We start from the raw sequence: 288,358 nt of genomic DNA, 5'->3' as shown, positions 1-288,358 counted from the left end.
CGCACTGCAAATCTACGAACCCAAGCCACCAGATAACGGAGGAACCCACGAACTTCTTGCTATATGCACGCACTGCAAATCTAGGAACCCAAGCCACCAGAAAACGGAGGAACCTACGAACTCCTGGCTATATGCACGCACTGCAAATCTACGAACCCAAGCCACCAGAAAACGCTGACGGAGAAGCCCTTGCCAGCGCCGCCGCTCTGCGTGGCGCTGACGCCCGAGTTGCCAGAGTCCGCGTTGTCAGGCGCTCTGCAAATCTACGAACCCGAGCCACCAGAAAACGGAGGAACCTACGAACTCCTTGCTATAGCTCAGCCTATAGGTACGCTCTTCAAATCTACGAACCCAAGCCACCAGAAAACGGAGGAACCCACGAACTCCTTGCTATTTGTACGCTCTGCAAATCTACGAACCCGAGCCACCAGAAAACGCTGACGGAGAAGCCCTTGCCAGCGCCGCCGCTCTGCGTGGCGCTGACGCCTGAGTTCCCCGAGTCCGCGTTGTCAGGCGCTTGTCGTGGCGACCTCGCTTCTGCTGGTACGAATACAACAGCAGCCAACAGACATACGATGCCCACTGTGGAGGGATTAAATGATCAGGAAAGCAAATAGAGATGATCTTCGGACTGATAATTATTACACAACTGTTAAGGATTGAACTAGAAACGATCGGTAGACTGATGACACTCGATGTTTAGCTATTATAGGGGCCTGCATCGAGACGATGGTCGTACTGTTCTAAATCGTTAGACCGATCTTAGGTGATTCAGCCGAGACGATCGTCGGACTGGTAATTGATACACAGTAAGTAGGGACGTGGATAGAGACGATGTCCGAAAAACTGCATGCGGGATATAAATTGATAGACAGGCATTGAGTGACGATAGGAAGGGTAGTGTGGGCAATAGCTTCGTACGCACGGACTGCTCGTTGTCTTAGCAACTTTAGATGCAAATTCTGTGTAATGAAAACAAGTCACTTGTTTCAGGCGATGTTTGCCAACTTAAAGTAATATCCTCTTGAAAATTCTAATAAAATTGCATTCACAAGGTGAATGCGAAAAAACAAGGTGAGTAGGTAGTTAGTTGTACATTGATTATTGCGTTAATACTGTTTGTATGCTAAAATAAAAAATTACAACATTTAGTTATATTTGGAATTTTGTTATGGTTGAACGGAAAAAAATCTGTTCGCAGCAATTATATTACACACGGGCGAACAAATTATAAAGAGAATGGTATTTTTATAATTTGCTAATGGGGCTAAATGGATAAATCGAATAAATTTTATTCCTGCTATTGCTTATTTTTATTTCACCTCAATTCATATATTTCTGTTATTATGCAATTATTATCATAATTCTATTTCTTTTCCTATTTCTTCCTTCAAATTCCGCTGTAATTAATTATTTTAAAGAGATTACCGATGGTGAAGAGCGGACGCAAGCCTGTCGTGCTGAACATTCTGAGCTTCTGTGCTACGCGGTGTGTCAAGTGAGGTGTCTCAATGCTATGTCTCTCATTTTAATAGCTCAAACCTTATTCTTTATTAAACATAATCATTAGAATAGACAAAGTTTTTGTATGTTCATAGTCTTACAGAGAAAGATTAATTCACAAAATCATTTCTAGTAACAAAAATTTGGTCTGAATTTCGTAACTTATACCCGTTTTGTGTGAACAAAATGACGAGACAACTTCACACAGTTCTTCATAAATGATCAGCCATGGAAATACAAATGTGGTTCAAAAATGTTGTTTTTTAGAACTATTAATGCATGTTGCCTGAATCACGGCTGGAAGTGCACTAGAAGAACGGAAGTCCATCGCAGTTCAAGATATTGAACCTGACCTCGTCCTTTACCATGGTGATCCAAGTGTGTGCATTGGCGTTCTCTATACCCCGTGTTGGTTATACGCACATTCGTATATTCGTATACGCTACTCCGTGTTGGTTATACGCACATTCGTATATTCGTATACGCTAATCCGTGTTGGTTATACGCACACTTGTGTACACGNCCCCGTGTTGGTTATACGCACCCTCGTATACGCTACGCCGTGTTGGTTATACGCACATTCGTGTGATCGTGATCGCTTGTATGGCCTCCTATATATTATAGATTAAATATTGAATGGTTCACAGAAGATTGTTAATAGATGAATGCTGCGATAATAACGGATTGAAGTAATAATAAAAAAAACTTTTCGTCAACAACAAATGTTTCTTCAGCTGTTTAAGGGTTAGACTGTCGCCACAAAAATGTTATCCTGTTATTATTGTCTATTTTCACAACAATTTAAGTTGGTGAACTTAGAACGGAATACATTTTGGAAGTTTTCGGATCCTCAAACATGAGGGCAAACTTCCATCTCTACAATGGACTTCATAATCATCTTGTCCTTAATATTATACGAGAGTGAGAAAAGAATTCACGAAAATTAATTATTATCATCGGCATGAAATAATTTAAAAAATTTTCGATTTTCCTTGCAAATGCATTTTAAACCCGGAAGTTATACAATATTCTTTATTCTAATGCAATTTTCATTTAGTGAATTTTTTGGAAATTTTTTTTTCTTTAATGAAGTTTTACTTTTCCAATGAATTTTTTCTTTTTTGAGATCGCTGAAATTTCAGTTTTCGGGCCTTTCTATACCTGCTTGCAATGAAACTAAGCTTAATAAAATGAAATAAAAAAAAATTAAAATTACTTGTATTGATACCAGATTCTTTCTATCAATAGCAATGACGTAGTCTCCACATGATGCAAACATTTAGATAAGGCGTCTTTTTATCTCAAAGTTATCTGCAAGGTCGCAACAATGTACAGATACAGGGGCTCATTCTTTACAGTGACCAGTGCGCTAGTCCAGTACACGGTAGTTGCTTTCTGCAGTGTCTAGTTTTCGAAAGTTGATTATTTATCTTTCAAATTCAAGCTATGTACCTTATAAAAGGATTTGAATTTTCTACAATTTATGTATTTATCGTGAACTACTGCTATGGCAACTGTAAAAAGAAATGTTAATTGAAGAAAACGTGTCACAGTAAAGTTAGACTGGAATGAACCCAAGAGCTGACATGACTAAGTGTCAGAAGTTCGTTCAGTGTGCTCACCACAGATAAGATCTTGGAACTGATTCGTGAATTTGTTTTATCGCTTTACTGAGCAATTGTTACGGTCAGCTACTTAATTCGCAGTTTATTAATGTATGAATGAACATTTATGGTAAGATTTTGTTATACAGTGGATTGAAAAAAGTGCAGAAATCTTATTTATTCGCTCTGGCTTCTGATTCGTTTTCGCTGGTCACTTCGTCAAGATTATCCACTATACCTATACATGTAATTTCTGTTTCTTAAAACCAATATGTGTCGTAGACTATATTTAAATCAACATAGTTCCATACCGTTGGAGACATGATGTCATTTCTTAGTTATATGTCATTTTGAGATCTTACTTGAACTAAAAATCATTCAAGGAAGGCAGTTTTTCTCAAACTACAGCTAAATGATCAGTTGTACAATTGTTTATCTCCATAATGTATTTTGGGAAGAAATGGGGATTTTGGCCGGACAGACCAAATACAAATACCTCAATGCAGATACAATTATTAATTGTTTTTATCAGGAATTGCAGCGGTTAAAAAAATATTATGAAAGGTATTAATCAGACGAACGAAAATATAAATTAACAATAAATCCTTGGTAAAATTTGGACTTCTGTGTAGGCTATACCTTATTGAAGAGAATAAATAGTCCTAATGTTGTTTCTGAACGCTGTTGGAACGGCCTAAATTGCATTGTTTCTTGATTCAAGCAGCTGGGTCCTCCAATGATGGAGTGAATAAGAAATAACTTTTTTTTCACAGTGAGTCAAATATTGAATAATTCGAACGCAAGCCAAAATGGCTCCTAGAATCGCCCTGCTGATGGACCAGCCAACGTTGGTGTACTTTCCTGGCCAGACCATCACAGGACACGTCCAGGTCCAGCACAAAAGCAAGATCAAGTGCAAAAGTAAGATTCCATGGCGTCCACTGGTAACTTTAGCGTTACATGATGCACAAGCAGTACTTTATATATGTAAGCTTGCCTCTTCCGTTAGATATCCGCGCATTGCCATTGAAGTTCGAAAATCTTTGAAGAATCTGAAATCCGTTTTTGGCGGTCGGCATCGGAAATTTTTAATGGAACCTGTTCCTAACTGGACCTAACTTGCGAGGTTTTCGTTGATCGGCTAGGTTTTTTTCTATGTTTGGAGTCCGTCCGGCGGCCGGAAAAACCTAGCCAATCGACGAAAACCTCGCAGGTTAGGTCCAGTTAGGAACAGGTTCCATTAAAAATTTCCGATGACGACCGCCAAAAACGGGTTTCAGATTCCTTATCTACACCCCAAAAACATATAATTAAAGAAAAAACACCCTTTTTTGGATGCACTTAATCTAAAGTATTACCTCTTTGACCCCCGAGCTCACGATATGCTTTACTTTCGAATAAAATTCATTTAGCGCTGTCACGGTGTTCATGCGTCCCTCAATTATACAGCTCTCTCCATCGGCTTCATTGGCACGGCGGCTGTTTCGTTCTCAACTAGCGAGACGACGCGTGACCACAATGGCAAGCATACTACCCACCATCGTACTCACTCTGCACAGGAGCGCTACTATGAGAGTCAAATGCAGCTTTGGGCAGGTATGTCTTGATCTCAATCAGAAATATGATATATGATTATGGGTGCGCATTCACTGGCATGAATCACAAGTTTATCTCCTAAAACTAGCCCTGAAGTCAATACTCAGCCTCTGCACCCAATAGTTGCATTATGCATGAACCACAAAGCCGTAAACCATCGTCGAAAAAGCCGTGTATCGTCGAAAATGATGCTACCAATACACAGGCTTTTTTCATGCCCCGCTTTACATCACGCTTAACTTCGAATATAAAGCCATCATGCCCAACTTCTCAGAATATAAGCCCACTTAGCCCTACCTCCACACTCACCCTAAATTCCCGCTCCCTTTAGCCAATGGCCCGCCCCACGCCCCCCTATTCGCCGCGCCCCTATTTGCGCCGATCCCGCAACTATTGAGGTCAGATTACCTCAATTATGATGGTTTTGTATTCATAGAAGTGGGTCATGATGGCCTCGTATTCCATGACGTGCGACAAGTTTATACAGTGGCCATGAATTTACAGTTCCAATATCTTTTAACAATTAGCATCGAAGCCTACTTTGCCCTGTAGTATTTTTGCTCATGGAAAATAGTATGCAAGAGTGAAGTTTGACATTGCGGGCCTCTGGAATGCACATCGAAATATGAGAGCGACAATTTAATAGAATTCAGAAATATGCGTCATGCAGGTGATCATAAATGCCTAGTTTTACGGGTTTTGTCTCGTCTACTTTTATGCAAAACCACTTGAATTCACGAATAAATCTAATGAAAGAATTTTTAGCTGAAGAGAATAATTTCAATGTCTTGAGAATTGTGCATTAATTTGTGAGAAAGAAACAGCCTAAGTGCTCCATGTACCCGGTATTCGATTTTTAAACCAAGTTATTCCTCGCCAGATCCGTCTCAAGAAATGGCGCCGGGACCCACCAAATATCCATTCAGTTTTTTACTGCCAATCAACATTCCACCTTCTTTCGTTGGCGCGCATGGTAAAGTGATGCATGAGATGACAATCAAGCTCGAGTCCACAAAAATGTTCAAAGATATTAAACTGACACAGCCATACAGCGTCAACTCTTTGGTTGATCTCAACCTCAATCCAACTGCTAGGGTAAGTTGAGTTAATGTGACAATATTTAATTCATACAAATCAATTCAAAACGACATGCAATTTAAAGGCTTTATTTTTGAAAAGCCACTTATTTCAGCTCCATTCCACGATTTAGAATAAACATCTGAACGGTAGAAGCGATTAATATTTATGCGTTTAGTTACATGGTTGATTATGAACTGCAGATGACGCAGCAGCAGCACCAAGAGAAAGCACTCTGCTGCTGGTGCTGCAAGAGCGGACCTCTCAGCGTGATGGTTCACCTCAACAAGACCGGATACGTCCCTGGCGAGTCTATTCTTATCGACGCAGAAATTGAAAACAATACCAAATCGAAAATTACAGCTTGCAGGGCAAAACTTCGAATGGTGAGAATTGTAAACTTGAAAAAAATTATCTATAGCAGTTACCTTTTGTGGATGTTTTGCCTAAAAGTGAATTCGTACGAAATTGACGAAGTACCGTATATATGATGTTTTCATAAATAAAAATCAATCGCTTTCCTCAAATTCTTATCCAATTACTGAGATGCAGGAATTTTTAATCCGATAATTAATTGTTAAATATTTAATTATCCCCATAATTATCGAAATTTGCCATCACGCAAAGTGTTCCCATGGAAATTTTTATTGTTCATCCACATCAAAAATCTAAAGTTGACGATACTGCCACGCAAACTGAAGTTCATCCAGCAATAACTTCCTTTCAGAACGTGTGCTACAAAGCTGATTTGCGGATGCAGATCGAGAGCAGAACCCTGAGCAAGATAACCAAGCCTCAAGTGACCGAAGTTTCGGAACTCTCATGGAACAGCGAGAAGATTCAGATCCCACCAACACCTGCTTCCCCGCTTCCCTTCTGTAACATCATTGACATCGAATACCAAATGAAGGTAAGATCAGTTCATTTAATAATTAAATTTCATTATGAATCAGGTGCAAAAAATAGTAGAAATTTATTTTTATCGCTTTCATATCGATTCAACACCTAACGTCTCGATCGTTGAATCAAGAGTCTTCCATAATGATGAGTGTAATGCAATACATCCTGCTTTTGACCGAGTAAAGAATATAAGAACTGGAGCTGATATTTCATGTAAAGAGAATTTTTTATCGAAAGTTTAGTATAGTTCAGATATACGTTTTGTATGTGAACAAACATTATCTGTAGAATCATTTTCAGCATGAAATAATTTTTCCCCCGCAGTAAGAGCGACTAACGTTCTGTAGTTTTTCAATTTATAATTGATTGGCAGTTCTTCGTGAGTCTGCAGGGAATAAATCCTGCCGTGGAAATGACCTTCCCCATAACGGTGGGTACCATCCCAACGGTAGACGCCTTCCCCGTCGCAACAATCCCTTCGATGGCCATGAATTTCCCGTACCCTCCGGGAGGTGGGCAGCCGTCGACCTCAGCTGCAGGAGGTTTCGCTACCATGCCTGGGCTGGAACAGTATCCGCAGATACGTGAGTAACTGAAAACAAACACTGAAAATTGATGTTTAATGAGCCAATAAACTGTACATTTCTGTCTTTAGCTGTGTTTAATAAGTTGACGTATATGTAGGAATGACGAGTTATACCATAAATAAGGTTTGAAAACAGTTTCAAAAATAGATTTTTATCATTAGACACTTAAATTATGGTATGACATGGCATCGAAAATATTGAGCTATAGATACACGATTATCATTTCCAATAAAACTCACCTGGGTAGGTGTTTATAGATAAAAGATATTTCGTATGTAATACAGTAATAGTAGGATGGCTTTTATTCGACTTTTGGACATGTTTTTTTGGTATGAGCAGCTCCGCCGACATACCAACAAGCGATGGCGACCAGTGATCATGTGCAGTCTAGTGGCGGCCAGTCGGCCCCATACAAGGTCGACCCTGAAGACAACATGGCTCCATCGGCACCCCCAGCTAACTTCACGCCATACTACGTGTCCTATAACTTCCAGGACACTTCGCAGCCTCAGTACCTTGGAGCCGGTGAGCCAGAGAAGAAAAACCTGCCATGATGAAGTAACTTTGTAAGTAACGCTGTCTATGAGCCGACGAGTTCATCAGCAGCTCTGATAACGAGTTATGCGATCGCCATGCGAAGTAGGAGGCTGTGGCTGCATTGCTGAGGAAGCCACCACTGTACAATCAAGTGACTGTATGGAGAATAGTTTTAAAGTTTTGTGAATGTGCTAATGCAAGAATATATCAAACTGTTGTTCTAATTGTACTCGTATTCGTTTTGATTGTGTTCAAATACGACTGTTTTTGCACAATTAAACCGTGCAAAATTGTGTTTATAACATTTACTTTACAATATAAATGAGTTTGTGTTCGCATAACTGTTCACATGGACTACTTATAAGGAAATACGGTTAGATGTGGCTAAGCTAGATATGTGATTATGATCCTACTTGAACATTATACGGTGGCAATGGACTTACGGTGGTAAAATGTGTGGTAAAATATGATCATTATCATATCCCGATAGACTGTAACATAATAATTTTTATTTTACGACTCTATAAAAATAACAGCGTTTAGGTCGTGAAAATGTGTTATTACAGAAATGACGCGTAACTCCCTAGCTTTTCCTGGAGTTCTCCACCATTTTTTCGCAGAATAGTTCTTTGATGTATGTTTGCTCTAAAGTTCATCGATATTTTAGCTCAAGTTTTTTATTCGCATACAATGTTATACGAATGATATCGCCGTGTTCAAAGGATGAGTGAGTTCGGGTAACCTTCGGAGAAAAACTAAATTTAGACCGATGAAGTACCGCAAAAGAGGTTAGAAAGAAATTTGGGTAATCGGATGGAATATGCCGTGAATTTTTTTAATTATTTCTATGCACCGGCATGCGGAACCATCTCAGTCATACTAGTGCTTCATCATCAGAGTTATTTATTTGTTTCGTGCGCCCGTGTGAAAGTGGCCTTAATAGTTAGACGATGTGCACTATATTTTTTGTTTCAAATTAAGGATAATGAAATGGTGCTATATCCATTAAATCAAACCTTGTCTTATCGACGCTTACTGTTTTTATCGTCCTTGATTTAGAAATCGATAGGTTCTTAATTTTACTTAGCCTTTTTATCTGGCTATTTACTCTTTATAATCTCTCCCGTTGAGGATGTCTTCTATAGGATTAGCGTCTTGACGAATTGAGAGATACCGAATTCAATAATTATATTTTTATTTTATTATTTTTTTGACGTAAAGTGCATACCACCACAACGTTGTAAATGCTGTTCAATACAACTGAGGACATTATGAGTTTGAATAAAAAATCGTTATTACTTCTTACATCTTGGGATTTAAAGTTATACTGTTTTTCCTAGGCAGCTCTCTGCTCAGAGTTCACTAGTTTAATTGGCTTCCTTTTGATGGTATACAAGGGCACTTCTTCTGAACGTATATTTATTATATAGGCCTAGTTTAGTTAAAGTGAGTAATTGTTCTTAGATGTGCTTTGTGAAAGGATTATTTGCTAGGAAACGCAAGTAAATTTTCAAATATCCTCCTTTAATTTATGAGTTTGTGCTGCATAGTCAAATATTCTATTTTGTTCGGTAAGTTAGGGATTTCGACCGTGCCTTGTAATCCTTTCCGTAGTTTCAGAGCTTCTTTAATCCCCCGTTGTGCACTATTACAATTAGATTAGTTTCATGCAAATTGCGTCATCGGGGCTGAAATTTGTTAGGATCTATTATCTATGTACTGCCGTGATGAGGGATCTAAATACATATTTTTAAATTGCAGAGTTTTAAAACACTATGGACAGCAATCGCGCAGCTAGGGCAGCATGCAGGAAATGAACACGCGGAAATCATCAGAAAATTATATGCTGGAACCGGAAAGTTTTTTTTTTAAGAAAATGGATTTAATTTTTATAGTACCTTTTATGAAATAGTTTCTTGTAATACATTATTGTTATTTTTCATTTGTATTAGAGATCATGAAAAAAATTTCCATCGTAAACTTGCCCGAAATTAATTTAGGTAGAATTCAGAAAATGAAAAAGTTCTTACCTTATTTACGAGGGCAGTGATGGCGCAGGTATATTGGCACTCCTAATATGACGAGTCTTAAGAGAACTCGCTTTATTGCTCTACATCGCAGCACCGACTTACCGTTTTGAGTGCACGCGGGGCAACCTCCGATTTTCATGCATGTTAGTGGCCAGCATTGCCCCATATACGGCCATGCCATCATCACTTCCGTATTCCTTCTCGTGCGCAAGCATGCCATAAGTTAGAGTAGCGAATGAAGTTAAATGTTTAAAGCCATTGGCGCCGTACGTAAGCCCGCGGCCACTACTCCGGCCAGTATAGTCTTCAGCACCACATGGACCTACCTCAACACTTACCTTGACTCGCCATCCGAACAAACCTTTCCGGACCTAACCCAGCCTCATTAGCTGCCTCCGGGGGGCGAGTCCAGGTAAGTGTGGAGGTAAGAGCATGCTGGGGTGCAGCCTCATGAAACATATATAGTCNCGTGTTTCAACGTGAGCTCCCGTGTTTCAACGTAAGCCGCGTTGATTCGCCGCCAAGTCTGTTGCACACTCGCGCCTAGCTTAAATTCTTTCGTTCCTACACGTGTGGATATTTTGGTGTCAATGGAGAAAGAAATAGCAAAGCAGGAAGATTAAGCTATTGTTAAATCATCCTACCTTCAACAAGAAACAGGTATTTAAGAAAATTGTTCGACATTAACGATGTAGATCTCCACGAAGTGCCGGTAAAGCAGAGGTATGCAGATTTCGCAAGCCTGCCTCCCGTTTCACACGGTGATTTACCGAACTATTTGGTGTCAGCCAATACACCTTGCAAGAGTTCAAGGCATACCTCAAACCAGCCAACTGCAGCAACACTGTCATTGCTGCCAAGGTGAGGATAATGGATCACGTGGCAAGAAACAGATTTTGCCCCAGGAAAATATATAGTATCTTATATCAAAGATGTTACGGAAACAGACACAACTTATGCTTTCAGGTGATGCACTCAATGCGGATGAATGAAAAACTGCTGAAACCTTGGGTCATTCAAAGGGGTCATTAAAGTCGATGCCATTAAAATAGAAGTGTCGGCACTGAAGAAATAGGCCCATGGCCTGTTGCCGATTCTTGTTCATAGAATATAATAGAAGTGTCGGCACTGAAGAAATAGGCCCATGGCCTGTTGCCGATTCTTGTACTTTTCGTGACTTGATTTCACAAGGGATCCAGCCTTATAAACCTGATCTTTACACGAATTGACGAATTTATTGAGATGGTAATGGTTGAAATAATACATATTAGTTACAACGCAGTTTCTTTAGTTTATAGCCGTGGCCCCTGGTGTTGTTCTTGTTTCGAATTCCAGTAATCCTTCTGGGATCTTGTATAAACCATGGGTATACCTGTATACTTCAATGAGGCCACCACGCAGACGTCGACAACATAGGCTTGGAAGCTTCGTAATTTTTAATCTTTCTTCGTAAGGTTTGCCTTTTAATCCCGGAATTATCTTTGTTGCACGTCTTTGAACACTCTCGACTAAATTTTTGTCCTTTTCTAGTAGGTTCGGACGCATGACAGCGACAAACAACAGCTTCATCGCTTCCCCAACTATCTACAAAAAGAGCGTCTGATTTTTTAAGTCTGCATTGTAAGATGCAGAGAGACAACAACTGTCACATGTAAGCTAAACTCATCGGTGCCGTGACGTCATCCTTTGGTGGCCGATTATACTGACTTCGGGACTGTCTGCCGACAAAATGCGTTTTTAGGTGCCTGTACTGGCCTCTGGCATGCATCTCGATAGTTTAAGAGTTAAATTTATGGTTAACGGCTGCACGCTCGGGGTCGCCTGCCGAAGACCACAAGTGCCCTGGATGTAATGGACCATCATGATTCCTGCCTTCCGGAACGTAGCCTTCAACACTTCAAGCCGTCCGTATCTAGGCCGTGGGTCGAACCAGCCCTCGGTCGAACGGCCACTTGTCGAAGGACGAAAATTTTTGGAACAGAACTATGTCTGTCTCTTATACACATCTAGATGTGTATAAGAGACAGGAGAGGTACGGGTTCGATCCCAGCTCTGTGCGCCAGTTTCTGGTCAGAATCGGCAAGGAAGCCGTGCGGTTAAGCAAAGAAAATTTGAAGCAGCGAGTTGCGAATTCAAGCCCGCAACAAGCTATGGAAGTTCTGCAATGTTAAGAATCTGCGACAGGCCTACGGCCTAATAAACGCTGAAAACGCTATATATAAGATTTTTCTCTACTATGTCTGGGCGCAGCAGTGGCAGCACGTGGTGTTGTGTGAACTGGGTACAATCTAAGTATGAGGTGATGCTCTCATTGCTCTGATCATCTGATGTTGCTCTTTCTGTTTGGCCGTCATTCCAGTGCGCCCATTTTCTCTCGTATATGTAGGTGTTAAGCTGTTAACTTCAAAAATTCGGAACATAAAATAATGAAGCGGGCTTACTTGCTAAGACTGGTTGCCGATGGCAGGTTCTATTTCCCGCCGTTAGGCGGCGATGCATCCAATGCAGATTGGTGTTCAAAATTTCTTGTCCACTCCACTACACTGACTACAGCAACAGAGCGAACCGCAAAATTGTTGGATACGTGGTATGACTGGTATCGCGTCGCCCAAATTGGATTGTAAACATGATCTGAACTTACCCCCATTTTATTTGCTGTTGGTGTTGCTATATGAGTTTACGGTATGCTCGTAAGTTTTAGCCAGCAATACGTTTATTTCAGTCTCTTTCTGTTATGAAATTTTCATAATATGTACCATTAGTGTTCGTAAACTGAGATGAGCAAAAGAATTACCTATGATCCGAGCTAGAGCTAGACCAAAGTTAAGAAATTCAAGTCAATTAGCTGTGCGAACTGCGACTAGACAAAGTTTGACCCTGAACCTGAAGGTGGTCGAGACTGCCTTCTAAAGTTCTCAGGACTCAGGAAAGTGGGAGTCTGGGACTTGTGAGACAGGAGTCACTTCCCTGTAAAAAATATTCAATTATCGGCTGGATTCGTTATTTTCTGTTTTTTACATTAGTTCTTTAAAAGAAGGTAGACCTAGACACCTAGTGAATAGTGAATCACTTATCACTGAATTATAGTGAATATGTTGTCACTCATGCCCGCAAAGTGGCAAAGCAGGTAGTTTTTTAGACTCTGCCTCTGAGTGCCTACTGCCTCAAGTTCATTTTTGAGTCCTATAAGTATAAGTAGACCAGTAAAGTATTCTGGATACCAGCATTATCAAATAATATCAATCATACAAAAGAAATTTGTTTAAATCTTAGTTAAATTAGGAAATTAAAAATGAACTGATTCTAAAACTAAAAGATCTCTGGTTTGACCAGGTTTGTCACTATGTCGACGTGCGGTCGTGTAATGTACAGACGTGCACTGTGAATTTTCATGTTAACACTTAACCCCTCTCTGTTAGCCTATTAAGTTATTATTGTGGATTGCAAACTGATATCTACAATCAAATCTATTACACTGATATAAGCTGCCACTTGTTACTCAATACTGATTTAATAATTTTTTTAACTTGCTATTTGTTAATTGACACCTTTTAATACTAGTAGTTAGAACTTTAGTTGGACTTTGGAGGGTTCAAACTTCAATCATGTGTCACAACTCACAGTATGGTTGTTTGTGCCAAGTGGAAATTTGGGCAGAAGCCATCTGTAAAATTGACAGTATATATTAGTATTATGAATAGTATATTATACAGACAGTATCTATAGATATTGCAGTTTCATAATGTCTGGTTAGAAATTATTTTTACTGTGATATTTTTTACTCGTAGACTATTCAATAGAAGAAGAAGACTAAAGCATTTTGATAAGTATTTATCATGAAGATTGTTTTAATAAATTTTATTTGTCAATTACCATCTAGAAATAACCTAAAAACAAAAGTTTTTTGAACAATTTGTGTTTTTTTATGAATCATTACATATTATCTTAACTGTTTTGTTATTGATCACTTGATGTTCTTGTAACCAACAGGCAACAGCCTAATAGCCCCTTCTGTGCTTCCCTGACACAAAATGGCAAACGCGAGGGGCAGGCAAATGTCTCGTAAAGCTACTGGCTTGACAAATAAATATACATCATTGTTTGCTTCAATTTGGGATTCAGCAAGGACAAGAATCACAAAGCATGTTTCCAAAAATAATATAATGAACTTAGTTTTTAATCCTACTTACTGCTGGATATCAGCTGTCCTACTAATTTTTGCTGAAATCCTTCTCAATAGCTGGATCATCCACAATGTAAAATGTGAGCATCTTATGACTCTGAGCCTAGAAAGTACATTGACCTTATAATTCAGTAATCTATTTTGCTTGGATGATATGATATGCCATCCACAGAGGACAAATATGGAAGTTTGATATACACATATGAATAGGTTTTCTGTAGTTTCTTTTTAGTTTTGAAATTTTCTTTTATTTCATTGAGTGTATTTAAAAATGTACAACTTTATATAATTTTGCATAAGCTTATTTGCAAATTGAATGAAAAATTTAGTGTATATAAGTTTCATAATTATTTCATTTCTTTTTTTTACATTGAATCTAAGAATTCCCATTCAACAGATACTGAGATTGACTGGAAGGCATACATGCAGGAAGTTGAAGGGTTTTTGAATGGAACCTTTGACTACAATTTGCTTAAAGGAGACACTGGACCGCTTGTGTACCCTGCAGGTGTGTTAATGGTATTGTTCATATATATTCTTATATATGTAATTGGGAATGAAAGTGATTTCATGCATTAATATTCTGTTTTGAATAATTTGCTTCATCTTTGTTGGAAGCTTATACTGGCCATAAAGTTGATCCCAATATTGCAAGTGTTCCATGTATATTATGCTATGGGTTTTGCATTTTCTCTAGCACGGTTTGTGTATGAGCTAATTACCTTAACTTGGGCAGGATTTGTGTACATCTTCTCTGGGTTATACTACCTGACGGACAGTGGACGCAATGTGCTACTGGCTCAGTACATCTTTGCTGGCCTCTATGTTCTCACTCTTGCTCTGATCTTCAGGCTTTACTGCAAGAGCAGGAAGGTATGGTGCAGTCCCATCATAATAATTGTTATGATAATTATTCTGCTTATGTTGTTGCAAATTGTAATTTGTTTCTTGATTTTGATTTATAGTTATTTATCTCATAAAATGTCCTTGTAAATTTTTGTCATTTACCATATGAATCATTTGAGACTGAAAATGCAAATGGTACCTACTGAGTCTAGATGATTGATTTGGTAAATTGAGACATAGCAAATTCTGCCTTCTTTTTTCATTTTGAATTATTTGTGTTCATGTGTGTTCTTAGCTCTTATATTGGTGAGATTTACATTTTACATGATTTGTGTTCTTATGTGTTTTTGAATGATTTGGGTTTTTACTCTTTCTGCAAATATGTGCTGTATTTTACAGCAGCTTATTAACACTTTGACTACTGTTGCTCATTTGCCTAACTTTCCTAGCAGACGGTGACCAAATTTTGTGTTATTCTAAAATACGTACACAAATGTAAAATTTTTAATGAGTTTTGTTTGGCATTTGTGACCCTAAATTTTTCAATTTTTCAGTGAAATCTATTTTATATAAATGTTTTAAATTTATATGGTACATATTTTTACCAGTACATTATAGAGCAACAAACCAGCGGTATAACTATGTTTACTTTTGGAGTTAGTGAGTCAAGTGAAATACACCTCAAGAACTTACTTAGCTCTTTATTGCCATCATGACACTTTGCCTGTATTTGGCAATAAGTGAAAGAATTTAGTTGAATTTCAATGAAAAACGGTTGCATTGAAGGTAATGGGCCATAAATTACTGACAAGTAGGAAATGTTAGTATGACATTTTTATTTTGAACAGGTGCCACCGTATGTGCTGGTGTTGCTAAGCTGCTGCTCGTATCGTGTGCACTCGATCTATGTGTTGAGGCTCTTCAATGATCCCGTGGCTATGTTCTTCCTCTATGGGGCACTCAACCTTTTCTGTGAGGGATGGTGGACTCTTGGCAGCTTCCTTTTCAGGTGATTTTGGTTATTTTAAGACTTGATAATTTTATTCTTTAATGCCATATTGCTAATAAAGAAGTACCTTATTATTGTGTTCAAATTTAGGATTTTATGCATTCTAACGGCATTCCTGTTTTTTGGTATATGGGAATTATCTTCTATTGACCACTTCTGTCTTCAATACTTGACTTTATCCAAACCAAGGATAACATATTACAGTATCATTAAAGCTTTGCCTTGCGCTCCTGGAAACGTCAATGTTCATTGATTGTATATTTATCTTTCCAGTTGTGCTGTTTCTGTGAAGATGAACGTTCTTCTTTTTGCTCCTGCTTTACTACATGCCTACATGATGTCACTGGGCCTGCTGGGCACATTCCTACAGCTGTCTGTCTGTGCTGCAGTACAGGTAATGAAATTTTCGTGCATTAAGGTTGTATTTATTCATATTGTCGTTTTAATATGTATAAAAAAGTGTTGGAATAATTAAACTGTGGTCTTTTTTAATTCAGTATTCTTGCTTCACGGAGATCGATAAGTAATTTTGTATGAATTGTTTTGTGCAGGTCTTGATGGGAGCTCCTTTCTTGTTACACAATCCCTTATCATACTTGAAAGGAGCATTTGACTTGGGACGCGTTTTTCTCTACGAGTGGACGGTCAACTGGAAATTATTGCCCGAGGATGTCTTCCTAGATTGGCGTTTTCACGTCGGTCTCGTGGGAGCTCATCTACTGCTGCTGGCGCTCTTTGCAGCTCTACAGTGGCACAGGTGCTTCTTTTCTCTTCAATACTAACTGATAGAAACTCGATATTTTTTCTCTCAAAGACAATTTCCGATCTTTCCGCAGAAAACATGCCTTTTAGTCTTGTTGAATGCACATCAGCTAGCAAGGTGTATGCGTTGTTGATTGTGAACATTTTTTTAAACGCAATTCTTATTGAGCCTGTATATCTGTGCTTATTGAAATTTCGTTTTTGTGCCTCATAAATGAATTTGTTGGCAGGTGTTTGCGTGGGTTGCAGACGTTCCGACGTAGCAACGTGGGAGTGAGTTGTCAGTTGCTTCTGCTGCCCCTTTTCTGCAGCAATTTTATAGGCATGGTTGTAAGCCGGTCACTGCATTACCAATTCTACGTGTGGTACTATCATAGCCTGCCTTACCTGGCTTGGTCAACAACACTACCAACAACTTACAAGCTTCTTCTTCTTGGCCTCCTAGAGCTTGCTTGGAACACATTTCCTGCAACCAGCTGGAGCTCGGGACTTCTGCACTTGTGCCACTTGGTGCTTCTGCTTGCTCTTTTCTTTAACAGACCTTCGAAAGAAAATTCTAAGAAGATGGCTCAGCGTCTTCTAAAAAATGGCTCCCAAAAGACCAAGAAAGAATCTTGAATTGGTATATTCGGCATTATTTTATGTTATGTGCACAATTTGAATTGAAATTCCCTGTGATGCGGTTTTAGTGACGGTACAATGTCTCTTTTTGCTTCCAAAATATTCCTGTTTTGGATCCTAACTTTTATAAGCTAAATGTAGAGTCTTACAGTATGGTCAATCTGTTATAATAGCGTGATAAAGAGTTGCTTCAGAACTCTTTTGAACATTCCAGTTATGAGATCCCATTTGGACGAAAATATTCCTGTTATGTGGGCAAAAAGAAATTTCTATTGAAAATTTTAGCTTTAAAATTCTGTAACTGAAAACCGTTCTCCTGTCTAGAAATTTCAGGCCGATGGAAAATCCGAAACAATAAATAAAGTAATAAATACCTGGTAGTATATTGCGGGCTTTAGTTTTTTTCGTATTAACTATAAGGATTCATTTATCTGGATTTGGAGATTAATGAACGCTATAAACCTTGGAACACCGGAAAGTTTGTTTGACGTTGCAAGAAAATCGTTTTTTTTTCCGAAACGCGGTTGCCTCAATTAGTTTCATTTGTATTATGATAATTCATCATCTAGTCATCAAGTTGACTCCACCTCTGTGCGTTACGTTTTAATTTAATGGTGCTTAAATCCAATGATGAGGAACAGTGTAATTTGCGTTTGAACTTTTGACGTGCTGAGCCCTGTGTTTTCTTCCCTGTTTAGAGTTTCGTATTTTTTTTTTTCAAATCGTTTGTGTGGTGTGTTGAAAGTTTTTAAAATGTTTTACTCTTCATGAACTCGCTCCTGCGTCTTTTGTTTCCTTCATTTAAGTTAGTGGAGGACACATGTTCACAACTTGTTCAAACAATGTTAATTCAATTAGTTCCTTTTAGTATATCGACTAGACTTTTTGTGTCAAAATTTCTGAAACCCTCTGCGTTATCCTTGATGATCAATTAGCTGACGTTTTTTACTGTATAGTAAATGAAAGGTTCCTGATTTTTGTAATATATTTGAACCTTGTGGTAAAGAAATATGGTAGCTGTTAGAGTCTTGACTTTTGGTTGAACACTATCAATTATGGTACATACCATTTGAACCATGCTATGTTATTTGACAGTGAGTTCTAAGTTAGTGCTATGTTATGCTTAAAGTCTTATGTATAGGATCTGACAATGGGGCTACACCCTACACGTGTATGCATGCGGATTTAAAATGGATAAGAATTTGAAATTGTCTTTTCTGAATATTGAACTTTAAACCAATCTACTAATACTATTATAATCCAACAGCATGATGATCCAAAAGCGACTGTAAGTCAAGAAAAAAAATAGTAATTTTGAGTTATATTTCGCTCTAATGGTGTAACTTAAATGAGGTAAATTTTTATGATAGAAAATTGTCTTTGGTGAACAGATGGTAAACCCTAGCTCTGGAATGCAATTAGCTGGTAATAAATATAAATTACAGATAGTTGTGCAGCTGTAATTGGTATATTTTAAACAATAGCACATAGATTAATTTTAGATAAAACACACTGGTTGCCTCGTCGCCTAACATTCTCCTGCTCGCATATACATAACGAACCAAGTAAAGGCGAACCGAGCTTGAATGGGATTCTACCATTGGACGAAGCTTCACCATCATGTTTAATATCCTCCGTTGAAAATTGGATCTTAGATACAACGGCTTTCACTTTCACATTAATGTTTATCATAATATTCGGTGTCACAATCTTATCTCGGAACTTTTGTTGTTTAGTGCAATGGGATTTTAACATTTTTTATAAATAATCAAAGCCTTTCAGAGTAACGTTTCCAGTTACGCAAATGTTACATGTCCATAGCTGACTCAATGCAGAGCAGCTTAAACACCGCTCGAGTACGGTAAGTTTTTGCCGCAGCTGATGGAGGTCAAGTATACCTTATGGCTTCGGTTCTTGCTGTAAACGAGGTTTATATGTGCTTGGCTACTGCGGCGGTCAGGCGCCGCCTTATTAAGAATTTTATGCTCCTCTCTGCTTGCAGTCAGGTGTGCTGCACCCAATTTAGGGTATTTGCGCAAGGAAATTGCCTAAAATAAGAGTTATGGGGAACCTCTTGACCTCGATCTCAAGATTTGTTCTATTTCCATACGATCACAAGATTCATTTCAGTTCTATACTCGTATTATACTATATTATAATATTTAAAAAACGATAAGCTGAATAGCATTCTTTGTGATTTATTTCAATAAATCTTGTCAGTACGTCTATAAAACGATTTTCATACAATTTAAGTTTATTTTGGGAAAACCAACATGAAAGAAGCAACGCTCACTTAGCGGCGTCAGGATTTTCAACCTCAGAAATCAATCACAACCTCATTGTTTGCCGAGCGTTATACCCTGATGATTTATGTCACCAGAGGCAAGAAAACAATATCAATATTTTGTTCTCGACGTTGATTATTACTGAAAGCATCTTTAAAAATGGAATCGATGGTTTCAGTTTTATAAACAAATTATATGCCATATATATGGTCGTTTATTAGGGGGGCGTGGCCGGAGCCCGGAGATATTGATAGCTTCGCGTCTGGCAGCAACAATGGATGTTGACAGATGAAGCATAATTGTGCCCTTTTAGAGATAAGATGTCACCGTGACTGAACCCTCAAAGCGTTTATTTTCTCGTAAAGAGAGATTGAATGTGAATGAGCCTTTTTAATTAGAATTGGACAAAGTTCAATCCAAGTACTCTCTCAACTGCCATGAGAGTAGAGAAAAAATAAAAAAATTATGTACATGCACAGATAGCGAGCTAGCAGCCGTGTGAATAAAAACTTGCTAAAGCCAAATTCCATGAGAAACGAACTCAGGTCCATGCTAGCAGTTTGAATTCAACCCTATCAAGGACAATAAAATGTTAAGACGTAAGAAAAGGTAAAGAAGACAAGTCATTTTTATATTTATTATTTAATAAATACATAAAGTTCTGGATCTAATATTCATTGAGTGACGCTGCAAAATTGGTTTCAAGATAAATTATGGCTGAATTTGTTCTTTTTGCAACGAATTATTAGTGTATGCTTTACATGAATAAATATGTAAAATGTCAAAACGATATTGCGTTGTATTAGCTATAGCCTATAAATGATAGTTACTGTTTTGAAATCTTTCATCTACCAATTAACTCCCGAGTTCACCAGCCGTTCGATTTGAAATGCAACAGAAAAAAAGTACCTGGTTTAACTGAAAAGGGCAGTTTCCAGATACTTCGATTTATGAAAATCTGCTAAAAAGAAAGCCTAAATTTTAATATTTGAAATAATTACCTCAAACAAATATAATGATCACAATGAGGAATCTTTTGCATAAAAAAATTGATTCTCTATTTTAGTACTATTTTGACTCTAATTTTGAATTGCATCCTCCTGGCGTTTCAAGCATTCGAGAGAAGGGAGGAGGGAGGAGTCAGGAGCGAGCGTCTGCCGTCAACGGTCAACTGAGCTCATTCTTCGCCTGACATCGTTCACAGAGCTAGCCTCAGCTAGGTACTCGTCGTGCATCCTGTCATCATGAGGGAAATTGTTCATCTTCAGACTGGCCAATGTGGCAACCAAATTGGAACAAAGGTACGTTGTGTGATGCTAGGTTTATGCTTCAAACCGTTATGTATTTGACCTAAGTTTTGATGTATTTATGTTTATACGTAACGCGTTGATGTTATTTCCCTTTGAGTTTGGCGGAAGCCTCCCGGCGTTTCCTCCATTTTCTTCGCTGCACTATTAGTATAGGATGTTGCAGGATCCCAGTACAAGAAAATGTGAATGTTTTTCGCTTCATTTGCCTTTTCTTCTAGTTTAATTTAATATCATACTCATTGGCAGCTTTACACAAGAAGAAAGACTGAGCACAAAAATTTTTCCCAAATTTCGTAGTACGCGCTCATTATGATGAGTTTACCGCCAATCATGACTAAAGTCGCCATTTTTTTTTGCTTCTGTTCTTACCTCATCTGTCTAGACTCAAGAGTCTAGAATGTTCCTATACAAGTCGAGAACAGTTATTTTACTTGAATGATCTTTTTTTAATTCAGTGTTGATATTTTATTTCTTTAGCATAGGAAGGTAACGGCTCATATCGTGAAATGTGTTATGATAATAGAATGATGGTTCCTAGCCAATGATGAAAAAATGTAGTGCCCTAAATAAATTGTTGTATTGATTGACATACTCTACATAGGTTTGAAATATTGGTAACGTCACCGATTTTTCGTTAGTAATATTATATCATTACTTTATTTCAAATTTGCGTTGGTACTAAATATGTGAAATTGTCAGTGGTGGATCGTTGTTGTAGCAAGTCATACGCAACCGCAAGTAGGTTGATAGCTATCAATCGCGAATGGCAGTGAAATGTGATTTTTATGTATTTATGTATTGGTTATCTAAGTTAATCAAAAAGACTATTGTCATTGAGATAATATTTCGTTAATAAAGGCTCCTATAGTTTAATCATAATTCACATAGATTTACCTAATTGTGCTATCTATGGATTATACTGGTTGTAATAGGGATAGCTTCTGATACTAGTAGTGATAGTGAGTTCTTTCTGAGACCTAGTTAATCTAATTGATAACCACGTATAAGCAATATCGCTTTTTTTGTCTTACACAAATTTTGTTCCACAGTTCTGGGAGATCATCAGCGATGAGCATGGCATCATGCCTAATGGCGAGTACACGTCAGGAGTGGAGCAGGACCTAAAGGACCTGCAGCTGGAACGCATCAATGTCTATTACAATGAAGGCAATCAGGGCAAATATGTGCCTCGAGCCGTGCTGGTCGATCTCGAACCTGGCACCATGGACAGCGTCAGAGCCGGACCTCACGGCCAACTCTTCAAGCCCGACAGTTTTGTATTTGGTGAGAATCATTGATTTAGCCATTAATGGAATAAGCTGAATATTTTTCTTCTCTTGAATAATTATAGATGTAATTTTTTTCGATGCAAATTTTTATTTTGTCTTAAAAATTAACAGTATTTTCTGAATATCAGTTCTTCGAATCAGTAATTTTAGTTATATATTTTCGATAAAAAAAGTCAAATGAGTTGAATGCACTGTTAGACTGGAGCTCAATATATAAAGATTCTCTCTATATATGTCTCAGTTGAAATGAATGTATACATTTATAATGCAAGTTCAAAGTTAATAACTGTGTTTTTCCTCGTAGGCCAGAGCGGCGCAGGCAACAACTGGGCCAAGGGTCACTACACAGAGGGCGCTGAGCTCGTTGACGCGGTGCTCGATGTTGTAAGGAAGGAGGCCGAGAAGTGCGACTGCCTGCAGGGCTTCCAACTCACGCACTCCTTGGGTGGTGGCACGGGATCTGGTATGGGCACCTTGGTCGTTTCAAAGATCAGAGAAGAATTTCCAGACAGAATAATGAACACCTTCTCAGTAGTGCCTTCACCTAAAGTGTCCGACACCGTCGTCGAACCTTACAATGCTACTCTATCAATTCATCAACTCGTTGAGAATACCGACGAAACTTTCTGTATTGATAATGAGGCTTTGTACGATATTTGCTTTAGAACTCTGAAATTGCAAAATCCTACCTATGGCGATCTCAATCATCTCGTCTCTCTTACTATGTCCGGTGTCACAACCTGTCTGAGGTTCCCTGGCCAACTTAATGCTGATCTGCGTAAGCTCGCTGTCAATATGGTTCCTTTCCCTCGTCTTCATTTCTTCATGCCTGGCTTTGCTCCCTTAACGGCTCGAGGTTCTCAGCAATACCGCGCCCTCACCGTACCCGAGCTCACGCAGCAGATGTTCGACGCTAAGAACATGATGGCCGCGTGCGATCCTCGTCACGGTCGCTACCTCACCGTCGCCGCCATCTTCCGTGGCCGCATGTCCATGAGGGAAGTCGACGACCAAATGTACAGCATTCAAAACAAAAACTCTTCATTCTTTGTGGAATGGATCCCCAACAACGTCAAAACTGCTGTATGTGACATTCCTCCTCGCGGTCTCAAAATGTCTTCCACTTTCATTGGCAATTCCACTGCCATCCAAGAGCTTTTCAAGCGCGTATCGGAGCAGTTTACTGCCATGTTCAGGCGTAAGGCTTTCTTGCATTGGTACACCGGCGAAGGCATGGACGAAATGGAGTTCACTGAAGCCGAGTCTAACATGAACGATTTGGTGTCAGAGTATCAGCAGTACCAAGAAGCAACCGTCGATGACGATGGCGAGTTTGAAGAAGAACAAGAAGCTGAAGGAGAATTTGCTTAATTATTGCAATAGTTAATAGTCCGTTACGATATTATTTCTGAGTCTCTTACCAATCTCTCTCTAGATCTGTCTAATGACTTCCATTGGCTGTGGCATTTCTTCTTACGCATAGTATGCAGTTAATAAACGTGTCAATGGTTAGTATATTTCATTACCACTTGGTGCAGTTATTTAGTATTCTCTTTCTGCGAAATGATTACTAGAAGATTATTGTGTTGATCGAAAGAATCCAGTCTAATTGTTGAAATGATTACGGTGGAGTCGGCAATGAAAATAGTTGTAATATGTGTACTGAACTACATAAAATTTTTGAAAGACAATGAAAACCTAACTGGCGTAGCTAGAAGCTCTAGCGATCGTGAAATTTTAAAATAAGTAATGAACTTGTACGGATTCCAATGAGTTGCCAAACGAAAGCTACTGCTTCATTCACGAAGGCGTTCGATATATCAGTTGGAACATGACTGCACTGTATAGATCACTGAAAAAAGGAAAAGTATCATATTCTAGTAAATAGAACTTCTTTAAGAAGAGAACACATCAATGAATTTTAAATTTTTCTTGCGCATGAGAATATCAATAAGCTGTAATACGAGTGAGTATACATTGCGCAGTACGATTCGTGAAAGCGATCATAGGCCAAGTCAAGAGATAAATAAATTTGCAACAAATAAATAGATGAAAAGGAGAAATAATAATATGAGTGAAATTGGACAAGATGCATTTCTATAGACCCAATGGTGTATCTGGCTCTGTGGGCGTTACATCAATAGAATGTCTAATGCAACTCGAATGTTTTGATTCATAATGGCTAGAATTACCCAAAGTACAGCTAATATTACCTAGAGTTACTTCCGGCTTATTAAAGGCGCGGCCACATCCATCACTAAAGGCAGGTGATAATAATATATAATATAATAGTAATAAGAATATACGTTAATGGACGCTATTTCAAGAGACTTTTTGAAAAGTACGACTTCGGCAAATCACCTGAATATTTTTACTTACAATAATCGTTTTCTGGCACATGCATTTCTTCTAAAATTTGATATCAATAAATTTAATCTAAAATTCGACGGGTATCCACGCATTGGATTGGAACCTTTGATTTTTTCTTTTTTTTCAAAGTGTGGAATTTATGCGAATAATGGTAATAGAAGAAAATTGCTTGTCCACGATTAGGTAGGTAATTAAATCAGCCTAATCATAACGCCTTCCAATTTGTTCCGGCTCATTTTGGAACTCGATGCTTATTGAATTGCATCAGAAGGCTTCAACGATAACATGCGTCAATTCTCTTAAAAGTGATACTTTTTTGTGATTATATATAAAACCATTCTCCACAGATAATGCACTGGGCTGATTCTGTAATGGATAATTAAAGTTATAAAGCTTATTGATTCGAACTTCTGCTCGCCATTTCTTAGGAGCAAAGAATCTCTCATTGCCTCCAATAATTCGTATTTTAAATATGGAATTTGTGTTTTTCTACCCTAAACGCCAGGAAACCTCGCACAACACGCCGCTGGTCTGCAATAGAAAGGCTCTATTTTATAAACAAAATAACATGTTCTAACGCGCTCATAACAGCTTCGTTGTCATCGTGTGGTTATCGAACCATAAAGATCGAATTTCTGCTTATCTTTAGTGGCGAGCGGCGAAGTACGAGCACTTTCTGCCGAATGGCAATTTATGTCATTGACGGTAGTATATTGGACGAGATTACTCATGGTTGAAATAAAAGATTACTCATCAAGTCGAGGCTGTCGATTAAATCACCAAGACTTGAGCGTTACACCAAGCGTGGGTCACCAGTCATCATAAACAATTTCCTAGAATATCTTCTACATGCAGATCGACACAAACTCCTAGCCATGGTTGAACTAGTATAAGGTTGACTCATGAGAAGCTCATTTTCGCGGATGGAGCTTGTTTTTCGCCTATGACGTAACTGATCTCAGTGACGTCACGGGCATTAACCAATCACCAAAATGCGTTCAAACCAGTCAACCAATCCGTCATGGGAATGACGGGTTTGTTTACGTTTCTCGATCTACGCGACGTAACAAGAAAGCTGAACTGAAAGGCGGAACTTCTCGTGGGTCAACCTTATATAGTTCAACCATGCTCCTAGCCTAGTGAACCAATTTTTAGTTGGGATCATTCTATTGAAATTAACTAAGTTCAGTGGCGGGATATCAACACGGCAAGTTTGTTCCGGAAATAGGGAGTGTCCTCGAACAACTGACCTCGTGACGTCACGCTGATCAGAAAGCGAGATCGATACGCATGGTACGGCGCCCTAATTTTTCTTGCTACCCACCTTTTACGTGTAAAGTATGAACTCGAAACCAAATATAGTGTCTTTTGAATGTCAAGAAGTTAAATCCCATCAAGACCGTTGAGTTTTCATCGTTGTTCGTGTGAAAAAGTCGTTGAAAGATTAAGGTGTAAGATCACTTAGATTCGTTCAGACTATCTGAATGCAATAATAAAACGAAAGAACCCGTTAAGGCAAATAATTAATTTTTAGTTCAGTTACAAAGAATATATGTTCCTTTATCTTAAATGAGAAAAGATATTCTGTACATCATTTGTAAACATTAGAAAACAACATATTTAGAAACCGATTCCTCTGTGTTTACACGGTGATAATTACCATCAGACAACGGATTTTGCGTCATAACAGGTCACTGTCATTTTTCTCGAAGTTCGGCAATGATGCTCAACAAACTTGACACAGAAGCTCAACAAACTTAACACTCTCTCATTTGGATTGAAGCTTTCGTCTTTTTTGAGAGGCATTGTTGGGGTCGGCCGAAGCCTTCCTCTTCTTTGGAATGGTTTTCTCATCGGAAGAGGCAGGAGCGTGTTCTTCTGCATCTTCCCGCTCTTCCTGATCATCGTTACTGTTGTTCAAGCGCTCAAGTTTGTTAGTTTCAATTTTGAAATCTCTCAGGGTGCTCAACTTCATTCCTGTCATTAAATTGACTTTAGAACGCTTGGAAAGTTGAATGACAAGCTTTTCATACTTTTCGATGGCGAATACAAGAGCAGGGATGAGTTTGGACTCCTTCATTGCTGTTTGAAGGGCGATGTTTCGATCGCCACTGCGCGCTTCTTCCACGTAGTTAAGGAATAGGTAGAGAGGCTCGGACAGCAGCTCCCCAGACATGTGCACCAAACGCTCGAACTTCTCTGATATCTGAGGATAATTCTTAACTCTGAACAAGTCGAGGTAGTAACGAATGTAAAGCGCCATTATACCGTAAATTTTCTCAGCCTTTTTAATCACCAAATCCATAACGGGTCCAAGTGGAAGGGCTGATCGCACGACCTCGTTCATAGCTTTAATGATGACACCCAACTTAATGTTTACATTTTCTTCAACCTTGTCTGATGGATAGTCTGTGGGCGTACAAAGATGAGCTCTCATTTTATTGAGTGACATCTCAGTGATGGCCAAAGAGCTATCCAGATGCGCCATAAGCACACTGATGCTTCCCGTAACCGTCGACTCGGAAATTATGCTGAATTCGATGCGGGTATCACTCACTATGACGCTCTCATCGTTGTCTCCCAAACAGTGGTAAATGTCACGAGCCAAGTGCTGATCAAGATTGTGGCGTGCATTAATTTGGTCAGACAAGAAAAGCAGAAGTTTCATAATTGCTTCACAAAGAGGGACATAACCGATGCTTTTCTCTTTGGAAAATTTCTCAACCCATTCATAGGCTTTCTGGAGTTCTTCAGCATCATGATTAATGATACACACGACTTGGGCAATGATCTGAACTATGGTAGTTGAATCCTTCATAAGGGCTTGGTTATCTTCTATTCCCAAGAGCCTCACGAGCATTTTTTGGCATCCTTTCACTACCAGAAATGCCAATGTGTTAACATCATTACTGGCTGATTTGTTCGTGATATCCTTCAAAATTTGTTCGAGTTTGTCTCCGTGGTGCTTCACAAAATTGTCCATGAGCGAGTGCACAATGTTAACACATGTGTGTAATTTCGCAACTTCTCTTTCGTCGTCAGGGTCAACGCGGCCGCAGAGCTCAAAACATTCCACAAACAGGAGACGAGCCAGACGACGTAGATAAGGAAGGTGACGGTCGCGCTCCTGAATTGACAAGTTCGAGTGTGCGGAAACGTGGCTCTCCACGCAAGACAAAAGATATGCCTGGTGAAGGAAAGGCGAACATTACCATGTAAAACAAATGTAGTCATATCAAGGACTACTACACACAGGACATGCATAGCCTATGTCCAGCCTCTGCTAGCAGAGGCGATCGCCTACACTATGAAAATGCTGTTGAGCCTGTTGTTTTAGTGGCATCAACAAATGATATGCCCATAATTGTTTCATACAATAGTATTACAATGTGTGTAGTAGTCCTTGGTCAGAACCATAGACTTTTTGCCAGTTTTGAAGTTCAATAGTCATATATAAATCAAAAATGAAACAATTATAGGCTTATGCGATACGAGCAACTAAAGTTCAGAAACAATAAAAGGTCTCATTGATGCACAAAAAAGTTAAATTGATAGATTGATTTCAGAGTCAAAACTTTTTTTTAAATCGTTTAAAATTAATACAATAACACCTTGTATGAGGAATTTACTCGTAAAATAAAAAATGTATTTTACATAAAAACGTTCTCGACACTCAATAAAAGGCGTGAATATTCTTAAAAATTTATTATAATTCATTATTTAATTTCATGTGTTTTACTTCAAAGCAGCTAGAGATAATCGGTAATCACCTGAAGTTCTTGGCATTCTGCGAATGGGAGGTCGGTTTGCTCGCCTTCTCCTTCACAGAGGCACAAAGCAAGCATTTCTGTCACCACAGAGAGCCGTAAGATCGATTTGAAATCAACTTCATTCTTTGAGCTGACTCGGCCTTTCCCTTTGGAAGTTCCTTCTCCTTTCTTGGATGCAGTTGATTTTGCGCTTTTCACCTAAAAACAACGAAATTATCTTGAAAACAAGTATTCCTTTTAAGTTCAATACATCAAATAACAATCAATAAATATTTTCAAGATTTAAGTACAGAAATGATATCAACATGGCTTAACCGCAAGAAAACTCACCTTTACAAGCTCCACAATTTTCCTCTGCTTCTTGAAAAGATCCACGCAAAGTTGCATTTTTTCTTTTGGACGGCTGACATCGCACAAAAATGTGTGACCGATTACAGCATCATAAACAGAGAACATAATCTGGGCCAGCAACTGATTCTTTTGTCCCAATGCAGAAAGTGAAAAATCGGTATTGTTATCGAAATCTAGATCATTCAGTTCACACGTGGACAGCTTTTGTTCGAGCACATCGAAAGTGCGGCAAACATCGTTGAGGATTTCGGGCGAATTTGCATCGTCTTCGTCATCATCCAGAAGACTTTTTGAATGCGCAGGATTTTCCTCCAGCTCGCGATAAAACACTTTACAAGCAGCAATAACTGATAGCAGGTCACCGAGAGGCTCCTGTAAGATCCAACTGTCTCCTTGTAGCGTCACCAAGTCTTTCACCACAATTGGATTTAAGCAAGCAGGTCGTGTGTCAATGAACGCTGAGAGATGTTGCAGGAGGAGACCTAGAATGTTCACAGTGAGCTTGCGGTTTGCACGGCACACGTCGTAGAGCCCCTTGTAGAGAGCTGAGCGCACCTGAGAATATATAGATAACCAAAATCAGTTGATGAAAACTTTAGAGATATCACAAGCAAATTAATGTGCTACATCTTAATAGTATTTTTAACACACATGTTGAAAGTTTAGAAAAAGGGTGCGGATACTTTGAAATTTCAATTCAGGATTGTTTAACAAGAATATTTAACTAATCTTCCATCGACTGTTGAGAACGATGTTATCAAAAACAAAAAACACACCTCATGTTGTTGAGAAAAGCAACGACGCAACAGGGCGAGCAGTTCATAACACAGACTTTCGTGCTGGCCCAGGTCACTCCCATGTACCTGACAAATAAGAAACTGAAGGCTATAACAGAAAAGTAATCATTTCACACAAACAATGAAATCGTTGAAGGCCCAAAGAATTTCTAACTCGATGGCTTAGAAATAGATCCACTATGGTTACTGACAAATTTATAAGATGCGGTATGACAACAGTTCTATTTAGTTTTTCCATGAATTTCCTTCCATGAAACTTTAAATACGCGTACTTGAGCAGCAGTAGCACTTATTTGTGACAGCGCTGAAGAGAAGGAGAATGACGCCTGAGATGAGGAGAGGGTTGTCTCAACACGCAAGTGTCGCAGAAGCAAAAGCAGCCCTTGCACAGCAACCACCCGACAGTGGACAGTCCTGCACATGCCAATCATTTCATAGGTTAGTCACACAAGATTGAAGCTAACTTATTTAAAAAATTAATGAGCATCGTATCATGGCAAGTTATATTGGATTAAATATTATACAAGTAATACGAAATTTTAAATATTACATCATCATTGCAGGATAGTAGCAATATTAAGGAAACTCTCTCAAGACTGATTTGAATGATGAAATACAGTAGGCCCATTAAAACCGAGAACCGCCGGATCAATCGCAAGTTTTACAATATCTAAGTTAAAATCAAATACGTACAAGAAGTATAAACTGCATTATCACAATCCTAACTTTAATACGATATTTATAAATAAGAAATAAGAATTGTGAGTTAGAAGTAGACAAGCAACAACAGAAATCTAATTCAACAAATCATCAAACATTTGAACAAAGGTATAAGCAATATAAAAAATATAATGCTTAGGTTTACATCATACCTTGAGAAGAGCATCTTCCTGAGAGTCAACATGAGGGCATCTCTGAGAGGTACATCCATACGGAACGTGTTGCTGAGAGCGTGCAGGATGGAGACGGCCGTGGCTGGTTGGTGGTGTTGCAGCTGCTCCAGCAGCAGCTCCCTTACAAGACTTTGATGTTCAACAAGAACCATCGGAGAACAGCGACCGATGCGGCTCAGGGCAGCTGAAAACGAAAAAAATTAAGGAATAATTCAAGGGAACACCATTAAAGATGATGCAATACTAATTAGAGCATTCGTTATCAATATTATTTCATCTTCAATTCAAAAGAGGTATATGGGTAATTTGTTGCAAGAGGTATATGGGCAAAGAATCAAATGAATATGGGCTAAAAACAAATCAGCTGAATAAAAAAATTTGTAAAATTTGAGATTTGCACAGATCTTCAACTTCTTGCAGTTTTGTTATATCAATTAAGAGACAAAATTTCCCGATTTTGTAACGCCCAATAAAAAATACTACAAAAACGGTACGAGAAACGAACATAACGATAAAACTACATAAAATAATTTAGTTTGCAGGCGCTACCAAGATAGTGTCGAGGGCGCGAGGCGATGAGAGAGCAGTTAGCAATTTGTTTGAGGCAGTGTGGAGCTGTCTGGGGATGAGATGACAGCAGCAAGGGTAAACACGTTACCCCCAGACTGGCAGCTTCATCACGTACACCAGCTCCCCCTTCCAGGAGGCTGAGCAGCACCACACACACACCGCTACACACCTGAAGGGAAAATATTTACACACAAAATCTTTAGAGCAAATTCATGCAAATCGTCTAGTACAAAAATACATGAAAATAATTCTAGCTCTTGCAATAGAGCTCAAGTTTCGGAAGACCTATCAAAACGAGGGAAACAATCCAGTCAGTATCTCATACCTATTTATTAATAAACTTCATTAAAATCAGTTCGTGTGTCAAGAGACTGTTTGAAAAAAGGTGATTAAATTTAAGAAAAATATGTACTATAATTGCTTAAGTATCATCAAAAACCTGCTGCCAGCCTTGAGCACTGTTGACTATTGTGGTACGCAAGACATTCTGCAGATCCACTGCTAGGGGCCACACTCTGCGTAGCCACGCACTGTGACGACTCTTTTGTGCCAGCAGCAAACTGTGATGAATGCTCTTGCATACAGCCTCGACCACCTCAAAGAAGATATATCAAAGGTTGATTAATAAAATACATAAAATAGGGTCAATGATATACATAAAAATTAGAGTTTTAACATAGAATGATGCTTTTGAATTTTCTAGTATTGAATTCAAACAAATAACCACTTGAGTGCAATATATTTTTTATCGAAATTTGAGATTAAGAGTTCTTCTTGGTTGACTACTCATTTCTGAAGAAATCCTACATGGCTATGACTGCAATTGCACACATTTGATTAATAAAACGAAAAATAAAATACTAAGGCATCATCACCTGGTCTTGGTATCGTTCAATGGAGGCCAGAGAGAGTGCAAGAGAGAGATTGAATGGAGAAAAAAGAACATGAGGGAGCCAGCGAGCAGTTTTGAGGAGCTTGATGTAGTCCTTAGCAATGCTTGGATCAAACTGAGCCAGATGCGTGACATGCAAGATGACGGTTCCTTGTGCCTCGCGCAAGTCCCTCTGAGCTCTATCAGTATCTGTCATCACAAGAATGAGTGAAAAAATATGTAATAATTAGCATTCATGAATTGCAACCTACATTTGCTGACCAGCAAACGGAGATAAATGTTACAAAATAATATGAATAATTTACAGATTAGGTAATCAAATTCCATCAAGCAGAAGCTTACTGATCTGTTGGTCCGTCACTTCAGCAGAGTTAATTTCATCCATTGAGGCTATAGGTTGCGGTTGCTCTGCTAGCATTTTCTTCTCCTGCTCTCGGAAATAAGCTTCGACAGTTCTGATAGCAGCTCCTGGGATCTTTGATTGGGTGAGCAGCACGAGCTGATAGATAATGGGCGGCACGTTCTGGTACTCGAGAGAGCGTAGCACGCGCTCTACCTTCAGAACTATGTCGGTAAGCTCCTGTTTCTCTAAGTTCATCTCTCTGTGTTGAAAAAGTGCAGGAATGTTTAGAATATGGAGATATTTAGAAAACATCATAACAGAAAACATTGAATGTTACTACACATCAATAAATTTAAAATCGTTATATATAGAAACAATCTTTTGTTGGTTTATTTTCGAAAATTGTATAAAAAATAGTAATTAAATTCACGACGAACTACAATAAAATCATGTTTTTGTCATAAATTGAGATAAGTTACCAGGAACAGTCAATATGCAATTATAACATCAAAATAGTAAAATTCTCCGAATAGTGAAAAAGATTTCCCATACTATAATTGAGTGAAGGAACTCACTTGAATGCCACCAGTAAGCTGGAGGTGGTGGTGGCAGGCCATGTTTGCTCACAGAAGGTCTGAATGACATGATACTTGAAGTCTTCACCAGTCATTTCCCGCGTCCCGCCCAATATTATGTCCTGTCGTTTGCTGATGGTGCACACAAGCTTCGGCAATATATCTAGCCATCTGAGGGTTAAGTACCAAGTACATTATCTTTCATTAGCTATTTCAAAGCAACAAAACAAAATGAAGTGTCAGTGCTGAAAAGCAATGAAATGTGAGTAGCAAAGTCGGAATACATCCCTAACGCAATTCTCAGTCTTTGTTCCACTGCAGTGTTTAAGAAATAAATGATACAAAACGTCGAAATTCCTGCAAAAAATTCACTATTAATTAGCAATAGATTCTATACCATGGAAACAAACATTGAGGTCGGGGAGAACAATGATAAACAATAAATTAGCTAGGAAATAAAATAAAAATGAAGAACCTCGTAATGTACCTACTGGGAGGTATATTCAATAGAAGTGATATGTAGTTATAAATCGATTATCACTTCTGATGTAGCATAAAAAAAGGTAGTATAGGGTTGTGAAAAAGAAATATAGCCCAATAAAAATTTTTTTTTGTTCATTTTCACTTGATTAAATAAATACAGAGAGACTGTACATGATCTTTTCTCCTTTGTTATTGTAGCATTATTCTTAACGTCTGCACATAAATAACTATAATCTATGAATTTAAAAAATCACAGACAAGCTGATGTTAGCTGAATGAACACAACATGTGAATACTTAAAGACTTTGATATCTTACTGAATAAGTAGATTCGTCTTATTTGAAGTTCAAACAAATTGAAGTTAATGAATTCGATAGATGTAGCAACACTCAAGCTGACTAGATATCTTTTGTGACTACTATACCAAAGCCTATACTCTAGATGAGCATTACAGGTGCTGCAAATCATGTATCTAAAGAATTAATAATAGAAATCCTGTAGGAAATTGAAGACTTCGGAGCAATGAATGTGCTCATCCCTTACACTAACAATGCCACTCACACGAAGATATAATGGGATCTAATGAACACAAAATTTCCTCAGATGCATTCCTAAGCTGCCGACGACCTGGTATGATGCGGTAATAAGATGCAAATGGCTTTTTTGTTGCTTTGTACAAAAACTTTGGTGTTTGAAACCACACTGGTATTTAAAAAAAACTGTGTATAGGCTGGAAGCATGACTTTTACTAGCACAACTTTTGAAACACTCACAGTTTCTCACTCATATATTTTTATGAGGTATGCTGAATTTTTGTGGTCCTGTCATGACAACCCAACAATATGCATTTTTTAAATGGTTGCCAAAAATTCATTATTTGTGGTAGAGGGCAGTAAGAAACTTTGAAATAACTATAAATGCTGTAACATCTAACTCGCGCGTTGCCACCTGCACTTACAGTGCTAGGCAATATCTTATCCACACTAAGTCCGCGGACATGTCTTGCTCGTTTGAATATAAATATACAAACAAAACTAAGGCTTAAAAGTGGACTAACTTTATTCACTACATTTCTTAGTTATCGTAGTTTTAGTTATTAGTTCTCAACCTTCTCATCAGATTGAAGTTAAGAACGGAGTGACTACAGTAAAACACTTCAAAACAATTTACCGGCCATGGAGTGGCTCGCCCAACTTGGCGAGCTCAATGTACTGGTCAACAAAAGGCAGTAGGCAGTGCGTTGGGAACTGGTCTAGCTGCCGCAGTAGGACTCCTGTTAGTCCTCCCAATACATGCTCATTTATAGTAGCTCCAGTATCACTGGACTCCACTCGCACCAGCTCAAACAATGTCTCATAGACCTGAAAAGAAAATTCATGAATCCAGGAAAATATAGGATCTCATATACATTGTTTTTCTTAAAAATCTGAGAGCATCATAATTTTATTCAATTCAAACATTAAAATTCTTAAAATTGCCTGAAATTAAGCTTCAAAATTCAAATGCATTTTATTGCCACAAGAAGGATATATTCAGATAAACTATCTATGAAAGGGATAGATTTTGAGCTATATTTTTAATAATATATGAAATGCAAAGAAGTAGTACCTAACTAGCTGTTGAAGAGGTTACCTTGGTTCGAAGAGACAAACTCTCTCGTGTGACACCTTTGAGGGCAGTCAGTAAACCATCAGCAAGAGAGACGCCATGAGGCTCCTTCAGCTCCTGAGAGAGAATCTGGATGGAGGGAAAATGATAAGCAACTTACAACCTTCAAAGGAACAGACATACAAAATTATGCCACAAGTTATAAAAGTAATAACTTATTTGAAACTAATGATTGAATTTTTCCCTTTGTGAGCAAAACTTAACAAATAATAGGCACTTCTACATAGAACCATAGAAGGTACATTCCATTTACCTTGTTATATTATTAAAATTGTTTTCTATATATATCATAAAAAAATCTTATATTTTAAACCAGAACTACCATACTCAATGAGAGTTGGAAATAGTTTAATTAATATAGTTCAGTTGAAAATAAATTACTGAATTTGGAAGGATATAGCTAATTTAGGATGATAGTATTAGGAATTAATGATATAAAGTATTAAAGTTACAGCACTGGCCAGTGGCCACTTTGTTATCCTTTAGTGTTCTTTACCGTTCTTCATCTGGCTTCATTTTTCTTTAATTCTCTGGCAGACAGGCCACTCACCACTGAGGCCAGGCCAGAAACCATAAAATTTTTAATAATTAACCCAAATGAAAAGGACTGTAAAGCTAGCCTGCTAGGACCTAGGTGTAACTCAAATTAGTAAAAAAAGTATAAATCCAATTTTATTATAATAAAAAATACAAAAGTTAGTCAATTTGAAAAAAATTAGGTTTATAGCAACCCAGAATTTGTGCCCACAACTCACAAGCCACAGCCCAATCATCCAATGGCATTGGCAATGCCCATCACTATCAAATGTTTTTTTTTCATCCATAATTTTAAGAAATTCTGCCCCATAGGCCTATGTCAAATTGGGTTTGATGGATTATCATAGATAGCTAGGTTACCTAGGTACCCGGGTGCAGGCATGGAATATATCTTCTTGGCAAGCCGCGACTGAATTTTTCAAGCCGTGGTTTTATGGATTTGCCAGCCATGATTCTATTTCTTCAAGCTGTTATTCCATTTCACCGAGCCGTGAATTCCATATCTTGGCCATGAAAAGCCATTTACGAGGCGCAAATTTATTTACAAAGTCCATGCACGTGTTACCCAAAATCTCTAATTTTACCCTAAAACAGTCAAATGGCAACAATAAAATTTGTCTTACTGTAAGTTGAGCACGTGTTAATGCAGTCTGACTGCTTTGACATGACCGCAACTACGCATGATCTTCATTCTTCAACAAAATGTTTAGCTGATTTGTTTACATTACGATGTTTATGTTTTTTCTGCAGGATATTTTGCCGGGAATGGTAAAGCAATGCGGATTGCGAAAGTTGAAAATTTTATGAAGTGATATGTTTGTAAAGTGCAAACTGCGATTTTTCAATCAAACAAAAATTTATGACATTCGAGCGGCGAGATTTCATACCTACTGGCTACTGAAATTATATGATATTAGAGCCGCAATATTTCAGACAGAAATGGGACTTTTCCAGCCCTGCCCAGGTGGCAGGTACCCCTATTATCTTACAATATTGGAATTGGATAAAATGTTAAATAATTCATGGAATAAACAATGAAGCTGTTTCTAAAACAAATGTTTTGGTTTCTATTATGTAATTTTTGTTTTAATAAAATGTTAAAGAATTTGTTCATTATACCTAGTGGGCCAGTAGTGGCTAATAGGAGGACTAATTGCAGATGAGGGTTGAAACAAGCACTGAAATGACAGGCAATGATTGCTCTAACATATTCTTTTGTCAAATTAAATTCAGTGCAATTAGAATGCATGCCATGGGCCGGTCCTTTCTTACCCCATGAAGGCTGTGATCCTGTCTTATCCCATTTGACTATATAACTCAAATTAGTAAAAAAAATTAAAAATCCAATTTAATTTTAATAAAAAATACAAAAGTTAGTCAATTTGAAAAAAAAATTAGGTTTATAGCAACCCAGCATTTGTGCCCACAGCCCAATGGCAATGCCCATTGCCCATCACCATCAAATGACTTTTTTCATCTATAATTTCAAGAAATTCTGCCCCATGGCCATAGCTGATAGGCCTATGTCAAATTGGGTTTGATGGATTATCATAGATAGCTAGCCTGCTAGGTACCCCTAAATCCCCTATTATCTTACAATCATAGTGGCAAAGCAGAGAGTTTTTTAGACTCTCCCTCAAGTTCATTTTTGAGTCCTATAACTATAAGTAGCCAGTAAAGTATCCTGGATACTAGCATTATGGTTATGCCATTATCATACATAAGAAATTGGCTCAATTCTTGAGTAAATGAGGAAATTAAAAATGAACTGATTCTAAAAAATCTGTGGTTTGTCACTATGCTTACAATACCTATTGCCACATAGTGGCAACTGGCAAACCAGAGCTTTTTTGGAATCAGTTCATTTTTAATTTCCTCAATAACTCAAGATTTAAACAAATTTCTTAAGTATGATAATGCTGGTATCCATGATACTTTACTGGTCTACTTATTATAGGTCTCAAAAATGAACTTGAGGGAGAGTCTAAAAAACTCTCTGCTTTGTCACTATGCCTATTGGAATTGGATAAAATGTTAAATAATTCATGGAATTAACAATGAAGCTGTTTCTAAAACAAATGCTTTGGTTTCTATTATGTAATTTTTGTTTTTATAAAATGTTAAAGAATTTGTTCATTATACCTAGTGGGCCAGTAGTGGCTAATAGGAGGACTAATAGCTGCAGTGAGAAATTGCTTTAAAGATGGTAGCTAAATGATCATTCAATGATTCAAGATGGTTTCATGGTAAATTTAGAATACTGAACTGGCACAGTTACATAATTTGCAGGTAACTAATTGTTCTTAGTGTACCTTTATCACATGTTGATCTGAATCTTGAATCAGAAGATTTTCCAAATTGGAATAATCTTCTTTCTTGATTAATAATTGGTACTTTTTCAGCATTGTTATATTTAATAATAATATTACGTTTTTCTTTATGTATATCTCTGCATTTTCGATCGATGCCAGGCAGCTACGCCTACGGTTAGTTCTTTCAGTTCATCATTATCAAAGTCTGCTGGCGTGCAAGATTTTTTTTCTTCATTTGAAATCAATGGAGCCTTGCAAATTCGTCGTAGACTTGTAGGCTCTGGCTCTCGAGAAGACCGTGTACACGCACGTAGAATTCCCTTCCCGCCGGGCTGTACGATATGAAATAATGAAAATAAGGGAGAAGCAACAAGTTCGAATTCATCAAAATTACCCTGAATTTTGAAAATAACCCTTACATTATCAATCGAATAAAGAAAATTAAATTCTTGCAGTCAGAACAACAAATTTTCAGCAACTTGTCATGATTAATTATAATAATGGAGCAAATACGAGGCCTATTATTTGAATCTACTTTTGGTTAAGGCATATGATGTTTGGTAGTATGCATAAAATTGTTTAGGGTATGTATAATGTATGTAAGAAGTAGAATATCAGCTGTGCCGTTTTGTTAGTTGGTCGTTTCAGATTTTTAGGTTGATTATCAAGAAATCGCAATCCTTATAAATTCTAATGATATTGTGGACAATTTATAGCTGTGTCAAGCGAGGGTAGAATGGCCAACAAATCTAAATCCAACAGACTACAAGAAATTTTCGACAACATGGAGTATGGACCAGCTCTCGAAGAGAAGAAAATACTTGATGTAAGGGCGTATTTACCTACCTAGTTATTTAATTTCTTTGGATTGGATGCAACTCCTCAAGAGTCGAGTTTCAACTGCCATAGTCAGGAAGATGAGCCAGCCGGCAGCCACTGTCAGGCATAATAGCAAAGCAGAGACTCTTTAGATGCTCCCTCAAAAGCCTCAAGTTAATTTTTGATTCCTATAAGTAGAATAGTAAAATATCACCAGTAAATCTTGAGTAGATAAGGAATTTAAAAATTAATTGATTCTAAAAAATCTCTGGTTTGCCAGTATCTTTGGCGGCATTGGTGCTTGCCACACTGCCCGCGCATCTGATACTGTATCGGTATCACAGCTTATTTGCACATCTGATTTGGTGAAAATTGACTGTTCTGTCTGTAATCTGTTCACGGGCAATTTCCTGAAATCGCATGTGAAAAGCTGCTGCCTCCGCTCCAGTCTTGCACGGTTGCAACATCTTGTGCCGATGATAAAAGTTCACTGAAAACATAATCATACTATTATAGACATGAATTTAGAACCAACAGTAAATCGATTGTTATAATTTATCGCTGAACACTTCTTTACCTCAACACTAATGCATTTTATGATTTTAACAATATTTAAGATGCTTATTTTGCAGCTTGAACCCAGCACGGAAATGGAGGTCCCTCAATGGCTAAAAAAAAAGTTTGCTATGTAGCATTAGCTAATACGTTATGTTTTTGGCGTTTAGAATAGAATCGGCAGCAAGCATATCTGCAAATGTATATGCTATACAATGAGTATACATTAGCCACACTCAGGATGATGTATGTTTTTGGTGAATTTTCCCACGCATTTTTACTTTTTTTAAGCTATTGCTGTGCACAGTTAGCACAATGTAATGAAAACTGATTCTCTTCGCGCACGTGTTTGCGCAATCCCGGCCATCAATTCTACGTTGCGCTGCCGCGCATGAGCAGTTGTGGAGGAACAGACGTAATACTCACATTACTCAGTACAGTATGCCTTTAATAATCTTTCAATAATATATGATTTTTCTTGATACGGAAATTTGGTGAATGAGAAATCTAGAACTTTATTTTAGAAGAAATTTTCTCCAAAGTCATATGGCAACACTGAACACCGTCTGTTTACATTTAGTATGTATACAGTATAATAGCCGCAGTTTACGATTACCGTACGTTCCGTATCCGACAAGGCAGACAAGCAGAAGAGTCAGAAGTAACCCGGACATGTCTTACATTTTATTATTGTCAGTTCGACTCGCGTACGTAGTCAATATACTCGCGTATATTGTCAACTAAAATAGTAAAACTATTTTAGCTTTCTAAAGTACGGCGCACGGCACATTTTTTTTACCAGCATAGTACGGCGCACCGCGCAGGTCGTTAAAATGACAAAATAAATTCCTGCGCACCTGGCACATCTTCCTGACCATGGTACATTAGTAGGAAGGCTCTACAAGGAATAAGTTGAAAGCACCGGTCATCAGGTTGTTACTATGAATTTCTTAAGAAATTAATTTTGTAGTCACTTCTTTTAGTTGTACCTATAACATGAATAATCTTCAGTCTACTTCAGGAAGGGTGGCCCAGTTGTTACAGTTCATAGTAACATAATTGGAGGAGCAGAGAGGTGCGGGTTCAATCCCAGTTCTGTGTGCCAGTTTCTGGGCAGAATCGGCGAGTAGGAGCAGCCAAGCAAAATTAGAGCAGTTAGTTGCGTACTCAAGGCTGCAACAAGCTGTGAATGTTTTTTCTTGTTTAGAATCGGCGACAGGCATACGGCCTAGTAAATGCTGATACCGCTATATTTCAATGATTATCATATTGCAGGAACATATGTTCAGTCTTGAAATGCCTAGCACCTTACGGGCCTTGCAATAAGTCCAGCAGCTATCTCAACCAATCGTCAGTTATGGAAAAACAGGACAGGATTAAAATTCTCCTACTTGTTTCTTAAATCTTGCGGCTCCAATGTGACGAATTTTTAATGCAATTGGAATCTTGCAGCCTGATTGTGCACTTTTGTTAACAACTATATAGTAGGTAATTCATCTGGCAGAAATCTTGCAGTTCTGTAAATGGTGGGAAAGCTCTAGTCGCAGCCCTAAAGATGTTTTCCACGCTTGATCATCATTGAATGATGTTATATCTTCTCAATCTCAACTGCGCAGTTGATGCTAGTTGTCAATGCTCATAGCGTATTAATAACCATGCCTAGTTCAACCTCGGCTGCTGCCGATAACTGCAGCTACACAATGTTAGTATATCCCTTACTCTCCATGCACTGCATCTCATATACGTAACTCGGCAGCTATCTGGCAGCCAGATGTGTGGTGCCATCTATTGAGAGAGTGGCAAAGTAGAGCAAGGCTCAACACGATTCTGCTGCCCGGACAGCCAATAGTTCAACCTCGCTGTGCTCATAGCAACAAAGCTATTGTGAATCCTACGTCCTAGCAACAGTTGCTTAGTTTTAGAATTATTATTGTTCTCGTTATTCATTGCATCTGCCCCTTGCGGTCTTTAAGATTTTCAACTATTTTTTAAATAGTTGGCTGAAGACTGGCAAATATCTAGAATGCAATAATTTCAATCCAAATGTCGGCAAGAACTTCTGAAGGTGTAAATTTTGCTGCTGATGCGTGGCCAAAGATCTTGCTATATTCACCCTCTTTCTGCACAGTGGGCTACAGCCAGCAGCTGCAGCAATGCAATTTCACTATATCTTCTCACTGCTAGGTGTCAATGCTTGTTGAGTATTAATAACTTTATATATTTTAACCCCTTCTGCTGCCAACAGTGGCAGCTATACAATGAGATGAATATCTTTTCACAAAGCCTTCATGTGTTAGTGCTCATAGTGTATTAATAACTGAATATTGTTCAATCCCTGTAACTGCCTACAGCTGCAGCTATGTGATGACGCAATATCTTTTCACAATGCTAACCATACCCAACCCACCCCAATTAGATAACCCATACCAAACCCAAATATTCCCAACAAAACTCTGCACAACCATATCCAACCCAACCCAACCATACTTAAACCAACTTGACTCAGCCAGATGATACCCAACCCAAACATAGTCAACACAATCAGGTCCAACATAACCATACCCAAATCTCCCCAACTGTACCCTAACCAACCCAATTCAGCACAACCATAACAAACCAAATCATACCCAACCCAACAACCAACCCAACCCAGAGCAACTCAACCATACCTAACCCAACAGCCAGCACAACCATACCCAACCCAACCCAGCACCACTCAACCATACCCAAAACTACACAATCATACCCATCCATATCATACCCAACTCAACACAATCGTATCAAAAACAGCTATACCCATCCATACCCAAAGCAACTCAATATATACCCAAAGCAACTCATATAGGTATATATTAGTGTAGTTAGGCAGAAGTTCTTCATTTATACAGGTTTGATTGAAGACCATAAAAAAACAATGAGAAAATTGTTATTACAAAGTATGCTCTGGTCTTCAATCAAACCTGTATCAGGGGGATTACCTGTATCAAATCAAACTCCCTGTAAATTTAAATCAATTCATACTCTGGGCATTGACTGGACATGCATAAACAAGGAAATTCTACCATCTAATACTAATTTATTTTGCATATGTTCAAGTCACACATTGGGAGAATATAAATTTGCTGCTGGCAGTGCCCAATTAGGAATATTGGCAGAATTTTACAAAGTCGTGGATAAAAATGATAGTTTTAAGTGCAATTTTTAAAAATTGCATCCATAAATAGTGTCAATATTCTTATTTTTCTGATATAAATTAGACCATAAAAATAGGTAAATTAACCTCTGAAATTGGGCCAGTATTGGAAGTAGGTTTGGTCACTGATGTGTGTATGTGCACAGCCACATGTCACATGACGCATTTGCAAGCAATTCTGCTGCCAAGCATTGGTGTTTGAACTATTTATTGTGCACAACACAAAGTGCATTTATTTCTTGAAACATTTGGCATATAGCACGGATTTAGCAAAGTTTTACTGCAAAGAAGGATAATTCAAATGAGATGTTTATTGTTGTTGCTTTTTATAAGATTTACTCCCAGTGGCGGACTTTTGTATACCTATTTTACAATAATCTGTTTTGTTTTTCTCTTTCCAGGCATGGCTAGCTGATCACAATGGCAAATTTGGTCATTTCATCAACAATGAATTTGTCATAGATGACAATGGCAAATTTGTTGACTCGATTGACCCTGCCACTGGCCTTGTTTTGGCTCAGACTTGCCAAGGAACTGAAGAAGATGTTGATGCAGCTGTTAAAGCTGCTGCTGCAGCCTATGAGTCCTGGTCAAAGCTTTCTGGTCATGCAAGAGCAAGACATCTTTACAGGTGACCTTGAGATATTTCTTTAGCCCACTTTATTTGCATTGGAAGTAAAGCCAGAGTCAAAGCTTGATTGGAAGGTAAGAGTTGAAAAAGTTTAATACCTGAATATATTTCATTGATTAATCCTATCATAAATTTTATTTGTTAATATCATGAGGTTGCTTAGATTGCTTACCTGTACTCACAATTTTTTCATTGAAAACATTTGGCAGACAAGCTCTGACAACAGTTCAAATACTTACAGAGTATAAGTGTAGTATGTAAATCAACAAAATTTACACAGAAAGCATCAATACTTGAATGGGCAAATTAGTGCAAAAACTTATTGATCGACGATTTTGAGTAAATGAGAACTAACACCATTTTTAGATTGTTTTATTTGAAAATGTGCAAGAATTCAATGAGCATTAAATCACTGTACTAGGAATGATGGTAGTGTATGACAATTAATCTTTTAGTGGGCATGTTACCGTATTTGGTCAATTGAAATATCCTCCCTAAAACAACCCACAACCATCTCCCTCTTATGTTTGCTGCTACAGTATGTAATCATGCCTCCGTCAATAACCAATTAACTGACCATCAATCTATACATAGCATACATCCCTACCATGCCAAAGAGTTAGAATATGAACATTTAAGTGAGAGTTTTGACCCAGAATACAAAATTGACGCACTTATAGCACTTGTTAAAATGCAATATTAATTCACTTAATTAAATTAACTTGATGAATTAGTAGTAAATTGAGGCTGGACTTTTGACATTTGCATTTTTAAATTTCAATTACAGCAATTTGTGCTAGCATAGTGACCATAATTAGTAAATTCTTCAACTGCAATTAACTCCTTCAAATGCAGAATTTCAGAAAATCTAAATGAGAAAGTAAGGAATGACCTCTTCTAACATTTGACATTTCATGTAGAACATTGAACTCCTATTTGTCTCACATTCCAAAATGGGAGTTTTTTGTTTTCTAAACCTGATTTATATATTTAATTAAAATTTAATGTAATGTAATTTTAGTTTGATTTAAATTTTTTTATATATGAGTAACCCTATCATCCCAAGTTTGGAATGCTTTACAATACTCCCACTAAGAACAAAGTTTTCAGTTCAGGTGATACCCTGNTTAGAAAATCGGACTTGTCATGAAAACAAAGTTTAATTTGATTTGAGACAAAGTCAATAATCTCTGTAAACTTGGACAAAAATGAACCTGCGAGCAAAAAGTTGAATAGTTTAATGTAGAGAGTTTTGTTTGTTTCTAGTAGTGGTTTCTTTTATTCAGAATTTTTAAAGGACAAAAATAACACTTTTCTGCAATGCCTTTTAGGATGTTTGCTTGCAAAATGAGTGTAACATAACTTGCTTGACTAAGTCAGATATTTTCTGTGCAGCTTTGCCCGTCATGTGCAGAAGCACAGCCGGTTGTTAGCTGTGTTGGAGTCGTGTGACAACGGCAAGAGTATCAGGGAAGCACGTGATTGTGATGTTCCTCTGGTGGTGCGTCACCTCTACTACCATGCAGGCTGGGCCCAACTGCTGGACACAGAGCTGCATAACTGGAAGAGTATTGGTGAGAGTATTCTTTCATGTTTCTTGTTCGTTGGAAATCTTGATCAAATTTATTGTTTAAATATTCATTTGATTGTACAGATATTTGCTATAAATGATATTTATGTAAGCTTCTACATTAGCTTATGTGCAAAAAATAATTATGGTTTTTACTTACCAGCAAGTCAAGAAAGTTGAAGTCCTTGAAATCAATAAATCACTCGAGAATTTAATCGAGCTGCTGAGCAGCAACTAGGCTGTTACTTATTATTGCTATCATGCTGTTTGTTTTATGATATTATGTCACTATCCATGATTAAGCAACTTGTTCAATGAACTTGATATTTGTTATGCAGGTGTTGTGGGAGCAATTGTTCCCTGGAACTTCCCCCTGATGTTACTCTCATGGAAACTGTGTCCTGCGTTGGCTGCTGGCAACACAGTTGTGTTGAAGCCTGCCACCAACACGAGGTTGAGCGCTCTGCTTCTTGCTCAAATTGCCGCTGAGGCAGGGTGAGAAATCTGTTGGGTGCAAATTGCAATGATAGCAATCCTGTGAATGAATAGTTATAAATACCTCTATATTTAATGACAAATGTTAAATTTACCAATGGCAAGTCTTTTCAGCTCAAAGTAAGTTTTTTTTACAATGCTCACGCTGAATGGTTCAATCTTGTAAAAGATGGATTGTCATTGCAGTTCATTTTAAGACAAAAGCAAATATTATTTTGTGATACGGTATAGCTCTGCTTTATCTTGGCTGGGAGGAAGATTTTTGTATTTGCAGCTTGCAGCACATGCCATGGTAAACAAAGCTGCTATGCTTGACTAACCTTCTTGTTGTGAAAGTTGGCTCTATCCATCACGTTGTAGCCGGTCATGGCTGAACTAGTATAAGTTTAACCCACGAGAAACACATTTTTGCGGACGTAGATTGTATTTCGCCTGTGACGTCACTGATCTCAGTGCCGTCACGGGCATTAACCAATCACCGAAAGGCGATCAAACAAGTCAACCAGTCCGTCGTGGGAATGACGGGTTTACGTTTCTCGATCTCAGTGAAGTAACAAGAATGCTGAACTGAAAGACGTAAATCCTCGTGGGTCAACCTTATATGTATAGTTCAACCATGGTAGCCGGTTACCCAGCGTGTCTGACTGTGATTAACTATTATTCTTATTGTGACAGTTTGCCTGCCGGAGTCTTCAATGTAGTGACGGGAGGAGGACAGCTGGGGTCGCAGCTCGCCTCGCACGCCCTTGTAGACAAGGTTGCCTTCACAGGCTCTACTGAAGTGGGGCAGCTGCTCAGGCGTCTTACTGCTGGCACTGGCAAGAAGCTGTCTTTGGGTGAGCGTCTTATTCTTAAAGATATTACCAAAGAGAGGTTCATTTCTGAAAGCTGCTCAAATTCTTATCATCTTCTGTGAATATTTAATTCAAATATTGGTAAGTTACAGCTCTTGAATTTTTACAAATTTTTGTTGCGTATTTATATTATGATTAACAATATTGAAAGAACTTCCTATGAATTTGAAATAATTGTCATATATTTTATTTTTGCAGAGCTTGGTGGCAAGAGTCCTGTCATTATCTTTGATTCTGCTGACATTGACTCAGCAGTTGAAGGCGTTGTGGACGCGATCTGGTTCAACCAGGGACAGGCAAGTGAAGTGCTGTAGATCTGCTGCTTCCCTTTGAATTTGGTTCAACCAGGGACAGGCAAGTTCAATGAGGTTGCGGTGCCACAAATAGTTTGAGGAAGTGCAGGCGAGGTAGCTCCCATTTCGCAATAATCTTTGTGAAAAAAGCAATCTTCAACACAATTTTTTTTTCATCTTATGGAAGGAATGCTTAGATACTGGCTCTTTAAAGGGTTTCTTCCCCTTCTTGTGCTCAAATTCTTTCTTGTTATCCCTAATGACTTTAACTATTTACATTGATGCAAAGATGGTTGAATTTGAGTTAGCAGATTCTGTACTTTAATCTTACTAATGATCACAAATTTTATTTTTCAGAGATCTGTGTGCAGATTTTAGATAGTACTTGACTTCTAACTTATCTTATTTATAGATTGTGATATACTCTAGATATTTGCTAATTAAATTCACTGGTACAGGTATGTGAAATGAACTGACGATGCGCAGGTATGTTCAGCGGGATCGCGGCTGCTGGTGCAGGAGTCTGTGTACGAGGAGGTACTGAAGAAGCTCAAGAAGCGTATGCAGCAGCTGCGTGTCGGCAACTCACTGGACAAGACCGTTGACATGGCGGCCGTGGTGTCCGAGCAACAACGGCAATCTATTGAAGACTGCGTCAATGGCGCCAGGGAGGAAGGCGCTCAGGTGAGGGTGGCTCCTACATTGCGAGTCAAAGAGTTTCACCGTCTGTCTGATTTGTAATTTAATAATAAGTCATAAATTCTGTAAGTACATTTCTGTTTATTAGTGGAGATTTTGTACTTTTTTCCTGGCTTGCGTTTCTACTGAATTTGTGAATAAAAATTTCCTACTGTCAGTGATGACTGAAAAGTTCTATATTTGTCTGTTTCAAATTTCCTCTTCTCGAAATCTTTTTGAACGTGGTTTGCTACAATTAGCCGTGTTCTTATTATAGGAATTGTTAGCATGAACAAAGTCGTGTAACATTCAAGGTGGCCGATGCTTGTTGACAGGTCTTCCAAGTTGATGCCCCGACAGGATGCTTCTACCCTCCCACACTTATTACTGACGTATCTCCGGCAAGCGCATGTGTTGTTAACGAGATTTTTGGACCAGTGCTTGTGGCCATGTCTTTCAGGTAAGTCATCACTCTTTATTCCGTAGAAATTATGCCAAGTGTTGATTACAAAAATGAATTTTTTTCCGATAGTTATAAATAAGAAAATCATTTGAAATATATTGGCGAGTGCATCTATTCTAATGGTTTAGTTGCTGCACATGCGAACAAAAATAACATATTAACAAAGATGTTATATATTTAACCAACAGAACGGCAAAGGAGGCCATCGGCCTAGCGAACAATTCTATCTACGGACTTGCGGCGTCCGTGTTCAGTGAGCGTCTCACCCTAGCTCTCGAGACTGCCAAACATCTGCAAGCTGGCGCAGTGTGGATCAACGGCCACAACATCTTTGACGCTGCTGCTGGCTTTGGTGGCTACCGTCAGAGTGGCTTTGGACGTGACGGTGGAAAAGAAGGCTTATATGAATACATAAAGCCTAAGTGGCAACCTCAACTCAGGTGCGCTCAGATATCTTTAGTTTATTTTTAAACTGAAATATTCAATGGGAATTTAAAAGCAAAGAAAACGCCAAGCAAATTTACCATATCGATATCAGCAGACTGATAATATAAGTACTAAAATATTCAATACTACAACTTGGATGTGTTGTTTGTCCTGAATGTTTTTTAAATTATCTTTTCAACTGTAACACGTGTTTGCATGTGTGAAGTTACTCTCATGAAATTTCCCTGATGAATTCGAAAAGGTAGTACTTGAAGAATATATTTCAACTGTGATGCTTCATAATAATTTTCATTTGTTCCTAGATTTCGTTTCTGTTATGAAATAATTCTTTTGTTACACTACCTTGATTTATAGACTTTGAGTAACTTATTTTTACTTTATTTCCTCAAGGTTCTCTAAGCCTGACTTGGATCTGAAGACGTTCGGAAGTCAATATAGCGCGGACCGGCCATCTTTGAAGCCTCGCGCTGATGCAGGCTTGGCGACAGTCTTGGCGAGCGACTCGTCTTCCCTGCCTCGTGTTGACCGAACTTACAAACTCTACTATGGCGGTGGCCAGAAGCGGCCTGATGCCAACTATAGCAGAGTTCTTCGTGATCCCAGTGGACTGGCCTTTGCTCTTGTTGCTGAAGCTAACAGGTATGGTAGGCTATCTTTCTCTTGCTCCACTTCAGTGGATTTGATGCGGATTTACTTGAGGATTTTATATCAATTCGTGTATCTAAGTTTATTAGGCTTTTCATGCTTTATTTTCAATCTGCTAGCTCTCTTTTCTTGAAATATTTCGGGTAAAATAGGTATTATATTCGCATTAAAAAGTCTTGTTCAGCCTCACTAAATATTAGTCTGATGTTTCTTCCGACGAATCCGATAACCTAAAAAATAAAATTCAAAATTGAAATTAAGTGATATACGTAACAGTGCTGCTGCAATTTTCAATATTAAGTATTGTTGAAGTTTCTTCCATCGTGTACAAATATTGTTTAGATTGAACACTTTTTTTAATTTGAAACCAAAATTAATGCATTGCAAACTGTGTTTTTGTAATCAATCAAATAGCTACATGGCACATCATATCTTGTGCAGGAAGGACGTACGTAATGCCGTTGAAGCGGCCGCTAAAGCGCAGCCTGGCTGGGGCAAGCGCTCAGGTTTCAACAGATCACAAATCCTCTTCTATCTCGCTGAGAACCTCGAGCAGCGCCGTAATGAGTTTGTGGATCACCTCAGCGCGCTTACAGGTTTGCTTCATGAGACCGATGTCATGAGACTGTATACTCCAACAACTGTTGTTAATCTATTTGATGATTTCCTTACTTAATATTCGCATTGTATGTCAAGACAAATTGTTGATGGAAAAATAAATATTGGCTTTATCACTTCGTTAGCTCGCGAGAACTACGCATTGACTTTTTGAGGTCTACAAATAAGCATAGCATTGACGACGATGAATGTATCTTGAACAAAGATACTAAAGTTATTTTGGACGGCCGCAGAGTCGTGTCTGAAAATATGTTTTTATATTAAATTCAATTCAAACGGAAAGGAAACCCTACATGCGTGCTCCATGCATTAGTGTCCCAGACTGAGGTCTTTCCTGACAGGTGAATCAGAGAGTTCAGCAGAGGCCGAAGTAACAGCAAGCATTGAGCGGCTGTTCATTTGGGCTTCGTACTGCGACAAACATGGCGGCACAGTGCAGGAAACGACGCTGTATGGGACGGTGGTGCGCCTCAATGAACCAGTAGGAGTCATAGCCATCGCGTGCCCTGACACCGCCCCACTGCTGGCCTTCATATCGTTGGTGGGCGCGGCCGTGGCGCGCGGCAACGCTGTTGTCGTCGTCCCCAGCGAGAAGTTCCCAAGCCCTGCCATGGCTTTCCATCAGGTGCGTCATGACAACGCTAACTTAATGTCCGGTGTGTTCGATGTTCTGTTCTTCCTATGCAAAAAGTGGCTATATAAAACTGTGATTAGATATTTTTAACCAGGAAAAGCAATTAAATGTTTGATTCGAAAATGTGAAAAATATCCTTAAACGTATCAATCGATGAGATCTTTATTACAGATTGTTTGTTTGATTTACGATTATGCGTAGGAAGCATAAATAAGCGTTAAATTATAATTTAATAACGTGTGTGGTGTAATAGATTCTGGAGACCTCTGATGTGCCTGGTGGCGTCGTCAACATCCTGACCGGCGACAGAGATCATCTCTGCAAGTACCTCGCTGAGCATCACGACGTCCAGAGTGTTTGGTGTGTGGTAGTGTCGTCACAGAACATATCTCAGGACTCTTCCTTACACGGTCACATTTTTTTGTCGTGTCACAAGTATTATTGTTTCTTTCCAATCTTTATTTCAAACTATAAGAAAAGAATGCAGTAGAAATAGATAATATACAACTCGACATAACAAATCCTGACAATATCACAAGAATTATTGTTTCTTTCCAATCTTTATTTCAAAGTATAAGAAAAGAATGCAGTAGAAATAGATAATGTACAACTCGACATAACAAATCCTGACAACAAAAGTCGATGTTAAGAGTGCGTCCACGATTGTGGCAGCTGAACTGTTCGGGTGTTTGCATAATTTTAAATATCATATTAAGTTTTTGCTCCTGCCTCTTGTAAGTAGATACAACGGCTGTTATTTTCTCAACTCATTCGTTTGATGTTTTTACTTCTCAGAATTTTGTTTCCTGCTCTCATGCACATTTGATGAATATTAAATTTTTAACTGCTTCACGTGTGGACTTGCCGATCGCTCCAATTTTTGTAAGTTCTCTTACTACTTTGGTAATGCGTTAGCTTTCGCTCGTAATTTGGCTGTCGAGCCTATTATCGTTTGCAATGAAAGATTTTCTTAAGATAGAAAGTAAGTACGTCGGTTCTTTGTCATTGAGTTCACTGAAATACACACGAAATTTTTCTCACAAGAAGTAAAATGAATTAATATTTTATTGGGTAATAGGTATTTCGGCTCGTTGGCGGGCTCGTGCTTCGTGGAGCATGCGTCAGCTGACAACGTGAAGCGCACTTGGGTGGACTACGGCCAGGGGCGGGACTGGCAAGACGCTCAGCAGGGCGCTGGTGAAGAGTTTCTCTATCACTCCACGCAGGTCAAGAACATCTGGCTCAGCATGGGCGATATCTACGCTAACTAAACTTCCCCGCTATGGATTAATTCTCGCGTGCTACACTGTGCAATCGAAAAGATTTGATCAATCACGTTAAGTGGTGTGATCATGGTCAATTAGGTATATTGAGGCATATTTAAGGATAAGTTCCAGCAAAATTACCCGTATTGTGACTTTTATTATTTTTTTGCGATCATTTACACCCCCTGGGACACCTGGGATAAGCTTTGATATTATGGCACAGACCTAATAAAATGGATCCCCGGTTATTGATCTTTCTAACAGCATGTATTGTTTGTTTTTGGAATTGAATGGTCATTTATTTTTTTTTAATTCATTCATAGTTCTCTGAATTGCAATGGCCGGGATTCAGTTTTCAACTGGTGTGACATTGTTGAAGGTTACAATTCGACATTTCTTTTGATTTCTTTGATCGTTTTAGCCATCTGGGTCATTAGAGAGGTTACCTTATATCTGCTTTATTTTTACTCTTAAGTATTTTGGCATTATTGTGTAGGTTTTTTAACTCTTGATTTGCTAATATATCTGTGTCGATCTTGTTCTTGAAGAAAAATATTTGTGTAGTGTATCCTGCCTTTTGAATTATTCAGTCGGTTGAAAGTATAAAATTTGTTGCTTTATCATAAAAAATAAATTCTAAATGAAATTGCTTCAAAACTTTGTGCAAGTTATGTGAATCATGACATTATCTAGTTAATCTATATTTGTCTATTCCATCTGCCCCGAATCCCTTAAGTTTACTAAGTAGTGGCTTAGCCATCTACTCGTATGCGAGTCGTAAAAAGTGCCTTATCAAACCGCCGACTTGGCGTAGACTCAAGAAATATATTGAATGTAGAATAAATTTATGGCATTTGCTATTTTTTTATGCGTCTGCGACGAGACTCCACCTCCTGAGAGTTACTGCAATGGACAGCTTCTTTCCTGTATAACGTATCATTCCTCATGTCTAAATTTCCTCTTGATGTTTAATTTGTTAGCTTTAGTTCTTGTTTGTCGGGTTTTATGATTCTATAAGTGATTCGTATTTGTTTTTATTTTCAGACATTAGCTCTATAGTTGCTCCAAGTTATGCGCGTTATTTGAAGGTCTATTGTTCGAAAAGAAGTTTTATCACATAATTTTTTTTTTTTTTATTTTTACTTTAAGGTATTTTGGCATTATTGTGCACGGTTTCATGACTCGTGATTTACTAATATTTAGTACGTATTTACATTTTATTGCATTGTGTGCCATTATGTTTTGTGTGCAATTAGTTGTTCACTGAAAGCAGCTATTTTCTGTTATTAATTTTCAGCTGCCAAGTGCCTAATCTAAGTATATACTGGTCGCGCTGTTGAGCCGCATCCTTTGTTTTCCAGATAAACAAGTGCCTTTTTCCTTACTGTTCAAGTAAGTTTCTATACTAAGCAAGTATATGTAAACAATTAACATTCCTACACACTGCCTAATTTTGCACAAAGTGTCGCTGTAATACAACCGCGTTTCGCTCATCATGTTAAATTATACTTCAGAGTCGAAATGATTATTGACGAGGGAACATTATGATCAATTGATGATTCTAACTATTGCGATTGTTCTTTCAGTCTTGCTCTTGCTAGTGATCCCTTCCTTATGCTCCGGCGTGTTGATTAAGGATTACACTACGTGCTCGAATTTACCTGCAACTTCATGACTCGAATATTTTGTCTGGAATTATTATTTTTTTGTTATATACCTATTAATTAATGAACTTGATTCTTTGACTTCTGCCTTCGCATGTATTGCCTCGTAATATTTCTATGTTGGGTTATTAACGCAACAAATAGGAAGCTTATTTTTGGAGCAAAATTGTTGCGTTTTATATCGATGGTCGAAAAATTAGGAGTTCATGGTGCTTGCATGTTGCAGCATTATGATCTACTGAGATTCTTCCAATTTACATTGTTGCCAAATGACAGGAGTTCCCAAAATTTTTTGGACGTTCTGACATTCTGTTTTGCGTAAGGTCAGGGGCTAGTTCGTACATATACAGGGAATGAGAGGAGGGAGGACAAATGTTTTATCTGTGATGGGGATGAGAAGGAAACTGTGGAGCACTTGCTGATGGTGATGGAATGTGGGCATATGAGAGAGAGCGATAGTCTATGATGGAGGTGATTCGGAATGAGGAAGGAAAGATTGACGAAGTGGAGTATCATCCGAGTATGAGAGAAAAATTCAAGAGTGCATGGCAATGATTGTGGGCCCGTCTGAAGGGGCAACTGTGCCAATGTTTGAGAGTGTGAATTGAGTGTTCGGAGAGAGTGAGGAGGAGGATTTTGAGAGTGGGGTCTTGATAAGTAGAGAGTGGAGGGAGGGTAAAGTCGGAAGGTAAAGTTGACCATTCCGAATGTTTTGGTACATTGTTACTGGATTTTTAGCATGTTGACGTGTATAATTGAATGTATTAGTCTATTAGGAGTATAATGAATACTTGTTGATTGAACATTTTTAGCTGCCGAGTGTGCCGTGAACTTTTTATTTCGTTCTGTTTTAGTTAGTAAAAGAATTTTATGCCGCGGTTATGCTCAATCGGTTGCAGACGACATTTTCTCTACTAACCTGAGCTTATGTGTCAGTATATTGAATGACCTAATACAAGATTTTTATTCTTTCACTCTTCTAGGGCCTGCAATGCCTCTCAATGGTGGCACCATCAGTCGAGAAATACGTACGCTGTATTAGAAACATAACTTAGAACTAATATTAGACAAGATTAGTATTAGAACTGCGCTAATAGAATAGAAGTGTCGGCACTCGGCACTGAAGAAATAGGCCCATGGCCTGTTGCCGTTTTTTGTACTTTTCATGACCTCACAAGGGATCCTGCCGTTTGAACCCAATCTTTCCATTAGCTGACGATTGTTTAAGATAGCTGGACATTTCAAGACTGAACAAATGCTCCTGCATAGCTTTGTCTACGTAGTCTGTTCTTGAATAAGTTCATACTCGGAGCGGTGGCTCGAATCTAAAAAAAAAGTTGTCGCATGGATGTGTTACAGCGCAGTTTTTTTAGTTTATAGCAGTGGCCCCTGTTGTTGATTCTTATTTCAAATTCTAGGACTCCCCCAGGGCCTTGCATAAACCGTAGGTATACTTATATACTTCAATGAGGTCAATACACAGACGTCGATAATAGAGGCTTTGAAGCTTCATAATCTTAAAGGAGTATCTCACCGCTGCGAAATTTTGATTGCGTAACGTAAATGAACTGTATGTAGTTAGTTAGTAAATCAATCAATCATGAACTGTTAGTAAATCAAAACAATAACTTCTACGAGGTCCCGCCGAATTGCGCCCTCTAGCGAGTGCAACCTTGAACACAAACGCTTGTTTTCTCTTCTTCAATCGAGATAGGTAACCCTTCTATAATTGTCCCATTGCGAATTGTGATCAGTTTTGACAACCCTCGTCCGATTAGAGAAGCGAGTCCTTTGTTGTTTGCTGACAGACTGAGTGTTTTTAAGGAATCAACTTGATTACTGTTGCGCCGTTTATTGAATTAGTGATATTTGCTTTATTATTTCACGGTAATAAGAATCGAAGCACAAAGAGTGTATCGCATTTAATTTTATTCCCAATAATAAAAATGGGCCTTGCTGGCTACTGTATTCCTCAATCCTCACAAACTGAGGAAAGATGAACTTTAGAAAAACGAAGTGTAGGCCTATGAGTATCAGGAAGTCATTCAAATCTATGTAGAGCACAGTGGAAGGAAAAAACTCCTATTTTGTAATACGTAAATGTAGTCACATTTTATACTTCCCAGGGTGAAGACCCAAGTTAAGAAAAAAAATTACTGTTACTCGAATTTGATACTAGTTGCTGGGCAGCTTGGGAAGTTGGGACTGGCATGATAAAAATGAGTTCAGTTGACCTTGACCTGTAAATGCACCTAGGTAGTACTGTCAATTTGTCAAAGACTGCTGCTACACCTAACCCTACCTAAGGCTACCTACCTAGGTACATAGTCATGATAGTGACAAACCAAAGATTTTTTAGAATCAGTTCATTTTTAATTTCCTCATTTACTCAAGATTTTGACAAATTTCTTAAGTAAGCTTATGCTGGTATCCATGATACTTTACTGGTCTACTTATAGGACTCAAAAATGAACTTGAGACAGATTCTAAAAAACTATCTGCTTTGCCACTATGCAGGCTAGGTATACAAGTACAAGTTGCCACCCAGCACTGCAGAGAGTCAGAGACTGCATATAAATTGCCTCTCATTGCTATAATGCTATTTGCTAAAAACCTTATACCTAATACTAATCAGTGATCAATGATCAGAACTAAGTTATGTAGGTTTCCATATCTTCTACAAGTTGATAACAATACTATTTTGATTGACCTAGAATTTAGGTAGCTACCTAGCCTAGCTGCTAGGAGCCTAGGTACTTACCATGCAGCCCATGCAGGACCATGCAGTCCATGCTCAGCCCCTCAGGGTCCAGCTGCTCCAGCAGGAACCAGGGTCTGAGGGTGATGTATGTTTTGACTTTTGGGTAAATTTTCCTGCACTAAGGAGTTTTTTTTCATAATACCACGGCTCAAAAAATTCAGTCGCGGCTCGCCAAGTAGATATGTTCCATACTAGATGCCCAGCACTAGCCTAATTGGTCTACCGTCAGACAGAGTCTTGAAAAAGTCTGTCCGATGAAATGGCATTATATTATATTAGAATTGAAAACTGTGTGATACGTATAGAAGATACTGAGCATGAGCACTCCAAAGCTCTCCAAAGGATCTACAGCTTGACCAAAGCAAAAGTTCATCAATGGATTTCCTAAGAGAACAATTCAGAAGAAATAATGGTGAACTCTATGAATTGCATTATTAAAAAGTACAGTTGAATGGGCATAAAAAGGAAGGGGCAGTAAATCGGGATGCGCGTCCCACATTTCGTAGAAATGTTGTAGCAGTTAAACTAATCAAAATATTGCAAAACTAAAAATAGTGGCATTAACTTCAACATTTTTACTATCTATTATGTATAAAGCTAGTCAAGAAATAAGACATTTACTATCTCTAAAAAATCGCTGAAAAAAAGTGTGAAAAGTGTGATTTTGGAAAAGTATATATAGTCAGATGGGGTAAGACAGGAGTCAGGACCGAAATCACTAACAGGCATGTAGCATCTATACCATGAATAATTAAAAAATCCTAAACTTATCCCTATGCAACTTATCGGTGTGGTTATGCAATGGGCTTCAAGGCTACAACTCAGACTTTTTGCATACAACACAGTTTTCTGTACAGATTAAAAAAAGTGCGCTGATCCCATCTTACCCCACTGGGGTAAGATGGGATCAGCTCACCAGGCTGGGGTAAGAAAGGACCAACAGGTAATTCTTATGTTACAAGGTTTTTAGTAAAAATATAAATCTGATATAGTGATATTCAATATTATCCATCTAGAAACACATTATTTGATTAAACAACCATTTGTTACTGTTTTGTGTTGCAGGAAATCAACCCTAATATCAGTCACATTGGAGTTTTTGCCACGAGAAAACTTCATTAAGCATAGAAATAGTAGGTTGGCTTTGATTCATTGTAGAGCACTGCCAAATGCTATATTCCATTAGTGTCATTGTCTGAAAATTTATCAAATTGGTAATAAAACCAATGGATAATAACTTAAGAGTCAGATGTCATGTGTTTTCTTATTAACTGCATTTGTGGTGCACTTCTTCAAACATATCCCATGCCCGCTCACAAAATTATGAATATAATTATTTTTTATGTTTCACACAATGATTTTTCCCCCAACCTTCTTGCACATTGTTCTGCAGCTCACTAATGGGAAGAGACATCCCTATTTTCTCTATCCCCATGATGCAATTCACAATAGTATGCTAAATTTATCTAATTGAAAAAGCGAACAAGTTAGAATGGTTATTTTAAGCAATAGATGAAAATTTTGACCAAAATACTCCATGTATACTTATGCACAAGAATATATTAATTTAAAAGCTATTTTTGATAAACTATGGGTAAAAGAGGACCATTTGTGGGGTAAGATAGTACCATTTGTGGGGTAAAACAGGATCATTTAGTGGTCCCGTCTCACCCCGTGTCCGGTCATTTTTGACCCCATTTTAGAATAGTTGTCAGGCAGTGATGATAGCAGGGAGGAATGCCTAGTATGTCTCAAAAGTTCCACGTTACTTGAGGTTACCTGCCTACATCCACAAACCTGGCCAAAAAATTTTTTGTAATCAGACACAGCTCATTTCCCAAATAGGGTTAACTATTTTGTGACCCTTCTTTACATAGGTTTTCTTTGAATATTAATCAAAAATTCATTATTTGCAGAAGAGGGTTGAAACAAACACTGAAATGACATGCAATGATTGCTCTAACATATTCTTCCATCAAATTAAATTCAGTGCAATCAGAATGCATGCCATGGGCTGGTCCTTTATTACCCCATGAAGGCTGCGATCCTGTCTTACCCCATTTGACTGTATACCTCTGCTAAGGTCTGGAGCAAAAAAAAAATATTTGCTATATTAAAAAATTTAACTTACATAAAAGTTGCACCCAGGTGTAGGCTTGAAAACGTAATTGACGGAATTTGCCCATCGCATAAAAAAAATGGCAGCCATTTCCGCACGACGGGGTAAAAAGGGACACCCTCCCTCAAAGTAATTAGGGACACTTAAAAATGCATTTACAGTAGAACCTCAGTTAGCAAAGGCTCCAGTTTACAAAAAAAATTGATTAACAACAAAGAATTTTGATTACATTCACCTAGCTCAGTGAAAAAAAATTCACTTATTGAAAAATTAGTGCATCATTGGTCGTCACAAAATTGTACATAGAATGCTGTATATAGAATTGTGCACCGGGCGTCATAGAATGAAAAGTAATTGACCTAAACTATGATTTATTTCTCCATAACATATGATGGTTGTCACTAAAACATTCTTTCCTGTTTCAGGTATGTTTTTTATGATTTTTCTTTTATAGTGAATTCACTTAACCCAATTGAATGGTGTGAAATTACAAGCCGTCCTGTAAGCTTACAGATACTGAAGAAATGCTACGTGGCTGCTGATATGAAGCTTACAGAGGACAAGGTCGTTGTAAATGCTCAATGGCATGTTCATGGATATGGTAATGGCCCGTATGCTAAATAGGGCACTAGCACTATGAAGTAGCACTACGCACTACAAGCCATAGTGCGGCATGGAACACTACGGTTGGCATGCTAAATAGGGCACTAGCACTATGAAGTAGCACTACGCACTACAAGCCGTAGTGCCTACTATAGTGCAACATGGAACACTACGGTTGTCATGCTAAATAGGGCACTAGCACTATAAAGTAGCACATGCACTACAAGCCATAGTGTGGCATGGAACACTACGGTTGGTATGCTAAATAGGGCCAAAAGCATAACGCGCACTACAAAAATCTGAAGTGTCCTACATACCGCACTTCACGACGACACTATGGTATATTTCACCTTGTTTACTTCGTCAGCTATGGATCTGTTTGGCTTACAGCAAATGCATCATTGCATAAAAACCTCAGGAACTACATGCCATGAATATAAAAAAGTGTACTGCTTCAGCGAATAACATGTTATTCTTATGGCTGACATTTTCCTTGGCGAAACAGATGAACAGCGTAGAAGTAGAAAATACTTTTCTCATTTTTGATACCATGTTTTGATTTTTTTTTCTGGAGTCATTTTGAATTCTTCTGCAAGAACTTTCCATGCTTCTCTCTTTTGTTCGATGTCTTTGGGAAGCGTGGCCTTTGAATATATGAGAAAGGTGCGCAGACGCATTGCGAATTTCAGCTCACCATCATAATTTTCACTAGTACCATTATATTGCATCACAATTAGACATTTTACATCAATCTTCTGCAAAGAATGAGAATTACTTAGGGAATGATTAATTATTTGAGCACTTAACTACCATTCTTCAAAAGACTCATAGCGTGTTGCGGCACTATAAAGTACTCTAACAGCGAAGTAGTACTTCCTAGTCTTTCTGCATACGAATCAGTAGTGCGACACTAAGCGACACTAAACATTGTAGAGCTACTTCAAAGTGCTTAGTGTCTGTGATTAACCAATATAACTTATAAACATAGTTTTGTTTGGGGCACTCCTAACCTATGAGTACTAGAGTCCCAGTAAGGCCAGTATTGAATTGGCTTTTGTCACTCAGGAATCTCAGCCTCTCAGGAAACTAGCCAAACATCCAACAGCAGGATAAATGAAATACAATGCCAACCCAGCCAAATGAACTTTAACCCAAATGACAGCTGGTATGTACATTGAGATGGTGTACATATATGATGATGATGGGTTAGTGAGGTTAATGGATGGGACATAGGTACACAGGAATGAATATGGATGGAAAATAAATAAAAATATTACAAGAACCCCACAAGCCACAACTATAAAATAACTTGGTGATCAGTAAAATGTGGCAAAGAGAACAGTGAAAATAAAACTTAATAATAAATAAGGCTCACAAAACAGCCTCTGCTGTACAATCTTTTCTGGCACAGCTGGCAGGACGTCAGTGATGTTCTGCAAGGGGAATGGCTTCCTGCCTGCACAGCAGTTTCTGATCAGGGCCCTGCCTTACTGGAAGTCTCTGCCGAAACTGGTGTTTTTTTGTGTCTTGCAGCTCAAAAAAGCTGCTGGCTCTGAAATATTTAGGTGATTGGAATCTCGTTTAGGCTCATCACTGGCTCAGTCTCCTCAACTAGTATCTAAAATTTGTGGTTGTCATTAGAACATTTGTTAAGGAACACTATTCAATGTATTAGTTTGTTACCTATAAAACTAGTACAAAACTTAGGTTTTTTCTGATGTAGGAGCGCCATTGCTCACGGCAGCATTCCAAGGCCAACTGAGCAGACTTGAAGCACAACATGCTGCTGAGACTTGTTCAGTACTTGTCTTGTTAGTTGTTACCATGAGACCCAATTTCAAACCACTGCATTTGTAGTTTTTGAGCAATTTAACTTTTCATTTGTTGCTAATAAACTTGCCAGTGCTGTGTTAATGGGTTAAATGGCACCAGTTGCAAATGGGTGATCATGGGTGATCGTCTCAACCAAGATTCAAAATCATCCCTTATTACCCCATTTGACTGTAGGCTCAAATGACATATTAATTTAATCAAAGATCCCAAGCTATGATAATGATGGTAGTTACTAGTTTAAGTAGTTTTTGATTATCACATGTATACCAGAATTTACAGTTGAAATGGCCAATGGCCAGTCCAATGACAATTGTTTCTTGTTGACCTTGTTTTAAATTTTGCAGTGCTGCCTTCTATGTCTCAAGGTTAGCATTGTGAATACAGTCATTACCATGTATATAAAACACCCTATGTTCAGAATGGTTGTCACTGTGCTATTGGAGACTTAATTATGTAAAAATTATGTTTAGGGTGGTACTTTAGTCCCTTTATGAAATGTGTCTAATATTAAAATTTTTGCAGCCCAGCCTAATCAGTTATGCTCTTATTATTTGTGAGAGCTCACAATACGCATATAAACCCCAATAAATCATGGAATGATTGGTTAAATATAAAAAAATGAATGATGATCAAATCCCAGCTCTGCTGGGTTCTCAAGGCAAGCGCAATTCATATTCAACTGACTTCAAAATCAAAGTATTAGAATATTACCTCAAGAATGGAGGTGATGCTGTTTTTGGACTGAAGTCAAGGACTGCTGATCATTTCAACATTGGCAAGAAAACTGTTGTGAGGTGAGTTTAATTAAGATTTGACTTGAATAACCATAGGTGAGGCAGAATTGAGCAACTGTCAGTGTTATTGTTAAAACATATGCCACCAGATGAAATTTTCAGAGCTAAGTACAACTCATTGAAAAAATAAAATAAATTGAAAACCTGCTCATTCTCAAAACTATTCATTATTCCAATCTTGTGTAGCCAAGGAAAGGTACAATGTCTTCAAAATTACTTAATATGTGGTTGGTTTCTTTTTAGAACACACTAATCAAGCTCATTTATATACAGCATATTAATGCCATGTTTTGTTGATGTTCAAACCTTTTATGGATCTTGAAATTTTCATAGACCTGTGGGCCCAATACACATTAAAAATTATTGAATTTGTAAGTAAATTCATATTTTATTTGCAGAATTGTTGAGAGCAAAGAAGCCCTTTTCAAAGCCAAGGCAATCAAGTCCAAGAAGTCCCTTCATAGTGTTATTAAAGCTGCTTCTACAAGCAAAGTTGTGAATGTATCCAAGAAAATCCCTGTGAAGGTGGCTGCCACTGCAAAATCACTGCCAGCTACTAAATCTCTGTCAATAAGTAACAGAGTAACAGCTCAACCTCATGCCATATCTGTGAAAAGTAGCACCAATAAGAATGTTTCCCTTGGAGCAGTCCAATCAGTTTCTTCTTCTGCCAGTACAAATGTTTCATCTACAGCAACATCTGCATCTTCTCAAGCTACTGATGCAAGTTCAAAAGCTGCTGAGTTTTGTAACAGAACTCCTCTCTTGATGGTAAAGATAGTTGTCATTTAATATATAATCTTGACATAGGAGATGGAAGAATATATTTGTGTTTGTTCAAATTTCAAATTTTTGTTTCTACGTCTACTTCAAATTTGTGCCCTGTCTGCATGATGATTTTGCAGATTTTTCAATGATATAATGGTATTTTCTTATCTTTTTTTCTCCATGTTATTTTAAAAAAATTTATAGTGATGGTATTATTCAAAATTTTATTTCAGAATGAACAAGAGGAAGTTTTTGATTTACCTGAAGATCCCGATTACTCAATACTCAAACTGCCAATCGCGGGTGGAACCTCAGCATCAGGCGTGGCTGGTCCTGCTTTATTGCTCTCCACTGCCACTGAAGAAGTAAGTTTTACTCCATTCATTTCTGAATGTATTGTGTTTCTCATCTCACTTGGAAAATATTGCACATTATTCAGACAACACTGAAAATATTCGTCTACTTTTTTAGGTAAAAATGCTACTGTAGAGATTAATGACCATCCGAGTAACAGTGGCTGCTTCATGTCTTTATTGAATGCTGTAAAGCAGCACTTGTTGTGTACCGAACTTACTTGAGCTCACATTTTAGTTTTGCACTTACAAAAGTGCCTCTTTTTTGTAAAGTTTGTTCACTGAGAACTAACCTTGCTTATGGAATCTGTCAGTAGCTGATTTAAGCTAAATTCTCCAGGTGCGTCATGCTCTCATCTATGAATGTGAAGTTTTGTACGAGTGCAAGGTGTGCCGCAGCCTCTTCCGCTCTGTGGTCAATTTCCTGGCTCACAAGAGGATATTTTGTACTCAGAACTACAATGCCAACAAGAATCTTTACCCCAAAGTATGTTGCTAGATGAGTGGCTTTTCTCATGCTCTTAAATTTAATTGAGATATGAATATTATTTTAGCAAACGTGGGAACATCATTAGTTGGATTAATTTTAGGTATCTGAAGTTCCAGTCACAATCAATAGTAAAACAGTGATGCTGATGCCAATGTTTGTTTTATATTATAAAATGTTATTGCATTTAACATTATTAAAAAGAAACATGTGCTGAATATAGAATATGAGACACGCTTCATTCTAAGCTTGATTGATCTACTTGACAGGGTGAGAGCTCATGTTTTACGCCGCACTCCAGCTCGGTCATCAGTTCAGATTACAGCAGCGGGGGCGGCGCCAAGACATGCAAGGAGCCTCAAACTTCTTCTGCCACAAACACTGGCTCCTCAGCTTTTTATGACAGGTCTTACAATCTTTGTTGCTACCAAAACTTTTTGTTTTATTTACAAAAAATGGAAAAAATGTGAAAATCGCATTGAAAAAAATGGGAATAGAACTCTTTAAATAAAACTGCAATAACTTTTGATAAAAATGCTCAGTATTTATTATCATCACCTTATATCTTCCTCCTTCAAAATTAATCACACAATTTGAGGTCTTTCTTATTTGTTATGTATATACCGTACGTTAAAAGTTGACTTTTTAGCGATCGTCAAACTGAAGGCCGTGACGTGTGCAGGCTTGCTAGCGTGGAGCAGCAGCGAGCTGCAGATAGCCAGGACTGCCACATTGAGCTGGAATGCGTGGCCGATGGTGCAAGTAACGCGGTCTTCCAGTCTGTCCGTCATCCTGGCACCGAGCACTCCCAGCCTGATCTCAAAGAGGCACGACAAGTGGCGAGTGTCATTCATGTTCCTGGGGCCCAAAACCTAAGTTGGAGCTTTTGTATACTGCATGAATTCAATGAAGTTTTACCTGAGCCTTGTGCCGATGTTGACTCCTGAAGTCGTCTACATGATTTGTCATGTCCTAATGAACTAATTCTAAATTTTCTTTCCCTGCTGGCTTGCATTTATGATGTACAGAGGACCAATCACTTCAGTCATGTTATGAGCAACGAGAATGTGTAATATTTTTACGAATTTAGTGTTGATTCGCTGTGTATGCATTTGTGACTGATGTAATGAACACCACTTTTTACAAACTCTTCTTACAAACTTGTGGTGTTAGGTCCGTGAGCACGAATGTGGCGTGATGGCCATACTGGGAGAGGACGGGCGAGTCGTTGCCACCGTCAACCTCAGCGACGGCACCAACATGGCGGCGTCTACGACTGCCTTGCCCATAAAACAAACCAACATGGCGGCGTCTACGACTGCCTTGCCCATAAAACAAGAGCCTCAGGATACTGCACAAGAGGAGCAATCAACCTCGCGGCTACAGTGCCTCGATTGTAAGAAATAGTTTGAAGTTTCAACCCGTTAATGTTGACTGTTGTCAATGCTATTCATAGATATTGGAATAGTGACCAGAGTTAGCCAAATTCTTGCAATGGTGATCAAAGAGGCTATACAGCAACCTTGGAATAAATCTTACCAAATTAATATATGAATTGGTTTTCTACTTGTTGAATTGGTTCTCTACAGGTTCTACTTTATCAATTGGTTTTCTACTGGTTCTGGCAGTGGTTCAATAAGTCAATAACCATATTTTAGTGCAAAACTTTACACCTTGTATGCAATTCAGCGCGCGATCAATTGTTAGAAAAGACAGCTCCTGAAAGCACAAAGTTTTTTGAGTGCTTGAACTCTGCTGATGGTTGACAATGGCATTTGATTGCTGGTATGTAGTAGTCAGTGTTCATTTGTTGATTATAGTCTATTTATGAGGTGAATTTGTATATTTTGCTTATACTGAGGCTCTGAAATAATCATTTTTAGAATTTCACAATTTGGGATACATGCCTGGCCTGTAGGTAAAATGATTGCTAATTAATTTTTGGTAATTTTACTTTGTAAACTTAATTTGGACTAAATTTTTTTCTAAAATGTTACTCTTAGTCACCTGTTAGGTGTATATAAGCACCCAATTGTCTGTATATGGTCAGGGAAAAGTTATGTGAATGTTTATCATGTATTTATGAAATTTCAGGGACATATGTGCAATTTTTTAGTTGAAATCTGAAACTACTCCAATTTCGTGAACAGAAATCTAATCAGGTATTTCTAATGCACTGGTATTTTTGTATGCTGAAGTAGCCGGAAAGCTGCTTATGGTGCATGTGTCAATCAGCCGCAAAAAATCATAAAATAGTTTATTTTACTGTACTTTTATTGTATTTGTAAACAATGTATGTGTAAACTTTTCATAAGTAATTTTTTTATTGTATTTGTACACATATTGTAAAAGTAGACAATTTTACAATATGTGTAGGATATTTGCAGCCTCAGAATAATAATAAGTGTTGATGTTTTGCAGGCAGTGAGTGCTTTGACGACGCCAGTTGCCTAGATGCCCACGTGCGTTCCTCTCACAGCAGTGCTGACCCCACGGGCTTCTCGTGCCCCATTTGTGGGGGCTCGTTCCCCTCCTTGTGGGCCGTCAGCAAACATCTTCAGACGAGTAAGCTCGCAAAATTATATACAATATAGAGCTATCTAAAGTAGTTTCTTGCTCCGTGATGGTCATGCATAAGTTTCATCTATCTTTCACTGGGGCCACAGTCTTCATTTATGTATACCGTAATGTTTATATATATGTATATTTTGTGATCGCTAAAGTTTTTATTCAATGAGTTCTTCTTCTTTTTTTTTTACTACAAAATGTATTTTCTTTTAGTTCACCATAAGACGAAGGCTCAAACTGAACATCTCCGACAAACCATCAAGAACAACTCTAACAAAGACAAGCAAACTCCCAGCAGCGCTTCAGGGCCACTCGACAGTGGCGCGTCTGCTGCTGATGCTTTAGACGGAGGCGTGGAAGTGAAGACGGTAGGTTGTTGATACAACAATGTATCTCTTCACGTGAGGTGGTTATGTTGTAACAGTGGAGGAGTGGAAGTGAAGACGGTAGGTTGTTGATACAACAATGTATCTCTTCACGTGAGGTGGTTATGTTGTACCAGTGGAGGCGTGGAAGTGAAGACGGTAGGTTGTTGATACAACAATGTATCTCTTCACGTGAGGTGGTTAAGTTGTACCAGTGGAGGAGTGGAAGTGAAGACGGTAGGTTGTTGATACAACAATGTTTCTCTTCACGTGAGGTGGTTAAGTTGTACCAGTGGAGGCGTGGAAGAGAAGACGGTTGTTTAATGCGCGATGTCATCTTTCATGTGGAGTGGCTGTGTCGTGCCAGTGATTCAGCTCAAAATCTAATGATCATGAATTGCTTATCTATTTTCTCTGATGCATCTGTAGCTGTCACTGTACCATTGCTCACCATCATTGTCAGCTAGACTTTGGCATGTAAGGAGTTTAATGTTGAAATGAATAATGCACTGCCCGGCAATTTATGACTTGATGGTTTGAAGTGGGTGATCTTTGTTCTATTAAACTACCTTAGCGTCTGCCATAATTAACGGCATTTTCTCTTCAGGAGCCTCTAGATCCACCGATGCTGTCATCGCCCCAGCGTGATAAGGTGAGTCTAGGGGCTTGCGTTCATCCTATCCTATGTCTGACAGTATCATTCTTGCTATGAACTATGAAATGCATTTCACTTTCCAAATGACCCATGTAGAAAAAGCTTCCATTGTGACTACTAATTTTCTATATGGCTTCCCCAGCCTGTTAATCAACTATCGAATGGACGTCGTTTCCTGTCTAATCGTTCAGTCTCTTTAATATATTATTCTATAAGAAACTTGGAATCAATTGGATAGGTCAAGATATTCGAAAATGTATATATTTTATGCTAATCTTATTCATGTTATGCCCATTTTCTTTATTTTGTATCCATCATGTTCGTGGTATGTTCATTTTGTTCATTTCATGCTCGTGTTCATGTTAGGCAAATCTTGTTTATTTTGTTCATTCCATGCTCATGTTCATGTCCTGCACATGTTATTTTGTTCATTCCATGCTCATGTTCATGTCCTGCACATGTTATTTTGTTCATTTCATGCTCGTGTTCATGTTAGGCAAATCTTGTTCATTTTGTTCATTTCATGCTCTTGTTCATGTCCTGCACATCTTGTTTATTTTGTTCATTTCATGCTCATGTTTAGTTATGCAGTTATCTTATTTTGTTCATTTTTACGCCATCTTGTTCATTTTGCAGTGGATAGTTAGAGGTTAGGGGTCGGAGTCATTATGAGAACAGCTTGACATGCCATTAATGGGTACATGAAAAATTCCGGCATCATAAGTGGGTGGATCATTAGCTTCAGACTTTGATTAGCGTGTTGCAAGTAATGGGATTATTAGATGAACCAACTACCTGGTTTGAATTTTTGTTTGCGGTTTGTAATGTAGCTTGGCCATCTATGTTCCAAGTATAGCTGCTTCTAATTGTTGCTGTAAATTACCGTTACTAAAATAAACGACTTCATTTTCATATTATTAGGTTACTCGCACCAATTATTTCATTGTTGATTCATGTTGCATTCCATCAAATTACATCATGATTTTCGTATCTGATCTGATTTATTTATGCATGCTTTGGTAGTGAGCTCGTCATTGTACTTGGATTGAGTTCACGGCAGGGAGAGAGAAAATGATGCCTTCTAATGTGAGACTTGGTCACTTAATATCTGAAATTTACTCGTTTTTGTTGAAGTTATCGTACCAGAAGTTCTTGTAAATTTGATCTTTTTTACAAACGAGCTTCTTTGTTTGATAATTTAAACTTAACTGGTAGATTCACTCGGTTGCTAGTTTGTACTGAAACTTGTTATAAAGGCACACATTTTCTCTCTCCCCATAGAGTGTTGAGTGTGGCGGCGGTGGTGTTGCCGAGCGATGGATGTGCAACGTTTGCAGCAAACTCTACGTGACACACACAGCCTGCCTCGCGCACGCCGCGACGCACACTGACTCTTCATTCCTGCCCAAACCTCAGCTCGTGAAGGTCTTGATCAGCCGTAAAGCTTTTAGCCGAGTCCTGTCTGAAGTTTCTTCCTCGGTGTGGTCTTCTCGCACGGGTTTGAAAAATGGCAACCAAGATGAAAGTTCAAACTTGATGGTTGGAAGTAGCCCAAGATTAACACCCAATATGCATCTGAACGAGTCAAATAGTACTTTATCGAATGACACTCAGGCTTCAAATTCTCCGAAAAGTCGCTGGAAGTTTAACGACGCATCATTCAGCATATTAAGGAATAATAACATACGTGCTCGCGAGGAAGGCATTCCTAGTCAAAGTTTGGATCAAAGAGATGCCCTTGAAAAGAGTATACAAAGGCTTTATGAAAGGCATAATTCACTGGCGGGAACAGAACCCAAGGCGCATGAGGTTATGCTGCAAACCCGACTAACAGTCAAGAATCTGATACGCCATCCTAGCAAACTGAACCCTCGAGAAAAGGAATCTCCGAGCAATGATAATCACGAGCAACCGTATCACCCTAATTTAGTTCAGTCTAGGAAAAGAAAACATGGCATTGCAGGCTTACCTGTCTCTGCTCGAATCACCGATAACAAGTCTTCTTTTTACAAAAGAATAGCTCAGTCTGAAGTTATTGATTGCAAAGCGGTTTCGTGTGACACTTCGGAGAAATCATCAGGATCTTCCTGTGATGAACATCGTTCTTGTGATTTAAATAAAAGTGAAGATAACCAAGTCCAGAAGTCGGTACCAGATAGCCTACGTCCAACTTTAAGTAATAAGCCAACCACTTCTGCTTTCGCAAATCTCACTGTGCTCGGTCAGCCTCCTACTGAATCTCCGGCTAAAAAAGCCTCAAAAGTATGGGAATTATACGAAGAAGACTGGGCTGATGACGACGATGCTGAACCATTACCACCACTGAACGCTCCTCCGAATGGTGATCATGTCCCCAGAGCTGCCACAGATTTATTTGAGCCTCGAGAAATACGCTCGAAGACTCCAGTGATTTATTCATCTATTGCGGAATGCACCAATGCCACTAATGCTTGTCTTGTGTCAACTGCTAAAACTTCCGAGGCTTCTGCTGGCAGCGTTGGAACTACTTCGAAGCTTCAATCGATTCATTCTTCTGACAGATCAGTATTCGATGCAAAGGAATGTGACATATATTCTGTTGAAGAACCATCGTTTCATAATGACTCAAGCCCCTCCAAGAGAAAGTCTGAAAGCTCTGTTGAGGTTCAGGATATCATTCCCAGTCCGTCAGGAAATCGTCCCCAACCAAAAAACGTTTCCTGCCACGAGTCTGTGAATCTCTTCGACTGCGGTAGTGTGGCTGAACAAGAACTAGATGATAGATATCAAGAAAAATATGGATCGGAATCTACCGGCATGTCACTCAAGGATGACTCTTTAATGCTGGAGGCTTCGAGTCTTGGCCTCTTTGACACAGGCTTCGAAGAATGTTGCTTGCACAGCGATCGATTGGAGGAAGATCACACACCACCATTGTCTCATCGGGAGCAGTCCCCCGTAGCTGGTCCATCTTTCAGATGACGGAGTTAAGGCTGAGGTATGTTCTCATGCGCGGATTCTTTCTCGCTGTACAATTTCCACAAAATTTTCTGCTAACCATTTTTTTACTCGCATGCCTTTAAGTTAAATACTAAGATGGGTTTTTATTTGCAGGAGGAAGTGAGGGCGTCACGGCAGTCTTCTCTGCTGCGTTGTCCAGATTGCTCCATGTTCTTTGTTAGTCACCGAAGTCTGGAGGCGCATAAGGAGTTTTATTGCCAATTGGATGCTGCTCAACCTGCTCCGTCGCGCCGTGCTTCCATTGAAGCTATCCAGGAAAGACCACTTACTCGTACTCCCGTTTCAGAATCACCTACGAAGAAGATCGGGATTCAGATACGCAAGGTATACAAAACCGAAGATAAAGAATTACCACCAACTTTTGATCTTAGATCTACCTCTGACAATGATGAATCTTCTAGCTTGTCTCGTATCAACAACAATGATGGTTCAGGGATAAAGTTTGAAGTTGGTTATAAATATCCGAACAGTCAAGGCCCACTGTCCGATACCTTTATTATGGGTAAAGTAATGTCATTTTGTTCCCTAGAGAAGTTTCGTTGTACTTTGTGTCGGAAAAATTTCTGCAACGGTTCTAGCGTTCGAAAGCACGCTGCTATCCACTTGAGATGGACGCGGTTCCTTTGTTTGCTGTGTGGCTTCAGGGACTATCAAGAATGTCGTATGGTGAAGCACGTGTGTGAGGTACATCAAGTACAAGCTAAGGAAACTATCTCATACTATACTGAGTCGCACTTCATAAACGGCGATTTTAGAAAGGAGCTGATCTTACCTTCTTCGGACTTGTCGTCCTCGGAAAACTCTTTGAAAAGAAAAAAACGAGCTATTCCTAATTTCTCTGATAATGAAGAAGTTTCTCCAAAAAGAACTTGCACAAAAGAATCTCAACCTGGACCGCCAAAATTAATGCATGATCAATCTACGGAAAAACAGTTTTTGAAGCTTAAATTGAAGAGAGTGCAGCTTGATGTGCGTCCTAGTGAAGGTCCATCTCCTATTATCGCTGGCAAAGATAAATCTTTGGAGTCAATTATCAAGAAATTGGGCGGAAATACAGATGAAGACCGTGATGAATCAAGTACACCGCTAGTGATGTCGAACGAACCAGGACCGTGTCGAAAAAGAAGTATTTCGCCATCCGAAGTGCAGGTTGACCTTTGTAAAGTGAGGACGAGCCTGCACATCCAACAGTCTGGGCAAGTGACAACGGGTGAAGCAACAAAAGCTTCTTATCATATTCGGTCTCGCCGAAAGAAGAGGCCTCCCACTAAATTGAGTCCTTCCCCTCTGTCTAATAAAGTTTCTGGGAAGAAGTCCTTGCGCAATTTTCCGTCTAACAGAACTTCACACAGCAATAAGGCAGGACCAAAAATTCAAAAAGGCTTGTTCAACAAGAAGACCAAAACGTCCAATGATACTGAAATGGATCAGATATCTGAAAGCATTTTGATGGAGCCCTCAGAGAGTACGATTAAGATTTCATCTGATACAAGAGTGCAATTGAACAGTCGAAAAAAGATTGCATCTGCTGACAACGATTATGGAGCACCTAACGTGGTTACGGCTTGGATATCTCCTGACGAGGAAGCCCCACTCTCCCCAAAAGAGTCGGGATTTTTACACAAGAAGACACTGACACCTGAAAAGAGTGTTCAAAAACCCAAAGAGGAAACACTGACGCCTAAACAGAAAACGCAGACACCCAAGAAAGAGATGCCGACACCTGAAATAAAAACCTCGAAACCTGAAAATAAGTCACGATCGCCTAGAAATCATTCGCTCTCGCCTGAAAAGAAAACTTCGACACCAAGAAAGACGACGTTGACATCTGAAAACAGAACTCTGACACTTGTTAAGACGGCGTTGACACCTGAAAAGAAAACTTTTACGCTTGATAAGATGACGTTGGCACCTGAAACAAAAATGTTTACTCTTGGTAAGACGACGTTGGTATCTGAAAAGAAAACATTGACTCCTGGAAAGACGACGTCCACACCAGTAGAGTCAATGCTATCACTTGGAAAGAAGTCGCTTACACTAAAGAAGCAGGTACCTGCGATTGCGAAGAAGATCCTTCCGTCTGAAACAAATGCACCGAGTCCAGAAAGTGCCGTGCCTAAACTTCCGACTAAAATACTTATGCTTAAAAAAGAAATGCAAACTTCTGAAAAGAAAATACTTCCAAAAAGCTCGCTAATTGTATTGCAAAGAAGGTAACATCTTCTTCTGGCAAGAAGACACAGTCTTATTCAAAATAAAAACAACATACGACCTTTCTAAATGAAGTGTTACCAAAAGAAGATAGTCTAAAATTTGTTCAAAGAGCGTAAAGAATTGAAAATCTCAAGTTGTGCCTCCTTAATCGATTGATGGTAAAATTCAGCGAAAGTATTGGGTATTGAAAATGGGTTTGCTTTTTGTCAATCAATGTATTTGCAAAAACGATATAACAATTGTTTTTATTGACTAGCCATTTTTTGTAAATATTTATACTACAATGAAGCATCGGAACCTTTTTTTTTGGTTTCAAGCATTCCGTTATTTTGACAGTAAGAATAACAAACTTGTTCTATTTGGCTTCGGTAGTGAGTTTCCTACGTGACATTTTAAAAACTTTTAGATCACTTGTATAACTGGACAATTTTAGATCTCCGCACACTTCTTCAGATATCGCCACACAGAGATTATGCGCACTGTCGGTACGCTGCAGCGTTTTACTTGATAGCTTTTATTGTTATTGTATTTTAACCCTCCTGAGACACGGAGGTCTAAAAAATCAACCCTCGCGTGCTGTTGTGGAAAACTCAACACTTTTAGGGTTCCCACGTTCGGCCATTGTGGCTGGAAGGCTTTTATTTGCATGCGCTAGCTAACGAATTAGGATGAAATATTGTCATCTGTAGACCGGGTGATAAATTTTTTCATTGTTTGTTTTGCTATATTAGGTAGAATCGGTTTTATGTATAGTTTTAAATAATGCTCGCATATTTTATTAACTACAGGGTGAACCAGAATTAACTGAACCTTTTAATTTGTTAATGAATAAAAAACTAAGAACGTTATGAAGTTGAAACTTGTTTTATTTAAAAGAACATTTTTATGGTAATATTGTATCCTAGTTTTTAGGATACAATAACTAACTAGGATACAATATTACATACAATATTTTAACTAATACATATTATTAATACATAATAAATATTTTAACTAATACAATAATAAAATATTGTAATAGGATACAATATTACCATAAAAATTTTCTTCTTTTAAATAAAACAAGTTTCAACTTCATAACGTTCTTAGTTTTTATTTAATAACAAATTAAAAGGGTCAGTTAATTATGGTTCACCCTGTATGAACATATCTCACAGTTACATTATTGTCTAATAACGGATCTGAAAACGTGGCGAAAACTGAGTTTGATCTGCAGTTTGATCTTCTTTGAATTTCAAGCAAGCGTCTTCAAATAAAACTTCGAGATACATAAATGCAAATCACTGTTAGAAAATAGCGCTATCTGATTAATATTCTCGATTGCACGACTTCTTATTTTGCTGCAGAAGAGTAATCAATCAGACTCAGTGGCAATAAGCTCGTAAAAAGAAAGTTCTGTAGCCTTTCTATTACCTCTGTAAATTATGTACATTTGCTTCCTGTAAAACAATGTTAGACTATTATTGACTGGATCATTACAAAGTTGCACGCTATCCTCGTTTCCTTGATTATTTCATCACAAGATTAGCTTCAGACGCTCACCGAATACAGGGAACTCCGTTGTTCCAAGCTGTTCCTGCCGGCTGTTGTTCACTACAGTTCTCCCTTGCCATGAAGTCTCGGTGAGGTACAACTGTTCTCAACTCAATTGAGCTTCCAACGCAATATTTTCAGCTCAACTAACTTAAAACTATTGGTAAGTTGGTAACTAAAATAGGTCATTAGGGTACGCACACAGTGAAAGCAGGTTGCCAGCGTGCTGGTTACCTGCTCAGGCTGGCGCCTGAAACCATAGAACATAGAAGCCTATTCGTACAGGTTTTCACTGTGAACACTTACATTATTATCCTATGTTCATTCTTGTGGCAGGTTGGAGCAGGTTGCCCGCGCGGGCAAACCTGCTATCACTGTGTGCGTACCTTTACATGCCAAAGCAGGCTTGACAGAATCTGTTGAGGATAAAAATAAGGCTACACTGTTCTACAATAGCTTCACAGTAGCCGTGACCCTGTGGCTCGGCCACTTAGAAGGCAGTAAACCTCCACTGCTAAAGTGAAAGGTTATAGCAACATGGACGACATATAAGCTGTCGTCAATGCCACTGAGGTCGTCACGTGGCAATTGTCCTCCCCGCTCTTCGAACAGAACACATTATACTGGTTAGAATTATGATTCGTAGGATTTGGTTGCCACATAATAACTAGGAAGCTTTTTTGAGTGCGGTAGGAAGTTGTGGCTGATTTCGTTAATGAAGTAGGTCGTTTCTATTAAAGGTCGGCGACAAGAGCAGTGACGACTTCCGTGGCATTGATGGTAGGATTCTTACGTTCAACGGCGAGGACTTTAATTTCTGTTAGAAGTATTGAATTGTTTATGAGTTAGTTAGTTATATGAGTATGGATGTGTTTGTTATCTGGTGTCAGTGAGAACGGAAGTTTTTGTGATTGGTGCTGAGGGAAAATACCGACTGACAGAGCGTCAACCTTTAATTGTAAGGCTGAGCTCATTATTTGGCTTGCAAATTACTGAGAGATATGAATGACAGTCGTGATTACCACACAAACCTGTGAGAAAAAAAGTAGTGTTCCTTTTATCCACCATATTGTTATTTTTGCGGTGGGGCGCTCAGGAACAATCCCCCTAGGAGCGCGAAATCCCATAGGACTTCTGACGGGTACAGACACCCGTCAGAAGTCCCCCCTGAGGGGGGTGTCGGTGAGAACGGAAGTTAGTGTGATTGGTGCTGAGGGAGAATACCGACTTGAGGGAGAATACCGACTGACAGAGTCAACCTTTAATTGCATGACTGAGCTCATTATTTTGCTTGCAAATTACTGAGAGATATGAATGACAGTCGTGATTACCACACAAACGTGCGGGATTTACTCTTCATATGCTGACGAGTCGCTCACTGGCAACTAATGTCGTTAACTTGCCACAACAATGGTGAATGGTGATGACATTCTCAATCGTGTTAGATATTGTGTGAAAATCTCTCAAAATGCATTAGAGGACTTACAAATATTCTCAAAGTGATGCGTCATTAGTTCTAAAAAATGTAGTGTTCCTTTTATCCACCATATTGTTATTTTTTTAGAATTATTAAATCCGGAAAGTTCTAGATTTAATCTTGGTCTCCCCTGGAAAAGAAGATGTAAAAGATAGGGAGATCGGCTTGACTATTTCACGTCGTTTCCTATTTCTAATTTTGGCTGAAAACTGAATGTGCAAAGCTGAGCCTATTTCCACTGGGTCGTCTATATTTTGTCAACGCATGCTTTTCTTATTTCTCAATGAAACAAACAGGTGAAAAATTTTTTATTGGATGAGCAAATAGCCAAGAAGTACCTAAACAATTCTCAAACGTATTTGTGCGATATGACCATGTTTATTTTCGATGACGGCCTCCAACCTACGCTGGAAAGTTTCACAGGAGACTCCAGCATTTCTTGAGGGATCAAGTCCCATTTTCGTTTCAATTTAGACTTCATACTATCCAAAGAATCATTATTACAGACCATACTCTCTAAAATAGCTCAAACAGAAAAGTCGAGAGGATTCAAACCATAGCTTCTTGAGGGCCATTTATTTTTGGTAATGAACGCTGGGATGTGGCCCTGAATCAAGTTGTGGGTATTGTTTCAGCCATATAATGGAGCAGAGTCTTGTTGAAAACTCCATCGTGAGCCGTTGAAGTGTTTACGGCCGCGAGGTAACAACTCAGCTTCCAAAATGTCCGAAATGTATAGCTGACTGTTCAATTTCACTACTGACGGGACGTAAACGAGGAGACATCCCAGCTAGTGGCTGTTACCGCTGCCCAAACCATCACGGACATGGGATTTTGACGGCGCGTTACTGTTCTGGTGCCACAGATCCATCCCGACTCCAAGCTCTGTCATTTTGACGGTTAACGCTTTGTTCAATGTCAAATTTCTTCTCGTCATTGAAATCCAATTTGAGCAGNTTCGTTAAACGTGGTAATAGACTTAACGGTAATAGAGAGGTGGTAATTACAGTTACCATTACTAGACAAAGGGTTATACCAGTGTCTGGGTTGAAATACCTGAACCCTTTACTTGAATCACTTGAATTTCATAATTTCATTGTTGCACTATGCTAAATTAAAAAAAAAAAATTAAAATGTGAAAATATATTTTTCATACTGACACGATGAGGTCGGCATCTCATCTTTATTCGTTTAAAATTAATTTATTCCGAGAATAGATGATGACTTATTACTAGCACAAGTAAATTAAAGCCTATCTGAAAATAGGTTTTAATTTTACAAATCATTATGTTTTTATACGCCGTGAGTTGCATGCTACTAATTATCTAACTAGAAATGTACAAATCAATCCATTAAACTAAATTACGTTAATAATCTACTGTCTCATCAAATCTAAAAATCAATTTAGGATCGGCATTTTCATCCTAGATTTTTTCATGAATTCCTTTCTTGGGTGCTTGTTCCATTCAATCCTTTGAACTTTTGAAGCAAAAAATGCCTGTGTTTGTCTTTCGTAGTTACGGTGTCCTAATGAAGTTCCTAATGAAGTACGTCCTCGAGCGCGTATACTTGGGCTGCTGTTATGGGCCTATACTTTCAAAAAAATTTAAGAGATCGTAAGTTCATCAGCCAATCATTGACGGCCTTTCAAACAAAATCCACCAATCATTGACAAGAAAATAGAGCGTAAGTACTTACGTTCACTTAGCGAGTTTTGAAAGTATGGCCCATGGACTGTGGCTGTTCAATGTTGACACGAGCTTTGTTTTGGATAATTCAGAGGTGCGTGTTATTGTGAGCAGAGACAGCGCCTCATCTTATCTTAATTACAAGCCTTTCAGGTCATTTCATTAAATGTCCATCATGGCGTCAGGAGCAGTCGTTGGATGGTCTCTAGGGACCGCACATGTCAATCTCCGCGTACGAAAAGAGTTCAGAGATTTGCTCGTGTTATTTTCTGCCTATATAATTATCAGACGTTAAATAATTAATTAGTTTTTGTCAATTTAATTATCAGGCGTTAATTAATTTATCATTTTTTGTCAATTTAATTATCAGGCGTTAATTAATTTATCATTTTTTGTCAATTTAATTATCAGGCGTTAATTAATTAATCATTTTCTGTCAATTTAATTATCAGGCGTTAATTAATTAATCATTTTCTGTCAATTTAATTATCAGGCGTTAATTGATTAATCATTTTCTGCTAATTTAATTATCAGGCGTTAATTGATTAATTTGGATTTTAATGCTCAAATGGATTCAAGAGGGAATTTGAGCTAACGACGTTCCGTGACTTCACTGTTTATCTTTAATAAGTTACATATCCAAAACTCATGCTTCTAAATAATCTAATAAGTGAGCCTCATATTCATTATACGTTTAAGAGCAGCATCTATACAATGATAATAATAAGAATGTCCATTTAGTGATAGCAAGATTATTGGTCGGTGCAATGTACTGTTAAGAACAATATCTGCTTTAAATTAGTACAACTGATTTCACGTTAGTTGCTCTGCAACATTACCACCACAGAGAACAAATATTGCACATTTTTCTGTTTTGGAACATTAATTTTTTGTCCCACGATGTAGTCTGGAGTTCCTGAGCAAACAGTCGTGCTGGAAAATATCGCAAACAATTTCAAAGAATTTCTAATGCGGGAGATCGGAGGCATTGAGAAATCTGCGAGAACAATGCGCGAGTAGCTGAGTTTTTACTTCGGCTGCCCTACAATTCCATTAGGTTTTGTGAGGGCCCCTCAATCAGAAAAGTCACGCACGTCAACGCTTGCGACGACGGACTTTCTAGAGCGCGTCTCTGGGGTTCGGTTATGACATCGTCAGCAGGCCACCCACGAGCCAGCGCATGGGTACGGCCACCCCGGGAGCTGGCATGGAGAGCAGAGTTGAAGGGGAGCAGGTCGCTAGCGATGCAGGTGATGTTTGTGGCCGTATATATTCTCGCAATGTGTTATTACTCGAATTAAGATTATGCTCTATAACCGTCTGCTGCTCTATAACCGTCTGCTGCTCTATAACCGTCTGTTGCTCTATAACTGTCTGTTGCTCTATAACCGTCTGCTGCTCCATAACCGTCTGATGCTCTATAACCGTCTGCTGCTCTATAATCTTCTGCTGCTCTATAACCGTCTATGCTTGAATTTTGAGGCAAAGGTTTAGTCCAGATATAATATCACGAGAAATTTTACTTTGCAGAGCCTTTATCACTCAGTCTAGGACGTTTAAGAGCGTTACTAGATAATATTTTCTGCCCGTGCACTTATTCGCTGTCGCAAAAATTATTCTATTAACAAAAAAAATAGACGTTATGAAGTGTTGAAATATTTCTAATTAGTAATAATATTTTGGAGGGAATTTTTCCTTAGTTAATTTCTCGATGAGTGCGTCTCAGCACGACTCTCCCCATCTATAGATCAAACCTTTTAACGTCGGATACTAATATATGTTGAGCAAAGCCCGTAGAGTTTCATGAGCCTGTGTCGATGTGTGGCCAGGCTGGATTATGTGTGCTCGATATTATAAGAGTTTAAGCGGACGATTGTTCATGAATTATCGGCGGCCATTAATGCTGCAACGACTTCCATCAGTAATAAAAAATATGTCCGTGTTTCATTGGACCTCACATCAGGATTGAGGAAACTTCTGTTTGTGTTTTGAGGGATCATTACAACCAGTGCGTTGAAGTTTCAGGTGTCCATAATTATTGATGATTTTGGAAAATGATTTGAAGCGACACAAAGCATTCTATTCATCACACGATCATTGAAATTTGGTTTCGTTGAAAATATTGTAGAGTTCTCAGTTGAGATGCTTCCTCAATAATTTCCATTGTTGCTTCACGTTGGTTGAAATACTTGAGATACTACTACCAATTTTGTAGGAAATAATGAAAACTATTGCGATTTAGTAGTAGACCAGACCGGGGATAGTAGACCAGACCGGGGATGATGATTGGTCTGCTAAACCACGATCCCGTCGCGTCAATATGTTTATCACGAAATCTCAGATCGTGAATTTGAGCTCCTGATTGTTTTAACAAATTTCACATAATCAGGGCACCTATATAGCTTAAACCTAGATCAAAAACATTGCAAAATTATTAATAAATGTTAATTGAAAATCGTAAATGTGAGCAGCATTATTTTGGTGGATGCAAAAGTACTATAAATTATTCTATACTTGTCAATTGCATTCAGTGTTGCATTTCCGGTAAAATCTTTATTTAGACCAGGACACCGTTGCTTAAATGAATTCTCTGGGCAGGGTATTTGTCAATACGGACAAGATATGTAAATATCTGTAACCAATCGAACACAACAACATATTTACTAATTGGAGAGGCGTTCAAATTATCCATGAAGCTCGTCATAATAACGTCAGTAATTTAAATCGAACAAATATTAAGAACGTGCCACACTAACAAAACTTGTAGAAAATAATTTCAACAACAGAAAATTTCAAGGTCCAGCCATCAATTGTAGAGTCCTTTTCCTATGGCTGTCGAAGCCTCGCAACGTCCCACCTACGAGACCAGCATCCCTTCGGAGAGGGGAGAACAAGGGACCGTAGCGACAGGGGTCACCCGACCACGTCCCGCCTCATCGGCCACTTTCGGGGCACCTGGCAAACTTGAACCAATCGCGGCACCGACATCACCCGACGAGAGGCGGAGAATTGTGATCAAATAGAGACCGCCGGGGCTGAGGAAGGCGTAGTTGAACACCTGCGGCTGTGCGGGTTATAGCGTTTGCAGTGATATCTTGTTGCCGATCATCCAGTGTTGTGGTGTGAGCCGAAATACATGAACGTTCGCACGTCGTGACTCACGAATTCGTTTGCGATCCTCAGTTCTGATAATCATACCTCTGTGAGGTTCTCCATGAAAAGTAACCTGCTTTTGTTTAGTACTGTTCGTTATTAGCAGTCAAGTGCGCAGAACTTGGATGTGATAGGTTCTTTCCTTTCAGTGAAGTGATTCGTGATTTTTGAAGCCAATTTCGCAGAAATTGATCCCAGACCTTATACAATGACTATACGGCCAATCTTCACAGGCTATCCCTTTCAAGGTACGTAATAGATATATCACAAATTCATAGAGTAGTCAACCATCTTCCGGAATCCAGAACATCATTTAAGGTGGACCACGTAGAAATTGTTTTCAGATTTAGGGATTTCATTTCAAATCATGTTAAAAATTGAAGCCCTTTTCACGTATCATCTATATAGAAATCTATCTATATTCGGAAACTCTTAGAAGTTGTCAATCCCATGCAATGTCTATAATAAAAAGTTACAGAGTGCGCAAGTTGTCATTAAATGTGACAGAAAGCAATGGCGATTGTGATCTTTGGGAAATTGAAACAAAATGGTTCGACAAAAATACTAATTGTAATTATGTAGCGTGATTTAAAATACAGAAAAAAATTATTTATGACAAACATTACGTCTTCAGTGAATTTAAACAATAAATTGACTAATCAATATAGCTCATGATAACGATACCATAAAGCTTGTTAAACGTCTTGTGATGATGCCTAAACGGTGCTTCAATCGGAGCTCTAATGACGGAAAGGTGTTACTTCGTTGGCAAAAATCTTTGAAAATATACACGTATACTATTCATTTTACGTATTATTCATCTAGGAAGATTTCTAGTCATATTTAATTCTAGGAATTTGAAAGAAACCCGTATGATATTAAATTTAAATTGACTTAGACCCTGGCGTCGGGTGCTTTTCTGTGACGAAGGACTTTCGATCTTGCGCTTCTCGTCAGAGATTGCTACTCGGAAATCGATTGTTTTACTTCGATTATGAAGTCATTCCTCGAACTATTTAATGATTAACCTCTCAAAGTTATATGTGTATCACCATGGATTGAATTCGGCAAAATTGTAAAGTACAACTTCGTCCTAAAATTAAGAATACAATTTTTTTTCAAACAGTGTGTATATAGGCTGGGGCTCTATCCCGGCTTTGGAGGAACTGGAAATTGCCACGCAATTAAAAAAAATACAGGGTCGGGGCCCTGATCATTGACATGAAACCATTCCCTGTTTTTAATTAATAAAATCAATTCCTTTTTTTGTTGGAATGGTGTGTGTGGGAGGCCTTTTTATAAAAAAAAAAATTAAAAAAATTGTTTTAATTCGTCGTGTTGCTTACAAAACACGGGGTTAAAAATAATCGAATTTAGCGATGAATGAACTTGTTGCAAGTCACGATTATACATTTTAAAAGCGCTGCACTTGTTGCCGGCTCTGCGGTTTATGTACACTAATTTGGTCGGGGAGATCCGAACAGTGAAATATGAGAGAAAAATATCGAGTGCGGCTCGGTAATTTGATAAATAATTAAAATAATTTTTGTGTGGTTCGATAAGTTAGCAAAAAGATATGATGCTTTTAACGATGTAATCGTCGGTAAAAATTTAAGTTGGGATCTTGAAATATTTTTTAGTTTCTTTCAGTGTAATTGGCATTAGAGCCCATTTATTCTGCAATATTATTTGAATTCAGGATTGGATAATTCGTACTCGATCTCTGCAGCGACGGTTGAGAATTGGATATAAGAAAGAATTAGAATGGATTTGTAACGATTTAAAATTGCTGCATTTAGGTCTTAAAATATTTGGATTCACATATAACTGCACAAAATGTCAAATTTTACATTTGGAAAAAATCCTACAAAAAAGTTAACATTGTTCGCATTGAAGATTTTTTGAAGTAGAAGAACTTTTGACCTCATTCAAATTTTGGCCCTCAATATTCTGAATTTTGCGGCCACCTGAAAGAAATCTCAAAAATCAAGTTTTTTTCCCAATATAAGAGCAAATTAAGTTTCCGTTGTGTTCGCAATAATTTAAATGCAATTACACACTGATATGTTTTCGTTTAATTGTACTTTTACTTTCATATATTTGCCGCTAATCAATTACAATATCAAATAATCATTTTCTTACGAAGTGACATGCTTCTATTTTAAGAGTGCCTCTGATTGAATTGACGTGTTTCAAAAATCATGGTGCAGTAGAAATTAAAACAAGTCGATTTCTATACTCGTCAAAAAGAACTTCAGAGTTAGTGTACGTTGAAGGGGAGTCATCATTTCAATGTAGCACACTTATACTAGGCCGTACTTTTAATTTATTTATGAAAATTTTACATTTTTCAACAAAGAATCCCGACTTTATTTGTACTCGATCGATGAAACGACCGCTCCTAGAACTCATTTATAGCGAAACGAGGAATGCACGCGGAAAATTATGAATTGTAACGTAAAGAAGAATAAATACGTTGCAATGTAACGAATGAATGAAATGTCAATATCGTAAACAATTCTAAATTACAGATTTAATTAATTTTTATTAAAGGTATTTAATTTTGAAAATACAAGTTTTTCTATTGCATGAGAGGATCTGTTTCATTGGCCATACCTAATTTAATTATTTATGTTTTACTAACCTGACTCGAAAATTCTATAACCTAACGTGATTCCTTGCCGTACTAGAATGATGTAAATATCGTCTTGATCAAATATTACCATTAGGTGTCATATAATGTCGTCCTACACTACTTTTAATGACTTCCATTCAAGTCTAACAAATTCGTGAATTACAGGTCTCAATCTTTCTTAAAAGTTTTTCCATACAAAATTTATCAGTCTATGTTCCTTAAATTTCTTAGGGCAAGGGCAATTATTAAATTTCTTAGGGCAATTTTCCATAAAAAATTAATCAGTCTATGTTTCTTAAATTTCTTAGGGCAATTTTCCATAAAAAATTTATCAGTCTATGTTCCTTAAATTTCTTAGGGCAAGGTCAATTATTAAATTTCTTAGGGCACTTTTCCATAAAAAATTCATCAGTCTATGTTTCTTAAATTTCTTAGGGCATTCCATTCAAGTCTAACAAATTCGTGAATTACAGGTCTCAATCTTTTTAAAAATTTTTCCCTAAAAAATTTATTAGTCTATGTTTCTTGAATTTCTTAGGGCAAGGGCGCGTAAATCAACTCGGCGGGGTGTTCATCAACGGTCGTCCGTTGCCGAACCACATTCGCCTCAAAATCGTGGAGATGGCCGCGGCCGGCGTGCGCCCTTGCGTTATATCTCGGCAGCTTCGGGTCTCGCACGGATGCGTATCTAAGATACTCAACAGGTACCAAGAAACGGGCTCCATCAGGCCTGGCGTCATCGGAGGATCAAAACCCAAAATATCAGCACCGGATATCGAGAAAAAAATCGACGACTACAAAAAAGAAAATCCGGGAGCCTTTTCATGGGAGATTCGCGACAAGCTCGTCAAGGTAAGTTTCCTATGACATTGTAAATTCTCCAAGTTTATTGAACTTTGACGTTGTGCATGTGATCATTGGTGTTATAAAAATAAACACATGAATTTCGCTCCTGAATCCATGCACTGTCATATTTCGATGCTCCTAGAATCTGGAAAGCTCATCTCCTAATTAGGCCAACCTAATTTTTCTTAATAAAAAATAAGCCACATGAATTTAGAAGTCTTTACTGAACGAGTTACTTAGCCACCTAATTACAGCGTCTCGGGGAATGCAGTGCACCAAGCGTTTTTTGGCAAGACAAGGCGTTAGGCGCAGTCCATTCTGGAGCATGTACTTCGGTCTGGAATGTCTTTGAGTTCCTCGAAAATAAACCCACAACAGCTTCGATGTGTGGGCTGTAAAATGCACGTCTCTTGATAGATTAGTTTCCTGATGACGGCATGCCAGTGTTTAAAGGATCCACTGCTTTGTACACAAACTCTCGAGCGGGGCGGCCGGAGACTCTGTTTTGACAGCGTCTTGATGCAGCGAAACTTAATGAGGTTCACAGCTAAAAACGCGAGTTTTTCCATCGCAGCCTTTTCCCTCGCGACTTATTTTTTGTTCAATGTATTTACTGAGAAAAAGTTTTTTCGACACATATTAGAGCTTTGGCATCAAAGTTATTTAGTATACATTTCAAGTTGCATTTATATATGAAATTATACTTTGATCAAACTTTGAATGTATGACTAAATTTACTATTTTGTCCATACTTGGTCTAATGCCAAATGGAACATTGCAAGGAACAAAGGAGTTCCTCTTTAACATGCTTTGCACGTAAAAGTTCCAGAAAAATATGATCTGAACCGTCAACATAAAGTCGTGAAAATTTTATCGAGGTTGAAGCATGCATGTACAAACTATCTCAGAAGTATATCGGTTCTGATATATTTCGGAGTAGCATCACATCACTGCTGCCTCGGAGCCTGTGTTGCTGTCACAGATCGATACCTTCATTGTTGATTCTCACTCGCCATGAGCAGAAACATAGATACTTTCTATAATATGGACAAGGCACCTTTAAGAAGAAAGAAACAATATTAAATATTCTATGTTGACTCTCCGAACCTACTGCTCCGTGAAGTTTTAGTTGACGATCTGTCAATATCGTAAGCAACGAATTTTGTTTGCTAATTAGATTTCAGTAGGTAAAGACAGATTAAAGTTATTAGCGGGATACTTACCGTCATGCGTGGCAGAGAAATCGAGTGAAATGTCCAAACGGAGTAGTTAAGTAAACAGAAAGGTTCTAAACGTTGGACATTACATACTTTTACGGTACGCTTACAAACACGATATTTACCCTTGTTCGGAAGCTATCGTTATCGAGATGGAGGGAACGAAGTTAGAAGCCATTGTGGAGAATGAGAGGGAGTAGGAGGGTATTCGTATTGGGTGCCTGACGCTTTTCTTTGTGAGGATATTGACTGGAGCGAGGGCCTGAGAGAGAGGGGAGCCTATCAGTGCAGGAGGCGGAGGAACATATAGGCAGGCGCGCCACGTGACACTAGCAGTTTTGATGACACTCAGCAGCAAGGGACTGCGATGACGCGATCGATTTCAAAGCCCCTGCACGAGATGAGTCGCAGCCTCGGAGGCTGGCGTGTTTAAACAGCAGCCATTTCCTACTACATCGGTTGGATCTCTTTTTCCTAACAGTGATAGGAGGTAGTATACGACAAGTTTATTTTTCACCCGTCAGTGGATTTGATAAGGAATCACGCCTAAAAAGGCAAGGTATAAGGGTTAACTTCCTTGATATGTGTAGAAATATTTCAGGCTTAAAATTGCACGGCAACAAAAGCGGAAAAGTGTCGTGAAAAAATAATATTATTCAATTATTTACTTCTTTTCTAGTACGTTTGTTTGGTTTTTCTCATTGTTAGCAACATCTTGCTAGAAACGGTGAAAAAAACAACTATGGCAGTCTAAAGAATCCCTTGAGAGAAGGAATGAGATCTATAATTTAATACAGAATAAATTTTATTTTTGGTTAATTATAATAAACAAAAAAAAAATTCAAGCTTAGAACTGTACTCTGTTTTGATATCAATCTCAGCCTCATTTTCTCAATCTCAGCCTCATTTTCTGGTCGAAGCGCAAATTATTTAGACCGTCCACAAATTCCAGAAATTCAAGTTCAGAAAGGGTACCCGAAGTTCTGACATGTTCGCATATTCTAGCGTCAACAAAGAGGCGCTATGGCAGCTAGGAAGGTTTAGTGACGGCACAGCTCTGCGCTCTCACAGTTTATAGAGAGATGGCGAGGCGGTTGCTTTGAACCGTACTAGCGGGGTGACGCTTCCATTCAATGGCCGCGTATATTACACAAAGCTCAAGTCATTTAAAGAAAGGCGAACTGTAAAGGGGTGCTGTTGCTTTTTTTTGCCGCTCACCCTACCGGCTGCCATTGCTGTTCAATGTTATCAGATGCCTGATCCAACAGGGATCCTTCCCAGTACGGGAGCGGTCTCTCATGCTTCTTTTCTCTCATGCATAGAAAGCTACAAGCATAAATTACTGCACAAGCAACACGGTAAACAATCTTTAAATAAATAATTGAAGAGTGTCAGCGACTTTCGGGAATGACTGCCCAAGCAACACGGTAAACAATCTTTAAATAAATAATCAAAGAGTGTCAGCGACTTTCAGGAATGTCTCTTAATATTTACCGTCTGTGCGCATATATTTCTCATTCAGACTGAGACGGAAATACGATTCGTCCGATTCAGACTCTCCCACATTTCTTCGAATATAGTTTCTAGATAAATAAGTTTCAGATTTAAAAAGTAGATTGATCATTTAAATTTACACCTTAAGAGTTGATTCTGCCAGTTAACCAACAATTTGTTTTTATCTGGTATCCCTGGATTATTCACCTGCCTCAATCGATGCAATTCCGTATTTGTCATAAATTTTTGCGGATTTTGAAAGATTTTGGCCGTGTATCGAATTGTTTTAGATAAATATTTATAAATAATAAGATAAATAAGATAAATATTTAGATAAATATTTATGTCAGCTTGCTCTTTAATTATCCAGTCTTGACGGGATGTAGAAGGCTGCGCTTCCGGGAATTGTGCGTTCTGCAAATGTATTTTAGCTGCGGCCGGCATATATAGCGCTGAGCTTGATGTCGCTATTACGTCAGCTTTTCCGACGTCATGAATAACTTGAGCTCTCGAGAAAAAAAGTATCCGATCAACACTAGTGTTCTGGAGGCGTGAATACTTGATTTAAATTGATTTGTATAAAACATCAATGAAATGTAATTCAGGCTTCTTGATGGTTAATTGGATGTACGTATTGGAATATGCTTTAGTGCAGATAGCATGTGAACTTTATGGGACTATAGACAAAAATTAATGAAATTAATTAAACAAAATCAGTCTCAAAATAAATATTATTTACTGTGTGAAAAAATCTTGATAAAACGAATCCACGGAATCTGAATCATTAGAGTTGAGCCGAATTTACGAATTTTACTATTAGAGTTGAGCCGCGGTATACGTAGAGAGCCATGAGGCAGCGCGTCGGGAGAGCCTGAGCCAGCGAGCACCAACCGCCTGAGTGTGACCAATCGTAGGATGAGGTCAGGAGAGGCTGCGTGTGGTCTACGCAGCCCAGGCACCGGCGCGCAGCATAGCTTCCTTGCTCAGCTTCGCAATTGCGCTCATGAATTTTATGGCCAGCGCTGATCAGGGCTTTGGTGAGAAGTCCGACAATGGCGAGATCAGCTTCACGGATACTGCTGAAGTGTGATGACACATTTAGAATTTTGGTGTTTCCAGGAGGATGATATTTTTTGTTATTATAGATAAATTTGCTGGTAAATTACAGGCTTTTTAATTTAATTTAATAGTAAAATTCGTAAAAATTATATGCCTGAAAATTTTGGCAGTATTTCAAATGGTAAGATCAGCATTCTTACTCATTTCTAGGATAAAATATCACGCATAACAATTTTCTTTTGGAACTGAAAGCTCCGAGTTTCTCATTTATTAACGAGTTCCATTGTTTCTGTGGCCTATAGGATGGCGTGGTGGACAAGACGGAGGCACCTTCCATCAGCTCAATCAGTCGCATCATTCGCGGTGGCCGCAGAGAAGACGACCTCCGCAAGGACCACAGCATCGACGGTATCCTGGGTGAGTGGTGGCGCTGGTATCCTGGGCAGACGGGCAAATCCTGGTATCCTGAAGGTATCCTGGGCAGAGGGGCAAATCCTGGTATCCTGACGGTATCCTGGGCAGAGGGTCAAATCCTGATATCCTGACGGTATCCTGGGCAGACGGGCAAATCCTGGTATCCTGACGTTATCCTGGGCAGACGGGCAAATCCTGGTATCCTGTGGTATCCTGGGCAGAGGGGCGAATCCTGGTATCCTGATGGTATCCAGGGCAGAGCGGCAAATCCTGGTATCCTGACGGTATCCTGGGCAGAAGGGCAAATACTGGTATGCTGACGGTATCCTGGGCAGAGGAGCAAATCCTGGTATCCTGACGGTATCCAGGGCAGAAGGGCAAATACTGGTATCCTGACGGTATCCTGGGCAGAGGAGCAAATCCTGGTATCCTGATGGTATCCTGGGCAGACGGGCAAATCCTGGTATCCTGACGGTTTCCTGGACAGAGGGGCAAAACCTGGTATCCTGACGGTATCCTGGGCAGAGGGGCAAAACCTGGTATCCTGACGGTATCCTGGGCAGAGGGACAAATCCTGGTATCCTGGGCAGAGGGGCAAAGTGTGTGGTAGGCAAAGGTGGAAACTTAATTTTGTATGTTAAAAAAGATTTTTCAAGTATATATAATGATGACGATTAATTTGTGAGGTAGCCTATTTGGGCAGCGCAAAATATTACATTCTGTATAAATTCAGTTGAAAACTTGCCAGAATCAGGAAAAACAGCCACCAAACATGTGTTCAGTCTTCTAAGACAAAAATAAATTGAATACTCAAGGGAAAGCCCGTGTTATTCTAAATAATTTTTTCTAGCTCGTTAAGGGCAACAGATATTATTTTAGGCTAATTTCCGTAACAAACTAAGGGATTCAATGAGCTGTCATCAATTATGATGCAAGGGATGTTCCGTCTTAAAATATCTACTGAACTATCATACAATCACTTATCAGTGAATAATGAGTATTTGATTGCATGAAATTTTCATGCCTGAATATTTACACTCGTTCTTTAAGAATTCGACTCTTTTCTATCTCAATAACCTTAGGCATGCTAGAAATAAAAATTTTGCATTCAATTGTAGTTTTTGATCTTGCACTCGTCCAATGTCCAAGCTGTGCCAACAAATGCTATAGTCTTGTCCTTCTCCCGATGAATTCACCCCCACCTCGAAGTTGACATTTGTATCTGGCATTGAATCGAAGTTGAATTCAACGTTGTTTCGTTGAATCAACGTTAATTAAACATCGCATTAACGTCATTTGAGTGGTGCGCCGTAGGTTATGAAGTCGTGCATCAAGTCACGTGACGTGTCAGCCTCGGACGTCGCACTAGGAGCTCGACGAGTCAATCAGGCTCGGCACGTTCACCGACGTCCATTAATTGAACCTTTTTGTCTTTCAAAATGAAAACAGCACACGTAAACTTGAATAGATAACTTCTTGCATGTTTCTTTATATATGTATTTTTCGACTCGGCTCATCGTTTAATTTTTCACATGTTTTGTAATTTCTGCTTATTTTTAGCGCATTTTCTCATTTATGGAAAAAATGCACTATTGTGCTCGCCATGTCCGTCTGTCCGTCCGTCTGTCTGTCCGTCCATGACTTCACGTTTTCGTCGACGAGAAAATGCGCTCTCTGTCACTCACTGCAGTGAGTACTGAGTTATATTTTTTATGCAGTATTTGTGTTGTGACGTTCGCTTAGAGACTATGGTTATTACACCGCTCAGTTTTTATAGCAAAAAAAAAAAAAAACATCAGAGAAAGCACATGGCTCAGAAAACCTTTCACCATTATTTTCTTTTCGGGTTTCATTTGAGATCTGACATGCATTATATGTAGGAGCTTTCTACCGAAGAAATATTTTCATTTTGTTGCTCTTTCTCCTGGAAAGATTTTTTTAAAATTACAAGTGCCCCTCGCTGATTCCTGATACCATCGAAATTGAATAAATTTGTTCATATAATATCATCGACACTGGTATTTTAAACCTTTGATTCACATAAAATAATTATATTAAAGCTTATTAACCATTGCTTATAAGGGCTGCCATCAACCTCTTTGGATGGAACTACATCTGAACTAAAATTTTGCTACAACGATGATATGCACTTTTTTCTCACGGGAAAAATATTTACTTATGATGATTAAGCGAGTGAGACGAGAGAGGAGGTGTTGCTGCTTTGCATATGGCCGCACGAGCGGTCAGTGAAGTAACTCATTTCTGAGGATGATTTGACAGAAAGTTTTGCGTGTAGGTGCGGTGCCGTTTTTAGTCACAATAATCGCCTCTAGTTGAGTAATGCTGGCATGAGTGCTGTAATCCTGGCTCCTGACAACAGCAAGGCACGTCTCTCACACCTCTTGGGAGGTCTACTCGAACTGCTCCATCTTGCGTCTGCAATTTAATAGCGCCAGCGCCATGCGCTACGAAGATGACTACAAGCTTTCATATCGACGCTGCAGTCACGACCGTGTGAAAATGTGGCATGGCCACCCTCTCGCGCGCATATTAACTATCATGTTTAAAAAAATAAATTAGCTCTTTTCTCTATATAATATCGATTTCCTTTTCGCACGGAAGCACTCATACAAACATACATACATCCGCATCCGAAACATACGTCCACATTCTGCAGAAAAATTCTGTTCAGCATGAAAATTATTTATGTGGCTTTACCATGTTTAACGGACGTGTAGTTTATACGCGATCAAAAGCATATTAATTGAGCAAGTAAAGTAAATCTAATAATGAATCAATTGCAAAAAAGCACAACTTTCTTAATTATGTTTCTGTAAATTGTATTTTTTCCCTGATTTACTGAAAAGTCAAAACGCCTGACAGTTTTACCGAGCGAGAATAGAGGAGCTGTCTCTACAAGAACGAGAAGTGTCAGAAACCTGTTGCAATGATTCGTCACGCCTTGCCACTCACTTTCCTATTCTAAAGTCTCAAAAGAAAGGAACTAATTCCTTGCCTGATTTCCTTTGCCACGTAGAACAATGGAGCTCCGGAAAAATCTAAGAAAATATGTAGAACGCTCGCCTAGGCGTTGCAGATGTCACCGCCGTTGTAAAGCGACGGACAAGCGGCCTCGTTGACGCTCTATCATGTCTATTTGCACTGAAAGTTTCACGTTAAATAAGTATTATAATTTAACTTGTATTTAAATGTGAGACAATAAAAACAGCTTAGTAACATAAAAACGGCTTTGTAGTAACGTCGACCACACGTAAGCGGTTTTAATTACCTGGCAATATAGTGAGTAAAAATGTGGATGAGCCGATAGGGATGTGATCGTGCCGAGGCATCGGATTGAGTCCGCTATTCAACTCATGATGCTCATCACTGCGTGCAATTGGTGTCTGAAGAGACAATAAAGCTAATCGCTTGCCGTGATCGAATGGAGAGCACGTCAGTCTTTAGAAGAAACGTCACGACCGCTCACGGCCAAATGAATTTTGTGATTGTTAGCCGTTGAGGTCCTTTTGTTTTCGCCGGAGAATTTTTATACCGCTTGCCACGGATTGCATAACAAACCGAATCGCTACTCTTCATCAAATGCGCTTAATTTCACGTCACTTGAATGTCCATCGATGGCGATAGGCTGCTCACAATAGGCTTAAATGACCGGAAAACTCTCATATACGATCTTTATCAAATTATACGTCAATCTTTGGTTAATTTTTCCAACTTTTAATTTGAATACCCTTTATGGTCCCAAAATTGTGTGAAAGTTGTTGATAATCAAATCATAATTTTGTTGTGCTTTTCCTCCCCTAAAGCAGCTTCACAGCTTTGAACCTGGGTCTACATAGTAGAAAAATTTTATTTGAATCATGACGGAATTATTTGTAATTTATCAATGCATTTCATAACTGGGCTTCCCTGCGCTCTGATCTTGTGTCTCTCCAGCAGAAAATTTACCTCTAAACGGAATTATTTAAATGAATAAATGTTTTTCATTGCTGTGCTATAACCCCGCCGTGCCGGCCTCCCGCAGCAGAAGACGCCAGCGAGGACAGCGACACAGAGAGCGAACCTGGCCTCACCCTCAAGAGAAAGCAGAGGCGTTCCCGTACCACCTTCACCGCCGAGCAGCTAGAGCTCCTCGAACGCTCTTTCGAGAAGACGCAATATCCTGACGTCTATACCCGCGAGGAACTCGCGCAGAAGTGAGTACCTTATATGAATATAGAGCGTCGAGTTCCTCGAGCGCTCTTTCGAGAAGACGCAATATCCTGACGTCTATACCCGCGAGGACTCGCGCAGAAGTGAGTACCTTATATGAATAAAGAGCGTCGAGCTCTTTGAACGCTCTTTCGAGAAGCGCGCAATATCTTGACGTCTATACCCGCGAAGAAGGAACTCGCGCAGAAGTTAATGCCTTAACTTATTATAGAGCGCCGATAGAGCTGATTGATTAGTCGTAGCTTACAAATTCAGTTCATCAGTAGGACCCGTATGAATAGTTTAGATATCAGTAGTAGTTTGTTGAAGTGAGTTTATTGAAACCGATGGAAAGCGAGACTACACTTTCTTGTGATTGATAGGATCAGAGACTGCACCATTTAACTGATACAAGCAATAATCAAGGGTCAGCGTTTGCCAACTTTGAATTCTTAGTGAATATAACGTAAAATTCAAAACATTTTGGTACTGTTGTAGTGATAATAGTATCTGGAATTTTTTTGGGAGTAAAGGTATTCATGTTAGAAATAAAAATAATCATACATACCGAATTTAGGAACTATGACTAACAAAAGAAAAATAGTAATATCGAAGCGGGTTTTTGAACGTAATAATTGGAGACTCTGATAAATCGTCAGCTGACGACGAGCGTCTTTTGTTTGGGCAGGGCGCGCCTGACTGAGGCGCGGGTGCAAGTGTGGTTCAGCAACCGAAGGGCGCGACTCAGGAAGCATCTCAACAGCCAGCAACTTGCGTCCCTCACTTCACCGATGGCGCCTTCTGCAGCTGCTGCTGCCGCTGCTGCGTCTGCTGCTGCTGCCCCGTACATGGCGCACCATCAGTATCCTGCACAGATGTGCGACCCGTCGTCTATGTCTGCGTCGGCTGCGTATCACGGTGAGTAGTCAAATTGTGTTTATTGATGGCGAATCCATTTAAGATAAAATTCCATTAAAATTCGCTGCTACTAATTTTTATCTAGCGAAAATATTGATACTACTGGAATCCGGGTATAAAAAATGCATAAAGGACACGATTGCATTCATGCCATAATAATAATTCAGAGTAATATATAACTAATTGATGATAAAGAAATGTTTCTTATGATTGTCTCTATTACAGACAATGTAATCTGAAACGTTGCACATTCATGCTTAGACTACAAATATCGTTGCTTTGAAGTAGAGTTTTTTCTTCCTGGTACAGGCGCTGCTTCATGGCAGGCTGGGGCCGCCACCTGCTACGACTACTCAGCGTCGAGCCTCACGGGCGTCGACCACTCGAGCCTCATGTCCCACACGATGGCCTCAATGCCCTACGCCGCCATGAGTGGCGGTCCCGACGGCACCTGGGGCGCTAAAAGTGCCATGGGAAGCTGGTGCACCACAGGCATGACTGCACCTGCTAGCTTTGAACAGCTCGGGGGCCAACTCAGCGGACAGTTGGGATCACTGCTTCCGTCGCAGTCCTACAATATGTCAGCTGCGCACGCATCCTTCAATGCCTCGGTGACATCGCCTCCCGTGCCCACCTCTTCCCCTGACAAACCTCTAGCACATTCCACATCTTCTTCCGTCTCCAGCGTGCACACCTCAGCCCCTCATCACTCTTCTCCCTCCGCCGCAGTGCATGCTGCTCACGCCGCTGCCGCAGCTTCCTATCCGTCATATTTCAGCCAATTCGCGGACCCGTCCTCTTTAATGTGTGGTCGTGTGCATTAACATAGCAGCCTCTGACGGCCGCTGCTCTTGGCTCGGAACCAATGTTGGGATGCAAGCGTGTAAATAATGTACAGTTTCTAATTGCGGGCCTCTGCCTGATAACGCCCTGTATAAACATCAAAAATGCATGTTTTTATTATAAGATACGATGGTTATTATAACTTTTGTATTGAAAAACAATGTTACTTTTAGTATCAAGCCTTAGTATTGTATTTTTTATAAGTTCATCCGAGTTAATCACGAGGCTTGTCGTAGCCATACTAACATCAGTTTCAAAAACAGATCTTTATAAATATTTAAAACAACATTTTAATTATCGGGATCTCGATGATGTGCAGATTAAATTAGATACTTAGATGATACATCAAGATAAGAATTTAGACACTTGAAATAAAGATTATTGCATTGTGTTTACATTATACTGAAGTACATCGGTATGACTTCAGAACAAGAAGCAAGTGACCTGCAAATATCCTCATATTTCAGCATCCCCGTTTACGATACGCTAGTATGTATATGGCGATTGCTGTTCCGATGCAATAAGAATACATTGGGTATGGCGCGTTCTATAATCGTTGTAACAGAGTCTTTGCATTTGTCTTTTTTAATATAAGCGTTGGAGATATAATCGTCGAACGGCATATTTCGGAGCACAGCAATTAATGATCCGATCGTCGCATTCTATTTCATAAACCTGTACAGTAAAATCATTTAATTCTTAGTTTCTTCAATTTAGTTCTTCACAATTATCTTGATTTCGCCACATGTCTTTCTATCTGCTATTTTATTCTAGACAACAAAGTAGTTTTGATAGAGAGAGAAGAAATAGTTCATTTTTTTGCGATTCCGCAACCTAGGTTAATAATTTTGAGTGCATCAATGATTCCAGTTAGTAGCTAAGAAAATGGTTATTGCCCGAGCGCAGTTCATAGATGAATTAAGAGGCGAATCAAAATGTAAGCGCTTCAATAATATTGAATTTACTGCTGTAGATAAGTGAATAGACTTTTTTTTTGATGCTTATCTAAGTTTAATTAAAACAACAAAGTAGATTAGTTTGTTTAAATTCATTCAATGCGTTACTTTAGTCTAGCTAGTCGTGGAAATATTTGAATATTTAATAATTGTGAAAAGTTACGGTAAATGAACGAATCAATGAATCTTGTTATCATTTTATCCTACTCTCGGCACAACAATTTGCGTCCATGTTTCTTAAAGAATTTTGATTTCGTTATGATGAATGACTTATAAATTTGCTGCAGGAAAGTCGTCACGTTTCCTACAAGCCATATCAATATTATTATTCCAAAATTGAATGTTTCAAGTGAACTTTAATAAATTAGGTCTAAACCAAATGCCTGTCCTAGTGAAAAGAGTTTTATTTGTTAATAAGGCAAAGACCTAAATAATGGAATCCCTCGCATCTTCATCGCTACATTAATTTTATATGAAGCATACGGGATCTCATCTTCATTTTGGGAAGAATGTTTTAATTTTCCCTCATATATATTAAAAAAATGTTTGCTGGCAATTAATGCCGTGTAAAAATTTTATAATAAACTGGCTTGATTTATACCATGCACTACGTAGCGTGATTTTAGTACTAACTATTTGCAAATTCATACAGTTTACTGCCAATCTTAAACACTCTTATTGATGAAAAAAGATAGATTATAAATTTGATTTTGAGAAAAATTTAGTAGTAGAAACACAAATTCAATCCACTAACATTACTTCCGCAGTGTTAGTGGATTGAAGTGCAGTGTTAGCAGTCCACTAACAATGGACTGCTTCCGTGAATCTCTATGGCATATTATCATTTTTTGCTATTTAAAAGCAATTTTGAAATTATTTTGATGCTTACAGTAAATAATCAATTTATGCTTGTCGATCGTAATTTGATTTAACTTCTACAGGGATAAAAAATTTCATGAAATCAGGGATTCATGTAAAATCACATAAATTAAAAAAAATTTTGATGTAAAAAATAAAAAAGTTTAGATTAATTAAATTCTGAAAAGGGTACGCTATTATAAGGGCCACCCTAATATATACACATCTAAAGCTTTCAGATTGCCCAAGATACCCAGGGCAGGTTCGCATCGATAAAAGTTTAAGCTGTGGGCAGACGCAATCAAGGGAGCGCTGTGCCCAGTAGACCACCCATGCGACCAAATGCTATGGCGAACGCTCGGGGCAGACCGACCGCGGCAGTTCCACAGGCCGCAAGTCCTTCTCTTCACACTTCATCACGCTGCCCATTGTTCTACATCAATACATTACACAAGCTCTCATTGTTTACAAATTAGCTTTGTTTTCAGGCCCCATATCACAGGTGATCGCAGCAGTTAGCTCCTCCTATAACTGAGGCGTATATATGGAGACCGTTTACGCTCCGAATAATCGTATGGTGGTGTGGTCTTCCAAAATTGTTTTGGATTTTTTATGTTCCAAAATCTTTTATGATTGAGGGGATTTTTCAGCGAGAAATGTCGCTAATACAAGCAGACATGCTACCTCAATAAATGAAAATCACTTGCTTGTCATTAAAACACCGTTTTTAAATTCCATTCTACGCAAGATTTTAGTTTTGAAAAACTGGATAGTTTTTGTGTTCGCAATTTAAGTTGTGAAATTAGTCACTTGAAACGAGAAGAAATTTAATCGATTAAACTGTGAATTATAATTCCTGTCAAACGCATTGTTGTGTCGTGTGACATTTTGAGAAACATGCCTGAGTAAGAAAAAAATGATTTCCAATGATTTCAGAAAATGTTTCCTCTAATTTATTCAAGGCTATAGACAGTATAAAATTTAGTCAAACAAAATGCCATAGCTTATTTCTTCAAAATGGTTTTGTTAGGATCTAGCTTCCTCATATCTTACGAAGCCTTGATAGGAACCGCAACTCGTTCCCGCTTTGCAGAAACAATAAACCTGAAAGTGTAGTAAAATGGGTGATTGTTACCAATAATTACTGAAGCATTCAGAAATTATGTTACTCGATGACGTAATAATGCTTCTAAATGCAAGCATTATTTCGAAAGATGGATTTGTTACTGAACACTCTGAATCATAAGGGTCACTTGCCGAATGATGAGGCTATCTATTAGATGAATTAAAGCAAATTTTTCACTCATCTAAAAGACAAAAGCATCTCAATACTGCATAAAAAAATTCACATCCTGAGGAATTCAAAATAATTTTTTATCATGCTCTTATTCTCATCTAAAAATTTGACTGAAAAAATGGACACTCCATTTGTCATTTGCATTGTAATAACAACGAAGCGGGGACGTACGAGTACTTTAATTGGGACTTAATGCAGGTTTAGCTGAGTGTGGCTCCGTCCACAGCAACGTTGGTGCGCAGCCTTCGTCAGTGCCGTCCACTGTCGAGGCGAACATTCGCTGCTGTGGACGTATAGACATTGTCAAAGTTGCAAAGGCAGATGCGTATGCATATGAAGAGTTAGTCATAATTGTAGAAGGGGGCGTAGCCCCCGGTATTGACGTTGATACAGACGCAAGCATATATGCAGACGTAGTAACCCTATAGACTCTAGAGGATAGCGTGGATGTAGATATAAATAAAGATTAATTGCAAATACATACAGTTTACATAAATAGTTTAAATAGTTAGTTAAATAGTAATAGTTAGTTAAATTACCGATCTATCGGTAATTTAATTTTCAATCTTCCAACACCTACGAAGAATTTAGTACGACTTATTGAAAAAACTAACAAGAAGCTAATAAATAAAACTAACTCTCTGATCTTTAACAAAACTTGCTTAAAATAAATAAAGATGCAAATGCAAATGTAAGCGGCGATTCAGGTGTAGCAGCATCACCCGACCAGCATGTCAGTAATTGGTCCAATTAACGAGATGAACGTACTGCATAGCTGAAAAATGTTAGATGTACAGTTCACGCATATTAATAAAAATTTTGTTACAATGCTAACAAAGATCTCTACACAAAATAATTGAGGGATAATTAATTCATTCCACAGGCCACTCATCGAATCTACGATTGGTTGACGCCTAATTAATGATATGATCGAGCCTATGCTGAATAAGTCCACGTTCGCAGCAGCAAAAAGTTCTGCATGCAAGATTTGCAGCTGCTGTAAAATCGATTTCAAATCTGCACAATTAAATAGTGACCAAGCTCAACTTTATTTCCAAGTCTAACCTATTATATTCTGGTTAGATAAGTAGGAGAAAGAGTTAGCATATGTTGAAGCAATGATTGAAGCAAAGACAATATTCTTCCTAATATATAATATATGTCCATATTAGGGTTCAAACTTTCCGTCCTTTTAGTTCTATTGACGATGCAAAAGAATGATGAAACTGAAAAGCACGTGATTTCTGATAAAAATGATAATTGTCAATGGAAAACTTCTATCGGTAAAGCCATTCATGAATAATAAAATTGATAAATGTTATATATTTTGATCATTAATAAGATTGGTTTTCATGAGCTTTAACGGTGAAACGTTTCTTTACAACAAATTGGATGTATAGACAGAAAAGATAAAGCAATTAATTTGTGTGGTTCTTGAAACTTGGCAGACCTGAGCAACATTTTCGTTCGTTGTTGACATCGTTGCTATAATATTTCACGCTGTCGCTGCACACGAATACAAAAAAAGCGTTTCTAACCATTCTATTTAGTAAAGCATGGGTCTTTTATCTATTAGTATGTCGGTATTAATGAAAGGATAACCACATATATGATTCATAACTAAGTTTTCGGTCGTTGATTATCAGACTATGGACACGCCATGAAAACGAGTGAAAACGTTTATACCATGCAACCTTCAATTCAACTGATCACAGAATTGAGGCAATTTGACTTCTCCGACTGTGAAACCAATCGGGAATTTTCGGTTGATTATTACTATTTCAGTTCTGCTTACTTGGTGATTTTTATTATTAATCGTTGAAATATTTGTAGTGGCGTCATATCAAGCATTTTTCTACAAATTTATCACGATTTAACATATATTTAAAAGTCCTTCCATAAAACTCCATGAATTTTCATTTATATTTATGGTGTTATTGAATGGTTTCTGTTCTGCTTTATAAATCATCTGAGACACTTTTAAGCCGCTTGGAGGACAGTAAACAAGTCTTGCTTCAAGGACTGTTCATTTTCCAACGGATCTAGTTAATATAAAGTCGGCTACAAAGGCCTATATTTCACATTTACTAAGCGTATGCTTACTAAATGTGAAATACGATAATAATTTGAGAATTAGTGATGAGGCGATAACAGAGGCGACGATGGTGCCGCCAACTCTCGTTGCTTTAGCATGGCCTTGCCAAAGAGTTTCAGTTTCTGTACATTTGCGTCTTGATTCATTGTCGTGATAATTCTCCATGCCCCAAATGATTGTGCATAGCGAATGAGGGAGCCGCGCCAGCGCATATTTCCTCTTGTTTACGCAGCGCCGCTCTCTTCCTGAGACCAGCAGGAGGCCTTGCTGGACAAAATCATTTTATTTTACACTTTGCGTTCGGTGTCTCCTGACCGGCGGTTGTTTTTGACGCGGGTTTGTCGGCAGCTGCTGATGGCGCGAGCGAGGGTTGTGTGCGCGACTACTGAGCACTCGGCGGATCAATCACGGCTGCGGTACGCGTATAGGAGGAACTCGTGTATTTCCTGCGATGTTTGTGTCTTGTGAGCGACCGACACTCATTGGTCATCAGTTAGAATTGCTTAGAGAAGGTCATTTTTTTGTGGTCGATTCAGTTATGATGTGTTCACTATACTAAGTAAGTGTTTACAATAGACACCATGTATAGTTTATGAAATGAAATACTTTAGCCGTTTTCATCACGAAGGCGTTCTAAGACTGCAAAGATGCGATTTAAATTCAATTAACATTCAGTCGAGCTCAGACTAGTTACATAGTTTACGGCGCAGAAGTTAGAATGTGTCGTTATGCTTGAATTTTATACGCAGACTCTACAAAATCAGTAATTTAAGTGAAACTTGCGTAAGTGTTCATAAATACGACGTGAGAATTTTAGGCGAATCATTTGTTATTTGCTTTATATCTCAATTGTCAACACGCATTTAACATTACAACTCCTATGGTTGGGTATTTAAATAAGAAGACTTAATTAGGAATGCACTTTTGAATAGGAAATTTCATAAAGTTTACACAACAATTTAATACATGCATGAAACTTTAAATATGATAATAAAATTCACATAATATAAAGGAATTTCGAGGAGACCGTAACAATGCAGGAAAGAATGCCGGGATTCAAGGCTCATACTCGCAATCAATGCCCAGCTACCCAGTGAAAATTTACAGTCGCGTCAGCTTCTGACTTGGATTACCAGAAGCTGGGGCGACTCTAAATTTTGTTAGGGTAGAGGGAGTCTGTATGGCGACCCAGGGCACGCGAGGACCTCAACCGAGCAGCTGGCGAAGGACGCCATTTTATCTGGCCATTATGACATCCATCACTCCTCTCTCAAACACTGCGACTGAAAGGCATGAAAATTAATTCAGTGACGGAGGAGGGGAACGATGGGAAATGCATTAGTCCCACAGTTGGCAAGTCTGTAAAAGTAGGCAGGCACTGGCCGTAAGCTAACGGTAACAAGAAGGCTTTGTAGCTCTGCCACCAGTTTATGGCAAGGGGAGGTCGACGAACAAAATGCGCCTCTATAATACTCATAAATAAAGTTAAATTCTGTAATCTTTATCGTGAGAAAGTTGCATTTTAATGCCTTTGATTTCCTCGAAAACGATTTCCATGAACGTTGACATTAGTTAAGGATATAGGAAGCTAAAATAATTTCAATCTTTATATTAAACACACAAACCAAAGTCTTAACGCTTAAAATGCGAAGTCCCTATTTACTATGCTTTATGTTCGCCTGCGTTAAACAAGATCAAACTTAACTTCTTTTAACTACGAGCAGGAATATGGCAAGTCAAGGAGCGCGTAATGCTCTAACTCCCGCGGCGTTAACAAGGCCACATGTGCGATGGACATTTTACGGCTAAGCCCACGCTTATTAGCCAGCAAAACGCACCACTTTGAGCCATAAGATACCCGTGACGGGGAAATTCTCCAGTCTGAGTATGTGGACTAAACATCGTTGACACCTCCAGTTTGCATGCGTTGCGGCTGTGGCTGGGTTACGTGTTTGAAACTTCGCGCTCTATCACATTCCACGGTCTTGAGTAAGCGATGAATAAGTTTGTGGAAGTGGGTGTAGTTTTTACTGATTAATGAGGATGTGAGTGAGTGAAATTTAAATACAGAAACCTGTCCCGCAATATTATATTTATGTACGTGCAAATAATTCTTACAAAAGCGTGAATTGATTCCACATGCGCTCCTTTTTACCGCATTTTCTTATTTATGGAAAAATGCCCTATTGTGCTCATCATGTCCGCCCGTCCGTCTGTCCGTCTGTCTGTCCGTCTGTCCGTGACTTCGCGTTTTCATCGACGAGAAAATGCGCTCTCTTTCACTCACTGCAGTGAGTACAGATCGAGTTAAAATTTTTAAGTATTGGGCAATTCAAAATATTGTAGGTAGTAGGAAATATGCATATGAAGACCTATGCCATTTATTTTTTCTATATGCATATGTCTGGAAGGCTATCTAACATGGATGTTGTAAGCTTTACAAACAATAATGTCTATCATGAATTATATAAATATATTTTTTATTTGTGCATTTATTACTAGATTAATCCAAATAATTTTTAATATTGAGCTTTCCGTCCTCTTCAATTAGCAGGCCAAAATATTTTTGTCCTTTACGATTAGTTGTAAATTAACTTAAAAAATAGTGTTGCTGGAACATACAAACTAATATCTGCCACATCTGCATGTACTTCTCAAGTAGGTATAGGAACACTTGGCAGAACAATATTTTGAAGAATAAATTACGACGTAGAAAAATTCATCTTAAATTTGTGTAAAAAGTTAATCTCACTATGATGGGTGCAGTCACCAGAGTTATTATAAATTCATTTGATCACATACAATTTGATCACATACTTACGGTCTAACATATGCATGACAGTTGCGATCCGAGCCCTCTGCTTACGAAATCCTCCTATAAGACCCTTTGCTATCGTTACCGGGATTTTAGGTGCAAATTTCAAGTAGTGTCAGAGTTAGAAATCGGGGGCCATACTTTCAAAACTCGCTAGATGAACGTAAGTACTTACGCTCTATTTTCTTGTCCATGATTGGTGGATTTTGTTTGAAAGGCCGTCAATAATTGGCAGATGAACTTAAGACCTCTTAACTTTTTTTGAATGTATAGGCCCAGTTATGGGAAAGTATTGCTGCAATTTTTCTGGATCCTGCAGAAAATGGGATGGTTTTCATGATACTTAAAACTTTATGGAAGGGATATCTCGAAAATCATGAACCAAGGCTCGATATAGCGATCAAGAGGTTTTTGTAGTGCAAAAAAATTTTCTTAAGTCCGTTCCAAGCTGGTTTGGTCTAATAAATAGTTCACCATTGAGTTAGTGCTCTTATTTTAAGGTCAGATACTCTTAAACGTTAAGGGAGAAAAATCATAAGTCTACAACGTAGATATTTTCAAGTATTTAATTAGGAAAGGTAACTTAGTTCATAATAGGAAAAGCGATAAATGTATGCAAATAGACAATAATTATATTGTGATCACCACACAATTACATAATTTATTTTTGTTGGTCGATTTGAACTTGGGTATATGGCGCGAGCAGACTTTTGCTTTTGCAGGCTTTTTGGACATGTAAAAGTTTAAAATTTGCTCTAAAGCAAACGCCACAATATCAACAACAGCCAACATTTTCTTTGGGCAGAATTTCATCAGTCTGAAGTTTCTTGCATAAATGTAACTAAAGGATTATATGATGAGAAGTTCTATGTATATAGAAAAGGAAGCAAAAGGTCTTCAGAAAAGAATGCCTTCAGTGCTATTCTTCTCAGGCACAATTAATAATAGCGGTTTAAGCCTTTATTAGGCTGTAGACTTGTTGCCGATTCTTAACATCACAAACATTCACAGCTTGTTGCGGTCTCAAACATGCAACTCATTGCTCCAATATTGCGTTGCTTAACCGCTCGGCCTCCTTGACGATTTTGGCCAGAAACTGCCGTACAGATCTTCCCGGGCCTATACTTTCAAAAAAAATTAAGAGATCGTAAGTTCATCAGCCAATCATTGACGGCCTTTCAAGCAAAATCCACTATAATCATAGACAAGAAAATAGAGCGTAAGTACTTCCGTTCACTTATATAGCCAGTTTTGAAAGTATGGCCCCTGGGATCGAAAGAGCACCTCTCCTCACTCACTGCTCCAATCCTGATATTCATAACTGCAACCATTGGGCGACCCTGCCACAAGATTTAATTTTACGCCATAAGAAACGGAGATAAAATAATTGTTGAATTAAATAGAGTTTTCGGTACCATAAATTGCTTTGATATTTTCAAAATATTCAATTTTTTGGAACTATTTTTAGCTAGCATTGAAATATCAGTTTTTCAAAAACCATTTTATAATCACTTTCAAAGTTTTTACCATGATAATTATAGCAACCTGCGCAGAAACTTAATTTCATATTATTTCAAACTTATCAGGCTCTTTTAGACGCCAGTAAAAAAATTGAGTTTACAAATAAAATTTTCGAACTAAATTTAGCTTTACTAGACCTATAAATAATTTTGTGATTTACTGAACTCGCTTGTGATTGAATCGAAAAAAGTTCTCTTTGCAACAAACGTAAAAGGAAGACCTTACAGCTATAGCCTTTTAATACTTCCTCATCTGTCCATTCGACCAATTCAAAAAGAGAGCTCATCCGATGTGTGCGATAGCATTTAAAACCTGACTACAAAAGTATTTCCATTATGAGCCGAAGCCAAAGTCAGCTCGAAGGAACACCGAAATCCATTGAGGTTACAAGAAAGAGGGTGAGCGTGTAGGACTGCCAAGAGTGATCCATCTCGCCTGCCGATGTAGTGGCACTCAGGAGCACACAATGGGCGCTTTCTAGTCTCCGGCGTGATCAGTTGCCACTTCTTGATACAGTCAACAGAGCGGTCTGCAATGCGAGAACACCCAATGCCGCATTATTAATCCAATGAAGGCTTTATGGCGTCTACGTCCTCTGAAGATGTCCGGTGCAGAATTAAGTTTCAGATTAAGAAGTTGGTTGCCCCATCCATCACTCGCAACAAACGCTATTAACGAACGCCTCCAACATCACGATGAAGACATAGACGCTTTACAGCAGTAAAAAGACAAACGGTTGGTCTTTTTCGCGTTAAGTTAGAAGACCGTATTAATAAGAGTGCGTCGAGTTTACGCTACATCTCATTCTGCTCAGATATTCAGCGTCGACAGGAATAAACAGAGGAACATGAAATAACAATTGTATATTGTGCAAAATTTTAAGTCATTCAAGAAAAGGAAATTTATTTCTTCGCGATAGCTGAATTTTGTTTACTTTTCTCGATACAATATTCAACGTAAATTCATGTATTCATGACATATTCAAACAGTAGAACACCAAAAGTGTTCTTTGAGGAAACAATAAGTGATTGTTCGGTTAACAAATGTCTGATAACTATAAGTACATACATAAGCCTGTTTTCATAACGGCTCGAACGGTGTTGCTCGGTTGAAATGGTCAGTGTAGTCCAGAAATGGCAAAGTTTATTTCTAATACACAGATAAAGATATTTCGTAGCAGGAACTTATAGACTAACGAGTAAATAACGACAGTGAGGCCTTTAATAGCTTCAATAGAAAGAGTAAGTTTGGAGACAAATTGTTGATAAGGGGCATTATATTGACTAAAATATTGTGACCAAAAGAATTAATTTTACACTAACGCCAGAACGGAAACAAATGACTTATAGAAGCACACTTATGAATTCACTGGCCGCATGGAGACTAGCTAATCTCAAGTCAAAAATGTGGTTGGAGAAGATGCCTGGCGAGCAGCAGCACAAGAGGCGCTTTATATGAGTACATTAGCGGAGACGCTGGGAGCAGCGAGCTCACCTCTAAAGCCTTCCGAGGTACAAAAGCGAGCTAAGATCAGGGCGTCCTCTAATGATTGTTAATCGCATCGGATCGGCCTTTCGTTCAGACAGCCAAAGTGCGACTCGGCCAAAAATTCTCGATTACAAACTGGATGCGAATAATGGGAATTGCTATGAAACGAAATAGATCGCTATTTGTTTGAGTGGATGTAAGTTATTAAACAGCTGTAAATATTGATTGCATTGCAAACGAGGTATGCACGATTACTTTGTTTTCGCATTTTTAGGCTCATTCTGAACAGAATATAAATTTTATAACAATTTAGTAGTGAAATTTAAAGTTTCCATAGTAACATATCGAAAACTTTTAGACAAAGTTATAGTATAAAATGAACGAAATAAATTAATCTTTTCATCAGATGAGAAGATTCGAGGGCGACATGTGGTAGAGAGGGCTGGTATTATACAAGATTTTGAGCGTTTTATCGTCGCTGCCTTATACTTTATTAGCCTGGTTGTCATCTCCCTAATTTATAGTCAGATTCAAAGCTTGAAAATACGAAAAAATGGCTTTAAATTATAATCGTGACTTGTTCACTCCTAATCTTCTTGCTCACTTCGTGTTCATCGTGTTCAGTTTATGTTTCTCCAGCCTTCTATTATTGATATTATGATGAACACAATCTGTCCAATACTTAGCATATTGGATATTCGCATATACAATAATCAGCTTATCCGACAATTTGGATAAGCTGAGCTTTTCAGCTTGGATTGGAAGTTGAAAAGCTTGGATAAGCTTTTCAACTTCGTTGAAAAAAAATTTTCGTTTACAAAAAAAAACGGAATACGAAAAAACTCGTATTTCGTTTTTTTTTTCATTGAAAACGGCGGAAACTTTTTCATGCTGCACTCACCTGTCAGCGCGGAACAGTCACACCACACAGTTTCCCAGTCAGCGAGGCATGCAGTCATGCAGCACGCAACAGTCAGCTCACCAGTCAGCGCGGCATGCAGTCATGCAGCACGCAACAGTCAGCTCACCAGTCAGCGCGGAAAGCAGTCATGCAGCACACAACAGTCAGCTCACCAGTCAGCGCGGAAAGCAGTCATGCAGCACACAACAGTCAGCTCACCAGTCATGCAGCGCGCAACAGTCAGCTCACCAGTCATGCAGTCATGCAGCACGCAACAGTCAGCTCACCAGTCATGCAGTCATGCAGCACGCTACAGTCAGCTCACCAGTCATGCAGTCATGCAGCACGCTAACAGTCAGCTCAACAGTCATGCAGTCATGCAGCACGCAACAGTCAGCTCACCAGTCATGCACTCATGCAGCACGCAACAGTCAGCTCACCAGTCATGCAGCACGCAACAGTTAGCTCACCAGTCATGCAGCACGCAACAGTCAGCTCACCAGTCAGCTCGGGACCTCCTACGACGCTGCAAGACGTCTCACTATTCTGCTCCGCAAAAACAGGTTCGAGCAAAATTTATGAGCGATTATACAGCTTATAGAGTGGAAAATTTTAAAGGGCAGTTGCAATGTTACCGTAAATCATATTAATTAGTGACGAATTGAACTTTATAGTATGAAAAAATTGTGAAATTCTCTTACGTAACTGCGCTCATGTGCCTTGGAAAAGAAATCTCACATGTTCATATTTCCTTATCAGGAGACGCTATAAACAAATTTTGTCGCGGTCGATGTTGACTTCGTTATGGGTGAGGGTACAGAAAATATTTTTATGTTAATAATTTTGTTTATAAAATCATAAGTTAGGTCAACGTTTCACTTTGTCAGTTTCATCGGTCTTCATTTCTTTTAAATTGACTGAAACCAGGTTAATAAAAATTAAATAAAACCAATTAGCCATCGAAGAAACCACTGCCTACCATGAAAGCTTCTTCGGTAGATTCACATGACCATCTATGACGGGTCACACCGCATAAAATATGCTAATCGGATAAACAGGAACCATGTTAGGGTGCAATTAATGCGAGTGGATGAAATCTGCCATCTGGCTAAGCCTCGTGTTGGTTGAAGAGATGAGATATCCAAGTCTTGTGTTACATTCCTGCAAGTCTTAATAAATATTCAATTAGTAATTCAAGTCCATGACAAATGCACAACATTTAATTGACTTATATATCAATATCGCGTTCAAGATTGGGCCATATACCATGTTTAAAAAAAATCTTAACTAAAATTTTGATTTTGTGATCTTTTAAGTTCCGGCAGTTATTTGATAAGACAACAAAATAATTAATAAGCGCATTCCGTTGACAAGAGCTTATTTTTACTATACCAGCTTTTCATATTATCAAATATAGATGCTTATATTTTTAATCGTTTGGAGGGAATTTCCGAAATTGGGGTTCACTTAATTTTTTTAAACGCACATGACAAGTTTATTATGTCACTAATTACGGAGCTAATTAACCCCCGCCACTACTCTTGTTGCAAGCGTCTACACGTTAATTCGAAGCAATATTCGTTGTATTGAGCAATTTGGGTGGTTTTCAGGGGGACCGGCGAGGGGGAGAAGGGGCACCACATTACCACCTCGAGCGGGCAATTTTGGCGCCTCAGGTCTGTACTTTGAAGGCTGGCCACAGATGAGCCTCCTAATTTAGCCGCTCTTTCAATCATGGCAATGGAGCTCTTGTGTGGCCGAGCCCACCTACCTGTTAGAAAAAACGGCGAAGAAACGGTCCCACTGGCGTTCTAGTGGCCGGTCGCCCCGTAAAAATAAACTGTTTCGCCGTTTTTATCAGATGTTTTACGGATTTCTGGTGTTAAATTGGAATAAAAACGGTGACACGGTGTATCTTTTCACGTGCCTACCGGCCACTGAAACGCCGGTAATACCGTTAACGGTCATTTTTCTAACAGTGTACCTATACAGCGAGCGATGCGCTACACTCATTCAAATTACACGAGCAACGGCCGACCATGGCACATGGTTGGCCGCCGATCTTCATTCCGATATACCGTAGTTATTTCCGGATTTCCGGACTAAAAATCCCAGTGGCCACGCGACGATAGACTGTCGGGCGTCCATGATCCAGCTTATTCGGAAACAGCTTCTTCCAGGTTCCAAATCTAGCATTAATATTTTTTTATTAAGAAAAGTGTTTATATTTTCAAATAATTGTCTAAACAGCCACAGAATAAGCATTGATCCCGTAAAATCAGAAAAGAAACTAAAATAGAAAATTTCAGTAATTCAACTCAAAACAAAATACTCTAAGAAAAGAAATGGCTGAACTTTATTGTATTTTTTCTAGTTCACGAGCAGTGGTTCTCAAACAGGGACATTAAGCAGTTCTTTGATCCAACCTTGCGGGTCAGCGAGCTTAGCTCCAACTGCTTACAGCTTGGAAAAGTTTAAATCAGATCAGCACAAACGTATAATTATTATTTCAATGACATTCAGGATGCCATAAAATGCTTCTCAACATGTCTGCTTTTATAGTGGGTACTTTTTGACTCTTAAGTTGTCGGATAGTCCACCAGGAATTTGAAAGCCAAGGAAACGCCAAGTAAATTCTCAATATGTTGATTAAAAGACCCAGGATGACAAATTTAGGTTCATTCATAAAATTGTGGCTTTTTGGAAGCTACTCTGCTGAAGGGGACCGATGCTCAAGAGGCACGCTGTCTTATGAGGTACGTCTTACGAGGTACGTCTTATGAGGTACGTCTTATGAGGTACGTCTTTTTTGGATGAAACTCTACAAAAGGCACGCTGTCTTATGAGGTACGTCTTATGAGGTATGTCTTATGAGGTACGTCTTATGAGGCACGCAGTCTTGTGAGGCGCACTAACAGCCGCCCACGGCAGAGGTGTTGTGAGGAGCATCTAATGACAGGTTGTCGTCCCTGTGTTGTCGTCCTGTTCTGTATCATTCTATTAAGGCTGCTTGTACGACCGCCACGTGACCGTATATCATTCCAGACGAAGTCACGTGAACCTGCATGGCGAGAGCGCGATGTATTCCTTATGTTTCAGATTCAAAACATTATTGGAAAACCGAATGTTTTGCGATTAATAACATAAGACCTGAAATTTAAGGATGCGGAAATGTAAGATGATGGACCAGAAAATTGAGAATGTTCCGTCTGAGAGTGGAACTGAGAACAAATTTCCTGGATCTGCTTCTGAGCTTGAACATTCGTGGGCAATCAATGTTCCTCATTATCTGGTCCCGATTTATAAAGAATTCTCGGCAATTGGGATTAGTAGCACTCTTATAATGTGAGCTATAGAGGCACCCGAGCAGAAAACATGTAATTTAAGTACTATAATGTTTACAAATTTGTAGCACCGGCAGCCCTCAGAATTAGAAAATTTATTTATCCGTAGCACTCGTCCAGTAGTAAGGCTGGTAACTTCAACGCAGGTTCAGTAGTTATCCAACTCGTCAAGTTTCCCCCGTAATGTGTTTGATAATTAGAAGCAAGTGAGAAGTAGAAACTGGAATCTGGCATGGGCCTGGGAGCGTGAACTGAAACCTGAACTCAAAAGAGTTGATGCTAATAACATCGAAAGTTTGATGTTATTAACAAGCTTGTCTAAACCAAAACATCGATTTTCGTTGGGGCAAAATAAAATAACCACTTAACCTCTTATAGATTCACTGTTGATATGACAGGTTGCAATCAAGGTTTTTTAATTTTAAAATTTGAAACTCTCAGTGGTGGTATGATATATGAAGGGGATCTCTGTAAGGAATGTTCACGGCAAAGTGCATATGCACGGAATGAATGTTCTCTCCCCTGAATCTCTGACCACACACGTCTCCGTTGTGTCGTACGTCATGCACGGATGTCAGCACCTGACCATTGGCAGCATTGTCAGGAGTTGATGCTGGCCTCAGTGCAGCATTAGCCTCAAGAAACAGTAATTTTCTAGCAGGCGACCACCCTCGCTTCAGTTTTATTCTGTGTCGTGATATTCATTTCGCGCGACACCGACAACAGGAACTGCTTCGAGTGACAAGCTCTCGATGGCTCTATTTGTGCTGGCTCTGCCTGCGGCTGAAAATCTGACAGTTTTTTACCTTCTTTCAATCGCAGAAACAAAATTGCTGAGAATGGGCAAATTTTACACTGAATATTCACAAAATTGAAAATATTATTGAAAATAAATATTTTACAAAATTTACTCCCTAACAAAATTGCTCAAAAATGCTCAGCTCTATTTGTGCTGGCTCTGCCTGGGGCTGAAAATCTGACAGCTTTTTACCTTCTTTCAATCGCAGAAACATGTGAAAATAACACAACGCGAAATGTGATTGGGTTTTACGACGCTGCATTTCTGCTTCGCGACTCTGAAATATGTCTACTATGTGACTCTTGAATTTAGACCCTTGTAGATTTATTTTTTAATAACTGTGGATGCAGGTCGGACGTTGATATTTAGAGTACTTTCACGCACTTAAATTATCTATTTACTATTTTTTCAGCCGCTAAATACATGCTTTTTTGCCTTGATTGAACAGAATTTGGGTTATCATGAAGTAATTTATAATTATCGAAGAATTCTCTATGCTGTACGTAAATAGTAAACAACTTAGCACCGGAAGCTTAGATCACGAGGATAAAAGATTCAAGCTAATAGTTAAATTCGAGCTAATTACTCCCTAAATAAAGTAACTCACGATGTAAGCAATATCGTCACTCAATTGCACAAAGGAAATTGATTGACTTAGAGAAACAATTTAAAAATCTTGAATATTTTTTTTTCATACACAATACGACATATTCGACCGTTATATATTGTTTAATATTATATTAGGTGAAATTATATTAATATATTAGGGGAAATTATTTTGGGGGTTATGAAAAGAACATGAATGGAAGAACCGAAGTTATAATTCAGTAAATAAACAGGTAGAGATGATCAACAAAAATTGGCGCAGATGCGTGAATAAGCAACGCAGACAAAAAATATATAACGTACACATTAACTTTAGGTCGCAGCACAATTTCAACGGCAGATAAAGTGATGACACGCTTAAAATCCTCCAATCATGGACAAGAAAATAGAGCGTTAGTAATTATTACGTTCACTTAGCGAGTTCTGAAAGTATGGCCCCAGGGCCTATACTTTCAGAAAAAGGTAAGAGATCGTAAGTTCATCAGCCAATCATTGACGGCCTTTCGAGCAAAATCCACCAATCACAGACAATAAAATGGAGCGTAAGTACTTACGTTCACTTAGCAAGTTTAGAAGTATGGCCCCGGAAACCTAAATGTTACCAGAAAGATACGACCAACCAAAGCCTTGTACAAAAAGACGCGACAGCTACATTGTGGTGTAGATGGTGTTGCTTTCCAAACTTATGAATTAGAAAATAACTGACAAGGCCCTAATTTCAGACTGAAATTGTAAACTTCTAGTTCCGTTAATATCCTAAGATACTAGCGTCGGGAATACGGTGAAACTAATAGTATAACATGTATTGCAAAAGTTCTAGCATCGCTAGTATTTGGCAAATTGATGTCACATATCTGGTAATTTCACCAGTCCCGGAAAAATAAATTATCGTTAAACTACATAGTAATGCTTGTATCGTAGAACTACTACAATAGTCACGCTAGCACCGTAAACCTACTAGTGACGGTAGCACACGATAAACATAGCATTTTGAAAGCACCAAAAATGCGGGTTCCGCACAAAACTATAATCTTAATTCTGACAGTAACACTAGTATCGTAAAACCACTTGTATTGCTATTATCGGACAACCGAGCATCGTGGAACTGCTAGTAATGCAAGTATCATAAAAATGTACTTCAGGTAACGCTAAGACTGTAAAACTATAAGTAACTTTAGCTAGTATCGTAAAATTATTGATTTGTTTCATTTGAAGCCTTCAAAAAGTTTTCTATGCTTAACCCCAATTTAACCGGCCAATGTTTAGGAGATCAGACCCGACATAACTGTAGCACCTCGTATGTAATTTGGGAGGAAGCGAAATTTCATAGCACAAATTGCAGTTTTTCCTCAAAAACTCAGGGCCTGATGAGGCAATTTCGAGGAACAAAAGGTTCTTGATAAAGCATTGCTGAGTTTGGTCTCAGCGGCCATCCATCGTGCGTGAGGACGCGTGTAGGTAATGAGGCTCGCAGTCATTCAGTGCGCTCTCTGAAAGACCGATAATTAAGCCTATTCCTTTTTGTTAATGCTCCTGAAATACTATTTTTTTGGTAACGCTCCTGAAATCCTATTTTTTGTTAACGCTCCTGAAATCCTTCATTTTTGTTAACGCTCATGAAATCCTTCTTTTTTGTTAACGCTCCTGAAATCCTACATTTTTGTTAACACTCCTGAAATTCTTCACTCGGTCTATTTCCAGTTATGGAATTTATCCTAGAGTGATTGTAAATAGATGAAGTAAACGTTAGTTATTTTTTACTAAAATGAATCTATTTAATTGGTTGTGTTTTGATCTAGCGTGCCGAGGTTCAAATAAAATTAGCTTTCAGAAACATTTATATTATAGTTAATGCTGACAGAGTCGCACAAACACATGAATTATAGTTAATAAATATAATTAATAAAGTTGATTAGAGCACAGGAGCGACAAGGCATAGGTAACGGCTGTTCTACGTTGACTCGCTCCCTACAAAGAACAAAGTACAATATACATTCAATTAGACAAATTACAGCACACCTAAATCAAAACGAATTGTAGCTTTAACTATCAACAAACACAATATTAATGCAACCCTAGGGACACGAGATAGCAAATACAGTATGAAAAGGTACAGTAGAATATAAAGAATACACTAGAACATTTTCCGTATACTACAGTTGCTGAATTATACAAATCCTTGCACGTACGTAACCCAAAGGCAAGTCTGCATAGAATTCGCATACTGCTACGGGATCGTCAACCCGCTCACTTAATTCTAAATTCAACACGTCGGTTACTCTGATCTTTTTATGATTATGATTTTTTTATGATTATGAAATCTTAGAAATCCCGAACATTCTGCCTAGATCCTGTACAGTTATCCACTAATTCCTAGCTAGCTCTGAATTGTGTTGAACAAATATCAACATGAGTTGTTGAGCACTGATTGTTGAAGTAAATTTGAGATAAGCTTCATTTTCTTTACACTTGTAGCTCCCTTTTATATGATTGGGTCTTACCAACTGAATTTACCATCATTTGGTTTCAACACAATAACTTTGCTGTCATACGGAATAGTGCATTCAACATCACNCTTCATTTTTGTTAACGTTCCTGAAATCCTTCATTTTTGTTAACGCTCTTGAAATCCTTCATTTCTGTTAACGCTCTGAAATCCTTCATTTTTGTTAACGTTCCTGAAATCCTTCATTTTTGTTAACGCTCTTGAAATCCTTCATTTCTGTTAACGCTCTGAAATCCTTCATTTTTGTTAACGTTCCTGAAATCCTTCATTTTTGTTAACGCTCTTGAAATCCTTCATTTCTGTTAACGCTCTGAAATCCTTCATTTTTGTTAACGTTCCTGAAATCCTTCATTTTTGTTAACGCTCTTGAAATCCTTCATTTCTGTTAACGCTCTGAAATCCTTCATTTTTGTTAACGTTCCTGAAATCCTTCATTTTTGTTAACGCTCTTGAAATCCTTCATTTCTGTTAACGCTCTGAAATCCTTCATTTTTGTTAACGTTCCTGAAATCCTTCATTTTTGTTAACGCTCTTGAAATCCTTCATTTCTGTTAACGCTCTGAAATCCTTCATTTTTGTTAACGTTCCTGAAATCCTTCATTTTTGTTAACGCTCTTGAAATCCTTCATTTCTGTTAACGCTCTGAAATCCTTCATTTTTGTTAACGTTCCTGAAATCCTTCATTTTTGTTAACGCTCTTGAAATCCTTCATTTCTGTTAACGCTCTGAAATCCTTCATTTTTGTTAACGTTCCTGAAATCCTTCATTTTTGTTAACGCTCTTGAAATCCTTCATTTCTGTTAACGCTCTGAAATCCTTCATTTTTGTTAACGTTCCTGAAATCCTTCATTTTTGTTAACGCTCTTGAAATCCTTCATTTCTGTTAACGCTCTGAAATCCTTCATTTTTGTTAACGTTCCTGAAATCCTTCATTTTTGTTAACGCTCTTGAAATCCTTCATTTCTGTTAACGCTCTGAAATCCTTCATTTTTGTTAACGTTCCTGAAATCCTTCATTTTTGTTAACGCTCTTGAAATCCTTCATTTTTGTTAACGCTCTGAAATCCTTCATTTTTGTTAACGCTCCTGAAATCCTACATTTTTGTTAACGCTCCTGAAATCCTTCATTTTTGTTAACACTCTTGAAATCCTTCATTTTTGTTAACGCTCTGAAATCCTTCATTGTTGTTAACGCTCCTGAAATCCTTCATTTATGTTACCGCTCCTGAAATCCTTCTTTTTTGTTAACGCTCCTGCATGAAATACTTCATTTTTGTTAACGCTCCTGAAATCATTCACTTGGTCTATTTCCAGTTATGGAATTTTTCTCAGAGTGATTGTGAATAGAAGAAGTAAACGTAAGTTATTTTTTACTAAATGAATCTATTTAATTGGTTATGTTATGATCTTGCGTGCCGATGTTCAAATAAAATTAGCTTTTAGGTACATTTATATTAGTTAATGCTGACAGAGTCGCACAAACGCATGAATTATAGTTAATAAAGTTAATTGAATAAAGTTAATTAGAGCACAGGAGCGACAAGGCGTAGGTAACGGCTTGTTCTACGTTGACTCGCTCCCTACAAAGAACAAAGTCTAATATACATTCAATTAGACAAATTACTGCACACCTAAATCAAAACGAATTGAAGCTTTAAATATCAACAAACACAATATTAATACAACCCTAGGGACACGAGATAGCAAATACAGTATCAACAGGTACAGTAGAATATAAAAACTACACTAGAATTTTCTCCATACCTCTGTAATTGCTGAATTACACACAAAACCTTGCACTTAACCCAAAGGCAAGTCTGCATCGAATTCGCATACTGCTGCGGATTGTCAACCCTACTCACTTAATTCTAAATTCAACTCGTCGGTTACTCTGATATTTTTCTTTATTATGAAGAGTTAGAAATCCTGAACATTCTGCCAAGATCCCTACAGGTTGCAAACATATTGTACAGATATCCACTAATTCCTAGCTCCGAATTGTTGAACAAATATCAACATGAGCTGTTGAGCACTGATGATTGAAGTAAATTTGAGTTTCATTTTCTTTACACTTGTAGCGCCCTTTTATATGATTGAGTTTTACCAACTGAATTTACTATCATATGGTTTCAACCCAATAACTTTGCTGTCATACGGAATAGTGCATTCAACATCACAAATATAAAATCCTCTTGTGACAATCAAGGCTAAATATTAGGTATTTTACACAACATGACGACGTCGATCCTAGGTTTGTTGTCTCATTTGGCTTGATAAAGTTTTAACCTGGGGCCAAATAACGGATTTTATAACGGAAATAATAATTCTTTCCAAACTCGAACCCAAGAACTTCCGTGTCCGTGGGAGCGTTTTCACCAACTATTCGATAGGGCGGGATCATCCCTCTATACCGTCTAAATATTTTAAGTAACCATATTAAATTAATGCTCATCAACAATCTGTTTCTACGATTAATTCATGACAAAAGACAAAATTGTCGTTTGCTTAATCGCAACCTTTCAGGAGAACGCAAATTCCAGTAGGTAGCCCGTGGGACACGTGTGTTCTTCAGTTATCCTTATCCAGTTATCCCTGAGCCACAAGATGACGTATAGATTTCAAAGACGCACGCTTGCCGGAGAACCATTTAGGCGGCTTCCTGCCCACAAAAGACCTGCTTATTCAATAAAAAGCTTCAATTAAGATCATTAAGTTCACAGGCTCCATTCAATTAACTAAGAGCTTCGTTGGGTGCATGATAATAAAGGCTGGCCAGTGCCGTGACTTGAATGCCGGGGCTAGAGGCCGGTCCAGCGATTGAACTACATCTTGGCTGTTCTCTTTTCTTCAGGTAATTAAGGTGCCTTCAGAGCTGCCACCAGCGATGGCGACGTCGTCTGCAAAACTGGGAAATTTATAGCACGTTAGCCCCTGGAATCTCCTAATAGCTGCTCCACGTCATTGATTTTCACACTGGTCATTCGGTAGGGAAAGTATTTAAAGTCAGCGTTCTAACGCTGGTTAGTTTCATCCTCGATCATTAATGAGTAATGAACACAGAAAAAAATTATGGGAGCATATATATAAAAATACAGAAAAATGGACGGAGACGAATATTTTCAAGTCAGTATCGAGAAAATTAAAATCTGTTGTTCACCGCAAATTCGTTTTAAAGGCCCGAATATTTATGCAATTTAAAGATTATCAAAATATAAGAATATTGAAATGGCTACAGGAGACAGTTTATGAAAAAGGTTTTGTAGAAAAATGGCCACTGTATTTGGCCATAGATTATACCTTAAACTGTATGCAGATGATTAAAACTAAAAAATTTTTGTGGCTTGCATGCTATTTGAACAATTTTACAGAAATCGTTTTCAAAATCATTTTCGAACACCAAATTTCGTAAAATCGAGTTACGTCAATAAAAATAAAAGAAAATTTTACCTGTTATTACTTTGGTTTTGTTAATAAAATTTTAATATTTTTTACGTCACTATATATGATTTCAGAAAAAAAACTCATAAGCCCGCTAAATTCGTCAATATTTTCTCTCGCTTGATCAAAGTCAGGCAAAAGCCCACACAGAAATTGAATCTGGAAAACTTCTTTGTCTTGACAATGTCATTGAAGAAAATTAGGTTATTTTTGAAGCAACATTTACCGAGGTCACCTAAGAAGAAACTCGCGACAGCAACACAGCATCCGATGGAGGGTTTATTTCAAAAACTGCAGCCTTGGCCTGTACATATGAAGCAACAGAGGCATTCACTGTCGTTACGGACATAAGAGAATTCTAAAAAATTTACTCAGTGCATACAAAAATTTTTGCTAATAATGCTGATATCGTTTCTTCAAGGAACACCTGCATTAATTTATTAATCAATATGCTGCTGTGAAAGTTTTTTGCACGCGTCCATATGTGTGGGATTTCTAAAATTTCGAGCATTAAATTCCGAGTGCGAAAATTAATGTTTAGGGTTTATACATATCTTGAGGAGGCGCTGGCCGATTTATATGAATGGACGAGTGGAATCTCGCTAATACAAACATTTAATTGCACATCTAAAGTCAACAAATCATTCTAAAAATATAGCATTTAATTCGAGTACAACCTAAAATTTCGAGTAATTTCAGCATAGACCTTTTCGTTTTCAAATCATTGATATCGATTATTAAACTTAAAATGAAGAACGTCTTTGTTGGATGAAAAGAAATGTGGCTTTTTTGTATCCTCCTCTTCGGAGATGACGACGATTTCAGTTCAATGCAAAAAGAGTCTTAGTGCAGCGTTTTCAAATGTAAATAAGAAATATTTCCACTACAGCAAGGGATTAAAGCGTTTTTGAGTGCAGATTTATGCCTTCTTCAAAGTCTTGCTCGAAACGTAATTTTATATTTTAGGAGCTATTTGTCATAGAAACGAAAACATGTCATAAGCCGAAGGCAAACAATTATACATTAAACCAGCGACCATAATACGTAATTTCAGTTTATCCCTAATGCTCGCTTGAGAAATGGTTAGAATTTTAATAAAAAAATTCCACCTGGAATCGAAATCAGACAAGGGTTGTGAGTTACATAAATTAATACAGGGGCCGGCAAGTGCGGAAGTTGTGCGTGCTTCTGCAGCGCAGCGCAACATTAGCTACGCTTCCCGGCCCGCCTGCGTCCCAAGTCCTAGACCTTTTCTGCCCGCAGCTTTCATTTAAGAATCGTCACAAGTTTTCATATCGTAGTGTCTCAAAGCTGACGCTATAAGCTTTTTTGCAAATTCGCTTTTTCTCAAATTCGCTATAAGCTTTTGCTTCATTTTGCTTTTTCTCAAATTCGCTATAAGCTTTTTTGCGTGAAAATATTTTCATGTTGGTTCCAAAGCTGGATGTTATTTGCGCAAAGTGCAAAGCATGTACGTTTGAATTCATTTTATACAGAACATCTTGTGTGTGGTCGAATGATTTCTAAAACTGTACCGAAAATGTTCGTCAAGTGTTCTCTGTTGAAAATTGCCTGCCTGCGTCCCAAGTCCTAGACCTTTTCTGCCCGCAGCTTTCATTTAAGAATCGTCACAAGTTTTCATATCGTAGTGTCTCAATGATGATAAATTCGCTACAAGCATTTTTACATGAAAATATTTTCATGTTGGCTCTAAAGCTGGATGTTATTTGCGTAAAGTACAAAGCATGTGCGTTTGAATTCATTTTAAACAGAACATCTTGTGTGTGGTTGAATGATTTCTAAAACTGTACCGAAAATGTTCGTCAAGTGTTCTCTGGCTGATACTGCTTTTGAACATAATTTCTGTTCTCTGTAAATGGCTGAAGACGTTGATCGAGTCATCGTTCGAGTAAATTAGCGTTGTTTCCGTGTCTCTAAATGATCAGCTATTAATCGAGCTCGTAATGACCCGTCACTGGATTCGACTTCCTCACGTCAAGAGCCTTTCATTCTTTGCTCCAGATTTTGGAATCCATGAAGCGTTGCAGTTCGCCGTCCTCCCACGGAACCGTTTGAGGTTCTGCGTCCAGCTTTTCCTCTCACGAGCCCCGACAAATCGACTAAAAATACACCCTTTACAATGAGGCCTCCACAGCAATTCTCTAGCGCGGCTACACTTCCGGAGGTGGTGGCGAGGCTGGGCTATCCAGCCTCACCTTAACTTCGCTTTAAACTTTGGACAAACAAAAGTTTTATTATTACAGTGCAGTGGCAGTGCGTTAACCACCATCTCTGTCCCACTCCAGCCACATGTCTTTAGTTCCTTTATTATTACACGCAAAGCATGTACAATGAACATGAAAGAAATGAAAATTTACCCTTTGACGCGTTCTAGTTGCATTTGAATGTATATATCTGGAATAATAATAATTTTAAATGATAATTCAGAACAATGTCATGCTCAAGAAAGTCGTGTTCCCTCCTCTTCAAATTATTATTGTTCGCTATTAATTCTAAAGCAACACGACCAATCAAAATTAAAATCAATTCCGGCCCTAAATAAAATACTAAACTGCACTTTTATGTCTATAAACATTTTTAGAAAAGCGAAACATTATTATAAAAACCTAACCCCAACCTATAACTAAGTTCATAACAAAAAATTATAAAATGTATTTATTGTGCGAATCATTCTTCAAATTTGATTCGCATTTTAAAAATTTATGCATATCATATTTAGATAATGTTAGTGTGTAATTTCACATTGAAATTTGCAAATTTCTTATCGAATCGATGTCATGTATTGACTGTTATCTATTATACAATTTTGAGTTCAATTTATTAACTTCTTGCATCACAAAGTTTAGTTGCTTTCAATGGAGTCTACAGGATTTGCAGGGACCGACACCATGAAAGCAGCGGCGCCTGCAACGACTTCGCTTTGTAAAGTCTGGTGAAGCGTGACAGATTTTGCATCCATTTCCAGAAGCCAACGGAAACCTGCGTCTCATCCTCCACAACTAACAAGGATCATCTCCCACAGTCAGTCAGGTCTTCAAAAAGATCACAACTGAAATTGAAAAGAGCACCAAGCATCAAAAAAGACACCCGGATCAGCTCGTCGAATCTTTTCGAGTAAGATTTGGGCTTCCACTCAATTAAACAGCGTGGGAGGCGCAACCACGCACTCTTGCCAAATTGAGTGGAAACTTGAAGTGCACCTGATCCTGTTCAAACTCTCGTCTGGAGTCTCTGATGAACACAAATGCTCCTTGAGGCCTCCGTCATGTGACAACAATCTGGCGTCGCGCGTCTAAAACTTATTTTAAATTATCCATCTAAATCATCTCGTGTCAGCCGCTCCCGAGTATGATAAACTCTGAATTGTGAACAGAACAATTATTAATATACTATCAGCACCGGTCTTCGTACGCATTGCCTGTATATATGTAAAGCAGTTTCATACATGACCAGCATGAATACTTTTCTTACAGTCGGCACGTTTTGCCAACTTTAAAGTGGAAATAAATGCAAAAATTTAAAAAAGTATTTGCGCACCCTGACAATAGGCAAATTATTACAAAGTTTTGTTCGGACTATTATTTTTCAGTCATTTTTAAACCACAAATGCAGTGTAAAACTAAAATTAAGACAGTTGAGCAAACTGCAGCTTCTATATATAGTAAGTAAATGCTGGTGGAAAAGTGTTCAAGCTACGAAGCTATTTTATGGACTCAGAAGCAACACGACCTTGAATTTGGAATCAGCTCACGAGGATCAAAAATGTCGTGTTAAATATCGAAGAGTAGCTGTGGCCGATTGAACGACTGTTTACGCACCGCTGCGCAAAGCCGAATATTTACTGCAAATTTTGCAATGTGCGACGTTCAGCTTAAGATCCTTGCTGGATTACCTGCCTCTATCACAGGCTGGAAAAGTTCATTGATGGCAAATCCTGTTAGCGATTCCTTGACAGGACATCAAACTGGCTAGTAAGCTGCACACAATTCAATAAATTCAAATGCCACCCACCAGTCTTTCCTCATTTGGCCTTCTTCCTCAACGCCCAAATCTTCATGCTTCCTCCCCATCCTCTTCCCCATGAGTCTTCTCTTCCTGAACTTCCTCTTGTAATTTCCTTTCTCGTTGCACATAGATGTGGATTTTTAAATGCCGTATTCACGTTTCATAGTTCGCAGACTCAAGTTCATTAGCTGTCAAGTTGGAATTAAATAGCATCTTTTAATAGACACGTAACTTTTTCGATTAATGTTGGAAGTCAAGTTGGAATTAAAGTTGGAATGTAAGTCAAGTTGTCGTCAAGTTGTCGTCAAGTGTAAGTCAAGTTGTCGTCAAGTTGTCGTGTCGAGTTGGAATTAAATAGCATCTTTTAATAGACACGTAATTTTTCCGATTAATGTCTTTGAATGACAGTATTTATTTTCATTTCTATTTAGCAACTTTACTGAATTAATTAGGTAGCGGAATAATTTTTGTTATTCGCTCAACAGCTTGTTTAACAATCTATTTTGGTCCGTTAATTTCATGCTTCACGGATAAATTCTGCAGAAGTCCATTGATTTTCATGAGGTAAAATTATGCTACGGCGACGCTAAATTTCGCATCGGCTTTCCAGCGCACGAGCTTCGTTAAGATCCGAGCACCGTACGCGAGTATACTTTATTACCGCGTACTAATATTACACATCATAACATTGGATTGCTACCTATAGGATCAACTTTAGAACATAATTTTATTACAATTGGTTCTATTTCTAAAATTATTTAAATTTCTTAATTCAGGAAGAACCTTTTCTTCCCAATTAATACGATCGGGAATTATTAAAGTGAATATAGTGCGTCCTTTTAAAAAATCTATCACTAGCAGGGTGATGAATTACGTGGAAAAAGCTATTCACAGCATACCTGGAACCTCGAAGGAAATTTTATGGATCTATACCCTTATTAATTTATTATCATGAATGATCATCCTATTTATACCAAGGATATTCAGTCTGGAATAGGCGTGAATGCCACAACGTATGTCAGAGCGCAGCATAGAGCCGAATTGAGCATGAACAGTAAAAAATCTAATGACTTAGACTCGTGTGGCTTTTAGGCATAGAGCTGGACAAGGATGTTGTATTGGTGACGGGAAAGTCTCGTTGTGTGCGCGACTGATGCAGTCGGTAGTGTGTAGAGCGGCGCCTTTGCTCTAGTGTGATACACTGTTCAGCTTTTTACCTCTGCCCTGCCGTACTGTGAGCTAATCCATGTCTCTCTCTCACTCTCTCTGCTGGTTCCACAATTGGCTTTTGTTGCTTTGTTATTGTTTGGTATTTGCTCTACCGTAAGTGTTGCTTTTTGCTGGTCTCAGCTGCCACATTTGTGTAGCTGAGCAATCCTTACCTCTGCTCGCCTCATGAGCGCTACTATGAGCGGTAGACATCATAGCTGAAAGATTATTTTAGTTGACATAGCATATGGACTATCTCTTCCGGTGAATTCAATCTGAGTTGTAGTGACTTTATTTTTATATTTTGACTTTATAGATGCTTGTGGCCAGTATCGGTATGTTCCAGCAGATAGTTTATTAAGTATCAATAAATATCTTAGATTGAAATCTTTGTGTGCTTAGCATCTTTGCATACAGAAATTGACAAGCGCGTGGAAACCAACGAATGGTAAGGATGATTCGTTACCAAGTACCTGCCATATAACAATTTATTATCAAGTAGCTTGCGATCATCAAAGCACTCATGGCGGCACAAATTCGGCGGTTGCGGTGAACATCAAAAATATTTTCTTGAGTGAGCGGAACTACACGAGACCTTCTCAGTCATCAATTTACATTCTTGCGCTCGGCGCTCTTGTTGGGAGGCAGCGACAGCCAAGCAGCATTACACAGCAAATTTTGATTGCCTCTCAAGTCACAAAGATCCTCTTGGTCCAGACAAGAAAGCCCTTCAATAGGAATACTTGTAATTCCCAGTCAAGAATTGACGGCGATCTAACAGCGGCACCGCTTGATAAATTGTTCAACTTCTATTGAGGGGTAAGTTCAATATAAAGTAGCAGAGGCTGCGTGGGCGGCATTAAATGCTTCAGTTTGCCTCTTCGCTTTCAATTGAGTCGATTTAAAAGCAGATCAGTCGTCTGCTCAAATTGACGAGCCAGCATTCGACACGCGTTCCCGACTCAACATTCCTGTTATCAAGCACTGCATATTCGCCCTACTTGTGTGCATTCCCCCCACTTGGATAACACTTCCCACGTCAGTAACATCTGTTTACTGTGTAAACTTTACATTGAGGAGTGTTGAGGAGCCATCTACAAACTGTTTACTCTCTTGTTGCCATATTTGCTTACATTCGGGATTCTGAACCATGTTTGTCGACCGTCAATATTGGATAATAATAAACGAACATGAGTGTGATGCCATCATGGTTTTATTTATAGGACTCATTCAGTGTTCTCGCACTTCACGGAATTTAAATACGGGAACGATTGCAGCCACAATAGCTTTTCTTCCATTACGTATAAAATCGAATTTCACTTTAATTTGCTTTACATGGCTGAGACTATATGGTTATTTTTTAATTGAGTCAACTTAATTCATATTTATTTTAATTATAGTGAACGTACTCAAGCTGCTTCTATAAAACAATAAATGAATAGCACTTTGTTTTGCACCCTAGTTTTTATCATGCTTACGAAAAGCCAACGCGTAAAAAAAAAGGTTATTCCATTTCCCGAAACATTTGGGTAGAGCCCAAATCAGGATGCAGAATTCAACAAGAAATATTGAGGCTTCAAGTAAATGTATTCGGTTTGATACGTCGCGGAAACGACATTCGCAACCTTCAGGGAAGCGTTAAGTCATGTCCCTACATAAAAATATTTTTATGGCGGTTTCAGATAACGTTGTAAATTTAGTACGGTCACCAGGCGAAAATTAAGGACGTAAGTAATAAAAGTTATTTATGTAAATATCTTTGGGAAGCAACTATCAAGATTGATTTGTACGAGAGTATATAGGTGATGGTGAGGTGACAAGCACGACATTCAACCATAGTGAACGTTGTATATCTAGTACGGTCACCAGGCGAAAATTAAGGACGTAAGTAATAAAAGTTATTTATGTAAATATCTTTGGGAAGCAACTATCAAGATTGATATGTACAAGAATATGTGATGGTGAGATGACAAGCACGACATTCAACCATCAATAAGCAACCATAATTCTGCTCTCTGCCACCTAACGAGGTGCTGTGCGGTGACCAACACCATTTGAATGTTCATTCATTTGTTGGCTTTCAGGATTTTAGTTGTTGTAAAGCCGCGGTCTACGCTCATATTCTTCGGCTGATCTGTATGTAAAACAGACGAGCCTCTTGTGCGCTCTCAAAGACCTGAAGAAAGGGCGTCCCGTAAAACATTCTTAGCGAAGGTCTGCACTGAAAAGCGCGAGTCACAAATTTTCTTGAGGCAGCCCCGGTGAAAGATAACACGCCTTCCTGTCGCATTTCAGGCAAGTTTAACAAAGGACTACAAATGCGCTGCACCCGCAAAGAGACCGCGACTGCGGCCCGACCATGCCATCGTGGTGGTCTCGGGAGGTTCTCGCTCAAGCTCGGCATATGCATTTATAGAATAATATAGCAGGGTTATAGGTGGCCAGCCATCACCTGTAGAGCGGCCAAAGATAGCCCAGCTATAATTATGAGTGATTTTTAGGGGTCATGGGCTCTCGGATCTTAACTAGCATCTCCATTGAAATTTAGCATCGATAATTCTTGAGATTTTCATCCTCAGGACTATACGCGTAAAGCTGCATAGCTAAATGCTCTCCGGTTTTTTTGCCTTCGTCATTATCAAATTAATTTTATACAGAGGAACGAACAGATATAATACAATATAATATGCAAATTCATTATTTCAGTTTATAGTGATATCAATTTCAAAGCTGTTAGATTCTAAAGCGAAAAAGTTAAAAAATTTATATGTATCTATCTAGATTCAGTGTGACCGTGTTATTCCTTCAATGACTATAAAATTAGAAGAAAGCGTTCAAGGCTGCTCTTGAGTGTGTAGATTTGACTGAGATATCAGCATAGGGTCAACTTAGCTGTCCTTCACTGCAGGTACCCTCACTGTCACTCTGCCATGCCTTCACTGCAGGTACCCTCACTGTCACTCTGCCATGCCTTCACTGCAGGTGCCCTCTTTCTAAGTTTTAATGTTTCGATGGATTGCTAACCGTTTGTAATGAGACAAAGAATTACTAATGAGCGCTGGATGGGATTATCCAATCTAGGGGAGACTCCATAAACTTCCAGGGAAACTCTGAGCGTAGATCTACCGCGATGTAATTACCTTCATCACGTTCACCTTCCATTGTTCTGTTGATAATTAAATTTTTCTTGTGTCAACAAAGGAATGCTTAGTCGTAAAATATAATTCCAATCCTCAAGTAAATGATATTTTTCTTATCTTAGTGCTAATGATGATTGGTTGAATACTGATGACGATATAAGGTATTTTTCTTTCATTTATCCAGCTAATACGTGTTTATTTAATAAAATTATTAAGTGCACTCTGACTTCCGAATGTATTTCAACAATTAGCAAAACTAAGCATTTGAAAATTATTATTTTGTGAATTTATTTTTTGTTGTCGAAAAATGCGTCACTCATAACATGTTTGAGCTCGTTAGTGTTCATACAACGTAGTAATAATGATTTATTACAAAAATTGTAATGATCTATATGGAAAATATTTCTGACAAAATAAAGTATCAAAGTTTAATATTTCTGAAACGTACGTTTCATATTAATGAAATATGTACTTTGAAACGTACGTTTCATATTAATGAAATATGTATTCTGAAATGTACGTTTCATATGAATGAAATATGCATTCTGAAACGTACGAAAGAATTATGACAACATATAATCCTTTATGAATTATTACTTGAATGTCTTCAATAAACTACCATGTTTATTTAAGGCATATTTTTGTCGCGCCATTCCGAGAGGCCGGATCCTCAAGCCGAAAGGATGACCGCCCGTTCGTGTTGTGACATTCCTTCAATTAATGACCTCCCTTGGCTTTATTCTTGAGGTCACGCAGTTTTTCAGCGCATAGACACTGTAATTATTTTTAAAACGATGAGCCATCTGCCTCGTGCCGTACGCATGTTAGAAAAAACGTCGAAAAACGGTTCCACTGGCATTCTAATGGCCGGTTGCCCCGTGAAAATAAACTATTTCGCCATTTTTATAAGATGTTTTACGGATTTCTAGTATTAAATTAGAATAAAAACGGTGACACGGTGTTTCTTTTCACGTGCCGACCGGCCACTGAAAAGCCGGTAATACCGTTAACGGTGATTTTTCTAAGAGTATACGCATGCTGCAGCTCATATCTCCGCCGCTATATGACGCCTCGGACAATTTTCGTTTCTGCTTAAATGAACGTAATTAATTTAAAAACTTGGAGGTCGTGGATAAATATGGCAGAAAATCATATATAGAATCGTAATATAACTATTTATAGAGATGTTTTATAATTTGTTAAAAATTTAATATTGCATTATCACTTGCCAAGTAAAATAATGAATGCAAATTTGAATATAGTAGGTAATTAGATAATTTCTTAACTTATTTTCGCAACACTTACTTCGTTTCCGAAACGTCATCTTCTTCCCAGTTAAAATATAGCATAAGAATTGTATTCGTCCCTTGGAGGCCAGCCCTTCCGTACGACTCTAGGAAAGGTCAGAGAAATGATTAAAGTGGCATGGAGATGAAATATTTGGGTTAGTTAGCGTAAATCAATACGGGCCAAGCACACACGTTGATAAGTTCTGTCGACCAAGCACGATCCTCACTAAGCTGTCCATGTCAACAACTCTCTTGCAGTGGCTGCATATTCATAGAAGATAATAAACTATTCGGCAATTGTATTCTCCTTTGTTCTGCAGCTAAAGAGATCACGCTGGACTTCCGAACAATAGTTGATCTCTAATAAATTTATCGAACAAATTATACGATGCAGATTAGCCTCTTTACCATGACGAATTTTCTGAGAGCACCTGCACATTTGCTTTGCATTCCTGGGCCTAGCTCTCGATGGGACCATATCGTTTTCTCTCATCATTAATACACTGCATTAATTTGTTGCAGCCCTTAAAACGCGTGTGGTCATCGTATATACTGCGAGAGTTTCTTGCACACCGACTATACCGCACAACAATAACGTACGTTAAGCTGAACATTGTGGTATTTCGAGACAAATTTTACTTTATTCTGACTTTCAGAGTGATTGAAATCACCTTCGTGATAAGAAAACAATCAAATGCTGATTAAAAACTCAAATGCAGATTTATATAGTTACCCGGCTGATTAGTTTTGATCAATTATTATTGATTTATAAGTTAAATAGATGTAGCTTTTTACTATGCTTATCGAAGGTCGCTATATAGAGATCGCGAGGTCTACAGAGCGGCCCGATCTTCGAAATTTTCGAGCTTGGATTATAAAATTCAGCCACGACTGTATAGTAATTCATGGTAATGATCAGAGCTGGCATATATTTTTTGTCATAAAATTGTCCGATTATATAATTTAAGAATTAAGTTGGGGAATAAATTACAAAAAGCGTTGCTTTGATTCATCCAATGAGTTCGCTCAGACATCATTCAGAAAAATAATATAAAAACACCCTCTCAGGTGAAAAAAGTTGAATTATGTTATTTAGTTATCACACAGACATGAAAAATCCCTACAAAATATATTGAAAAAGAGAAACGAAATCAAAAAATTATTATGCGGCGTTGAAACGCAACGTCCATGTGTTTTTATTTAACTTTGTAAATTAATTAAGTATGACCGAACGAGTTTTTTTTGTGTCACTTTTTAGACATGTTATTTTCCAAGGGTATTGGAAACAAAGTTCGGCATCCTACTGCAGTAAAATTTAACGAATTCACATCGAATTGTTCAGGAATCGGCCATTGAAGATACTATGTGTCAGCTCTGTTGGAGATAAGTATTTTGATAGTCATCATTAGTGGTTTTGTAAGACATGGTAACACAAGCATCTTGCTGTTGTGTCAAACTATGACTTGATTCTGTTCATATCGAGATATAAATGCTTCAAGAAACTGCCAAGAAGGAGGTTCGAAGAAGGCTGTTGAAGGCTGTTGCCAAGAAGGCTGTTGAAGGCTGTTGCCAAGAAGGCTGTTGTGTCAAACTATGACTTGATTCTGCTCATATCGAGATATAAATGATTCAGAAACTGCCAAGAAGAAGGTCCGAATAAAGTAGCTCGGCCCGGGAGCTCCACAGGTGTTGCGGGTAGCCGCTGAGCACTAAACGAAGCCCCAATTTATGTGCCCCGAGTGAAGAATGCCCGATAAAAAACTCGAGCGAGATTCGAGATCAGTCATTAGGGTCTTGGGTACCCATTAGCATATTAAGTGAAATCATTATCCAGCACTTAGGAAACTATTTATGACGAAGTGGGAAAAGACATAGGATCATGTTCGCTTGTTATGTCAAGGGAGCTTCATTAGAATTTTCTTCAGGTTCCTTTAAGCCCTCTGCAAAATATTTCCGAAACTGATTACTGCAAAATATGACTTACGTTGAATTCCTGCGCAGCATTTAACTTCACCGCGTAGAGCTGTTCACTCTTATCATACTGGGCCTATACTTTCAAAAAAAGTTAAGAGATCGTAAGTTCATCAGCCAATCATTGATGGCCTTTCAAGCAAAATCCACCAATCATAGACAAGAAAATAGAGCGTAAGTACTTACGTTCACTTAGCGAGTTTTGAAACTATGGCCCCTGAGCATTAAATGTAAGGGTTGCTTAGGGGAGCCCTCTGAAGGGCCCTGTACAGTGTCGCAGGGCAGTGCCACTGCATTGTGGCAGTTTGTGGTGCCACTGCATTGTGGCAGTTTGTGGTGCCACTGCATTGTGGCAGTTTGTGGTGCCACTGCAGTGTGGCAGTTTGTGGTGCCACTGCAGTGTGGCAGTTTGTGGTGCCGCTGCATTGTGGCAGTTTGTGGTGCCACTGCATTGTAGCAGTTTGTGGTGCCACTGCATTGTGGCTGATCGTGGAGCCACCGTATTGTGGCATTTCTGGGGCTCCTGCATTGTCGCCGCGTGTGATGTCTCTGAATTGTAAATTTTTCAGGTTTCTTCGATACAGCATTTTGTGGAGTCTCTGAACGAACTCAAACTATGGCCATATGTTCGATGTTACTCATTCTTCTCTGGTCTTTTTACGATGTCTCGGTAATGCTACTTTGCTCAGTGCATGAGCTGACTTTCGTGACAATCCAAGATCATCAAGAGAAGTTCTATTTCAAACTTGTTTAAGGCACAAGCTCAATAAAGTACTAACATGTCTGTTGACCGAAGTGCTGTTTAGCTTGATGGTCCAGTAAATGTTGAGAGAAAATGGATTATCTTTGATGATAAATTAGAAAGGTACTAAACAGAAATATATTTTTTTCATTATTAGATAAATAAAGTGAAAATACGAAAACAATCGGTTCTATTTTACTCGATACATGCCAAGCGTTACATCTCAAAATGACTGATACATTAATAATTCAATAAAAATTCATCTGGATTGTAAAAATTTTAAATTTACATTCCTTTTCGACAGAAACATCTTCATTTGCGACTTTATTCATTAACACTACACCTTTGTATCCCACGCACTGTAACAATCATATATTTTTATTAAACGCGTACTCACGGATATATAACGTTTGCGGGAATAATATTTCCTTTTCTAACTAATATAAGTATTGATTTTTTACACGTGCTTAGAGAAAAGCATTTGTTGCAACGCACAACTTAGGAAAGGTCATTTCGCGGATAGAGGCTGGAGTCGATCACTTTGAAACGTTCTACTTGTTTTGCATTCTTTTGTTTGGGCAATTAATCGGGGCGCATTGGCCACGCCTGTTATCCTGCCGAGCTATTCTATATAGCAGCTCGGTAATTAGAGCCAGATTCCTTCTTAAATAACTCTGATATATTAACGTTTGCACGAGGCTTCGCTCGCTAACGAAGGAACCTCGGGACGTTCTCTATGCGACTCCCCTCTTCGGTACGGGGTGAAGGTAAAAGTTCGCAATTTATTCGCATTTGGATTACGCTTCACTCCTAGGTCCTCTACAGAGCCGATCAGGGGCCATACTTTCAAAACTCGCTGAGTGAACGTAAGAACTTACGCTCTATTTTCTTGTCTATGATTGGTGGATTTTGCTTGAAAGGCCGTCAATGATTGGCTGATGAACTTACGATCTCTTAACTTTTTTTGAAAGTATAGGCCCAGCAGAACAATATCTACGTATAACTTATTCTACTTCTTCCAATACATAAATTTGAAGATTTCTTGAATTACTAATCTTCAACGGATGAAAGCTCAAAGAATTTTAGCTAGGTACCGGACACCAAAAAGAATTTCTTCAAAATTATAACTATAAGTGTAGAGAGTAAAACCGGTTGCTGGGTGGAAAATCAATGAAAGATGCTACATTGTTAGGTCATAACGTCTTTAAACCATAAGGAATAAAACGTTGGTCTCTAATTACGAAACAATATGTGACTTTTGCTAACTTATTATATAAGTTGACTTAGAAATATTTAGAGCGCCTGATGGTAATCTTCGTAAATTTAAAGAATTTCAAGCTTTGGCTCATCTATTCGACCTTACACACCATGGAGCTTTAGCGACGGCCGGAAATTCACATTGAACGGTTGATAAAAATTGCTAATTGAGGCCTGAGAGAAGCTTTAAAGTTTCCTCAACTTCAGAGACTCCAGATTACGCGGAAAAATTCTCATCGTCGCTTTAGACAAAAAACAGCGACAATCGACTGACCACTTGACCTTACATAGAACCTATCCTTTTCCTTTTGTCGGCGGTGAATTTTTGTCTAACACATTGAAGCGTTTGAATTTTTCTTCTATATACACTTCATGATTATTATTAAATGTAATCTAAACTAGTATTTTATCTGACTTTTATTTCCAGTATTTTATAAATGAATTACTTCTTTTACATATGAGTTAATGGTAATGCATTCAAATTGATCAGCTGATGTGCCAGTTTTGAAGTAAACATTTTCGTTATGATATTTTGCAATATTTATTTTACTGCAAGGTAAATAATATTGCTCAAGCTAAAATGCAGCATTCTATGAGACTCGGAAAAAGTATTTGATCGTGAACCCTAAGGAAAAGAAAAATTTATTTGGTTATTTCAGTGTTAACCGTTAAGCAAAATCCAAGTCAGATGCCCACCGGTTGTACTCGAGTCGCTCGATTATGAGCCGCGATTTGTGAACAAAGAAAAGATCGCGGGTGTTGACGAGGCGGCGTAGGTCTGACACTCACAGAAGTTTGCATGACGTCGTGCCGAGTGATCAAGCAAATGGACTTCCAATGCTAACGCCCTAATAATACGACTTATGTACGTGGTTAGACTCGCGCATACATCAATGCTACTTGTCGAATTCCACACGGTGTCGGGGGTGTTTCAAGTAGCGATGCAAATAGTAGCATTTACCTGCTGCAGTATTGGTACTGCTGAAACATTGACCCATGAATGAATAAGCTTTTATCACTTCCGTTCAAGTTATTGAAATAGAAAGTCACTTGTGCCAGTGATAAATTACTCTATAGTTCTCATGTTTATTTAATTTCTGATTGCATTCATTTATCCAAGAATATTGAGAAAATTTGAAAGAATGAGAATTTCCTCGGCCAGAAATGCAAAAATTTTTGTACAACATACATTTTTATTCCCTTGTTTCTCATATGTCGTTATGCGAAAAATATTTTAATATTGTTTATCATTTTTTAAAATTATTTCAATTTAGTTTTGCACAGCCTTCACATTCTTCGCAACCATATGTATCGCCATTAATACAATATGTCTATCATTCTATTTTTGATCTAAGATCTACGAAATGCATATATAATCATTAGAAGTTGCGATAGAACTCTTCTAAAAACAACTTCTTAAGATGACACTAGAAATCAGTGCCTTACTAAACACAAAAATGTTGTTTATAATTTTAAATGGTTTATGGGTGCCTATAAGGAGTGCATGTTTAAAAACAATACCACTTACTGTTGTAAGCCATTTTTGAAGTTAAATTAAAAGTAAATAAAAATCGGAGACCTGAAATAAATTCTTAGCCATCTGCGCTGAGAATTTCTTAATGAAAACAGCTTAAAATTGTGATTTGCAGGGAATTTCAAATCTCATGTTAGAACCATTACTGTTAGCCTAGTTGATTCATGTCTTTCGATGGTTCTATAGGTCTCTGCCAAAGCATCAAACGCGATTCAGAAACTCCCATGATGCTCGCAACATCAGACATGATGCAAAAAACCGACACCGATATCCTTAATGCCCGAAAAAATGCAGCCAGGCGTTTTCATTCTGCTATGCTTTATCATTAATCTTCCATGAATCATTCAATGGATATCCCGAGCATGGCGTGGTGCTGGTAAACAGCGTGGCATTTGTCGTCATTTTAGCTGATGACCGCGCGAATGTCGCTTGATTTAGTCGCCTAATAATAGCGATCAGTCTAAGCTTTAGACGACAATCGCGGAAATTTAAGTGGGCACCTTCTGTACATCATCGCAGCGTTCTCACTTGACATCCACCGCCGCATCTGCTTAGAGCCGCCGATCCGACGCTCAAAAATCATTTGGATGTGAACCTGTGAAAACCCACGGGACGTCTGGACCTCCAGCTGACTCTAGAAATGCCTTATGAACGAGCATCTATGCATCATCACGAGCATTATGTTTCGGCCAACCAACCTAAACATCCTTAAAGGCTCCGCTTGTACAATATTAAAACAGCCTAACACAAATGATCACAAGGGAACCGACGACTAAGGTGGTCTTCTTTCTAGTAGTCATGAAGACCTAAACGACATCAGCGGGAACGCTTCTATGCGCTGATGATTCAAGTGCCATTTTTCCTACCCAAGTGCAGGTGGTTTGAGGCGTCCGCGCTGCCTCATCGGAAAGAATTAACCTGTATTTGAAGCGATATATCTACACCCTTCCTAGCACCTCCAATGATTTATGATGAAGGCGGACGTTCAGGGAAATTTGAGCTGTAACGTTTTGTGGCCTAAAGGCGAGAGGCCTCGAGTGAGGGCTGAGGCTCAGGGTGGCCTCCAGGTCGGCGGGAGGCGCTCGCTTAACTGCAACCAAGAATGCCATTCATCTTATCTATTGGCGACAACCTAATGCTATTGCCTAGCAGACCGTCCAGCTATACCTTCTACTCGCGCGATTTCAATAATGGCTTCTAATAATTACCAATTGATCGGTGCAATTTAGAGTGGTATGTTGTAAGCACTCATAGCTTGCTCGAGATGGAAGAAGTTTCCAACATGAATGCAATATTTTAGATAAGGTCTTGGTTTGATGGGACTGTAAGGCTAAAATGAACACAGGTTATCCAATTCCTAGGATTATAATTATGATTAGCTTTAGGTTCATTGTTTTTCATGAGGTTCATGGTTGAATGGTTTTGCGCCTTCGAAGATGAAAGCTGCAAAAGACCAAATTATCGTTGTATGTTTTCCACACTTGTAGAATTGGTCTCATCGAGTAAACCAACCCATTGCATTGTTTCGGTTAAGAACTTGATAAAAATTATTTCTCTTGCATTTTCTTTAGCTCACCTTTCCTTATCAATAATCTACATTTATTCTAAAGAGTGCACTAAAATGGTGTATTCTGGTATCCATTTATTCCAAATAGAAGGAATTTTATTTATATTCTGATGCATATTTGCATAGGATTTGTATAACTGTTTTCAGGACATTTTTCAAAACTTAATCGAAAACTGGTTTCATTTCGTTTGAAGTTTAGATCGTCTACCGCTAAAGGTATCTACCATTATTTTTTCATATAAGACAATTTCGATGTAACCGTAGTCCTTATGAACCATTTTCTCATGAGAAGAAAATAGCCCGCGTTCTTTGAACGTGCGATCATCAACTAAAATCAAGGTAGGGTCGTGATTGGGGATCGTGAGTGTGTTATTTCCGATTGATTTCTTCAGGGGACCTGCGTCACCATATAGGTTAATGTGTGCCGCGATGTCACATAAAGTGCGCATGCCTGTGTCATTTTGGGGAGCGAGCGCCTTGTAGACTCGTCCATAAACAACGATTACCGCCAGCCAGCCACAGAGCCCGGCACGTATGTACCACCATATCCTGCAGGACTCCCAAGACGATGGAAGGGTTTACAAGAGCCAAGCTCTTGCCTCTTCGGGGGGCCGAAAACATCCCGGCGTCGCATCCTAAAATGGGGCACTATTTGAGGCCCGAACTTAGCTTAGCCAATCCTAAGTGAGTGAAACATGGTCTTTTGATACGATAATTAGCCCCACGAAGAATATGCTATATTTGTGTTGCTCGCAGAGGAGGCATGATCACATCTTCCTTAAAACGAACATCTCGATGAAGGCGTGTGGGAAACTTGGACTTTCCCGCGTGGGGCTGGCAGTATTGCGAGCGGAGCGACATGCACTTGAAAGGTCAGCAATATGCGAGTGTCAGCGAGTCACACGTACTGTACCTTATCCGAATCTAGTCTGTCGCCATGTCGGCATTTACCAATCTTGCAAGAAAAACAAAGTGTGGCTTCTGGTGTGGGCTGTGAGGCTTGTAAACTGTACAGTCTTCCTAAAGGCTTCATGAATCGTCTTGCACATTGATTTTTGCTACGTAAACAATATAGTTTTATACTTTACTGGAGCTTTCAATTCTTAACCAGCCCTATTTTAATACCGTTGTTAATTTGAGTTTAAAATCTATGGCACAATTATGTACACGGATCAATAAACCATACGATATTTTTATTATAATGAGTGTAAACTAGAGATTTTATTTGAAGAAAATTTTTTTCATATTTTTCTTACTTAAACACCAACACACTTCTATCCATTAGTTCACAAACATGAGTCTTTTTACAATCGTAATATATTTCAATTTGCAAAACACTAAATAACCATTTTAGTTTGAAAGCTTTTAGCAGAATCATTGAATCTCAGCAGCTGCTATTTTCAGTATCAGTTTTTTGACAGCAGTTTGCGACGTCAAACATTTATTGTCTAGATTCTTTTAATTAGGCCGTTTCTGCAGACGTCGCTCTTCACTCACTAGTGTTTAATTAAGTCATTGAGAATGAAGTCTTGAGGTTGTCTTGACTTTGGTCGTAATTATGCTTATCTTGTGCATCAGGCGAAGCTAAGTGGCGTAAGGACGCTCTAAATAAATACCTAATGACCACTTTGAGCAGCGCTTGAGGTGCTATCTCTGCCTCTTGCTCTTGGCCATCATGCACACCGAGGCCTCGGTGCTTCTTGCAAGCTGCGCCGCTCTTTGGGTGGCGTAGAAGCAACGCTGGCGGTCATCACGCTCTTTTGATAAGACTGCCAGAGTTCTCAATTGATTGCAGTCTTTTGCCAAAAATAGACATGCATATGCATCTAATTTTTTGAGTGCTATTCTAGGTCAATATTGTGAAATCTGGAATGCAGATTGGAAATACATATGATGCAGTCTGAATTCTTTTTAACCGCCGACATTAAATTTGAAAAAAATAATCTTGAGACGAACAAGAAAATAATTCACGCAAGCATGGGAAGAAATTCAACCCATAGCACTTTTTATTTTACGTATTTCGCGGGGATTTATAAAATAAAAAAGTCCCTTCGGATATTCAGATAAAATATTTTAATTATCTTCGGACGCATGATCAGTATTTATTTCGTTAATTTTCTTCAGTTAAATCAGCGGCTTTGAAAGCCTTCAATTTCTCAAAACATTCAACTTCTCTAAAAGAGATGGTATAGGTTAATGAAGAATTAAAGTTACCATTCACACATTAATTTTTCGAAATCGTTTTTTACCTCCAGATCATAATTTAACAGTGGTTAACACTATCCAGTATATCCTGGAATAGCGGGGATTAATACAACGAATTTAGACTTTTTGTAGAGCCGATCAGATCGAAAATTTCTGCTGAATATCTGTTTGATAATTCATATCAGTTTTAAACCAAATTTTTGTCACTCAAAGGCAAGACATTTTAAGATATATTACATAAACGCCGTAAAGTAAACGATCACGATTATTATATAATGTAGATCAGTTCAAAAAATGCCAAATGGTTGCAGATTCTTCTGCTCTTGCGTGAGATGTCCAAAGCATGCGTTCCGTCTCAAGAAATCAACAACTCAACAGCGTTCCGAGAAATGATGAAATTAGGTTTAGGTTCAAAGATTTTTATTCACAAGAAAAGTAATCGACCATCAACAATTAATTACATTTTTACTTAAAGTATTTTAAGTAATACATATGAAAAAATTTTTGTCGAAACAATCATGTTTTTAATTCAAAAAACGTTGCATATGAATTCGATTTCTATTGAAATTGCTTGTGAGAATTTATTGAAAATTGGCAGAGATCAGTAGTGGTGTGCTGACAGATGGTCAACGTTTCTGGTCGGAATAACTCAAGTCTTCAAATTGATTGATGCCCCGTACTTGCCACCATTTTTTTTTCTTGGTCAATTATTGTGAACTGACAGCTGAGACTTGGTTCCAGTGTAGATTGATTCCACTCGTGGCCGTGCTGCTCTCAATAAGATATTGGACTCTGAAATTTCGTTGCCTTTGCTTTTTGAAATGAGCCAAAACCACATAAAATCGTTTTGCTTGTTTGTGCGAATTTGATTTTTCTTCGCTAATAAGTAAACTTTGTTATAAATACAATGGAAACGGCAAAAATCTAGACGAGAATGACCATTTTCAAAATATGTTGCCATAGATAGTTTCACGCATAAATCACGTACGACAGCAAAGTTCTTTGAGCCCGCGACCGTCATGACGTATCTGTGATGCATATGCCCAGCTCCGATAGCGACTACACGTCATTGTATTTCTCAAAAGAGCCCTGGAGACACGACCGACACTGCTTGGCCGCACTGGCGTGTCACTGCGGTCATCTTTGGCGGCCATTAGAGCTACCTGATTACTATAATCATAGCGCGCCCCACAGACAACTCAATTACCAAGAAAATAATAATCCTGTGCAAAAACACGAACTTGGTGCGAGAGAGCAACGGGCGAGCTGGGTGGTATGTCGGGCCGCCTTGCATGCTGTGGACGCGATCAAGAACATCGCAACTTGCGGCGACTGTGGCTGGCTCAAGAGCGTCAACAATAACGCTGCCAATCTTCTCGTGGTGTTGGTGCAAGCAAGAAAAAATGTAACTCAGTACTCACTGCAGTGAGTGACAGAGAGTGCATTTTCTCGTCGACGAAAACTTGAGGTCACAGACGGACGGACGGACGGACAGACAGACAGACAGACGGACATGGCGAGCACAGTAGTGCATTTTTTCCATGAATGAGAAAATGCGCTAAAAAGCTTTGAAGAATAAATTCCTGATATTTCTTTGCTGCGCTTAGCCGTCTTTTTTTTACCGAAAAACATTGCACGGAGGTTGTTGCATTCCAGGTAAATTAAATTCAACTTTGGGACGAATTGCTTGCTTGGCTTGAATTTTTGGTCGTAAGCTAAGTATTAGGAGTCAGTCGTTCCACGAAAAGCATCGAGTGCACTCTAATGAAACAAATTCAACAGAAAATTATGAATGAGAATGAGGAGACATGGTAATCAATTTCATTCCATATAAATGGAAAATGTCTAACAATCTAATACTTTTTAAATCATCCAAAATTTTGTAAAATATTTTCAAATATTTGGATCTGAGTTCATTATTCAATTATGTAGCGCATGCGATCGCTTAAATAAAATGAATATCGAATAAAGCCGCGAGTGATTGATTTCGACGGCGAGTCGAAGAATCGTCTGCTCAAGCATTAAGTAGGCACATAGTCATCGTTATGAGTGCTCTACTTAGCTCCATCATCAAGTAGGCATCGTTATGAGTGCTCTACTTAGCACCATCATCAAGTAGCCATCGTTATGAGTGCTCTACTTAGCTCCATCATCAAGTAGCCATCGTTATGAGTGCTCTATTTAGCTCCATCATCAAGTAGGCATTGCTATGAGTGCTCTATTTACCTCCGCATCATCAAGTAGGCATCGTTATGAGTGCTCTACTTAGCTCCATCATCAAGTAGCCATCGTTATGAGTGCTCTACTTAGCTTCATCATCAAGTAGGCATTGTTATGAGCGCTCTATTTACCTCCATCATCAAGTAGGCATCGTTATGAGTGCTCTACTTAGCTTTTATTATCGTAGAAAATGGTTAATGGGATATGAAAATGAAAAAATAACAATTATCACAGTCATTCACAATTTATTTGTTAGATTATGCACGAGTAAAGAACCTAAGTTTCACATTTTCAATTGACACGCAAGCTTCGGTTAAGGAAACTTCAACGTACATCAGGGAGTAATCCTGTAGCCTCGATCGGTTGCTCCAATTGATGTCATTATACGCCTGTCATGCGCACGATGATGCATGCGGTGTCAAGAACCCTTGATCGTCTTACAATCGCAACAGTCGCCCAAATGCGTCATCCAACCCATCTTTATCCTTACAATTTCATTAATTCGTGCAGCTGCATGATTGCTGTCAATCAGGCTGACGGTGGTCACCATAAAATATTGAAGATTACGCTTTTCCTTTTCGATGATATTTTCTCTCTTCTTCAACTTATACGAATTTGATGGCTAAAATTTCCCTGAAGTTTTTGAAGCAACAGTTATTGAATATAACATTACAATGATGCATAGTTGAATTCATGTCATTTGTACTAAACATTTCCGATAAAACAACTGCTAACTATTACACGGTGCTCAAAATATCTTTCAGGAGGTGAAACCTGCAGTTTTTATTGTTTTATCTTACCCAAGTCAGACCTCATAAATTGTTTTTAGTTTTGTCTCATATTACATTTTGAATTTTTGTTTTTGTCATTAAAAATCTATGTATTGTATAAAAATGAGCATATAATGACTGGAACGCAAAGCTTACATGAATATTATTAAATAATTTCTGTACAAATTCCATTAGTTTTTAATATGAAATGGACAGATGTCTGACATCGCGTTTAAGCATCTTAAATTCAAGATCTCATTATACAGAAAGTTTTAAATAATTTCTGTACAAATTCCTTAAGTTTCAATTATGAAATGGACAGATGTTTGACAAACTGCGCTTAAGCATCTTAAATTCAAGATCTCATTGTACAGAAAGTTTTAAATAATTTCTGTACAAATTCCATAAGTTTCAAATATGAAATGGACAGATGTTTGACATTGCGTTTAAGCATCTTAAATTCAAGATCTCATTGTACAGAAAGTTTTAAATAACTTCTGTACAAATTACAAAGTTTCAAATATGAAATGGACAGATGTTTGACATTGCGTCTAAGCATCTTAAATTCAAGATCTCATTGTACAGAAAGTTCATTCTGGTGATCTCGAGCGAGAGCCTCAGGTACTCCACGTACTAGAGATTCATTGAAGACCTTTGGATGGCGTCGCTGGTGGGGGGCCTAAGATTCAATGGACGCTGACGAAGGCTGGACGTAGACGCGTCATCGCAAACCTTCCTTTGATGATCGATGATAGCGATCGAAGAACCACGACGTCGTCGTTAAAACTGCTCATGTGAGGTCGAGCTTTGATATTAAACTTGCAAGGAGTTCACGAAAGTCGAGTATCTAGAGGAGGAGTGTTATTTCTGCTTAGCGTGTGATTAAGTTTCGAAATTTCGTTACAATTAACGTAATTCACCCCTGAGGTCGTGGTGAAAAATCTATATTTTTGCGCGTTTTCTCATGAACGGGAAAAATGCTCTATTGTGCTCGTTATGTCCGTCTGTTCGTCCGTCTGTCCGTCCGTGACTTCATGTTTTTGTCGACGAGAAAATGCGCTCTCTGTCACTCACTGCAGTGAGTACTGAGTTATATTTTTTTCTTTATTACCCGCTAGATTTGAATTACTTGTTCATACATTTAAATTTTATCTATTCTCACACCAGTAATTAGAGATGAAAAGAGTGTAGTTAGTTATTCTATACTTATGTTATAGATTCAGCGAGTAGGATGAATAACTTTCAATCGGATTTTTGGGCATTTTAGTATCAAATCCATTTTCTTGTATATGATCAATAAGAGGCTTCACTTACGTCTTGAAAATTCCCTGGCCAAATAGTTCTTAGCCTCATTGATCTAATAGATTTTTCTATTTTCTGTTAAAATATTGGCCTTCTGCGTTTAAAATACATAGAATCAAAATGTATTCCTAACCGCATATCTAGTGATGTGTCATATATTAGGCCGGTAGAAGACATTATTAACACTTGTTGTTTGTGGTCGAATAAAAAGCTGGAATGATGCGAAATCGTCTTGGGGGAAAAAGCTTGAAACTTGTGTGATTATTTTTTTCTATCATCCAAAAACAATATTTGTGAGTACACCTTAGTATTTGCGCATTTATTTTAATCAGATTATTATTAAAGGGCTTTCACATATTGGTTACAGTTTCTTTGTATTATATTTTAATTTTATTATTGTCGTAATTGTTTACAAATTGATTCTCTTTTAATTCCAGGACGAATATATATGTGATAGTAGATTGTAAGTGTACGAAAATTCTACTAGGTAGTTTTAAAAATAGATGATTCGTTTGGGTAGACCCTCGCAAGCTTAGCTGGCCATTCTCCTCCACAAAAGAATTCAAAGTGAGTGCAATTTGTGAAAATTGCGCGCAAAAATTTAAAATATTTGCCTTGATTCCTGAAAATTTTTCTTACGCAACGGAGGCCTCAGCACAGAATTTGACGGCTGACAGGTTTGGCCTGTGTTCGATTATCTAAATTTATTTATATTTTATTCCAGATTTTAGACCAATTTGAATTTTAATTAAATAATATTTTTATGAATTGCTATTGCAGTTCATCATTCATCAGTTATTACAATAAAATCCTAAGGTGTGTCCTAACAATGACCAGCCATATGGGCAATATTAATGTTCAATCAATTAGAACTTGATGCAAATCATTTGCCACCTAAACGGTTGGAGGTCACATTTATATACAAAATATTTCGAATTTCAAGAACTTGATTTGATCGACGAATAAATTTATATAGAAATATTTATCGACCGCAGATACGTCAATAAAAATACCATACAATATATTATGCAAATTTACTTTCATCTATCTGCAACAAAATTTTGAATTAATATTAAGTCCATTGAACTTACAGTTACTTTTTTTTGTTAACTAGATACTTTGGCGAAGTGGTTTATAACCGTGTATTAATTAGAATTAGAATTATAGCTTATATTTTTCCTGTATTTATTTGGTTGATGAGCAGAAACTACGTGTAACTTTAATTAATTTTTCTACGTTGATTGTTAATCTAAGTTGTTAAGTAGGATAATCTAGGTTGTTAAGTAAGTTAATCTAAGTTGTTATGTAAGTTAACCTAAGTTGTTAAGTAAGTTAACCTAAGTTGTTAAGTAAGTTAAGTTCCAAGTATTTTGTACGTTGATTGTTAATTAATTGTTACGTTGGTTTAACTTAGATGGTCCCGGACTCGGAAGACGCTTTAGTCCCGCCACACTGTCTTGCGCTCATCACGATGCAAGAGGCGCGCCCCAACAACGGTTCGCTATTGTCCGGCTCGCCTAAATTGAATCTAATGAAGGACAACCGAAGTAAATCCGTGCTCCGATTTATAGGCTTTTCTTTTAAGCGCTTGTTTATTTAGTCATCAGAGATACAATCACTTGCAGTCAGCACGCATGCATTTGCAGTTCCTTGAGCCAAAGCTGATGCAGAGGTTAAATAAATATAATAGTTGAAATTTGTATTTAACCAATTTAATCTTTTGAGTCACAAGACAAAATCATGTGATTTTATAGCAACACAATTAGTTGAAAAATAATGAGAGTGTTTACGGTTATAATTTAACACTGCTAGACGCTCAGGGGTTTCATCATCTTTACTATTTAATTTCCGTCGTATAACCAATGCAAAGTCAGCACAAAGCCATTATTCCGCTCAAAATATTGTATTCTTTCAAAGGCAAAGGCGTTATCTAAAAGAAAAAATAGCAATAAATTAAGTTTATGACTGGTAATGTGAGTGATGACGTATTTAAAATGTGATGATTGTATATTGTTATAAAATATTATATGCTTAATGAAAAAGGTTCAGAAATGTTTTGTATCAAATATAATTAAGGTTACGAGTGGAAATACTCATTTCATTTCCAGATCTTAAAAATATTACCATTAGTTTCAAACCCAGATTTATTGAAATATTTAAAAACGATTTTAAAAAGATGAAATATTTTCCTTCAGCTTCAAGTATTCACATTTTATTCAAAAAGACAGTTGTAGGTTTTCCATACTTTTCTAGACTTCAATGAATACTTTCTAAATGTATGTGCATTTCCCTATTCACAAGTTTTGCCGAAAATAGTGAACGTTTGGTTGGTTGTAGGCATGACGTCTGTACGGGCGGGCTGCAGTTTAGCGACAGAAGCTTTGTGTTGAGTGAGCATTCCACTTGAGATTAGTTTTTAGAGTTGCTGCGGTGCAGTTAACAAGAAGCGAAGGCTATGCCTTCAATGGACAGCCAAAAGCTTCGTGATCGGAGGCTGAACAGCGGTCGTTCAATGGTTCCAACGTCTACGGTGATTATCGAGTGAGCTCTCAAACAATACCGCGGAGCTCTGTACAAATTTCCTTCATTGTCATGTCGATAAACGTTCTCCGTAATTAGTCACACCTTCTTTGAATTAGTTGTACGGCTAGTTTGTCCCATAGTTGCGTATCTATGGCAGAAAAACCTCGGCCTCGTTTGCTGCCGTTGTTGGAAGCTGGAACAACGATTCTCGTTGCTCTTTAATTTCAAAGGCAGTTCAGCCGAATGCAAAGAGAGCAAACTTTGCATTTCTTATGAAACGAAGCACTGCGGTGAGCTTCACTAAAACTGTATAATATAAGTGGCCGATGAGATTAATATGTTGAGATTCGCATTATTTATGATACAGTTTTATTAACCAAAAAATATCAGTTAAACGAAGCCATACAGAACCCATTCTAACTAATCAACAATTTTGGTTGTCATCTCAAGCTGCTTGCGTTAGTTATAACTCGCTGCTCAAATAACAAGATCTATTTTGTTATCTATGGGTTACATCAGCGAACACGATCAATTTAATCTTAGATAACTTATGATTGCATATTGAATTATCTCACAATTAATACAATATATACGTCCATAACGCTAGCGATTCTCTAAGCATGACGTCATTGTGGAGTTCACATAACATGTACAAATTGACAACATATTTACAACGTTTAACTTATTCAATTACTAAGAGAATATTAAAAAAATCAGTTGCCCGAGATTGTGTGGCCCGAGGGTCGCCGCAGAGGGCGGGTCACTGACGCTCCTCCTTCACCGCTCCTCTATTGTGCCCTGGGTCTGCCAATGGGCTCCTCTGCCCCTCGCACGGGCGTCGCTACAACGTCTCGAACACATCAAAGTTTTGCCGACAGCTCGAACATCTCGCTTCTAGCAGTTAAATGAAGATATCGCTAGACGTCAACTTGGCGCAGACTTTGATTTCCTACCCCAGGATTTCTGTATCAATACCGTCAGTTAAAAGCAAAGAAGTCGAGAATTTTAAAGCCAGAGACTTGTAAGCTTATAGGCTCTGAAGAGCCGCCGGAAAGTAAAGCGAGACCGTACCGCTGCTTAGCTAGCAAACAATCGCGTGCTGTTGGCCGATCAATCCGCTGGCCCCGGGCGACAGACTAACTACACGAGCTCTTCTCAGCTCCCCTAATTGTGACTTACACTCCTCATGAAGCTTAATCATCGCGAATTAGGACTCTAGACTTAAACTATCTATTGAGATATAACCCGCCATGGCATTGTGAGACTCCGTTTCTGTTTCAAGAGTTGATTTACGACGAGTGCTCTCTAATTCGCCGTGATTACCAAGCCAGTGAAGGGACAGGCGTGTGGCACTGTGCAAATATTCGTGTACGTGGATGACAATTGGTTTTGAAATTATAAATATTATATGTTACTTAAGAACGATATAGAGACGCTTGAGCTAACATAGTGCTTGTGATGCTAAACTATACTATTGGGCTTGTGATACTAAAAAACGTGTAATTAAGTCTCTCAAGATTTTTATGTTCCTTTGCTAGAGCGAAAAATCTCTGACTTATTAATTATGATTAGCTAATCTAAAAATCCTGTACGTCAATTTCTATAGTCCAATACTAAATTTAAACACTTTCATAATTAGTTGTGAATAAGTTAATTTGAAAACTCTACAAAAGCTAATTCTGACTTTCGTTTTCCCTCGTACGACCGTAATAGTACTAATGTTTGATGACATTGGTTTATCTTGAGAGCTGTACCTGTACTGCTGATATACTCACTAAAATAACAATTAATGCTTTCAACTGCATGCAGAGTGATTCTTGATTAAGTTGATCATATGTTTGACTCCGCGATAGATCACTTCTTGTGTATATATGTATATGAATTTAAGATCACAATTGGGATCAAAGCCATGCAAAAAAATAAATAAATAAAAATAGAAATGAAAAACTATATATAAAATTTTATAAGTTAATCAACGACTGTTATTATTTCCTTATTTTAATTTATACTTTTAAAATAATTTCATTGACTAGGAGGAAGTAGGGTACAGCAATTTTTTTTACATCGTTAAATTTCGTTATTTTTTCATCCTTTATTGTTCAGGAAAATTTGTCTTTTTATTTGTCTTTACTTCCTTATACTTATTTTCTGACAATTATCCTATTAATATACTTCAATGCCGTTTTATTAATATATTTATACTAATATAATTATAATTCTTATTTTTAGTTACCCAATATAATTTGTTCTAAATTACTTTGCACAATTCCTGCAGATGAATTATTATTGCGGAAGAGATTCCTCTGGCAGATTATAATGCAGAGAATGTTAGTTGCACTATAGAATTAATCCTTTGGTCAATTTCAGTAACATGTTTCAAGAGACCTCATTGTTACACTAATTCTGAACACGCTCGTGTCCGTGTGCATTTCTTAGGCAAAATGCGCTGATGAAAATATTAAGATACAGGATTGAGAATTTAAAATTATTTTCCATTGGTTTTTGGACTTGGAATTTAGAATTTCGGACACTTGGAATTTCGTACCGATTTTTCAGCGAAGGCTACTAATTCTCACTTCATTCTTATATCTTTTTTTGAGCATTAAAAATAGTCGGAATTCTGAGAAATCAACGTAAATATTGTGATATTATGAGTGTGGTTAAGGCAAATAAACGCTTGTTCAACTGATTCAATAAGACTAATGCAACAAATGCTGATAGTTGAACAACACAGTGCACGTCTGAGTTGACTTTGAAATTGACATTCTTTATAAGTAACGGATCCATAATTTAAACGGATGGATGTCACAAATTTTAAAGTAAGAAAAAAATTTAAGCATTTCGGAATACTTAAATTTTTGGGACCAGAAAATTGAAATTAAACATCTCGGCAAAGTTTAAGGTCGAATCCAAGTGAGTAAAAAAATTTCGACAAGTTTCGCCATGTTCGCCGACTTGCGATCCAACCTGAGCGCCAGCAACGTGTGCAGTCTGCCCATGATCTCCTCAGCCGCCTCTGCGGTGATCAACTCCCACTACCTCCCACATTTTCCCTTCCAAGGTAAGACACTTTTTGTTGTTTGCTTCATTATACAAAAAACTTAGCTTTTATCTTGTTTTTTTTTCGTAACATGCAGAAGATTCTCTCACTAACTCATGGACCTTGCTTCAAAAAATAACTTTCTTTGAGCAGGCCTTAAGCTCTTACAAGGTAAGACACTTTTCGTTGTTTACTTCATTATACAAAAAACTTAACTTTTATCGTGCCTTTTCGTAACAGAATATTCTCTCACTAACTAGGGCCTTACTTAAAAAAATAACTTTCTTTGAGCAGGCCTTGCCCTTCCACGGTAAGACACTTCTTGTTGTTTACTTCATTATACGAAAAACTTAACTTTTATCTTGTTTTTTCGTAGCAGAAGATTCTCTCACTAACTCAGGACCTTGCTTCATAAAATAACTTTCTTTGAGCAGGCCTTGCCCTTCCAAGGCAAGACACTTCTTGTTGTTTACTTTATCATACAAAAAACTTTTATCGTGCCATACCGTAGCAGAAGATTCTCTCACTAACTCAGGACCTTGCTTCAAAAAATAACTTTCTTTGAGCAGGCCTTGCCCTTCCAAGGTAAGACACTTCTTGCTGTTTACTTCATTATACAAAAAACTTAACTTTTATCGTGCCTTTTCGTAGCAGAAGATTCTCTCACTAACTCATGAACCTTGCTTCAAAAAATAACTTTCTTTGAGCAGGCCTTGCCCTTCCAAGGTAAGACACTTTTCGTTGTTTACTTAATTATACAAAAAACGTAACTTTTATCTTGTTTTTTTTTCTTCGTAACAGAAGATTCTCTCACTAACTCAGGACCTTGCTTCAAAAAATAACTTTCTTTGAGCAGGCCTTGCCTCATTACAGGACAGTCTTTTCATAACTCATTATTACGCAGTATACACATTATTTTCAATAATGATATATCTTGTTGCCAGTTAGATTTTATAGTGTACAACGGCGACACTTTTTAGCGCATTTTCTCATTTATGGAAAAAAAGGTGCTATTGTGCTCGCCGTGTCCGTCTGTCTGTCTGAGCGTCTGTCTGTCTGTCCGTCCGTGACTTCACGTTTTCGTCGACGAGCAAATGCGCTCTCTGTCATTCACTGCAGTGAGTACCGAGTTATATATTTTTTATCTGTGATGAGATTCATAACTCTCTCTTTTCCTCATACTTTGGTAGTAATCGATTTTTTTTCAAGGTCCTTGTCCCATTTTAAAAAAATGAAGGAATTAAAAACTCGAGACTTTTAAAAGTATAAAAAAGTATAAAATCAGTATAAAATTATAGAATCATCATTATAAAAGACTTTGAACTCTTGACGATAATTCTATCTCGGCAGAATTAAGCCAAGTTGGCATCGATATATAATATGTATATCCAATTTTTTTAGTCGTATTTTTGTGCTGCTCAACGTCTCCGGAATGGAGTTTTTCAAACAGTGGAAGATTGCAATCAAAGAATTGTTGGTTAACTTATAATATTACAAATAAATATTGGAAACAACTTTTTGAACTTCATCATTTAATTCGGTTGGTCATGTGCTTTTCTACAACTAACATAACGTCGTTCATAACGAGCTTATTAATCGTGACCAAGATCGTATCACCTTAATGTGTGGTAGCTCTTTAAAATATAAAATTTATTCTTATTGCCTTGGAAACAGATAGTTTGCATTTATAAGCCACTATCGAAAAAAACTCAAATATCATCTGATCATAGCATTATGACAAGTCCACCTTTTGCTGAAGTGTAATTCACAAGTTAACTAACTGCATCTAACATTTTAATCACTTGATTGCATGAATATAACAAATAACATAAAAAATGAAAAACAAAGATATGATAAAAATGAAGGCAATACCTATACACATCTTTAAAACAAAGTTTTCGAGGACTAGCTCCGCCGTTATTTTGAAAATTTTTAGAATAGATGAGCAATAAAATAAAACGATCGAAATTGATAGAGAATATACTAAAAAAATAAACATACTCAAAAAAGGCATGACAACGGGAAATTCAATCAAGGTTTCTGAATAAAAACATGGAATGAGTCTAAAATTCGCGAGTCGGAAACAATGAAAATAGAAGCTAAATTTAAAGTCTATAGCTGATAGAGACATAGTTGTATGCACTGCTATGCGGGTATATGCTTGCAGACGAATGAAGGCGATGAGCAAGTAGATTTAATTTTTGATACCTTCACCCTCTGTGCTCCGCCAGTCTAAAATAGAAGCTGCGTTGAGTAGAAGTTGCTTCAGTAAAGTTTATTACAGACATCAGTTGAACTAAATTTGTTTTATATCAAACTATGTAACTTCTCTTCGCCATTTTTTTTGATTGATTGATTGATTTTTATTCACAAAGGAGCTCTAGTTACAATTCAAAAGAGAAAAAGAAAAACATTTATAAAATAATAGAGACATCCAAGTGAATGCCCATAAGCAGATAAGCTTCGCAGGCAACAGAGGTGATTTAAAACTCTATTCCAATGACAAGTCAAAGAAGTTAAGAGCAACAGAAAGTTTCTAAATTAAACACATACAAGGAAAAAAAAACTCAAGAAAACTGATAACAGGATGTCACTAAAATTAAGCGTAACAAAGCAATATCAATATAACAGTGATTAAAGATGGTAAAAACTTGAAATATAGAGTCAAAAATATTCAGAACCTGCATGACAAACGAAGTCAAATTAATACTGGTCAAGAATAAATTTACGGAATTTCGTTTTTAAAAGTAATTTGGAATTTAATTTAATTTATATACGACAATGAGGTTTTTCTATACAATCTTCTATTCAGATCGACAACATGATCATGTTATATTGTTGGTGTATGCAACATATGGTAGACTATAAAAAGCTTGCTATCATTTGATACTTCAATTCATTGTTGATAATTGATTGCACTGTTGCATGGGATAAAACAGAAGCGTTTAAATAGTAGGATTATCAAAATAAATGAGGTAACATTGACAATGACAACGATCCAACACGGAGTTTTATAAAATACCAATATAGATGACGCAACATTATAGTTTTAGTTTTCAGGAGATGCAAGCCTAAGTATGAGAGGTAATAAAATTGTAAATAATCATTCCCAAGGTATTCAGATTGGAAGTAATTCGATCAAGTTTTCTTTGGTGTTATTTAATGTTGGTCATAGGTTCAATGTATGCATAATTCTTTTAGTGAGAAAATGTCACAGAATTAGGAGGAGTGCTGAAATAATTCGGTGTCTGATACATTTTAATTTTAAATTCTGCTATCTGTCCCATATAACAGGGATCTTATATTCGTCAAAAACTCCACGGGTTTTTACTGCTAAAAGTCAAGTATTCGCACAGTCTGCACCAATTTAAATAAGTACTCCTATTTAAGCTTCATAATACATTGTATTTTCGGATGGCTATTTTCTAACTTGCCAATTGTGACTCGAAATAACTATAATTCAAGTTCCATTACTTCATTTTTTCAAAAGTGAAGAGTATGAAATCCATTTAATGCTACGGCACCTTCTGATCGAGCCATACAATCCGAGAAGTTGAAGAAATACTATAAGGTATGTGTTCATAAAATAAGCGATAAATTCACTATAATTGTTTGTAAAGTTGAAATATCCAGTCTATGTTTCATTTTAAGAATCAAATTAGAAATGATTTAGCTCGTTCACATACAGTCATTATTTCAAAATATGCTTTCGAATATGCAATTTTCCGGGTAAAATAAGATTTTTATCGAAGTTCAACTCTCTGAAATTTATTTGTGCAGTCTTTTTGTTAATAATTGTAAACAATAGAAGAAAAAAATGTTTATTTTAGTCAATTTTAATTGGGAGTAAATGCCTTTTTCAATTGACATCCCTTAGCTGAATAAAAAATTTCATTGCTCGAACTTCATTCATTATGATAAGAAGCTAATCACCCTAGCTGGCATGCTATCTTTTAATTAACTTCATGCGCAACCATTTAATCCTATAGTAACCACAGTTTGAATATTTCATGAAGAATTTGTTATTTCCGTAGCCAATTCGCGTGTCACCGTAGAGCAATAACGATAGTACGGTTGTTTTACAGTGTAAGCACATGAAGCATGAAGCGTACTGCGCATGTCTCATGTGTGCTTACAGAGACCATCGCTGCACTCATTGCGAGTCAAGCGACGCATGCGATGTGCTGCTCATGTTAAGACTCCATTCGATACGACCATCTTCGTCTCGTGCTTCAAGTGACTCCTAAAAACTAACAGAGATAGAATAAATATAACAAACAATATTAGAAGTGATATAACAAAAGGCTGACATCATCACGATAAGTAGTGCTCGTTTTAAGAACAATTGAAGAAGACGAATGGATTTATATACGTACATAACGTATTTCTGCAGTGCTCGTTTCAAGAACAATTCAAAGACGAATTGATTTATAGAACGTACATAACGTATCTCTTACTGCTCAGAAAGTCTTTAAAACCGCAGCAACGCTTTGAGCTGCATACTTCCACGTCGGGGACCATCATAAGCATCTTTAGGAACAGAAGAGTTAGCTTGTTAGTCTCGTGTATGAGTAGGCACAAAGTCACTTAGTATGTGTGGCGTGGGGTCATTAGCAGCCTGAACTTCACTCGATGACCAGGAGTGCCGTGTACCGCGCTGCCTCTCCAGCATGTCGATCAGGATGTGCAATTATGAAGCTCAAATAACTTCAACACATTCTTGTGTCTTTAAGGTCGCTTCACTTATTTGCTCTTCTATTGATCTTCACGGCTCATTATTGATTAATATTTGGTGTGGTGAACTAGAGGCGTGTTGAGATGAAGAATCTCTTCCATCCTTGCCATTATCATCCAATTGTTCTTCAACGAATGGCTTTGCATGATCGTCGGTAACATTTCATATAACACAAAAGGATAGTCAATGAAATTTAGTTACATTTTTCTTTGATTCGTTACACACGTGTAATTTGCCAATACGTTACTCGAAGTTTCACGCTCAAGGTTATTGTTTAGAATATATTTAAGATCAGCTGCATTTTAGGGTACATTTTGCGTGCATGCGAAGTATTTTCCGAACAGCGCCCCTTTGAAAGTTTTCCGCACTTTAACATGCATGTTTTATAACCTTCGTCGATGCTCATATGAACCCTAAATCAACATATTTTTTTATGGTCAGAAACTGAGCGCACTTGAAAACATCACTGTTTGAAACTGAGATTTCTTCTTCTGTAAATATTTACTCCAGATTTTTATGTACATTATTACGTGTAACATCAAGGACATAATGAGGATTCATCAAATCTATACATATGACCAATCTGTACAATGATTTTCTTATAGTCCAACCAGGAAAAAAGGCTTATAAGTCGAAGTTTTCTTTGATAAGAGGCCTACTTGCGTTTTCTCTTGTCCATAGAGCAGAGACTCATGCATGATTCTGTTCTAATTCATCTGAGATACGTGAAAAAATAACAAAACTACAAGACAATTTTCAAGTTTGAATGATATAACTGGTTGCGACTCAGTGTAGGACAAAAAGCATTGTAAAATAAAATGGTTGAACTAATGCAACATTTCTTATTTATACTTTAAAATACGTTCATACAGAATTCAAATTAATCCATAAAAGTTATCGATTATTATAGGTAATAACTAATTTTCCTGTTTTTTAAAGCTCCTGAATTTCCGCGTTCGATTTCTAAGGAGTTTTTGATACCAAATTACAATTTAAAAATTTAGCAATTGAGGAAGAAGTTGATCCAACACAAGATTCCATCCGTTGTCATTCTGGAAATTTTAAATAAATAGAATAATGCTTAAATATTATGATCCATTGATTATATACAGCCTTTTTAGCGCATTTACTCATTTATGGAAAAAAAGGCGCCATTATGCTCGTCATGGCCGTCCGTCCGTCTGTCCGTCTGCCGTCAGTGACCACGTTTTCGTCGACGAGAAAATGCGCTCTCGGTCACTCACTGCAGTGAGTACTGAGTTATATTTTTTTATTTACTACTGAAATATGATCTCTAACACTCGCGAACTAAGTTAAGAACAAATCAAAATTACTCGTAGGTAATGGAATCTGGAGGTTCAGACCAGAGTATCATATGCGTATGAACGAAATTTAAAATTTTAATCTTTATATGAATATATTCAAAATTTGGAAATGACATAAAAATATCATTAATTTTATATTTATTTGTTCACACTCACTCCCAATCCTTTTTGAGAGCGGTTCCATGACAGCAAATGAAATTTTATGTTCATGTGATGTCCCGACACGACCATTATCAGTGTCGCATAATCTCTCCCAGATAATTCAATAGAGTTTTTTCTTTTTGTTTTCGTGCAAGAGTATTTGTATGAATATTGTATTATTTTGAAAATCCAGCAGATTTGAGTTTTCGCTAGTATCTCCTTTGCTTTTCAAAAATCTTTGGGGCACAAATTGAATAAAATAACCGAACTCTTTAATTTATTTATGTTTCTTGGTACATCTTTCTCTATTTGAAAATATACTGTTTATAGGGATTAAATTCAGGTAATGAAGACAGCTTATAAAGACGCTATCTTAGATTTTGCATATATTTTTAGAGTTTATGAAAACGGAAAATCTAACATCACCAATCTATAATATATTTATCAGAGTTTGTACGTTTGTTTAAATCCGGATAATAGATATACCCAAAATCTGGCTAGAGATGAGATATAGAAGTTCGTAGCCACGATCTCTCTTGTATTGGGAAGTTACATGAGAACCTAATCAATTATTAATGGTAATTATTTTAACGTTGAAAAATATATAGCAATAGCTTTTTTCTAAATGGGAAATTTAAATGAGTATCATAGTTGAACATTTGGTAGAAAATTAAGAGTTTCAAGATCCATAGAAATTTAAAAACTGTAGTTATATGATAGTTTTATGTTAGTGTGTTAATTTAAATCGGTTGCTATTTAATTAAAACTGCTTTATTTTCCTGATTAGCGAAGGGATTTTCGAATATCACTGGATATTTGTACAGATACACGTACGCTTCTGGTCTCATAAATGTTTATTAAATTTCAAAACTGTATTGTTACAGATGTGTTTTCTGGTCATTTACTGATTTTGTGTAATTATTTTTTGCCGATTCATATTGTAAAATTTCATAATGATTATTGTAATGTCATCGCAAACCATGCACAAGCCAACTAATTTTCTGTTCATGTACATGATATCTCCTAATGAATTAGAGTGAAATTTCACGAATAAAGTGTCGTGTGGTCACTGAGATAACAATAACGTTGTCTTTTGTCAGTCTTTTTTTGCGCATGCCTTTTTTGTCTTTTGTTTTCATAATCCTCTGCACATTTTCCATTGTAGTCAGGTAGATTATTCTTGCCTAACATATAAGCCGTCCCACAAGCTATGTCATGTATATTTTTTCCATCATGCATGGTGGACGGAGGCGTGTTTTGTAGTGTTTTAAACGAAAGCGAGTAATTGTGGTAAATATTTTTACGGCAAATTTTATTGTGGTAAATATTACGTAGTAAATACTTGCGTGTTATACATCGAATGCCGTCTGGGAAAAAAGAGAAACCAAAGAATGAATCAATATGACGAAAGAAAACCGACACCTAAAGCAAGATATTTTATATTTATGTCGCAACAATATGTACAATCTGGGTGTAACCGTTGCCTGATGTTAAAGGTATTTGGTCTGAAAGTAAGCTCCAAAGTGAGAATGAATTGTCAATATTGTACATTTTTATTAACTAAGTTTAAATTAATGTGTGCACTAGTTATATATAAATAAATAAAACGAGAAACAAACGTCACGATGCGTTTACCCAGAAAGAGTGAAAATATTTTTCTTTGTTAATAAATCTTGAATGGAACCATTCCACATATATGAACGATGACTCCAAATTGTATCTTCTTGTATATAGATTGGTTTTTGGGCAGTACGTATTTCAGAGCGATTTAATCTAGGTTCTTTATTCGTGAAACAAACCAAAAGCCATTAACTTTGACATGATGACAGTTCAGTGACCAATGACTTCCAAACAACTGCAGGTGTCACGAAAGACCGCCTAAATACGTACAAACAACACATGCCACGATATAAAAAACTGAAGATTTAAGCCATAAAAACCTATTATACCTGGAAATCTATTGTTAACTTTTGTCACTTGAATACTTAACTATCCTGTAGAGCAGGTACATGTGACTGTTCCACATGAGATGAACAACTTTCACTCAAGGTAATGCCCAGCATGTCTCTTCTACGAATAATCCTCCTACATCAATAATAAAGTATATTACTTGAAAATTTCAGCAATGGCTTCTTTGTCGTCTTTCTCAACAAATTTAGGAAGCTGAAATTATCGTGCCTCCAAATGCCTTGTTCGCCTGTCATTTATTTCCAAGTTTAGGTTATATACGCGTTCGTCCGAATAAAAGCTAAATTAATTTAAATAGGAAAAACTGAACGAATTTTGCTCCTAGGACAATTATAAAGAGAAGTACAAAATGAAAATATTTTATGACCTGTGATTTGTTAGTATACACGTATACATTAATTATTCGTATATCCTTGGCTGGAAAGTAAATTCTTCTTTCTCTTCAGCAAAGAACAAACGAGCTCATTTTTCTCAACAAACCCATGGCATCTAAATAAAAGTCACGAGCATGAATCACGATTACATGGAAACCTCGATTATAGAGCATAATTATACCCGAATGGACCTCAAGAAGCAAAATTGAACGGAAACCAAATAATCGCTTTCTAATTAATTAATTAAATAAGTAATTAAGTAATTAACATAGGAGGGGGCTGAGAGATGCGTCCGGCGCAATGCGTCGGACGCACTCGGGGCGCCCACGACATAGCTGAGCATTCACTGTGCCTGGTGAATGATGATTAATACAGTTTTACCTCAAAATAAGCAAATAATGACGGATAACAGAAGCGAAAAACTCATTTAAAAAATTAAAAATAACTCATGGTAATGATAATTTATTTTGATCGATTGAATTGATCGAGAATATTCACACAAGGGGGAAAACTCATAAAAAATAAATAAACAAAATCCAGCAAATAGCGACAAAAAAATTTAAGTTAATTCTGTAGAAACCCTGAAGACGAGAAACTATTTTTCGCGCAGATAAACATCATTATGAATAAACCGAATCGTTTTAAAAGGAAAATTAGCTGATTGAATTTTGTTTCAAAAACAAGTTCAGAGTAAGTTACAATCAAATAGTTAATTAAGCACCTCCTAATGCAACGGGTATATGCCTGTTTCTGTTTGTTTCCACTGCTGGAGAAAATTCATGCGGTAAACTTGCGAGCGATAAATTTGGTGAACATGAGTATATCTCGGATGTAGGGTGTTTTGTTTCTTTGCACATAAATACATTGTACCATATTTATCTGGAAATTTATTGGCCTCTCCCATTATCTAGTCTAAAAAAGACGAGGATAGCCAAAATATGATGGGAGCTCTCCGGAAACTTGATAATGTATCGGTATCTAGACAACTCCCTCGATAGCTCCGATATAGAGCTACGAGTTTCTTTACATGATAAAGTTACGGGTTACAGTATTATATGATAAAAAAAAAACAGACAGAATTCTCATTTTAAAGTATATGAAGATATCATTTATGAAAAATACTGAACAAAAGAGGTCCTAGAACAGAGCAGGCGAGTACTCCAATTCAATGTTCTCTAAAACAGTGTTTTAATTAATATTAATTCAGTGTTTTAATGTTGTATATAATTAGCAAATATTCTTATAGTAATAGAAAAATCATTGTTTATAACATACTCGAGAGAATTAAGTGGCTTACACAATCGGAGGCCATTTGCAATTAAAAAATTTAACGTGTTTCCGCAATTCCTCGCTACTTCGCACGCTTTCATCGTTTTCTCAGTATATCGAGGTTTCTGATAAATATTAATCTCAAACAAAAATTTCATGGATTAAGGTGTGAAAGTTTTACTATAAAAAATACATGATTTAAAAGTCCAGACAATTCATAACCCGCATCTTCTAATCGATGTCTAGAATGAAAAATTATGACATTGAACGAGAAAGTTGATTTTTTGTACAGAGAGACGCATTGCTATAGCTATGCGCTACAGCTAAGCATCTGTTGAGCGCTATTACAGAATGAAGTTGAATCTTGTTGAATATTTAGCACCAGCCTTCTTGGGCATCTGGTGCTTTTTTCAGAATGAAGTGGATAAAACGGCCTTGGTATCGTTCTCTTAGGACTAACCGAGCATTGACTTGCTGCAGTACGTGAATTTCAAAAATAAAGAATGATTCATCGCTGTAGGTATGATATTATTCTGGAAAGGTTAGTCCTTTTCAGGTTTGGCGATAATGTTATTTGTGCCTTTCAATCACTGGTCTAATGATAAAATCTGCATCTTTGAGGTTTTATGGGCACCTTTTATAGTTATAAATACACAAATATGTGTCTATGTTAAGGATGAGAAGTTAACGTTAGTTTACCGACTTGTCGCTTATCGCTGTCGGTTCAGGCCAATGCTACTTGCGATATAATTGAGAGATTACAGTAATTAGAATAATAGGCCCAAACAAGCCTGCATTGAAGATTATAGTTTTAGGAAGTATCGAATTATTGTGGTGTTGTTCCAGCCTCGAATCTCAAATGTTGAATATTTTAAAGGAATTGGAAAATGGGAAAGCTTGTTGAATCGTTAAATTCACTTGACGATACCTTAAGAAGGCGCGGGAAATATTTACATTATATTACACGCACATTCGTAATAAGTTACTGGCTCGAATAGAAAATATTCAACCATGACGGTTTGATGAATTAGATTGAAGATGTAAGATAACCTTTTAGCAATAGGAATATGGGACAAAACATAATTAAAAAACGGTCCTCAACGTGAATATAGATCCATTTAAATATGAAACGGATATTCAGTCCTGAAAAAGCCAGGGAACGTGTAATGCACTCGTAATGTCGACTCCTGAGAACAATAATGTGTGTAAATTTTCAACCAAAAAAGCTTACGGCTCTGCTTCCTGGAACTGCTCTCCTCATATATGTGAGGGTCTTTCAGTGATTTCCAATTTATCGATATAGAAACTTTTAGAGGAAATGTCATAAAGTGCTTTAATAATTAGGTGTTAACTGTAGCTCTTCTTAACACTTGAAAAACGAAGCAATTACTCTATAATATGATAGTTTCGTATTCATATTTTTCACAATTCTTCATCAATAATCACAATCTGCTGCGAAATGGAGAAGGGTCACTTCCGATCATCAAATTTAAAACATAGAAAGCCCGAAAAAACACATTCCTGTACTTTTTGTCATGGTTTTCCCATTGGTTGATGAGTTGACCAGAATATATGGCTGTTCCTAGATTTTTTTCACATATCACTCGCGGCGCTGACTTCTTCGGGTGCCGTCGCCACTCCGGCCCTGAGAAAAAGGACGTCGTTGGCCACATGCGGTCTCTGTGGGCACCGTACTAACCGCACTGATAAATCTTTTCTCTCAGATCATTGCCAGTAATGTGACGAATCTGTCTTTGATCTGTGATTGTGAACGCCAGATTTTGTTGCTAAGGAACATTCCTTATGCAAAACGTGAGCATCATTTGACAATAATAATAGAAGTAATTAAGTTAACTATTATCAAGCTTTGTCCTCTCCGTAAATATATATTTTTGCTGTAATACATAGTGCAAGATTTATATGTTATGACAGTATTCCGGTTTACATAATCATCAACGCACTTCCGGTGCCATGATTCTGAACAGTGAGAAACATCGAGAAGGATTACACGATGCTCATCTGACAGCCAAGGGCCGCCATATTAATAATATAATTACAACATCTTTTCATCCAGTGTTGTCACAATTTTATAGTACTATTCAATCACAAATACATTTTTTGCGCATTTTCGAACTAAAAACTTCTAATCAAGAAATGATCGAAAAAAATATTCACTTCGACGGTGACTCTTGCAAAATTGGAATTTATGTTGAAGAATTTTGATTACAAATTATTTGCATAGAAATAATTTAATTACTACTTTAACCACTTTTTCTAAAACTTTTCATCATCAAATGATCTTTTGAGTGGAATAAAAAATTTTCCTGATAAGATCTATAAAACTGTTCTTCAAACGGTACAAATAGAAAACTTTTAAGAAAGGGGTAATTCTAAAGTTTTCCGCATCAGCGTAGAAATCGAAAGCCAACTATACTTTATTATCAAACCAAATAGTAATTTGTTTTCCTACTTCCCAATAAATCGCAACATCAAACTGAATCAGTGCCTTTTCTTCAATAACCCTTCGCCCAGCCCACGCATAAACTGCTTGACTGCCACGAAATCGTCCAACCAACTGAATGGTGTTTTTTTGGCCACGCGCCCACTTTAAAGACCGTTCATTCAGATCATTTAGTATACTGATTAGGCGTGGCATCAATTACAGTATTTTCCCCCACTTATCCTAATTATCATGCGAGTTTAGCCTTTAATGAGAGGCGGCTACCGTGTGTGCAACCAATTGATTGGTCGTCGCTTTGGAGCACTTGACTCCTACCTCGTGCCAAATTGATTTTGTAGCACAATGTCGCTTAACTAGTGTAAACGGAAGCATTGGAAATACTCACGGCTTTTGTCTCTGAGAAGACAAATTTATTCAGCACCAAGGATTAGTTAGACCGCTCCTAAAATGTCGGGAATCATGATACAATTTAGTTCAGCTTATTTTGATACTCTACGACTAAGGTTCTCCAAGAGCACAAGGCCAAGCAAAGTAAATCAATTATCTAAATAAGTTGTATGCCAGAATAGACTCATGGTAAATGAAGCTCGAAACAAAAAGTTCTTTGGTTGCCAAAATATATGATACTACCTTCTTAATTAAGTTCAATGTCACATAAACAAGGTGTTGACCTACTCAGTATTCTTTACAAACCTAATGCTGCACGAATATCTGAAAACGGTGAAGTAGAAAACATTGAGGACGGTGAAGTACAAAAATACGGACCGGATTATTCATGTTGCAGAGTTAAAGTATAAAACAATGAATGTAGCGTACGACCACAGTATTTACCGACATTGATCTACCGCTTGAAATAAATTCAAAACGGTATGAGATCACGTGCAATTTATCTATTGATAATTCCAATTATAAATCAAGAAAAAAAGCAGTGAGGTTTAAATATCTTTCGTTTCTAAGCTATCAACCAAATATTTCGTGATTTCAGGTACTCTCTGAGTTTGTCATTAACGACTTTTACAATTCCCAGTTGTTCTCTGTTAGCTCGCAGTCCTGTTCGCAGAAAAAGAAATCTACTGATCGAGGAATGACCGGCGTGATCTTCATCGATGAATGATATCCGTCCAAGGAACCCATATTTTTTTATCATAATCCTTACAATTGTTCATGGCAAATCGTACGATCATCAGTCAATGAGTTTACCACTGAAAACTTACCTGTCGCGCTTCACCTCAATGTGAAGGCATTTTCACCAAAATCCACACTGTTTCTGGCGTGCGTGTCTAAATGATTGTTTCAAGGAATCGAATTGAACCGCAATGGGAGGCTCTGGCCGATGCCGTGGCCGATTGGTGACACATTTATTGTATCTTGATAAATTATTGTTCAGCATGAACAAGGTCAGAGCGTGGGACTCTGTGGAATGACAGCTTGATCGTGCTTATACGAGTGCTATTTAACAGCCTTGACATTAACTAATTCAGTAATGATACCAATGATTACCATAACCATACAATCCACGTTGCTTTATTGCTTATTCTATTTCAAATCAATGTTTGTCTCTATTTATGATGCCTTTTTATTTCATTCAATTAAATTATATGAATTGATTATCTGCTCTCGATTTTGCCGTTTCATTTTTTATGGTCTATGTATCAAGTTTTGGTATTTATCTTCTCCACAGCAGTCATGATTAATTTTGTCCCAAAAAAACTTGAATGTGATTTTGTTTTCTATAGCATACTGATTTTGAAGATGACGCAACTCTGACGTTGCAGTATTCAAACTTTGCGGAACGAAACTAACTATAATTGTCCTAGCGGAACCTTCAATGTAGTATACTGTAGGTGTGTTCTGGAGTATGCTGAGGTAGATTTGCGATCTTAAGACTCGCCGTTAGCAAGCAATTTACGCTAATGCATTGTAATCTTGGGAAGAATTCAGTTCTTTCGTGTTTTATTTGAAGATTTCAACGAAACTATGCCCTTATGTGCACTTTTCTTGAAATGATTTTTATCTACTGTAGAAAAATGAGTTTGCTCTAACACATTTTCCATGAAAATACTTTCCTTCCGTTAATTTAAGAGAGAAAGCACCGGTTTCATATTTTGAAGAGTTTAAACGAAGGTGAAAAGGATAATTAGGGTAAGTAAGCTCAATGCATGGAAGTAGAATTTTTGGTTTAAACTCCAATTGAAATTGAGAAATGAAAAACTCTTAAGGAAATCCTTTTGGTAGTTTTTAAGTCAGGACGGGTATAAAAATCTATATTTAGACTCCCACAAAGATTTAGTGTGCAAAAAGTTTGCAGGTTTTAAATAATGCTCATGGTCTGAATAACTCTACAGTTACCACATACCTTTATCCTTTTCAGTAAATCCTTTTCTGATTGTCCCAATTATTAAATGTTAAATACCAGTTTTGATTAATTATTTGCTGTTCTCATTTCCAATTATTAGATTTAGAGTAAAGTTATAAAATTGAACACATAATTAAAATCATTAACAAAAAAAAGACATTGAGATCGTAAAATCGTCTAGAATGATCTGAAAACCATCAAAGTTCACCTATTCGTTGCGCATTTTTCAAAAAAATTGCTAACCAATCTCGAAATCTTACAGAGCACCAAATATTTCCGCCTAAACAACGAATTAATCTTCAGGACGACTTGCTAATTGGTCGGGCATGTCCCACAAGCTCCGCCTACGTTACTACAGATGTCTATATAGCACGTGACAAAGAGCACGCGTCCAGTACTTGAGTCATCCCGTGTCTGTACACATCTTTGGCTTTAAAAAGAAACGCAAGGTTAGCCAAGCGTAAGATTGTCTGTGGGTGTGTGTTGTTGTGATACACGCAACCCAGAATTTGACCGCCTGGAGACACTGAGATGAGCAACTTCGCATATCAAGACGCAACAAGTCCATTGATTCCATTAGATGAGGAAATGGATACCCAAGGTAATTTGCTTATTTTTACTCAACACATTTGTTGTATTATCTTGGACGTGCCGTGTAGATAGAATCAAAGTACTTGTTGAACGCACAAAATTTGGTGCAGGAGATTTATCATTTTTAGGCTAATTAGTCATTTCAATTAATGACACAAGTAGTTGAAATCCCCAAATTTCCTTCCGGAAATAGTGACTTTAGTAGCTCAATGCTGAAATGTGGTTGACTCACGAATTAACTTCGTAAGTTAAGCACTTGAAGTTTACCGCATTAGTTATTGCCTTCTTGGTGCTAAAACCATTTAACATTATTTCACCGAATCTGTTTTTTTTTAATTGCTGACAAGTAACTCATAGTCAAGGATCTACAAAATTAGTCATTTCTATTTGCAATTTAATTCACGATTTTGCAATGTAATTGCTGCACATTTAAATCCATTTTTCCTACACTATTATGATTTCGAAATTCAAATTTGTTCAGGAGCGGTTAGGTAATTTCTGCAGACCGCTGCATCGTTCTACGTCGTGGGGCGTTTGCCAAATTAATACAAGGGCTTGAGGAGTTCAAAACCCATCCGGAGATGTGGAACATGATTTGTATTCAGATTCATGTAGATAGGACTTTTAATTTATTTTAAAGAACACCAAGTTTGTCGTTGGCAGCAGAGGCTATACTTGCTAACCTGAAATAATATAATCTGACACTTTCTGCTTATTGTAGAGGACGAATTTCAGTTTTCCATCCAGAAAATTTGTATTATTTTTTGTGTTCTTTTTTTCAACCGAACATTTTCATTTGTGCAAATTACCGAGCTAAAGATTTTGGCGCAATTTATCCATCTAAATATTTTGGTACAATTTTCCCAGCTGAAAATTATTACAAGTTTATTCAGCTGAACCTTTTTTATTTATTAATCTGAACATTTTTAAAAATGTATTCAGCTACAGATTTTTCAAAAATGTATTCAGCTAAAAAATGTATTAAAATAATTCAGCTGAAGATTTTTTAAAAACAATTCAGCTGAAAATTTTTTTAAATTGATTCAGTCAAAAATTTCAAGAATTTTTTCAACAGAATATTTTGGTGAATTTGCTTAACGAAAAATTTTATCAAACTGGACCATTCTTAATTAATGCATTCAGCCGAACATTTTTCATAAAAAGTATTGAACTGAAACTTTTTCCTAAAATATATAAAGCTGAATATATTTCTTCTATTTATTCAACTCAACATTTGTAATAATTTATTCTTCAGGAAATTTTCATAAGCTTGCTTAGTTAAACATTTTTATAAATTTATTCAGTTTCCCATTTCGATCAATTCAATAACTGAATATTTTTTTTAATTTGCTTAACTTAATTCAACGAAGCATTCATGCTCAATATATTAACGTAACATTTTAGTTTGATTCCTTCATCATAACAGTTTTGTTTGATCTGACAGCCCAAGGCAAAGTCAACCAGCTGGGAGGGGTGTTTGTCAACGGCCGACCGCTGCCTGCTGCTGTTCGGCGCGAAATTATCCACCTGGCGGCGAACGGCATGCGGCCGTGCATCATCTCGCGCACGCTTAAAGTCTCGCACGGGTGCGTATCAAAGATACTCAATAGATACCAAGAGACGGGATCCATCAGACCTGGGGTCATTGGGGCCAGCAACAAGACGAGCATGCGCGTCAGTAAAGAAATCGTCAATAGGATCAAGGCTTTCGCCAACGACGTGCCTGGCATCACTCCGCAACACGTCCGCGATCGCCTAACGCATGTAAGTCTAGCGTGTTACATGCTAAAATTGTTTTTGGAAGTTTATGATAGAGAATTGTGATGACATTTCTGAGAGATTGTGTTTTCCCTCCAGAATAATTGTCGTTTATTTGATAAATTTGTTTCTTCAGATGATATTTAATCATGTCATCCTGCTTTTAATCGTACGTGGGAATTAGTGATTGTGGCTCACTGTGGTCATTATTCCACTATATTAATACCTAGAGTTGTTTTGAACCAGAAAAGCTGAAATATATATATCCCAATACATATTTACCAACATTTTACCAATGTTAGTATAACTGATAATTGTAGCGTTAATAAAAACCTTTCACAAATGATTTCAAATTTCACAAACGCGTCGACAAATTTTTAATTTGAAATTGCCACTGAAATAGTCAATTTTTTTATTCTGAAGGAGATGGGAGCCAACTCGGAACCTCCGCCCTTGCACGTCATAGCGCGTGTGATGCGAGGAGAAGATCTCAATGGCGGTAAGTGTGCTTATTCAAGCAACTTCTTACTCACTTATCCGATTTGTATGTTTAAATATCCAATCAGGTTTGATGCCTATCGCAAGTCCAATGCATGCTGATAATTAACGCACTTGGAGTATAAATGCGAGGTATGCTCCAGCGATTTCTCAATTTGTGCATAAAGCTAGTAGTAGTAGAATCACTTCTCAATTTGTATGTTTAGATATCCAATCAGGTTTGATGCCTATCTCAAGTCCAATGCATGCTGATAATTAACGCACTTAGAGTATAAATGCGAGGTATGCTCCAGCGATTTCTCAATTTGTGCATAAAGCTAGTAGAATCGCTTCTATAATTTAGATGACAAACCGCGAAGCTGTAAAACTTGTGTCCGTGTCACTGGGCAATCAATGAGGAGGCTCTCAACGCGGTCCAGCGCGGTCGAACTTTTTGTCTTGAGGTGTGCGTGGTAAGCTTTGTCTCGCCCCCAGTTTCCTCCAGAGGCTTTGGCCGGCAGCCCGCAGACCAAGATCAGTTTGTGGTTAACCATAGATATAAGAATGTCGTGATTCGATTTCTTCTAACACAAACTAGGAGAAACCTGCTGATCATTTCTTAAACGGGTCAATCAACTTTTTACGTCGGTCAAAACTTTCCGAAATTTCAGTATGATTGTTCCTAATCTTCTTGTCACTTGGTCTCAATTCTGTGCTATGCCTTTATCTTCTACTTCTGGTACTGATTAACCCTTAACATCCCAAGGTCATGGAGCGAAGTTAACAAGGTTAAGTCTCCTTAGAACTCTTTTGTTTATAGCCTTCTTGCTAACACGGTTTTAGGAAGATTGCTCAAGTAGAATTCTGTGCCTCACAATGTAGCAATAAATGGAAAAAATTAGTAAACTCGTACATTTAAAATGCGTTTTAGTCCACAAATTGCTATTTATGTAAACCGGGTTCGTGAAATCTTTTCATTAAAAATATTCAATCGATTAACTAATCAGTTAATAATATCCAACAATCAGTTAAAATTCAATCAATCTTTCGTTTAATTGAATCCTTATATGACAAATTTCGTAGGGTTTTAAGGAGCACCAAACTAATAAAAAATGACAGTAAAGGTGAGCCGCATTATTCACAAGTTACTACATTTTAAAGCTATCGAAAAGAATTTCATCACACCAGTCAATACAGAAATAGCAAAAGCCAAATCCAGTCCCCATGTTAATTTGTATTTTTTTTTTGCCCACGTTCTGAAAAGAACGTTTAGAAAAAATGATTATATTTTCTTCAATTGAAGACAAGGGACAGGAAAGCTTTAATAAATCAATAAATCAAAGTAGCTGTTGAAGTTTCCCAGGTATCCATCCATCTTCCATAAAATAATTTCATTTCTAAGAGGTTCTCTTACCTTACAAAAATATGCAATCGATCATTACAATTCGCTTTATTTATTCATTTGTATTATCAATAAATTAATTTCATACTTTGGTCTATCTTAATAAAAACTTTACCAATAGCATAGCAAGAAAATGTATCAAATGATTAATATCAGTACCCTGACATACTTCTCATAAGGGTTTGTATCTCATAAGAGATCCGCGTTTTGAGTAATGAAGTCCCTACGAATGTTGCTTGAGCAAAACTGCGCCAATTTGATCTGCATATAATAATTGTAAAAAGTATGAAGACAACGATACCGTATCGTTCAGTTTTATCAAGAAAAATTTATTTGGCTTAAAGAATCGCACAAATTTTTAGAACCGTTTCAAGGAGATCGTTCCCAACAGTTCGGCCTCTATCACTGCTACAGACAAAGTCATTTTATCTGTTTCCTCTGCTGGAAAGTGTGCGGTAAACTGGACTTCGGGAAACTAAGTTCCATGCGATCCACAAAAATTATCTAGTTAAAAAGTTTTACGTAAAAATCGTTGCGCGAGAAATGTTTGGTGATCGAGAAAGACCTAAATGAGAAACCTGGACTGAAAATCGACGTTCGAAAGTGCGAAATCTTGTCTGACGAGCGACTTTCTTGTGACTCCGCATTTTTTATTACAGTTCAGCAGGACGAGATGCATCGCTTACACCAGCTACACGAGCTATTAAACATTTCGTTCGCAGTCCCAACTTCGTTCAATGAAATTATCACAGAAATTAGTCGTTCATTTGTGCCGCCATTTGTAATTAAAAATTAAGCATGAATAATTGGAGTTTACTTTATTTCTTATTATGAGAAATCTCTTGTGATTGATTTCATTGCAATATCTTCAAATTAAAATAAAAGCGAAAATGTCCTTGATGACGCTGTCGATGAATGTGAATGGCTGACATTATGATATGCAATTATCGATATTATTCTGTATCTGCTTTTCATTAATCTATTTATCGCTAATGTTTTTTTGTGCTTGCACACAACTAGTCATCTTCACCAAATTTTATTTAGTCTTCTGCCACCGACATCATTATATTTGGTGCATAGACTGCACCAAATAAACAAGAGTTGAACGATTGTACTATACTTGTACGTCATTTCACTTAATTGAATAAATAAAAATTGCTTGATTGGAGGAAATTGCCATTGCCTCAACTCCCTACCACTACATCGCATAATTGTAGCTTTTGCTCTAATTTAAAGTTAAAAATGAGTAGGGAATCTGTATGACTTATCGCAATAGACTTGAATTTGATGTGTTGTACTTGGCGCCCCCGGCTTCTAAAACGAAACGAGCATAACTGATTTTTCTTTATCGTGCAGTTGCTTCTTTCTAAGTGACTGAGATTGAAACCTGACGAAACTCACATTTTAAGTTTCACTTTGACAAGCCTGATCGCTGAGTAATTCGTAGAAGCTTGCATATCAATAAAATTCTAATACGAAATCCTAAAAAATGTCTCGATGACTTTCATCCTATAGATGGGAGTATAGAAATTGTCCATCTGTTCTAATTGGGGGGTTTATTCGTTATTAATTAGTTTTATTTCTGTTTTGCTTGTTTTTTTTTGTTCCCTGCTTTGACTATAGAAGCTTCTACCAGTTCTGCTTGTAGATTCGCTATTCTTCACTGTGATTAATAATATCTTTGCCTTCCGTCTGTTTTGCTTCAAGATCAGCAATTTTTTAAGATCATCGACGTTTCCAGCTTGCTCTGTTTGTAGATCCGCTATTCCGCTGCTCCACTTGTGGGGAATATCCGCATGCTCGTCCGGCACCGATTCGCGAATCTCTTCGTCCGTCGTCTTTTGCGAGTCACGCACGTTTTCCTACGTCGCTCTGCCTTGTTTGAAGAGCAACCGCGTACATGGTCGCAGTCCATTAGTAGAACACTTGGGAAAGCTCTTTAGAATATCGAGCCATGGCCACCTTTCGATCGAAAAACTGCTTCTTTAAAGCCGGTACTCGCGTCCGCAAAAGTCTGGGGTCTCGCATAAAAATTGCCTAGCGCGTTTGCGAATTTTATGGAGCAGCAGTGGCTGCTCACAAGTTGCTGACTGGCAGGAGCAGCATTCTGTCTCCTGATAAATTAATCTCAGCATCTTTGGATGAGAGTAAAGTTGGGAAATAGATTTCGATGGTACATGACAGTCGTGCGGAATGCAGGTGTTGATGTTATATTTTGGTTTTGGTTCTATGAAAGACATTCATCCATTTAATAAATTTTATAAATCGTCTATAAATGTGAAGAGTTTAGCACGGCTTAAGCTGACCGCAGAGTTAACAAAATATTAAAGTTTTATCATATGCATTAGTAAACAAAGTGAAAACAAATACTGAAGCACATAAGGATCACCGGTTTAAATATTGGTCGAGTTTTATCAGTGTTTTGCGAGCAAAAATAAATATACTACCAGAACTTATTAAGGAAGAATTTAATTTTGAGAACGAAGTGGAAAGAATTTCATTTCATTTAACTGGATCGTGAATCCAGTTAAAATTAACAATGACGTTATTTCACGCCATTTTTTGACGCCATTGATTTGCCATTGTTTCAGTCCTTGAAAACGAATTTGATAGCAAGATGCCGTCTTGAATTGTGACCTCTAACCAAGGGTGGCTACGCGCCATGTCGTTAGGCGCTCTCAAAGAAACTCTTGCTCGGCCATCAAATCATTTCACGGCTCTCAAGCGCTCGTTTAAAAGACTGATTAGCTTCTGAAGTACAACAAGCAGCTGTAGGCGATCATACTTGCTAATGCGAGAAGTTTCAGAATCTTCACGCTTATGGTTATTGCGGAGGCTGTCATTGTTTTCGCTTTGCGAACATTCGTTCACTGGTATGAACCCTCATCACCGTACCAGCTTTTAAGTTCAGCTGCATGATGATGGTCATCACAGTAGAGGCGGCTCGTAACTCAAACTTCGTTTCTCTTGATGGGAGTTGTATCACTCAATCAATATTTGTCTCAAGCTTGATTATGAGGCGTGGAGGAGCTGTTGATCGATGCTTCGCCGCTCTCTTGTTGAGGATCACAATGAAATGAGCTGCGCAAACTGTAGCCATGCTAGACCGCGTCTCGGACAACAAGAATTGTGATCTCTGTGGAGGACAAAACTTTACGTTTTTATTCAGATTTTACTTTCTGTTCACCTTTGTTAGTGGTATAATGATGCAGTTGAAAAGATAAAATAGGCAATTTTTTGTCATTATTTTTGGTCACACATATAACTGACCATCTGAAACAATATTCTTCTTTTCTATCATTTTTCGTAAAATCAAATAAATATAAAAAGCTAATGTTACATTTTTTCATTCGTCATTTAATCTAGGAAGTAAAGATCCTTTCAGGATGTCATCTAACGTGTGTCTAAAGTCGTTAGAAGTCCGATGGGATTTCGCGTTCCTATAGGGGCATTGTTCTTGAGCGCCCCACCTCTAAGCTCGCGGTGAAGGGCTGAGGTCTCAGTGTGGGGTTAAGTTATTATGTTGTTCCTGAGCGCCCCACCTCTAAGCTCGCGGTGAAGGCCTGCAGGTCTCAGTTGTGGGGTTAAGTTATTATGTAGCCAGGATACCTGGCATTTTCCTTCTCCGCCACTCTCGTCCGGGCGGTCGACGTCCCGTGTAAGTGGTCGTCACATCTTCGTTTCTGTTGCAACTCACCTGTCCCGTTTTATCACTTCGTCTCTTTGAGATGCTTACGCTGCTTCTTTCCAGCCAGTTTCAACGGGCTGGACACTTGAATGAGACCTTCTGTCCCTGGTGTATGATGAACGAATATCATATATATTTAGTTGTTTTTTTTTTTTTGCGTCGAAGATCCTATATATTTGGTCACTCACACCTTGAAACACTTGTTATTTGTTCTTACTCTAGTATTAAGGCCATCGGGTTTGCCGATGTGCTTGTACGTTGTGTATTAAAGGGTCCTTAAGGAAAAGGCCAATATTCCTCAGGGATACATCCTTGGGGTCCAAAGGCTCGCCTGAGGTTTCGGATATGTTCATAAAATGTAGTTTTTTGTATTAAGTTTGCCCTTCTTCTCAAAGTTTTCACTGAAAACACTGATAATTCAAGAAACCAGATAATTGAGACATTCCACATCATTGATGATGTTACCCTTGACTTTCTTTTCGAGATAGCTAAATAGCTGAAGCGTTAGTAAACATGTGACCATACATACAGTTTAAATTGAATATTAAAGGCAATCTAGGATTTTAATCTTTACCCTTTGTTGTGACATTCAGTCATGAATTCGTCAGGAGACGAGAGCGACGAAGACCCCGGCATTGGCGTCGTACTGAAGAGGAAGCAGCGGCGCTCGCGCACCACCTTCACCAGCGTGCAGCTGCAGACGTTCGAGAAGGAGTTCCTGATCAACCAATACCCAGACGTGCACACGAGGGAAGCTCTGGCAGAGCAGACGGGTCTCACTGAAGCGCGGGTTCAGGTAAGACTCCCGCGCCTGCAACTTGTTGACTCTTGAGAATGAAATCATTTGATAATTTGATACGATTATATATGAAATAATTGTCCCATTAGAAAAAATGACTTTCATGTTGTTAAACCTGGAAGTAGTTCGTATTTATAGATAAACCGAGGCCCAGGGTGATGTAGGGCTTAAGAATAACTTGATATTAACAATTTAATACAAGATAATGGATGGCAGTTTGATAGTAGAAATGGTAATGGTCAGAGATGCCTGATTTCACTTCTCCAATTTCAACTGACTGAAATATTAACTTAACGCTGGCTAAATTTTTTCTCCCTATGGCGTTACTCTTTCATTATTTTATCAATACATTTAGAGGATAATTGAAGCCAATAATGCTTCCAAGCAGAAATAACGAAATAAACATTAATAAAGCAATGAAATTTTCGTAATAGGTTTGGTTCAGCAATCGACGAGCGCGTCAGAGGAAGGCGACTGCACCTTCAGATGGGTCAGCAATGCGAGTCGAAGGTCAAATGGAAGAAAGTTCTCAAGGTTGTCCTCGGAGCTCCTTAATGCAAGTGGACCCGAGCATGTCGATCCATACGACAGCTTTCAGGAACTACAGCAATGGTTTGCAACCGACGTCTGAAACCACGCCCGTCAAGAAAGAAGATTCGTTAAATTCTTCTGGTGAAGACGCAACGCTCAGTCCTCAATATGTCCATCCTGGGCTGCAGGCTCCCAACCAAGGTGAGAAGAATATACTTTCTTGCATTGAGTTCTTTTTGCTCCAACATACCTGTTCCAATATGGTAAAATTCTTGTACTTTCACAATAATTTGGGAGTTTGTAATAGTTTTTGGTGAACTTTCATGCTATCAAATTTATTGATGAGCGAAGACCCTAAATTGTAAAAAAGATACATCTTCTAATCGACGTTGAAAATTCTTAGATATAAACCTAATATTTCTACCCGTTTTTCCTTCAATTTTCTCAAAAACTTTTTGTCTTCTGAAGTGTTAATGTGTTTACATATACGCCGGCAGCCGCGTACTGGTACAGGCAGCCTAACGATGCTCTTGGGTTCAACTCAAGCCTTGCCTATCCGCATCTCTCAACGACCGGCTACCAGTTCGGCGACACCAGCTATGGAAACCAACAACAACTTCAGCAACTGCAGCAACACTTCCCTTCTGCGTGGGATGTGACAAAGTATCCAGCGTACTCTGAGGCCCACAGGCAATACGCTGAGCAGTATTTTAATGCGCACCAAAGGGACTCGAAGACGTCAGCTGATCAGTTGACAGGACCCGGTGATTTCTCGGGTTCTCAGTCATCTGGCGTGTCGCAGTCTCAGGGTGGATTAAGATCATCGTCAGTTACTGAGTCAGTTGCCACAGGTGAACAACAACATCCATTGCAGCAGCTGTTGCAAAACCAACAGAAGCACGAGACCCAGCAGTCAACACAACAACAAAATATTTCGGCGTCTTCTTCCGCGAGCTTTAACCAAGATAACTCTAGATTTTGGAATTCTGGAAACATCAAGCCAGATCCTGGTGCTTGGTCTTCAGAAATAATTCCATCAAACCTATACAAGTGAGATAAATTGCAATTGTGGATTTTTCTTACTTTAGTCGAATGTTTAATAATATAATAGCTTAAGAACACGGGAAATTCTTGAAACTATAAAACACATGTGCGCATGAAATTTAATTTTTGACTTAAGTGTTCATTTCTTCTGCCAACAGTGGAACATTCAACGTCGAGTTCTTTGGGCAGCAGAACGGCCAGCTGCAGCAGCCCAGATCGTCATCATACTTCATGCAACATCAAAACGCTGGCTTGATGTCCATTAAATCGCCAGTTTAGAACGTATCTACTCCGTGTACATTGTACAAACTTTCTTAGCGTTTCTTGAGGTATCTGCATTTTTTTCTTTCATTCTAAACCTAGTACGTACTTGCTGTTATGTCTTGGAAGTTATTCAAGCCATTTAGTATTGCGAACCACCTTAGACTCGTTATGTATCATTACCATTTGACAGGTAATAATGAGGTAACCAGCTGTTATTTGCCATAACAAATACGCATTTGCACGACAAAAAAAATGTTGCACTATGGCATTCAAGAAGCTTCGCCTAAATTTATATGAAAAACAATTGCTATACATGGTCTTGGACTAAAAAAATATCAGGAGACATTTAATGGGAGCCTACAAAATTTCATTAATGACTAGCATAAATTTGTAATTAGCTGACACCAGCAATATTCACGGTCTAATCTAACTTCCTTTAAAAAACATTCGTTAGTGTCTAGGAAGGTTTCATTTCGAATTTATTTACGGCAGAGGTCAAGGCTAGGCCGTATTTTTGATGTTATTTTCAAATGCTTACGGACGAAAAAACGGTTTTTGATTTTGATCAAATAAGATTATTCAAAACCATGTAGGCTNTGTCTTGATTCAGTGTGTATACTTAAACTATCCTAGATAATGCATGCCAAATCGAAGAATGCATTTCGTGCTGTACTTCCAATAGCACTCGGCTTTTCAAAAAAAATTTGAACATTTCAGGGAACATTTAAAAAAAATGTTCCTGCTCGCTTAAACGCTTGAGATAGGGTATAGTGAGCGGAATGTTAAGGTGACAATTTTTGATTCGATGTTCTCGAATTCTGTGTTTCGAATTTGTATTTATTAAATTTCTGTCTGAGCCGAGTTTGTAGAATATATTACCCACAAATTTTATCGAATATGTCATTTCTGTTTGTTTCTGTGAGCTATTTCAGCTCCTCAAAAGATATTTTAAATCGGGAAGAAAACAGCTCTGCTGATTGGATTAGTTAATCAATTGCACCGGCAGAACTTGTTTTGTTTTAACCGCCCAGACGCATTATAGTAGACTAGTGCACACGATGGTATCACCATAAAATTGACATACATCTTTATCTATCAATAAGTTGATAATTGTCAATGGGAGGAAGAAATTATGTTCAAGATTTTGGTGTTGCAGCTTCATAATCTTTGGCGCTTGTAATTTTATGACGGCTTTATTTTCATAATAAATTATAGATATTTGGTCCAAATTTGAATACCATTTCAAAATATAACCATCGGCAAATGTTGAAAAGTATATATAGATGCACACGTACAGTTTCGTTCTTCCAATATTTTTTTTACAAGTGAACAAAGCGTAACAAGGAGTGATTCCAATTTTTCCTAAATAAGCATAATATATATAGTCTAATATTTCATGCAGTATTTTTTTCATGTGCTTGCTCAACAGTCTTGGAACATCTAGCTGAGATACAGTGGAATAAACTCAACCTTATTTATTTATAGGCGCATATGTCCTACCATGGTTGAATGTATTAATTCAACCATGTGTCCTACAATCTGCAAGCCAGACAAGTATCAAAGTCGTTCGTCGTGCTTCCAGAACTAATTGCACTTGTCCTTGTATAAATTTTTTACAATTTCTTCCCTGTAATGAACATAGATAATTTACATTTCAGCCTTAATCACTAGTAATTACGATTTCGACGCATACTATATTATATGAAAAGTTTTACTAAAATAAATATACGAAAATTCGACTCGAGTTATATTAAAATCATTAATCAGAAAGAAAAAGCCAAGCAAGCACCTCGACGCATTTCACGTATATGAGATTAAATTTAAAAATGGAAATTGCTTTTTTCGGGAATAAAATTTATACGGAAATCTCAGAAATTGCAGGTATGTTGGTAAAGAACTATGTGCACAATTTGTGCCTAGCATCCCCCTCGAATGTATCAAGTTCAATTAATGGATAAAACAATCTTGAAATTTGGCTATGACTGACTCAAACCCCCCTAAATACTGACAGTACAGATATTGAAAAATTGGGATGCTTGGCTTTTAGGGTAGAATTGAGTTATGACGCAAACGAGTTATTTTTCACCACTAAATAGTCTTAAAAATAGTCTCAAAAGTCTTTCATCTCTTCTTTGATTATTCGCAAGGATGAACACACATGTGAGAGGCCTCAGTGAATGTAATCTATGAGATGTGATAATCTAAATTGGGTATTTCATACAAACTCTATATTCCATAGACGTTAAGTTAAGCATGATCAAGATCGTGAGAGCGAGACAGTTCAACGACATTCATCTAGACCAGACCAAATGAAGACGTAACTTTGGGGTGAAATTATGCAAACTAGGACACGGTCTGTCACAAGCTTAGTTGAATATTGTAAGCTAAGTTTCCTCTTAGGTTGCAGACTAGAAATTGCTAGAAATTAAAAAAGTTATCCATTGAAAAAGAAATTTTTTCTATAACTAAAGAAAATTTTTTAGTACACAAACTGGCTTTTCTGTTCAAAATTTCTTTCACCTGAATTCCGGAAGAATACATTTATAATTATAAAAGATTACCAAAAGAAATTTCAAAATTGTTAAGAGCTTATTTAGTGCTTCCGATTTTTTGTACAGGAAATACACCATGAGGAAGTTCCAAAAGCGAAAATTAGATTGGATGGTTCCACCAATGCACGAAAAATTTGCTTCCGCGTGGACATGATTTTAAATACATCTATCCCAAGTTAGCCGGTGACAAACATATTGAAATGCTGCGAGTTTAGACTTTATTTTGGAAACTGAAAGCAGGACCAAAACTAACATTAATCTAACCACGATAAAAATTACGTACATTTTAATCGAAAACAATTTTAAAAGTAGTTTTGTATCATCTATGGATCACAGCGTTCCCTAGTTATTTTTCTAATTAAATTCAGTGGAAGCAACCTGGTACAAGTTTCAATTCATTTTAAACAATTATCGTTATTTTTGAACGAAGATTCTTGAGTGCCTCGTGATTATTTTGCTTTGCTTTGAATTAATAAGGAATTTATCCTTGCTCGTTGATGTACAAGGTCTGAGGTCCTATCAACGATTGTCGGCGTTTTTTTAAAACGGTTTGAGAAATTGCGGTTCTATTTTCCGGATCTCAAGAGGGCTTCTGTTGAAAATTTATTTTTCCATCGCAGACAAACATGTCGAGCTGGCCATTTAAACTGCGCAACAGTGACGTGTCTTTGGCAGTGAAACAAAGCAACATCGCTGTTGCGTAGCCTTTTTGACACATGTTCATGTTCAATCCATTGCGCCTCACTCGTGTTATGATGAAAGTCCAGTAACGTCTGTTACTAGTGAATAACATGCAGCCTTTGCTGGTTTATTGAAATATCTTCTCAACTTACCAGAGCATTAATTCATTGCATCAAAATGTTTTAATTTCTCGCGTCAACTGTCATAGCATCGTTGTGAGTTCCTGTTAGGTGAAAATTCGTAGGCTGCATGTCTCGCTAAAATCTTTATTATAATAGAAATAATGTAATGGCGCCAACCTAGATCAGGTCATTTAGGGGCTGTCGCAGATTCAGATATAAGAGTTTTTATTTTTATATGCGCGTCTCGAACCCACATCTCGCAAACCCAATCCAAGTGATTTTAATCACTCGCTCACCTCCAGATCATCGGGTCATCACCAGCATCTGTTTCCATACACAAAGAATTTCTTAATAATTCGTATTACTATTTTCGAGCCATGAGGTATATCATGAATTCGATCTCGCGTACTCATCTTCTGACGGTGGTGCTGAACGAAAATTTAAGTGGCCAGATGTCACTCAAATCAGTTTTGTTATTGGGAGTCAGACATTTCACGGATGATTCATGCAACTTTTTGAATGAATTCACCTAAAAATAAATTATTCAAAAAAATTTCAATAAAATTAATTATACTCGAACTCAGCCAAGCTGCTCGAACCACGAAATTTCAAGTTGCTAATTTTTTTCATCAAATTTAATTGTTCGTCGGAACAAATCCACACCTTAATACGCAATTTCCGTCGTTTAAATTGATAATTCGATGAAACGTTAACAAGTCACAACGGTCGTAAAAAAAAAAACAAATACACTCCGTTATTCGCAATTTTTGTCGTGTAAATTGATAATTCGATGAAGCGTTAATAAGTCAAAACGGTCGTAAAAAACAAATCCACTCCTTTATTTGCAATTTTCGTCGTTTAAATTGATAATTCAATAAAACTTTAACGAGTCACAACAGTCGTAAGGGCCGTGTGCACCGTCCGACGGGCGGTACACGGCTGACCGCGGCGTCAGCGCCACGCGATCGCGCGTCGCTTTTGCCACGAGGAAGGAAAGGCGAGCAAAAACAGTTGGTAGCGGCGCCTTCCTTCCCTTGAGGAAACTTCATTGCTGATCACGGCACGATCTCACCTTGGGCATCATCTAGTCATCTTAGTCTGATGATCTGATTAATTTAGGCTACTTTTGGTAGCCATCGCAGGCTGCCTAAATTCGTTGGAAATACAAGAAAACTTTTAAAAAATGAACAGAAATTGCACATTAGCAGGCTTGGTTCCTATTCATTTAGAAGTAAAAAACACACAAAAAACCTTTGTGGACAAAAAAAAACTTTGTCCAAATTAATTTGGAACTAAACCACACAAAATCATCAAAAACTTTGAGTCAAAGTATCCACGTATGATCAAATTTACTTCACGTTTTTTTTTTATTTCGTTACTGTATTGTATTGATTTATTTTACTGTATTGTAAAAAAAACTCGCACCTCGCACAAGAATGTTATCAAAACATAAGTCTGACAGGAACAACGCTGAATTGGCATCAAGAATAAACGAACAATTTTGGATGACAAATCTACATTCTTAGGATAAAATTTCAAAATTTATTTTCGAATTTCCAAAATATTATAATTCTCTTATTCAGACGTTGACAGAGGCCCTAACAGAGGCCCTGTTGACAGAGACCCTGCTTTCATTTTTTGCTCGCAGAAATTGATTCACTTAATGGGCTAAAATTTGCGTTCGGTTTTCCTGTGTGTCTGCTTCGAATATCATTTAGATGGTAAAAAAACACATTTACGATCTTCACTTCCTACAATACGAGCCACGGACAACATAATACCCCATGCATTTTTTGCCTCCACAGGGTACATTTTACGTGTTGGAACTTTGTCGCTTGCTATGTCTTCGAAGATCGTCAGTTTCATGACGATACGAGAATATCTTCTTTAATTTATTAAGCAGCCAAATCCCTTGAACTTTATTGACTTGGGTCAATATTTACATGGTAGAGACTCCACGCTTTCTTTAGCAGATTTCAACCTTGGTTGCGTCAATATTGTAGAAAACTATTCATTATTTATTTTTCATCAAATCATTCTGCTAAGTAACGACAATTCACTGTAAAATAATAGATCTTTCAGGTCAACTGCTATTGTACCCGAAAGAATACATTTTGATAAAACTTTCGGTTATTTTGGGCTCGCATTTTCTTTCGAATTTTGAGATAATATACGAGATAAAAAAATTGTGATAAAATTTTAGGGTTATTGGGCTGGTATCTTTTTGATTCATTGGTCCCTTTGGAGAACGATAATGCCATACGATACGAATAGTAATTACAGGTGTTATTCTCATCTTTTTAGGAACATGTTTTTTCTTCTTTCTTCCATCTTGGATAAAATGCGCTGAATGTTCCAAATTTTAACACAATCTTCGTAAAGTATGTAGTTTTTGATGCGATTAAAGAAACTACAATAGGATTTTTATAACGGAATCTTTCAAAATCTATTCATCCATTGCATGTGAAATCTATCAAAAGAAGAAATAAATTTTCTATTGCAATGAGCTTCTTACAGACTAAAATGTGTTTATTCAGCATTCATTGACGCTTTGCCATAAAGAACTGCAAATGGAAAGAATCAAACCATGGAATTTCTCTCCTGCATGAATAAAATATACGAATTCGTGTTTATTTATACATTTATCGTGATTGGCAACGGGATTATCGGCAAACTTTCAAATGCACAAAAATGTTACATACTCTTTATTTCTCCGATTAGGTTAGGTTATTTATTATGATGTCGGAATGATAAATTTAACGCGGTTAGAAGCTTATAAGGTTAACTTTTCAGTAAATTTTGACTTCTCGTGATTTCAAACAAGATCTTTTAAAATTATCATCAGAGTAGACAATTCAATTGTGCATCACTTTTCAAAGCATGGTTTATGAAAATATTTCTCACGATAATAATGGGAATGATAATTCATAATTAATTATTATAAATTATTCATTATTCATAATTCATAATAATAATGGGATAGAATTTTAGATTTTGGCCATCTCTGTTTTCAAGTGTTAACGTGTCTCGACCACGTTAACACTGCTTCAAAAAAATGTAATTTGCTATGCAACGAAACCCAGGTCAAAAAGTGTAGCCAAGTTTTACGGAACAAATATTCAGGAAAAATTATATACACACGCACGAAGACTTCTTCCTTAAAGGAAAAACATCCTTTTAATGAGGATAAAGAGGACTAAATTCATTTGTCTCCATATTACGGTACGAGGTTTGGTCGTTGGAATTTCAAAACTGTTGATGACGAAGCCTACGAATTTCCGGCAGGCTTTGTACCACATTGGGATGGCACAAGACTGGATTGCTCTTAACACTCTTTTGATACATTTAGAATTAATTCTATATGACTGTGTCTCATTTCGACATTTCAGAATTTGTATGCATGTTCTGAATCAAATTGCATACTTACAATAAATTGAATTGCAATATTCGGCAATAGGCATGCGGCCATGCAGCGTCTTACGGGATCTAAATTTACGGATCTTGTTCCGAAAGTTAACGCTATAATCGATATAACTTTGAACTCGAATTTTTCAGTGCCTTTCCGCAAAATTTTTCAGTGCCTTTTTCAGTTTATAACTGGACGCACACACTCTGGACAAAAGGCTCCGAAACGTTTTGTGATTGAGTTCTCCTTAAAGATAAGTCTGCTGTATGACCGTCGCCTCCCACAACCGCATGCTAACGCGCACAACTAAATATTAACAGATAATGCGTAGCTACATTTAATTTTACCAAATTGGATAATAATCTTCACTGTAGCTTATACTACCGTTTTAATTAATCGGTGGATTTAGATGAGGCTAGTTAGGTCCGGTAACGAGTGACAACAGTAATATAAAATGGTCGTAAGATTTTCTTGTGCTACAGTAAACGTTTATGTATTGTAAAAGCGTACTGACTAGAAATCTCCCATTTTCGTTATCACCTAAACAAATTTATGCCCTCAGGTCTCACAGATTGGGAACCACTGCTCTCGATGATTTTTTATTAATTTTCAGAGAACTATAATGACAGAGATCTAACACCCAAGAGACTGTCCAACTACTTCTACTCGAATCTCATGCCGCTTCAAGAGTAATATAAATAATCTTGCGTAAGAATAATAATAACTTTAAAACCTGAAATACCTACGAATTTGCAAATTGTCGTCCACCAGAGGTATCTCAAAGTTGAACAGTTATAACACAACCGAAAGTGGATGAAGTTTGATCTAAAAATTTCGAAGTTTTTCGAAGAAATCGCGAAAGAATATTTCAACATCGGTGGGATTTATGCATCACAAACTTACAAACGGATTAAATCCAGCTCACTTAACTACAGAAACTATAGCCAAGTATTGTAAAGCAAATGGAGTATGAATGGAGCAAGAAACACTTCAAACCTTCTTTTATTAAGAGATTTATGCTGCCGTGTGCATGCGCACCACCCCCAGTAGTTCCTCTTTTTTTTTCAATAATGAAGTATCCACTGTACTATGAAGAAGAAAAAGAAGAAGAAGAATGTTTACACTGGTAATCATGGTTGTAGGAAGGCTGTATTGGCACAGTAGTATGGTGTATAGGCACATGTATGGTGTATAGGCACATGTATGGTGTATAGGCACATAATGGTGTATAGGCACAATGTTGTAAAAACAACATTGATGAATTTATGCGAGATACCGCGGACGATCAGCACTCATGGTTGAACTATATACTACTAGTTCAACCATGATCAGCACTCAGCAACCATAGCAGATAACAGGTTGAGGAAAGCCCTTCTCCTATACAAATCTCTCCAGTGTCGAGGTACGACTTTTAAAATCTGTTAAATTTAATTTTTTCTTCGAGAAACTCCGATATTAATGTAGATCTATTAGCAGCTTGGTTATCTCTGCTAGTTGAGAACCGCATTATTCAGAATACAGTTTATAATTTTGAAATTAAAGAAGGATCGTTCAAACCCACATTCAACAGGGAGCTCCTATTTAAGTCCTGTCAAGAAATTCAATGGAAAATTTAACTTATGTTTAAATACAATTTCCTCTAGCCGATTTAGATGTTCCTTGTCAATTTCCCAATTCATCCATTTTCAAATGACTCATTGTTTCACAATAAGGAATAAAATTTTTGTACCAGGTAATACGATCTCTGCACAACGAGTATTGCGGATTCAAACTTCTTAGTAGTGAGATCAATTTAAGTCCCATTCTAAACGTAGGTTTAACGGGTTCTTCTTTAATTCATAATATTAATTCCTTAATCTAAAAATAACGGGATCTGACAGAATAGTCAATCTAATTTTTATTGCATGGAAAAGTTTTCTGTGTGTCTCATTAAAAGGGTAAAGCTACCTCGAACAAAATTCGCAACCGAACTTAGTATTGCAGAAATCGAATGAACACCTGCCAACGTTTCCATGGAAACGTTTTGTTTACGTCGAGTGTGGAGCCGCCTCACTAGCCAGTATGGCTAGTGTAACCATTGCGATGACCCAAGTAAGTTGATGTTTTTTGCAAGATAAGGGTGATCTGGTGATTGTGTTTTCAGTAAATTTTTGAAATTTAAGGTTGTGAATAGCTAGAATTTGATAACTTTCAGCGAAAAAATTATTCTATTATTAAGTAAAGATTGAATTTCTTCAAAGTTCCTCTATTTTTTACCATTACTTTCGATGATAGATGCTGCTTCTCAAATATACTTGTATACCTCAAGTAACTCACAATTTACAGTTAACTTAATTTACAGCCAAATCGCGTCGCAACATGTCGTTTGGATCGCCTCTGCCTCTCCAGCAATGTCCTCACAGCAGTGGTGGCAGCGAGTTTTGGTCGTCGAGGCTCCGCAGTGCTCATGGAAAATTCTGGAAAAGTTATCATCACGAGAGACGGTTGCGAAATCCTTTCGTCTTTGCGTCTTGAGGACTCTGTGCTCAGTTTCGCTGTGTCAGGCATCTTGCAATTTGCCAAGCAGAGAGGAGATGGTTCCAAAACAGGTCTCGTGCTACTCAACAATGCTATTAATGTTACGAACGATATATTTTTTTCCACTGGCATGCGTGAGATGTCAGCAGAGACTTCGTTTGCTCGATGTTCTACACTCAAAGTCGTTCGGCGTTTGCGTCAGCATTTGCTGCCACGACTAAGCCAGCTTGCTGTAAGGCGATACTGTTCTATTATATCGCCTAAGGATGAAAATTGGTCTAGAATAATCGATGCATCTCTCATCTCTTTCTTGGAGACACGTTTTCCAAAGTATTTGGCCGGCAAATTGGCAGCTATTCTTAGTGAATTTCTACAAGTTAATTCTAAGTGCCACTCACTACAAGAAATAGTCTTATTCGCTTTAAATAATATCCAAAATATAATATTTCAGGTATACAAGTGTCCATTCAGAATGTCACGAGTAACAAAAGGTTTCATTATATCGCGAGACTTTAAAATAGAGCTCAAAAAAAGTGACAACTGCGTCAGAAAAGTACTTTTTTGGTCACTTCCCCTAGAACAATCAACGGATTCTTTCTCGTCTTTTCTAACCATCGACACGAGCGACAAAAATACCTTCATGAGGAGCATTTTCCACAGTTCTTTCGGAATGCAGAAGCTGATGGAGGAATTTCAGAATCAGAAAATCGAGCTAATTGTATCATCCTTACACTTCCCTGACTGGGCAGTGGCCGCTTGCAAGCAACACGAGATAGCACTTGTGGATTTCGTTTCTGACGAAGAGTTCAGTTTTCTCGTGCAGCACCTGAAAGTTTCGCCTCTTGTATGTAAAACTGAGATATTTGATCACGCCAGTCAATGTGAAGTGGAGGTTAATGCCATTTATCTTGGCTCTTCGAGGTTCGTTCATTTCACTTGCCACAGTTCGCAGATGATCATTTCTGGTCCTACGGTTACGCAGTGCAATCAGTTTTCTAAAGCGCTGACTGCATGCCTGAAAATGCTCCGGAATTGGCTTGAAGACTCCAAGAACTTTCTATTGGAACAGAAAATAATCAATAATGATGAGAGTTTAGCAGATTTTCCAATCAAAGATAATTGCATTGAAAATGACTTACGCGGTACTTTGGTGTGGTCCCCGAGTGATGGATTTATTCAGTGTGCCATGCTTCTGGTCATTGAAAAATATCCTTGCCTAATGAAATTAGGTCCTGAGGAGAGAAAGCTTTTGATTTCCATGCTCGCAGAAGTCCCGCAAATATTGAATGGGATGTTAGTTGCAAAGACACGATTTAGCCTCTTGAAGCACTTGCATGAAACTTTCAAGGAGATCGAGCAAGATCACGACAATGGGCGGTTGAAGGAGCGTGCAATTGCCGAGTGTCGGATTGAAAATCCGCTGAATTTCATTGAAATTGCTCACAACGCAATGCTGCGTTTGGAATCCATATTGAGGATAGAAAGCGTTGTGCATGTCAAGCATCGAAGCACAAAAGTTAATTAAACTTTTCGGATGTCGTATGTTTAGCGCAAGGTACGGATACCTGAATGTGGTTGCGAAACTTAGTTAACGACTTCGAATAAATCTGTTAGATTTAATTCTATGAGTAGTGTCGACAACTTACCTGACGACCTCCTTATGCCAAGAATCATTAGTGTTTATAAGTCAATTTGAAGACGCAAAATAAAATGCTTGAAATTGATACCTACATCAAAACAGACTCCTATTGTGAATGAAACTACTTTTGTATTATTTTCCTCTGCGTTCTTTCATAAAATTACCAAGAGATTAGTAGCAAGTAGTGAGAGTTGGATTCTGAACTTGTTGCTACATAATTCTCTGCCATAACATACGTACTGGTAAATAATTATTTTAAGAATCAACAATTCTATTTTTAACACGAGCTAACAATCAGCTAAAAGTCATTAGGGTGATTCACATCAAAATCTGAAAATATTTATTAAAAGGCAGAAAGAAGAACTCCAGTCCAATCAAGAGTTTACTAATATCCATCAGAATATCAGTTATGATAACATAAAGCTCAAATTTTTACTGTAACTAGATAGCTTACATGAAATTTTTACCTCCTTCGATATATATGAGCACGACGAAAAGAAATCAAACATTTGGATGAAAGTTGAAAAAAATAGCATTGCTCAGGGCATGGGATTTCAATTTCTCTAGATGATCAACGATGCTTAGAGACCTCTTTAAATCCAGGTTACTTTCGATTTCTAGCCTAGCTCTTTCCACGGGTATATGTATTAATGAAATTGGAGTCGCCTTGACTACTACCCACCACAACTCAGAGCAAAAATCCAAAACCTAAACAAACAATAAGCAACTGAAAATCATAAAGAAACAAAGTAATAGATAGGGTAAATTCAATTAATAATATATATATTATTTTCGCATCTTAATCGAACATTGCACACGGTAACAGCTCCAACTGTTATATATTAAGCCACCTCTAGAATTTAAACATAAGTATTGTGATATTATTGAGTTCACAGAAAATGTCTCCTCAAAGTAAATAAATCCAAGAAAATTCGCTGAAGACTAAAATTGCCGTTAGTAACAAGAAGCCATGCTGCGACTCTAGCAACAACGCACAATACTGCACATCTTAGAAGCAAAATTGATCACGTGAAGCCTGAGACAACTCAACGAAAATTCCGAAACAAACCAAATAGAATCAGGAAGATATAACATTCTACAATAATTAACACAGAGGCTTAATTTGTGACCATCAGAAATTGGATAAGAGTAACTTAAACAAATGATATAATTTCCCCACTTATACCAGCTGCTCTTCCCACAAATGTACAAGATGACTAGCAGCTAACATTGCACCACATTAGCGAGCACACAGCCACCAATAAAGTCGGGTGCAATGATACATAAAGTTGTTTCCAATAGTCTCATACATGGCATTGTTCAAGTATTGCAACAGTAATTATAATAGACTACAACTCAAAAGTTACCTACAATAAAACATTCAATGACCTTTTCTACTCTACTATCATAATGCTGTAATTTTTCAAAGAAAGGAAATTCTAATTCAACTTATAGAAGCATAGCACTAACAATGTCTTGATTATTCAAGGGCAGAGGTTTAGTCAAGCGCCTCCTCGACCTCCTTGACGTTTATGCCTTGCTCCTGGTAGGCAGCCTCATGTTTCGCCAGGATTCTGAGCAGAGGACGCATGACTAACAATATCTTGATTATATAAGGGCATAGGTTTAGTCAAGCGCCTCCTCGACCTCCTTGACGTTTATGCCTTGCTCCTGGTAGGCGGCCTCATGTTTCGCCAGGATTCTGAGCAGAGGACGCATGCACATCCACCACTGGGACTTGGGGATGCGGCGTTCCCAGTCAGTCAGGGCCTTCAGCTCTGATACCGGCTTGAACCTTTATACAGATGGAAATTAAACCTTAAAAATTGTTACTGGTATACATGGGCGAGTGAATGAACAAATATTTGTCTGGAAAAGTTTAAAATTTCATTCTTTGCAAATAAAATCAGGCATTTATTAGAATAAATCAAGTGTCCACAAAATGAAAGCGAGTAGGCAAGAACTTAAAGTCACAATACATAAACCTTTTTAGTAACAATTAGTAATCTTTGATGCTTCGATCACAACTCAAATTGCGGTTTTGTCCTGTAAGAAAGTTTCTGCCTAACACTAAGGCTACACAAGAACTCATCAAACATACAGAAAAAGTCGAATTATTAATTTAATAAATATATTAGCAAACAGATGCTGGCAGGTACTCACCCATAAGACCTGCCCTGAAGACCCAGCAGGACAGCGGTGTTGGCATCGTCACAATAGACAGTTCCATCTTCCTTGCGATACTTGGCCATGGTGTCCATCAGCCACGTGACGCACTTAGCAGCCATCTTCGTGCCCATGTTGCGGTCGAAGACGCTAGGGGAGCCGCCTTGCTGCATGTGACCTGCACAATCAAACGATGTGACATCTCCTCTATATGTAAGTGATCCATAATATGAAGGAAGCAGCTAAATTGAGTTTAGCTTTTTATGTAAGTTAGCCATAATATGCAGGAGGCAGCTAAATTGAGTTTAGCTTTTTATGTAAGTGATCTATTATATGAAGGAGGCAGCTAAATTGAGTTTAGTTTTTTATGTAAGTGATCCATAATATGAAGGAGGCAGCTAAATTGAGTTTAGCTTTTTATGTAAGTGATCCATAATATGAAGGAGGCAGATAAATTGAGTTTAGCTTTTATAGAGTTTGTGGAGACAAAGAAAAAACGTGTTTTCGAATAAAAGTTTTAGACGTAAAATAATGTTTATTTGTCATTCAAACATACTAACATTGAATAATAATGCAACGTTATAAACGTCAAAACTTTCTGTGCAAGTTAAAATCGAATGTGCACATTCAGATCCAGTTTTAGCGTGAAGAAATACTGACCTAGAATGTTTTGTCTGCAGCTGAAGAGGCCTTTGCCTTCCTCCGAGAAGAGCCTGTAAATGAAGTCTGTAGTGTAATTTTCGTTGGCATTTTCATTGCGGAGCACTAGTCCGCGCTGCACACCCTCCGCCATCTTGGCGGCCATGTGGCACACGTCCAGCTGCAGCTCCTGAGGCGCAAGTTCATCAAAGTATTATGTGCCCTGGAATTTAAAATTTTACGGCTCATTGCAAATATAACATAAATAAATTCTCAAGGTAAATCAACCAATGACTCAATGGAGTGTGAAGCAGTAAAACATGCTGCAATATTAATTAGATAATTTAAATGGAACAGAAAACAATTTTTGCAACCAAGATTACCAATGTAAAACACCTATTAAACCATCTCTTTGCTATCGGATTTCGAGAACGTTTTTGCTGTTGTTGTTTCGACTCTGTTTGCTAGTAGAAATCATTCGAAATAGGGCGTAATAAATAATATTGCTCCCACCTGGATGCCAAAAGGCTCCTCATAGATGTATGCGGCATCAGCACCGCCTGCGAGACCAGCTAGAGTAGCGAGGTAGCCGCTGTAACCACCCATGGTCTCGACGACAAACACACGTCGCTTGGTACCTTGCGCTGACTGCCGAATGCGGTCACATATCTGGGAAATAGACCATTAAGTAGCGAGAGAAAATGGACAATATTCGTGGGCTCTTTCAAACGTGAGTGATAGCGGGACGAGAAGTGTGTGATTTACTCTCAAAATAAACATGTTTGGTTAAAAATAATGCCAGTATTATTGAGGACTTCTTTTGAGTTTGATATCTCACGTAAAAGAAGAAACTCAAAAGAAGTCCTCAATAATACTGGCATTATTTTTAACCAAACATGTTTAAATGAAGGGTTCTACCATAAATATACAAATCTCAAAACAAACTGAATGCAGTACAAACACGGTGCACATGTAAGAGCGTCTTTCACAAAGCTGAGCACATCGGAATGTTGGTTCCTTTCGCACCTCAACGATCTCGTTGAGCGCTGTGTCGCAGCCAAGACTAAAGTCGGAGCCAGGCACGTTGTTGCTGATCGTAGCAGGGATGACCACCATGGGGATGCAGAACTCCTTATATTTTCCTCGAGCTTCGTAGAGCTGCACCAAGCTATTGTATGCTTCAAAACCTCCGATGAGCAACAACGAGTGAAGCTTATATTCCCGGAACCTTTCTGCCACCTGACATTCAGATGCAATAAAATTAATGGATTGAATATCATTGTCACGTCATCTGCCAGAGATAACTTTGGTGACAAAGGAAATACATATTAATATTCTAGCGCAGTGTTAATGAAATCGTAGAAGTTAGGAATAAATTTTTAATTGCTAGTAAATTTTGAGACAAAAAATTACATTATCAAAATAATTCGAGCGAAAATAAAACTTAATTTTACGAGCTGATCAGCTTTTAGTTGGCTTATGAATAATTTGCATCAATCTGCAATATAATATCAATAATCCACTTGATAAATTTGCCAACTGATTTTCAGCATCAGAAGGAACAAAATAAAACAAGCCTGCTTTGCTGCCATTAAATTTTCCGAATCGATTATAGAGCAGCACACATCGCTACATCAGCAGCTTCAAAGCATCAAAATATGAGACAAGGAACATGTGCAGCAATACTGACCACTTCGAGATTCTTTTCCGGCAGAGAGCGTTTGGTTCCCAAAAAGGCACCACCCTGGCCGATCCAACCGGTCACCTCTGCCCAGGACATCTCCTTTACCTGTCATAATAGCTATACGGGAAAAACTTCCTATACTACACAACATAATTGCTATACGGGAAAAACTTCCTATACTACATAACATAATAGCTATACGGGGTTACTAGCAAAACTCATTGAATGATGATGTTGAAATAAATGAAAGAAAGTACGCACGTTTCCTTCGATGAGGCCATCGAAGCCGTCGTGTATGCCGTAGACGGTGTCGCCGCGGTATATGCTGTTACGTACGAACGACCGCACCGCTGCGTTCATCCCGCAGGCGGGGGCACCCACGTGAATCACGGCCAGGTTGTAGCCGCCCTAGAAGAGGATAAGCAATTAAAGCCAATTATATAATTAGAGATGAAAGATTCAGATGCCTCCTCCTTTTGACCAGTTTGTTGTTCCACGCTGAAACATTCATCAAGTTCCAAATGGAATGAAATCTTACTACGATAGAATTATTAGTAAAAAACTTCAAACGATTAAAAACTTACCACGATAGTTAATTCTCCAGCAGAACGTGAAGAATAATAACGCCATATAAAAAATAACTAAGAAAGAGCAGCTAAGTTAACTGCGCGGAAAAAACTTTCTTTGCTAATAACACAAGTAGAATGAAAGATCTAAGAAGGAAAATAAGTCCTTTAGAACGTGAAGGCAAATCGGAAGACGTTCTTGCTGAACACATCAATACGGTACACCGAACTCACGTGGCTGCTGTCTCTGTTCCAGAGCGTGTCTTGCTGCGTGCGACAAAACAAACGAGTTTTACTTAACAAGCATAAATGTTACGAGAGCTGGGCCCATACTTTCAAAAAAAGTTAGGAGATCGTAAGTTCATCAGCCAATCATTGACGGCCTTTCAGGCAAAATCCACCAATCATAGACAAGAAAATGGAGCGTAAATACTTACGTTCACTTAACGAGTTTTGAAAGTATGGCCCCTGGGCATCCAATGAATACGTAATGCTCCTGTTACAGCAGCATATCAACTATCAGTATGTACTAGGGTGCGCATTTTTCAGGCTGCTTCTAAAGTACTCGTACAAATAAAATATTTATCGTCTCAGCAGGACGCTAATTTAAGCACAATGTAGCACATGTTTCTTCCCATCACTAAATAGGACAAATATATTGCACTAGCAAGGCATAGGGAGTGGAACCTTCTATACCAACATTGCAGTCATTGCAGGTACAATTTATGGAACATATAATTTCAATACAAAATAAACGATGTCAAAATTCATGTCTAGTAAAGAAACGAACACGAAAGGTAGACAAGAACACAACATTGTACAACGAAACAATAACAAAATAATCGAAACAAAATAATGAAGTAAAAATAAAAAATGGAGCACAAAAGTGAAACTATAAATCGCAACAATTTAAAAACAGGGCACGAGCACTCGACTAGCATTGCATAACGAAACGAACATTGACGAAAATAAATTGGAAGAATATCTAACACAACTGAACAAAGAGACTACATAATTTCTTGTTAGAAACTAATTACAATTTAAGCTAAACAGACAAAAAACTGATGAAGCATAACCAATTTGAGTTCTAAGAGGGAAACTGGCGCGGTATCTGGCCAATTCAAGGTACTATTTACAGGCAGCAATTTGCGACACATGAGACGATGCGTGAGGATAACAACCACTTGGTACAACAACAGCGGTCTTTATTATAGCACAACTTAACGTACTTGACATAGATTTCATGGCATTCTTCACGTTATCAGATACTTGCTTCAGCTAATTTATGATTTTAAAGGGCTCGCTTTTGCGAACATCGACGTTCGGCGCTTACTATTTATTCGTACATCACGAACGCAAATTTATGTCTTCTTGCCCAGCAATTTAGAAATGGACAAATGTCTTAACAACCTGGGGCCTGGGCCTATACTTTCAAAAAATTTAAGAGATCGTAACTTCATCAGTCAATCATTGACGGCCTTTCAAGCAAAATCCACCAATCGTAGACAAGAAAATAGAGCGTAAGTACTTACGTTCATTTAGCGAGTCTTGAAAGTATGGCCCATGTATTGCAAGAGCTGGTTCGTATGAAATGAATACGTGAAGCCATGAAATTATATGAGAAGACAATAATCGTTTATACGGAAATTAACATAAAAAACGGGGTGGCGCTTTCTGCATCGTTAGGTCAAGAAGCCGATGCAAGAAATAAATCGACGCGCTCTACAAATGAAACATCTGAGGGCACTAAAAATTTGAATGAAGAGAATTAGCACAAGAGAGAGAGAGAGACCTTACCCTCTTGAGAGTAGCTGTACCACCATTCGCCTTCTGCAGCGTACAAAAAAAGATTAGAGTGTCAGAAGAGCATTGCAAGCAGTACGACGATTGGATACACAAGAAAAAAAATTCTAGGTGGCTTAGATGCCAGAAAAATGAAGGAAAGTTTAGGATTGTGTCAGCATTTTGATGTAGTTGGGTGTCTGGGATATCTCCCTTCTGTCACTGTGGGCTGGTGTTTAACGTGGGGGCAAATGTTGATTTATTGAAAAAGGTGAAGCAAAATACAAAGCGACGTTCGATTGAGGGAGCAACAAGACTTGTGTACAGAACAATGGACCAACATAAAAAAGAACCAAGATTAGCAGACTCTGAATCAAGACTAAAACTGTTGGCATGCGTTTCATTCAGGAGAATATAAGTTTAGTGGAACACGACAAGTGATTTTTTTCTCAACATGTGATTGAGCTTCAGGAAATGTGTGAGGTGAAACTGCACGAATGAAGTCCAAAAATAGAATATTTATTCAAAAACCTTTTTTAATATTCACAGAAGAAGCATAGAAAATGACCAAATTTGAAAATCAAAAGATGTTGGAAGAAATAGAGTTAAGGAAAGGTTGGACAATAATCACAGAAAGAGGTAAACTTCGCACAGATGAAGACAGTACCTAATACCTATATCTCACCACATTGTCGAAAAAGACACCTAAGGTATTGAGTCAGCTCCACAAACAAAAGTAAGCTCCACAAACAAATAAGTTATTGATTAGCAATTTCGATATCAAATTGCACAGGACCCGTGGCACTTACTCAATACCCCCAAAAGCTCTACTATTTCCATCATTTTCTTACCGTCCTACACGTCGTTCATTATTAATTTATTCTTCCTCGATATTTTTTGAAATAAATGTATACACGGTTTGCCTAATAAAATGAGACCGGAAGATATCATTTCCAATCTCTACAATATAGCTGAAGATGACCCTAAAGTACGCTCATGCATAGAACTTACATCTCCCTCAGCAGGTTTGGGAGGCTTGAGGCGGGTGAGCATCTTGTAGGTCTCGAGGTTGCGAGCGAAGCTTCGTCCCCTCATCTTGACGGCTTCCTCCCACTGATGGTCGTGCATGGCCCGCGCCACAGCCTGCGTCTTGAGCACACAGCCCACCAGAGGCACGCGCACCGTCTGATTGCCGTCCAGCGACACCACGCAAGGTTCTGACTCAGGCGTCGCCTCCATGAGCGTAAGAACGGCCTCAGCTCCCATGCGGCAACCCTGTCAATATTAAATACTCGTATTTCCGACATTCAACCAAAAGAATACATCAATCTAAAAATTAAGAAAATGTTAATCATATCTACTAAGATGAATTTTTAGTTAGGTTTTCAACGTATTCCCGAAATTAGGTTGACTAAAGTTTTTCGTCAGAAATCCATCGAATGACTTCTAAAATACATTCAAATCAATCAACACACTTAATGTATTTTAATCAATCAACACACTTAAGCTTTAATTTAATCTAATCAATCAACACACTTAAGAGATAACTGAAGACAACCAGTATCAAGTTCCATCCAAAATTTGATTGTAGAAGCGATCACAACTACTCACGAGAAGCCTATCGAAGGCGGAAGGAGCACCACCGCGCTGCACGTGGCCAAGCACCGTGATCCGCGTGTCCATTCCCAACTTGTTGACGATAACCTACAGGCAACGGGTGATGCTGGATTTATCACTAATATAGGCAACATTATTTGTTACAAACAAGCTATACTGAATCATCGAGGTCCTAGTAAGAGGATTGAAGGCATTCAATACTCCGAATGAGCTTCAAAGTAGACCGTATACTAAACAGACCTTCCTGACATTGAAGGTATTCAATGCTCTGAATGAACTTCAAAGTAGACTAGAATAAATATTAAACAGACCTTCCTGACATTGAAGGTATTCAATACTCTGAATGAACTTCAAAGTAGACTAGAATAAATACTAAACAGACCTTCCTGACATCTTCAGCAGAGATGGGCTGGCCTTGCTGGTCGATCGCGCCTTCAGCCACGATGATGATGTTCAAACGCTGGCCCATTGCTCGCTCCTGCCAAACAAGGCACGATTAAAGAAAGCCAAGCGGGCATTGGTTACGCTGTTGCATTTATTATGTTCAGTTTATAATCATTAAGGCAATCATGTACAATAAGCACGCAAAATTTTTCACAAGCTGAGTAGAAGAAATTGTAGGTAAAGAGATGCAACATTAAATAGACCAGCACAAGAACTCTGCATGCAGAATTGAGTAACAGGAAAAGATAACAGAAAAAATAAACTTTACAACAGCAGAAAGTTGTTAACGTAAGTAAAGGACATGAAGCCACCGTAAGATGCAATTTCTCAATGCACCACAATATCGACGTATGACGAGACGATAGAGCAAATAACGTAACATTTGAGTGCAACCAATATATAAACTTTTTTGGGGGAATTGTGATGAGAATCCCACTAGGAAACGCAAACAAACTGGTCCTATTTTTGACAGGAGAGGCACCAAGTCTCGCGACACTGAACACAAACGGTCGTTAGGACAATATTACACAATTGATAACGCTACACTTGGAGGGCAACAAGGCAGTGAGGACAACGATAACGAATAAACTAACAGTTTATCCCTTATTGTTATCGTAAGGCAAGGGATAAGCTCTTGTCTAACGAGAAAAACTTGTGAGGCAAGAGTGTAACCACGTGAACTAAGTGAGGGATAGGCAGGGTGGTTGTGTTACCGAGGCCAGTTTATGGCAGAGTTTGTCAGGCCACTCGTGCTCAGGAGGGTACTCCGGAATGAAGGTGAAGTCGGCCTCGCACGCTATCGCAGCGGACAGACTCAAGTAGCTGCCCATACAAAGAATCCATGACTTTATAAAACGGTCGTCATTACCATACTAGATTCGCTGCCTTTTATCCCAATAACAGTCGTTTCAGCAGCACCGCAGACATTATTGGTCCATTCCTCCGAGTTCAGAGACAACAGGGAAACGAGTAAATAATTATTTACGACCTTTGGACTGAACGAGAATTTTCAACAACGCCCAAGAAAGCAAAGCATGAGACTTCCATCGAACAGAAAAGTGAACACCGACTCTAACAATAGAAGAATAATCAGGTGTTGGTTATTAGACGAATGAATGTGGCAAACACGTTTTGGGTCAAAGAATGTCTCCAAATATTTGCCGCCTAAATTGTAAGTAGGACTCCTAGTTCAATACCATTGCAATCAAAATGGAAAGCTACTCTATTACTACACTGCATGCAAAATGGAAAGGTACTCTAGCCATACTAATCTACCGCAAACCAAGTCAGGTTACTAGCACTCCCAGTGCAGATATAGCGACTTGGAGAAAAAAAACTGGACTCACTTTGTGCAAATACAACTCAGAAGACTAAGTACATACAAGCAATCAACACAGATGCCGCAAGGAAGATAAGCAGCTCATAGATGATCATTATTTAGATGCCTAGAAGCAAAAGCAGTACAACGCTACTGAGAATTAGTAAACTACAGAGAGAAGTAGCATTCAAAAGATCACGTGGCGTGGCAGGCAGCAGAAGAGCCTGAATAAGAAGAGAAAATGAAGAGGCTTGCCTGCTGCAGCTTATCACAGAGTTTGTCCTCCCAGTTCTGCGGAGGCGGATATTCTGGGATAAAAATGTAGTCGGCCTCGGACGTGAGGCCGGCAACCAACGCCAGGTAACTGAGGGCAACTCGAGATCAGACTAAACAACTCTGGTGGAGAAAATTCCTGTCATTTTACCGGGTGTTGTCAACTAATTTTGAAACCGGTTTAGGACAACAGGCCGCCATTAAGTTTTCCCTTGCAATTTTTATTTGTTGTTCGTTTAGTTAAGATATGTAAAGTATTTATCTCGACAATGTATTTGAATCACCATGCATTTTTCTCTTTCCATGTTTTCACACAGACAACTGGAGGCTTGTGCCGCAAGTCGTACATTCTAAAAATGGACATTTGTAATATGTGAGGCAGTAAACTCAACTATCCATGTAAGAAAATAACAAATCCTTTCAGTATGTAATTGAAAAACACCGTGAAACTCAATAGACAATGAAACGAAGAAATTTTCAACTCTTAAATGCATTATGAGACGTTCTCAATGCCAACGGTGTTTATGATGAATTTCGTAGCTCACCGAAAACGACAACGCACTTGTTCTAGGATGAGGTACGAGTTGAAGACAAAGAGTCTTCGTCACGATGGCAAAATTGCTTTGCTCTTTACAGTAATATGCAAATTTCTGATCCTTTTGAATGATGAAATTTGTAGCTTACCCGCAGTGTCGTCCCATGACCTCGAGGATGAAGCAGCGCTGGTGACTGTAGGCCGTGGCCGCGATGGCATCGACGGCCTCCATGATACGGTGCAGGGCAGAGTCCGTGCCGATGGTCATATCCGTGCCACAAAAGTCGTTGTCAATTGAGCCTACCATGCCAACGATGTTCAGATGCGAGTGCTTCAAGCTTTGCTCCTCAGTGATCTCACCTGCCCAAAAAACTAGTGGTCACACACGGCACGTTGTTAGCAGAGACATAAGGTATGCGAGCAGCTTAACCTCAGGGCACAGTCAAACGAAATTCAAGTTAAAAATTACAATAGATGATTGCCTTTGATCCGATAGAAGCCAGAGGAAAATGTTAAGGTTTCGTAAGTAGCCGTACGTATTTGGGATAAATGTTACTTCATCTGTACAAAAAATACAAGACGAGTTAACATTAATACATCTGTTTAATGCATGATCGCAAATTACAGATCAAAGTAATGACGCTTTCATTACATTACTGAATTTCATTAAATGCACTCGTTTTCTTTACACAAATGTTATGGTTAAAGGCTGTTGATAAGCCTAGCTTCTCACCGTTCTTGACAAGAATCTGCAGGAGGGCGGGCCAGTCATCCTTGAAGAGGTTGGCGCCGGTGAGGGAGCCGTCTCCGCCTATCACGCACAGGTTCGTAATGCCGTTGTTGATGAGGTTCTTAGCGGCCTTCAGTCGACCACTGCGCTCTCTGAAGTCCTTGCAACGAGCTGATCCGATCACAGTACCGCCCTGAGCAAAATCTATTACGTCAGCAAACCAAAATGCGATTAATTATATCTAATTATAAGAGGCACACCGTGAAGTACACGTGAAGACTCACTGATCACTAGAAAAATAACTAATTATAATACTAGCTCACTTATCACTAGAAAAATAACTAATTATAATACTAGCTCACTTATCACTAGAATAAATAACTAGTTATAATTGCCCACTGATAACTAGAAGACTTGGATCGACACAACTTTCACTGACAAGCATTAATACTACGCAACAAATCGATGATATCAATGTTGAAGACGAATGTTTCATTTAATTGAATGTGTTGTTAATAATAGGAACGGGTTATTCCGCCAAGCCTTTACAAGACCAACCTTATGTATGATACCGGACACGGAAGACCATGAGGCTTCACAGATGGCGTCCCCGCCATCCACCATGCCCTGGTAGCCTTCACGGATGAAGAAAACGCGCGCGCCCACGTACAGTCCCATTCTGACCACGGCACGCACGGCTGCGTTCATGCCCTGCAACACGTTACTGCTACTAATACGAAATTGAGTCGCCGCCGCTGGTGAAGACGGCGATGCCCTTGCCCTTGTATTTGCCGCGCTCGAGGACTCGACCCTCGGAGCCCGGGATGGGCAGCGTGGCTTCAGGTTTCGCAGCCATGTAGTCGATGAAAGCTTGCCACGGGTCAGAGGGAAACTCGGGGGGAGGTGGGATTACTTCCTGAACAAAAAACAATATTTTAGGAAGGAATAAAAAGGAATAGAAAATAAATATGGCAATGACTGCAACATGAATTCCAATGGACGTTATACTAGCTCGTTGTAGGTCAACGTTAAATTGGTGAGATGATGGGTGTGGTCACTTTTTGAATGCGAAGCGCAAGTTATATAAGTGGAAACTCTTGGGAAACAAGTTACTGACAAAACTTTTTCAGAGCCTATGAATTAAATTTAATAACAGTACCGAGGCGATTTGGCTTTTGAACTTTCCTATACATTTAGGAAGAATTTGGGCACTTTAACATTCGGCATCATTCAACAGAAACTACAATAAAAATAAAAGAACAACACTCAAGTTGAACAATTGCCATTTGTGAGCCTTGAGATATTAATCCAAGACAAATAATAATAATTTATACAATAAGAAATTCAGACCTCAACGGGAGCAGCAGACGACTGATCAGATGCGGGCGCGTCCTGAGGACGAGGCTGTAGATGTTCCGGCGAGCAAGCTTCGCTGGAGCCTAGAATGAACCGTCACAGTTACACTTCTCGTACCGTCAAGTGGGGTGACTTTGTCCACCACTACAACAGAAACAAATGGCAGCAAAACAAAATAATAAATGTTGGCCAAAGTCACCCCGGTGGCCAAAGTCACCCCGGTGGCCAAAGTCACCCCGGTGGCCAAAGTCACCCCGGTGGCCAAAGTCACCCCAGTCACTTTGACCAACGTTTATTATTTTGTTTTGCTGCCATGTGTTTCTGTTGTAGTGGTGGCCGAAGTCACCCCGGTGACCGAAATCACCCCACTTGACGGTACCTTGCAGTCCCTAAAACTAACACTGCATCGAAATTACCTATCCGAGTCTATAACGTTATAACAATACTCAAATATTGGAATGTAAAATTTTGTTGGAGGCGGTACACAACTTTGAGCAGGTTATCGACAGCTCCTTCATTTTATACATAACTTTTCAATTGAAAGTAATAAATACCGTGCATGTTAACAGAATAGCTATCATTTCTCTCAATTCGTGATATGATCGTTAACCAGTTAAACAATTGAATTGGATCAACACGATTGCAATAAAATCTGAGTGACATTTAGAAGAATTTTAATAGTTGTTAAACTTTAATGCTAGTTGAATAAATGTAACAAACACTTAACATGCGTTCCTCTTGAAAGGCATCTTAGTTAAACTGAATTAATTCAAGAAAATAATTACTTTCTTGAAAAAATTATCACAAAAGGTAACCCATTATCACAATTAGTAGGCTACAACACGGACCAGATGACCGACCTGCCTCCTCTTGAGTTGCTTGTAGGAAAAATAATTACTTGCTTAAAAAATGATCACAAAAGGAAACAAATTATCACAATTAGGACGCTACAACACGAACCCGATGACCGACCTGCTTCATCGTGAGTTGCTTGCAGGGAAAATAATTACTTGCTTAAAAAATGATAACAAAAGGTAACAAATTATCACAATTAGGACGCTACAGCACGGACCAGATGACCGACCTGCCTCCTCTTGGGTGGCTTGTAGGAACTCTTGGAGCTGTGGGGCCTTCTCAGCGTCTGTTGCGGCAGCCTTAACTTCCTCCTCGAGCTGCTTGAGTGTTTCTTCGCTCAGATGTGCGAACTTTCCTGTGCAAATAGTAGTGAAGACTTTAAGAGGACAACACTCAGATGTTAGAACATTGTTACAACGTTATCTATTTTTGTATTTTTATCCCGACGCATTTAACATCGTTGTCTATCAATGTAATAATCAGGATTTCGTCGAAGCATAAAGACATATATACGAAAATCGCCTGGCCTGCCGACATAAAAGTGTATATAAAATGACGCACTTTTGAAAGCGCAGTGCCGAAAGGAACGCACTACGCATAAAATGACGCACTTCACGCCTGACACAGTGAAGAAAGGAACAATTTTTCCTTTTTCGTATATTTGATAAACCTGCAAACCGAATAGTAATACAAGGACGTTTGAAGCTTGTTAAGTAATAGGATTTACAGGCTTCAAATATAGACAGCTCACCAGCAGCCTTAGCGTCCTGAAACTCCTGCAGGTAGCGCTTCTGTTGCCCTCTCGGGATCTTAGGCTTTGCAGGTGGCAGTTGAGGGTTGAGGCGACGATGCGCTTCCTTAGACAGAGCGAGGCACACATTACTATAGCGGAGCATGAGGGAGATAAGTGCCTCACTTGTTCTCAACCGTGCTCAACAGTAAATGACACTACAGGTCGTTGTATATCAAGAGGCATAGATTGTTGATATCGATTAACAAGTCTTCTCAACTAACAATAATTATGCGCTGTCTATAATCGCTCGATGCGCTTCCTTAGACAGAGCGAGGCACACATTACTATTGGGGAAGAGGGAGATAAGTGGGGTTCTCAAACAGGGTGTGCTCAACAATAAATGACACTACAGGTCGTTGAAAATCAAGAGGCATAGATTATTGATATCGATTAAGAAGTCATCTTGACTAAAAATAAATATGCACATTGGATTTCAAACAGTGAACTAAGCTAAAATGTGATTTCAATAGCCACAGAACAAGCCATATAGAGCATTAAACAAGAGTTATTTAGTTTAAGGCTAACCAACTATTGAGTCTTTGAACTCACTTCCTTTAGCTTCTTGTAGCTGTTGACCTCATAGGCGGGCAACGAGTGCTGGTGTCGCTTCAGCAGCGTCTAGCAACACATGAATCACTATTTGAATATTTTGAATTTTGATTTGAATCAAAATAAAAACTAAAGAAACTTCCGGAGATCATGAAGAACTTCTAACGATGCGTGATTTGCTCACCTGTATGCATTTATTAAATATTACACACGGTGCAGTGGACGCAACTAGTCTTGACCTCTCTATAAAGTTAACCTGATTAATTTTAGTGTGGTTTCATTTTGGCAGAGCATCGATCGCGATTGTAGATCAGACGCGACAACAAAAATAATAATTAAAAATAAGTATAAAAACGATCGGTCATACTTTACGAGTATCGTTGAAAGGTTATCTTATTGAAGAATTTCGCAAAAATAGTGCAATAATTCCATAACATGGGTAGTACTATATCTATAATAGCTTGCTTTCGTCACACTGTACATTCGTATCCCAGACAAGCGAACGTGTTAGAAATCTACGATGCCACAACTATAGACTGTTGGCTGCAGATGCTGAGTGCTATGCTATTTTATTAACATGAGAGGACAATCGAATACCGGGCGACTGTGTGCGAGCTTTGATCGACAGCAGCACAGTGACTAATAAAGCTAAAGTTTAGCATATTTCCAAGGTGATGTAAGGCATGAATGGTAACTAGCATGGAGTAGCGGCAGAGCTCAGAGCACCAAACAGCTGAAAGACCAGAGTGCAGCTAAATCGAGCAGGGGGCACCGTGCCATGACTCTGTCATTACACCGAGCCAACACACCAACCGCACGCTTTGTTTTATCATCGCATTCCGCATTGATTACAGATCAAATAATACATACCGAATCAATAGCTATTGGTTCATTTATAAATAATTGTCATCCGTCCTTAATGTCCTACGCACATTGAAGTATCTGTTAAATGCCTTCAATAAATAATAAAGACTAAGTTAAATGCAAAATAAAAACAACCATCCAACAAGCTGATAATGAAACAAAAGTTTGAAAATATTTCAACAACGAATCAAAAATAATGAGGTATATATATAATCAATTTATAAGGTATGCATTTAAAAAATCAAGAAATAGACTAAACAGACAAAAAATACTTGAAAAAATGTAATAGTTATTCAGTAAGGAAAAAATTAATCTATAAATCATTGGAGAAGCTTTCGATGTCAGCAAACGAGCGTAGATGGTGGTTTAGTGTGTTACAAGATATTAGAACAAAAAGTAGTAATTACAGCTGTAAATAGGAGGATTTTATAAATTTTCAGAAGAAACATAGTGGACGAAACATTAATTTTTACAGCCCTTGAAGTGAGCAGAGAAGTTCCCACAAGGAAGCTTAAATACAAACACGAGGGATAATTTCCTTTGTTGGGAACAATAGAAAGAAGAATAGAATCAACATCTGTGATGGTCGTTCTGTTGAACCTGTCAATTTGTGGAAGTCCATCGCTCAACCGTCATGCCTCGAGAGACAATCGCTCCCGACGGGAGAAGTCCATCAGATTATGGAAGACGTAGGAGCTTGGAATTTAGTGCATATAGAGATCACTACAAGCAAACAGTCGAAAAACGTTGACAAATTTATGGGAGAAGAACAGAAGATACAACATGTTGCGTTTATCCGTAGAGTTGCGGCATTTAAGAAATATCGACAGTAGGCTGCGAGAACAGGGATGATTAGTGGATGAAATTTACACGTTTACACATTAGGTAATGCTGATCAAAGAAAAAATTATTAGTTATACACTGAGTAAGAACTACGACCACCAGCGGATGAATAGCTTATTTATGTACACAATAAACCATAAAACAATTTAAAATATTAGGTAGCATTTGACGAAATGTATAACATGTTAGATTATTACTAACGCACATCGCAAACGGACGGAACATCAGGGACGACGCACGGATGTGAGCAAAGATAGAAGAAAAAGCATTACCGGTGGTACGATCTTCGAGATCTGTTCCTTGGTGAGGTTGGCTTCTTGAAGCTTCTCTCGTAGCTCATCTACGAGCTGGAACTCCAGACTCATGTTAACTTTAATAGATAAGATGTTCAAGCTAAGGTATAAGTGGGGGCCCACAAGCAAGCTTGCAGTGAACAGCTCGGTGCGATGCAACGCTCTGCGTCACGCGTCACTTTGTAGTCAACAAATAAAAGAGACAAACCGAATCGGTCAGTAAACGGTAAAAATACAAAATAAAATGAAAACTTGATATGCATTTTTCTGACTGTGAACTAACTCAAAAAACAGTCAAGGCCAGTAAATATTTCAGTGTCAAATAACGAAAGGAAACGAAGCAAAATGAAATAAACCAAGCAGGGATGGGTACTGTAAAATGGCTTAAAATCAAGATGAACAATGCAATGAATAAAAATGAATATATATATTCGTATATATATTCGTATTTGAAAAAACAAGCTAACATAAAATTCTTGAACAATTTACGCATCGTAATTAGAACTTCTATTCTTAACATAAACGAATCAGTGTATAGATAGGATAAGAATAGAAGAACATATACAAAACGTATTACAGCCTTACAGGAGGAGTACGTAGGGCGACGTTGTCGCTCACGTTCACATTTAAATGTTTCAATTTCCCGACATAAAATAAACTTGCGAAATGACAGAATTCATCCAGGTGACACAAACGCTTGGAATCAACAGACTTAGGTACTATTGGGTATGATTCATGGTACGTAAGGGTACGCACACAGTGAAAGCAGGTTGCCAGCGTGCTGGTTACCTGCTGAGGCTGGCGCCTGAAACCATAGAATACAGAAGCCTATTCGTACAGGTTTTCACTGTGAACACTTNAGCGCAAGCTCTACAACTGACAAGGTTACGTTTCGTAACCAGCGCACAAATGCGAGTATTGCGCTAAGTCAGGGTTTAAAGTTGTTATGTCGTAAATTACAAAGCACGGATCACTTTATCTTATCGACGCATCAAATCCAAGACGTGTAATGCTATTTATTACATCAATACACGGACACCGTGCTTGGTTAACTTAAAAAACAGCCTGATTACGAGCATGAAAAGGTTTCACTTTCAATAAAAGGAAATTGCTTCGCTTGATAAAAATGAAACTCTTTTCCTAATCGTGCGTTAAGGTGACTGAAAATGTGCACACTTTTAGCATCTATAAGATAGTACGCCGGACTTGCAACAAAAGGTTATAGCAAAGACCTACGATTTCAATTGAAGGAGCTTCATCCGATCCTGTAACCTAAACACTGGTCGACCTTGGTTCTGACATCAATAGCATTGCTCCATTGCCTGAGCCTGTACGAAATTTGCATGGTAAGCGACACGTTAGTACCAGACTAGCGATGCAAGTAGAGCTGGCAAGTGCATCCGATTCCAAACGGATGAATTAATAATACAATTGTTACGCATTGCTCACAAATTTCGGGGAGTAATTCTCTTAGAATATGACATACTATGCGCGCGATCAGACAAATTTGACGTCCTGGTCCACTTAAAATATCTCTGGACATTTTTAAACATCTGCATCATTCATACTGCATGGCATTATTTCTTTCAGCATCTCAAGACAAAATATAGACAACTTTTGATTAGAACACTTATACATCGAACTCAACTCAAGAATAGTTAGCTGTGAAGCTATAGAAGCAACAAACATCTTTTCAATCAAGATGTAGCGGCATCGGAACCAACAGTGGCTAGTACAGGATGGAAAGCTGGAGATATATTTTCAGCCCTTTGTGAGTGTGTTTCTATAATTAATTTAGCCTGGCCATCTCATTTCGATTTCTAGTTTGCACGATCTCTTTCCTCGTTCTCACTGAGAAAAGGAGCGTTAAAATTACAATTTAGACCTTAAAGTACATGTTCGAAACTGAGGGGCAAGACCCTCTGGTGGAGAGGCATGGCCTTCTCAACCTAGACCCTGGCCTCTCAACCTAGACGATGGNACCTAGACTTTGGCCTCTCAACCTAGACTTTGGCCTCTCAACCTAGACTTTGGCCTCTCAACCTAGACTTTGGCCTCTCAACCTAGACTTTGGCCTCTCAACCTAGACTTTGGCCTCTCAACCTAGACTTTGGCCTCTCAACCTAGACTTTGGCCTCTCAACCTAGACTTTGGCCTCTCAACCTAGACTTTGGCCTCTCAACCTAGACTTTGGCCTCTCAACCTAGACTTTGGCCTCTCAACCTAGACTTTGGCCTCTCAACCTAGACTTTGGCCTCTCAACCTAGACTTTGGCCTCTCAACCTAGACTTTGGCCTCTCAACCTAGACTTTGGCCTCTCAACCTAGACTTTGGCCTCTCAACCTAGACTTTGGCCTCTCAACCTAGACTTTGGCCTCTCAACCTAGACTTTGGCCTCTCAACCTAGACTGTGCCCTCTCGATCTAGATCGTGGCCTCTCAACCTGGTCTCTGGCCTTTCAGCTTGGACCCTGGCCTCTCAGCCTGGATATTGGCCTCTCAGCCTGGACCCTGGCCTCTCAGCCTGGATATTGGCCTCCCAATGTGGCCAGTACCAATATTTTAATCCATTGTCATAAACCCGGCACTGGCATCTCAATAAGGCCAACCTAAAATCCACTGAGCTTCCTAAACCAATGTCTGCATGGATAATCTTGTCAAAAAAAAACAGATTGGTGATATCTGCCTTCCCTTTTGATCAGTGGAAGAGCAGGTAGGCACTGCTTGAACAATCCCCCATGGTTACTGGACCAAGTACTGAACAAGGAACCTCGTGAAGTTGAAGGAGTCAGTTTATGATTTAAAGAATCTTTCAAGACTTATACATTGAAGGCCCTGTCCTTGAACACAACTACACAAGGCTGAAGTATGTTGGGAAAACACGAAATTGCTTTGCCAGACTTAACTTTGAACGAGACTTTTTGCCAAAATAGGTACTGGGGTTTCTTGCATATTCATTGAACTTATTGTTTTTTCTAGCAGAAATAATGAATAAAACAATTATGAACTTTGCTAGCCACATAATATCATCCATGTTTTGCACTCAAAAGACTAAATGGATAATATGATTGCCTTCGATGTTGTGATCTTGCAAGACCAAGTGAACTGAATTGTCACCTTACATATTTATTTTTATATACAACTTTCAATTTAAAATACTAATCTTTAACCTACTAAGTGACTTTAACAAGAAATTATAGGGAAAATTTTTTAAATTCATTTTAAAAAGGCAGTCATTAAAGGGTTGATGTTCAACTCTGCACAGAACTTTCTGACATAAGCCAAGTTAACCTGCTAGATCTTCATGAAACTCAGAGGAAGAATTTCAATAGTTTTGTCAGAAGATGTAGTGTAAAAATCCTAGAAAAAAGCAGAACCATTGGCAGAAAGTAATCATGACCTAGCATTGCTATCCAAATGCTCTATGAACATAGCTTTGTGGCACTCTCTGTAACATGGTTTACAATGAGGCTTATCAACTCAATGACCACTAACTCGGTGTATCTTTTGAGTGACCACACATGGTTACTTCAGCTCTTCTTCCAAAACAACCCACCCTGGCCCCTGGTCTGTGTTTGAGGCTTCAGTATCCTGACTTTGCTAATCACAATCATCAGACCCATGTTCCATTAATAACATCAACCTCTATTGAATGTCAGCATTTACATGAAAGCTTGGTCAGGGACAATAAAATTAATGGTCTTTTGGCAATTTTCAAGAGACAGAAGTAGAAATTAGTGATTAAAAAGTTTAGTTACAAAATATTAAGTTGGTGTTTTGATTGAAACAAAAATAAGTACTTCCTATTTATTCCATACATAACATGTTAAATTGAAACCTGCTCCTAGGCTGGGTCAGAATTTTACCATGTACAAATGATATCTGCTGGCTGCAAAGTGACTAATTTCCAATACATTTGGAATCTCTTAGCATGATCTTGTAGTTTAATTAACAATAAGATAGGAGATGACACAAATAGCAGAAATGTAAAAATGGCAGAATCTGAAATGGTTCTGAAAATGGTAGGAAAGCTCCAGTTGCGGCTAGAACCGTAGATATATTCCATGCCAGTGCCTAGGTAGCTAGGTTAAAATTAAATCAATATATGCTGTATCAATGAACTACTAAAAAAGAATAATTCGATATGAACATCTCCATTTGGACACAAACATGGATATTGTCAAGTTTTAAAGGTACAATGGTATTATTGCAGATTAACTACATCCAAAAAAAAGGGTGTTTTTTTTTTTTAATTATATGTTTTTTGGGGTGTAGATTATGAATCTGAAATCCATTTTTGGCGGTCGGCATCGGAAAACCGATTTTTTTCTGGCCTCTCAACCTAGACTTTGGCCTCTCAACCTAGACTTTGGCCTCTCAACCTAGACTTTGGCCTCTCAACCTAGACTTTGGCCTCTCAACCTAGACTTTGGCCTCTCAACTTAGACTTTGGCCTCTCAACCTAGACTTTGGCCTCTCAACCTAGACTTTGGCCTCTCAACCTAGACTTTGGCCTCTCAACCTAGACTGTGAGCTCTCAACCTAAACCGTGGCCTCTCAACCTAAACCGTGGCCTCTCAACCTGGTCTCTGGCCTCTCAGTCTGGACCCTGGCCTCTTAGCCTGGACATTGGGCTCTCAGCCTAGACTGTGCCTTCTCAACCATGCATAACATGTTAAATTAAAACCTGCTCCTAGGCTGGATCAGAATTTTAACATGTACAAATGAAATCTGTTGGCTGCAATGTGACTAATTTCCAATACATTTGAAATTTTATGGCATGATCTTGTAGTTTTATTAACAATAAGACAGGAGATGATACAAATAGCAGAAATCTAAAAATGTCAGAATCTGAAATGGTTCTGAAAATGGTAGGAAAGCTCCAGTTGCGGCTAGAACCGTAGATATATTCCATGCCTGTTCCTAGGTTAAATCAATATATGCTGTATCAGTGTATCAATGAACTACCGTACTAAAAAAGAATAATTCGATATGTATGAACATCTCCATTTGGACACAAACATGGATATTGTCAAGTTTTAAAGCCACAATTATTGTAAGATCACTGTCATTTTTAAGCCTACATTAGGTGTCTATTAGCCTAGGAAAATTATTATATATCCAAGATTGATATAGTTGATGAACTGTACAAACTACAAACAGTCTTTACATAGAGGCAAAACATTAAGCAAAGATTTCTTCAGACTTCTTTCTGACAAGTCCAATGAGAATGAGTCACTATAGTCTATACTAGGCTATACCAGCAAAGTATCATGGATCCCATAAATATAATTTTAAATTCAATCAAGGTACCTACTTAAAATGTGTAAATGTCCAAATTCAAAACTCACCCAAGACTTTAGAGTCATAACATTTCACTGATTTTAGAATTAAGAGTTCAATTTATGTAACCTTTTGCACTGCCCAGTGCCCAGCCCCCCTGGCTAAAGTAATTAGCAGTAGGCTAGTCTGAAAATTAAGTTTAATCAATATATCATATTTAAATATTTGTCAGCAAAATTATTTACCTATTCATAGCTATCATTCAGATTCAAGTGAATAAATCATTACAAATAAAGCTGAAGTTATTAGTGTGGACGGTTTAGCAACCAATACACCATATGCTGGCAGATGCATTTTTTGCATTACTAGCCTATATAATATTATATTCAATATTGTTTGTAAAGGAATCAAATCATTACCTAATACCTATTCATTGCATCTCGGATAATCGAAGAGCAAAGGCCTATCGTCAAGGTTGTAATTTAAGCCGGCGTCAATCACGTGATATCTACTATAGTCTATAACCAAAGTTGTAATTACAACACTAAATCAATTTATACTTATCGACTCACAAGTTAGAACGATGATCAACACTCAGCAGCCACCTTCCATTAACCGAACAGGAGCTAGGTACAACGAACAGCTGAACGACTCGTAACCTCACACGCCACTACTTCGAGCAACACTGACCGGTGGCGAATCGTCAATCGTCTGCATTTTACAAAGGCATAAGGTATTTCATCACAGCTGACTTCTCTCATGCATTTCTTCTCTGTTGTTTACTTAGCTAAATCCAATTTTAGCATAAGCAAGCTAACGAACATGTGAGGATGTATTTATTTGATCATTATTTAAACCCATAAGTTGAATTCCCAAAACACAAACATCTGAACATCCCAAGGTCATCTGACCTCAGTTTTTTGGCTCTGTGCCTTACTTCTCGCTAACACTTAACTTAGTAGTAATTCTTTTGTACACAGCATGGTTCCATTTTACTCGGTTTATTGAATTTAAGAAAAGTCTGCTCATATGCATTTTTCTGCACAACCAATGATGCTCTCCGCGGTAGGTATCCTTTTTAATTGTAAACCAAATATTTGTTGTTTACATGAAGTCCATGAATATGACTTGTATATACTTCAGTTCATAAAAATGACTCGTACCTACTCCCATTTACTTCTAACATCCACCTGAAGTCAACAATCCCCTAAACCTGAATCAAAATTTTGCTTAAAAGGGAGGGAACCTTGCTCCTTTAAAGGAAGACAACGAAGTAGTGAGATAAATAAGAAACGAATTTCTTGGTTTAAAATAATTCTCAACTTAGCCATGGTTCATAGGACTCTTCGCATCCTGTAAACAACCAAAGATTTTATTCCTAAATCTGGCAATACTGCCATAGATGTCGTCCAAGGTCATCCAAGGTCATGTCTTCATCACATAACTCTGAAGGACGTTGGCCAAGTAAGGCAGAGAAACTGTTGTCAATGATCAAATTAAGGTTTTAATTGTACCCAAACAGATACTTGTGTCATTGATTATTTCAGCTATGACATGATTAAAAGTTCTTGGCTAGTTGTGCGCGCAAAAAAAATAAAGATAAAAAAATAGTTGAGCACACCACGAATATATATGTATATCTGATATATTTTTACGCACGTAGTCAATTATCGTTATATTTTAATGACTAAAATTTTTTTGTTCTATTAGGTTAACTAATATTTGATATTATAAACTTGAATTCGCGCAAATTCAAGTCATTAACATTGCTCTAACATTCCAAACATTAAAAATATTCGAAGGCCGTGTTTGTTGCATGAAAATTAATGCTATTCTGACTTTAATTCCTTTTTTTACAACACCACCAAAATTGACCGCCCTTCGAACATACAAACAACTATAATCCACCAGAAACGACACTTCCAATTGGAATAATTTAAAATAAGTGATTTGTATCGAAAACTGTTAACAAATTTGAATTTTCCTACGTCGCCCACCCATCGGATGCTTCCGCGGCCGGTTTTCCTATGGGATGAATAAGATCTGATTAATTTGATTAGCCATTTAAGACCTGATTCATTTGATTAGCGATTTAAGATCTGATTCATTTGATTAGCGATTTAATTTGAATTAGAAGAATATAGTTCAACCATGGATAAGACAACCCATGGCTCAACCATGGATTTTACTATCACTGTATGTGGCTAAGAAATATCCTCATAAAAATCGAAAAGATTTCGGTTAAATACCGCATACAAAGTCATTGCTGCATTCTGCTTTCATTTATTTTTTGGAATTTTTTATGTCTTCGACATCGCGCACACGTTATAATGTTTTACTGGCTCATGTGATAATTTATTTCAATAAAAAATAACAACTATTATTCATCGAGCACCTCGTAAAGTGGTCTAACTTGTGAACGAAGTAGAAGTATCAAAAAGAAATATACAGCTGATCTATGCAGCGTTCTCATTTTCAATGAAAAATAACATTTTTTTCATGTACAACTATTATTCATTGAACATCTCGTAAAGTGGTCAAACTTGTGAATGAAGTAGAACAGTAGAAGTATTTACTATGTTATTAATAAGAAGTATGTTACTAATAGGCCATGGGCCTATTTCTTCAGTGCCGACACTTCTATTCTATTCTAAGTATTACAAAGAAAAATAAAGCCGGCCTATGCAGCGTTCTCATTTCTTCGATTAACCACAACAGTCTCTCAGGATACCGGCTTCTACCAACAACCACAGTCACGAACAATATATTTTCCTATCGGCAAAGAGAAAAAGTTTCGAAACTAACAATGGACCAATTCGGGTAACATCCATGTTAGGAGCGTTAACAAAGCAAGTGATGTCGGGAACAATAATAAATATGATAAGATGCCAAATTAGGTCACTGCACCATAAAATCAACTGTATTGCAATCGTATTCATTGAATCAACCTTGACAATAATAAAAATTAACCACATGCGCGAGGCCTTCTGGAGCACCAGCGATTTGTGTACAAATTTCCAATTAAATGAATCCAGTAGTTATGAGATATTTTTTGGTCGTGAAGATATTTCTCGGCCTTCGAGCAATCATTTCAATATTGATGAATAATAATTATAAATAATAATAAAAATCTTAATAGCTGCGACGAGCGTAAGCCTAAAAAAATTAGTGTGTGCAATCACTGGTTAAAGAATTAATAGTGATGCTACGCGCTGGAGAATCATTGCCCGGTGGCAATACAGGTTTCGAAACTGAAAAGTGGATTTTGCTTCTCTTTGGAAATAAGGGAAATAAAAGCCTTTGTCTAATTAATAGTTTATTGGAGAGCTAATGTACATTTTAGGCTGCTGTTTGCAGTCAAACAATCCGCTGAAGACGACTGAGCCCAGGCTAGGGTAAGCAATAAAATTTTAGACCCAGGAGGCGGTTACGAAACTGCCTACACATAGCGCGGCGACGTCAGGGGCGTGGACACTTGCGAAATGGGGTTCAAATGGGGTTCAAAATAGGTTCAAATAAGCTGTCTATACAAGGGGACGCTCGTATCCCGTTGCTCTTATTCGTTGGTGTGCTTTTTTCGTAGTACAGCAATTTAAATTAGTTATCTGGATTCGTTCGTAGCGCGATTTCTATAGAATACCTGAGGTGAGATGAAAATTTTGTTGGGGGTCGAGTCATAAGAGAAAGTTTAGTAACCTTGGTTTAACTATGTTACTAAATATCAGGGAATTTACATAATATTTCAATATATTTAGTAATTTGGTGGCTGCAAAAGTGCCCATGCTTAACAATAAATAACGATAACCATCCGATGAAGACAGACCCGAATTTTTGCTGACGCAAAGTCCAATCGGGTTCAAACCCATGCAATTTATTTGGGTAACTTGAAAATTAAATTCATCCTATCGACTTTGCGTTAATTCATGGTATTTTCTCCTGCCAAGTTTTGTCAGTGAACGTATCCAAGATGATAAATAACGACACCATTCATTAATGAATAAATAATAATAATTGATTTATTGATGATTTATTATGGTGCTTCACTAAATCCATCCGGGTCTCGGCATCGGCCGTTCGAAAGACGCTGAGTGGAGGTCGAGCGAGCGGACCAAAGACTTTTCGGCAACTGAAACACCTACTTGAAGTACAGTAAACAAAATTACTAAACAAATTAATTTTACGAGTGAGATTGGTTGAGTTGACTGAGTAAAGTGTCAATTCCAGTCAATAAGCACCCACGAGCTAATGTCATTGAAAAAAATAAGAGTTAAGACTATGAGAATGTGTATAAATAAAAAACAACTTCGAGGTAATGTCATTGAAAAAAAAGAAGAGTTAAGACTAGGAGAATGTGTATAAATAAAAAGCAACTACGAGGTAATGTTATTGAAAAAAAAACAAGAGTTAAGACTAGGAGAATATGTTTAAATAATAGGTATCCCTGCCTAAACAATCGCCCTTTACCACACGCAAAACGGGTCTCATATTTGTGGAGTAGGACTCTATGTTCCGATAAATTTATCAAATCTGCCAAACGGACATTTTTGCTGTTACTGAAAATTTGTACAAGCATCAGTGTTCTAATCAAATATCGGAACGTAATTTGAAAGAAATCATTTAAGGAGGCACCAAGCCACTTTGAAGTAACGGTCATCAACTATGAATTGCCGATGAAAATAGTAACTAAAATACACTTGATGACACTTGCCAACAATGCGTCTTTATTATTCTGTCAGCAAATTGAATACCAATATTAATACGGAAGCCTGATAGGGATTTCGCCTCGCAGCGATCGAGTTGGTGATTGCGAGTGCAATCGCAAGCTGCATGAACATTCAGCATAAATACTCTGAATTAAACGCTAATAATCAATTTAACTGTGATGTTTTATTATCATTTTCTTGGAAGATTACCACTGAGAATTTAAAACGTCGTTTGATGCTGGTGAAGAGCGGTACAGAAAACGCTGGTGATGAGCAGTACAGAATTTCTCGTAATAAAAATAAATAATAATAATGGGTATGTTTGTCTTGAAGAATCTATGTTGTCGTTGTTTTCAGATTGAAAAATCTATAAACTACAACTAATGAGTATATAGAGTACTTTATTGGGAGAAACGAGCCATGCTACCATCCACGGACAGCTCTAGCAGAAAAATTATTTCGTAATTCTGTTTCAAAGCCAAGCTCATAGATACTCTTCAATTATTTTAACCCAAAAGAGCAATTAGTTTTGCTACAATAAAATGTATCACTAATAAGATAACAAAAAGTTGAGTTTATTAATAAAAAACCCTAATTGGAGAAAACATTGTCTAAAAAACACACACGCGTTGCGGTCACGATCTCTGAAAAAAAAAAAATAATAATAAAATGGCAAGCGAATGTAGAGACCTTAAGAAGTTGAACAGAGTACAAACTTTACTGACTAGACTTAGACTTCTTATGGAATAAACGAGCTACTTAACGACAAAAAATTGATCCAAAATGGTCCCCCTAGAGCGCACCCACGTAAAGCTTGTTGAGATCCACTCGATAGCAGCTATGCGGTTCCCTTAGATCGAGCTTTGTGAAGCGAATATGGAAATAATTCAGTCTGTTTAAATGTTGGTTAACTCGATTAAGTTTATTTTGTTTCCTTTAAAAATGCCAAATGGTGAGCGCATCACGCCGACTTAACGATACAAGCTTAACCAAGACGTAGATCTAGAATTGAGAACTAGTCAAGATTCGTAAATTCAAACATAGAAGATTAACGACTTGAAAATGAAGACACAAGACAGGAACAAGAACCAGAGGAAGAAGTAGAAGATATCGCACATGACACCAGTAAGTAACCATCACTACTAGCTACTCATCTATAACTAGATTATCAAGATAGTTCTAGGCGCTTTTCAGATGTTTCTAAGATTTCTGACGAATTTCGTCTTAGTGATTGGCTTTCAGAGAAACTAAGTGCGGTATTTCATGGCACTTATTCCGTACAACTGTCATAAGTATCGGACTGTAAGTATTGCAGCAGGTAATTACCGACAGGTGAATTCAGTAAACAAAAACGTAAGTAGAAGTTAATATCTTTATCGGTTTCATCAATATTCTTAGTGAAATGACAATTCCAAGTCCTCATTTATCCAAATGTATGGACTTTATTACGATTTATCATAAACAACATTAGGACCCAAGGATCCTAATTTGTTTGACTTTAATATGTTGCAAAACCATAATTAAAATGGAGCAAAAATTCTACTAAAGTATCGTGCAGGTAGAGTAATTTTTCTATACAGATGCATGTCATCACCAAAATGATTCACAATTTATTTCCCTGCAAATTGATGCAGTGCTTGAGATTGAATTGTTTCCAGGAAGATAATGTCCAATTATTTCATTAATAATCTCGAGAACATCGGTAACAGAAAGACTCGTCCGGTATTCCGGTTACCCGAACTCAACGGCAACCATTAAATTACTTCACCGAGTAACCATATATCACTGTTAGAAAAAACGGTGAAAAAACGGTCCCAAAGGCGTTCTAGTGGCCGGTCGCCCCGTTAAAATAAACCGTCTCGCCGTTTTTATCAGTCGTTTTACGGATTCCTAGTGTTAAATTAGAATAAAAACGACGACACGGTGTTTCTTTGCACGTGCCTACCGGCCAATGAAACGCCGGTAATACCGTTAACGGGAATTTTTCTAACAGTGTAACCAAGTCTGAGTCACTTATGAATTCCTTCGCAACAGTTCATATTCGTTGACATAAATACTCGAACTGAAGGGAGAAACTTCACTTCAGAAAAAGACTTCTGCCTTCACAATTCATTACATCTACGCATATACATCTCATAAAATTACAATTACTTTCTGTACAATAGAACGTTCAGAAATAGAATATAATTAATTTATAATAACATTCGTTCGCCGTTCTAGAAACGAGTAATCTTAAATTTTTAGATTAAGTGGACAACACCGAGTATAAAGCGGGTAATGGCGGTCAACTTTGCATGCAGACACAATCTAAAATATTTTTATATAAAATAATAATAAGATTTGACTGTGGAAACTAAATGAGGCTGGAAATGTTATAATGAATTGGCACGAACGGCTGCTGCATGGGAGGCAGCGAGAAAATTACGTTGATTTTCAACCTGATTTATGATCGTACATTATTGTGTTGTTGCAGTAGATCGTTCAGAAGAATTAAATGGAGATTTAAAAAATAAAATAATCAAGCTGAATTAGAAATAGTATTATGCTGAATTATAATCAAGATGCCTGGAGTTGAGGTTTGAATTTATATTGTAAAGTAAATGGATTCACATTTTTCACAAGCGACTTCCGTAAGTTTACCGCCTTAGAAAATGCTTTGAATGAACGATTTCTGCTAGTGGAAGGTATTCAACATTATCAGTTAACGTTATTTAATTGTTAGAACAATTAAATGTTGTATGCTGTACAACATTTAATTGTTCTAACAATTAAATAACGTTAACAAGTAAACAAAGTTAATAATTATATCTATCACTTGATATAACGACTTCAAATTACAATTATAATGGTTGGATAAACAGAGCTAAGTTTTAACCTTCATCTACACTTACAAAGAAGAGTTTAATAAAATCATGAAGCCTGAAACTGAACTTTTATTTGTTCACCTAAGAAGTCCACGGCTACCGCATGTACAGCCAGACTTGCCATACAAACTGCACTCAGCTTTACGATGTTAAGATAATCTCTTAATATGGTACACGTCTTATAAATCTAACAATTGAGTACAGCATAGAGGATTAAAGAAGCCTTACAGCAATTTAAACAATGTAACGTTTCTATTTAGAATAAATGTAGTCATTTGCTGCATAATAGAACAATAAAAGGCAGTAATGCTAATTACCGCTGTGATTCACAATACACAACAAAGAAACGTCAACAGCAGGCAGCTAAAAGCAGTAGTTTATAAAGAGAAGTAGAAAACGTAGAATAATAAATGATGAAGCGAGCACGAAAAAACTTTGCACCAAAAAAACAATCTATAGTTATAGATATAGAAAATTATATGTAGAAATCTAAAGCGTTATGCGCAGAATTTTTCATCATGAAATGCACGGCTTATACCATTTCGTGAAGGGCTGGAGTACGTAATTTAATGAGAGTATTTTTTGATAATTTTGACTATCATGAGGTAGTTGAACGCCACCCGTATATAAAATCAATTTCAAAGTATAAATACGATGAATTTTCAAACAAGTACCGATCTTTTAGCTAACAAGATAAAGAAACTATGGTTATAAGTAATTAATTAATTTATTTTACGTTCATTTCCGTAAAACTCGTTCTCAAAGACGGTGACTGGCACGTCCAAAACTGTAAAAATTACGGCATCGGATTGGGCAAGTGAAGCAACGCATTAGACAAGGCATGTTTAATTAACACGGCAGAATTTGGCACGATGAGAAAGCCTCTGACGATGCATCTCATCAGCGTTATTAGTTTTCAACACATTTGAAGCAGTTTTTATAGGTCTCATTGCATATAAAGTTAGTATGGAACGGCATAATAAAGCCGGAAAAGTAGCCTAAAGCTACTTTCCAGAAACTATAAATGCGAAAATCTACAACATTCTACAACACTTAACGCGAAGCAACACAAGGCATACGCTGTCTGAACTTTGGGCTTCTCGTCCGCACGACTGGAGGTGGTCACAGCACAAGACTAATGCTGCTGTACAGCTGCTGCACAGCTGCTGTACAGCCTGCCTCACAGCTGCTGCACAGCTGTTGCACAGCCTGCCTCACAGCTGCTGCAGAGCCTGCCTCACAGCTGCTGCACAGCCTGCCTCACAGCTGCCTCACAGCTGCTGCACAGCCTGCCTCACAGCTGCTGCACAGCTGCCTCACAGCTGCTGTACAGCCTGCCTCACAGCTGCTGCACAGCCTGCCTCACAGCCTGCCTCACCGCTGCTGCACATCATCTGTACAGTCACCATCTTCACGTCACTCTCACTGCATGCAGTGCAGTCCCATGTATAAGCCAGACTCGACGGTGCATTAAACAACGCATAGCAATGGTAATAACAGCAACATTAACAATAAACTCTCAATAAATATAAGCTATTTTTTAAATATCACTTGGAAACAACAGCAGCGGCTATGACAAAAGATCAACAAGATACAGTTTCAGAGAGAACACAGTAGACGAATTAGCGCAAATACGGCGAGAATAAAATTTGTACAGAAAATGTAGAGGAATGTTCAGTAATTTTAAACAGAGAGTCAAAACACGAGCAAGCCAGCGATGCAGATGACAATGAAGACATCTAGAGGGAAATATGGAGCAGCGAAATCAAGTTTATTAAGGAAGACCGACTAAGTCCTTACTTTTCAGGGGACAACTGCAGAAAATGGAACATTTGAGCAACATTTCTTGCATGAGGCATGCAGGACAGCGTTAGTAACTTCGCAATCTGGGAGCTAAAAGTGCCTTTACACGGGGACAGTAGTGGCGGCCAGTACAACTTTCAGATGCAAACTGCCACGAATTATCATGCTTCCGGCATGGGTTAGTTACTGGGCACCCACAGCCAGTAGTGCCAATACACTAGGCCACTAGCACGGTAAATAGTGGTGGTAAGTTTTTGAAAGTTTTACTTTCTGCCACTATTGTCCCTGTGTACAAGCACATCAGACACCGAGGCTGCCCCCAGTTGCGAGTAAAATTACACAAGAAAAAAGTGCATGACGATGATGTCTGCTGCATGACATACAGCGTGACAAGCTCAGTGTTAATACTTGCAACAACATCGAACAACATCTTGTTAATCTGACAGGACCACGAGATAAAGTTCACGTTAGTTATTTTATCATTCGGACGCGCTGGGGTTCGTGAGGTTGTTTCTTGGAACAGAATTGTTTATTTGGTTAACAACGCGTTGTTATGGACCAGAGGCCATATACTTTCAAAACTCGCTAAGTTAACGTAAGTACTTACGCTCTATTTTCTCGTCTATCATTGCTGGATTTTGCTTGAAAAGCCGTCAATGATTGGCTGATGAACTTACGATCTCTTAACTTTTTTTGAAAGTAAAGGTTCATATATACTTTCATACCTCGCTAAGTGAACGTAAGTACTTACGCTCTATTTTCTGGTCTATCATTGCTGGATTTTGCTTGCAAAGCCGTCAATGATTGGCTGATGAACTTATGATCTCTTAACTTTTTTTGAAAGTATAGGCCCTGGATTACTGAAAGCTGTCGCAAGCTCAGGAGTAAGCAATCCACGTCAAAAGACTTGCTAGTTATACGCGGAATGTAGCGAAGAGTTCTGACAAAGAATTCACTACAGCCTACAACAGCATTTTGCGTACGATATCAAAATAGCACATGCCGACTACTACTCTAAGCCTTTAGATAAAAGGCCTATTGGGCGCTATAGAGATCATAGATATTGCTTTCTTCATAGACAATGCAGTGAAAGAGGTCGAGTAAGCGGTCACGGCCTCACTTTTTAGCACATTTTCTCATTTATGGAAAAAAGGCGCTATTGTGCTCGTCATGTCCGTCCGTCCCTCCGTGTGTCCGTCCGTCCGTGACGGACGGACGGACATGAGAAAATGCGCTTTCTGTCACATACTGCAGTGAGTACTGATCTAATTTTTTTATGCATGGTCGGCCTTGATATTCTTTCATATTTTGTCGATATATTCTTCCTTAAAAAAAGTATTAGGAATAGATTAATTCGTTGACGATGTCTATAAAAGGAGAATTGCACAGCATATGTTCCTACAAAAAGTGAGCCTCAGATCTGGCGATGTGTTTTTTTGTCTTTGGGACAGCAGAAAAACTGTGCAACAATGCGTCAAAAAATTTTCCTGAAACACTTCGCTTCCGTGCTTTGGAAATCCAGTTAGTCGAGTCCAAGTTTTTTATTTCTGCAAGGCGAACGCTTAATTCATTAACTTGAATGAGTTTTGAATAGTATTTTAACGATACGCTAAGTTTGTAATCTGAGAAGATATTTCAAGCGACGCGAGGTTGATCCCAATCAATTGGGCGACATAAAACCAAATTTCTTGGAAGATCATTCAGAAAAATGAAGTGGTCATTTTGTCCAAATAGTGACGCACTTTCTGCATATATAATTTATATACCACATTCCCGGGACAAAGTGGGTCAGAGTGACCCACATAATTGCAGAGAATGCATTGATATCTGAAGAAAGTTTCTTTCGTTTGTATGAGTGCGTGGTACCGCCGCTGGCTGCCATTGAGCTAAGCAAGTGTACTTATCTTCGCGTGCTACATGAATGCGTTATTAAATATATTAGAATAATGCATACATCACGAACAACAAGAGACTTTAAAGTTTCTAGATAGTAATAGTTTACTACGTAATCAGTAATATCTTAGTAACAGCAGTAACTTCCACTTCACGTAGATACTTCTATAAAAACACTAGAAGCTAGCTGAAGGTAGTAGATAGATCTCTATATGCTAGAGCAGAAATAGGAGCAAGAGACAAAAAAATCTAGTGAAGCAACACATTTTCATCCGTATATATTAAAAAAAAACTCTGCGTGCACGTTAGTTTGTTCCTTGCTTGTCTCAGAAAAGCGAAAGCATGCGGTCACAGCAGAGTTATAAGTTTTAACCGCACTCCAGTGAAGTAACATTCACTAACCTATAAAAATAATATATAAAGTGAAACTCACATCTGCTATCATATGCAATACGATCGAGGTTTCCATGTATTTTTAAAAAGCAAGAATGCCATTTATATTTAAAAAAAGAATGCTATTTATATTTAGAACTCTTTTAAAGTTTAATTATTTAAATGAAGGGCTCTACTATAAATATACGAAGATCTTCTAATATGCACTAATAATTAATTTCACATATAAGGTAAATTCAGGGTACGGCAATATCCCACCTAAATACATAAGACCTTATAGACGCCTATATTTGTGCATGGTTGTGCCAGACTTGGCCGCTAATTCATACAATTTCTAACGATGACGTCTGTGGTGAAGTAAAGAAATATTTACTACCGTGTACAATAAACTAAATTACCTGAGATACCCGAATAAACTATAGAAACAAGTGAAAAACAATGATTACATGATACTGAAATAAACTATTAATCATTTCATTGCGGTGTTAACAAAGATCTAATGTCCAATGATCCTCTAGCAGGTAAATTTCTGACTACTTTGATCTCAACTGACAACTTGGATTGCCTCTCACGAAGATATGTCGTCCTAACAATAAGAGAATTCCTTAACAGTGAAACTCTCGGAGCTCCATGGTTTTAGATAAAATGCTGAGAGCTCCATGATTTTAGAATAAAATACTTAGAACTCGATGGTGTGCATCAGTAAACCATCAAAAGCCCCCCTCAGAAACCACAAAAAGGTTGGCCGCTCGGTATCAACCCTCAACAACCGAGCGTCGAGTAGCGTCCCATTTCGTCGAAGTGTGGTAAAGTTAACGCTTATATTGGGCAGGTAATCTTGCCGTAGCTAAGAAGCAGCGACACAGCAACGAAGATGAAGTAAAGTACGAACATGAAGACACCTAATCCCTTGGACATCTTCCATTTGCTCACAGCGATCGAGATGATGACGAACATGAGCATGGAGAACAGCAGCATCACGGAGCACGCGATGCCATCTGTAAGTAACGTAAATTAATTGTTATTTTGTAGTTGCATTCGTTCCACATGAAATACGTTGCACTTGTAGCTGAATACTTCGCTCTGCATTCAGAAATTCAATATGCAATGCTAGATGTTCCGTAAGTCCATGACTTACGGAGCATTTGCGATAATGGATGATTTGTAACTGTGCCTGGATCAAACTTTCATTAATTTTAACGAAAAATCTCAACTTTTTCACCTGTCTAATGAAGGGCTGAGCTGTTTAGATAATCGAAATAGAGCACAGAGCTGTGTGTTTTAGACCCGCAGCTAGCTGTGAAAATTCTGAGACATCCAATTACTTCTCTCAACGTCATGATTACCTTCATTTCATTTATAATAGTAGCTTATGACGCATTTTCGTTAGCTACGACATAAAAAATGCATGACATTCAAAGTCTCCGAAAAAATATACAATATTTAATGATAATCTTCCAGGATTCTCTAGAACAACATGAATGACAATAACGTCTGGACTTTGCAAATTTGAATTGTGAATCATTCGTTAGAAATTCACAAATATTCATATCATTAGTAAATTTATATCGCAAATTCTCCAACGATTTAAAAACAAAGAAAACGCCAAGTATATTTACCATATCTTCAATGAAAACGGAACTGTAAGGAAATGAACTGTAGATACATTGAATTTAGATAGAGTTCTCATTAATCGTTGGGAAAAATTCAGCAACTAACTGACCAGATTTGACATAGATGGGCGTGATGTGGAACGGACTGTCCTTCTTATTTATGAAGTTCTTGATGACGTCAACGAGGGCGCTGATGAGCCACGGCACTGGCAGCCTGAGAGACAAGCAAATATGATTAAAATATGATTAAACTACATCAGATGATCACACTGTTACTTCATCATTTACTCACATCTTGATGCTAATCGGTAAATTGAAATTGATTAATATTCGCTCCCACAAACGTTGATGCTAATAGTAAAATAATAATTAATAGCTGTTCCCGCATACCGTAATACTTCTTCATTGGTTTTCACCATCACGCTGATTCCTTATCGTTTTCTCATCGTAAATCCTTCTCCAGAACATAACCACATACTTGCAAATCACTCATATGATACTTAGATTCTTTGAGCAAAATAGATATACGCGCTCATACTTGAGATAAAGAGTTCAAAATGTTATAAGCAATTCCTTACAGCAGATATAGTTCGTTAAGCATATCTATTTAATACGTTAATTTCCGATAAAATCGCATTGTTGATCAATAAAATAATAGGAATGTAATTATTTGATTTAAAATGCATACGGTATTTAAGTTACAGTCTGAACACCCGAGTTTCTCTTCGAATACACTCGAAAGCTACTAGTTTAGAAAAATGTTGGAGTCCAGAAGAAAATTCAAAATCCATTGAAATGCAAGGATATTTGAAATTATGTGGACGAATTGAAGAACTATTTTTCTATACGTTATCTATAGAATTATTTTATTCGTTAATTTCAAAAGAAATATTATGATAATAGAATTAAATCGTATAGTGATACATTACAAAATGGGAAATAAGTGATATCATTTTTCTACATCGGCAACACAAGCCAGACAAGATCGTGGCTTTGTCTCGAAGAAAGAGCGACGAAGGTAGCAACGTCGAAGATGTTGCTACCAACAGACGAAGATATCAAAGGAAGAACAGCTCACCCCACACACACGTCGAAGATGTTGCTACCAACAGACGAAGACATTAAAGGAAGAGAGTCTCACCCCACACACACGTCGAAGATGTTGCTACCAACAGACGAAGATATCAAAGGGAGAGTATCTCACCCCACACACACGTCGAAGATGTTGCTTCCAAAACCTTTCCTTGCGACGATGACGGACGTGATAAGATCTGGTACCGACGTGCCGGCAGCGAGGATAGTCAGTCCCATTACCTGCACGAGAGTTACTCCATAAATTGAAGATCAAAAATCGTGCTAGGCAGCTAATTTAATGTTCATATATGAATATATTAAACGCGAGAATAAGTCTGCGTAATACATCAGAAATACAAAATTTAAATGAATATGATGAAAGTTATGCGAAACTATCTGAGCTTATTATTTATTACGGTTGAATAATTGACTCCACAAGTACATATGAGAAATCTTATGGAACTAAATTTTACGTCGATAAGAATCTGTGCAGAATTTAAGAAAGATTTTAGTGAGCGCACCGGAGCAGGGATACCGATGACGTCGCCCACAGTGGAGGCCCACCAGACCATCAGGTAAGAGAATATGGCGATCCAGATGATGCTGCCGAAGAAGGTAACCACGAAGAAGCGTTTGCCTGCCCAGATAACATAAGTCAATTTAAGAGAAATCAAGGGCCCGGATGCTCTAATTGAATGCTCTCTGTTAACTATCTCTGACTTTCGCAAGGATGATGCTGCGGGGGACGTTTATCACCACGAAGAAGTTTTCACCATTCCTGGGCCCATACTTTAAAAAAAAGTTAAGAGATCGTAAGTTCATCGGCCAATCATTGACGGCCTTTCAAGCAAAATCCAGCAATCATAGACAAGAAAATAGAGCGTAAGTACTTACGTTCACTTAGCGAATTTTGGAAGTATGGCCCCAGAGACAACTTACAAGTTGAACAGTTAGAACGGTTAGAAACCTCTGACTTTGGTTCTCAGTCGAGCACTGAGGGAAGCAGAAACTTTATCAGCCATACTGACTTCGCTACAGAAGCCGACCACTGAGAGATAAAAATGTTGTCATCAAAATTGACCGAAATTCTTATGCAAAAAAAACTATTCAAACGAAAGAAGAATATACGAAAACCGTAGGAATTAAAAATATACACTACAGAAATATTCATGACATTGGAATGGTGTCAGGCATGGTGACCCAGAGCGGGAGGATAATGGGCGCCACGAAGAGATACGTGAGGCGCTTACGACACGTGTCCGGCCAGCTCAAGTCTATGGGCTTGTTCTCGTCGTCCACTTCCTGCTCCATTTGCTGCCATCGTAAAGAATGTTTAAATGTTACGTTTTTTTAGGCATGCGGAAACACCATGGATTTTGACATGCGTTACAGCGCTGAAAGAGGTGTATAATGTTATACGAACATTGAACTTTGGAACTTTTTGAGCTTAGGATTTTTTTTGCAAGTTTAATCCAGCGTTTGGGGAGCTGGATGGCCAAATATAATAAAATAAGTACCCAATTTTACCCATTAGAATGCTTTCCGGAGATTCAATTCAGGAACAAACAACAACGACGCTACTGAGAATTGTTAAAGTTATCGTTGTCAGTTACGTCATTGTGTCCAANCATCAGAGGGATAATAAGTTGCACAGAGCGGCCGTCAAAGTCTTAATGAATCGTTTGCAATGCTAAGCAAGTGGACGTTGAATGACTGTCCAAATTGTTCATTGCTGAGTGCCGGCCTTAACCTTAGTACTTTAAGCGAGGCAAACTTTACAAAGAATAAACGAGTTTTCTCTCCTAATTAAGTTCAATTCATCACATGGAAAACTGCATGTGAATCATTTAAAAAAAAACAAACAGGACATTTCCAGTCCGTATACGCAAGTATGTAGAACAGTTATAAAGGGAAGCGAGGTTAAAATGAACATTCAATTTTATTTCTTATCCAGAGATCACACATGGGGTGCGCCAATAGAATGGATTATTTTACTGGAGAAAATAAAGGATTTTAACTATAGATCTCAAGCATTGAATTCGGGATTAGAGTGTCAGCGGCAGTTGGTGACTTTGCATAGATAAGAAAAGGAGCTGCTATTTCAACCGGACTTAGCTACTTTGGCATCAATTTTAAAAAATCATAAAATATTCTGCCAATCTTTATATTTCATATTATTAAAAAAATAATCTCAACAGTCAGATTTCCTATTGGATCAAAACTTCAGGCGTGAGCTAACTTCAGAAATCCGATGAAAATATACAAGCTTCGTAATCCTGCTAAGACTTAAATTTATACGGCGATATCTGAAAAGATTTGAGGACAGACCTCTAAGTGTAACAAAAGACATAAAAGTTTAGAGCCAGAATTTTAAAGTCTGTGCCGCTGAATCGTTACATGCAGGATTACAAAACGTTTGGCTGAGCGACAAAACATGCCAGCAGCAGCAGCCGCAGACAAATAGCCGACCGCTTGCACCCTGCGCGGTCCTCGAGAACCGAGCAAAACGTGGCCTGTCCATCATCGGGAGAACCGAGCAAAACGCGGCCTGTCCTTCATCTGGAGATTCAAAGCATATCGTGGCCTGTCCTTCATCGGGAGAACCGAGCATATCGTGGCCTGTCCTTCATCTGGAGAACCAATATATCTGTGGCCTTTTATGTTTTGTACCGAGGAAACCGCGGCCTCTCCCTCTTTTTGAGAACCAGGAAAATTGGCCTCTTCTTCTTCTGCTGGAGAACAAGGCAAATCGTGGTCAGGCTTTTCTGGAGAACCAAGTTACAGACGGCTCTCGTTCCTCTAAACATGTATAACCAACACACTCGTTACTCTCTTCTCTCTAAGATACAAAGTAATTCGTGTTTTTTTCATTTTTCAGGAGAGCTAAGCTACTACACGGACTTTTTTCTGTATAAAATCAGGTTGCTCGTGGCACTCCATATTCTTCCTGTAGTGAACAGTTCTCGCGAATACTTAAAGAGAAGTTAATATCATGCATGTTTATTAGTATGTTTTTTGAAAGTTTAATTTTAATTTTGACTGATGTATGCGACATTAAGACATGCACGAAACTTCATTTTGCAGATTATTCCATATTTTGACCAAGAAATGTGTAAAGTAAATTTTTTAATACATGTCCGGAATTGTGCAGTCGGAGATAACAATTCGATCCAAATAGGTACGAAATTACATGATGAGAATCAAGTTAAAACTAAAAAAAACTTAGAATCACATTTTTCGATACACAGTGACAGCTATAGTGTTCAAACATCTATGAGCGGTGGTTTTAATCAGCCATTCTTGTGAAGTCACAGAATGCATCACTTACACTCGAGATTCATCTGAATCGATTGTATATAAATGACGGACAAGATGTTAAAACTTTAAGAACTCTGACATGCTTATGAAGAACATGAGATTCGACTGCAAATAACAATTATATATTTTTTCTCACTACTACAAGCCAGTCGCTGAAAAACAATAGCAACAGTGCACATCTAGCAGCGATTGCCTCATCCCATGAGCCGGAGCCGGGGAAACCGTAACTGTTTTCTAATAGACACTTTGTACGGATGGGCAACAGAAGAGTTACACGCTCTAAGAAGCCAAGTTGACGCTGTTAAACGTTAAACTTAAGACCAGGGCCTATACCTTCGAAAAAAGTTAAGAGATAGTAAGTTCATCAGCCAATCATTGACGGCCTTTCAAGCAAAATCCACCAATCATAGACAAGAAAAAGAGCGTAACTACTTACGTTCACTTAGCAAGTTTTGAAAGTATGGCCCCAGACCAGACCCAGCGCGCACTGAGCGTGTAAGGAAACAAAGAACTTCCAGGCACTAAATTTTAAAATTTACCGAAACTACAAACCGCGCACGTCATCATAAACTCAAGCGAGAATACCCACGGGTACAAAAACAATGCCCGAAATAAGGCATTAAATTGATAGAAGCCTTAGGAACCCAAACAATGCGCACCATCGCTGTTAAGTTGACAATAAATTGATATAGGCAAGAACCTCAAACAATGCGCGCCATCGCGATTAAGTTGAAGTAGAGAGAGCTGAGGGAAGTTAAACAATGCCCATATTCTAGCAATTAAGCGTAAGTTAGTCTAACACAAAGAATGCACGTAATCACGCATTAAAGCGAGGAGCCCCTGAGGGAAGAGCCGTATGCCACACCCGCCACCGTCTCCACAGCGCCGCATTAAAGCCGTGGGACAGCCGATTCTCAGGCCTACTCTCTTCCTGCGCCTACACTCACACTCGCTTCTCTTTGTCTCACGATTTCTTCTCTTTATTAGCTTCTTCTTTATATTTATTTATCTTATCTTCTCTTTATTACTCCCACTCGCTTCTCCTTTTCTTCTCTTTATCACACTCACACTCGCTTCTCTCTCTCATGATTTCTTCTCTTTATCACACTCCCACTCGCTTCTCTCTCGCACGTTTTCTTCTCTTTATCACACTCCTACTCGCTTCTCTCTCTCATGATTTCTTCTCAATATCACACTCCCACTCGCTTCTCTCTCGCACGATTTCTTCTCTTTATCACACTCCCACTCGCTTCTTTCCAGCACGATTTCTTCTCTTTATCACCCTTTCACTCGCTTCTCTCGCTCACGATTTCTTCTCTTTATCACCTTTTCACTCGCTTCTCTCTCTCACGATTTCTTCTCTTTATCACACTTCCACTCGCTTCTCTCTCACGATTTCTTCTCTTTATCACACTCCCACTCGCTTCTCTCTCTCACGATTTCTTCTCTTTATCACACTCCCACCTACACTCTTTCACTTTACCACTCCATCTTGATTTTCCCAACAATAATTCATTGTCGCTTACTAATTCCTGGCTTCTGAAAAGTTCAACTTGTACATTGCCATTATAGGCTATGGCAACTCGTGGTGGCTGTTTGCATCTTCCTCCATTGTTTTGATTTATAATAGTCATAAAATCAAACTGGTATTCTAGGCAGCATTAACATCGCCTTCGCTCATAACATGAATCATCTTGCATAAACCCCAGCGGCATAACGAACAACCTAACCTAGCAAAATAGCTGCATAGAACATAAACTCAATTCAGGTCCTTTGCCAAAACCCTGCAGTAGGTTACCCTTCCCTTTTGTTACTCGTCCTTCAACAGAAATGGAATCAAGATTTCGTTGTGCTCTGACAACACATGTGGAAGTGACAACCCCGCTTTTATTCTTTGGTATATACTCATATTTATAAATTATAACATCACGTCATTGTATAGGTTTTATGACTTTTATGAAGCGTTACGGGCTTACAGGACACTTTTTAGTCATGGTATATATTGAATTAATTTATTCGTATTTTGCCTCAGCATAGCGGACGATATCTGAGTTACAAGCAATAGGGTTCACAAAACATTTTCTAAGATTTCCCACATGGGTTCCTCAGCAAAATGTCAACTGAAAGTAAGGCAGAAGAACGCCGAAGCAGACGACAAAGGCACCAAGCTCTGCCATAGACGTCTTTGCCTGCTAGGGTCCATACTACTTCTCTGGGCAAGGCTTAATGCCAGGAAAGTACAAGCGATTTTACCAGCTCTTCTTAATGTGTGCAAAAAGAGGTCAATTTTATCTTTTCAAAGCAGCTGCACGGCAAAGATAAGCGACTTTTTGAACGATCGAATGAATTGAAATTAAATTCAGGTGATCGCACTGATTAAAAAGAGCATAGATGCTGTTTAGATGCGATATTTTTAAATTCTCCTTAGGAGAATTTAAATTTAAATTTTCAAATTCTCCTTAGGGGAATTTAAAAATATCGATCATCAGCAGAAGGATCAGCCACTACGACAACAATAATAGTAGGCAGATGGCCGTAGCAGAGGTAGCTGTCAGTGACAGAAAGAACCATTAGTGGCAGCAGTCGCAGCTAAGGATCAATAAGTGAAGCAAAAATTTGAATATTATTACAGATACTTACACTCAACTTAAGGAGATACTTAAACGTGGAAACTAATATCCGTGGATTTTAACGATTCTTGTGCTCGGCCAAGAAGAAATTCATCACGCGTTTTTATCCTTACCTGATATTTTTATCCTATTTATCCTCAATTGAGGCCCGAAATTGTTGATTCATATATTAGGCAAAAGGTAATCTGGCTATAAGTGACAAGCAAACTTATTAGAACTTAGATTCATCTCGATCAGTCTACTGCGTTTCAATACGCAGCAAAAGATGCTTGTAATAAGATTGGCAGTGCTGCATATTTCAGTAATAACGAGTTCCAAGGCCTATAATGTTGAGGAAATGGTGAAGTTACAGAAGCTATATATTTAACTAATTAAATATCACAAGAACGATAATAATTCTCTGTTTCCTGACACGATTGCATAGTTTATGGAGTTATAAATTTACTCATAGTTTATATGCTGTCTTCACTCGGATCATGGCGGAATTTAAACACGGAAATTGCACTGAATTAAAAAAATTAATGCCACTTACTTTACTTAAAAATCCTGCTCCATTGCACGGCATGTATCTACATAGCAGTTAAGAATATTTACATGCATGGAGAATCTAGATGAACTTAAACTTAAGCCATGCAAGAGGAAGCTTCATTGCAACGACCGCGTTTGCACTGTGGAGACGGCAGTCCCGGGGCCATACTTTCAAAATTCGTTAAGTGAACGTAAGTACTTACGCTCTATTTTCTTGTCTATGATTGGTGGATTTTGCTCGAAAGGCCGTCAATGATTGGCTGATGAACTTACGATCTCTTAACTTTTTTTTGAAAGTAAGGCCCAGGTATTGTCGCATCGCCCAGCGAGTTACTTTGCATGGCAAAAGCATTTCGGCATTTTAAAGCCGGATAACAGAATAGGATTTTCTTTCCGTCTCATCGATCTCTCACTACGCAAGAGCTTCCTATTTCGTTAGATTGCATCAGAGCTTTAGACGCTTGGTCTCAAATCCGCCAGGGATGAACTTATCCACCTTGACCGAAATGTGCATGACTTTGTTAAGGATATTGAGCGAAATGTGCATGACTTTGTTGGGATATTGACCGAAATGTGCATGACTTTGTTGGGATATTGACCGAGATGTGCATGACTTTGTTGGGATATTGACCGAAATGTGTATGACTTTGTTAATTGGGATATTGACCGAGATGTGTATGACTTTGTTGGGATATTGACCGAGATGTGCATGACTTTGTTGGGATATTGAGCGAGATGTGCATGACTTTGTTAAGGATATTGAGCGAAACAGTCGACTAAAATATGTGTTCCAAGTTCAGTTTTACGGAAAGCTAACGAGAAGACTAAAAATATGTGTTCCAAGTTCAGTTTTACGGAAAGCTAACGAGAAGACTAAAAATATGTGTTCCAAGTTCAGTTTTACGGAAAGGCAACGAGAAAACACTTCTTTGAGTTGAATAAACGTATACAAACAGCATATTATAGCTAGACTATCACATTTACGCACCACACTCTGTCATTTCCACTTTCTTCTTGCTGCCATGCAAAAGCTGCGTAGTTGCACGAATGTTGTGTCTAGCAGAAGGTTAATGGCATATGTATTTTCTTTTTGCTAACATTAACTGTGAAGTTGAATACATGCTGTGCCTAAATGTTATAACGTTCAAGTAAATTAAAAATGCAAAAAACACGTCTATATAAGTGATGGCAGAAAAGGGAGTCATATTTTCCATTCCCAACAATTAAGTTTCCATTCTGGAACGGACATCCTAAAATAAATTCGTGTAAGCCAGTTAGTTTGGTCAAAATAAAGAGAAGGTATCTAAAATAGGGGAATGATTTCTGATAAGAATTTCGGGTGACGAAATTTTAAGACTGCCCAAGTATGCCGTCGCTAAGTGATGAATAGGTGGTCCTAAGTAAGGTGCCAAACAGAAAGAACTTAGACGCGTCGCGTAAAAGCCTTTCAACTTCTTGACCTTGGTCCCATAGAAAGAGCAAAATTTCTCTCCTAACGACCTAAGTTGAAGTTTAAAAACTCGTACTTGTGGCTCCGCTCCAGACGAACTGATCGCAATCGCGGGACTTGGTTGAGCAGAAACGAAAGTTTGCTGAAAACGCTTCGGCTCCGAAATGCGTCTGTTTTTGGAAACGTCCTGCGATGACGGAAAGACTAATAGCAGCCGAGATTGCGGCCTCACGCGCTTGCAAAACAGCGTCATTATTAACGGTAACAAGGCTACCGTAGTGACCGCTTTTACGCGATCACAAGGATGCAGCCAGGAACGCTAGCTTGCGCGGGCTCTGTGTCTTTTGGGACTCGAAATTGTTAACGAAGAGAAGAGTCGATAGACTAGAGAGACATAACTAACTAAAATATTTGGTATTTTTCCAGTATGATAAGCGAAATATTTATTTAAATTAATATATGTAGATCGGAATATAACATAGAGCAGTTAAATGTAGAGAAATCTTTTTATTATTTCTCTCTAGAAACAGAATAGGGATGAGAAACCAGTGCGTATTGGAAGAGAAATGTTTTAAAAATGCATTTGTTTTTCCACACATTTGTTTTCCTCCAAGCTGCAGTTAAAAACAAGTTCCATTTTATTTCTAACGACTCGAGCGCACTCCATCGCGAAGATCGTGAGAAGTTGACAATTAGCACCAATGGACAGACAGTGGATCAGCGAGCACCTCATATCTCACCGCTGGTCGTCTCGTGTATTGCTCCATTAACTTTGTAGGAGAAATAAGTGAATAATGCCAGAATGTTCGATGCAACTTCCTCTCGTGTCTGATTAACTATAACAACAATACGTGCTAAAGCCGAATTTCTCTGGCTTTAAGAATGGCAACGTCCAATACCAGCAATAGCCTGTCATGTCTATAGGCAATTGAATAGAGAAGTAGGAAGCGGCATTTAGATGTTAGAGACGCAACCTTACGTGTGTGAAAATAAGAGAAATAAACTCTAGGAACACAAGTGGATGAACAAGCTCCAACTGATCACAAATGATCCCTCTGTCCAGTTTACACTGGACTCAGTCACTCTATGTGACTGAGTTTCTTGTCCAGTTTACAGGTCAAATTAAGACACTAGCCAACTAGAGGCTATACCTCCCACACCGAAGTTATTATAATTAGAATGTAACCTTCACCAAGCACAATGGGTGTGTAAGGTCACGTTAGGACCCTAGCCTATTAACGTGCCACACCGAAGTGCGTAGAAATAGAATCTACTCCTGTGCCCATACTTTCCAAAAAAGTTAAGAGATCGTAAGTTCATCAGCCAATCATTGACGGCCTTTCAAACAAAATCCACCAATCATAGACAAGAAAAAGAGCGTAAGTACTTACGTTCACTTAGCAAGTTTTGAAAGTATGGCCCCAGACCAGACACAGCGCGCACTGAGCGTGTAAGGAAACAAAGAACTTCCAGGCGCTAAATTTCAAAATTTACCGAAACTACAAACCGCGCACGTCATCATAAACTCTATCCACCAATCATAGACAAGAAAATAGAACGTAAGTACTTACGTTCACTTGGCGAATTTTGAAAGTATGGCCCCTGACCAAGAACAAAGCAAACATCCATGAGAGGAGCTGCAGTCGCTGGACGACGAGGCACGCAACTCACTCATTCATGAAGGCTGGGTTGAGAGAGCAGCCCTTCACCTCGCAGAGGAGCCTATCTACTTTAATAGCTTCTGCGCCGCCTTTCATGTCCTCCCAATCAAATTCGCCAGTTTGAAGTTCAGGGAATATATTGACTTAAATTACAATTAACGTGACTCGGTTTCTCGATGCCTTTGATGAACAAAATTTCGTACATTATTGGAGGGTAAAAGTTATGTTGAACTTTTGAAAGAAAGTCTTAAATGAGGGTTCAGTATCATCAATCAAAGACACAATCCATCAAAAAAGAAGTACATTGTAAGCCAAAGTGCCCCGACAAAAACCTGACCCGAGGTAGATACATAGAACGACGTGAGGTCAAGATTGTGGGCTGGTGGGGCTTGGTGGGGCTTGGTGAGGCCAGCTCAGGGAGGCCTGTGGGGCCTTGACCTCGCGATATTCCTGGTGCCTCTTAATGACGGGATGATGAGGCCACTGATCACTGATCGTTCTCTATGAAAATTATGATGCAACACGTCGACCGCCGAGTGCGACAACCGTGACAACGCATGACATGTTCTTCGTGAGATTTTTTGTGAACGAGGTTTTGGACGTAATTTCTGAAGAACGCGATGTTAGTTGAGCGCGTTTCAGAACCGCAGTTAGGTGAAATATTCACTTTGCATGAGAAACAAAAGCTAAAATCTTAGAATGAGTAATAGAGTCCGAAAGCTTAACTTTGCACTGAAGCAATGGTTTCTGTTTCTGATACGGCCTATTCAGCCACATAAAACTGCCTAAATTTGAACTGCTACATGAATTAAATGACTACAGACTATAAAATTTCATTTTTACCGGACAATAAAAAGGAAAAACTGTAAGACCAATATAGTCTCAGAAATTACAAATGAAAAGCGTGTTTTACTACATCAACGTTGTTCATCCGCCAAGCACAATGCATAGGAAGTAATATAACATAAAGCCCAAACGTAACTGGGAAAAACTTCATTGTTCACCGTCCATATTTCATTTCGTTAAAAGACTTGCCATGAAGCAACGGTGATGGCGACTCTAACATGCATTATGAAAACAAACGAAGTTCAATGGACCAGCTTGGAGTTAACGAACTCGTCCACAAGCGCCTGGGCAAGACACACACGAGGCTCGATATGACAAACATGCAGCGCTGGGGCCATACTTTCAAAACTCGCTAAGTGAACGTAAGTACTTACGTTCTATTTTCCTGTCTATGATTGGTGGATTTTGCTTGAAAGGCCGTCAATGATTGGCTGATGAACTTACGATCTCTTAACTTTTTTTTTTGAAAGTATAGGCCCTGGTGTCAAAGCTGCAGCTATCACTCAGAGAAAAAATGGCTCATATTTTCCAAATAGTGACACTCTTGTTGCATGTAGCACTAATACGCCTTTTTATCGGACAAAACTGGGTCAGGATTAGGTAAATAAAGTGCTTCAGTGTTTGGACAATGTCTCGTTCTTTTATCGGAGTGTACGCTGCACCTGTCAGCTCACAGACAAGCTACCGGTCACAATTTAAAGCTGCGATTGGCATCAAGTCTAAACAGCGCCTGAGACTGAAGACAGCAAGAGATGGTCATAGGGACCACGAAATTCAGCTCCAATTCTGAACTAAATTCAACGCTATTGTAAATTAGCCCGATGAAAGTAATAATTTTTTAATAAATATAAAAGAGAAATCTTTTAATAATAGTGTATCTTATAATACCAAACGTGAAAAAGAGCAGTAATCCTGTAATTGATTGTAAACCCAGGAGAGTTTGAAGCATAAAGCTCAAGAGAAGGTAAAAGGATTGAAAATTTTCTTAGCCATTTTTCAATCACTAAATTTAGGTCAGGAAATTATTCCAATTGATTGCTTGGTGCAGCGTTGTACATTTTTCATCATGACAATTAAGAGCTACAAATTGTACAACATTTGCTGAAAGTTAAAAAAGCGACGCTATCCTAGATAAAAAACTCAGTAAAACTTAATCTCAGTATTTTCTTTAGTCTTCAAAACAGTCATGAAGATAAATTGGATTGCTCCAGCAGTTCCTGTCGAGTCCGAGAGAAAATGGGTCAGATGACCGATAACGTTCATCCTCGAAGTCCTAATGAAGGTTTTAATGCAACTTGGCGAATAACAACCGTCTCGAGTCTGACTTTACACGCTATTTCTGATCAGGGGCCATGCTTTCAAAAAAAGTTAAGAGATCGTAAGTTCACCAGCCAATCATTGACGGCCTTTCAAGCAAAATCCACCAATCATAGACAAGAAAATAGAGCGTAAGAAGTACTTACGTTTACTTAGCGAGTTTTGAAAGTATGGCCCCAGGACGCGGCGTTCTAGCAGCCGTTGATAGCAGCAATGACCTGCTGTAGCAGGCGATAAAAGCTGTCGGTCTAGACTCTAGACGCACATGCTTAATAAATGTATATGCTTTTTGATGTTGATAAAAAAGTCTTACATAAATATTGCATTTAATTGAAATGAGGCAGTTACGGAAGCATGTTATGAAGATGCTTTCCATTGCTGTTTATTTATATTTACGTATGCAGGTTATATAGATTCAATTGAATAATAATAAAAGAATTTTCTTGACTGAAAAGTCAGATTTAATGATTAATAATATTTTTAACTGAGAACGGCATGCAATTTTTTCTCTATGATAAATATTCATATTTATTAGGAAAAATTTCATGATATTTATTCGCGGAATTACTGTGCCACGTACATCCAAAATACTTGTTAATTACGTCAGAAAAGTTAATTTCTCCTCTCCATGTACGAGTATGTTGTTGTTGAAATTCAGCTAAAAGAAGCTGCAGGTCGTCATTGGAGAAACGTTGCGTGTCCCGAAACTCATTGACTCACAAGTGATTTGCAGACTCGTTCACAGAATTATTGCAGACTCGTTCAGACTAAATTTATGAACGTAAAATATGAAGACTAAAATATTCAGACTAAAAGACTAAAATATTGCAGACTCGTTCAGAGAAAGTCGTTGACTCACAAGTGATTTGCAGACTCGTTCACAGAATCTCTCTGACGCGCTTTGAAGACAAGTGAGTCATGATGCGGGATTCCTAGAATTTCAAAGCGGCCTCAGTGTAGATCGACGATTTGTTTACTTTCACCGTCCCAATGATGAAGACGATGCTAACCTCAAGGTACGGTTCATCGCCGAGGAATTTTCATGCTTAAAACTCGTTATTTTTATTTGAAACGACTCCTCGAGCTTAATTGCTTGAAGCTCATTGCAAACAGCGGGAATGAGTTCCACAGCGGGATGAGAGAAGGTAATAAAAGTTATTGACTTACAAAATTTAGTAATAAAATATGGTAGGTCGAGAGGTTTACTATCGAGCTTTGATTGCTGTTAATCCTAGAAAGGATTTCACGAATGGCATTCGACTTGCACCGTAAAGCTCCACCAACTGATGTGGACGAACATCAAAGATGGGAGAGTCTCCTGCCGACGAATTTAATGATGATGTTAACTCCTTGTCTTTTGCAATACAGCGGAAAATCCGTCCATAAAGATCGTGGGTCAATCAAAGAACTAGAAAATTCACGTGAGTGTTCCTGAAGTTTCAAAATGAATGCCTTTAAGGCCGCGAGAAGGAAAAGGTAAATTGACTCATGCTTAGTGCAGCGTTCAAAAACCAGTAACATCATGATTTTATTTGTGACCAATAATTGTGCTTCATAATTATTGTTAAACAATAAGGGACTGCATCACTTGCATAATAAATTTTGAGTGAATTTTTGTAGGTCGGTCCATAATTATTGTGAAACGAGCTCAATGCAAAACATCAAACAAAAAAGACGTGAGAGTGCTAGGTGTGTGTGTACGGCAAGCTCAACATACGGACGACGACATACGTCTTGAGCCATTTCATCATCGTCCTCGGACATCCAAGATTCTCTAGTGGAAGACCGAGGTTTGCCATACTCGTCCAAAATGACAGGGTAGCCGTAGGGTCTGATCAGGGCTCGGCCCTCCGTCACTAGCACCGTAGAGGGCGCGCTGGTGGGGGGACTCGAGTAGCCAGGTTCAGTCGGCTTCTGAGGTACCAAGCGGTTACAGACCGGCAGCGCTCACGTAAGATGATAGATTACTCGAGCTTGTTGTTCAAAGCTCGATCTTTAATACAACTTATAAGACTAGAAAGAAAGATTTGTAAACATATAGATTCACACGTCTACAACAATGGCACCGACCATTTTATTATGCATTGTTTAGCCTTGTGCAACGTTAACGTGAGACGATAGATTACTGGAGCTTGTTATTCTACGCGCAATGTTTAATACAACTTATAAGACTAGGAGAAAGAAATATTTGTAAACATATAGATTAACAACAATTGCATCGACCATTTTATTAGCCTTGTTTTTTATGCTCGCTATTTTGGCATTTGGCGATGATTGCAATATCATTTGAGTGCATGATCTGAATGAAAGATGCATGAGGAACTTCTCGCACGGAAATAAATTTTGCTGCATTATATTATTTAGAAATTTAATTCCATATTTTTCATAGGTAAAGTTGCAGCGAAATATAATATAGTTTTAAAAACGAGACTAACTGAGTATCTTTTATGTTGGGGCAACTCAAGTTCTGTAAAATTTACGACTCTATACGCCTGAAATGTCAAAAATAAGGTTAANGAATAACTGAGCATCTTTTATGTTGGGGCAACTCAAGTTCTGTAAAATTTATGACTCTATACGCCTGAAATGTCAAAAATAAGGTTAAATTCAGAAATAATATACTAAGAAAAATAAATAATTATAACCAATACCCAGAAAATAATATACCCAAAAATAACTGAGAGTGGTCCTGCGGGATTTTCTCGTTATTCATCATGTTCACAATGTTACCTTGATGCACGAGGCGACTTGTGTGCGGTTGAGTGAACATGACTCACTTTTTCAGAGTGAGTCAAACTGACGTACCTCTGACTCACAGCCTTCCTCTTGCACAGCTGACTCATGTGAGTGATTATTTTTAACAGAGTGAGTCTAAAACCATGAACTAAATACGAGTGCAAGAGTGCGCTTTTGATCTGAGTGGATAGCTGGTACATTGGTACATGTAACTGCAGTGTACGTGGGGCCAACTGTACCTGGTGCACGCTACGGTAGGAACAAACTGCATTGTAGAAATCAGAAGAAAATAGAGTAGAAAATTGTAGTGCATCTGGAATACTTTATACTTCAATGCAGTGAGGCTGGTGTATGAATACTGTGAGTACAAATCAAACATATATCAAAATTTAAAAAGGTTGAAACAACAGCTTAAGTTGTTTAATAAGTTAATACAGCTCGAACTGCGACAATGCAACCCTTGGTGTATTTAAGTGTACATGGTGCTTAATGAGTCTTAATAAATGTATGCTCACAGCTTGTGGCAAATTGAGGCACTCATAGCAATTGATATATTTTTAAACAGAATTACTGTGCTGTATCCATGCAACAAGGTTGATCAATCAGGAAATACACGTGTTTCAACAGAGATGCTGCAACGGGATATTCAGCGAATCGTTTAGTTCCGGCAGCATTTCAACCTTCTTTACCCGCCGGAGTGCAGATGCGGTGCGAATGGAACAAAAAAATACCGATGCAATTACTGATCCCGGAAAATTCATGAGAGTAACAAAATTCATCAACGAGAAAACAGAATATAGAAACTCATTCTTTTCGGAGAAGATGCTGGCAATTTCTTAATAGCAAAACATTCCATCTTCCTCTGAAGTTACACGGAATTTTCGGGAACTTTGGACACAAAGTCTTAATTATGCTGAGAGGACGCAAGAAGTCGCACTCGTTACACAGAAACACATTAAACCCAGCAGCTGATAAGCATTATCTCGGTGTGTGCAGGCGTCGGCTATTATCATGTAATGCGGCGCGATGAGAGTCTGCAATGTAACGACGCTGCTACCCTAACAAAATTTAGAGTCGCCCCAGCTTCTGGTAATCCAAATCAGAAGCTGCCGCGTCTGTAAATTTTCACTGCTAGATAGCAGTACGCCGCAGCGCTGGCCCAATTGCACGACTATACTAATTCAGCTCGAGGATAAAAAATGCTCGATGAGCCTTGACCTCTTGAACGAATAAAAATAAAAGGCGGTCCTCGCATGACAAGGAAGCGAATCTAAGCTACGCTTCCACTCATCGTCAGGAAAAGATGGAAATGACAGCCATCGATATTTGGTTAAATTACCTCGAACGTGTACTTTTGGTGCCAGAGAAAGACGTGGTATGTATGTTGAATGTAGTAGAAATGCATTAGCTTTCATCAATAGCGTCGAGCAAGAAAAAATTTCGTCGGACGGAAGTGGAGAACATGTAGACATCAAGCTGGCATGACTTCGATTTCTTAGACGGACTTATTCAGTTATTCTCATACTCAGGCATATATGGCTACACAATATGGCCTGATCTCAACGGCAAAATATCAACGAAATGAGATTTTGATTCTGTGAGGGAATTTCATGTCTTTAATTGAAATAAGTAAAACGCATATAAGATCAAATGCTGAACATTAGTCAATTACGCTCTGCCATAACAATTTTATATTAACCTTTTTAATTAATTAATTTTAGCGTACCAACGTAAATAACTCACAATAAAAGTTGTATAAATGTATTCTTCGAACCATACATACTTGTACAACCGCATTTATTTTCTTCTCAAGAATTTCGTGCTCCCATAGCAGCAATCAGGCTCAGGACAAACCGGCTCTTGATCGGAGCCGTAGCCAATTCAGGACTCAGAAGTTCCGAGAACTTTTCTCTCGCTTTATTTTTCCCGTTCAAAAATGTCCGGAACTAAAGCCACTCATGGAATTAGATCCCAGAAGCCGCTTAAAACCTAACCGATAAAGTGCGACAGTTTCCATCGTCTCAAGGAAAGAGAATAAAATGCCAGACTAATTCTATGGAGTTCAGAAGGTCGCTAAGTTCCTGCCTAGGAGATGAGCTTTATATATATTTTTTATATATATATATATATTTTTAGCACATTTTCTCATTTGTGGAAATAATGCACTATTGTGCTCGCCATGTCCGTCCGTCCGTCTGCCTGTCCGTCTGTCCATCCGTCTGTCCGTGACCTCAAGTTTTCGTCGACGAGAAAATGCGCTCTCTGTCACTCACTGCATTGAGTACTGAGTTACATTTTTATATATAATTCTAAGTTATATCATGACTGAACATCAAATATGGACGTGCCCGACAACAAGAAAAATCTAAACGTTATTGTAGTTGTGAACTTTTCGTCGTTAGATATTTCCGCGCAATGCTCGCATTTAGCCAAACTCAAATCTCATGAGAAAAAAAAATGAGAGCGAACGATCAAACATCCCTTCACAACCTAAGTTTACGTCATGATAGCGCTCCTTTTTAATATTACAGAGTCGTTATATCCTCGATAGTGATGACGAGGAAAAATATACGACAATTATCTCTGCCCGAGAACTCGGTCAGTTCCTTCAGTCTGGAGGCACTTGAAGTCATTAAAAATAAATTTTGTGCTTTCGTGATCCAATATCCGTCAAATTTCAGTAAATATTCAAGCTATTATTGTATTAATACTAAATTTCACTATAAAATATTTTATAACCTACGAAAGTATTATGAAGATACCACTCCGTGCAGACAATTTTTTTCAAGCAAACCACAACTCAATTAGTCCTGGAAGTTGAAAGTTCACACTTGACTATGGAAGAGGTGCCTTTTTAACATGGTAGATAAGAGTCATCATTCCCTTAATATCTGCAACAAGATAAGCATGCATCTTTAAACAAGTCGCTGCATGTGTGTGTTAATAAACCGTGATGTAATGAGCTAGTTCGTTTCTGAAGTCTATTAGCGCACAATATTCTACTCAGCAAACCGAAATAAGTGAGTACTTCCGGGTTCGTCGCCAAAAATTGAGGATAATGGTACTTGTGTATAGTTTAAGGCGACTTAATACGACACTCTGAGCCTCACATATGTATATGCTTGAAAAGATATAATATTTGCAGGGCAAATACAAAATATTTTTGTTGAATAGTAAAAAAAAGTGGAATTGAACTGTTAGCAATGATCTATTATTCTTACAACCATTATTGTTTTTAATTGTTTTTAGAGACTTCCGACGTGTGGGAGCGCTCCACTCATGGTGCATATTTTGGTGATAATTGCACCATAATATTTTTAGTGATAATACATGCAAAATCTTAGTCTAATTAAAACTCTAACTCATGCAGCAACCAGGATATAGAAAGGAAAGCTGCAGTGCCAAACATCCTGTCCCGCTGCCTGTCAAAAAACCCATTACCCTTAGGATTTACTAAATAAATAATGAATTTGTTTAATTGCATATGTGATTAGAAAGAACGCGACAGCTTAAAGGGCACGCCAGCTGTTCATAAATCCATTGTCATCCATTACTTTTGACGATATTAAAATTTATTTGAAGGTAAACTAATGCTTGAATTTCAATTATAATACTAGTTTAAAAGAGAGAATAATTCATCAGTCCCAGATCTGATTATCAAAATTTAAAAATAAGCCACAAATTTGAGAGGCAGCGGGGAGAGGACAGTGGCTCCCCTGTCCTTAATATGGGGAGGCTCACCGCGATGGGGGTGGTGGGTGGTGACTCAGGCCCTTCATCCTCCGGTATCGGGGGAATATTTGATGAGGGTAGCCCGTTGTTCTCTGCCCCGACACGCTTGCGCCCGGTACCAGGCCCGGCGTAACTCACATTGTTGGCGAGCGAGTTGCTCTCAGACTGCAGGTCTCCATTTGGGTGGTGCAGGGCTGACGACGCGACGTCGGATGACGCAATGGAATCGATGTGCGTCACCTCAGTGCCCTGCGACTGTGCGTCAGGTCGACCATCACCAGGTTCTGGATGGTATGTCTGCACGCGTCCGTTCTGAGGCTTAGTGGCGTCCAGCAGCACCTTGAGAGATGCGATGGCATGGAGCTGGGTCGCTTTTTCGTCCACTTTACCTGATGGAAGAGACAAACGTTCAAAACAACTGGAAATACTGCGATTAAGAAGAGACAAACGTTCAAAACAACTGGAAATACTACGATTCAATTTATAAAGTTTTTAGTAAGATAAGATTTTAACAGCATCGGTGATAGTAGCAAAAGTCATTTGTATTTCAATATGAACCAACATAAAGAGGTTATATGCCACCCCATCATCTCTTTGGTGACACTTGTCCAGAAATGTGACAGTCAAGTACTTTGCAATCGAGGCCTCAATTCAGAGGTTTCAAAGGCTCATATTAAATATAAAATGGATATTTAGGATTACCATTAAAGTTTTCCCATAGTTTAAGACACTGCTTCACACTCTAACAAAAACATTTGACTTTCTCAAACTGAGAACCGTTAGATTACATCGAAATTTTCATTGATTTACGTAAACAAAATAACCGGAAAGCCATAAAAATTACAGAGCCATAAGGTAATCTGCCGACTTGGTTCGTAACGAGTTGCTTGCGGTGCATACGGATTGTTAAAATTGTTAAGAAAACATTCTGAAATATTTTCTCGATTTCCGAGCATTTAATTGCAACAGCTTGAATGTAAGTGAACTCAATCAAAACCCGATTCAGCACATCGACTACTCTATTGTGCGGAAAGTTACCTCATCATATTGAACAAAATAAATCTCGCGTAACTGTTCCTTAGACTTCATAGGGTCCATAAATAATCACCAGCAGGACTGTTTCGGCTCCATTTATAAAATTTCAATAAAAAACTACTGTACAAACTCAATTTTTGCAGTCATCTCAATGCATCCTTATGATCGATTTCTGTCAAAACTTTTTACCGAACCATCAATGCCTGAGCAAAATGTATTGCAGTCAACTATGATCTTGTGCCCTCTTATTAAGATTTATAACACTCTTATAACAAGGACCTATTTCCACGCTACGCTCGCGTTCTCTCCCGACCGAGTGACGGTAAGCAAGATGCAAAGCAGGCAAGTTTTGTAGGCTGACGGAGAGGCTTACAGCATCGTAACCAGATCGCCAAGTGGCATTTTTCGGCAAGGCTGAGAGAGCTATAGGCACCTGCCAGAAAATGTGCGCGTTCGCCTCACTTTGTCTTAGTCAGCATCTCAGCTCGCATCACACGCTAGCGCCTCAGGATATCTCGTTATGAAGCATGCATGCATTTCTTGACGTCACAGGGCAAAGTTACTTAAAGACAAATTACAGAGGGCAAAAGTATTGAGGGTGAACGTACATAAAGAAAATTTTCAGAAAAAGAGGCACTAATAGATAATTGAAAAGAGAGGCAATTTTACATCCTGGGTTAGGAGCAGGAGTTAGGGTTAATCCTGGGTTAGGAGCGAGCAAAATGTTGCACTCCGGACTGTGGAGCAAATGTTGCACCCCGGACTGTGGAGCAAATGTTGCACTCCGGACTGTGGAGCAAATGTTGCACCACAGACTGTGGAGCAAATGTTGCACCCCGGACTGTGGAGCAAATGTTGCACCCCGGACTGTGGAGCAAATGTTGCATCCCGGACTGTGGAGCAAATGTTGCACCCCGGACTATGGAGCAAATGTTGCACCCCGGACTGTGGAGCAAATGTTGCACCCCGGACTGTGGAGCAAATGTTGCACACCGGACTGTGGAGCAAATGTTGCACCCCGGACTATGGAGCTGACTCGGCAGATCCCGGCAAGATCGAGGCAGTCGGGACGCTTTAAAGCTGCCGCGCGGGACCGCCCAAGCTAGTCAGGTTCAAGGCCGCGAATCTTGCGGTCACGGTGCCCCCGTGCAGCATTTGGGGCTGACCAAGAATGCGGGTGAAGACCCGAGGCTCCAAATGAAAGGATTCCATCATCGTTTCATCAATGGACGCCTAGCGAGGGCTCCAGAGATTTGCTGGGCTCGGGCTATTGGACGGAGGATTTAGAAAGCGCCTGAGCAAGTTTGCTCGGCAAAGCACATGCTCGTTCTCTTTGAGCAGGAATAAACACTGGCCATGAATGCTCAACGTCTACATTAATGCTTGTGAGCAACGGTAAAAAAATTCCCACATAACGTTGCCGCATGGTATTGAGTTGACCGATTCTATGGACAAGAGAGCAAAAAAATTGAATAAAAAATGACTTCTTTATACGGTCGAACCTCAGGTGTCATTCCTCTAGAGGCCGAGAGAGAAACAATTGGATTCAAAATAGATACACGAGATTAAAGCCTTCGGGACATCGATTTCATATTTCTTGAAGAGTCAAGGAAAACCATAGCGACGAGATAATATCATTTCAGTTACAGTATTTTTAAAACTCAGGTGACCTCATGGGCAAAAGATCATGGTGGATTTAACCTATGAAGTTGATTCAGCCTAGGATGAGGAGGTAGAACATAAAAAATTTTCGTGCTAAAAATGTAGTAAATGCAAAGATCATGAAGATTCGTAAAAGTAATCATTTTTAGGAAACAATCAGTTGACTACACATTATGTGATGGTAAATAATTAAAATTATTACCTACACATTATGCAAAATTTTGCGTTCATAGCTTAACAATATATAATTTAAACTTTACTTACCTTCCATATAAGTTTTAATTATACAAACTAACTTAACAATTAAAAATAGTACAGTCGGGGGCAACGTCTCTACGTGAGAACTAATTTTATTTCTCATAAGAGTTACACGCTATAATACGCTATTCAATACTGTTTTTTGATTAGCTATTACAAAAGCGTTAGTCTACATGAAAGCCCTATAATGAATTAATTGAATTAAAATATCTTGGATCTACTTATCGAATTTATTTACATGCATCTGCCCCAACATTGTGAGCTTCATCCCAAACACACAAAATTGCGTGATAAACAATGTTTTTCAGCTACTCGCAGCGCAGCGGAGAGACTTTTACATAATAAAGACAATTTTCAACACATGATATGAATGCGATAACAACTAATTCGTTGTGTGACGAATTGGTCACAAAACAGATCGATGCAAGCGCGTCGTCTCCTGAACCCATGCATCCCTCCACAAATGATGTTGAAAAAATATTGATTACTAGGTGATGTCGTTGAAACAGCGTTTAAGCAACGTTATTTAACCGTCAGATCCCGGTGGTCATGCACAGTGTCTGTTATGCTGATTAGCAATACATGGTGGACTTAACCTATGAAGATTTAGTTCACTCAATACCAAGAATATTTCGTGTCTTTTCAATAGTTTCATAACTTTTAAGGATGAGCTTAACAGAACAGTTTAAGAATCGGCAACAGGCCATGGGCCTATTTCTTCAGTGCCGACACTTCTATTCTATTCTATTCTCTAAAACACAGATTGAGGATCTGTATCAATAATTTTTAACCTATTTTTGCCCAAGTATACTTAGCAAGTCATTGATTAGATAAAGAAAAAGATCATGCTCGAGATTCGGCTAAGTGCCAGATGTGTCAAGATGTAGCAGCGAATAAATATAGAAGATAAGATGATGAAAAGAGGCGCACATGTAAGAAAAGAAGAGGAAAAGAAGAGCAAATTTAAGAAAAAAAAGGAAATAGAGGAGCACACAGAAGAAAGGAGAGGAAAAGAGAAGGAGAAATGAGGAAGAGCGCTAAGCCCCAGCCAAATCTTTGCACTGAACGCAATGACACTGCAACATTTTTTGCCCGAAAATAGACTCAGATCCAGCAGTCAACCCCATTGCCATCTTTACTTACCCTCCCAGCAAGTATACGGCATTTGAATAACATGCACCGAGTATATTCTGTTGGGAGATTTATTCATTGCTTGATAAGAAATGGGCACTTAAAGATAGTGTAAAATCAAGGGCAAGAAAAATGTAAGCCAATTTTTTTTTTGTTTTCGCTATTAATACCCTGCATCCAAGACATTATCTTCTACCCAACAACTCTGAAGTATATCTGCATGCGAAATTTCGTCACACTGATTGGTCCCACTTTCGCCTGAAGAACACAGCGAAAACTTCTATCAATAAAAGCTGTATGCATCATTTCTTAACTATACCACAGATCATCAGTTCGAAATTCTGGTCTTTGGATAATTGTTTTCCAGAATCTGAAGCAAGAAGCATCTGCCTGTGCAGCTAGTGCAAGAGGTACCCAATGAAATTTACAGACGCGGCAGCTTCTGATTTGGATTACCAGAAGCTGGGGCGACTGTAAATTTTCTAAATTTTCTCAGGGAAGCAGCAGCTGCATGAGGTGCGGAAAGATTCATCTCGTGTTCGAGCTGGCGTGTCGGGAGCGGGAAGTTGCCAACGAAGGCTCTTGTGATCAAAGCAATTTAGAGACGTCACCTCCGCAAGTTTTGCAGATGAACTTCTGCAAGGTCCAAAAGAAGAAGAAGATCGACTTGCGAAGCTGTTGTTAGATGGACGCGGTGAAAAATACGTCCCAGACTGTAATAACTCCAACGCACAGACAGGCTTTGTTTCGAGTGTTCTAGTCGACAGTCGTGCTTTGTTTCTAGCGAAGTAGTCACCAGTCGTGCTTTGTTTCGAGTGAAGTAGTCACCAGTCGTGCTTTTTTTCAAGTGTTTTAGTCGACAGTCGTGTTTTGCTTCTAGTGAACTAGTCGCCAGCAGTGTTTTGTTTCAAGTGAACTAGTCGTCAGCCGTGTTTTGTTTCAAGTGAACTAGTCGCCAGCCGTGTTTTGTTTCTAGTGAACTAGTCGCCAGTCGTGTTTTGCTTCTAGTGAACTGGTCGACAGTCGTGTTTTGCTTCTAGTGAACTAGTCGCCAGCCGTGTTTTGTTTCAAGTGAACTAGTCGCCAGTCGTGTTTTGCTTCTAGTGAACTAGTCGAAAGTCGTGTTTTGCTTCTAGTGAACTAGTCGACAGTCGTGTATTGCTTCTAGTGAACTAGTCGACAGTGAACTAGTTCTCTTCTATGACAAGAAACCATTCATTGCTACGCTGCTGCAGCAGCCCCAGTACACATGCCAGCCATGGCCGCAAAATCACGATCAGAACGCACCGATGGCACACTGCGTACGAATCCTAGAAAATTATCGCAACATTTCAAATTCATGTCCAAATCGATTTTAAGATTTTAACGCAAACTTTTAGTCGTATTAGGGAGAAGTGATCATATCGTCTCGTAACTAGAAATCGCCGACAGAAGTTTTGAACAAAAATTACAAAATGGAGCTTGAAACCGTGGTTGGTGCGAGAAACTGTGCAGTGATGGCCGACAATCGCCACTGAGATTGCCGCACGGCAGTGATGGATGACCTTAAATAGGCGGTCGTCGTCGAGGCGAGCGTCGACACGAAATTCCGCTTCAATCTGAAAATCGGCGGCGATGCAAACGGTTAGAGGAGAGCAATGCTTCTGAACCAGCCTGGGTCCATACTTTCAAAAAAAGTTGAAAGATCGTAAGTTCATCAGCCAGTCATTGACGGCCTTTCAAGCAAAATCCACCAATCATAGACAAGAAAATAGAGCGTAAGTACTTACATTCACTTGGCGAGTTTTGAAAGTATGGCCCCAGAAACATCAGAAGTGTATATACGTGACTCTGGAGAAGGTTGCGTTGCGACACTAGTTGCAATGAAGATTGATGTCGCACTTTCTTCAAAGCAGACAACATTCATCAAAGAAGCATAAATTAACAGGCCTGGACAATCAATTTATTATTTCTTTAGTCACTTAACAGGCGACGAGGATGCACACATACACGTATATGCACACACCACTCGTCACGTGAGTTAATGTAGAAATGATCTTCAGCATCAGTTCGAACTTCGAATGCCTGGGAAATTTTTTAATCATTTATGCAGCACAGCACTCATAAAAGCATTCCCAAATTCTATAGCCAGACAGAACGACAAAACAATTTCATGTTTCCAACTGCAAACTTATTCCTATTTTATTCTCGGATAACGGAAGGATTTCCTGTGAATGAATTCCGAATGGAAATTTGGAGCTGCGCGAAGCCAGGCATAGCCTGAAGGATGGAGAACAGTAGGGCCTATATTTAAAAAAAGTTAAGAGATCGTAAGTTCATCAGCCAATCATTGACAGCCTTTCAAGCAAAATCCACCAATCATGGACAAGAAAATAGAGCGTAAGTACTTACATTCACTTAGCGAATTTTGAAAGTATGGCCCCAGGAAGGGTACGAGGTCCGGCAGCGAGAAACGCTTTCAATGCGACGATGGCCATGATTGTTTAAAGAGAAAACGTGATAGGCTTCCTTACGATGCTACTGAGCCTTCGTTGATCATCAGGGAATATCGGTAGGGGTATTTGGGAGAAAGATCTGAAGTAAGGGCGCTTGAAAACGTGACGAAGAGACTCTTGATAGCCTTTATAGCCACAGAGTGCTCAACGCCATGCTATTTCATTATGAGAAAAGAAAAGGGTAGTTGGGCGTAATATATTACCGAGTTAGATTTCTATTTAAAAGGTTTAATAATTAACATGATGTCGCTTATAAAGTCTCATTTTCACATCGCAATTCATAGAAGGGTACAATATGGTCACTTTTGGACTAAACATTGATATAAAGACTCGAAAATTGTAGAAACGTTTGTTTATTCGACGTTTTATGCAAAACAATAAGCAAATTCTGCCTACCACACGACTGAATGATATTCTATTCAATCACATGTTCCTCAAACGCAAACAATGGACAATCCCGACGTCAATCACAGATTGTCAGCAGTGCTGTGGCCCATACCGAGCAAGTGCTAGTGCAGCAGCTTCCCGTACGCGAACAATTAAACAAAGTCCATTAAATCTGGAATTCTCAAGCGTTATGATGACGATAATACTCGTGTGCCATTGCCTACTAAAGGGAGTCCAATAAGTTGGTCCTTGCATACGGAATTAACACGACGACTCGAAAGTAGGACGCCACTGTAAATGCTGCCGTCATTAGCATTTGCATTTATGTTCGCCTTCAATATTGCGCCAAAACTCGCAGTAATTTAACACACTATTAAACAAACGAGAAAAATATTTTTTTTAAGCAGGAATACGCGCCGTTTGATGAAAAAAACTTTATTTCAGCTTCAAAAATTTAACTCTTCCATACTTTATTTTGCACCGATTTTTTGCGTCGACCAAGAATAGCAGTGAATAAAGCTCTTTCTGGATTTATTATTGACAATATGCATAACATTAACTAGCCCTACGGGTAATGGAATGCGCATCCCCACAAAAATCACGCTGCTTATGAAAAAAAGTAATTCCCTTCGTAATAAAGAGCAGATCCAGCATCATAAATCCGTTCTCCACCAATAGCGCATCACTTGACTTCTTCATGGACGTGATAAGAGATTCAAGATGGCTTTTACTGCCCACAAATAAGAATATAAGAAGTTCAACGCGACATGAGCAGCGGCAGCACTGTCGGGATTACGAAGAACCTTCTTAGCGAAGTAATCTGACTGCATATTGATCTTTACTGAAGGCAATGTGTGAATAAATACCGCTAAGTTGCTACATTACAGCAATATATTCTGTGACGAACTCTGCATAATGTCGAGAGAAGCGCCAATAGAGAGAGGGTGAGAAAAATTCTAACGAAAGGCTAATAACGCAGTAATTCACTTGTATTTAACAAAAATATTGGGGAAGATGAACAAAGATGAATGATAGCATAACATCATCAACCTGTATATGAAATGAAAAGAATCCAAAAACCACAGTGAAGTGCTGCAAGCGCTGCTAAGTGCTAACGCGTCTAAAATCCTTGACGCCGTAACACCGAAATTCCAGTCGCAGAAAAACCTTCGCAGTTACGGCCATTTGGCCGACTGACTGACCGTGCCAAAATGAGTGTCGATTTTTTTTCATTTGTCGCGATATTGCGGCGGTGCTTCGAGGGAACCTTGACTTAGGATGAGATGGCTCTAGCAGCGGTCTAGTTTTTTCGGGAGAGACGGAGAGGTAGCTGAGAAAAGTGCAAAGAGGGAAGACACAGAAGTAAGGGCGAGGGAAGGTTGGCAGTGAAAAAAATACACAAAAGAATAGGGACCACGAAAATTGAACCCATTTTGAAATGAAGCTTGAAAGAGATGAGATATTTTCATAGAAGTGATAGAATTCGAAGGAAAAGAGCCGAACTCCGAAAAATTTCATCATGAAAAAATATTAAAATTTTTGCCTAGTTTATTTGCTTTAAAATTCGTGGTAACTCGGTTCTTAAAAATTTGAAAAGAACTGTACAGAGAGAAATACTGTTCCCTAAACACAGTACAAGTATGCATAGGAAAAATCAGTGGAAGAAATCTTTTACCGAAACACCATAAGCTTCGTTTTCATCAGATCCATTCCTATAATTTTCACGTTTATTTTTCGGAGCGATTAAAATATCAGGAGTCTGGGCCAGTATAACTTGAGCGCTTTCAAGTGCCGCTGAAGTGAGAGACACTTGAGCAAACTCGACAAGTTCCCTCAACCGGAGGCAAAATGGCCAACACTTCCCAACAAACTATAAAAACACCTCGGGAAAATCCTCACTTTATCAAAACTCCGAAAAATTATGCTTTAAATCATGTGAAAGTTAATCAATTTTTTTATGATATCTGTAGCTTCAGAGGAAGCTCAGCAACTGCTTTTTAAATAGAGACTAGACGCGGTTCTTCAATACAGTTTCTATTCAATACAGACGATTTTCTTCATCCATATGGATTCATCGATAAACTAACGTAACCAATGAAGCGAAATGCCGGTCGAACGACAACATATGTCCTGAGCTGGCGCTTCCATTGAAACATCCTCAGCCAGGATGAAATAAAAAAACCTAAGAAATGATTTATCCGTAATCGATGATGAATTTTTTGTCTTCAAAACAACCCTGATACGGACAAAACCGATTCACAATTGACAGGAAACAGAAGATGTAATTTTTCATGGTTCCCGACCTAAACTGTTAGCCCAACATCGGGCCATATTGACGCATGATAGACTCTACTTTATGTCAAGGCTCCTCCTTTAAGTATAGCAAGAGTTTGTCCATAAGGGTTTCCTACGATGCAGGAGTTTGTCCTCGAAAGTCTCGTAAGCAAGGACAGGGCAGAGAAGATGCCATTAATTCATATCCTGGAGAGGAGCCAAGCGCACCAGAAAAACCTGGAATCTCGACAAGAACAGCCCTGGAATCCCATGTGTATAGTGGGCTTCCAAGTAAGTGAAAGGAGTGAAGGTAATTTTTTTCCTTCCAACAGCAAATAAAAACTTTTATAAGTTACCGCATACCTAAGATATGATCTCCTTTTGAGTATCGTGAAAAAATAACAGAAGTACCGGTACAAATTAACTTCACGATGACGTTTTTAATTAATTTATGAATTAAAGTGGATTATTGCTTCATCACTCACTGCTCATCCCATTCATATATTTTCTAACATCCGGTTATAGTAACTTTATACTATTTATTCACAATTTGTTGTGCTTGGAGTCGTTTTACCTGTTTTTATTACCAAAATTGATTAGAAAGTCTGTAAAAATTGGAATAGTTTGCATAAGCTATTTCAACGCAATACAAAAATGAGACAAAATGAGTGCATTAATTTGAAACAAGAAAATTTCTGTCATAAAATGAATATATTACTAGTTGTTGAATTAAAATAGTGCTTGTAATCACGATCATAAGCCTAACAAATTAGTTGACTGATAAGAGTGCTCAGCATGGCTCTTTACTGCAATACGTGTTAGGAAATGTTTGGCTTATTTAAAAGCTAACACATAGCTTTTTAGTTAACATAATAAAAGCTTTGTGAAATTATTATTGACCGTAACAAATTAGTTGACTGATAAGAGTGCTCAGCAAGGCTCTTCACTGCAATACGTGTTAGGAAATATTTGGCATATTCAAAAGCTAACACATAGCTTTTTAGTTAACATAATAAAAGCTTTGTGAAATTATTATTGACCGTCACGTCCTGGACAAGTTTCCCTCTAGGAGAGAGGAACGGTGTCGCCATATTGGCTAGACTTACGTGCTAGAACTATGACTAGAAACGATTATAAGCCAGCTAACAAAAGCATATGAAGCCACATCAATAACATCAATGCATGGCACAACGGAACCATAACTTCGACGTTATTTGCCAAGCTGTTAGATTAGGAGAACAGAAAATGTTGCTGCAGTATTTGATGCGAGAAAGAAAATTAAAAGTGGCGTAGGTTTTGTTAAAGTCGCAAACTTTTCAGTGGAACTTAGAGCCAAGAAGCGGAAATAATAAAATCAAGTGAACAGCAATCCACTAACAATTCATAAATCGTTACAATAATAAAAAACAGTGCCGTAAAATAGAGCTTTTAAACTCTTCTGACGCAAGCAAAATTGAGTCAAACATGAATGCAACGTTAAGCATGTGCAGGGGACAGACGAATATGCGAAGCAGTGGGGGAAAATTTACGATTGTCTAAGAAAATTTTGTGTTTTGAAGCAGTATCAAGGCACCACCAGAATAAGAAACAAACACCATCAATAAGTAAGATTTTGAAAGAAATATATCGACTTCCCTGTTGGTTAATTGAAGCTGATCTTGCAGACTTATCATATGTTAAGACGCAAATATAATGCAAAGATGACATACTAAACTAACCACGGCATGTATGAATTTGAATCGCGCCAGCAAATGTTGATGTAGAATAAACATTTGGGCTGAAGCTCTTCAACTTTTTCCTAAGATCGAGACCAACAAAGTTGATGACAAGATACCTAAAGAATTTTTCGAGGCCATCAAGACCACCTTTCAACTACTTCTCATAGAGGTTAAATATTTTAAATTTTATTATTATTTTTTTTTCAAGATACCTAAAAGAATTTTTTTGCCTTTCAACTACTTCTCAGATTCTCTACCAGAATCCAGGAACATATGACCATCAATCGAATTTTTACGATGACCGCTACTAGAGTTAGCAGGACTGCCGCACGACAAAGCCCCTGAACAATGGCAGGTCTGAACCTCGCCGACAGAATCTTGATGTGACGAGGCTTAACACGGCCAAGCCTTGTATAAACCGAGCAGCCTCGTGCAATGCAAGCAAGAATTTTAAAAAATATAACTCAGTACTCACTGCAGTGAGTGACAGAGAGCGCATTTTCTCGTCGACGAAAACGTGAAGTCACGGACGTACAGACAGACAGACGGGGCAGACAGACGGACGGACATGGCGAGCACAATAGTGCATTTTTTCCATGAATGAGAAAATGCGCTAAAAATGTTCACCCCTAAGAAATGTGATGTGTTTTAGATGAGAGGACGATTCTGAACGTAGGATTGTAAATCTTGTGAATGGGTTCAACGAAAATTGGCTGAAGGCATTTGGAAACTTTTTTTTAATTACCGTAATATAATGACCAAATCGGAAGTTTATTGCAAAAAAATTACTTAAAAGACGTCACTTGAACATTTCACAGCTGAAATGCAATCAGTTTTTTCAATGGCATTAATGTAAATCTTTTCGGTACGAATTATGTCTCACATACAATTATTAAGAGGCCCTCCACATTTAATGGTAGAATAGACGAATGTAAAATTTGCATTAGTACCATTTCGTGCTACAAAAAACTCCGGAATATCCGGTACGACCAATTATAAGCTAACACGCTAACTTGATACCAAATTTCTCCAATTTTAAAGAGACCAAAGAATAGACCACAAGGCTGTTCATTACAATCTAGCCCTCAGCCACCCCTAGCCCAAGACGAAAACTTTAGTTACCAAAGAGATGTTGTAAATCATACAAGTTGGTCTCATTAGAGTATTGCTCACAGAAAGCTCAAACCAGAAGTTTATCCTATTTTATAAACAAGCTTTTGAACAGAAGGCGTGCAGCAACACAAGTTTTCTTGAGTGCCGCCAACGCGCCAGCGAAGTTCTGAGACCTCGACATTTATTGGACGCAGTGATCGCACTGAGCTCTCCAGGGCCAAACAAGACTTAAGCGACGTGTGAAGGCTTGCCATGCGGTCACTTATGATGAAGCATGAACTGGATAGTAGGAAGTGAACTGGGCCCATACTTTCAAAAAAAGTTGAGAGATCGTAAGTTCATCAGCCAATCATTGACCGCCTTTCAAGCAAAATCCACCAATCATAGACAAGAAAATAGAGCGTAAGTACTTACATTTACTTAGCGAATTTNAAAAAATTGGTTTTGGATTGAAATAGTTCATTTATGCAGTATCGGCTTCATTGCAGCTTGTATCGAGGAAATGAATAGAAAATTATCGTTTAGAAACTACTAAAAAATTAGCAAGACAAGCGCAGCGAATTTTTTTTTACGTTCGAGCTCTTGGCGGTGCCAAGAGAGCCGTTGAAGGGCCTGAAAACTTGTGGCAGTTATCGCTTTCCGGCGCTGATGTCGGTGAGCGTTTTTGTTTTGTGTGAGGGAGAACAGGAGGGTAGGATGGTATATAGCAGTCTCTCAGGCTGACGGCTTTAAAAGCAGCAAGAATCCTCTCCGCGGTAACTTCCAGTCACAGCAAACAAAATACGTAACTTTTCGCACCAGCAAACAAAATACCTAACTTTTAGCACCAGCAAACAAAATATCTAACTTTCAGCACCAGTAAACGAAGCCTTTTTAAAGCTTGAGTTAAGACTAACACTTGGAAAAACTTTCATGTATAGGCAACGTTGCCTCGCAGCTTAATTGAAGTTCAAAATTTGATTGAAACTGGAGTTCAAATGTATGCTCCGTCCTAAATTGATGAAAATATTCCTTATTATTCCAAATGACAACACCTAAGATAAAATTAAAAACTGTGCCAAAGTAATAAAATATTATTGCGCCAATACAACGTGTAATAAAACGAAAAATGCAGATGCGGCACCAAATAGAACAATATGTTACCTCAATAATTATAGTGCAGGTAGCGTAATTGTTTTGATATTCGGAGGTATATTGAATTTGTTAAATTTTTCGAAAAATATTTATTTGTAGTCAGAATTTCTCATTGAGGTTCAAAGCACAAAATTCAATTTTTAGGCAGCTATTATACCACTGATTGTCAATGACGTTTCAACCCCAATCTCCTAATAGCTTTCAATCGTCACTTTGTTGCACAGTCAATCTTAAAGCAACAATTCCATGCATATATGATATATAGCATGCAAATTTGTATGCATTGCCAAAAAGTTGCAATACAAAATATGAGGGTAGGCATTAGATTCTAGGGCAACATAAGAAACACGAGACATATTAGACTAAAAGCGGAGGTCAACAGAGGAAGGGAATATATTAAGCTTGACAGTTACAGGACGGCAGGCGAAGATTAGCGATGTGAGGGCAGGATATGGAATTACCAGCACTAAAGTATCAACACTCAAGTATCAACACTGAAGAAACAACACTAAAGTATCAACACTGAAGTATCAACACTAAAGTATCAACACTCATGTATCAACACTCAAGTATCAACACTCAAGTATCAAACTTAAGTTCAAACAGTAATGTGTCAACATTAAAGTGTCAACATTGAAGTGTCAACACTAAAGTTTAAACAATACAGTATCAACACTAAAGTATCAACACTAATGTATCAACACTGAAGTATCAACACTAAAGTAGCAACACTAAGTATCAACACTAAAGTATCAACACTGAAGTATCAACACTAAAGTATCAACACAAAAGTATCAACACTACAGTATCAACACTACAGCATCAACACTAAAGTATCAACACTAAAGTATCAACACTACAGTATCAACACTACAGTATCAACACTAAAGTATCAACACTATGCCGAGCTTCACGAAGCTCTCGTGTTCTCTTCGTCGTACGTCTCGCTGAGCAATGCAAGAGCTTCTGCCTTAATATTTCTCGAGTAATCGAGGAAGTACGCACCAAAAATCTTAAGACCTGTCCGACTATATATTGCGTGGTGCGCTGGCTACGATATTCGGCTTGACTTGATTATTTTGCACACGGAAGAAAATCAGGACATGGGAATAAGGAATATATTATGCGCCTTAAGAATTCACAATTTCGAAACCACATAATTTAAGAATAACTCCAGAAGTACTTACAATAGGTTTGACGAAAATGACTTTCAGCTCTTTCACGCAAACTTCCAAAGCAGACTCAACATGGACGAGAAATAGATTTTAACTGAAAAACAAAAGTTATAGATTTAAGTGAGACGAACATAGCAATAAATGGAAAATATGACACGCTATATAGGACAAAGCTCACGCCAATCAGCAAACGATTTTCAAACGGTTTGCATAAGATTCAAAGGCGGATAAAAAAGGAGGAAGAAAACTTTCATCGAAGTATGACACATCGAGCCTCATTCGGTCGAGGTAAACATTCATTCCACTGAAGAGCAGCTGCATTTAATGACAAAACCTCTATTCATATCTGCTTACATCAGACAGCTCATGTCAAGTACCCGCAGAAGGCGAGGCTCAATCCTGACAAATCTCAGACATCGTGGCGCTGTAAGCTTATGTTAAAATTATAGTCTTGTACATAGTTGACCGTCAAAACGCTGGCACCTTCTGGTTATTCAAAGTTTTTCACCGGGAACGCTAGCCTGGAACGCTTACAAAATGATTACGTGCAAGTTATAATTAATTATATACGGGTTAACAAATCACACAAATTTAACTATATACGAAAAATAAATCGTTTCTGTTCCGTTTTAATTTTTTAGTTCAAAGTAGGAGAACGAAGATTTACTTCGAACAACATAGTTGAAATTACACCAGATGATGATCAAAATCTTACAGTAAAGGATTTCTTCATTAATGCGGTTAATTTATAGTTACATGTACATATTAAAGCAAAACATATACATTCATATTTACATATTCAGGCAAAAGTTTAGAATTTATAGTGTAGATAACAAACTCATAATCACAAAACGTAGAACCTCGCAACACCGACAGCGATAAGAAATTTTTTAAGTTTTATCTTGAATTCAATCTGTGGTACAAGATCCCAAAGCAAAACCGGGTTCATAAGGCCATCACAACAGCGAGAAACTACCTAACCTCGCGCCTTGGAGAGAAATAAATAGAAGCGAAGAATTTCCCATGGCAGAGCATTGCGCGCGCAATGTACACGAGTCTGGACTGCAAGGAGAACATTTCGTGGCCATGAAGTACCGCTGCTTTGCCATCAAAAGAAATCAGCTACACGCAACCGTAGCACTACAACACCAAGAGACGAACAGTACGTGACTGAGATGAGTGTGTGACATTACCCCCTTCTTTACCATCCACATTACCATCGTGGAGGGGGTCTATCGTGTGGATCATGAGCTGCAGGAGACCGTGCCGGAACTTGGAGCCCGAGTGGATTACTGGGGCTGCTGTTGATGGCCTCCGGATGCTGGATCCGGTGGCTATAGCCAGGCCAGGCAAACCGGGGCCAGGCAAGGCCCCAGGGCCCGGCATGGCCCCTGGAGCACCCGGCGGGCCAGTGCCATGCTGCAATACAAATAATAAGTATTATTGTCACTGGGAAAACTCACGTTAAAGGAGTGCGTGATTTGATGTGAAACAACAGAAGATCGTGGACAATCTTATATGATGCCTAGAGCTAATAAGGTTACTTAGCGAAGCAATGTGAAGGAAATAGAACTAATGTAGAACTGGAAAATTAATTCAATATCTGACCAGTAGCAGTACTAAAGCACAAGGTACATCACGCGAGCTGTAAGTAGGAAAAAAAACTTCATTTGATGTCATGTGTTACGAAAGAATTTTGTCGTAGATACGAATATCAATAATAAGAGCGATGATTGTAAAGTAGAACCAAGATAGCTGCCGCGGTGCCGCCCCCTCCTACCCAGTGAAAATTCACAGACGCGACAGCTTCTGATTTGGATTACCAGAAGCTGGGGCGACTCTAAATTTTGTAAGGGTAGATTCCCGCCGGCTCCCAGCCTAGCCGTAAATCGCAGCGCTTCGGCAGTAAAGCTGCCAGGGTGCCGAGCTTCACGAAGCTCTCGTGTTCTCTTCGTCGTACGTCTCGCTGAGCAATGCAAGAGCTTCTGCCTTAATATTTCTCGAGTAATCGAGGAAGTACGCACCAAAAATCTTAAGACCTGTCCGACTATATATTGCGTGGTGCGCTGGCTACGATATTCGGCTTGACTTGATTATTTTGCACACGGAAGAAAATCAGGACATGGGAATAAGGAATATATTATGCGCCTTAAGAATTCACAATTTCGAAACCACATAATTTAAGAATAACTCCAGAAGTACTTACAATANGAGGGAAAGAGTACGAGGACAAAATTGTTTGTTGGTGAGAATGAATACAAAATTTAAAATAATGACAAAACTATTTAAGTTTGGGAAACGATATGCAATATAAAGAATATTGCAATGTTCAAATATAGAATAATTTCGAGCAAGCTACAACGGTCGACGTTGAAAACTGTTCTAAGCTTCTTTGGCAACTGCGTAAATACGCCAATTAACAGTAGAGATGAATTAAATCATTTTGTCATGATATAAACAGCTGAACCTCGTTGTAGATCACAAAATACTTAAAACCCCAAACATTTCACAACGCAAATGAGTGAAATGACACATGCAACACAAATGTTCAAAAAGATAATACGAAACATTCAGCGGAGTTGTACGTTGGATTCAAGCACCAAAACAGGAGTTAAATCCGCGATCCAGAAGTTAAATCCTCGAGCTGCACAGAGAATGATGGAGATGTCAGACAAGTTACAGTGCCATTCACTGCTCGCGTTACCGGCCGCCGATAACAAAACATGATGCACGACGCTGTTAAATGTCTTTTTTAGCTCGCCGCCCGACCACTAGAGCCTCAGTGTATTGACAAACGCGCTGCCGTAGTCTTTGTCGGGAGTCGAAAGAATCGCTGTTGCATTGGCTGAGAATTTAGCGATCTTTGCTAAGTTGCTTATCAAATTTTTATTCTGAATACATAACCTTTGTGATAAAGAATACTGTGTATGATAAATTTGCGTAATTTCTTGAATTTAAAAATGTTGAAGCTAAATCCGTGGATTAGATGAAAATATTACGAAGAATTTTTAAAAAGATCTTAAAATGATCTTTTTTTAATGTTGAGCGAAGATTTTTGTATTATTTTTGTGAACACCGACAATGTAACTGAGTAGGGTTGTGCAAATTGGTGGCCACAATGCAACTTTATTCGACTCAATGCACAGCTGAAAACCCTCTTACAACCAGAATGAAACAAGTGAAATTCTCACGACCCGTGCAGTTTTGTGAATTATGCAATAATACAGAATAAAATTGGAGCGTAAAATGCTACCTTGCGATGAGGGTCTGGGGCCGAATAATAATTCAGCGTCAATAAAAATTTATAAAGATTTTCATTATCTTTTTTAAAATTTTCCGACTGCGGAAACATGCTTACATCTAACATTAAACAAAAACACTTTCTTATACTCAAGTTGACTGTTCTTGAAGCAATTTTTACAGCAGTACTGTAAAAAAGTGCCATAAATCTGAAAACTCGAAATTTAGGAAAAAAAGCTTGCAAACTAAAATTCTAAGTAAAATTACTACGAGCCAAATTAGCAGCGAGGCATTAACGTGTAATCGGTTAAACAAAGCCGGCTAAGATGCAAATCTTCTTCAGTAGATTTCAATCATTTTTTTTAAATAAGATTCAATTTGAAAATGATCATTTTAAACTGAGCAGGCAGTCCAACAGGAAATTCAATTCCCTCGATTGAGAAATGCCTAAATCAAGGCATACACAATTTAAATCCACTCGAAAGGAAACCAAATAATATCATTATCAACAGAGGTGGGCAGTAGCGCGCTACATGTAGCGGTAGCGGCGCTACATTTAAGCAATTGTAGCGGTAGCGCCCGCTACCTATTTAAGGAACGAACGCAGGTTTGAATCAGCCAATAAAAATATGTGGATCAAATTTGCAAAATAAATCAACTAGGGTGATAAAGCGAGGAGTGCATAGAAGCTTACATTGCAAAATGTGCATAACATCATGTCTTCACAACATAAGTTCAGAAATTCATAGAAAACATCATATCTTCACAACCCAGCATCATTTCTGTACAACACAACATCATTTCTGTACAACACAACATCATGTCTGCCTAACACAACACCCTGTATTCAGCACAAAACATTATATCTTCACAACCTAACATCCTGTATTCACAACATAACTGCAATTATTCACTTAACAACATCATACCTTTACAATACATCAGCAAGTATTCACTTCGCAATATCAAATCTTTACAACATAACAGCAAGTATTCACTTCACTAGCGTGACTGAAATCTTTGTTCGTCATTACAATCATCATCATTCAGTTTATGTTCTTATGCCCAAAATATTTCTCATCATAATCACATGTACTTAGCGAGAACAAAAACATTTTATAGAACTCATATTACAAAGCTAATAGAATCAAAATCAAAGCAAATGATGAATTAATGCAGTGTGGAGTATGGATCAAAGGTCGATTGGAATTCAATGCAGTTCGACGTTTCGCTAAAAAGGCAAGAAGTTTTGTTGCCGAGTATATCAATTGAGGTTCGTATATAAGCAAGGTTAGCTCACGAGCAAGAGACATGGGACCATACTTTCAAAACTCGCTAAGTGAACGTAAGTACTTACGCTCTATTTTCTTGTCGATGATTGGTGGATTTTGCGCGAAAGGCCGTCAATGATTGGCTGATGAACTTAAGATCTCTTAACTTTTTTTAAAAGTATAGGTCCGGATTTGTAATTTTCAGGATACTTTCTAATTTCCGCGTAAGAATGCAAGGTGATCAATATTTATCGTAAAAATTAACCCAAATGTTCTTACGAACTGAGAGCAAAATTGAATAAACACGGGAAAACTATACTTAGAAATGAATTCAGAAATGTGTATAAATGACATTAAATAATTTAAATCCATGGATTTATGAGAAATTCTGGAAGTGTAGCTACTTGATATAAAGTTTCTAAGAATAACAAGCAAAATAAGCTGAATTTAATTAAAAATTAATCGTTACGATAAATATCAAGCACACAGTATGTCCGCTGAAATTGGGCTTCAAATTTTGTTTTGAATAAAGTTTCTTTTAAGAAGCTAAAAATGGTCATAACAATTGCGCAAATTTGTGTTGGATTGTTGTTTAAAATATTAATATAAATAATGCAATACAAGAATGTGTATGTTTGTTACAAATTTTATATTAATAATAAAGAATGAAAACCGTATGTCTTAAAAGGTGAAAATTGCCAATTTTAAAAAATCTCTGCAACATCAAATGAATGTAAAGGCAACATGCAAGACTGAGACCGAGAGGCATGTGTAAGCTCAGCTGTTAACCATCGCACCAGGCATTCAAGTCTGTCGCATCAAACCGCTGAAGCATCAAAGCGAAAACGAATCCTCATCAAACGATGGCACAGGCAGAGGTGTTAAAACATCTGAAATTAGTTAGAAAAACGTCAAAGCATTATTTAAGAAATAAGAGATGCATTAAGATGAGTTTTAAAAATGCATAAAACATGCAGAGTCTCACCAAAGCCTGGACTGCTCCTTGGTGCTGCAACATCAAAATAACAGCAATTAGTGACATCAAGGGGACATTTAATAAGAGCCTATTTATATCTTACACCGAGTGCATACACACAAACGATGGGAAATGGATATCTTTTATTTTCCAATTCCAGCTTTAAGCGATATTTTCCCCGAACTGCAATGAAAAATCATCTAAAGTTTCTTCCATTTCTTCTATACCTTGTGTAAGAAGAAAGCATTTAAGACTGGACGAGCGCTTATTCTACACACAACTAAATTCTGACACAAGACTTACGTCAATCGTCATTTCTGACATTCGTACACACGTAAAAGAAGTACAGTACATAACCATCGATACCTCACAATGACAGCCCCAATATCGCCTGTTTTTTGATGATTAGAACTCACGCCATATTGTAGCCCTCTACTCACATTTATAAATTGCAATAATTGGCATAATTTCATGCAGAGAAAGAGATTAGATAAAAATACAACTCGGTACTCACTGCAGTGAGTGACAGAGCGCGCATTTTTCCTGTCGACGAAATAATGAAGTCACGGACGGACAGACAGACGGATGGACATGACGAGCACAATATAGCGCCTTTTTTCCATAAATGAGAAAATGCGCTAAAAACAATGGTTTTGACAATCACAGCTTTCCTTCCAACCTGAATACAACAAATGTGCTTTAGTTCAGAGCCCCGCTTAACTTAAACTGTATCCTTGATGCAAGACTTGTTAGCTTGTATAAAAATTATTCTCTAGCATTACAGTAAAATTGGACCGGCAATATTTTATCATGCATCCAAATACCTCACAAGCAGGTACGATATACTTGCATAATTTCTTTGATAGAAAAAATACAAATCTGGTTTTGATTTGTAATTTTAATATCTACTAATATTCGATTCTTTATTTTAAATAGCATATTTTAAATTGAAAATTTGTCGTTAGTGAATTTTGTCGTATCAGTAGAATTTCCGAAAAATATTTTACTATTTTGTATTTACGGATCGCATAGCTTGATAACATTCAAATCAAGCACGCACATTGTAAAGAGAACGGTAGGTGATATCTGGAATGCTGAAAGTCTTACAAATTATTTATGCATGTATCTAGAATACGAATAGAATTTTTATGCGTATAACGAACGATCCATCAAGACGACAAAGACAAACAGGCAGATTACCTACACAGACAAATAAACACCATGCAATAACTATAAAATACAGACATCGATTGTAACTAGCTAAACAATCAAAGCCTATAATCGAGTAGTTTAAAGGTACAAAAGTTATTTTAATTTGAATTTTTTTATGTCAGTGTGCGACACTGATCCAAGGTGAAAAAGAAGTAAACAACCACGTAAAAATCACACTTTAACAAATAAGTCATAAGGCATCAAGTTAGATTTATGAGTTAGTTAGTTCGTTAGATTTATGACTTGATTTAAATCAACTTAGTTTAATTAGATCAAGTTATTAAGATAATGGGTCTGAAAATCCTGACATACGTTGAAGAAAGCGATTAAAGAGCAGCTCTGATATAGAAGAGCGATTAAAGAGCAGCCCTGACATAGAGGAGCGATTAAAGAGCAGTCCTGATATAGAGGGGGCGATTAAAGAGCAGCCCTGACATAGAGGAGCGATTAAAGAGCAGCCCTGACATAGAGGAGCGATTAAAGAGCAGCCCTGACATAGAGGAGCGATTAAAGAGCAGCCCTGATATAGAGGGGGCGATTAAAGAGCAGCTCTGACATAGAGGAGCGATTAAAGAGCAACCCTGACATAGAGGAAGAGAGAGACGCGGCGTCGCCTTTTAGGGTCATGGGGGAGGGACGAAAGGAGTGGAGGGCCATAAGGGGAGTGAGTGGAGGAGGGGCCGGAGTGCTAGAGTAGTTGAAAGAAGATGGATGCATGAAGAGAGCACAAAGGCACGCGAGAGACAAAAAGACGAAGAAGAAAGAATTTAACGAAGAGAGTTCGGATTGTTGATAAAAGATCGATCAGCATTCAAGAAAAACATTCGGCATCTGGCCGTATGAAGATGAAGAAAAAATTTAACGAAGAGAGTTCGCATTGTTGATAAAAGATCGATCGGCATTCAAGAAAAACCTTCGGCATCTGGCCGTATAAAGATGAAGAAAAAATTAACGAAGAGAGTTCGGATTGTTGATAAAAGATCGATCGGCATTCAAGAAAAACATTCGGCCTCCTGGCCGTATGAAGATGAATTTTTTCGCAATGGATGCACNTACAAGTTACCATCAGACGCAGAGCAACATATAGTTTCACGGAAGCGCTCGTATACACAGTAGCAGGTCTTAACTGAGCAACAAATGACAGGGCTGTAACTACAGTGAGATGAATGGCCGAGTTCAAAGTTGCCTATAGGGCCGAGGAAAGATGAGGGGAGCGCAGAGTGGTAATCACAGCAACATAGACAATTTCCATGCATTTCAGGCTGAGTTGTCTCAATGGTTGTCTTAATCACCGGGTGTGTTCCTGTCTCTTATACACATCTAGATGTGTATAAGAGACAGTATTAAGATAACGAAGCCGAAAATTCCGACTTTAGCCACCATTTACAACTGATCCTACTCCTTGTATACAACATGACTCTGAAATCATGACCTTGAACTTTAAAAAGACCTTCAGACAAAAAAAATCGTTTTGTGTTCAAGCTGGGCATCAGAAAATGATTTCGTTTCATCAACGAAAGCTGAACATCAACGAGTGATTTCTTTTATGTGTATGCTGAACATCAAACAACAATTTCGTTTCATCAACGAAAGCTGAACATCAACTAGTGATTATTTTTATGTCTATGCCGAACATCAAACAACTATTTCGTTTCGTGTGTACGCTGAACATCAAACAACGATTTCGTTTCGTGTGTACGCTAAACATCAAACGACGATTTCGTTTCGTGTGTACGCTAAACATCAAACAACGATTTCGTTTCGTGTGTATGCTAAACATCAAACAACGATTTCGTTTCGTGTGCGTGTATACGACGTACATCAACAAAAGATTTCTCATCATGGGCAAGCTGGAAATAAACTACGGAGCTAATGCTTTTAGACTTTGTACGCTTCGCTGCCATCGTGTGCCGCTGTCGTGACGAGGCTCTGGCACACAGAGCCTAATTTAAAACGGACTCCTACTGATGGACCTCCTCACCGCACCCCCACTAGCGTGAGGGGAACTCGTTACCTCGTCGTGAGTTGCGTGACACGATAATGACGCCACCCTCTGCCCCACAATACCCTTGTACCCCAGCCCTCACACTGCCCTCGTGTGATTTAAATTCATGTCTTTACTTGTAACTTGCATTCCGGTTTTAATTTTAATTTTAAGTCCATGTATTCAGGGTTGTACCCCAGCCCTCACTCTGCCCTCGTGTGATTTAAATTCATGTCTTTACTTGTAACTTGCATTCCGGTTTTAATTTTAATTTTAAGTCCTTGCATTCAAAGTTGTACCCCAGCCCTCACTCTGCCCTCGTGTGATTTAAATTCCTGGCTTTACTGGTACCATATGCAATCCGGTTTTAATTTTAATTTTAAGTCCATGCATTCCGGGTAGTTAATTAAAAGAATTTTCAGTTAGATTCAGTGGTCAATATTCGTTAGCCAGTAATTCAACTTCTCCACATGGATGATTATACAAACTGGTTAATAAATTTTAAAAAGGACAAAATCTTAGGATAATGTTTCGAAATAATTTAGGAGTACTCCTCTAAAGGCTGGACCATTAAGAGTCAAGACCCTTACGCCACATTATTATGGGTTCTATATACAAAATTTTACATTAATTATTTACAAAATTAGCTTGAAAATTTTGTCCATTACCTGCAACGATAAAAATCTTTTCAACGAATTTTAAACGTTTGTTGTACTTACGTTTATGTAACATTCAATTCTTCAGAAACGCCACAAGCTTAAAAGAGTTTTTTAATAAATTCCTATCATCGGCATGATATTGCTGTTTGTGCAGAATATGCAATCAAAAATGCAGGTAATGTGAAAATGATCGAGAAACCATGCATCATGGCCAAGCACTGAGCTACGGAAAATGAGAACAATTAACAACAACATGAGAACAATTAACAGTACAAAGGAATCGGATGATATCCTAGGCCCAAACGTTTTAGTTGGTAATATTAATTTTCAACAAACATAGCAATCTTAATCGATCTACGAGTATAACAACTGCTGCAAAAATTTAATACGCAGAAATGTTCAAATCATTTACTTCTCATGTAGTGGCAAATATTGTTGCATTGTATTTTTGAGTGAAGAAACTGCATAAGTGAAAGTATCATAGCATTTGAATTAGTCGCATGACATCTGCCTTCATAACAAACGGAGCTAACATTTCTTCTCGCTTCGAGTCACCGACATGTGGAACAGCCTCCCTGATAGCATCGTTGACGCTCCGAGTACGAACGCCTTCAAAAACAGACTAGACGAAGCTATACAGGAGCATATGTTCAGTCTTAAAATGCCTAGCAAATTACGGACCAGGCATTAAGTCCAGCAGCTATCTCAATCAATCGTCAGCTATGGAAAGATCGGGTTCCAAAGGCCGGATCCCTTGTGAATCAAGTCACGAAAAGTTCAAGAATCGGCAACAGGCCATGGGCCTATTTCTTCAACGCCGACACTTCTATTCTATTCTATATAAATTTGTCCACTGTTTTGCAACGAGTTCATTACATACCGACTAACACATGATCAGGCAACACCTGGTAATAAGTAACAATGAGAGGTCAATAGTCCTTCGTATGACGATCAAATTCCTAAAATTGTCATTTTCAGTAGCAGACAATAATCAACAACGTGAACATCAGAGTTCTCAATCAGAGTTCTTTCCACTAAACATCAGAGTTCTCAATAACGTCAGAACCCATCAAGATAGCTCGTATCTCATGATATGCATACAAGTTACCATCAGACGCAGAGCAACATATAGTTTCACGGAAGCGCTCGTATACACAGTAGCAGGTCTTAACTGAGCAACAAATGACAGGGCTGCAACTACAGTGAGATGAATGGCCGAGTTCAAAGTTGCCTATAGGGCCGAGGAAAGATGAGGGGAGCGCAGAGTGGTAATCACAGCAACATAGACAATTTCCATGCATTTCAGGCTGAGTTGTCTCAATGGTTGTCTTAATCACCGGGTGTGTTCCTGAAGTCCGGCGAGGTAGAATTTGAAGGGAAGTACTGAGCTGAGACTTGATTTTTGAGAAAAATAACAACGGTCTAACTGAGCAAAATTTGAGCGCTCAGATCCAACTAATGGCTCCGTTTTTCAATCAAAATAATTTGCTCACTTAGAAATGCATGTTAGGTTTAATGATATTTAATAAGTGAAATCAACTCTTGTATTGAGTTTATAGAAAAGAAACTGGCACCTACATTAATTGAAATCAGAAAAATCTGAAGATGTGTGTATTCGTAGTAGGGTAATGCACGATATCGAACATGGGTTTATGAACGCAACTTTATTTGCCGAGTCATGCATGCAGCATTAATTAGAGTTGCTAAAAGCGACAGGATGTGTATATTAAGCGTGAGAAAACACCTGAACACACCATTTCAAAATTATAGTTTTAGTCGAGGGAACTGGAGATGAAAAAAAGTCAACTCTTAGAAAACTTCTGGATAACTTGATCTCAGTTCCTAATCTATTGCTGCATCACTTACCAATTTTCAGTGCAGCAGGAGACTATATAATTAGCTTTTTATTAGGACACAATAATTCATCAATAATGTTGCTATCTACCGCTGCCTTATTAATTATCCCAGGCTTATAACATCACAGGAAGCACACGTCTCGCACAGACTTCATTAAATCGAGGACGGTCGCTGCGCTATCAAGCGCCGGCGTCGGACGCTACCTTTCATTTCCCATTAAAGTGGCGGTCTCCGGAGGACAGTCGTGTCACCAACTCTAACATGCACGGCTTTATTGGGCGCTGTTGCCGAGTTTTCAATTGTCTGCCAAACAGATAGCGATGGAATTGAGTTGAGGGAAAAGATAGCGTCCTCCGAATGGGCGCGTCTCAAATGCCACCATTCGTTATGTAAAAGACAGTGCAAATTACATTCAAGAGCAGATTCCGCTAATTTTTACCGAGAAAATTTGGCGTTGTCAATTTACATGCGCTTACTCGTAAGCTTGGGTTTTCCAAATTTGTCTGGCTTAGAGTTGAATTGAACCAAAACAAGATCAAGGTTGTTTTAACGTTTTTTTTATGCCAAAAGACATACGGCTGTACGGTCATTCTGATGGAGAAACCTGAAAATGAGTTTTTAAACTCCCAAGCAGTGAATTGAGATGATTAATTCCATAAATTTAGTGCCCTTAATAATAGCTCAAAATAATGCAACTACAATTATACTTATAACGCACAAGTTGAAGTTAGCTAACAAATAGCGAAATGATTCCGAGCGATTTGTTTTGGGCACATAGTGATCGTTTAGCCATCGGATAAGAGATAAATCAGAAATAGGACCGAAACTCCCGACGGAATAATATTGTTATATATTATCAAAAGATTTATAATAGCAAAAACTAAAAGCTACTAAAAACTCTCAGGAGTTGCCTTGTGACTCAAGAAGAAGACGCAAAGATGATCATGGAAGATCAAGGGTCAACGAGCACGGCCAGAAAGTGATATAAACCCATATATTTTCTTCATTTAAGCATTTAAAATAATTTCAATTATTGCAAAATTATTTAGATTTAGTAGAAGAAACTTCACGTGCACATGTCCCTAACAAATTAAACGAACAGTCTGAAATTCTGAGACCAGTCTGTATATTGCCAGCTGCAGCGCAGTCAAATTTATCAGAGGCCCAACACTAGGTTCAGGCAAGCGTGATACAGTTTCCACGCGAACTGCCAGTACAGAATAGAACTTCTACGAATATTCTGCTGGTGTGAATAAACATAATATTAAGAGATCTTGACTATCTATATTCATGCACTTGATGGACGTAGAATTAACTTGGACTTACATGGAAAGAGCGACAATGGACTGGGTGGAAGATCATTCTGGAAAGTTTCACGGCAGAATCCCACAAGTCATCGCATCGCTGAAGTTCTCACCAAACTTATTTCGTCAATAACCTTATTCATGGAAAAATTATAGCAGCCAATGCAATCTTGGCTGCAAGTTTGATCCGTAAGAATTGAGCCCTACGAACGTAAATGATTTAATACTTGATATATATTCCAACATCAGCTGTTTTGCCTTATAAATGAACTTAAACAAATTCTCACCAGAGAGACAGCCGAAGCCTAAACTTGACAATTTATATTTCAACTTCCTAGGACCTTTCAGATCTCCTTGATGTAGTGGGCGTAAAATACGTTCAGTTTGGAGTTCATTCGCTACAATTTATATACAGTCGCCTGAATTGCATGCAGCGAGCCAGCAAAGTCTGGCACCAGCTGCAGAGACTGATGCATTAGAACGAATCAATCTCCAGGCAGTAGCTTGGGAGTGGAAGAGAATAATTGAGTGTCGTCTTCTAAGAGGAAAGATCGGCGGGAGACCTCGTACGACAACGACGGTTGGGAGGCAGAAGAATTGAATGCCCTCGAGCGATGCTTGGTCGATAAATCGACAAATGAGCCTATGGCCGCAGGTCACTTTTAACGCACGTGCCCTTGGCCGTTGAAAGTTTCTTTTATCTCAGTAACATCGAGGACGATACATCAACTGGCATTTGATGGCTCATTCGTGCAGGAGGAGATTTCGTGAGTTTAAGCGGTCGATACGCGAGGACGAGAACTCTTAACTTCTGAACGTCGAGGTCTCTTCGCATAATTTGCGTACCTCTGCATTCGTAAAGTTTTTATTTATATTAGATAATAGTTTACAAATTGCCGCTATCTCGCTAATGATCACATCCTGCCATGCAATACATGCACATCGAGTACATAACTTTAGAGGTCAGTCGCTGCGATTTATACACATCAAATTTATATATAAAACAAAATTTCTTTATTCAGTTATTTGGATCGGTCATAACGCTCACAAGTCACGATTCATGATTATATTTTATAAAGAAAGACTAATTCAATAAAATGACGCACAACTTCAACTCTACACGTTTTTTTTTAATTCATTGGATTTTTTAGTTTCGAAAAAAAAAATGTTATGTCATGAAGGCTAACTGTCCTAGGTCAAGGTGGCCGCTTGACACGCTCATTACAAGCCTGTCATTGTAATGGGGGTCACGTACATATTACGTCTACACAAATTTGCCGACTCCCGATCAATGTTGCAGTCGCTCCATGACAAAGGGTCAGGGTCGGGCCGAAGTAACATCAGATGAGGTCACCCGGCCTGACTTTTGAATTTCATGCCATTATTTTGTGCGCGACCTGATGCATGGAAAGATTGTGTCCTCGTCCAAATTTGATACGGCATCACAGATTTGTGTCATCCTAGATCGATGTTGCAATCGGTCAATAGCATTGCATGGGTCAGGGCATTTGACTACCTCAGTCGACTTCGTGGGTCACCGCATTGCCCAGGTTCATATGATGAATGACTGACAAGGTGGTTATTTGCTATCGATCTGCAGTTGTTGAACGTTGACACAATCGTTCATTACGGCCTACTAGAGATGGAGACTCAGGGAACATGTAGAGATTTCAAGTCCGAAAGAATGAAAAACGTCCACAGCGATTCTACTGACGGACCAGTGATTAGGACAATTTAGTTGCACCCGAAAATTGGAAAAAAATTGAAAAGTGGAAAAGTCCATCCCTGATCATCAATGCCAAAAATAAAATCTTATTTGTGGGAACGTAAAAGTAATTATTGGGGTGAAATGTCCTTTTGAGTGAGAAGGTAAAGTGTGAATTCAAATACGGTAACCAAGCAACACAAGAGTTAAATGGGAATATAAGATAAATGTGTGAACAACTTATATGTAGCGGACAGATTGAGAGCATGTGGCTTCTGAATTTTCGTATTTGTTCGAGTATCATTGTGCTAGCAGCCAATGAAGTAAAGCATTTTACCAATACTCGATGAAATAGATCACGTCAGCCAGCCAGTAGCGCGACACATTTTACAAAGAAATACGTAGTTGATGGCTCAGTTGATGATGGAAAATACACATTTTACAAAGAAATAACGGATATATTGAGAGCATGTGGCTCTGAATTTTCGTATATGTTCGATTTATGGGAAAAAGGAATTGCGAAAAAAGAATTTCTCACACGTCGAGGTTTTGCTTCGCATATTGTCTCATTTCCAAGACGAGTCTTGAATAAAAATTTCGTCAATTGTTAGGTTAAGTGTAAAATTGTTCAATTAACTGTCCTGCGTTCGATTTATTAGCATTTGAGCGTCAATTCAATCAGTCGTTTAAATAGAGTTCCATGCTTTTCTACCGATCTTCAAATTAGTATTAGTCTAAAAATTTCAACTTTAGGTATACCAGTATAACAAAATTACAATAAATTTATAAAGTTGTCTAGATTTTGATTGTTGTTTGGAGCCAAAGTGTAGAATAACTTGCGAATAATCAAGCGTACGTGAAAAATGTGAATCATAAGAGGCATGCAATAATAAAGATTAAAAATGCATCAGGCAGATTGGATGCATATAACCAAAGGACCAACAGCACGAAAAACTGTAAAAACTGCGGTACAAAGGAAGACAAAGAACACTTTACTCATAACATTCGCACTATCATCAAAAACTGGACGATTTTAATACACGTCAAACAACACAGCACGAAGCTAGATAAATAATTGCTACGAATGTGTCATATCTCCTAAACTAAAAGATACGGGTAATGAGCCCTCAGCAATAGATATAATTCTGAGATTGAATTGCATCCAATAAATAGGGTAAGAATCCTGCCAGTCGTATGGGAGGTTACAGCTATCGTCTCATGTCCAAGAACTCGGCAAAGGCAATCCGACCGATTCTTTCAGGAAACCAAATTATAGTTGAGAGTTGTTGAGGAAAATTACAATTGACAATGTAAAATTTTGAATTTAAAATATCTCAATCAGGTGTTTAAATGACGAAATAGAGCAGGGACCAAATTATAGTTGGGGGTTGTTGAGGAAAATTAAAATCACCAATATAAAATTTGAAATTTAAAATATCTCAATCAAGTGTTTAAATGACAAATAGAGCAGGGTTTATCAAGAATCTTGAGTTCTAGATCGTTAAAGCGCATTTATTAGATTCAAAAGTACAAGATTTTTCCAAAAAATGCGTGAGCTCCAACCCTAACAGAATTTAGAGTCGCCCTAGCTTCTGGTAATCCACATTAGAAGCTGCCGCGTCTGTAAATTTAGAGTCGCCCCAGCTTCTGGTAATCCACATTAGAAGCTGCCGCGTCTGTAAATTTAGAGTCGCCCGAGCTTCTGGTAATCCAAATCAGAAGCTGCCGCGTCTGTAAATTTTATATAATTCTAAGATTCAATTGCATCCAATAAATAGGGTAAGAATCCTGCCAGTCGTATGGGAGGTTACAGCTATCGTCTCATGTCCAAGAACTCTGCAAAGGCAATCCGACCGATTCTTCAGCAGGAAACCAAATTATAGATGGGATCTGCTTCAAGTTGTTGAGGAAAATTAAAATTGACAATATAGAATTGGGATTTAAAATTTCGAAATACCTAAAATTTTAATTTTGAGGAAATTTAATATGTATCATCGTTTGTATGTATCATTGAATATAAACATGAATATTGAATATGCGTCATTGAATATGTCACACAGCGGCTTATCAAGAATTCAGAGTTACCGAACTTTAAGAAGCATTTATTAGATTCAAAAGTAAAAGATTTTTCCGGGCAATGCATGAGCTCCAAGGACGGGAATGAGAGGTCGTGGTAATGCCAGAGTCGAGGACCTGATGCATGAGCGCTCTAATGACCAGCGTTGCAGTGGGCACATAAAGCTCGCTAGAGTGGTTATAATTCATGGTCACGTCTAGAACTTTTGTAGTACAGCCCAAGAAAGCTGATATCAATTCCTTTGTGCTTCTATGGTTTATTATAAGTATTCTATTTCGTTTTATAAATGGTTTATTATACTTTAAAAGAAAAAATTAGAATGATTTTGTTTGTGTGCATGAAAACGTATCTTCAAGCATTAACATGATAAAGTACGTAATGCAGAAGAACTTTCTAACTGCACCCAGTGCAAAGCTGATCTATAATCAAATAAAACAAGTCTAATCGTACCTCAGTAGAACTAAGACGCGTCTACCTCACCAGGCCTCAAGTAGACAAAGGCAGTTTCAGCCTCCACAGCAATGTCGTTTTGGATATTATTGCCTGATATTAGCAAATTGTGTGATCCGTGAGACAAATATCACGTGATATAAGCGATTTTTATATAGCTAGAGTAAATAAATATCGGGAAATTTATAGAATTTATAAGTTATAACAGCTTTGTAAAAATGCATATATTGAGATGCTAGATTTGTTGTTGTATAAATATGGCTACTTTTATCTTTATTTGAATACAAATGTCAAAGCCGTTGTTCTGAACTGACACATTCAAGTCATAATTGAAGCAGGGCACTAATTGACTAAGTGAAATGTATCATAATTATGGGCAATCTTAACTGCCTGGGACTGGAATTATACATTTTTTTCATTGATCTTAGCCTTGAGTTTGAAAATAATGAACCTAAACTGGAATGAGGCCTGATGTTGAAGTCTACTACTGGAGGGCAGTCAGTGTATCATGCTGGTAACAATGACGGCCTGGCGCAGAGTTCTCAAAAAATTAGTTTGCTTGGATCACGATCTTTTAAAACTCAATTTACAATACGAAAACTTGATTTATTTCCTATTTTCCCACTGAAGTCCGCAACTTCAATTCATACTTCGAGGAAACACAACTTTTACATTTTTATGATTAATGCCTTCTGAATGAAGATGGCCCAAGTTACAAATGGAGGAACATTACAACAGTTAAAATTTACCTGTATCAGGATTGATGATATCACAACTAATTTTTGAGAACCCGAGCAAAGACATGTAGCAGTTCTCGCACCAGCCCTGACACCGCCCCTACACCGACAGCCCTCAGCAGCACCCTGACAAAATTTAGAGTCGCCCCAGCTTCTGGTAGGTAATCCAAATCAGAAGCTGCCGCGTCTGTAAATTTTCACTGGGCAGAAGCGTCTTATAGCGGCACGTGTTAACACTACTCACGTTGGGCACAAGCTGATCAGTCGAACAAACGCGGGTCACCTTATTTTTATTCAGGTGTTTCTTGACGAAATGTTCCACTGGAGCGTTTATCTTCATGAAGCTGCAGTACAGGATGTAGATGATGAACATAGCAAGAGCTTCATACCAGTAGATTTTGCTGTCCGTGAAGAAGTACACGAGCATGAGCAGCGCTACACTGTAGAAGGTCACGTCGCGAAACAGCGGCCACCACGTCAACTCAAGAACAGTTCGAGAGAACAATACGCACATGGCAATAACGAAAAGAATATTGAATACGGCAGAGCCCACGATCGTACCGATACCAACGTCATTAAAACTAATAAATACGCCAATGACTGAAGTAAAAAGTTCAGGGGCGGAGCCGCCGGCGGCCATGAACGTTGCCCCGGCCACATCTTCTGATATCCCAAGTTTCTCGATGATGACGTCGAGAGCTGGTACGAAAAACTCATCACATACCATGGCCAGGGCGACGAACATGTATACCATGCCCAGCACGTGCAGTATGATCGCCCCCTTCTTGAGCTGATCCTCGGTGAACAAGTCTGGCGGGAAGAGAGGGTCTTCAGCCGAAGTTTCATTGCCCGTGTCGTTGACGGGAACAGAATCCTGCAGTAGCGAACGTCTTATTCTTGGCTTGTAGACAAAGGGATCTGAAGGCAAGGGATCCTGAAGGAAGAGGCATACAAGTACAACCCCAAGCAGGGGGATGAGGATCCCCACGGCCTGGAGGGGGCCATACCAGCGGCGACGACGGCTTCTCGCCACCACAGCACGGGCTGTAAACGCTTCTCTCATGTCGTCTGCTTTGTTTTGTTCTTCTTCTACTTCAGCTGCTTCTTCAGTGTCTGCTCACTGGGATGGTAGCTGCGCACTGCCGCTCCGCAGTGCCATACCTGCAATAGAAAAAGAAATATTACTCAGTACTCACTGTAGTGAGTGGCAGAGAGCGCATTTTCTCGTCGACGAAAACGTGAAGTTACGGATGGACAGACAGACAGACGGACGGACGGACAGGGCGAGCACAATAGTGCATTTATTCCATAAATGAGAAAATGCGCTAAGAACCCGTTATATTGGCATCACAAGAACAATTTGCAATTTTACAACAAAAGAGTTTGTAATAAATTGAATACCGTCAAGAATTGTTAAGTGAAAACAATAGTTATTCAGCAAATGTCGTGTCAATGAAGCTTGAGTAGAACGTTCATGATTTTAAGGGACGCATTCATTCTTACATCAATTCATTGATGGCAGGTAGGAGAGCACTGAGAAAAATCAGTAAATCGTCTATAACCCAACCATACAACCACTGTAATCCGACTAAAAAAATTCGATAAACAAAGGAAAACCAAACCAAAATGAGCATGAAAAACCAAATGTCCATAACAATCCATAAGAAATATTAGTGACGAAACTATACTAGCTTTCATGGCATGAGGTAAATACATCAGCCGAAAAGCGTGCAGACGAGTCTACCCAGTGAAAATTTACAGACGCGGCAGCTTCTGATTTGGAGAAGCTGGGGCGACTCTAAATTTTGTTAGGGTATGCTCAGTATAGATAAAAGGCGATACAGCAACCGTCCTACACACGCACCATGAAGGCCAAGCAGCACGAAACTGACCGCGGTGACATCGTTTTGGAAGGCAAAACGATTGTGATATCTTAAAGTATTGATGCTATCGATTTTCAAACAAAACCTGCCAAATTTAGAAGTGGAACTTGAATTTACGAACATTATGTAAATTGAGATCACATTGAGAGTTTTCAGAATGCGCCCTCTATGATATGGTGTCGCCGGTATTTACCTATAGGACTGAAAAGAAAAATAAAGTTGGAGATTGACTTTCATTTGTAATCAAATTATTATATAGTAGCCAAAACGATAGAAATTTACAGTCAAACTTTAACTTCTGCCTCGGATGATCTGTTCTTTTTTTTACCAATGAGTGTTTGTGGTTGATCAGTTTAGGGCATTCACGCCTAATTTTAGTTGTGAGTAAGCTCAAACACTAGGCAAGTACAAAGGAAAGTGTTTTCTCATCTGTACTCGCCAGTTCGTCGTCATGCAGAAGCTGTCAAGCGAAGTGCACATGGGCTCGATAAAAGAATTTGGAACGTGACAACGATAATGAGTTATTAGGAGACTTTTGACGAAGCAGTCAGTGAAATTGTTGTCACTATAACTGAGGCAATGAAAAACTTAATCAACGTAGTTACTACAGTGTGAGTGAAAGACTGGATAGGACGGAGGGATAACTTGGGAACATCATCGACTAGGTTTCGTTTGCTCCCATGTCAATACCTATCTGACACATACTACACGATTCAAGCGAGAACGTGTTTAGATGACTACAGCTAGGAAGTAATAGTCTGTTCACATCCAAGGTATCTTATCTACTTACAGATAATTACACATGGTATTTACACTACTGTAATAGTAATTGCGGCACGGCAATTAGCATTACAGTAGTGTAAATACCATGTGTAATTATCTGTAAGTAGATAAGATACCTTGGATGTGAACAGACTATTACTTCCTAGCTGTAGTTATCTAAACACGTTCTCGCTTGAATCGTGTAGTATGTGTCAGAGAGGGTATTGACATGGGAGCAAACGAATCAAAGCGTAGACTCAAAAGAAGTATCCACAATCACAATGAACCTTCAAGCACTTAACACATCTGTCAATTTTATTGGAATGTTTGAATAAACAAATAACACGAAAAATTTTATTACATGCAATTTTTATGGAACGTCCGTCGCGTTAAGTCTCATAAAAACGGTGTTCAAATCAAATTAAGATCAACTGCAGCGCCCACGAAATCTAAATCTCAAGCCACGCGTGGCGCTTTGGCCTCATTCCCGAATTCCAAGAATGTGCGGTGGGCCACGCGATTCCTAATGAGAAGAGTGCTGGCAAGATGCCGAGGCTTCCTCAATTATTCATGAGATCTAGATTAAAATATCAAGCAGCGGCCCGGAAAAGATGATTACTGATGCTGCTGCTTAGCCGACCGCGACTGTATAACGATTCCTGTGAAGGAAAGTGCTGCAAGCAATTCATGTAAGAATAGTAGTAAGAATAATATGTTTGTTTACGTCACAGCGCTCGTTTAGTTTTGTTTTTGCATTCATTCTAAGATGAATAAATCACTGATGTTTTATTTGTGCATCGAATGTCGCTAATGTAATAAAAAATTACGCTTCAGGAAAAAAGAGTGCTCTAGGTTGGCTGTGGACATAAGTTATGATTTAATTTTTATATAAAGAGCAATGTCTCCATGTTATTTATTTCTAAAGAGGTGGACAAAAGTTATGATTGAATTTTTATTTAAAGAGCAATGTCTCCATGTTATTTATTTTTAAAGAGCAATGTCTCCAGAATGTCCGGTATCTCTTTTTGATGGCGGTAAAGAGTTAGGACTCTAGGTTTGCTGTGGACAAGAGTTACGATTTAATAATCTTACTTTTAAAGAGCAATGTCTCCAGAAATTCCGGTATCTCTTTTTGACGGGGGTAAAGAGTTAGGACTCTAGGTTTGCTGTGGACAAGAGTTACGATTTAATAATCTTACTTTTAAAGAGCAATGTCTCCAGAAATGTCCGGTATCTCTTTTTGACGGGGGTAAAGAGTTAGGAATATTTGGTAAATATTTGTCAAAGCGAGAGGCCAAACGCTGGCGAGTTGAAGTAGCGCTAGAGACTCTTGCTGCCCAGCGCCCGATATCGGCGACGCAATAAGAGGGTACGGCACTTACACGCAGTTTTTGAAATAACATTTCATTTCACTTCTGAGTTTATATTTAAAGTTTATAAATAAGGAACGCTTAATAAAGTTTTAAGGAGAATATTTCTGTTTGTTAATGACTTGATATAAAAATTAATGACGTGGAATATTTAAAAAAATAACGATATCTTCGCATCAGAATTCTTGGAGAGTTCTTGATTAAAAATTAATAATCATCACTGCAAAATTATTGTTTATATAAATTTATAAACTAATAGTTAAGAATCAACAAACAAAATCTCTCGAAAAAAAACTTAACTGTAATATGAGCATAATAATTAATTAATAAGAGGAAACTTGCAAGAAATGCACTAATGTAACATTGAATCGTTCAAATTTAATTTAATCAGAATTATAATAGCGGAGTATAGAAAACATGCCGACAGTCCCTCCATCGTCTCTGACTGACGACCGAATCAGCAGCGCTCTCATGCATCTCTAATGCGTCCATCAATCAATGCTTAATCAATGAGATCCAGAAAATTTAGTCAACAATGCACGATCATTCATCAGGATCCCAGACATGCTAAAATAGACCTATAAAGTCTCTAAAAATCTATCATCTCTTATTCTCTATCGAGTTTTCTCGAAAATATATCATTATTAATATGGTGACATATGCATTAAAACGAATGTAAATTGTTGGTGCACCATTATTATCTTAAGATGATAATTGTGAGATTATTTAGAAATTTTAACCACAGATTTGTTGTTCACAGGTATTATGTCGGTAACATTCCATGGTTAAATACTTATATCGCACCTTATTATGCAATACGGTCCTGAGAACGATCCCAGCCTTGCCTACAGAACGTAACACACTTTGAATAATCACGTAACGAACTTTTTTAGCAATCTTCGTTTGCTAAAAAAGTTTGCTTTTTCAAGCTCAAACGAAATAGGGAAAAGTTCCAATATAATATTTGATCGAGAAAGTCCCCACCAAGTTACTCAATTTCTATATTACGTAAAATAATTTATCGGCTTTGTTCGATTAGTGTATAATTTAATCACGATGTCTTATATTTTCTACGTGGCGAGTGTTGCACAGAAGTAGTGGGTGGTAGCAACGCGGGGCAGGGGAGACCGGTGGGGTGCAGCCATGTAGGGCTATCGATTCCAGAGGCGGCAGCTTGCACGGCACGATATGCTTAGCGAACATTTTAATGTAAAGCTTCCATTTAATTAGGAGCACAATATAAGGACTGTATGAAATCTTAGCATATAAAAATGTGTTGGACTGCATGAAATCTTGTCATATGAAAAAATGTCGCTAATGTTGAGCTTCCATTTAATTAAGAGCACAATGTAAGGACTGCATGAAATCTTATCATATAAAAAAGCGTTGCTAATGTTGAGCTTCCATTTAATTAAGAGCACAATGTAAGGACTGCATGAAATCTTATCATATAAAAAAAGTGTTGCTAATTTCGCCTCCCTATGCAATATCGTTTTCGGCGCCGTAAAATTATACACTGTGTGAATTTCCATGCAAAGTTAATCAATAAATAATGGCTTCAGCTCATACCTCTTCTTTGATTATTGCTAAACATCAATTCTATACACAAATTCATAACAAAAACTATATTTCGTCAATTTACTTTTATCCCATTTCCTTGACATCCAGCGATAAAATTCAAGACTTTCACAATATCCGATTTTGTCCTGCTCGATATCACTGAACAAATTTAAGAATATATAATGTTAAACAAAAGAACTCGATGCCTGTCTGTGAACATTGATTGTGCACAATCAACGTCCGTAGTCACGCATAGCTTTTATTGTTCGTGTTCATGCGTGTAAGCCTAAATTTATAAAGTTTTTCTCTTCGGATTGTGTGTATTGACACTTACTGCATGGATGAGGCATGGCTAATTGGCCATTCGAGATTTTCAAGACTTACGCTTCTTAGTATTTAATGTTTCAGTATATTAGCATAAGTCAAAAAAGATTTCTCTAACTGAAATGATAAATGTAGACAACTTCAGACAATTTCATATTCCATGATTCAAACAAAATAAGTTTGTTTATTAATAATTTCATTGCAGAAGAGTGAAAATTTTCAATGTTACAGACATCAACTAAGACTTTCACAAGTACAATAATTATTCGAAGGTTGTACGAATATGCACGAAGTTTGTCATTAAAAACATTTATTATTATTATTGATTATTGATTATCTTGACATCAATATTATCACAATGACAATGATTATCTTATTATCATGGCAATGATTATCTTATTACATTATTGATTATCTTAACATCGATATTATCACAATGACAATGATTATCTTATTATCACGACAATGATTATCTTATTACATTATTGATTATCTTAACATCAATATTATCACAATGACAATGATTATCTTATTATCACGACAAAGATTATCTTATTACATTATTGATTATCTTGACATCAATACTATCACAATGACAATGTTTATCTTATTATCACGACAAAGATAATCTTATTACATTATTGATTATGTTGACATGAAAAAGCCTGTACTAAGGAGTCTTATTATCACGATAATGATTATCTTATTATCATATGATTATCTTATTACACATTATTGATTATCTTGACATGAAAAAGCTTGTACAAGGGAGACCTCGACATTTAAATGTCAGCGACGAGCGAAGGCAAGGAGCTGGCGAGACGCGCGGACCAGGCGGTGGCAGAAGGTCGGCATGTTGACCTATACCCCGTGACCTTGGCTTACCAAGTCATTATTTATGTGCAAGTATGCTAAGAAAAACACACTATTAATAATAAAACAAACTATTATTAAATAGCTTGCTAGCAATATAAGATTCATCTTTTTATTGATAATAAAAGAAAAAGAAAGATATTGATAATATAAGATTTATCGTCTTTTAGATTTCCATCTCAATTCGCACAACTGAATTTACCGAAATATATTATTAATATTCAGTGATTTATTTAAAATTACAATCTTATGATTTAGTATGTATATACTATGAGGCTAATAGTTAGTTATTCTTGCAATAGTCATTACTTATTCCTAACCCTAAGATATCGAGGAGCCAAGGAGTCAAGTGGTAAAATTACTTCTATCACCTTGTAAAAGTAAAATTAGTTTTACCACTTGTTTACACTTGTAAAATTGCCATTTTCCTTCCCACTTCATGTAAACTTTCCTTCTGTTCGTCATGCCGTTGCAGAAGCTATACGTTGTTTTCTGCAGGTGCACGTTGTAGATTTGCACGTGGTTATGAAAGAATTATGTACAGTGAAACAAAATTATCATTTTAAATAAACAGCTGAAAAACTTTCTGCATGAAATTTCGAAACGGAAAAACATCGAAGATGGCGTAGAAAGTTGAATTCAGAACGCCAAGAGGAGTTGTTCCGACTAAACTCGAAAAGTCTAGGGAAAACACAACGAATATTCAATTAACTTCTAAAAAGACAGCATCGTTCTTGAGGGTATCGATAACCACGCATAACTAAATTGACATTTCCTCTTATACATTACCCTCATAGAAATATTAAAGACTTTTTAAAAATACCAATGCACTTTTTCCACTACCAATGCACACTACCAATGCAATGAATGAACCATTCTGACACACTTTGGCTCAAAAAGTGCGTATCAGCGCTTAGTAGTGGAGGAGGCGTGTAACTACACGGACAATGTGTGTCTAAGTGTGCATACGAATAATATTTTTGACCTTAATCTGGGCAGCAGATACAAGGAGAGACATGAGGCAGCAACTCTTAGTTCCTTCTCTCAACAGCTCTTGAAAGCCTCTCTCTCTCTAATTGCAGCAACTCTTAGTTCCATCTCTCAACAGCTCATGAAAGCCTCGCTCTCTAATTGCAGCAACTCTTAGTTCCATCTCTTTAGAGCTCTTGAAAGCCTCGCTCTCTAATTGCAACAGCTCTTAGTTCCATCTCTCAACAGCTCTTGAAAGCCACGCTCTCTAATTGCAGCAACTCTTAGTTCCATCTCTCGACAGCTCTTGAAAGCCTCTCTCTCTAATTACAGCAACTCTTACTTCCATCTCTTTAGAGCTCTTGAAAGCCTCGCTCTCTAATTGCAGCAACTCTTAGTTCCATCTCTTTAGAGCTCTAAAAGCCGTACTCTTTAATTGCCTCTCCCTCTCACTCGTCCAGCCAGCACTTGGCTCGCCTCCAACTCGCTCTCTACGCAGCACCCGACGCCTTCATGTCCGCTCCCACCGAGTCCTTGTGTAGGATTCTTGCGTGGGGAGAGTTTTTGTATTATTGTACACAATGTAATAAATACACAATGTATCATTGTACACAATGCAATAAATACACAATGTATTATTGTACACAATGTAACATGGAAATTATTTTCTATTATTTCTTTCTTATCTATTATGTACGTACAGTCTAGAATTTATCCTCTCTATGTCAGTGCGGTTTATTTCTACATAAATGAAATAAATATGAACAAAACCGGAAACATAGATATATTTATAAACGCCTTAACGTTCATTGTGTATTTCATTCCGTTTTTTTTTTTTTTTTGTCAAACGTGCACAAATCAACAGTGAAGAATGGTTTCATAAAAAAATTACCTATAAATTTGTTAGTGAGCTCGATTTACTTCTAACATTTTTTATCAGTACTTGAAATTATTTTTATCCTAAAAACAGTTAGTCAATAATATTCATGCCTGCAGTAAACGTTTCGACAGTATATCAACAGATTTTTCAAAGAAAATAGATGGTTTCCCTCCGTTGCAAAATTTTCATTGAATAGAATACACTGGTGATATGGAATGAATGACACTGCATCACGTCGGTCATCTTAATTAGGGTCTCTTCATAAATAATTCCCATGAATTGCCTGCTGGACAAGCCAATCAGTTGGTCATTCATGTCATTTTTGATGAACGGGACACAAAACAACCCAAATAAACACACTCATAAGTCGAAGGTTGAAGCTTCTATTAGTGCTGTGAACTTAATTTGCATTTAGTTTTGCGAAGGTTAAACTTCAAATAAGTAATTATGCAAAGCTCATATAAAAAATTTCGCACTATTGACTAGAGAGGCTAAGCTTTTTGGAAAAATCCTACGATGCTTATTTAATATGAAAATAAAATAACCTGCCGTCGAAGAGCGTTGCCGATGCCCTTGATTCTGAAACGGATTCCGCAACGACGCAGAGGATTTTTTAAGTTTAAATTAGTGCGAAATTTCAAAGATTCTGTTTCTCATAATTTTGTTAACATAAAAAGAAACACCTTCTAACAAATTGTCTTCATTGTCATAAAGAAACAAAACGCACTCAGTCAACTTTCGTGAGAAATGACACACTCCCTACTTGAAATTTAGGCTGAAAACTGTTGCAATTTACCCCATGAGCTGGAAAGTATCACAAAGAACTGTTGTAAGTCTAAATAAAGTCTGTGTTTATTTTTATTATGTCAATAAAACTACAGCCGACGATGAGGTTTGGTCATATTTGGAGCACTTAAATGTGAGAAACTTGGGAAAGAAGTTAAAGTTTTAGTCGATCTACCCTTGTGTTTAGCCGAATAATAAATAAGCTTATGAGTGAATCACCAAAGAAACATCGCAATTATTCTACGTTAACATTATCTAAATTTCGGCCTAAGAACATCCTGAAATAAATGAAGGAATGTAATTTATAAATTTGCAACTGAACTACACGAGGTATTATGGAGCTAATTTAGAGTGATTCTCTACCGCAACTATTCAAAATTATAAAAAGAAAACAATTATTGTCAAAGTTCATTAAATTAAATTCTAAGCCGATGTCAAAGTCGATGTCTAGAGCAAACCTTGTCCAGAATTTTGTTCTTGTGCTGTTCCCAAACAAGAACTCAGTTGCTTATCAAACAAGAACGACGTGAGGATGATTCGGTGACGCCATCTCATCCATCAACTTTTTCCTTCGATGGTAGTGTATTGATGACAATGGGGATTTTTTGCTTGAGTTTGGCTTCTTTTGTCGCGAGGATCAGGCCAGACGGGATCAAAGAATGGCTGCCATCAGCAGAGTCCTCGCTGTGTTCGGTATTGGTCATTGAAATGCCTCGGACGCACTAACTTTTGGCCGTCTTCTGAGTAGCTATTCCATTATCGTTTTGTTATACTCTTAAAAGTGCAAAAATATCAATAAAAACTGATAATTTATTTTTTCATACACATGATGATTTCTTAAAATGATACAAATGCATGCTATTCCCTTTAAGCTTCGCATAAGCTGGTGCATTTACATCGAGTAAAAAAACGATTAGTAGTAAACGTTCAAGTTTCGACGACGTTTTTAAACTTTGCGACTAAATAATGCGCTATATCCTGAAAATATATTCCCCATTCAACGGAATTAAATGTAAAATTGAAGATTGAGGTTATTAAAATTCGTCTCACAGATCAATAAATATCAGCATCTTTTAAAATCTCGTATAAGTTGGACAACTTATCCTTACCCTTTGTACACCCAAAAGCATAAGAAAAACTTTGAATTATAATGCACAAAGTTCTTACGATGTTTTGTAATGGACTGCCACGGAACTCTAAAGACTACATGTCTCGTTCTGCCAGAACTTTGTGAACGCTTGGTGTAGAAAAACACAAAGTAAACATCAATCAGAGTGCGCACGAGGCTCAATGGAAAAAATTGTGCTGAGTTGGCTTGATCAGTTCAGCGTCTCAAGGCCTGTTTGCTCAAACGCAGCAATTTTCTCAGTACGAGTCAACCTTAAAAATACCAACACTGATGATAGCAAACAAATTACGTTACACCACGATTTTTTGTTAAGAAGTTTAAAGGAAAAAATTTGTTGGTGCACATCATTGGACGGAGCGACAAAGAGGCGTGCCCTGGAGCCAAAATAGGTTAATCGATCAAAGTAAAGGGTGGGGCCACCTCAATAAAAGCCCATGCAGGAAGGAAAGCGGCGTCCACGCCAGATTGAATTGGGGCTCTTCCAAACGATCACAATCACAGCTCCAGGCTTTCAGAGCCCGATATTCGATACGAACTTGATAATTGGCACCGAAAATCAAGTGATTTTATTTAGAAACGATGAATAATTCAACAGTTACGATGAAAAATTTAGAAATTAGGAAAATTTACACACATAATTGGCACAGAAAATCCCAGAAATCGAGTGATATTGATAAGAAACGATGAATAATTCAACATATACGGTGGAAAATTAAGATAACGTACACACATTACACGGTAAGATAAATATGCATCCTATCGACATCACGCAGGACAGGAACCTCATACCAGTAAAAATTTGATGAAAATCAGAATAACTTTTCCTCTTGGAAACATCAGAATTAAGAATATTTTTCACATTAAAAAAATTGGCAATATGTGCATGTCAATTTTCATACTTTAAATTAGTTGCATCTGTGACAGGTAAATAATAAATAGAAAATAGCAACAAATTCAAATTTCAAACCAAAACTAATGATTTCAGAAATCATTTGGTAAATCTTTTGAAAAGCGCCATTTATTTTGGTGCTTGAATAGATTCAAGAAGAGCTCAATCGGCAAGGTTTTTAATCATTTGAAACATGAACAGACCTTGAGTAATTAACACTGCATGCCAAAAAGCCTGCTTTTGAACGAATTAGTGACCATCAAAGATGAATTTTTTATTGATGATGAAAACCAATTATTCACTTGGGCTCTCGCAGAGCGCACAGGAACTTATTTTGCAGACGACAAGCGTTCTTCGACTAGACGAGCGTCGATCATCAAGCAATGATAGAAAAGCTTAGTTTTAATTAAACTAGGCAACTGGAAACGGGAATATTTTATACATTTTCAGTCGCCGTGATGAGACCAGAACTTAATTATTGCCAAAGCCATACTAACCTCATTACTTCACCGGCGCCGACATGGCGGCGACAACAGTGATGTAATTTTCTCCCAATCTGGCCAAAACTCCGACCCTTCCCATCAGGGGCATCCGAGGTGGTCCTGGTCATATCAATGAACAATACTACACTTCTGCCGTGTATCTTTCGATTTAATTTTCTTCCAATCTGGCCTAAACTCCAACCCATCCCATCAGGGGCATCCGAGGTGGTTCTGATCATATCAATGAACAATACTATATTTCTGCAGTGTATCTTTCGATTTACTCTTCTGATTGTACTTATATTGGTTCTATATTTTTTTTATGCTTTTGACAGCTTGTGGTGAAAATCTTTTGTGCCGCGACTCAACTTTACCGGAATTATTGAAAGAGTTTGCCCAGTATCGCGACTCAAGCTCGCTGTCTCTCGACTTTCTCTTCAGATTGTACTTTTATTCTATGTATTTTTTTGCACTAATCACGAAGCAAGTCTCCGAAATGTATTCATCTAAGATTTAGTGAATTTGCTTGGAGTTTCCTTTGCACTTAAATTCTACGTGAAGAACATGAATTTGAAATACCGACTCCATGTTCGCCCAGGCTCTGTCGTATCTTAGTTGCATTTTTGTTTAGTCGATGTGTGCAGTTAAATAGGACATATTACAGCTTCTATAGAATCTGAGGGCGAACTTTTCTTAAATTTAGACACACTGAGAAAAGTAGAATTTTAAAAATGAAATTGAATGATATTAAAATTTATTAGGCTTTCTCGTGGCTCACTTAAGATATCAGAAGATGAGAAAATGGCATTCCATCGATTGTTTTGACGTAAGTCTTCTATATTCTTATAAACAGTCACCTAATATAGGACGCGTTTCTATACGAATAAACTTCTCTCACCAATATGAAGATAAGACGTAAGATGGTCCAGCTTCGAACATCTTACCAATTAATTTCATTGTTCCGCCCTCGGTGAAAGGTCACCTTTACCGTTATGTAATGTAAGTTCCCAGCCATGTACATTGTTGACCTTATATTCGCTCTGTAATATTGCTTCACTTGTTATATTTGCGTTGAGTTTCCTAGCTTATATGGTAATTGATATTAGTACTACTCGTAATTCAAGTGACTGAACATCTCTTCGAAAGCTCGGATTGCGAGTCTTCATTTTTTCATTAACACCCAACACATCATACATAATTTATTTACATGGAAGACATCGGATAAATATATAAATTTTCAGGAAGAATTGCGCTTTTATGCGCACTGTAGTGTCCAGTGATATCCAAACAAGCCAGTAGACTACATCCTTGATATACACATACCAAACAGTATAGACTACATCCTTGTAGTCTATACATCCTTTGTGAATCAAGTCACGAAAAGTTCAAGAATCGGCAACAGGCCATGGGCCTATTTCTTCAAACACTTCTATTCTATTCTATTCTATTCTATTCTATTCTATACTACGTGCTCACGTCGCCACAACAGTAGTTAACAGTTTAACACAGCGGCCGGTTTTATTACAACTGAATTTCTTTCATATGAATTGGCGATAAAAAACGGAAAGTAACTAGCGGGCGATGTCATTAGACAGCCAATAGTGCGGGGAAATGTCAGCGAGGTGAGCGCTTAAGATGGTACTATGGCCACCGTAATATCTGAATGTACGTGCACGACTACATTGTGTTCACCGTAATATCGTAATATCAGAATGCAGGTGTATGACATCACTGTCCACCGTAATACCGTAATTTGTGAGTGTATGTGCACGACTGCACTGTGTTCACCGTAATACCGTAATGTCAGAGTGTATATGCACGGCTGCACTGCGTTCGCCGTAATACCGTAATATAAGAGTGCAGGTGTATGACATCACAGTCCACCGTAATACCGTAATATCATAGCGCAGGCGCATGGCTATATATGCACAACGTTGCGCGGGTGGAGATCGCGTGTGGTGGCAGCGGCAGGTCCCTAGGGCATCGATCTACAGCCGAGACGCCCTGCCTGCTCCTCTAAACGACCCGAGCTGGCACTCTAATTGAGCCTCAATCTTAATGCTCGCTCGGTCATACGAGCGTCTTTCTGATTTTATGTATCATACCAACCGACAGCCAACATGCATGCCAAACACATGTTAATCTGTGAATGATTCGCTGAGAAATACGAGGGGCATCCGGAAAGTAGTACCCGTTTGGGAATTGAACATAAGGAAGTAAATATTAACAAATTTAAATATGTTCATTAAAAAAACATGTATTACACTACTTCTCTATATAATCTCCGGACAAATTTAAGCATTTGTCGTATCTTGTCACGAGTTTTTGTATACCAGTGTCACATTCCTCCGCCGCCAGTGTATTGAGATACGCAGTCACGTGTTCTTTCAGTTCTTCGTCATTTTGAAACTTTGTCCCTGCCACGAAGTCCTTGAGTTTCGTAAACAGATGAAAATCTGAAGGAGCCAAGTCCGGACTGTGGGGTGGATAGTCGAAAATTTCCCACTTGAATTTTTTGAGAAGTTGTTGTGTTATCCGAGCCGTATGCGGCCTGGCATCATCGTGCAGGAGAACGACGCCAGTAGACAATTAACAGACATCGCCGTCGATTTTGATTTTTGAATTGCCCGCCGTAATTTTTTTAATGTTGCACAATATGCATTGGCATTGACTGTGTCTCCACGAGTCATGAAATCGATGAGCAGTACACCTTGCCGATCCCAGAAACACTGGCGGCGGAGGAACACGACACTGGTATACAAAAATTCATGAGACGCTAAAACAAATGCTTAAATTTGTCCGAAGATTACGCAGAGAAATAGTGTAATACATGTTCTTTTCAATAAACATGTTTACATTTGTTAATATTTAGTTCCTTTTGTTCAATTCCCAAACGGGTTCTACTTTCCCGATGACCCTCGTAGGAAACCGATGTTTAGATATCTTTAATATTTGTTTAGCACTTTGAAACCATCCTTACGGAATTCAGCAAATTCATATTCAAATTCTCATAAGATGGAGGTTCGGAAGTAGTGAGACTTCCTACGTGACAAGGGAAATAGATGCGAAAAGACTTGCAGCTACATCTATACTTGCCGAACTTTTCAGAACATGGACAATTCTGTACATTTACAGCACTTTGTAGTTCCGAGACCGGAACTACAAATATAGCAATGCATTGGGGATAAAGTTGAGAGAAAATAGGTCAAACAATTGAGCCCAAATTTTACGCAACAATAACGTTCGTTTATTCGTTTGTTTATCATCATAAGTTCTGTGTATGCAACTCGTTTAATAATCAAAAAACTGAATCAAATTTCCGCATCGCAAAGTTCAAGAAAATATGAAAAAAATTTTAGAACTGTCTTTTATTGATGGAGAATGCTCAAAAGCCTGGGTCTACGTCTGGTTACACGTGGCGTTATTTCAAAACTATTAACACAAAAGGCTGCAACCAGCCATCCAGCATCAATATTCGTCAAGAACTATGAAAAGTTGCTGGCAACACGGACGGTCGACTGTCATCTCTAATTTCAACATTCCAAGTAAAGAAGCGAAGAAAGAACAGTGGACCGTAGACATAGACATTTGAAATCAATACATGATCGATGAAATTACTTACCAGGAGGACGAAATACTGCGCGTTGACACGGACTCATCCACGTGCCAATAATCGAAATTTGGATGCTTCATTGCGCAATTTTTTGTGAAATCATCCTTAGATTTTGTCCGATGCATGTCTCAATGAATAAGCAAACCATAAGAAACATAAATCCTTAAGCTGACAAGTATATATTTATCACTATTTTCCGTTTTGTAATCGAATCCGCAACATCATTTCTAGCTGCTATTTTAGGAGATTTGGGAAAAATATGAATTTTTTTGCGTGTAGTTTACTCAGCATAGACAAATTAAAGTACCAGGGCCTATACTTTCAAAAAAAGTTAAGAGATCGTAAGTTCATCAGCCAATCATTGACGGCCTCTCAAGCAAAATCCACCAATCATAGACAAGAAAATAGAGCGTAAGTACTTACGTTAACTTAGCGAGTTTTGAAAGTATGGCTCCAGGCTATTGTATAAGTAGAATTTTCAAGCCTGGACGCGGCCCAAAAAGCATTTCCTGCAATCACTCGCTATGTAAGCGACGCCATCCAAAAAAATTCACTTAAAATTTCATCTGCGAGAAAAATCAAGTACACGCATTTTAATCAAACGTCAAATGAAATAAGCAAGATTACGAAATAAAAAATAACAAGTTTCAGCATTGCGACATTTTTTGGAAAGATAACAGTAAAATAATAAGAATAAAGGAGTAACAAACTGATAAAAAGACGCGTCGATGACAGTTAAAAATAGTTAAAATTGGCAAGAGGTAAGGTTAACCAATAAATGAAATACGATTATTTGATATTCAAAATAATGTTTATGACTAGAAAAACTGGGTAAAATGATTTGAAAAACAATTTTATTGAAATCTAAAAGAGCGCAATTTGCATTTAAAAGGGGAAAAAACTTTTGAAGGGGGAAAAAACAAACGATGAGTAACGGTAATTCGAGTAACGGTAGTTAATCGAATAATATCAGGAACTTGAGCAAGGGGCTTACTAAAAGATATATCATTTTCTAAAAAACAAAGAAATACCTATAAATAATACTTTAGTTAAATTGTACGGAGAAGGACAAGAAGGTTGAAAAATGCGGCTGACTAGCAAATAAGAGTGAGAGTACAAACATAATAATCTTTGAAGCAGCGCAAACTGCATGCGTCCGCGAATAAAGCACACACTTTGATCACTCATCATGCAACAATTATTTTAATCATCAGGTTTTCTTCAAACCATAGAAGCAATTCTACCATAGATTTATAAACCGGAGTGATACACTTTAAAAGACTGGGACGCAAACAACTCGAGGACAAACACGTCAGCCAACTCACAAATTCCTTTCAGATCTGCGGGCGATTTTTGTGGGAACCAAAAACAAATTGCTGTGGAGTTCTGAGGAGCAAATTTCGAGTGAACTGTGTCAGAAGAATGCAGTCCATTACAACAGTTTCTTTTTCAGCTGACAGTAGTTCTTTTCCCACGCAAGATGTGAATTAGTTTGGACAAAAACGTATTTTAGTTTTTATAATTGCATATTAATATACATTTATTTTCGTCAATAATACTTAACATTTATAGTCAGCTTGTCTTTTAACGCAAGATTAATTTCCCACCACATACGTTCTCATAAAGACAAAGATTGTTGTTTTTCTCCTTATGAAAAATTCGGCGCCTTCCATCACCAGCATGAAAAAGGGGCCACTAGATGCCCAAAACAAGACGGGACCATCACGGAATAATTTCGTTCTGTACCATGGCAGGCCAGCTGCACAACAAGGGCTCTAAGCATCGGACGAAGACAACATGTCATAATTAAAGAGTATCAGATCAATAAATAACAAAGAGTTTTGTTTCTAAATAACACGAGTAATTCACGTACGGTTTACACGCGGTGGTCGCTGCATAAAAGCAGCTCGAAAAATACATCCATATATGTATGGCACCGCTGCGAGCTTTTAAACATCTAGCCAGTTCAACATTTGAGTACGCGAGGATACTATTTTAAAAAAATTAGATGGAAATAGGATATATTTTTATACATCACAGAGATTTGGAAAGCTGACATGAAACTTTGGACAAAATGTTTCCCTTTTAGTTTAAAGCTTTTAAAATAATTTCCAAGTGATGGTCAGGTTTCTATCGAGAAATTTGCTCCGAGAAAAACGTGATAATAGAGTTATACGACGGCCATGGCCGCCGATAAGACGGCCATGACCGCCGATAAGTCGGCCATGATATATATATATATATATAACATACTTAGCAATGAACCAACGGGAGCTCTTGAAAACATTTGCGGGCTGGCTAAATATGAACAGCAATGAAAATCGGAATTGTCAGCAGAATACAAGCAATAGGAATGATCTCTATCAGACTGATAAGATCTAATGAGTGTGACGAATAACAAATTTTCTACCTTTAAAGTGAATTCTAAGACAGAATAGTTTAATAGTGACTGCAAAGAACGGCTAGATTGTTTGGCTTTGTCGCTGATGCCTCGGTAACTCCACGGAGAAGGAAGTCAGGCTCATTAAACCTTAATGATCAAGAAAAACATGAGAGCCTAATTGCCGCTGCGGCCAATCTAGCCAGCCCCCGTCCATATGAATAAACTTGAACACGAGGGCTGCGATTTGCCAGAGTGTTCCCAGGCGGTTCACTGCTGTGTTGGAGACGTAGCAGTGAACCGTCACTATTAAATATTCAGTTCGTACGTTAAAAAAATTCACCTTTTATTTCTCGCACGATGTCATGTTTAATGCTGATACTGACGATACATATGTCGAAATTTAACCAAAGATTATCTTATTAGTGTGACCATCATTTCAAAGGTGGTGAACAAGCTCCACATCTACTGAATATGTTCATAACAAATAACATGCACTTTTTAGTCTCTGTGTTTAAACAGCGCGTAACTTTTCGGCCAAAATATATTGGGCCTAAATTTTAAATGAATATTTAAAAAACGCCGAATGGCATTTCAACTTCTCATAGCTGATGGATGTAATGTAATTCAGAAATGCATGACATAAATCATGATTACCTAGGCATAATAAATAAACAATGGTTGGGGAAATGACTGGGGACTGACGATAGAGATGAGAATAGAGCGTGAGGGAATAGGGAGGCTGTCAATGGGAAGCGGCATGTGTTAGTCAACAAGAGGCTCGGCTTTGCTTACAATCTCTCAAACAAACCGCGCAGAATTGACTGCGGGTCCGTGAACAGACAAGGCAACAAAGCGTGTACGCGCACCTGTAGAGGACGACTACAAGCAGACGCCTGATGCTGGCATGAGGCGAAACTGTTCAATTTTGTAATATGTACCAAATTTCAGCCTAGGTACTAGGTAATTAACACATATTAGTTAGTAGTATCTGATAGTATCTAGTAGTAGTATTAGTAGTATCTGATATTTCAGCTATACACATAGACTTGTCGCCAAAGACATACGGTACATAAAAATACGTATATTTAAGCCTTTGGTTGGCTTCTAGACACAATTAACTAACTCACTTGATGCTGGAGAAGTTCGGGCGAGATGATGTAGCGAGGGGCTTGAAAATGTGCTACACGCGGCAGCTTTTTTCATGGTCTGTACAAGAGCAAGTGGTCTGTACAAGAGTTTATGTTCACCAGTGCACACAATCGCTGATGAAGCTTCACAAATTAGAATACTCAGGAGAAGGCGTTTGACAAATCCTTGAACAAACTGACACTTTCGAGAAAAAGTCCTAAATATTGTTCACACACTTCCAACACTTCAATGTCACTTCCAACACTTCAACGAGAATCGGGAATAGATATTTATACCCGGTACTTCTTGCTATTTATAATTATTAGTCAGTATCAATAATTTTTGCATCAATATAGAGAGTCATTCAATATTATGCTTACAGTTATTTAGCCAACAGAATAACAACTTAACGTAATATCAGTCAAATCTTTTAATAACAATTTTAATCACAACAACACTATCAATTTGAAGGATTAGAGTTACATAGAGAGATAGGTAAGTACGAGGGTGAGCCTTAAGTGCATATCTGCCCAATGTTAACCACTGAATCTGTAATTTTCGTTCCCAGAGCTTGCTCTATGAAATAATTAATTAAGATAACGCTGCATTACATTTTTTGTCAACGACTAGACTCAATTTTGGTGAAATGCATTTCCGTTTAGATAAGAACCCTCGTCTTTTGTTCCATGTAACATAAATATTCACAACAGAGACATATGTATATAAGCCAAATCTTGTACCATGAACTCAGTTGATAAAAAGGACAGTAGGTAACGAATTACTCTTCGTTGAGGCTGCGATTAACTACATTAATTGATATGTATTAATCTCAATGTTTAGTCAGCCCGACAATCACAAGCCCTCGTTCAATTTACTGGCAGTGAAGTGGGCTGGTTTGCAATGACATGAGTAATAATTAATGCAAATATTACCGTCATGTGGTGTAAACATGAAATTCTGAGCAAAGCAAGATGGTTTTAACTTCAGTTTTCATATATCAAAATTGAATCGCGTATGCTGTGTGACAATACTGTCGCAAACTAATAAATCCAATAAACTTCTTGCATTGATCAGACGCTCCTTCTAGTTCTTAGATGCAGAAGCGATGAAGTTAATTGTTGTTTGTTGTTGTCGTGCGCCCGAACCTATATAAAGTTTGGAAACGCCGTGTGGTCACCGAAACTTGAAAATGACAAAAATTTAGCAGAGAGTGTTCAAAGACGTGCAACCACGACAATTCCAGGCTTGAAGGGCAAGCCTTATGAAGAAAGATTAAAGATTATGAAGTTTTCAAGCCTCAGTTATCGACGTCTGCGTGGTGACCTCATTAAAGTATATATGTATACTCATGGTTTATACAAGGTCCCTGGATTACTAGAATGTGAAAGAAGAACAAACACCAGGGGCCACGGCTATAAGCTAAAAAAATATAACTCAGTACTCACTGCAGTGAGTGACAGAGAGCGCGTTTTCTCGTCGACGAAAACTTGAGGTCACGGACGGTCAGACGGACAGACAGACAGACAGACAGACGGACATGGCGAGCACAATAGTGCATTTTTTCCATAAATGAGAAAATGCGCTAAAAACTGCGATGCAACTCATCCACGCTACAACACTTCTTGACGCTTCGAGTCACGTGGACATGTGAAACAGCCTCCCTGATTGACATCGTTGACGCTCCGAGTATGAACGCGTTCAAGAACAGACTAGATAAAGCCATGGAAAAATATATGTTCAGACTTGAAATGCCTAGCACCATATCTAACCTGGTGGAAGTCTAGTAGCTATTTAAAACTATCGTCAGTTTCGAAAATCCGGTCAAAGGACCTGTATTCAAATTTCATTTGAATAAGTCACGAAAAGTGCAAAATTCGGCGACAGGCCACATCAGGCCTATTCTTCTGCGCCAACAGCACTATATGATTTGACATGATATGATATAGAAATAGAATGGCGTCGGGTCACAGAGGGTTCAACATCGACATATAATCAACAGAAAAGAAAGTATTTATTTATTTGTACTAGCAGTGCCCAGGCCAGTAATTAAATTCAACCAATGACGGACGTTTCTCAGCGTCATCCGTTAATTAATTAACTAATGTAAACATAATAGTATTGAAAATAGTGACTAATCGATGTAGTTAGAGCACTTCCGGTAGCATTTTAAGTATTTGGCCCCGTGAAATGGTGCATTACGCACTATTTCGTGACTATACTTTACAGTGATGGAACTGCCTATCTAGTTAAAAATATGAGCGAAATAGGACAACTT

At 38.1% G+C, this 288,358-nt stretch overlaps 13 protein-coding genes across 23 annotated transcripts in view; 8 read left to right on the top strand and 5 right to left on the bottom strand.

Annotated features, from left to right (window-relative positions):
• LOC108680348 overlaps positions 1 to 1,794 on the bottom strand; it is a 2,654-nt gene extending 860 nt beyond the window's left edge. Inside the window, exons 1-2 of the mRNA XM_018169150.1 lie at positions 1,429 to 1,794; positions 420 to 582 (exon numbers count right to left, since the gene is read on the bottom strand). Of these exons, the coding sequence (XP_018024639.1) occupies positions 420 to 582; positions 1,429 to 1,468 (203 nt within the window). The 5' untranslated portion in view covers positions 1,469 to 1,794. The remainder of the gene's footprint in view (positions 1 to 419; positions 583 to 1,428) is intronic.
• A 1,876-nt stretch (positions 1,795 to 3,670) lies between these two features.
• Positions 3,671 to 9,564, top strand: LOC108680361 (arrestin domain-containing protein 3-like). The gene is made up of 7 exons (XM_018169168.2): positions 3,671 to 4,028; positions 4,557 to 4,703; positions 5,584 to 5,798; positions 5,984 to 6,166; positions 6,508 to 6,690; positions 7,054 to 7,264; positions 7,607 to 9,564. The coding sequence occupies exons 1-7, from the start codon at positions 3,917 to 3,919 to the stop codon at positions 7,819 to 7,821; spliced, it is 1,266 nt and encodes a 421-aa protein (XP_018024657.1). The 5' UTR covers positions 3,671 to 3,916; the 3' UTR covers positions 7,822 to 9,564.
• Positions 9,565 to 12,439: 2,875 nt separating this feature from the next.
• Positions 12,440 to 18,229, top strand: LOC108680358 (lethal(2)neighbour of Tid protein). 2 transcript variants are annotated; one of them, XM_018169163.2, is made up of 8 exons: positions 12,440 to 12,516; positions 13,825 to 14,097; positions 14,415 to 14,525; positions 14,754 to 14,890; positions 15,712 to 15,872; positions 16,146 to 16,266; positions 16,424 to 16,629; positions 16,865 to 18,229. In XM_018169163.2, the coding sequence occupies exons 2-8, from the start codon at positions 13,866 to 13,868 to the stop codon at positions 17,250 to 17,252; spliced, it is 1,356 nt and encodes a 451-aa protein (XP_018024652.1). In that variant the 5' UTR covers positions 12,440 to 12,516; positions 13,825 to 13,865; the 3' UTR covers positions 17,253 to 18,229. The 2 variants fall into 2 exon arrangements, with proteins under 2 accessions (XP_018024652.1, XP_018024651.1); XM_018169162.2 differs by having other exon boundaries at positions 12,443 to 12,524.
• Positions 18,230 to 20,719: 2,490 nt separating this feature from the next.
• LOC108680359 (tubulin beta-2 chain) lies at positions 20,720 to 23,651 on the top strand. Its single transcript, XM_018169164.2, has 3 exons — positions 20,720 to 20,841; positions 21,900 to 22,134; positions 22,444 to 23,651. The coding sequence occupies exons 1-3, from the start codon at positions 20,785 to 20,787 to the stop codon at positions 23,508 to 23,510; spliced, it is 1,359 nt and encodes a 452-aa protein (XP_018024653.1). The 5' UTR covers positions 20,720 to 20,784; the 3' UTR covers positions 23,511 to 23,651.
• A 2,364-nt stretch (positions 23,652 to 26,015) lies between these two features.
• Positions 26,016 to 38,032, bottom strand: LOC108680356 (Fanconi anemia group I protein). The gene is made up of 14 exons (XM_018169161.2): positions 37,701 to 38,032; positions 34,816 to 34,920; positions 34,354 to 34,544; positions 32,701 to 32,871; positions 32,125 to 32,384; positions 31,766 to 31,971; positions 31,330 to 31,485; positions 30,870 to 31,059; positions 30,300 to 30,504; positions 29,700 to 29,841; positions 29,407 to 29,493; positions 28,610 to 29,185; positions 28,280 to 28,477; positions 26,016 to 27,696 (listed from the first exon to the last, which is right to left on the bottom strand). The coding sequence occupies exons 1-14, from the start codon at positions 37,791 to 37,793 to the stop codon at positions 26,278 to 26,280; spliced, it is 3,999 nt and encodes a 1,332-aa protein (XP_018024650.1). The 5' UTR covers positions 37,794 to 38,032; the 3' UTR covers positions 26,016 to 26,277.
• Positions 38,033 to 38,293: 261 nt separating this feature from the next.
• LOC108680353 (aldehyde dehydrogenase family 16 member A1-like) lies at positions 38,294 to 53,477 on the top strand. The gene is made up of 14 exons (XM_018169158.2): positions 38,294 to 38,526; positions 42,669 to 42,898; positions 44,294 to 44,472; positions 44,807 to 44,963; positions 45,639 to 45,799; positions 46,016 to 46,113; positions 46,597 to 46,794; positions 47,124 to 47,248; positions 47,440 to 47,691; positions 48,089 to 48,337; positions 48,785 to 48,939; positions 49,303 to 49,586; positions 49,849 to 49,955; positions 50,674 to 53,477. Exons 1-14 carry the CDS (start codon positions 38,437 to 38,439, stop codon positions 50,864 to 50,866), a joined length of 2,478 nt encoding a protein of 825 aa, XP_018024647.1. The 5' UTR covers positions 38,294 to 38,436; the 3' UTR covers positions 50,867 to 53,477.
• Positions 53,478 to 60,360: 6,883 nt separating this feature from the next.
• LOC108680352 lies at positions 60,361 to 71,364 on the top strand. Of its 6 annotated transcripts, none has more exons than XM_047884791.1 (12): positions 60,361 to 60,634; positions 61,033 to 61,405; positions 61,636 to 61,767; positions 62,096 to 62,242; positions 62,512 to 62,648; positions 62,925 to 63,081; positions 63,416 to 63,502; positions 63,545 to 63,638; positions 64,664 to 64,807; positions 65,024 to 65,178; positions 65,783 to 65,827; positions 68,924 to 71,364. In XM_047884791.1, the coding sequence occupies exons 1-12, from the start codon at positions 60,459 to 60,461 to the stop codon at positions 71,045 to 71,047; spliced, it is 3,771 nt and encodes a 1,256-aa protein (XP_047740747.1). In that variant the 5' UTR covers positions 60,361 to 60,458; the 3' UTR covers positions 71,048 to 71,364. The 6 variants fall into 6 exon arrangements, with proteins under 6 accessions (XP_047740747.1, XP_018024646.1, XP_047740748.1 ...); XM_018169157.2 differs by adding an exon at positions 67,112 to 68,807 and having other exon boundaries at positions 63,416 to 63,638; positions 68,924 to 68,991; XM_047884792.1 differs by having other exon boundaries at positions 61,033 to 61,357; positions 63,416 to 63,638.
• A 7,439-nt stretch (positions 71,365 to 78,803) lies between these two features.
• On the top strand, positions 78,804 to 93,671 carry LOC108680360 (protein gooseberry). 3 transcript variants are annotated; one of them, XM_047884795.1, is made up of 6 exons: positions 78,804 to 79,143; positions 82,069 to 82,382; positions 86,449 to 86,563; positions 90,606 to 90,774; positions 91,449 to 91,687; positions 91,997 to 93,671. In XM_047884795.1, the coding sequence occupies exons 1-6, from the start codon at positions 79,104 to 79,106 to the stop codon at positions 92,509 to 92,511; spliced, it is 1,392 nt and encodes a 463-aa protein (XP_047740751.1). In that variant the 5' UTR covers positions 78,804 to 79,103; the 3' UTR covers positions 92,512 to 93,671. The 3 variants fall into 3 exon arrangements, with proteins under 3 accessions (XP_047740751.1, XP_018024655.1, XP_047740750.1); XM_018169166.2 differs by having other exon boundaries at positions 90,603 to 90,774; positions 91,458 to 91,687; XM_047884794.1 differs by having other exon boundaries at positions 90,603 to 90,774.
• Positions 93,672 to 143,202: 49,531 nt separating this feature from the next.
• On the top strand, positions 143,203 to 169,717 carry LOC108680350 (protein gooseberry). Of its 3 annotated transcripts, none has more exons than XM_047884798.1 (7): positions 143,203 to 143,969; positions 160,613 to 160,932; positions 161,350 to 161,425; positions 167,102 to 167,289; positions 167,727 to 168,024; positions 168,321 to 168,873; positions 169,026 to 169,717. In XM_047884798.1, the coding sequence occupies exons 1-7, from the start codon at positions 143,852 to 143,854 to the stop codon at positions 169,144 to 169,146; spliced, it is 1,674 nt and encodes a 557-aa protein (XP_047740754.1). In that variant the 5' UTR covers positions 143,203 to 143,851; the 3' UTR covers positions 169,147 to 169,717. The 3 variants fall into 3 exon arrangements, with proteins under 3 accessions (XP_047740754.1, XP_018024641.1, XP_047740755.1); XM_018169152.2 differs by having other exon boundaries at positions 167,087 to 167,289; XM_047884799.1 differs by lacking the exon at positions 143,203 to 143,969 and adding an exon at positions 158,744 to 159,178 and having other exon boundaries at positions 167,087 to 167,289.
• Positions 169,718 to 177,954: 8,237 nt separating this feature from the next.
• Positions 177,955 to 180,071, top strand: LOC125179260 (Bardet-Biedl syndrome 10 protein homolog). The gene is made up of 2 exons (XM_047884797.1): positions 177,955 to 177,983; positions 178,234 to 180,071. Exons 1-2 carry the CDS (start codon positions 177,975 to 177,977, stop codon positions 179,932 to 179,934), a joined length of 1,710 nt encoding a protein of 569 aa, XP_047740753.1. The 5' UTR covers positions 177,955 to 177,974; the 3' UTR covers positions 179,935 to 180,071.
• Positions 180,072 to 180,417: 346 nt separating this feature from the next.
• On the bottom strand, positions 180,418 to 203,343 carry LOC108680351 (ATP-dependent 6-phosphofructokinase-like). Its single transcript, XM_018169154.2, is given in 24 exon segments — positions 180,418 to 181,641; positions 181,770 to 181,843; positions 182,212 to 182,392; positions 182,875 to 183,043; positions 183,367 to 183,522; positions 183,880 to 184,092; positions 184,544 to 184,642; positions 184,799 to 184,945; positions 185,338 to 185,370; positions 186,901 to 186,933; positions 187,897 to 188,160; positions 188,497 to 188,589; positions 188,885 to 188,980; positions 190,520 to 190,628; positions 191,222 to 191,432; positions 191,806 to 191,995; positions 192,361 to 192,543; positions 192,545 to 192,718; positions 193,153 to 193,241; positions 194,243 to 194,368; positions 194,765 to 194,870; positions 195,356 to 195,424; positions 197,335 to 197,533; positions 203,210 to 203,343. Coding segments are annotated over 23 exon segments (3,003 nt in total). The 5' UTR covers positions 197,428 to 197,533; positions 203,210 to 203,343; the 3' UTR covers positions 180,418 to 181,546.
• An 11,098-nt stretch (positions 203,344 to 214,441) lies between these two features.
• LOC108680346 (sodium/potassium/calcium exchanger 2) lies at positions 214,442 to 217,613 on the bottom strand. The gene is made up of 5 exons (XM_047884796.1): positions 217,502 to 217,613; positions 217,118 to 217,220; positions 216,985 to 217,042; positions 216,017 to 216,120; positions 214,442 to 215,291 (listed from the first exon to the last, which is right to left on the bottom strand). Exons 1-5 carry the CDS (start codon positions 217,550 to 217,552, stop codon positions 215,113 to 215,115), a joined length of 495 nt encoding a protein of 164 aa, XP_047740752.1. The 5' UTR covers positions 217,553 to 217,613; the 3' UTR covers positions 214,442 to 215,112.
• A 534-nt stretch (positions 217,614 to 218,147) lies between these two features.
• Positions 218,148 to 286,573, bottom strand: LOC108680345 (sodium/potassium/calcium exchanger Nckx30C). The gene is made up of 6 exons (XM_047884793.1): positions 286,083 to 286,573; positions 267,336 to 268,213; positions 255,077 to 255,100; positions 250,798 to 250,999; positions 235,208 to 235,587; positions 218,148 to 218,294 (listed from the first exon to the last, which is right to left on the bottom strand). The coding sequence occupies exons 2-6, from the start codon at positions 268,113 to 268,115 to the stop codon at positions 218,148 to 218,150; spliced, it is 1,533 nt and encodes a 510-aa protein (XP_047740749.1). The 5' UTR covers positions 268,116 to 268,213; positions 286,083 to 286,573.
• Positions 286,574 to 288,358: the final 1,785 nt, after the last annotated feature.

This window comes from Hyalella azteca, unplaced genomic scaffold, assembly GCF_000764305.2.
Source record: "Hyalella azteca isolate HAZT.00-mixed unplaced genomic scaffold, Hazt_2.0.2 contig16209, whole genome shotgun sequence".
Taxonomy (NCBI): domain Eukaryota; kingdom Metazoa; phylum Arthropoda; class Malacostraca; order Amphipoda; family Hyalellidae; genus Hyalella; species Hyalella azteca.
The sequence above is the reverse complement of the archived record's forward strand: the minus strand, read 5'-3'. Positions and strand labels throughout refer to the sequence as shown.

What these genes read in the sequence shown, in the direction of transcription:
- LOC108680361 (XM_018169168.2), top strand. Translation starts at nt 3,917, where the DNA reads ATGGCTCCTAGAATCGCCCTGCTGATGGACCAGCCAACGTTGGTGTAC. An exon ending in ACATCGAATACCAAATGAAG is followed by an intron (nt 6,691 to 7,053) that starts GTAAGATCAGTT and finishes ATTGATTGGCAG; the next exon opens with TTCTTCGTGAGTCTGCAGGG. An exon ending in GGAACAGTATCCGCAGATAC is followed by an intron (nt 7,265 to 7,606) that starts GTGAGTAACTGA and finishes TGGTATGAGCAG; the next exon opens with CTCCGCCGACATACCAACAA.
- LOC108680358 (XM_018169163.2), top strand. Translation starts at nt 13,866, where the DNA reads ATGGCAAACGCGAGGGGCAGGCAAATGTCTCGTAAAGCTACTGGCTTG. An exon ending in ACCGCTTGTGTACCCTGCAG is followed by an intron (nt 14,526 to 14,753) that starts GTGTGTTAATGG and finishes TAACTTGGGCAG; the next exon opens with GATTTGTGTACATCTTCTCT. An exon ending in CTTGGCAGCTTCCTTTTCAG is followed by an intron (nt 15,873 to 16,145) that starts GTGATTTTGGTT and finishes TTATCTTTCCAG; the next exon opens with TTGTGCTGTTTCTGTGAAGA.
- LOC108680359 (XM_018169164.2), top strand. Translation starts at nt 20,785, where the DNA reads ATGAGGGAAATTGTTCATCTTCAGACTGGCCAATGTGGCAACCAAATT. An exon ending in GCAACCAAATTGGAACAAAG is followed by an intron (nt 20,842 to 21,899) that starts GTACGTTGTGTG and finishes TTTGTTCCACAG; the next exon opens with TTCTGGGAGATCATCAGCGA. An exon ending in GCCCGACAGTTTTGTATTTG is followed by an intron (nt 22,135 to 22,443) that starts GTGAGAATCATT and finishes TTTTCCTCGTAG; the next exon opens with GCCAGAGCGGCGCAGGCAAC.
- LOC108680356 (XM_018169161.2), bottom strand. Translation starts at nt 37,793, where the DNA reads ATGCTGAAAAAGTACCAATTATTAATCAAGAAAGAAGATTATTCCAAT. An exon ending in GGCGAGCCACTCCATGGCCG is followed by an intron (nt 32,872 to 34,353) that starts GTAAATTGTTTT and finishes CTTAACCCTCAG; the next exon opens with ATGGCTAGATATATTGCCGA. An exon ending in CAGAATGCCAAGAACTTCAG is followed by an intron (nt 27,697 to 28,279) that starts GTGATTACCGAT and finishes TTCCTTCACCAG; the next exon opens with GCATATCTTTTGTCTTGCGT.
- LOC108680353 (XM_018169158.2), top strand. Translation starts at nt 38,437, where the DNA reads ATGGCCAACAAATCTAAATCCAACAGACTACAAGAAATTTTCGACAAC. An exon ending in CTTGTGGCCATGTCTTTCAG is followed by an intron (nt 47,249 to 47,439) that starts GTAAGTCATCAC and finishes TTTAACCAACAG; the next exon opens with AACGGCAAAGGAGGCCATCG. An exon ending in CTGCCATGGCTTTCCATCAG is followed by an intron (nt 49,587 to 49,848) that starts GTGCGTCATGAC and finishes GTGGTGTAATAG; the next exon opens with ATTCTGGAGACCTCTGATGT.
- LOC108680352 (XM_018169155.2), top strand. Translation starts at nt 60,459, where the DNA reads ATGAATGATGATCAAATCCCAGCTCTGCTGGGTTCTCAAGGCAAGCGC. An exon ending in ACAAGAATCTTTACCCCAAA is followed by an intron (nt 62,243 to 62,511) that starts GTATGTTGCTAG and finishes TCTACTTGACAG; the next exon opens with GGTGAGAGCTCATGTTTTAC. An exon ending in TCAAAGAGGCACGACAAGTG is followed by an intron (nt 63,082 to 63,415) that starts GCGAGTGTCATT and finishes TTGTGGTGTTAG; the next exon opens with GTCCGTGAGCACGAATGTGG.
- LOC108680360 (XM_047884794.1), top strand. Translation starts at nt 79,104, where the DNA reads ATGACTATACGGCCAATCTTCACAGGCTATCCCTTTCAAG. An exon ending in CACAGGCTATCCCTTTCAAG is followed by an intron (nt 79,144 to 82,068) that starts GTACGTAATAGA and finishes TGAATTTCTTAG; the next exon opens with GGCAAGGGCGCGTAAATCAA. An exon ending in TGCGTCGGCTGCGTATCACG is followed by an intron (nt 91,688 to 91,996) that starts GTGAGTAGTCAA and finishes TTCCTGGTACAG; the next exon opens with GCGCTGCTTCATGGCAGGCT.
- LOC108680350 (XM_018169152.2), top strand. Translation starts at nt 143,852, where the DNA reads ATGTTCGCCGACTTGCGATCCAACCTGAGCGCCAGCAACGTGTGCAGT. An exon ending in AGGAGAAGATCTCAATGGCG is followed by an intron (nt 161,426 to 167,086) that starts GTAAGTGTGCTT and finishes TGTGACATTCAG; the next exon opens with TCATGAATTCGTCAGGAGAC. An exon ending in ATTCCATCAAACCTATACAA is followed by an intron (nt 168,874 to 169,025) that starts GTGAGATAAATT and finishes TTCTGCCAACAG; the next exon opens with TGGAACATTCAACGTCGAGT.
- LOC108680346 (XM_047884796.1), bottom strand. Translation starts at nt 217,552, where the DNA reads ATGGTCTGGTGGGCCTCCACTGTGGGCGACGTCATCGGTATCCCTGCT. An exon ending in TCATCGGTATCCCTGCTCCG is followed by an intron (nt 217,221 to 217,501) that starts GTGCGCTCACTA and finishes ACTCTCGTGCAG; the next exon opens with GTAATGGGACTGACTATCCT. An exon ending in AAGCAACATCTTCGACGTGT is followed by an intron (nt 217,043 to 217,117) that starts GTGTGGGGTGAG and finishes GTGTGGGGTGAG; the next exon opens with ACTCTCTTCCTTTAATGTCT.
- LOC108680345 (XM_047884793.1), bottom strand. Translation starts at nt 268,115, where the DNA reads ATGAGAGAAGCGTTTACAGCCCGTGCTGTGGTGGCGAGAAGCCGTCGT. An exon ending in GATAGACCCCCTCCACGATG is followed by an intron (nt 235,588 to 250,797) that starts GTAATGTGGATG and finishes CTCTTCCATCAG; the next exon opens with GTAAAGTGGACGAAAAAGCG. An exon ending in CACCCACCACCCCCATCGCG is followed by an intron (nt 218,295 to 235,207) that starts GTGAGCCTCCCC and finishes TTACGATGGCAG; the next exon opens with CAAATGGAGCAGGAAGTGGA.